Source organism: Chrysemys picta, chromosome 7 (genome assembly GCF_011386835.1).
Source record: "Chrysemys picta bellii isolate R12L10 chromosome 7, ASM1138683v2, whole genome shotgun sequence".
Classification (NCBI taxonomy): Eukaryota; Metazoa; Chordata; order Testudines; family Emydidae; genus Chrysemys; species Chrysemys picta.
In genome coordinates, this window is record NC_088797.1 from 44,574,125 (window position 1) to 44,862,482 (window position 288,358).

The 288,358-nt window shown below is 44.1% G+C and overlaps 5 protein-coding genes across 21 annotated transcripts in view; 2 read left to right on the forward strand and 3 right to left on the reverse strand.

Moving 5' to 3' along the window:
- Window positions 1–466: 466 nt before the first annotated feature.
- On the reverse strand, window positions 467–3,813 carry LOC101944965 (uncharacterized). Its single transcript, XM_042861739.2, is given in 4 exon segments — window positions 467–668; window positions 2,874–3,066; window positions 3,500–3,564; window positions 3,567–3,813. Coding segments are annotated over 4 exon segments (552 nt in total). The 5' UTR covers window positions 3,799–3,813; the 3' UTR covers window positions 467–606.
- Window positions 3,814–11,319: 7,506 nt separating this feature from the next.
- On the forward strand, window positions 11,320–77,330 carry NT5DC2 (5'-nucleotidase domain containing 2). Its single transcript, XM_005310134.5, has 14 exons — window positions 11,320–11,843; window positions 26,309–26,493; window positions 28,881–28,955; window positions 30,715–30,770; window positions 35,066–35,159; window positions 43,953–44,081; window positions 47,974–48,034; window positions 48,724–48,826; window positions 49,393–49,494; window positions 53,477–53,558; window positions 64,392–64,478; window positions 68,904–69,044; window positions 70,417–70,481; window positions 71,470–77,330. Exons 1-14 carry the CDS (start codon window positions 11,507–11,509, stop codon window positions 71,729–71,731), a joined length of 1,779 nt encoding a protein of 592 aa, XP_005310191.2. The 5' UTR covers window positions 11,320–11,506; the 3' UTR covers window positions 71,732–77,330.
- Window positions 76,754–190,256, reverse strand: STAB1 (stabilin 1). 3 transcript variants are annotated; one of them, XM_024099970.3, is made up of 69 exons: window positions 190,120–190,256; window positions 188,750–188,906; window positions 185,554–185,690; window positions 183,184–183,299; window positions 180,710–180,795; window positions 179,155–179,224; window positions 177,653–177,748; window positions 176,985–177,101; window positions 175,477–175,673; window positions 175,125–175,255; window positions 169,696–169,823; window positions 167,147–167,238; window positions 164,085–164,213; window positions 161,639–161,785; window positions 158,858–158,920; window positions 157,618–157,731; window positions 157,108–157,161; window positions 153,351–153,431; window positions 151,664–151,822; window positions 149,461–149,523; window positions 146,748–146,849; window positions 144,915–145,001; window positions 142,963–143,074; window positions 142,054–142,234; window positions 141,632–141,725; window positions 139,032–139,190; window positions 136,744–136,839; window positions 136,170–136,265; window positions 133,578–133,625; window positions 132,152–132,282; window positions 130,150–130,261; window positions 129,851–129,928; window positions 129,384–129,485; window positions 128,520–128,627; window positions 127,598–127,729; window positions 124,815–124,943; window positions 124,168–124,224; window positions 122,332–122,424; window positions 119,708–119,903; window positions 119,279–119,374; window positions 118,608–118,653; window positions 116,517–116,596; window positions 115,174–115,299; window positions 114,525–114,598; window positions 114,055–114,129; window positions 104,898–105,017; window positions 103,849–103,896; window positions 103,628–103,711; window positions 102,124–102,270; window positions 101,497–101,634; window positions 100,085–100,432; window positions 98,899–98,985; window positions 95,395–95,541; window positions 95,115–95,180; window positions 92,625–92,853; window positions 91,761–91,910; window positions 90,373–90,477; window positions 88,186–88,293; window positions 87,394–87,587; window positions 86,224–86,368; window positions 85,218–85,351; window positions 84,363–84,528; window positions 83,751–83,857; window positions 83,277–83,396; window positions 82,786–82,938; window positions 82,548–82,667; window positions 80,738–80,884; window positions 79,104–79,202; window positions 76,754–78,077 (listed from the first exon to the last, which is right to left on the reverse strand). In XM_024099970.3, exons 2-69 carry the CDS (start codon window positions 188,828–188,830, stop codon window positions 78,027–78,029), a joined length of 7,884 nt encoding a protein of 2,627 aa, XP_023955738.2. In that variant the 5' UTR covers window positions 188,831–188,906; window positions 190,120–190,256; the 3' UTR covers window positions 76,754–78,026. The 3 variants fall into 3 exon arrangements, with proteins under 3 accessions (XP_023955738.2, XP_008177413.2, XP_008177412.2); XM_008179191.4 differs by lacking the exon at window positions 190,120–190,256 and having other exon boundaries at window positions 100,085–100,261; window positions 100,373–100,432; window positions 188,750–189,065; XM_008179190.4 differs by lacking the exon at window positions 190,120–190,256 and having other exon boundaries at window positions 188,750–189,084.
- Window positions 190,257–212,896: 22,640 nt separating this feature from the next.
- NISCH (nischarin) lies at window positions 212,897–270,353 on the reverse strand. 14 transcript variants are annotated; one of them, XR_010589440.1, is made up of 21 exons: window positions 270,041–270,347; window positions 261,296–261,379; window positions 259,986–260,168; window positions 252,181–252,229; window positions 250,102–250,265; window positions 247,785–247,880; window positions 241,887–241,982; window positions 241,223–241,375; window positions 235,272–235,340; window positions 234,582–234,767; window positions 234,218–234,346; window positions 233,547–233,660; window positions 232,153–232,261; window positions 226,211–226,332; window positions 224,760–224,815; window positions 222,841–224,172; window positions 222,155–222,329; window positions 219,071–220,374; window positions 218,338–218,782; window positions 215,764–215,925; window positions 212,897–214,315 (listed from the first exon to the last, which is right to left on the reverse strand). XR_010589440.1 is itself a non-coding variant. In XM_005310129.4 (21 exons), the coding sequence occupies exons 1-21, from the start codon at window positions 270,125–270,127 to the stop codon at window positions 213,687–213,689; spliced, it is 4,278 nt and encodes a 1,425-aa protein (XP_005310186.2). In that variant the 5' UTR covers window positions 270,128–270,353; the 3' UTR covers window positions 212,897–213,686. The 14 variants fall into 14 exon arrangements, 9 of the variants coding, with proteins under 9 accessions (XP_005310186.2, XP_065409219.1, XP_042717679.2 ...); XR_010589442.1 differs by having other exon boundaries at window positions 218,338–218,466; window positions 220,221–220,374; window positions 232,145–232,261; XM_005310129.4 differs by having other exon boundaries at window positions 218,338–218,466; window positions 220,221–220,374; window positions 270,041–270,353.
- Window positions 270,354–280,503: 10,150 nt separating this feature from the next.
- Window positions 280,504–288,358, forward strand: part of TNNC1 (troponin C1, slow skeletal and cardiac type) — a 17,684-nt gene continuing 9,829 nt past the window's right edge. The window contains exons 1-2 of one of the 2 annotated variants that reach the window (XM_005310128.5): window positions 280,504–280,736; window positions 287,474–287,504. In XM_005310128.5, coding sequence (XP_005310185.1) covers window positions 280,713–280,736; window positions 287,474–287,504 — 55 coding nt within the window. In that variant the 5' untranslated portion in view covers window positions 280,504–280,712. The remainder of the gene's footprint in view (window positions 280,737–287,473; window positions 287,505–288,358) is intronic. The other variant, XM_042861747.2, reaches the window with a different exon arrangement.

Consider the following 288,358-nt stretch of genomic DNA (forward strand, 5'->3'; position numbering starts at 1 on the left):
GCAGTTAGTGCAACAATACTTATATTTAGTCAGGCCTATATGGATGGATGACTCTTCAAACACACTCCTAAGTGTAGCAAGCTTATTTTTCCATAAAATCTGTACTATTGTATGGGGGGGGATAGAGCAGTATATTGGAAAGAAAACAAATCAGACAAGAGCAGTTTCTATCAATACAAGCAACCCAACCAACTAACTATGGAAATTGCCTATGTGCCAAGATACAAGTATATTCAATGTAAAACTTAGCTACTTTTCTTCCGCTTAATCTGGTTACAGTGGGAGTTGTCTCAACATGCATAGAAAAGAAGCAGTAGTACTTTGTTTATTCAGTTAAGTTCACTTAACAGAGCTTTGCACAAAACATTCTTCACCCTTCGATTCAGAAAATATTACTGGAAAAGATTCTAAAGTGGGTGAAGGAAAAATACATTCTAAAAATATTTTGGAAAACCCTGTTTCATAGACCAGGCACTGAGTGCATTACAGTCCAACTTGCAGAGATGTAGTCTTGTGAATGCATTTAACAGGAGTGACAATTCTCTAAACTATTATTCACAGGATTCAAGAGTTCAGGGTATTTGACAAAATGGTTCAGTGCAAAATTCATCTTTCTTCCATCCTCTGCTCGTACTGTCTCTCCGACCGTTTCCTACGGTAAACATCATCTGCCGTGAAGACATTATTTGAGATTTTAGGAAGAGCCAATAAACAATCTTCCAAGAACAAAATCCTAAATTTGTGAAGTTTGATGCTTAGGAACTTTCAAAGCTAGTTTCCATTTATAGATGCTGACAAGAATTTAAAGAATGAGTTAATGAGTCTAATCTACCCTCTTTAAAAAATAAAATCACTTCCATCTTGCCCAGAATTGCTGTTTTATCCAAGACAGAATATACATTTTTTTTTAAATTTCTATTTCTGAAATATGATGTAGCCAAGGAACTGTGTACCTTCCCATGGAAACAATTTAAAAAAAGAAGACAGCACAACTGTTTGAGGGCAGGGTCAGATTAAGGTATAGGTCTGTGCCTAGATTCCTAGTTCCTGGAATATCACAAAGGCTTCAGAATCTCAGCTTAATTTAAAATAAACTCGCCACCCCCCCCCCCCCCCAACAAAAAAAACAAACCTACCCTGTTTCTAGACTTGATGCTTGCAAAGAAAGGATTGAAAATGTAACCTGAGTGTAACTAACACACTAATGTCTACCTACATGTGCTGACAGCCTGAAACAGCTCAGCTGTGAGCTACTCCACAGAATGAAGTGTTGACTCTGAAAATACACTGTTCTGGGGGGCCCTGGTGATACCACACCAGCAAAGGATTGTGAGAGAGGGGCTTTGATTGCCACTGCTCAATCACAGCTCCACTGGAGTGATGTTAACAACCCCCCTCCCCCCCCCCATCCAGGTTTATGAAGGCTGACGTCTCCCTCCTTTGGGTGGTAGTGGTGCCTGTCTCCCCCCAGCAGACATCTTGTTTGGGTGGCACTTGCCACTTGAGAGGAAGCTGCATGGTACACAAGGCATGGCACAAGCTAGAAACCACCTGTATCCCCTACCCCATCCCACAGAATGCCTAAGGCCCCATGTTGCCTTAAATATGGTCCTGTCTGAACTTCTAATTCATAATAAATACCAGTGACCAGATGAGTTCCTGTAGTGGAAAACAATGATTAATGATCAGTTTTACCATGTATGCCTGTTTTTCACAAAAACAACCAGTTTGGAAACAAGTAAAACTGCAGAATTAAGTGAGACAGCTCTGCCTTTAGTGCAGCATCATTTAGGTATATGGCATTCCTGATACATGGAGGAAAATAAACTAATCTGCTGAAATGCAAAGGATATTTTCTAACTAACATGCTTTGCTTCATAACCTTACCATACAGCAGTAGTGCCAGTGGAAGATTTACATGCAAAACAAACCAATCAACCCACTAAAAGCACCTAATGTGAGACATTGAACTGGGAAAAATATTAGTTTTCAGTTGTGGAAAATGATATATTTAGGTGTTTGCAAATGTAGAAAACATCAGGATATATAAAAGTATTCCTGCATGTGAAGTGTGATGGATTGTTGCATCATACCAAACAGCAACATTGAAATGTTACTTAGTTCCTCTTTCTGAAATGCCCCTATATACACAAGTTTAATATGAGGCTTCTTTATTAAAAGAAAAGACTCCCTAATTAATTGCTTCCATAGAGTTTACTTAGGTAAATAGCAGCTTGCTGAGAGGAAGCCACTTTAATGCAACTCATTAATCTTTCAGGTGTACAACAGCCAAATTAATGTTTTACCTTCATTGCACCTGGATTAAAAGTGTGACACTCAATATACTGATACTGACAAACTGTTTTGCTTGGATGGTTCTGATTCCACCGTTGACAGGGCATTAGGTAGAGTATCTTCAGCTGCTCTCAGGCTGAAACAGAACCTGCAATGGCAAGTCTTACAATACAAGCTACAGAGCAACTAATTTTCAGATTTTTAAAAATGTAATGGGTGTTTAAAGTTTAAGCATACTTTGTTAAGCAATTAGCATCCAGTTTGTTACTTAAAATCTTAAATCAGATTTTTAAACCAACTCTAATGAAAGCTGCTGATAAGTAAACAAAAATAGCACTGGTGTGCTCTAGCATGCCTAGGGGAATTTAGTTCATGGGAACTGTAGTTTACAGGTAAGGTAAGAAACTGTAGTTTACAGGTAAGAAAAATGAGGATGTCTGCATCCCGGAATAGTAGAATATTTTAGATAGTAGATCACCAGCAACAGCAGGCAATTTCAGGCCAACTTCCCTAGAGAAAAAAGTACTGGATCCAAGAGCGGAACATGTGCAACTTGACAATACTCTCCTGCCACTTACAAAAGGTCTCTTCGCCAAGCCGGACATTGATCATAAACCACTCCATGGCTCCCCCAAGGAGAAAGAAGAAAGGAAGGAATCTGTACATGCCAAAATGCTGCCTTCCAGGCACCAGCCGCAAGAAGTATCTTATTTTTCTCCTTATCAGCATTTCAGGGATGACAAGAGGGTCTCCCGTCCACCCCCAAACAAGCTGAAAGAAAGAAGAGTTGTGGAGTCAAATAAAGCGTTTACGAGCCCAAACAACCAACCACAGGATGTTTCTAGGGCGCCAAGGTGCACGTGGGAGAAGGGAAAAGGCTGGTCACACAGTAAACAAGAGCCGCAGGGTCTTTGCCACTACATCATTCCCTCCGCCCGCCCCTCGGGAGCAGCTGAGCACGGGTGAGAGGAGGCGGTCGGCTCTCGCCTCCTGCATCTTCACAGCCGCGTTAGCTCCACGCACCCCGACTCCTATCCACGCACAATAGCCTCCAGCTTGAGCGAACAGTGCAGCGGTCGGGGGGAGCTGCAGTGCGGACTCAGCCAGTATCAAGGGGAGGGGAGGACGTGTTAACCCCGAGCACACTAGTGGGGGCAGGGACGGGGGAGCTGGGGCCTCGCCGCCCCGCAGAGCACAAACCTACAGGCCGCTGTCCGAGTTCCTGCCGCGGGAGCCCCAGAGCCTCCCCCAGCCTGTGTGGTGGTCTCGAGGGCCCCAACGGTCACTCATATAACGGTCCCCAATCCGGATATGTCCCCCTCCCCCCTCGGGAAGTTTGAGTGCAGCCAATCGGGTGTGGTGTCTCGCGATCCGTATGAAGGACGACGACCTGTCTCCCGTCCCACTTCGGGCGCGGAAGGGCGAACGCGGGGAAGACAGCGCAGCTGCGGCGGGCAGAAGAAGCGTAGCGGGCACGTGATCCAGGCGGGTGCGTTGCCGCATGCCTGATTGGTCAGAGCGGCTGAAAATGGAAGGGCCTAAGGAGCGCGGTTGGCGGAGGGGTTGTAGCCAAGGGGCGGGGTCTGCCAGGTGACAGACAGCCCCAGCGGCTGTGTGCGGCTTCCTCTCCTGTCCTGTCAAGTCTCCTTCAGTCCCTGTGGGTCTGGGGCAGGGGCTGGCAACCTTCCAGAAGTGCTGTGCCGAGTCTTCATTTATTCACTCTCATTTAAGGTTTCGTGTGCCAGTCGTACATTTTAACGTTTTTAGAAGGTCTCTTTCTCTAAGTCTATATTGTATAACTGAACTATTGTTCTATGTAAAGTAAATAAGGTTTTTAAAATGTTTAAGAGGCTTCATTTAAAATTAAATTAAAATGCAGAGCCCCCTGGACTGGTGACCGGGACCCGGGCAGTGTGAGTGCCACTGAAAATCAGCTCGCGTGCCGCCTTCGGCACACGTGCCATAGGTTGCCTACGGTGGGGGAGGGCGGCCGGAGTCCCCGGGGGAGGGCGGTGAGCCCCGGCCGGGGCTCCGCTCTCCCTGGCAGCCAGAGCGCCGGAGGGAGGGCAGAGTGCCCAGCCGGGGCTTCGTTCTCCCCGGCGGCCAGAGCGCCAGGGGGAGGGCGGAATGCCCGGCCGTGGCCCCGCTCTCCCCGGCGGCCAGAGCCGGAGCACCGCACCGCGCCGCCCCCCTCCAGGTACCGCCCCAAGCACAAGCTTGGTGGGCTGGTGCCTGGAGCCGGCCCTGGCAAGTGGGGCTGGCTTGCACGTGGCATGCTCCTCGGAGAGCAGGCTGCAGGTTTTCCAGGGCAGAGGCTCTGCTCCCTGGGGAGAGAAGGGAGGGAGGCCGAGGCTGGCAGCTCTGTGGACTCTCTTGCGTGGAGGGGCGGCTAAGCCGATTTAACCTACCTCCCTGCGCCCCAGCTTTCTACCCTCCTGCCCCTGCTTTGGTGTGAGGGCCGCGCAGTCTCTGCCTAACAATCCTGCCTGTCCCACGCCCCCACGCCCCCCTGCCAGAGTGAGAGCCCAGCATTCAACTCCCCAGCCGGGCGCAGGACAGACTGGCGACACGCTCCCATTGTCCTGTTGCAATTGCACTGTGATTTGGCCCACTGCTGCATGCCAGGGACTAGAGAGGAGAGTGCCCATTTCACCTTGCTACTCTTTGAATCCTACCCCGTCCGCCACCCCCCTCCACACCCAAACCCGGTCTGCTCCCCTTGCACTCCCCAGCCAAACCCGAACCCCCACTGACCAAACCCAATCTGCTTCCCTTCCCCACCTAACCCGATACCCCACTGTCACAACCCGGTCTTCTTCCCTTCCGCTCCTCAGTCAAACCCAATCCCTCACTGACCCGAACCCAATCTCCTCCTGGCCAAACTCGAACCGTCACTGACTGAATCCGGTCAGCTTCCCTTTCCCACCTAACCCAATACCCCAGTATGATGGAGTATCTGCCATTCTAATTTTATAAATTTTATTAATAATAGTAATTCAATATTATAAAAGTAGAATAAAATGTAGTAGATTTGGATATGAAAGAATGAAGGAAGGAAGTATAGGTGACCAAAAAGGGTGTATTTCTGATTACAATCAACATTGCTTAATTTTAAGGAAAAGTCATCCTGATCTCTTAATCAATGTTTACGTCACCTAGGGAAAGACATACAGAATGAGCTTATTCAGCTTCTATCCAATGCCATCAAACAAAAAATCCTAGCATCTGCTCGTGCTGCAAAATACTTCTCGATCATTCTATATTGTACACCAGATGCAGGCCACGTTGAACAAATGACCATAATAATTCAGTTTTTGGATAGGCCTACTTCAGAGACAGAGAATGAGACTGAATCAGTATTCATAAAGGAACACTTTTTGGGATTTGTGTCGCTTACGGCGACAACTGGAGCTGGTATGACAGAAACTATTCTTCACCAGTTAGAAGAGATGTCACTGCCTATAGAAAACTTGCGTGGTCAAGGGTACGATAATGGGAGCAATATGAAAGGGAAAGAAAATGGTGTCCAGTGAAGAATTTTGGATATTCACCGCCCTCCTCCCGGGGCTCCGGCCGCCCTCCGCCCCCCACGGCGTCCTCCCCTGCCCTCTCATAGGCCGCAGACTTTGAGAAAACATTGGTAGATGCAGGTGAACTTGCGGAGGAGTTGGATGTACTGGCACTTTTTGAACCAGATCGAATCTGTATTAGAAAAAAGAGGAAGCAGTTCACATATGAAGCAGATGACGAACCTATTTACAATCCGAAAGAAAAATTCAAAGTGAACTTTTACTTTGCAGTCATCGACACAGCAATACACTCAGTTGAAGAAAGATTCACATTGATGCAGCAAATTAGTTCAGTATTTGGCTTCCTATATGATGTTTACAGTTTGCAAAATACAACACCAAAGCAAATTATGGAACATTGCTTGAATCTGGAGCAAGCTTTGCAACATGGTGAATCCAAAGATATTGATGCCTTTGACTTGTGCAATGAATTGCAAGCTATTGCACGACGAGTCCAAAAGAGTGCATCACCGCAAGATGTATTGAACTTCAGATGCACAAATAAACTGACAGATAGTATCCCCAACACAGTTATTGCTCTTCGCATCCTCTTGTCTCTCCCAGTTTCTGTGGCCAGTGGTGAGCAAAGCTTCTCGAAGCTCAAGTTGATAAAAACATATATGCGAAAATCAATGTTGCAACAAAGACCTGTTGGGCTATCTACCTTGTCAATAGAACATGACATTGCTTGCAGCATTGACTTGGAGGAACTTGTTTCTAAATTTGCTAAACTGAAAGCGCGGAAAAATAAATTCTAAATTATAACATGTTACTCTGTGACAGTGTATTGTGTATAATATATGTGATTTATTTTAAGATCCATGTTATGTTGTGCAAAGTGAAAACAATAACAATGTCAACACTGTCAGGTTATTCATTTATTTTCATTAAATATGTAGACTAAATAATTAAATTAATAATTTTTCAAGCCGAACGTGTATTAATTCTAATGAACAATGCCACATTATGCAGCATTCATTTTTGAAAGTTTTTAATAAGCGATGCTGGGAGGGGGTGGGGGGGCGCAAGGTGGAAGTTTCGCCTAGGGCGCAAAATATCCTTGCACTGGCCCTGCCTTGGGCTACCGTGTTGGTCTCTTGGCGATGGATCTCAGGCAAGGGGCCTGGGTGCTACGCCTTGGGCTGGGGTGTTAGTCCCTTGCCAAAGGCTCTCAGGCTTGGGGCCAGGGTGTGGGTCCTAAGAGAGGGTATTGCCCCCTTGCTAGCATTCTTTGTGGTCAGGGGCCCTAGGCCAGGGTTTTTCCCACTTGCTAATGCCTCTCACTCTCTGAGTAACTTTCTGTGTACTTATCTGTGTAACAGACCAGGAAAAAGAACCAGGAGTACTTGTGGCACTTTAGAGACTAACAAATTGATTTGGGCATGAAGCTAAAACTCACTTCATCAGATGCATGGAGTGGAAAATACAGTAGGAATATATATATACACACAGAGAACATGAAAAGATGGGGGTTGCTTTACCAACTCTAACGAGACAAATCAATTAAAGTGGGCTATTATCAGCAGGAGGAAAAATCACTTTTATAGTGGTAATCAGGATGGCCCATTTCAAACAGTTGACAAGAAGGTGTGAGTAACAGTAGAGGGGGAAATTAGCATGGGGAAATAGTTTTTTGTTTGTGTATGACCCATCCACTCCCAGTTTTTATTCAGGCCTAATTTGATGATTGTTGGTTACTATCGACCCCCTCCTGTGATTTCAAGGCTGTCGTGAGAGAAGAGTTGACTGCATGGCTTCACAGGGAGGTGTGACACCCAAGCTGAGGAATCTAGTCAAATGGTACCTTCAAATAAGCAAATTTACACATACTTTCCCCTAGACTGAGGAACCCCCAAATGTCAGCCTGGATAAGTGAAACTGAATTAACCCTAAGAGATAGTACTGTGCAGTGAAGCAGCTTGCCAATGGATCAGTGATGCACAATGACAAATGGGCACAGAATGTTAAACCTGAAATCCTATCCTGAGCAGGAGTATGTGTTTACCTCTGATATAGAGCTGATGGCTCTGCTCCTTTCTCCCATTTTGGGGATACCAATAAAATATTTTGTTTTGAAAGTAACTAGTTTACTTTCTGTAGTACACCTGCTCCAAGCTACTAACTCTACAGAAAAAACTCCAAGCACATCTGAACAAGACTCTAATATTGAAAGCTGGCTTTCCGCTGCTGTAAACCCCATCAAACAACAGAAAAGGTTAATGAGGTATCCATCTCATGTTTAAATGTCTTTTGTGGCTCTGCTTGGCCACTGGCACTGCATTTCAGAGAAAGTTCATCCTTCCATGTGCAGTGGAAGGTGCAATTGCATTTGGCTAGATTTCACAAGGAAACTGAGGCAAGAGGCCAGTTTTCATTTTCAGATGATCTAGTTAGTGCACTGAGGTTTTTGAGCTTTTAAGCAGCAACTTATCCTTGAGGTAGAAGAATGAGATACACAAAACCCAGCAACCTTCCCTCTATCCCAACATTAGGTTGTTTTAAAAGCAGTAACCCCATCATAGAAGCTAAAAAAAAAATTGGTTTTGGGACAGGCACATTTTTTTCTTCAAGGTGGCCTGTCTGTATTCTCACTTTTGGGATATACTCTGCTTCCTGAGCTCCATGCCCTGTATGTCAAGAGGGCTTTGAGTTTCAATCTACATGGATAGAAGTAAGACCATTAAGAAGTCAGAAGATTTTTTGTAGCTTTTGGAGATCTGTGTAAAGGGAATGCCATTTTCATTCAGTGCCCGTGTAAATTGAGTAGATTATGAATTGAGTCCTGTTATGCCTTAGCTAGGATGACAATAGCTAGGGTCATTGGTCTTATTCTGCCAGGGCTAAAGTGGCATCAGTGGTCTGCCTCTACAGTACTTCCCATTTTAGAAATCTTCAGAACTGATACATGGAGTTCTGTTTGCACACGGGCATCTAGATCTGGTACTTACTTAGCAGGGCACTTCTACAATCCCTGTTCTGCAAAATAGCATACATAATCCAGCCCCATGATAATAAATTAACATAACACTGTACTTGGACCAAATATGTGCAGTATATTATGGTCCAGTGTTAAAAGCTTGAGTGCACAACTGGACTATGTCAAGGGTGTAGTAAAAAGTGGGTGTTTGTCTAATATTTTTCAGTTTAGGCATTTTTTTTCAGTCCCAAAGGGTTTAAGAAAAGATTTACAAGAGACAGAAACAGCATGTTGACTTGCAGGATCTTTCTTTATCCGGTTGAACCCTGAGGTGTATAAGGGTATCCACCAGTTTCCACCATTTATTTTGGTCTTGTGCTGGTCTGGCAGGAAGGGACTGTCCTCAATTTTTTTTCTGTCCAGGGCTGAGTATATTATCTGTGCTTAAGTATATAATTATATGGGAAGAACTTAATTTTACTTAATTCCAAAAGGAGACATAACTGCTTGCAAGACAGGATTGATTTAAATACTTCTAACTGTATTATAGAGGGCAAGGATTAACTTATTTTATTTTAATTAAAATGCAGTTTAATGCTTTTAAGAAGTGTGGCTAATTGGCAGCCTACTAAATATACCATCATTCCATGTTTTTATCTCATCATGTAAACCAAAATAACCTGATCAAAATGCCCTGGGACAGTGTTCAATGTGTGTATGAGGTGTGTAATGATCAGTTGTTGCAAGACTTATAGGTAAGGCTAGGAGTACTTGTGGCACCTTAGAGAGTCTGTCATGGAGGTCACGGAAGTCATTCCGTGATTTTTCGGGACCTCCGTGACTTCTGCAGCCGGCAGGTGCGTCTGATCTCAGGGCCAACCAAGCAACAGTGGCGGTGGTCCCAGGCTGGCGGGGTTGTCCCCCACTAGCAGCAGCAGCAACAGTCCCTGGCCACACACACCCCATCTATGAGCACCAGCGGATGCCCCGGAGTCCCCCCTCCAGAGCAGCAGCTGCACCCCCGGAGCTCCCCAGAATACCAAAAATGTAGTCAGGGGTATATAGTACAAGTCATGGACAGGTCACTGGGCCCTGAATTTTTGTTTGACTGTGACCTGTCCATGATTTATACTAAAAATGCCCATGACTAAATTCTTAGCCTTACTCATAGGCCATGGAATTGAAGAAAAAAACCCTTCCCTTCAAAAATTGTTTTGGCTGCATCTATAATAGCACCCGTGGAGTTCTAGTGTACACAATGCTCCAACAGGTTTCAAAGTAACAGCCGTGTTACTCTGTATCCGCAAAAAGAACAGGAGTACTTGTGGCACCTTAGGATACGTCTTCACTTACCGGAGGGTCCGGCGGTAAGCAATCGATCCCGGATCGATCCCGGAAGTGCTCGCCGTCGACGCCGGTACTCCAGCTCGCCGAGAGGAGTACGCGGCATCGACGGGGGAGCCTTCCTGCCGCGTCTGGACCTGCGGTAAGTTCGGACTAAGGTACTTCGAATTCAGCTACGTTATTAACGTAGCTGAATTTGCGTACCTTAGTCCGAAGTGGGGGCTTAGTGGGGACCAGGCCTTAGAGACTAACAGATTTATTTCAGCATAAGCTTTCGTGGGGTACAGCACGAAGCTTATGCTGAAATAAATTTGTTAGTCTCTAAGGTGCCACAAGTACTAAGGCTCCAACAGCTTCCAGGGTGGTTTTTTTTTCTTCTCATTTTTATTTTTTTACACAGCTTTCAAATCTTCTGACTTGTAACAATGCATGAAGAGGATGGAATATTGTATGCATCCGAAGAAGTGGGCTGTAGCCCACGAAAGCTTATGCTCTAATAAATTTGTTAATCTCTAAGGTGCCACAAGTACTCCTGTTCTTTTTGCAGCTACAGACTAACAGGGCTGCTACTCTGAAACCTGTCTACAATAGAGCTCCCAGCAGTACAGCTGAACTGGTGGTAGCACTAATGGGCTTTTCTCTTAAGTTCCCTAATGTAGATAAGGCCATAGAAACTGAATATGGAGAAGATGGTATGCATCTACTCCATCTTCCCGTGTAAGGGCAGAATTATTCTCTTTACTGCTTTCTTCTGTGGTCAGTCCAGTTGGAAATAACTCAGGCTACTGGACGCTCCCATTTCTTCCTTTAAATAGTAACTCAGAAGAACGGAAGTCACATCCCCTTCCCCCCACGCTGCCACGCACACCAAAAAACCCCAAACACGCAGAACCCTGAGTATCGCTACCGCAGAGCTGCAATAAACAACATTTAAATACCCTCCAGCTATATGGGCGAAATGCTTCATGGGAGCTGTAGTACTTGGCGGGTCGGTTGCCTGACCAGGTCCCTAGTAAAACAGTGGGGAGAACTACAAGTTCCGTGCCGCCGCGCAGCCCCGGGGCCCACACGTGGCGGCTGTGTAGACGGGGCTTGCTGGTCTGTAGAGACCGCCCCTGCAGCCACCGGACGCTGGCTCCTCTGCAGAATCCAGGATTGGCTGCTTGGCCCGCCTCGCTCGGCTGCTCATTGGCTGGCAGCGCGGAGTTAGTTGCCGCGGTCCCCGAGCAGCAGGCGGCTGGCTGGGCGCTCGGTTTGCAGGGTAGCCGGAGCGGGCGGCGGTGCATGGGAGCGCGCGCGGAGCTTCAGACCCTTTCCAGAGGGCTGCGGTTCTTCGGACTCGCATTAAGTTCCGCGCCAGCCAGGGAGCCGCGGGGAGTTCATGGCCGCCGTCGGCTTCAAGGCTGCGGGCAGCGGCTTGTGGAAGGGTAACGGGGCTGGCTTGCAGCTGGCCGCCGCCGTCTTCTGCCAGAGCTGCAGCTCCGCCGCCAGCAGCGGCCCTGGCGAGGGCAGGCGGGCGGGCTGGGGCCAGCAAAGGGCTCAGCACCAGTCTGCGGGGCAATTCCCACCCCCGGCAGTCCCCGGCAGAGCCCGGAGAGCCGCGGAGCCCAGCCCGGCCGCAGCCGGCCCCCTGAGCAGCCAGCCTAGCCCTGCCGAGGGCGCCGACACTAAGTCCTACCTATGGGCCAGATACCACGAGATGAAAAAGCTGGTGTATGGTAAGAACCGGCTTCGGGCACTGGGCCTACCGCCTCCTGCAGTGCCTCGTACTGCTTCTCAGTTCCCGGGCACGCTGCTCCCCGGGGTCCGGGCTGTGCCCTGCCTCCGGCTCAGGGAGGACGGGGAACCGCTAGAGACTAAAGTGCTGCCAGCAAACGAGCCCCCCGTCAGACCCAGCCCGGCTCTGCCTCAGGCAGCCGGTTCCCCCGCTGGGAAAATGTCCTGCGGTCAGTCTCCAAGTGTGCACCCCCGGGGCTGTGCGCCAACAAACTCTTGCGCTCGCAGTCAGTCAGTAGGTGGGCAGCCTTCTGCCTGGTGGGGTGCATCACGGGCCTGCCCAGGGGGGTGGTCTGGATACGGTTTGTAATGCCCAAGCGTCCACTCTACACGAGCATCACCATAACGGGCACTAGTAGTCACCTTCCTTAATGGGTGGGACATGCATCTGCCCGAGCAAAACTCAAGACTTGTAAATCGCCACTTAGCGTTGCCAGGACACTGGCACTTTTTGACTACGTGGTTGAATTTTGTTAGCATGGGCAAGGTGATGGATACAGAACTTCTCACTGGAATACTTTTCATATCAAGTTATTAAGCATGGGCAAACTTGTCACCAGAAGTTGTTATACCTGTTTTGTGGTTAAATACAGGACTTCAGTCTCCAAGGCTGTCAAACCAGCACCTTTCAGCACCTCCTTGCTAAATTTTCTTAAACAGTTTGGTAGGCAGTTCCTTACCCAGCACAACGTAAAGGAGGATATTCTCCTGTGGGTTTATTAATCCCTGGAATGCCCTGGGTAAGCAACCTTGCCAGGCTAGCACAGTCTGACTTTTCTTTTTCTACTGTGAAATAGCTGTTTGTAAGGCTGTTATTGTTAGGAAGAGGAAGGAAGTGCTCCTGTTGTATAGTTACATTAATCTATGAAGACAGTGCTGTTGTTTATATTTGCTTGTTTTGTCATGAGTGTTTTTCAAACAAAAGAAAAATGAGATTATAAAATGTAAGGTTCTTTATGTTCCTTAGTGGGATGTGCAAAGGTAAGTACTGTGTGTCCACAAGAGACAATAGGAAGTATTAAGTATATGCTGTCAGAATGGGTGTTAGTTTTAAGCCCCAAGCTGCAAAGAAGTTCCAGCTTGTCAGAGTCCTAATGTTGCTCTAGCAGTGTTCTGGAGCTCATTTTCCTTTTGTTTTATGCTAGTATTAAAAGAGGAGAGAGAACCTCTCAATTTAAAATATGTGGTGATAGAAGCTAGTACAATCTCTTGATAAATGTTTATTTAGCAACTTCACGTGCAGACTTCTTGACATTATTACAACAGTCTGTGTTTGTGAATGTTATTATGGATATGTCGATCTGTGCGATATGATTAGTAGTACCAAATGCAGAGTGCAAAATAGGTTTAGTAGCTAATGTGCATGGAGAAGAATAGTCTTTTCTCAGACCTTCAGTAAGGTATTTGCCATACACTGTATAAAAAAAGTCTGATTAATAACGGCACGCACATGAAAACACACACACACCTATTCTTGAGTTCTGGCAGGAAAAGTGTAAATCCTGAATTCTTTGTGTCCCATAACTTGTTTATGACTAAAACTGACTTACACCAAACTTGGTGTCAAAGGTTTGCTCCTTGACTGACAGTTATTTCAAGTTTCAGTGTCAAATGAGCCTCTCTAGTTGAATTGCAAATATTGGAGAGACTGACTATGATTCATCAAAGATCTGACAACATTTTCCATTAATGTCATGTTTGGGTAATCTTACAAATTCTTCTGTATGTTACAAACACTCTTCTTCACTGATAAAACATGTCTCTTTCTGCATTTTCCCCTGTTATAAATGCTTATCAAGATGTAAATAGAAACTCTGCCTTTTGTAACCAGCTTTTGGTGACTGCTTGGTTTGTTAATGATACCACCTTTCACACCAGAAGAGATTTTAATGTTCTTTGCTGATTGAATGAGTTGGAACAGAATAATATATAAGGAAGCTTCTATTTACACACACTAAACAGCAATGATATGGGTTTGGTGCAGGGAAGCACCATGTATCAGAAGTTCATAGCCATTTCCTGGAGTACTGGAAATGCATTATACTATGGTGTGCTTGAACATGGCAGTAAAGTTAACAGCTACGCAAAAGCTGATGTGATTAGAATTATGCACTTTTACTTATTGTGTACTTTTTTCAATACAGCTTCCTTTATGTATGGTATTTCACCATTCAAAAACATTTTATATATTAACAGCTGTTCTAGTTTATGCATTTTATTAAAATATGGAGACCAGAGTATATAAATAATGTGATATGGCAGAGGCATGCTCTGGGAAGAATGAGCCATATAGGAACAAGGAGGTAACAAAAATCACATGCTTTTGGGGATAATCTTATTACAGCTGGGGTGAGAAGTCACTCTTCTCTCTTTCCTCCCCTCAATCCCATCCAGGGCCAACTGTTAACAATAATGCATATTGCCCATGTATGTTCTAGGAGGTTTTTTTCAGATAAAGCAAACAAACAAACAAAAAACAGTTATTTGCTGCTGCTGGCAGAAAATCAGGTTTAGTGGATGAATAATCTGAATCAATATGTCAGTTCCTTTGTTTTATGACCACTAAGAGTCCAAGGGAGTAGGATCTGGTGGTTTTGTTAGTGATACTGAGATTAATCATAGAATATCCGGGTTGGAAGGGACCTCAGGAGGTCATCCAATCCAACCCTCAGCTCAAAGCAGGACCAATCCCCAGACAGATTTTTGCCCCGATCCCTAAATGGCCCCCTTAAGGATTGAACTCACAACCCTGGGTTTAGCAGGCCAATGCTCAAACCACTGAGCTATCCCTCCCCCGCACCCTGAGATTATGGTACTGAATTCTGACAAAAGTGGAAAACAAGTGACAATTTGGCTATGGAGAATTAGACGTGTCCATTTCTAGGTATTGCTGAAGAGAGATGATGGTAAATTGAAGCTTTAACTTGGATTTTGGGAGAGACTAAAGCCAGTGGTTAATTTTGTAATGAAAGAGATGCCAGGGCTCAAGCAGGTTTGTTACTTTCATAACTGACACAGCGAGCCCAGAGGTGCTGGGGCTATGAACTGCAAAGCCCAGAGGTGCCGGGGCTCAGCCCTGGCACAAATTAAGCATGTACTAAAGCAGGGATTTAAGGAATGAAGGCATGCATGTGAATTTTGGTGGAGAATATTTTGAATTTAACCATATTTTGGAGGTCACTTGCAAACTTGCCTCCCACATTTGTAAAATAAATTAAGGTGAAGTCAGATACCAGAACAACAAGGAGTCTGGTGGCACCTTAAAGACTAACAGATAAGGTGCCACCAGACTCCTTGTTGTTTTTGTAGATACAGACTAACACGGCTACCCCCTGATATCAGATACCAGAGTTCCTGAGGTTGCAGGGGAAATGGTGGTATTTTTGGGAATGGTTTGGTGATTTTAAATGTTATGTTATCAGCTCTTGGCTATGGCTTAGCCGAGAGCTGATGAGTTTGGGGCATGCAGAAAGGCCTGATCTGGAAAGGTCCTCTTGGACTTCTGTTGTTGCTCACAGATCCAAACTGAGAGGGGTGCTTGGCCCCTTGAAAGATGAGGCCCAAAGCACGCCCCCCCCCTCCAAAAAAAAAAGTCCTAAGTTAAGAGATGGAAAACATGATATTGGGGGATCTAAGTGAGGTTGGAAAAAGGGTTGCGGAGAGGATTGGAGATAGCAGCTGTGAAGTTGTTGCTGCATGTGTTTGACCTATTGTGTAAGAAACTCAAGTGTGTAAACTGTGTGGGATAATCTATGTGCTTTGAGTAATACTGCAAAACACATTCAGTATCTCTCTTTTTTTTTTTTTTTAATTCTTCAATGAGATGGTGTAAAATAAGAAGGGAAGTATGGGCTTTTTTGATGTTGATCCCTGTACATCGTAGAGATGTCTGTCTTTGATCTAGCATATTTTCATTCTGAACATGTTGCAAGTCTCAAGCAGACTCAAAGGCTCAAAGAATAAGTGGCTCTGTCTTGTTGGTTCTCAGTATAGCATCACTTGTAGGCTACTCTAAAAACTAACATTCATAATATGTTGCAACTTAAGTAGTTTCTGTTTGGCCATTTAGCTACTAATTCTGCCCAAGAGTTACTATCACAATAGGTGCTCTACAAATCACTTGGGTTTGGGAGGTATCATGGCTTAGTGGATTGAGCAGAGACTGGGAGTCAGGAGATCTCTAGTTACAGTTCCCAGTTCTGTTATTGACCTCTGTCACCTTAAGCAAGTCACCCTCTACCTCAGTTTCCCCAAATGTAGAATGAGGGTAATACCTAAAGCTCTTTGTAAGGCTCTAGACATCTGTACTTGAAAAATATTTTTAGAATGAAATTGCTACTTTAAACACAGCAAAGTCAGCATTGTTTCAGCATAATCTTTTGTCATTTAATACCCTTTGTTAGACCTGCACTTTGAGTGCAGGGCCTGTTGGCCTTTGCCAAGTTGGAGCCTACTGCCTTAATACCACAGAGCCATCTGTGATGCTGGAAGGTGTCTACCATAAGAACAAGGTCCCTGTACTGGCTGCTTTAGTCACAACATTTCCCCCCCCCCCCCCCACTTCAGCAACTCCTCACTTAAAGTTGTCCTGGTTAACATTGTTTCGTTGCTGATCAGTTAGAGAACATGCTCGTTTAAAGTTGTGCAATGCTCCCTTCTAACATTGTTTGGCAGCCGCCTGCTTTGTCCATTGCTTGCAGAAAGAGCAGCCTATTGGAGCTAGCTGGTGGGGGTTTGGAACCAGAGTGGCTCAGTAGCTGCCTGGCAGGCTATCAAGTGACAGGTAGTTCAGCTGTCCCTCCCCCCACTGCCTTTGAGCTGCTCCTGCCCTCTGCCTTTGAGCTGCTCCTGGGAGCCTCCTGCTCACTGTGCGGAGTGGTGGGGGAAGAGGGGTGCTAATGTCAGGTATCCCCCCTGCTCGGTGGAGGAGCGGGGAGAAGGGGAAGACATGACAGGGCTCAGGACGGAGCTGCTGCTGTCCTAACTTGCTGATCTACTTAAAAGGCAGTGTACTTAGAGTGGGGTCAGTGTACTTAAAGGGGCAATGTGTGTTTCTCTCACATACGGTGTGTATCTTTCTCTCACACTCACTCACACACACTGTGTGTGTGTGTGTCTCTGTCTCTTTCTGCCATGCTGTGTCTCCTCCCTCCATTGGTGCTGCCTTTTAGAGTGTGAGGCTACATTAACAACAATGTGTTAACCTTTGAGGGCTCAGCTGAGTGCTAGTTCATCATTTAGCAATAAGGCATTCCCTTGGAGATATCCCACCCTCTGACTCCACCACGTCAGCCAAGCTTCACAATGTGATCATTGCTGTGTACAGTATCAAATTTTGTTTAAAACTTATTGTGTGTGTGTGTGTGTGTGTGTGTGTGTGTATATATAGTCTTTTTTGTCAGGCGAAAAAAAATTTCCCTGGAACCTAAACACCCCCCCCCCCATTTACATTAATTCTTATGGGGAAATTGGATTTGCTTAACATGGTTTCGCTTAAAGTAGCATTTTTCGGGAACATAACTACAATGTTAAGCTATGAGTTACTGGTATTTTAAATTTTTTCAGATGCTGCTGTAAAATCCTACAAAACACCACTTCGGAAAATAATAGAGGTACTTGGAACTAATAATGAAACTAGACACTTCTTGGGGGTTTTATTAATTCCACATTTGAGGCAGGTGTTTAAATATTAGGCAAAAACAGTAATTTGAATGCAGAGTGCTTTTTAATGGGGGACATGGAGGAGAATCATGGCAAATATAGTGCGTCTTATCACTATTCTTTTTTATTACGTGGTACTAAACATATGAGATTTAGAAGCTAATGCAGATGGCATTTTAAATTCCTTGGGGGGCATAGGGAGTGTCTTTTTAAAACATTTTGGTTTGGACACTGAAGTGTTGAGTCTCATTTGGATTACTGAGCACTCTCATCTACCACTGGTGAAAAATGGGAGCTGAAGATGCACAGCACATGACAGGAAATATTTGGCACCTACTATGATTGGACATTTTTCAAGTCAACGTAGGTCATATGGGATCCTGAAGTTTTCACTCATTTTTTCAATAAATTGCCCAACTGTTCACAACTGTGCTCTCATTTTAGGTGTTAAGCATAATTGATCTGTAACAGTTGTGGAACATTGCTTTGCAAGACCAACACAAGTTAGAACCTTGGGGGTGTTTTTAAATTAGCACCAGCAGCTGTTCAGTATTTCAGATGACTTGCCATATTTAGTGGGTGAAGGGTATTGCAGGCATTTTGGTGGTTGCGTAAGTGCAAAAAAGCATCTAACCAATACCCTTGCCTTCTGGCTGAAGTATGTATGCCAAGTTTCATCACTGAGTATATTCATGAGTTGATTTATAAGTCCTTGAGCAGTCATGTTTTAACATGGCAATGTGACTGCTTCCCTAACCACAGCAGAGTTAGTAGGCAGTTGTAATACATTAGTTATGCACATTTTGGAGTTTTTTTATTTCAAGAGTTTGCTTTTTTTGCCCATACAATGATACTGCATCTATTAAGTCATACACTCGCTGCCTGGGTAAAATCCTGACTAGACAGTGACTAACTATGATATTGCTGCTAACTGCAAAATGCTGCAGAATTTCAATACAAAAATCAGCCCTTTTTTTAGCAGGCTTCAAAGAGCCATTTTCCACTTGAGTTTCTCCTATTCTAGCCTCTCATCCGTTTTTCCAAGCATCACCTATTTATATGTGTTGGTCATAGCTGTTGGGCACCGAGCAACATAATGTTGACCTGCCCTGGAATGAAGTCTTTCTGGTGCTGACCTAGTGATTGAACTGCATGTTGTAGGACTAGTCTCTCTCCTACTGTATGGTAAGCCTTTCACCTAGTGCAGTGGTGTTCAAACTCTAGCCCTGGGGCCAATTGTAGCTGTTGAGGTTCAAAATTGTCACCCTCAAGAGTGACTGTATTAAGAACATTTGTATTTGATCATGAATTGAAAATGTGTTCCCTGAGCCAGGCTGTGCAATTTTTAAACTGAAGAGTTTGAATTAACCCCATTGCTCTGGGGAGGAGATGCAGGCGCTACCTCCCCAATTGCCCCCTGTCAAAGCTGATATGAACTGGGGATACTGTTAGGACTTGGAGTCTTTTCACTGCTACAGCTGTTTAGCAGTTCCAGGAGAACTTTGGCTGCTCCATTGCCTTCCCTGCCAGGGAGAGCAGGATATGGACTCAATTTACTCTGCCAGGACCTAGAGGAGCAGCTAGCAAAGGATGACTCCCCTCCCTACACAAGGCAACCCAGGAGAGAGGGTAGAAATTGAGAACTACCAACCAATTATGGCTTCCTGATTCTGTGTCTGTTGCCCAGCCCTAGAGCAGGTATAGCTTGTACTTGTTGGGGATTCCCTGTGCCAGCAGGCAACTTGAAGCTGTTTTCTCTCCCTTTGCCCTATCAGAGAGTGGCAAAGGAAGCTGTATAGGACAAAGAACCTGTCCCAGAGTATTGACTATAGTAACTTGACCTCTTTGAATAGATTCAGCCCATGTACTGAAAAGCCCCTGTTACTGCCTAGTGGGTGAAATATGCTCTGACATACATGTACACCTTCCATTACTTTCCATGAGCATAGCAGAATTTGAAAGAGCCATACCTCATGGCTTGTAATTGGTCAAACGTGATTCCTAATGGAACTCAGATCCATGTTCCTCATGTGCAATCAGCTATACACACTGAGGCCAGGTCTACACTAACCCCCTAATTCGAACTAAGGTATGCAACTTCAGCTACGTGAATAACGTAGCTGAAGTTCGAAGTACCTTAGTTCGAACTTACCTTGGTCCACACTCAGCAGGCAGGCTCCCCCGTCGACTCCGCGGTACTCCTCTCGCCGAGCTGGAGTACCGCAGTCGACGGCGAGCACTTCCGGGTTCGACTTATCGCGTCCAGACAAGACGCGATAAGTCGAACCCAGAAGTTCGATTGCTCGCCGCCGAACTACCAGGTAAGTGTAGACAAAGCCTAAGTGTCTTAAGCTGTTATAATATCTAGCAGAGTCATACACGAGACATGGAGTATATAAAACAAATATATCTATATAATGCAGGATGGATGACTCTCTCAAAAAGCTCAGTACTTCCCTCTACCCATTAGAGGCATGGTTCACTTCAGGGTTTTTCTGTACCTTGTTGGGACTCCACCTTAAAGAGCAGAAGGAAGGTGGGAATTAGGACTGGTGGTTATTTTGCCAAAACACAGTTCACTAATTCCTAATTTCAGCTGAATTCACCTGACTTGAAGAGCTTTCAAATGGCACCTAAACAGGAAGTCCACCAGAGTGAGCTGCCTGTTAACTAGTGATTAAAAATGGCCTGTTTAAAAGTGTCTGGGATGCTGTTTCAAGTGTAAAATGAAAGGTTTGATATTTTCCTAGAAGAAACAGGAAATCCTGCTCTGGGAGGGAGGGGGGGAAAAAACAACCCCCGTAGCTTATACCGAGATGGCTTGGTGTGGTGCTTGTGAGTATCTGAGCCACGTTCGTTATAACAGTGAACGTCTTGCCATCTGGGTACGTCATAGGCTATCACCCTATCATCTGGTGAGCAAGGCAACTATGTTGGCCATGACATGAAGCTGAGCCTGATTCCTTGTCGAAGACAAAATGATTTATAATGAAGCTGATATGTATGACAGGCCTGGCACTAATCTAATATGTGTCTGTGCAGTACACAGCCTTCCTTCAATGAGCATCTCAGGTTAGCATCTGGGGAGAGCCATGTACATTGTAGAGGAAAAGCTCTTTTTATCCAGAGCCAAAGTGAAGATGTTGCAACTGTTCATTGCTCTAACTAAAGATGGAGTTGAAGAGAGAGAGGAGTATTTCAGGAAAGGGGAAGAATCCTAGTATGATTACGTGAGTGGTTAAATTGCACTGAGATGTAATTTTGGGGAGAGATCCAAGAAGGGAGTGTGCGGAGCACAACGTGGTTGCAGCAAATAAGGTGAAAATGGAAAAGTTTTCCTGTTACAGCACTGGTTCCCTTAAGGTTTTAAATAAGGTGGGTGGACATGTATTATGTGAGTGCCAATGATATGGATGAACATCTAAGGTTTTGGAGTGGAATAAAGTTAGTGGCCCGGCATAGGGAAGGGAGAGCACCAGAGGGGCCACGTGGCAATGTAGGCTTGATGGGAGAGAAACATGAAATTGATTGGTTTCAAAGAAACACTTGATGCCTGGTAAATTGGCCAACTCCAGTTATACACACAAATAAAACTTGCTCCCTATGCCTAACGAACCTCAAAAAAGACCAACAGTTTTATTTTTAACTTGGCGACAGTTGTCGGATGGATAGCTAGGGAGTCCCCGTCCCCACACACACTCTGCCCCCTCCTCACAGGAGTCATGGCTCAAGCATTAGCATTGCATATTTTCCCCACACCATCCCATGTGTCTGGATATAATTAGCAAAACACTATGTAGTTGCAGAGCTAGAAGTCAGTCTACATATGGTGTTACAGTAAAGGGGATGTAGGGATGCATGATGCTTTGGGATTCAGACCAGACCAGCAAGGGGTTGTGTCACTGCTTGCCTTGTAGCTCTTGGTACCTTAAATGCTATTCTGCTGTGGCTCTCAGCTCTGATACCAACAGCCAGCAGACAAGCATGCAGGTTACACCCTGACTTCTACTGCCCCGGTATTATTTTTTTTTGCAAGTGACCCCAACAGCCACCCAATCCCAAATTTCCCCAAAACCATCTACCCTGTGACACACTGCTGAGGTTTCCAGAGCCAGTGCTGGTGCTAGGCATAAGCAGGCTAAGCAATTGCTTAGGGCCCCAAGCAGCTCAAGGGGGACCTCCATTCTCTTTTGTGTGTGTGTATGGGGGGGAAAGACACCCAAAAATATTCCTGTTTAGGTCTCCAGTGGGCTAGCACTGCCTCTGCCCATAATTGTGAATTACTGTGTTTCTCACTTGCTGAGGCTGAGAAGGGAATGTTGCTACTGCCAAGCTCTGTGACAGCTCCCTGACACACCAGCTTGTCTGCCCTTGCCAGCAAACTCTTCAGGACTCTGCCAGCCCAGATCTTGCCTCGCAGATAACCATTAGTGAACCCCAACTCCTGAGTTCCCCAGAGACTTCTCCCTGCCATGTCCCACCCTCGCCTGGAACACTCAGAAGTTGTTTGTTGCTCCTTTAAAGAGACAGTACACTGCAGCTCAGTAATTTAACTGGGGTTTGATAAACACTCTTGTTTCGATCGCAGCACTGAATTGGTTTCTAGTGAAAGTAAAGCAAGTTTATTGAACAAAGTCAGGTTTAACTGATATCAAAAGGAGTAAAGAGAGAAATGGTTACAAACTAACAGTAAAAATATGCTTCTAAGGATGTGTCTGCACTTAAAATGCTACAGTGTCACAGTTGCACCATAGTAGCACTTCCATGTAGACGTTACCTAAGCTGAAGGGAGACGTTCTCCTTCGGACTACATAATCTACCTCTCCAACAAGCAGTAACTAGATCGATGGAAGAACTCTTCCGTCAACCTAGCGCTGTCTATATGGGCACTTGGGTTGATTTAACAATGCCACTTGGGTGTGGATTTTTCACTGACCTAATTTTCTAGTGCCTAAAACTAAAATTTAACTTCAGCAAGGTGCAGTCTTTGCCTGAGAAGGCTTCTCACCTATATTCAGTTTCCAGAGACTTCAGCCCACTTGGTTGAAGGATCCAGTGTTCCTGTGATTTCAAGAGCTCTGGCCCCTTGATTCCCCCAAGTGATGGACAACTATGGGGTTCTCTCCCTTTGTTTTTATAGTTCAGTAACTTTTGAAATATGTTCTTTGAAATGTAAGCCCAGACCAAGCTAATTGACTTTGGCTCAAGAGGCAGGCAGATTTCCTGCTGTTCTTCTCTTCCTCTTGGCTTCCCATCTCCTTGCTGATTTGTATGTAAATGGGGCTTGATTGTTTTGATTCTGTAATGCTTAATTTACATTGGAGACAGGTAGACAGCTACCTTCCCTCCTGTCTGGGAGAGAACCTGTTTCTCACTGTATTTAGTCACAGACTTTAAATCTTATTTGTGAGTATCCATAATTCCTCATATTGTGTTGATGCATACATTTCACAATGATATTAATCACCACAGTGTCAGGTAGTCTTTTATGAAAGCCTGTTACTTGATACACTTTTATAATACAGTAATACTGTATACAGTCAGTTTGATTCAATTGCTTATCCTTTGAGATTCGGCCCCTGTGTCTTTATAGCTAAGAGACTGTCTCTCCCACTCCATAGTTCAGGGGTGGGCAAACTTTTTGGCCCAAGGGCCACATTGGGGTTGCAAAACTGCATGGAGGGCTGGGTAAGGAAGGCTGTGCCTCCGCAAACAGCCTGGCCTCTACCCCCTATCCGACCCCTCCCACTGACTGCCCCCCTCAGAATCCCCGACCCATCCAACCTCCCCTGCTCCTTGTCCCCTAACTGCCCCGGGACCCCACACCCTTACCCCTTGACAGGCTCCCCGGGACCCCACTGACCCCTATCCACACCCCTGCCCCCTGACAGGCCGCCCCCCCCGGACTCCCACACTTATCCAACCCCCCCGTCCCCTGACTGCCCCCCAGAACCTCCACCCCATCCAACCACCCCCTGTCCCCTAACTGCCCCCTGGTCCAGGCCCCCTTACCATGCTGCTCAGAGCAGAATGTCTGGCAGGCGTGCCGCCCGGCTAGAGCCAGACACGCTGTCATGCTGCTCGGCAGGAGCACGCAATCCTGCTGCCCAGAGTGCTACCCGCGTGGCTGCGGGGGAGGGGCCGGGAGCTCAAGGGCTGGCAGGACGGTCCCACAGGCCATGGTTTGCCACCTCTGCCCTAATTTGATGGTTTGACAAGCTGGTGTTTCAAGGAGTTGTCACAGAGCGTAGCAGTAGTGAAACTTTCACTTGCTGAGGCTGAGAAGGGTAACACAGCAACTCACAATGCTGGGAAACCCAGCAGAGTGTCACAGGGCAGAATGTTTTGCAGGAATTCGGGACTGGGAGGGTGTTGGGATCGTTCAGCGAACAGTACCTGGTTGGTGGAAATCAGGGTATGACCTGTGTGCTTGTCTGCTGGCTGTGGTGATGTCTGGGCTGAGAGCCATAGCAGAATAGCATTTAAGGCACCCAAAGTTGCAGGGCAGGTGGTGACCCAACATCTCACTAGTCTGGGCTGAATCCCAAAGTGTCACAGGATGTGTGGTGCAAGCTTGCATCGTGGTTTGTTTTACCCTAACTTCAACAGGAGATGAAGGTGCTCACCCCTCTGCAGGTTTGGATCCTGTTGTGGTGAGAGCTGGGTGGGTCCTTTAGCCTTTTTATTTATTTATTTATTTTCTCCTCCCCCCCCCCCGCCCCCCTTCCAAAAACGTATGTCCTCCAGCCATGAAAAAGTCTGCATATCACACGTTCATGCACTTCCATGAGTTGTTTTTAGGGTGACCAGATGTCCCGATTTTTATAGGGACAGTCCCTATTTTTGTGTCTTTTTCTTATAGGCACCTATTACCGCCCATCCCCATCCCAATTTTTCACATTTGCTGTCTGGTCACCCTAGTTGTTCTCAGGGTGGGAAAGAAAGAAAGGGCTTGTTGAGCCTTTCTCTAAACATAAATATTTGTCACCTCATAAACAATCCTCTGAAATGTTGTTTACATTGCTGTTATTTTTTTTTTTTTTTTTTTAAAGATAGTAAAGGACTTTATGTCCACAAATGCATACACACTCTTCAGCCTCTTCCAGAAACTCTGTCTCCAGCTTAGAAGCAGGAAGAGAGCTCTTGTTTTTGCTCTGTAGCCACCAAGCCATCCACTCAGCTTCAGAGGTTTGCTTTCCATTATAACAGTTCTGCTGCAGTTCTTGCAATATAGAAAAATTCAGACTAATCGGGGAGAGGGGTTCTGACCAGAGGTGAGGTACATTTTCATAATGTTGGTTTCCCCTTCCTATGTTAAAAATAGCTCAAGTGTTGCTTTGTCTAAATATTCTGCTACTGTGATCACTTGTCTGTTACTGAGTCAACAATAGGTGCACTTGTGGGTTTCACATAGGATAATACAGCAGTGAGCCTCACCTTTTCTGTAATGGTAACAGATTGTCTTAATTGGAACCAGCCAGTTCCACTATCTAATGTACAATAGAGTTTGATTTGCTCTAAATTGAGAATCAGAGTTGGTTTTGGAATAGCCAAACATTGTTGCGGTTTGGTGTGCGCACAACCGAATGGGAGGCAGATAGGAGTGCTCAGGAACGGAATCCGTAACAGACTCGTATCTAAGGGAAGAGAGCACCTAAATATAAAATATGGGGGTGGGGGTGAGTAATATGCTATGCTGTGTCCCCTTTCTCTTCTCCCCGCCCCCCTCTCCTCCATGTGCGCAAAGTTACAGAGCCTTATGTAAGGAAAGAAGTAGCACTTATTGCGGTTGGTCATCTTGTAGAGACAGTTTGTGGACAATGGCAAGCTTGAGATGGTGTCTGCCCTGCTTCAGTGTGGTGTCACGGTAGCCAGTTGGGGGAGAGGATACATAAGAGCTCAGAATGACTAGGCTGTTTAAAAACTTTTTTGTGTCATTATACAACTGAGCTAAACACTGCACTCATGATTGACTTAAAATGTACCTTGCTATAAAGTCACAGAAAATTTGTAAAGTCTGGGAGATCTGTTTTGGCAGTAGGTGCTCTGCTTCGCTCTGATAAACAATCTTTATCAGCATTGCACTCTAGGAGCTTAGTCTCTGTGTGTTTTTAAACTGCTTATCTTTCTCAGTGTGTATGGGGAGCAGAGAGTGAAGTAAGAGTAGAGAAAACAAAATAACCAACCACACACAATCTGAATAACTCTTTTGCAAAGTCTTTCTAGTTCCACGGCAAGTGTATGATGAACAGAATCTTCTAGATCTTTGGTTTAATAATTCTGGACTTCTTACAACTGATGTCTAGATTGTTTTGATGTCAAAATATGAACAAAAATATATTTTCTGAAGTTACATACCAAAGTTACCTATCACACAGCATGTCCAGCTGGTGCTACAGATGGGTAGCTGCTGTGATCCAGAAATTTGGCATTTTTAAATCCCCAAATCTGTTTTATTTAATGTTACGAAGGTCAGAAAATCAGTAACATTGTTTTACATCTTGTCACTAAATGTTAATACAGCAAGATTAAACAATTGCGGTGTTCACTAGGCCTGGCTGGAAACTTTATAATGCCTTTTCATGGGAAGAAATATTTTAGTAGTTTTTATATTAGACTTTGACAGTAGGATTACAAATCCCTTTCCTTGGAGCGGAAAAATGAACACTGTTTTACAAAGTATTTGCTTCCAGATTAAAAATAAATAAAATTTAATTTGACTTTTTTCCCCCCCCTCCCTCTCCAGATCTTCTTCCACCGGGAGTCTGCAATCTCCTTAACCCTGCAGCCATCTACGCAAATAATGAGATCAGCTTGAGAGATGTTGAGATCTATGGCTTTGATTATGATTATACATTAGCACAGTACTCTAATTTATTACATTCTATGATATTCAACACTGCCAGAGACATACTAATTGAACAGTACAAGGTAAACTTCTGATAATAGGATGGTTTCTTTCATTAATCTTGCTGCTTTCTTTTCCCCAAAATCTTTTAGTAGAGCATTCTCTGGAAAATTTGCTTATTACCTCTGTGTATGTATACATTATCTATGGTAGTGATAGCTATGTAATTATATATTTCATGAACCTGGCACTCTGTCTGATAATCCATTTCCCTTGGGACTTACTGTAACATTGCAAATGTCTGATCATCTTCAAAGAGTTGCCACTTCTTAAAAAAACAAAACACAAAAAACATTGCCACCATATTTTTTATATATATAAATATGGTAGCAATGTTATTTGTGTTCTTTGTTCTTTGTTTTATACATACATCCTCCTAACCCCAAATCAGAAGATGGACAACAACCAATCCTGGGCTAATGATGGTCCCTGTAGTCCTAGAAACAGATGACTTTATTTTTATAGTTAAGAATATCAGCCAGGTAATAGTTATATGGGACTTAATACGTTTTCTAGACTAAGTTCTTAAATAGGCACATCCAATGATACGATGATACAGTGTATGTTCTCTTGTCTTGTTTTATTTGACAAGTTAGCAGCGCCTTTTGTGTTTAAGAAAAGAAATACAAAGCTGGGTACTTCAATATATGCAAATTTCTATAGGTGTGTGGCTGAAACTGCAATATTTTCCCTAGTGTCCTAACCATGTCACACAATGGTTTTGCAATGGCATTTCCCCCGGTCATTTTAGGGCTTCAGGTCCATTCATTTTCTCTTTCTCTCCACCCCCTCTGTGCCTCACCCGTTCTTTCACAATGGAGCAAAACTAAGTGGTGGGACATAGGACAGCCTGTAACAATTCATTTAAAATTGGGATGGAGGATTCTTCCAGAAAATGGAAAAAAAAAATTATCAAAAGAACCAGTATATTTATGCCAGGATTTTCAAAAGAGCCTGAGGAGTTAGGCATCTTCACTCCGTGGTTCTCTTTTTAAAGAATTCCAGCCTATATCTTCTGCCATATTAGGATCTCTGAGATCGTAGTGATGGGTACGGGATAAGTATTTAGTATGATTCTTTAGGGAACCTGACTAATGCATACAGCATAGGACACTTACAACCTTCAGAATGAATAGTCTGCTCACCGCAGGTTAACAGACATGTGGCGTCTGACATGATGAATATGGCTTATAAATAAATCACTGACAATACAAAAAGGCAGTCTGTGTAGAATTTGTGGGTGTAGGATGACAGATGCCAGGAATTTTAAAATGGGGAATGTATGATATTGACTAATAATATCTATCATTACTAGGGCTTGGAAAACATAGCAGACACCTACTAGCCAGAGGTAGCTGTGAAAGACCAGGTGGGGAGAGAATCTGTATTTGCAAGGTCCAGGGGGAACACTCTGGTGAAGAGTCCCAGATGCTGGGAAGGGTGGAGGGTATTAGGATATCTATCTCATTGTCTAGCATGAGTTCTAGCTAGAAAGTATCTGAAACTTGAAACTCCACTCCCTCTAGTAGTACTCTACCCATTTGCCAGCTTCCTATCTGTGATTAAGTGAGAAAGCGTGGGCAGTAGAAAGCTCTGATTCATCAACCTCTTTCAAGCCCCCTACCCCATCCCCCCCTTTTTAATAATTTTTCATGTTTAGGTGGGGGGGGGGAGTGTCGTCCCCCAGGGAGTAGCTCCAGTGTCTACCTATGCTCGTTTTTTTGGGAGGGTGGGGTTGGGGGAAGGTTTAAGCTTTTTTTCCAAAACTGCAGGAGCATGAAACTGACAAGCTTCTTTCATTTCATTGCTGCTCAGAAAAGACTTCAGCGATGTTAATTTTGCTTGGTGGCTGCTTCACAGAGCACTGAGCAACAGCAAATACAATGCAATTGTCTATCTGCACACCTGGGAAGAGAGCCCTGAGGTGTTTCAAATTTTGAAGTTAATCATAATGAGCACAAAGATTTAGAAATAGCTTCTTTTTTTATTAAAATGAAATAAAACTCCAAAAGTTTAAATCATTCAGAAATTGGTGGCTTAATATAGCTTTTTCTCATGCACTTTGGGAAAAACCTCCCTTATATGATGAGTTTGGTAAGTGGATTTCAAGCCCGTCTCAAGATACAGTTACCCGTTTTAGGGCACTAGCTGTTTGGTGTAGGAGTCAGGGATCAATTGCCCAAGCAAACATTCCAGTTTGTAGAATCCCAAATCTTGGTAGTTGCATTATCGTTTTTTGGCATCTTTTGGTTCACTTAGGCCACTGTTGGATGGAGGGTACTGGGATTTGATGAGGTAGGGGGCTGATTGAGTATGCCAAATTTTTCATTCTCTTTTCAACTGGAAAACTTTTTAAAATACCTGGCACAGCTTCACTGAACTAACTGCTTTCTCATGAAATATTTTCCAGTATCCAGAAGGACTCAAGAAATATGATTACCTTCCAGGATTTGCTATCAGAGGGCTTCACTACGATGTGCAAAAGGTGAATTACACAAATTTAAATGTCATATTTGCTTTCCCTTGCACGGTATTAATCTGCCTGTCACATAACTCAGTCCCATCTCTTTCCTGTAATGACAACTGATGGAACAGCTTTCAGGAGACTATGCACTGGGGATTGTTGTATACGTCCCTGCATAGGTTCTCTTAGATTGTAAGCTCCTTGGGACAAATGGAACTAATCTAAAAGGCTGGCTACAGGACGTCTTTTCTCTCTCAGTATTTTAATACCTTTTAAATCATTGACAGCTATGTAGCTACAGCCTTTACTCACTGAAGAGGTTTTTTCCCTTTCACTACTTCCAGTATTGGAAATAGAGGGCCAGAACAATTCATTAAGCTTTGTAGCTTCTCAGACATTCCTTCTGGAGGCTTAGGAGCACACGAACAAAGTGCAAGCTTTTGTTTTAATCCTCCTTTTTCAGTAACTTTAGACAATCACGTACAAGTATAGTTCTGAAAAATATGGCATCACCTTGCTGCAGTTAAACAGCTTATATTCAGTAGGGAGACAGACAATTACTGGTACAAGCTAGTCTTATTTTGATAGTCTGGTTTTCTGAACCAATTAAGTGTATTCAATCAATTCAGTGTAACTAGAGAATGCACCCTTTTAAAGAGGAATGAAGGCATTTTAGATTTCCCAGACTGTATTCTTTTCTGCCCAAGCTAAGCTGTAATGCTGAAACTGACATTATGGCAACAGTCTGTCCTGAATGTAGGTTTCTGACTTTGCAGCAGGAGAGATTGTCCAATAACTTTGTGTTCTGCTTGCTACTATCCAAGCACAGATTTCTGAAATAAGAGCACACATCACTCAGACGCCAAGTAAACTCTTCCTTTCAGTGGGTGGGTAGTGTGGGCTGCCTCATTTCTCATTTCAAACCACCTGAAAATCAAGCCCTGTGCAAAAGGAGTGTACTGCCTATTTGCTTTGGTTCAGCATAACTGCTTATTCCTGTTCAGAAGGTGGGAATGGAGGCTTGGCAATAGTAGGGTGATATGCTAGATATGGGAGTGCCTTTTAGTTTAGGAACATTAGGGAACAATGTAGCCTGCACTCATAGTGGTGAAGGGACAAATTGTTCTGATATCACACTCTTATCTCCGATTCTCAGAGTGGTACTGGGTTAGTCTCAGAGGCCATACTTGGTTAAATTCCATTATGGGTATTGTATAATGCCTGGGGGAATGAAAAAGAAGGGATACCTTGTGATTAAAGAAGATCAATACAAAAAGAGGGAAGGTCTAATGTTCCCATTTGAGTACAAGAATGGGAACTTGAGCATGGAATAAAAAGAAAATAAGCAGAACTAATAACTCAAGTTTTTGTGCCAAATCTTAAGTAAGATGTGACTTGCTATAGATCTCCTTACACATAAGCCCCTCCCTTGCTATGTGTATACAAAGGATTGTTTTAATGTTAAAGAACTGCTATATTCCATTCCTCTTCCACCTGCAGCCCTCTGAAAGTTTGTAATAGGTCCTGAATTGGAATGCAATATTATGTAATGCTTCAGTTCATGGCAATTTGGCATTTTAGATGCTTCTAAAATGTTGCAGTGGAGAGAAGTGATTTAAGCACAACTTAAAAATACATTCAGATTAGGTTAGTTTTAACTAGAATTCATTTTTCTCCTTTTTTTATTTCTTTGGGACACCAGTAAACTTAATCTGTTTTTCCTGACTAAATTTATACCAAATGCTACCAATGAAGACTGTTCATCTTTCTCTCTTCACAGAGTCTTCTGATGAAGATTGATGCTTTCCATTATGTCCAGTTGGGAACTGCATATAGGTGTGTCAAATATGAATGCATTTACTAAATGCCCCAAGGGTTCACGCTGAAGATGGAGTGCAAAGTCTCACGTCTGTAAAGTTTTTGACCTTTTTTTTTTTTTTTTTTTTTTATGGGGAAAGCATTCTATAGCTTATCCTGTCTCCACTTGCTAAGTAATGATTCAAAGCTGTTGCCTGACATGCAGTTACAGGTGGTTGCAGTTTTTTTCAAGCATATGGAGCCAAGTGTGGGAGTGAAAATTTAATTATTATTTTTTTTATGGACAATGATGCATCTGATCACTTAACCCACTAAGTCTGCAGGTTGCAGTGCAGTCTACTTAGGGCAACTTTTCTGACTAAGTCCTTGGACTAGGGAAAGCCTCACTCTTGTAGAGCTGTCCATACATGAAAAAAGCCTGTCCTGACAGGAGTATGCTCACCAATGCTGGAAAGAAAGCTGTTTGGAGGTGAAAATAAGGATATGGAATTTAACTCCATTGAACTGAGGCATTTTTCTTGAGTGGAAAAAGTTGAGTAAAGTGCCCAGAAAAATAATAGGGAGTGCCTTTCTTAAACAAGTGGGCCAGAAGTCCTTGAATAGAGCATTGGTATGTAGCACACTGGTTACTTTGCCTGCTCTTGCGTTCACTACATGCTGCGTCCTTGCAGTTGGAGTGACACAGTTGATATAAAAGCTTTTCAAGTCCTAATCTTGTCTGGTTGTGTAAGCACCAACAAGTCCCACTGACTTCCCTGGGAGACTTGAACCTGCTCAGCACCTTGCAGGATTGGACTTGAAGACTCTCCTTTTAGAAGCAAGGAGACCGATGCAAAGCAATATAACAAACGAATGCTCCAAAGCAAAAACTCTGAAGCCCTTCAGAGAACACACAGCAAAATATTTTGCTACTTTTTTGGTGGCTGGAATAGTTAAATATTTTTTTCCAAATGAAGGCAACTAATGGCTAACGTCCCCACCATACTTCTAAACTCTACTTTGGGCCAGTGACTCCCAAAATGAAGCACATCAAATATTTGCCAATGTTAAGCAAACAATTCATTTACACTGAGGGAGCAAGGTGAAGCTTCAATATTGATTGTCCACTCTGTCTCTCTTCTCCCTCCTCCCTCAACTCCCCCAAATAGGAAACAGGTACCCAAAATAGTAAATAGTCTGCAGACTTTCCCCACTGCTGTCAGCACCTTCAATAACAGTTGTGCATTACTGTTAGCAATATACATCATTAGACTGGGAAGGACAGAATTAATGTCATGTGTGGAACTCTGGCCCTGGCCCTAGGAGTTACAGGGATCTAAACAAAGTAACAAATGTGTGTCAATATTGGCTTCCTCTGTCACAGGCTGTGGTGGCATTCCACCTTTAATTTTTTTTTTTTTTTTTTTTTGAGGCACTGTTGCTGCCCTGCTCCCTCTCCCCCAGTTTCTTTGGACTGGGACAGGGCCAGAAGATGCAGCCAAAGCACAATGTTCTACGTGGGAGAAGGTGGCTAGAGAATTCTGTCATGAGCTATTGGTCTGATGTTCGGGTGGGACATGTACATGCACAGTGAGATGGCATAACTTTTTAACCCTCCCATCCCCGAGATCAGTCTCCTACCTCATGAATTCCTCTTTGCATTTCAGCAGCCAGTGTTGCAGTTGGCAGGAGGTTTCAGTCAGCTCTTGCATTCCTTTCCCCATATCACAGCCCCTCTCTAAGATTGCAGAAGGGTGGATCAGTGGTACTATATCCCTTTTAAGAACATGTAGCTCATTACAGCAGTGCTGTACAGGGGACTTTGTTCTCTACTCAGTGTGTGCATACAAATCCACTAATATTGGAGCTGCCTTCTGCAGTGAAGGCTGGTCTAAAGTCATTGAATATGTTTATCTGATTCAGCTTTGCCAAGCAGGAATAGACAGTGAAGGGGAATTTTTTTTTATTAATTCAGGGAACTAAATCAGTGAGGGCCAACTTTTGAGGTCCTAATTTGGGTAAATTTCTACTGATTGCAATGAGTTTGTTTTAGATTTACAATAGAGACCTAAGAGTGTCCATTCAAAGTCTCAGGCTCCCTGGACAGTTCTCAAAAACAGTTTGTAGGAGTATGGACATGGAATTTGGCTCCTAATGATGTTATAGCAAAAGCAAGAAAAGCCTCTTTAAAACACCATCAATCATTCTGGTTGTTCTGTTACCCTCTCCCAAGTACCAATATCGTATATATTTGAAGCAGACCGGACAAAGCATGAGAGACTCTGCAGTAGGGAACCATCCTGCTCTGGCCCTAAGAAATGAGCTGTTCCTTTTTTTTTTTTTTTTTTTCCCTCAGGTTTCTGTATTAAAAGTAGTACTCATAAAATGGGGTGTGTTTTGTTTCCTGAGCTTTTTGACTATGGAAGCTGACTGTGTTTTACTTGTGGAACAGTGCCTTTTCGCAGTTAAGCTCTGATTACATTAAAACCCCAAGATTACCAGAGGCAGAGTTCCAAAATCAAAGAGAATTTCTTTCTTTCAACACTACCCTGTTTATGGTTCCCAGGCATTGCAACATCCTTCACTGAACCTGTATAAGAGGGTTATTTCAAATAATTTTTTTAAAGCTGTTTATAGAAACTGACTTTGTGTAAATATTTAAATTTTCTTTTAACAAATAGGGTAACTTTAAAAAAAAAAAACCTCTCTTCAAAGAGAACGTTCTGATCTGTTGAGTCAGAAGAAAGGGTCATCATTGGCTTGATGAGTAAATAGTTTGCAAAACAAGTAATTACAAAAAACTGTATAAATGTGTGCATCATCTCCACATCCGCAGACTAATTTTACGTAGCTTTTTAAATCCTGAAAGCATAGTTGAATGTTAGGGGCACATATTAGGTAGGGTTTACCCAGGTTGAATAGTCTTTTACAGAGACCACATCCTTGGTTATGAAAGCTAAACTAACCAGTAAAATATATTTTAGCCTCTGTGTTAAAAATACACCTCTATCCCGATATAAATTGACCTGATGTAACACGAATTCGGATATAACGCGGTAAAGCAGTGCTCCGGGGGGGGGGGGGGGGGGCGGCGCACTCCGGTGGATCAAAGCAAATGCGATATAACGTGGTTTCACCTATAATGCGGTAAGATTTTTTTTTTGGCTCCCGAGGACAGCATTATATCGAGTTAGAGGTGTATTTGCACAAGTTATACAAAGCCACATGAAACTTTTTCTTACACCATCACAGTTTCTTGCCATGTTAAGTTAGTAATACAGTAATTACCTGAAGGAGCTCTGGATGAGTTTTCATTATACAATGCTGACTAGCTCTAGATTGTACATTGATATTTGGTTGATACATGTGCTGTCTCTCTGAGAAAAAGTATGGAGAAGTCTTGCATCTCGCATTAGTCTGACCTTGCTGTGGCAAGATCAAAGCCAGCCACATCTGTTCAATGGTGCATGTCCTCCTTGAGATAAAAATATATGGAACCAGAATGTCTTTCCCATGTTGACTAAATCAAGGTATAGAGAACCTTCTCAATCAAGCTAGAGCCTGTTAACTATCTTGAGTAGGTAAGTCCCTGGCAGACTGTGAAGAACTACAAAAGAATCTCTCAAAACTGGGTGATTAGGCAACAAAATGGCAGATGAAATTCAATGTTGATAAATGCAAAGTAATGCACATTGGAAAACATCCCAACTATACATATAAAATGATGAGGTCTAAATTAGCTGTTAGCACTGAAGAAAGAGATCTTGGAGTCATTGTGGATAGTTCTCTGAAAACATCCACTCAATGTGCAGCGGCAGTCCTGTGGAACTCCTTGCCAGAGGATATTGTGAAGGCCAAGACTATAACAGGGCTCAAAAAAGAACTAGATAAGTTCATGGAGGATCGGTCCATTAATGGCTATTAGCCAGGATGGACAGGGATGATGTCCCTAGCCTCTCTTTGCCGGAAGCTGGGAATGGGCGAAAGGATGGATCCCTTGATTACCTGTTCTGTTCATTCCCTCTGGGGCACCTGGTATTGGCCACAGTCAGAAGACAGGATACTGGGCTAGATGGAGCTTTGGTCTGACCCAGTATGGCCGTTCTTATGTTATGTTCTTATGTACCTGTTTACAAATGTCCTATGGAAGATTATCTCTGCTCTTTCAGAATTGTGAATGAGTGAAATGCCATGTGGTGGTAAAAACAGACTTCATGCCAATATCCACTTCTTGTCCACTTTAGAGCTTCATAAAAGGAGGTTTCCTATCTTTCCTCTCTGGTTTCCTCTGCTAACATTTAGTGATGCAATTTTTTGTGTGATTTGTCTTGTAGAGGGCTAAAGCCAGTGCCTGATGAAGAGGTTATTGAATTGTATGGTGGTACCCAGCACATCCCACTGTACCAGATGAGTGACTTCTATGGCAAGGTATTGTAGGCAGCACTTCAGTGCATTCTTTAAAACTGATATGTTGGCTTTTACTATCAGCTGGGAACCTTGCTGTGTAAGGAATAAGTGAGAGTGACTATAGCTTCTTCCAGATTAGAAAAGGACAGCACTAGCCAGTTTAAACACATTCTGCTTTTGTGGGAATTTACCCCAGAGTTTATTCAAGGGGGTATAGAAGCTGAGATCTGCCTGTGGAAATGTGTTTTTTTAAATTGTTGGGGTATTGGTTCAGGACTCAATGGCTCTCGATGAAGTATGGTGTATTTCACATTCAGGTCACCCATTCAGTTCCAGCCCGCCTCATTAATGACAGTCATCAGGCCATTTAACAGCAGTTGATATCTGCAAAGAGCCAATGTGTGTGTGTTCTCTAGTGAACAGGCATCCCAGGCATAGCTTGATTTACATCAAATCCACCCAGGTACCAACTATGCTGGGATGCCTGTTCATGATTTAAATCACTAGTCAGGAGGACTCGATTTAATCATGGATTTTTACATAAAAGTGCATTCTTGTTGATTGTTATAACCTTAATACATATTCTTCACAACTCAGAGATAGATGTAGGTTTCATTTTTAGAAGGTGCACGCTATACATTTTTAAAGTGATTTATTTTGAAAACTTTTCAGAATAGTTTTACAGCTATATCAGAAAATGAATGATTGTTTGGTTATTTCATTTACCAAAGGTTATTGAAGCAGAGATTTATGAAGTCATTGGGAGGTGAACTATCTCCAATTCAACAGGCTAATCATTAATATTTGGAGGATTATCTTGCCCTGCTGTATTCGGAGGAGAACATCGCCAGACAGACATTTAAATTGTTTTATTTAACTAAAACAATGTTATGTATTCTGGATTTTTTTTCTCCAACAGCAAACATATAATATTTTAACAAAACAAGCATATGACTTTTTTTGAATTTAATTAAACATTCAAGTTTTTTAAAGTCAGGCTTGTTTTTGTTAAAATTGTTTTAAACTAAAATAGTTAAATGAAATAGTCAATTTTTTTTTTAAATATGTCAGCCAGGTCAACATGAGAAACAAAATATTGGCTTCTGCAGCTAACTCAATTGTCTTTGCCTTCATTTTCCTGTTTGTTCATAATTGGAAAAGAAAAACAAGCTTTCCTGCTTTTTCAGGCCCCAAACGATTTCTCAATTTGGAATGAATTAGTCCAAAGGAAGAAAATATTCTTTCTACACTGGCAGAAGAAGCTACTGTTAAGTGAGATTATCACTTCAGCAGTCTCTGAATCCAAGTGCTTAAGTGACTTCCACCAGTTCACTGGTGTGACTTTCTTTAAAACATCAGCAAACATCTATTTCTTGAATGGTTCACCCTTAGCTCTGAAGTTTATTATAGTTGGCATTATGGAGGGATGATGGCTATGACATGGACATCCAGCAAATTCCCTCTTCTTCAGCAGTTAAGCTTTGACCCCGGTACCGAGTATTGAGAATATTTGCAAGAAAATGAACTGGAGATAGTGCTTGTCCCATTTTTTTTTTTTTATGCTTGTAATTTAACTCTGTCATTGCATATTTCTCTTTTTAAGATCTCACTCAGTTCCTTCCAAATTTCAACAGCATCAGCATAAAACAGCTATTTCCCTGCACTTTGTTCAAAGCTACAGAAATAGGCTTCAGGGAACTCCGCATGTGTTCAACATTTCTCTTAAGCCCAATGTTGAGAACTTTGGCTGTGACAGTGCCATCTATTTTGTCATGATTTTGTTCACAAACTGTCATCCGATTAGGATAGTGCTCAAAACAGTCGGCTACTGAGTTCCATTGCACGTCTTGTGGGAGAGTGAGCTTGGTTCCTCCCACTTTTTTCAGAGCAGCTGTTGCAAAGTGGTTTACAGAGTATTTTGCAATTTCAACATTAGCCTTTATTTCTGGAACACTGAAGTCTTTAACTAGGAGGTGCATCAAATGAGCACTGCAACAGCTTGGGACTCCCTTCTAAATAATTTCTTCTCCTCTTGGATACATTTGCAGCATTGTCTGTGACTAAGCTGCGTACTAGACATTTGATTTTTTTTTTTCAAAGTTTGTTATAGCTTTTACTGCTACATCTCTACCCCGATATAACGCGACCCAATATAACATGAATTCAGATATAACGTGGTAAAGCAGCGCTCCAGGGGGGCGAGGCTACGCACTCCGGTGGATCAATGCAAGTTCAATATAACGCGGTTTCATCTATAACACAGTAAGATTTTGGGCTCCCGAGGACAGCATTTATATCGGGATAGAGGTGTACTTCTTGTAAGTATTCTGCTGTGTGTGCATTTCCTGATGTATCAATTGTTTCTGTAAGGAAGACATTCCTCCCTTCTGTTGTCACACAAGCACATACAACTGGATCATTGTGGAAATTGCTCCACCCATCAAGACTCAGGTTAACAATTTTACCCTCTAGACTTTTGCACACTGCTCAATTTCTCTTTCATACACTTTATCCAGCAATTTGCCTGGGACATCTGCTCTGTTGGGTGGACTGTATCCTGGTATTAATGACTGAACCATGTTAATGAAGTATGGGTTCTCAATAATATGGAAAGGAGAGTTTGTTGCATAAACAAACAGGGCAATTTTTTCATCAATTACCTCTTTTTGTAATTTGCTAGTTCTCATCACAAACTTACCTATGGTTGTTTCTGGATGATGGAGATTTTTTTTTTTTCTTTTCCTTTTTGCTACAAGTGATATACTGTGGCCACGTGACATACATGATGTGACTGAAACACTATCATTGGCACATAACTCTGAAACTATAGAAAATGGTGGTGATCTTGAAGGTAGAGCGTCTTCAGAATCCTGTATGTTGAGGGTGGATTCTCCTAAACAAAATAAGTCAATGCAGTTATTTAATGATTATTACCATACTGCTCATTTAGTATTACTCATTACATTCACTGACACTCAGTACTACTTTAAAGGTGAAATTGTAAAAAGAAGATCTGCCTATTGCAGATATTTATTTTTTGATCACAACTGCATCTAAAATGGTAGTACCATAGAATAACAACTATATATTTTTTTCTCAAACATGAGAATTGAAGGAAGACGGGCAGTCCTTAAGAAAGAAGTATGAAATAAAAAAGTTTACCCCCGAAGATCCTGCATGTTCAGACATGTTCCTTTCATCTTCAACACAGCTTCCTCCTGAGAAGGAATACTTCTCATGATGTTTCGTTCGGGCAACCAGACCTTGCATTTCTTTGTTGTGCTGTTTGCATTTTGCACACATGCCTGTCTTACCCACAGGTAGAGGAACTTAATTAAAATATTCCCAAACTGGGCCTCTTTTATGGCCTGCTGCCATTATAGGTTTTCCCTTCTAGTGAGGGAAAGTTATGGTAGATCTCAAATCAATGAAGGCTACCCTCAAAGACCTCAAGACTTCTGGAATATGCTGCTCAAACTGTTTAACATTTGTTTCTACTGCCTGTCCCTCCTGCCTCACATTTATCTCCAGACTTCTCCTTGTCCAGATCTATTCCGCCCCCAACAATCTTCTATTCATTGAACTTTTTGAAACTTTTCACTTTTAGAGAGAGGTTCTGTGTACATTGCAGAGGGACAATTGGGTTGAGGTCTGTTATTTCTCACCTATTTATTTATTTATTTTTTATTTTATTTAAAAAGATTTTTGCTGTTAACAAGCATGTTGTCTCTGGAGACACACATCCACAGTTTGAGAACTGCAAAACTAAGCATCTTTGATGTTATCTTCTAGACTGAGCACTGAGTTCCATTGAGTAGATAGAAAGATTAACCTAAATAATCTATACAGAAGACCCTGGAATCCCATAAGATTGGGTCCCTAATTCATGAACTATTGGAACTCATTTACAAAACTTTTCTTAAACATTACATGAATATATTGTCTCATATTACAGAATTAGAATTTATAATCCCTATTCCATGATGAGCTACATTATAGCTCAGATATCTTTAGGGTTTTTTCACTCAAAAAGCATTTTTAAATGTTAAATATAAAAAGCATGTTGGATTTAATACTTCCATTTGTCTTGAATACTATTTCCAGAGAATGAATGTGCATCGGTTAACCTTGAGCCTGCATTATTATTCAAGTGCATGTATGAGCAGCACAGACAGCCAGAGAAATCCATCTGCCTTCAGCACTGCATAGGGCTCCAGAAACTGCTTTTTAATTATTCTCTGTGGATCAGATTCGCTGTGTTTGGGTTTTTTGCACAGTCAGAGGTCTGGCAATATTAAGTTTCTTCCACTGGCACCTTTCAATTTTGTCTACGTTGGCTGAAAAGGAGCTGGGCTGGAGTCAAATGTTCTTTTTGGAAGAACTGTCTAGCTTCGTGCCATGGAAGCTTTGGGAAAAACTAAGTTCATAAATCCCACCCCCAATCTCATTTCAGACCCTGAGTTAGTTCTGGCATTGGTGAATCATCTGGTAGCTGAACTGCAGGCTTCCTCAAAACATTCTAGTAATATCCCTGTAAGTCAGTTGTGCTAAGTCAACAACCCAAGGTCACTTTGATTTCTCTATCATGGGAAAGGCTAATCTGAGCTGTTAGCCCTTTGGAAAAGCAAATACTTTGTGTCCGAGAATTATTCACAGCTCTTAAGTTGCGTGTATGTCTGTTTAGAATGTGAAATATGTGTACCCACAGTACTCATAAATGTAACTTTTTGTGAATAGCAAACTTCCAATTTTTTTTGACTTGCACCTGCTTTAAGTATGAAGTATAGCTACAGTAGTACTTGTGCTCTAATATAACTAGCTACCTTTCTTTGTGATCTCTTAGACACGTTAACATTTTCATTAATTTTTTTCCTTTTGTTCCCATTTTTGAGACCAGGGAGATTGTTTTACTTATTTTATTTTAATTCTTCCCCCTTTTCACAAGGAGAATCTTCCTTTGGTGATGAGCAATGAAGATCTGGCTTGTTCAGGAGCCAGTCAATGATACTCTGTGCATGTTAGAGAGACAAGGTGGGGGAGAATTTTTTTTTAAATTTTTATTTTATTTATTTTTACTGGACCAACTTCTGTTGGTGAAAGACAAGGTTTTGAGCTTACATGGAGCTCTTCTCCAGGTCTGTGCATGTGTGAGACACGTGCAAAGGCCCCTCAAATATCACCGAACGTACTCCAGTCCCTACTGGGAAATCGGGACTTAAATTTGCTCACATGTTGGGAAATCCATGGTAGATTTTATTATTGACTCTTGCTAGTAGGCAGATGACTGACACTTAAGCATGTTAAGAATTTATTACATGGATTAAAGGGCTAATGTGTATAATGCTTTTTATGGTTCCTTCTGGAAACTGCCCTGCCCTGGGCTAAGATGAGCACATCAGTTTTAGAGAGGGTCAGGTTTATTTTATGAAACTAGAAAAAATGGAATTCTCCCTCTTCAGCTTGTTTATGCAGTGTGGTTCAACCAAGTTTGTCAAATCTTAATCATAATTAGGAGAAAAGTCTATTTTCTTATTCCCTTCCAGACTTTTAATATTATCATTCCAAACACAACAGTACATGTTGCATAAGATTTGTGTCAGAAAGACCTGGAGATGCAACAAGTCTCTCATCTGCCATTAGGTATTATTTCTGGTTCAGCAAATTCTCTCTACAGTATCTTTCACAGCTGAATGCAAACTTTTAAACTTCCTGTGTCTGTAGTGTACTTCGAAGGAATTATTCAATTCTAAATGATTAAAGACCAATTGAATTAAATAAAATGCATAATGAGAGAATTGGAAGTCTATATTAGAATCAGAAATATAGAACGTCAGCACAAAGGTCCTACAAATACTTTCCGAGGAACTAAAGCTAATGTTTTCTATGCTTCTGCTGATTGCTTACTAATTAAAACAGATTCCCCCTAAACTCCTGAAGTTTATCACAGATGTTTGGCTTGCCTTCTTAGTTTCTAACCTGGACCTATAAGGTATTTGTTAAAATCACTGTGCACAAATTTAAATTCCTTTGACTCTCCTTGCTGTAAAGGAGGAGAAGAAATTCCCTCACCATCACTTCATAGCTACACTGGATCTCTTTTTAATGATCACTTTCTAAGCTATGGGGGCTTGCAGTAAGGAGAGCAAAATCACTTTCAAAATCCATTTGTATTCTTTCTTGAGCTGAATATTTGCAGTATCCTTTGAAGAGCTATGAGACAGTTCGTGTCAGTGGATAGTAAATCCATAAGGATTTACATGCTTTTTTAGTTCAGAGGTGTAATATTGTGCTCTGAACTTCCAACTTTTTTTTTAAAGCCTGGAAGGGAGAAGCATTAGAAGGGGGCTTGACTAAAGTATATGAATTACATTATGGAGGGCGTAGCAGAAACTGATCAGTCCCTCCTCCTTGTTATACAACTCCCATAGTATGAGGAGATGAGTATTCAGTTACTCTGTGGAATGCACTGTAAAATGAGGTCATGGAATAAATACTGTATTTTAAAATGGGTTAGGTAATTCTATAACCAAGCTAAAATATAAATAAACCACTTTGTGGTCTAATCTCATAGACTTTAACATCAGAAGAGACCATCATGATCTCCTTGCCATAAGTTCAGGACAGAATTCTTCAGACGCCTCTTGACATTCTGTTGCTGCATACATGCATTCTATGGGGTTTTGGTTTTCCCCTGAAGTATCCATTATTGACCTCTGCCAAAGGCATGGCATTAGTCTTGATGAACCAATGGTCAGATTAAATAGACAGATTCAGTATTCTTGTCATCTTAGTAGTGCCAGAATGCTCTTGTGCAATAAATATAATTAAATCTCTTCATACTGAAAGATGAAAAGTAATACAAGTTGTTAAATCAGTTAATAAAGAAGGTGCTGTCTCTTGGATTAGATGTAAAAATAGGTCCTTATTACTTCTGGTCATTAACAATTGCATGATGCTTTTGCAAGAGCAAAGGTCTCAACATGAGTCTCCTAACCAAATTCCAATCTAGGTAGCTATGTTTTATCAATTAAAATGTCACTTGTATTTTAACACTCTTGTAATAGATATCATCTAATACAATGGATGAACCAATGGACTCTTCCATCTGGGATGAAATGGAACAGTATCTTAACTTAATTCTGTGCAGGTTGCCTGGATGCAACACTTCTTTGTGGCTTGGTTTGAGGAACTGGCACATAGTTTCCCTCAGTAATGACTAGCCATGGAGGGGGAGGAGGAGGAGGAGGAGCTGTCATTGAGCTCTGTGGTAGTGCTTTTGTCACCATGGGATTGGGGACACTAAACATCTGGAAAATGTTTCTGGAAACGTTCTATCTCTTGTGCCTGATGAAAGATGCCTACTGCGTCTAGAGCGTTTGATGACATACATTTCTTAGTGAGTCAGCACTCACCCTCTCTCCTTCAGGCGTACAGGCCTTCTATGATCACTTCCTCATATCTGAATACTATGTGTGTATACTTTCCATGTTACTGCCTTTATATGCATTGACTTTGAGGCCATGGACATGCTGGAGCGTGCTGGGCCTATAGGTCTCTATTTGCTAGGGAATTTGTTTATGGGTCAAACTTCCAGGCTCTGGGGTATGCAATTAGTGCACAGATATCCTTAATAGCTAGAGTCTTGAGCAGTTCTAAGCACTTCCCAAACTGCTTTTCCGTCACCAGATGTCTTTAATTATTCTTACAGCCACTCTGGCACTAGACAAATGAAAAGCTAAATTACTTATTCATCTGCAGCTCTCAGGAGAGATTTGGGAATCTCTCTTCCAAATTTTGTACGTCAGAAAGAGATGCAGTGGTGGTTATTTTGTATCTGTGTTCTGGCAAAGTCCTGTTGTATTTAAGAAGAGAGAGCGCTACATGTATAAAGCTAGCAAATTGTATTAAACTAGAATTCCTGGTCCAAAAAACTGCTGTTTGACGATGCGATCTCTAGAGTAACATCTACTCACCGCAGGGCCAAATTAGGCCCATAGACATTTAATTTTTTATTACTAATTTTATAACTTTTACAATAAACTCAGCCTTTGTATAATTAATGGGCTTGAAATAACTGGGGAGCTATCACATTGTGTGGCATGAGTTTTCTGACCATTGTTATCTTTTGGGCACACATTGTTTAAATCATTTTGCTACTTGTTGATCAGTTAAATACCATCTGAATCCTCACCAGGAGAATAATTAAGCATAATATTTTGAAGTGTTGATGCCTTTGCATCTGAGAGTCTTGAAACACATCATAAACATTTAACTAAGCCTCCTGGCATTCTTGTGAGATGGATAAGGGGATTTACAGGGATACCTGTAGTCCCTTCGGGAGTGGAACACAACCATTTCTCAGTGCACTGCAATGTTGTACAGCAGTTCTGAACATGAAAGGAAGAATTCTGTATTAGGTTGGCTAATTCCCCATATCTTATAGAAAGTGCTGTGGTTATCTAATGACCACAGTGGTCAGGAAACCTGTTTTGTCAAGTGCTCCAAAGAACTCTTACATTATATAAGTACCTAATTTAAGGGCAGAGTGTCACCTTCTAAGTCGCTGATGCATCCAGCAGTACCTAGGCTTGCTTTGGAGGTCTCATCTGGAAACTGATGTTAGCCAACCTAATTAGCTTGTGAAGCTCGGTGGGAGGGCAGGGGTACAAGTTTTATATGCGCACACACACACACACACACACACACACACACACAGGCCTTTAATTGGCATGGGAAACCATTCTGAACTCTTTAACACCACATTCACAGCTTTCTTGCAATTTCTAATACAACTTTTTTTGCCCTTCTGATCAGGGTCCTTCAATTAAACAATTCATGGACATCTTCTCCCTTCCTGAAATGACCCTGCTCTCCTCTGTCATTGACTATTTCATAAATCATGGCATTGAGTTTGACCAGGTTCATCTTTACAAGGACATATCTGTGAGTATAAGGAACACTTGAAATGCTGATGTAACAGTGTGTATATGGCACAGTTAATATTATGTCTTTTTGTTGTTACTTGTGAACTCTGTACTATCAAACTCAAGATTTATTATTTCTAACATCTAGTTTTTTAATTGGGGAGCCTTGGTGCACATACAGTGCTTTTTAAAAAAAAAAAAAACATTTGAGATCTTTGTATACTATTAGATCACTATATTATTATTTTAACATTTATTTTGGTAGTGTTTAGAGGCCTGCTAGGTCAGGGCCCCAAAAATGACAAGAGTTGAATTATTTAATTCAACGTGCTTCAGGAAGTCCCAGCTTTTATTTGTAGACCATTGTCTGATCCTCCCTTATTTAAAAGGGGCAATTTAAAAAAAACAAAACAAAAAAACAGACCCTCACCTCTCCAAAAAACCACCCCAAAACCTTAGCATTGATCTAATTTTTCTGATGTTGCCCACCAATATGGGCAGGATATCTTTTCACTCACGTGAGGGGATTATTGACTAGCCTAATGGCTTGGTTGTATTCTGAATTTTCAGTTAATTTATAGGTAAAATTTTGGTGAGTCCCATGCGTCCTTTGACCTAGATAGAGCCCTAAAAGACTCCAGGTCTCCCCCATGTAGGACATATGGTTTCTCCTCCATGGGCAGGGGCTCTCAATTCCTACTTGATTAAGTGGGGTCTTATGAGAAGCAGTGTGCAAATTTTCACCTAAAGGTAAGGACTGCATCACTGCACTTTTTGTCTTCCCTGTGGGGAAAAAAGAATGTTCTAACTCCAGGTAAAATCCTAGTGAAAAAAGGTAGTTCAAGGTAAACCTGGTTTACCTCAACCTGCTAACGTGTGAAAACTCCAACTGCTTTGTCTTACTTAACTTATGTTCACTAAGATTTTTACCTTGTGTTAACTCCTCGTTTTCCTAGGGAAGATGCATCCTTTCAACCCATAGTATTCCGAAGTGTAAGAACAACTGGACAAGGGCTAACTGATGTTGTTCTATTTTACTCTGTGGCGTTAGTATCCTACTGGGGTGATTGGAGGATGGACAGGTTTATCCTGTCTTTATGAGGTTATGTGATAAGAGCATGGATAGTTTGAGTATCACCTTTTTATAATTAGTTGCAAAATACAAAAAGATCTGTGAGCTAAAAGATGTTGGTGTTTCGAAACACCGACTGAATGTTTACACTTCAGAAAATGGGAAGCTTTGTTCTAACTTGAATCTAACCTAGAGTTTTCTATTGAGCTGATGTTCAGATTTAAAATATAGGTATTTGTATGATCAAAACATGGAATATTTTTTTCTCTTTCTGCTGTTAAAGATTAAAAAAAAAAATCTGTATACAGTTGGTACTAACTTAGTGTCTGGTTATTTTAAACATTCTAAAGGACAATTCATTAAGTAGATTAATCTGAAGATATGCTTTTCACCATTACAGTCTATGAAATTTTCTCCTTGTGTAGCAGATGAAAGTATATAAAACAGCTTTGTAATTTTCAGCTTCTGGGAGCTGTCCTACCAATGTTGTAATATACAGGGCAGGGGAAAGACTACAGAGATGAATGTACATAGCATATTTTATTTTAGTACTTGAGTGGCTGGATATCAAGGTGGCAAAGGCCTTCCTGAATTGCATTAAACGTGTTTAGTCTGGTTTTGGAGCGAGTCCTGAGGAGTCAGTCGATGGTTTCATCAAAGCCATTGGATGGATCTACAACTTGGGACCAAATGACTGTACTATAGGTATAAATAAGCACATTTAAGACAATGCCATTTATTAATGGATGGCAACAATATTCACTACAGTATGATCCAGAAGAACGAGTGCACTGTCAGATTCTTAAGTTCTAATCCTGGCTGTTGCGTTGGTTTGCTCTTTGGCCTCAAGTTACTTCACCTTATCTTCTGCAGTTTCTCATGTGTATAAAGTGGATGCTTACAGCATATACCTCACTGGGTGCATTGTTTGGGTTGATATCTGCTCAGCATTCTGAACACGTAAAGCACAATAATTATTAATCATCCTGCTGTGGTGTGTTCTGATGGGTGTCCAACGAATGCAGAATGGGGGGCAGGGGGAATCTTGTCTGAGTTGAGGACTGAGGGTAAATATACTTCTTTAAAACCTTACCTGTTCATGTCACTACTCCCTGAGGCTAATTCTTGTGTTTTGGAAGGCAAAGAATCTGCCAGGCATGGTTCAGAATGTTATTCAGCAAAGTAGGACAGAAGTTCTTGTGAAGAAATAAATACAAAACTCCTCCCACTCTGTTGCTAACTCCTAGAACTGAGCATTCTCAGAATAATGATGCACATACTTTGGTAATAGCTTTGGAAACAAACTGGCAGCCCCTCCACCCTTGTAGGAAATCTTTTTCAGTGAACTAAAAGGTATTTTTAGGATCAGGCTCATGTTGGCAACACTTATCCTAACTCGTGCTGTTAGTGGGCAAGACACATTTATCATGGGCAATGTAAACATTCACGGTTCTCTTGGGGCTCTTCTCAAAGACCTGCTGTCGTCTTTAATATGAAGCTTGGCACTGTGTACTGGTCAAAAGGCCAAATATTAACTGGTTGCCCCAGGAATTAAAGCAAGGGAGCAATTTGTTCACGGGCTCAGGTTGGTCTGCAATCTTGGTATTGGGGGACAAAGCGCATAACTGTTTATTGGCCCTGCCATCCTTCAGAGAGCTTTTCTAACATCACGTGGCATCTCCCAGGGTTTTCAAGGTTCCAGCTGCAATACAACTCCGGGCTCTCTTTTTATTTGTGTGGAATAAGGAGTCTGCGACCAAGGAGCCTAGCAAACCTGGCATTCTTTTCTCCACTCTGAATATAGTTTTGGCACATAAGGACTTACTGTTGTCTGCTTGTGTCACCAATGTCAGGTCCTCAGAAGAGCTTTTTCTGCACAGGAGCTTGCACTTGTGGTGATAACCCCATCACTGTTTGGTACCTGTGCCTCTGAATCCAGTAGACTGATCTATTGGTGAATGACATGGGGCAACGGTTTTTAGGGTTTAACCAGATTTTTATCTCTCAACTCCAAATGTCAAAAGACTTGAGTCCAATTTATTAAATTATGTCCCAATGTGCAGTTCAAATCTTCAAACTGTTCCTCAGTCAGCAAGCAATTAAATGGCCTTCGAGTGGCTGCTGAATATCAGCTCTGCCGCCACCACCACAAAGGAACCCTGTAAGCATCTGCTGCTACATATAAATGTTTGTTTAAAATTATTGTAGACCCTGAATATAGGAATCTGCGGTGAAGGGGTACAACACGTGATATGATGGAACGTGTCTGATCTAAAAATGTCCAGTTTAAGCTCCTTAGGAAAAATTTAACTTCCAAACCCTTACAAATGAAAAGTGTGTCTGTAACTCACTCACTCACTCCCCACCCCAACCCCAGAAATTGGTTTTGGCTTTAAAAAACAGAAGTAAAACAAATTTAACAAACACAATCTGAAAATAGGATGGTTTAAAGAGTGACAATCTTGGAACGAATGTGTGCAGCTTGCAGGCCTTGTTAAATGGGGGAGATGTTGGGATTCTTGGTTGGACAGGTCCAAATAGTGCATGGGTGCGGTCTCTTTCATACATATAGGAAAGAGACGGACACCCATCCACTATTTGGGATTCCTCACCTTTATTATATATAATCAATATATTTTTTTTTAATGATCCTTGTTTATACAAGGAGAATTTTTTTGGTATATGGAGTGAAGAACACTATTGTTTCAACACCCCTTAAATCTTGACACAGACACCTGCACAGAACAGGTTAAAATTGAAGTTCTGCATCAGACTAGATGTTTCCTTCAGGAATTTCAGATTTAAAACTCAAAAAGCTGTCGTTTTTCCCCTTTTTTAGGATGCCATTAAAGACGTGCACGTAAAAGGAATGATGTACAAATGGATTGAGAAGGACATGGGTCAGTTAAGTTTAAATTCATTGTTCTTAATTTTCAGTGCTAATGCATATTTTATTGAATGTTTACATGTGTAAATGGATTATTTGGTTTTACAGTACATCACCAGACTAGAACTGATCGTGATAAGGTCATGTTCATAGCTTATGCTTAAGGCTATCCAAGGAGTTGAAAGAGGTATTTTGATATTGACCAAGGCTGTTTTACAAAGGGAAGAACAGTCCTTTCATTCCTCCAGCATTATTTTCTTTGCTTATAAGTTGGGGATATTAGCAGTTAAGTGGAAAATGTACCATATGGGAAGGCCATAGCTATTGTAGATGAGCTTTTTTTCTCTCTTCACTATATAGTCAGCCCTATGACACTGTAATTGTTCGTCTGGTCTTTTCACATTTACCTGCCTCCCAAAAGCACATTAACTCACTTGTGCATGGGGGGTCACAAACTCTTCTAGTATATAAAGCTAGCTTTTAATTTTGTTGTTGCTGTAATTCTCTATTCATCTTGCTTATTATTTCAATAATTATAACGCTGTGTACCCAAGAGTATGGGCCTCTGCATTCCAGGTGACCTTTTTAAAAACCCTCTGGCAAAATTGTAAACCATATGCCGGTGGGAAAAATTGATAGTAAAAGATGATAGACTTGTGTGGGGTTTTTTTGTTTGTTTGTTTTTTTTTGTTTTTTAAACAGAGAAATACATTCTTCATGGGGATGAAACTTATGCTGTCCTAAACCGACTGGTTAACCTCAACAAGAAACTCTTCCTTATTACAAACAGCCCCTTCAGCTTTGTGTGAGTATCGTCTGTTACGAAAATATGAATCAATGGTTATAACTGCATGCATTAGACTACGGTTTGGGGCCTATTTTCCTCAATGAGGCTTTGAAGGTAGTAAACTGGCTGTTTTTAATGGGACATTTCAGTGGAATTGTATTCGATTGGGGGAAGAGAGCAGTGGCTTGTGGTAAAAGATTATTAAACAGGCATACCATACAAGAGTTCTTTTGTCTTTGAGGGAGCTGTTATTCTGGCTTTCTTTTGGGGCTGTGACTGGCCAGTATTATTTTGCCATCATTTTTACTATTGATACCAACAGAGTAATATCTCCTGAGCCAGCAGACTTGCTCTGCTTCCTGAAGACACAGAGTTGCTGAGCTTTGAGGGTAGGGTAGAGGGAGAATTCCTTAGTCATGGTAGGAGTAAGTTAGTGATCAACAACTGATGTGCAACTCCTATGTGCAGTCAAATGGAGTCAGAAGTTTTTTGAAGTCTCTGTGCTTCAAGACTTACTACATTTAAAAAAAAATTGTTTTAAGCCCAATTGAAATTGGAATATTAACTTTTCCACCTGTTTGCAGAGATAAAGGAATGAAACATATGGTTGGCAAGAACTGGCGGGACCTCTTTGACATGGTCATTGTGCAAGCTGATAAACCCACCTTTTTCACTGATAGACGCAAGTATGTTCCATTGTAGTGTGTTGCACTGCTGCATTGTGGCTTGTAGAACTTTTCCGAAGCAAACATTTCCCTCTGCTTTCTCTCTCCACCCATCTCAAAAGTATTGTTGTTATCAAAACTGTCCACACTCTTGGGGGCGGGTGCGAGTATGTGAGTGCCTGTGTGTGTGTGTGTGTGTGTATTAGATCATAAATTCTAAGCCTGGTGCAGAATTGGGTCCCCTGCTTCCCGATATTCATTAGCTAAATGCATCTATTATGGCAAATATATTCCTCCGTTAATAAAAAGCAGTTCTATTGAAATCCTAAGCAGAATTTGTTCTTAAATTTAGGGCATTTAACAGAGTTAAATCAGAAGTTTTATGGTACAGGAGAAGAAATGGAAAGGAACAGAATAGCAGAATGCTTTGTATGAAAGCTGAATATGCCTGGACATTGTATAACTTGTGAATGTGCCAATTCTCCCCGCCCCCCCGGCTGCACTTAACAAGCCTTCCAACAAATGGCAAAGTAACTTAAGTTGGGTGGTTTCTTAATTACTTGGTACTTTCACCCTGTATGTGGTGGTGGTGGTGGTTTAATTTTTATTCCTTATTTCTCTTTTTAGTAACTCTTATACTTGGCGACTAAAGAAAACATTCCTAGGAACACATTTCTGACATATCCGTTTTTTATTTTTTATTGGTAATGATTTCCTTTAGACTTGCAAAATAAGAAGGGAGAAGTGGTCATGCTGGCTCTTGAAAACAGATATAGAGATCCTGTATCTTTTTACAGTGCTGCCTCAACTTATGAATGGCACAATTTTATTCTATTATCAAGAGCAGAGAATATTCTTTTTAATCCAGCCATTAGCCCAGTTAAGAGTGGAATTGTTCAGCGTTTTCCCCATTCATTAAGCATATTTGCTTGCTTTTTTTTGCAAACCAAAAACCTGATCAGTTTTTATTGGCTTGGATAACTATTTTTTTAATTACTGCATATTTTTGCAAGTCTTTATCTGTAATGCTGCTGCTGTTCATGATGAAAGTGCAGGATTCAGTTATTGTGCTCACTTAGTTAATAGTGCACATCTACTCTGAACAAAACACACCCTCTGAACACAATTAGTAGCCTTAGCAAAAAGGTCCTGGACATAACAGACCATGAAAATTAGGTTGCCCTCTTATCTGCTACCTAGAGATATTTCAAGGCATAGGTGAATTGGGAGGTTCGTTTTGAGAAGCTTGTGCTGATGCTGTCCATAATTTAACTGTTTTCTGCCTACCTAAAGAACTTCACTATCTAGTGCTCTAAAGCCAGCATCTTTCACCAGCATTACATTAACTTTAAAGCCCATTTCCTAGTAGTATAAATGTTCACATCAATCGACAACAGTGAACCAGTTTAACTGTTTGTGGCGACCTGTCGTGGCACTGTGACAGGCCACCTACGCTGCCTGGCTTCAGGCTAGCCACTGCCTCCTTTTCTTCTCGCTCAGCTTGGCTCTCCCAAACTTCCATCCTGGTTTGGTTGCTTCGGCGACTTGGCTTTCCAGCTAAGTCCTAAAGAAAAATCCACCCCTTCTGGGGTCTTCAAGTCCAGAACAGTCTTCCACCCCAGTCTCAAGCTGAGTAGAACCCTTCTTTTCTGAGGATCAGTCTTCTCTTCAGACTTCAAAACAACCTTCAGCCTGCCCTCTGAGCCCAACTTGTAGCCCTTCCTGGGCTCTGCAGTCTTCCAGCAACACTTGAGCTCCCTTCTTGTGCTCCTTTTGGGTCTGTACTGAACGCTGATTCTCCCTGGGTTTCCTACTTAGAGACTCCCTTCTTCCCTCTAGCTCTCCACAGGCGTCTGTCTTGTCTCCTTGCTGTCTCCTTCCTCCAGCCGCCTCGAGGCCTGCCTGTCATGTACTTTGCTCATTTTCTCCACCTGGGGAAGTGCACTAAGTATGTCTGGTGGGGGTGGACCCATGTCCCATGAGAGCCATTCATCCTGTGACATGACAATACAATGCCGCTTACTGACCCACCAAAGACCATTTACGCTACAGATCTCCGTGGAAACAGTAGCACATTGGAGAGAACTAACTTCTGCATTATAACATTCCTGTAACTTTAAGTGAATGCTTTTAACTAGTATTAAAAAAATCTTCTGAGACCTCTGCATACAAACACCACCAGTTCATTTGTTCCAGGGCAGCACTAGGGGGAACCACTACAATTTACATAAAATACTGCACAATTCACAGTTGTGTTGAAGAACCAACTGGTTAGCAGACAATGCTATGTATAAATAACACTATTGTTTGAATAATTATCAAAAGATCTAAATAACTGTATATTGGTGTTAAGCACACTTGTTCTCTCAGAACTCTTAACTTTAGTAGTGTTTTTTTACTAATGTTTCTCCATCTGTAATCAGCCTTGGTTTGGAAACTGTTAGGTATGGTGACAAGGTTCCAGGCCCATCTCCAGTATCTAGTATTTGATTCTGTGCAAAGAGTAAATAATAATCCTGTTGTTGCTATGCTGCTCCTTATTTTGTAGCGCTAAACCTTTACACCTTACTTCATACTCTGTTTTTGTACATCATTATAAACCATGTTAAATAATGAATGTTTGGATTTCTATCAAAGCTTTACTATGTGTGGGAAAGGGTAGTTTGTAATGTGGATGGTATAATTTTGTGTCTGTAATTTATGACAGCCTTGGTTAGATGTCCCCTTTATTTTTTTGTATAAATCCTAATAATAAGTAACCTACCAAAACAGGTTCAGAAAGTGAGAGTACTCTGAAAGGCTGAGGATTACAAGTATTCTTGGTACAGTATCTTGGAATATCCATACTAGATAGAACTAGTTTTCCTTATTTGCCTCTCTCACATCCATATGTTTCTAATAGTGTAGGAAAGTGGCATCAGAATATTTTTTTTTATTTTTCATTTATTTAATGTAAAGTCAGCCTTCCTTATTATTAGGAACCTAACAGCCACTCACAGGTGGGCATCTCACTTCCTTTCAGGCATGAGGAGGTGACTAATCTACATTATCATGAGGGAGATTTACAGCTTGTCTTGGTATCTACATACAGCGTGTAGATCTTGGGGGTTTTTGAATACCAACGCCTTCGTGCTATAAATTGTAAAATGAAGTGTAAATGGAGCCAGACATACATGATTTATGGAGAGAAAGAATTAAGATTAAATAGAATTTGGCTAAATGACTAAGTGGGGTTGTGGGAGACATAGCCCTACAAATATTGGAAGGGCAATATACCCCAAAATGAGATGGACTGTTATTATATGAATTGCTGCTCTGCTAAGGGTTAATAGGGTGAAAAAACATGGGTTGTATATCAGGAAGAGCTTGCTGATAATGAGCTGTATTACACTGTGGAACAGTTTCCCAAGGAAATGGCTAGAAACCCGTTGCTTTTTAATCACAACACTAGGACAGAAACTGTACAACAGAGACCACTCCTACATTGATGGGAGACAAGCAAGATGGCACACAGAGAATTCTCTTCCACTTCTAGGTTGTATAAATGCCAAGATGGCTTTAGGAGAGGAGGATACATCCCCATTGCACCAGCCCCCGGTTTCTGCTGCTACAAGAGCTGCTTTTCCCTATTCTGAGATTTCTTAATAGTGTAGTATGTAATGGGGTGTGTTGTGCCTCAAAACTAGAGAGTAGCCAGGATAGGAACATGTTTGGGCAAAAGGCTGCCTGACTGTCGCATTTGTTTTCCTGGTCCCTCAAAAGCAATACAGACCTTTCAGGTGTTTGTGGTAGTGTAGGGAGGGTTAATACAAAAACTTTAATAGGCTGAAACTAGATTTTATTCTCATGAGAAGAGGAAGCTAAAGGTCACTTTTTGCTTAAAATTCACTTTGTACAAGTTACATAACATTAATTTAGGAGCTTCATGACGTGATTTACAGCTGTGTATGCCAATTGGAAAAATGTGAGTTACTTAACTCTTGCTCCCCTGTTTCTTTTTTAGACCTTTTAGAAAATTGGATGACAAAGGCTCACTCCAATGGGACAAAATAAACAAACTAGAAAAGGGAAAGATCTACAAACAGGTAAATAAAATATAAAGTCTTGTATTTCCTTTGCTCATTACCTCTAAAACCATAGGGACTAATATAATTCCTATGTTCTCAGCCTGGTGAAAGCTTTTTTTTTTTTTAAGCACAAAAGCTGTACAGTCTTGGTGATATGAAAAATAGCTCATTTGAATATTTGTGAGGGCTGGTGTAATAGGGGTGTGAAACACAGGAGTACTCGTGAGGGAGTCCTGGTCCCAGTTACGTGACAAGGGCAAGTAGGCACATTGCATGGGTCAGAATCCACACACACCAGTGGCGACTGTTACAGATGGCATCTTCCATTCCTTTTTTTTTTTTTTTTTTTTTCCTGCTCTCTCTCCATGGAGATTCCCATGGTGTTCAAGACTCATCCTCTCCCCTTCCCTCACCTCCACTCTCAGACACTTTCAGTATCTCCAGTACATCTGTCAGATCTCAGCTGTTATGCTTTTCTTCAGCTCTTTAAAACGGGGATTCTTCTGTTCTAGAGATAATAGGTCTGAGACCCTTGCAACTGCAAGCACTCAATAGATCATTCCTAAGGCCTGTTCTAAACACAGTTGTACTTCTATAACTAAAGATGTGACTTTTTAATAACTATTTAGTTAAACCAATATAACATTATATGGAGACTTTCTTAAATCAGTTTAAACTTGGTTTATATCAGTTTAGCTTGTGCCTGTGCACTTAACAGATGCAAACTGAACTGATATAACTAGTTGTATAAGAGTCCACATACAGAAGGTACATTGATTTAATAAAACCAGTGCGCCTTCTGTGTATAGACTTGTCCCAAGAACATCAGAAATTCTTTCATCTTTCCCTATTTCTCATGTGAGTTTCTCCTTGAAAAGCAATAAGTGAAACAAATATCTAAGATAGCAAATAAATTAAAAAGCAGTCTTTTTGTTCTGTTTCATGCATGTACCAAAGTTGGATGCTGCTCTGTTCTTCAATAGGCCTTGTACTTAATGCATTCTTCAGAGAGAAATTCTCCTTTTCTTGGTTATACTGACAAAAACCTCATTTTAGTCAATGCTATTGTGTTAATGTAATAGGAGAATGTGACCCTTTGTGTATTTGAGTGACTGAGTTTCATTTGGCTTCCGGTTTTTAAATACTGCAGACTTATGCCACAGGCTCTGTAGTACAGGATGGGAGTGGTGGCAAAAAAAACAAAACCTTTAATGGCATGGCTCTCTTTTGATTTGACAGGATTTTTAATCTTTGGTGTTGGACCTCAGTGGCAGGTACTACTTGTATATATCTCAGTTCTGAGACTCTGTGATACTCGGTTATTGCACAGGCCAAAAGCTTTCCATCACTGCTCAACTTTTACGTTTTCCTCCCTATTGACTAGTAGGGAGTGAGTTTGGGCAAAGGTCAGTAACAGCCTTGTCTAATTGCTTTAGCAGTAGACTTGTGAATTAGATTCTGCTATTATTTCCAAGGTAACTGCAAGCAGAATTTGACTTCATTTGCTTTCCTTGCACAGGAAGAAAGGAGAACTGGAAAATATTTGTTTTTTATTCCAAGAGTTAATTTCAGTAGAGCATTTAATACTTAATAATGGGTTAAGGTGTTTCTGGTAATAAGCAGTGTATATGAATGGTCAGTAGCGTTCTCTGCTTAACCTTGTAACCTTCTTGTAACCCTTTAAAATAAAGATTTGTCTTTTGGTGTCTGGAATCTTCCAGTTAATTTAGCGGGAGTGTCTGATAGTCTCCATTATTCCCTTAGCTTTCTTAGGCAGCAAAATTGATTCATACCTTTCCCAATTACTGGATTCTCCCAGATGCCCTGATGGTGCTTATAAGGGCAATTGGGAGCTTGTGCAGTCCTGCTTGTGGGCGGGGGGGGGGGCAAGATTCAAACCCTTCATGCCAGAGACCTGGTACCCAAAGCCATTACGCTAATCTGAGGTCAAATGACAGCTTCTTTTTAAGGCTCCTGTCAGTGACTGATGTAGTCACTGAGAGACTGCACAAAGTATGTTAAATACAAGTATTTTGTTAGCAGTCTCTGAGTATCATAAAATGGCTTAAAAATATCTAGCCCTGTATTAGAGAGATTATTGTTAGCCTGGCTCAAAACTTAAGTTACGCAAAAATACTATCTGGCAGAAACAGTCCAATCTCCAATCCAGTTTGTTATCCAGGTTACGTGTCCAGAAAAGTATATAACTGAGCACGCTTTCCTTATGGACTCTTTGTGTAGCGCAGGGGCTGACACACCGGACCCAATTATCAAACTCTCCAATTACCTAGAAACAGACTCTGCTCAGCTACATTGGATGAAAAGGGCTTGTTCCATTGTAACTGAGAAGAGGAGCATTTATCCTCCTGCAGAATGGATTATATTTTACACATTGCATCTTTTGCTACTCGAGGAGAAGGTACTGCCTTTGAGGTAGGTATTAACTCAATCTTACATGTGGTTACAAATATAGAGATTTCTGACTTTCCCAAGGTCTCACACAGTCCCATAGGAGAGCCAGAAATAGAGTTCCTACCTCAGGCATGTTGTGAGAATGGCTTGTGAATCACTTTGAGATCATCTAATCCAAGTAGTATTCCTAAATCCTACATCTGCAAGAATCTTCCAAGTCGGGGGTTCTCATGCTCTGGTCCATGGACTATTATTGATAGTGTACTGAGGTGCTTACTCTCATTATTTCCAGCACTCATTCACAGTAATCAACCAAAAATTAAAGTATTTTCCTATTTTCTAGTAAGCTGTTACACTAGCCATGGTGGTGTCTGTTTGCAAGTGGTAAAAAGGATGATTTTTGCACGAATAAGAGGGAAGTGTCTACAAGACCACCTTCCTACTAAAAAGATATCCATCCTATAAAAACTGTCTTAAATATAGCAAAGCACATTGTCTTGCATCCTGATGATGCTGTATAGCTTTTGCAAAGCTTTAGTATTTATACCTAACAGCATGATTAAAATAATTTTGCCTTGTCTGTACGTTACTCATGCAATGCGATTGCAGATTTCTTCTTTACCCAGTTGAAAATCAGATGCCTGTGCTGACAAACTACTTGGCACCTTAAATACTGTGTTTTTTCAAAATGCTCTCCCTCTGGATAATGGGATAGTTCCCTTCCTAATGAGGATATTGTGAGGATTGACAGATTCAAAGCATTACACATGTGTCTGAGAACTTAAAGAAAAGTAGGTGGACAGGGAAAACTGGCATCCCTTTCTTTATTCAGAGCCAGACTCTGACATAATGGTCAAGTGCGGCGAGATTTGAGGTTTGCATGATTGTGTCTGTACTCCATTTCCCAGACAATGCTATATTCCCATCAGGTTAGTACCCCCTTCTGTGTAAATAAGTACACTCAGCCCTTCCTATGCCCTGATCCTGGGGAGTGCGGAGCACTCAACTCCTGCTCATGTATCTTCTCAGGATTGACTCCAAAGAGAGCAAACCCCTCAATTTTTCTCTGTTTAGCAGATTAGGAAAGTCACAGAAAGAGCTGAAAAGCACTTGACTCTGTCTAATCTGTCACTTACTTTTGAAACCAAACTTTAATTAGAATTGGCCTTTCTTTGCTTTCTGTGGAGGCCATGTTAGTGAGTGAGAAGTGACGTCGGCAATGTGAGAGCCTAGTGCGGGAATTATAAACCAGTTTCCAGCCTTCATTAATACAAGTTGGAAAGCCAAAGTAAGCGCTTTAACAATGAATAGTATAAATTATCAGGCTCAGAAAATGAGAGATGAAGAAAACTGTTGCCTGTTCAGTCCACCCCCAGGGGTAACTGCAGGATGGTTACTGACTTCTTCTGATTAGTAAGATAGCAATTTAAATACAATTTACACTTAAAATACAGCTTCCTGCAAGTTCCCAGGGTAAGCACTATTTCCTGCCTTCTGTTAGCTGGTGATTACAAGCTAACCACAGAAATAGCAGACTCCTAACAACATACAGTAGGTCATGAGCTGTCTGAGGAAATGTTCAAACTCCATGGAAAAGTACAAATGTCACTCTTGCAATGAATTTTAGCTCTGAGAAAATAAACTGAAATATCAAGTGCAAATTGCTGGACAGCTCTAGATTTTGAGTAATTGGCCATTTCCTGTGACTGGACAAATAGCCAGGGATTTAGTGGGGTTGCCAGTGTAGGCGTATGCACAATGCAATGGCTAACTGGCTGTGGTAGTGAGGAGACTAGTCAATGCAATCTTCTTGCTCTTGGAAGCTAGCCCAGTGGTAGTTTGCTTACCAAGATCCTTGTAGGCAAGTGGTACGACAGTTGGCTCATGTCATGGAATTGCTTCATCTTCCATTGCAATAACAGAGGCTCTTTCTAACCCCCTGCCTCCTGTTTTCTCATTTCTGCAAATCAAACCTTCCTTACTACGTAGTTGCTACAGGTATTTCCCAGCCTAAGTCTGCTTGTTTCTTTTTACTAACCTATGTCTTCAGTTATCAATCTTAAAGTTTTATACTGCCACCCGTCACCATATCGGAGTACCTTTCACATAAAGTAGATTGGCAACAGCTTAGTCCCTGGCAGGATTCATGCAGAGTTTGTCTTCTTCCTTTCTAGGTTATAGAAAGTTTTTGCTTCGAGAAGGATGTGGGGGTATTTTGGTGGAGGGAGGGTGGTTGATACTCTGTGTGTCCTTCTGATTATGGCAGAAAATCTCTTTCAAAGAGGAAGCTTTTGCAGCATTTCCTAAAGATGAGTACAGATTAATCTTGCCTGAGATGTTCCTTCTACAGCCAGATCTCCCCCCTTCCCCCCCTCAACTGAGAATGCTTTTTCCCCAGTGCTCTCACGTCTTGTCCTTGGCTTCATGATCTGTATTGTCCCAGAGGAGTAAAACTGTCTGGGCAATTCATAGATAGCAATATGGTCTCTAGTGTAGCTGGGACCCTTACTCCTGGGGGAATTCTGCGCAATGCAGAATTTGCAGAAATTAACATAGTGTGGGTGGAATTTCTTCCCTCACAGAAATGGGTTGCAGTGCTCCTGGCTGCCACTAGGGGAAGGGTTGTGGGCTGTGACTGGGCTCTGGGAGGGATGGGGTGCGGGTATCTGGGCTTGCGGAGCCTTGTGGCTGGGCTCTGGGGATTAGTGGGTTCGGGTGTATTGGCTGGGGGAGGGGAAGGATTGTGGGTGTCTGGCCCCCCCATCTGGACTCTGGGGGGAAGAAGGGGTAGAGAAACAAGAACTGTGTCATAGGGGTTTCTTTAAAACTCTACTCCTGGGGGGATTTTTGTGTCTGTATTGTCATGGACATACTTGCTGACAGATATTGAAATAAATTACCAAAATAATTGAAACTGGCATGATTATGTAGTGTTGGTTTTTTAACAAATAAAATTTGCAGAGTTTTAAAATATTATGCACAGAATATTTAATTTTTTGGCACAGAATTCCCCCAGGAGTAGGTGACCTTAGGTCTGCGGCTTTAAACTAGCATTGTCAGCCAGCTAGGAGCCACTGGTTGAGGATGCACTAGGTTGCAAAGCTGCCAAAAGCAAGATGTTCCAAGGGCTCTCACAAGCATAGCATGAGCAAGATTTAGGATTAGAAATGTACTATACCAAATTGCATTTCTAAATTCTTGACCTGCTTTAAAGTGCATGAGGCACTGTTTTAGGGTGACCAGATGCTAAGTGGAAAATATCGGGACTGCCGCAGCGGGGGGGCGCCTTTTTAATTTACACTCACCTGTCCGGGTCTTCGGCGGCAATTCAGCGAGGGTCCTTCAGTCGCTGTCTGCCTTCGGTGGCATTTCAGCAGCGGGTAATAAACCTTGCCGCCAAAGACAGAAGCACCTGCCGCCGAAATGCCACCAAAGACAGTCAGCGACTGAAGGACCTGCCGTCGAAGACCCGGACGGGTGAGTGTTTTTTAAACCAAAGAGGGGAAAAAAAAATATCAGGACAATAGGCGTCTCGACCGTACTTCGGTCAGGTCGCGGGACAAACTCCTCAAAATTGGGACAGTCCCGATTTTATCGGGATGTCTGGTTACCCTACACTGTTTTGCTGTTACAGTAGCAAAATTAAAGTCTGGACTGCTGGGCTGCCTTGTTAGTACTGGAAATGACTTTGGGCAAGTCATTCAACTTCTGTTCTCCATCTGGGAGATGGGTGTAACACTCTCATGGGGCTATTGTGAGCTTTTAATAGTCTGTAAAGCATTTTGAGACTCTTGGAGCAGTATACAACAGGATTATTACTCAAGTCCTCCAGTATTGCTAATGCTGTGGCATGGGGCTGGGTCAGGTTTTTGTAATGATGATCATGGGACAGGAGGGCAGTCCAGTATGTGTGCAATATGCACACAGGATGCCCAAATGGCTGATTAGTTTGGCCAGCAGCTCCCTGTGTTTTTGTTACTGCAATAGATTGTGCTGCTGGAAGAATCTAATACTGGGTCAAGGAGTAAAGCTTATTCCAGCTTCAGTTTAAACAGGCATGAGGGTCAACATTGCTGCAGTGGGTGCATTTGACTACTTATTTTCTAAAAAGTCCTGTTTGCTTTGTGACTTTCAAGGGAAACTGGAATCATACCTTCTTCCACTCCTCCTGAGCAAAGATGGGACATTAGGAAACGTTCAGAAACGGGATTTTTTTTTTCTCTTGAGTTGCAAAAGCGTTTTGGCTTTCAGACTTTCCGCCTATGAATATGGATGTTCTTTGTGTTGGTTTTGGATTTAAATCAGTTGTAAATTCAAAACCATCTAAGCATGTTCTAATACAAGGGATTGAAATGCTTACCTGAATGTTGCTGTTAATGCAGCCAATTCTGGATTAAACAATATTGTCTGGCACAGCAATGGGGGAGGGGAAGGAGGAGAGATTCTTTTCAATAGATCCTTGATAAACAAGCCTTTTATAACTTGGGATTTGAAGCAACATCTTGGGTTTCCCCAATATTATTCTCTGTTCTGGGGTCATTTTATTTTAATATTTTGATCTCTTCCTCCCTCCTACCGTGTCTTGGACTACTAATTCTGTCCCCCCCGCCCCCCGTTTCTCCATGCCTCCCCTTCCCCCCCCCCCCCCCCCCCCCCCCCCCCCCCGCTCTCTTGTGATTTCACTCTCCGGTGTTCTCAGAAATCATACCTCCTCTCATGCTCTTCAGTGCTGGTGTAGGGTCTGTTTTTTCCTGCTTCCAGGAGACTGGTGCCTATGTTTACCCTTATCTCCCCAGCGGCAAGTGCACCAAAAAGCCTTGAGTATCTCCTGACTCTTTCCTCCCCGGAAGCGTGAGGAAAGGCTGCTCCCCAATCCCATTCCATGGAAACCAGGGAAAGGGGTGGGTGAAGAACTACTTTCACCTACGTGGAAAGAGCAGGTTTTCTTGTTAGCTTTTCCCTTGAGGATCCAGGGGAAGGAGTTGCAAGGTCTGTGTGTTCTCTCCTCCTCTGCTTCCCCCCCCCCCCCCCACCAGTGACTTTGCTCAGGATTGTTCTCTCTTCTGACTGCTAGGTCAGTCTTCTGCAGCTACTCACAGGTCGTTACCTGAACCAGCAGGGAACAGCACACAGACCTCTGTTTCTACAGTACTGAGGCTTCTCCCTTTCTCATCCCACTGCCCCACACCAGATTGTGCTTAGAGCATTGCAGGGCAGGGTCTGAATGGTGCTGTTACCCACAAAACCGTAAAAGCCTTGAGAAAATACACAGAGGCAGCTGTTAAGTTCAAAGGCAAAACTGACATTCTAACCAGCCATTGTAGTGGTTTGGGTAACCCCTCTTCACTATGGCACCACCTTGCAGTTCCAAACCATTTTGTAGGGTCTCTAACTTTTCTACATTGCAGCCACCAGTTCCTCAAGTACTGTTCAGGCTTGAGGGAGGAGAGGCGAAAGAGTTGAAAATGATCTGGATGCTGCTCGTTAGTTGTTCTGTCTAAACCTTTTGCAGCTGTGTTTTAAAGTCTCTTATTTCAGTATTGGGCTAGAAGTGGAACCAGCTTCCTCTCTAGCATGTTGGAGACTGTCTTGTTGGGCATCAGCACCATGAATGAAAGGCCAGTTTGTAGTCAGGGCTGGTCGTAAGCAATCTCCGCATAAGAAGAGCGCTTAAGCTAGATTTTTTTCCCACTTGGAGTAGTGATGAGAAAATGGGCTTTCAGTACATGACCTGGCAAATGATCTTTACCTGCTTGTTAAAGACCTTATTTTTGCCACACACATAATTGAGTAGTAATGATAAAGACTTGAGGCATTTCCTGAGGAGGGCCTATTTCTGTACCATAGGCAATCAGTACCAAGTGGGCATTGAGCCACAGAACCCCTGCGCCCTGCGTTTTCTGGGGTTGCTGCAGGGCAAGAAGGGGTGGAGAATGGGGAAGAATCTATAGGCTTCTTTGCAGGCATTGTCATCACTAGTTAGGTTAAAAAGTTAATGGGGTTTATGGATGATAGATTTGTAGAATAAATAGTACAGTAACAGATGGATTTGAAAAGTTAGCTTCAATTGGTTAATATAAATATTTTCTTTTGTTTTTTAAATAGTCTTGGAACCAAATTGTATCCATATGTAACCATATGATTTTAACACAGTGGTGTTCTCACCCTCCGTCCTCTTTATATTTGTTGCACTCGCTTCTTGCCTTTTGTCTGACATTCAGAATGTCAGCTCTCTGGGGTGGGGGGGATTGCATTTTACCATGTGACTGTTAGAGCCAGATTTCCAATTAGGCACAGTAGGCATGTGCCTCGGGGTGCCTAAAAGTTAAGTGGGTTAAAAGTTTCATTTTTTACTGCAAAAACACAAAGGTCAGCTGTAGGCGGGGGAGGAGGGGAGGCGCGGCACTGAAGATGCTGTGCCTAAGGGCGCATAAGGTGTAAATCCAGCCCTGCTGACTGTACAGTGCTTATGACATTGGAGCCCTGACTGAGACCTCTGGATATTGTATGTTCAGGGCATTTTTTTTTTTTTAATTTAGGCCCAGATCCTCAAAGGTATTCTAGGCTCTTCAATTGATTTCAATGATTTTAAGTTAGGAGTCTAAACACCTTTGAAGATCTGAGCTTTTAAAACCTAAAGAGAGGATTCTAACAATTACCCTAACTGTCTAACATACCAGATTATGAAGGTTAAATAAACCACCTTTCTGACATTTTCATTAAAATTCTGTTATCTGGTAGCTTTTGTCTTCCTCACATCTGCAGCTGCTGCCCATGTTTTCCTAATAACAAACTGTCACATGTACCTCTCTAATCGGCAGCAATTGCCAGAAATGTATAATAGCGTACGTGCTTCCCTAATAGATGTCAGATGGGGTTTGTCTAAGCTGATGTGAAGCCTGGAGGACTTTGCTTTTCCTTCTGACACTTTTCTGGCTTCTTAAAAAGTAAATGAGTTTATCCAGGGCACATGACTGGAAAAGCTTTCCAAAGCAAGTCATATTCTAGTTTGAGACGTTCTTGACTGTAGATAAAAATGTGTGTGGTGGAAGCCAGACAATCTGATTAGAACAAGGGCAAATTGCATAAAAGGAAAAGGTTTCAGAGTGATAGCCGTGTTAATTTGTATCAGCAAAAACAGTGAGGAGTCCTTGTGGCACCTTAGACCTGGTATATGCTGCGGGGGATCGATCTAAGTTATGCAACTTCAGCTACGTGAATAATGAAGCTGAAGTCAGCGTACTTGTATCGACTTACCATGGTGTCTTCACCGCGGTGAGTCAACTCTGCCGCTCCCCTGACGACTCTGCCTGCGCCTCTCGCCAAGCTGCAGTACAGGAGTCGACGGGAGAGCGCTCGGGGTTGATTTATCCGCGATAAATCGACCCCCACTGGATTGATCGCTGCCCGCCAATCCGGATGGTAGCGTAGACATACCCTGAGGCTACATCTACACTACAGGGGGGAGTCGATTTAAGATACGCAAATTCAGCTACGTGAATAGCGTAGCTGAATTCGACGTATCGCAGCCGACTTACCCCGCTGTGAGGACGGCGGCAAAATCGACCTCCCGACCTTCCCGTCGACGGCACTTACTCCCACCTCCACTGGTGGAGTAAGAGCGTCGATTCGGGGATCGATCCCCGGGAGGTCGATTTCTACCCGCTGATTCAGGCGGGTAGTGTAGACCCAGCCTCAGAGACTAACAAATGTATTTGGGCATAAGCTTTTATGGGCTAAAACCTACTTCATGAGATGCATGGAGTTAAAAATACAGTAAGCAGTATATTTTTTCACTCCATGCATCTCATGAAGTGGATTTTAGCCCATAAAAGCTTATGCCCAAATACATTTGTTAGTCTCTAAGGTGCCACAAGGACTCCTCCATTATAAAAGGGAAAGTATGTTAAATCAAAATTTTAAGATGCATTTTTGAAAAACTCCTCAAAAATGAGAAGCTAATAGGAAAAATTGCTCTGCTTTAATAATAATAATAAAAACTCTTCAAGCCACCTTTTTAATTTTCATGTGACCATTCTAGTGCATGAGAACCAGGAAGTGAAACTTGATGATAAAAGTGAAATTAAGTATTTCTACTCCCCCAGTTGAATGAAGTGCAAAATATATAAATGGTGCAAATACATTGACTTTTGAATGATATGTGTTTTAATACTTGATGGTATTGCCAAAATAACTCTCACTGGTGCATTATATTCTCAAAAGCAGCTAGTTCTTTTTGGAGAGATTTTAAAATATCTATATATTAAATTCTCATGTGAAATAATTTAACTTTACATTGTCTTATTAGGAAGTCAAGTTACTTTGAATATTTTGCTTTTTTGAACTCCTAGACAAAACAGTGAAGTGTCATCACTTGCAAAGAAAAATGAGGTGTTTGGTTTATAGTCACATTCTTGTTTGTTCTCCCTCTCTTTGCAGGGAAATTTGTTTGATTTTCTAAGGCTAACAGGTTGGCGTGGGTCCAAAGTACTTTATTTCGGTGACCATCTGTACAGTGATCTTGCAGTAAGTAGAACCATGTCTGCTTCTGTTTAATACCAACACTGCTGATTTTTTTGGGGGGAGGAGGGGTCTGCTGGAATTTAAGGAGGACTTAATTCTTGTCATAATTTTGTATCCTGTTTTTACTGAGATACCTTTGCATTGCTCAAGGTAGAACCCTCTGCTGTGGCTTTTTTAATTTAGTTTTTCTGTTTAACTGTGTTTTGGATTTAGTGGAATTACAATACTCCTATGAGAAAACAAAACCCTGTTGAACTGAATGGTGTGGCTGTGTGTAGGGAGAAGGTAGCAAGAGACCGAGTTTGTAGGAATTGCTCAGGTCAGTAGTTCTCAACCTTTCCAGACTACTGCACCTCTTTCAGGACTTTGATTTTGTCTTGCGTACACCAAGTTTCACCTCACTTAAAAGCTACTTGATTACAAGATCAGACATAAAAACACAAAAGTGTCACAGCACTGTAGTACTGAAAAATTGCTGACTTTCTCATTTTTACCACATAATTATAAAATAAATCTATTGGAATATAAATATTGTACTTGCTTTTCAGGGTGCCCGAGCCCCACCGCCCAGGACTGAAGCATGTAACTTTTAGCTTTGCAGGGCCAACTGTGGCATGGGGCCCCAGGCAATTGCCCTACTTGCCACCCCCAAACGCTGGCCCTCACTTGCAACCCCCACCCTCCCCCCCAACCTGTCCTGTGATGGTTGAGAAACGCTGAATGAGGCAAATATCTAGATGAGTTGATGTATCCCCCTGGAAGACCTCTGCATATCCCATGGGGTATGCGTACCCCTGTTTGAGAACCACTGGCTCAAGTGACAAAGTAGTGACTTCTGCATGGAATCTTTCCATCAGCAAATATTGGAGGACAAAGTGAGTAGAATGAAGCTATGACGTTACCACAGTGTTGAAGGAAAGAAAGCAGTGAAGGGAGATGGATGGGAAGATACAGTGGTGGTCTCCCTTTTTATGTTAATTGCTGCTTATGATTAGGGCTTTGTTGTCACAGAGGTCGTGGAAGTCACGGATTCTATGACTTCCTGCAACCTCCATGGCTTCTGCAGCAGCCGGTGTGGCTGACCCCAGGGCTGCCCAAGCAGCAGTCCCAGAGGTGGGGGGAGCAGCCGCTCAGCGGTTCCCAGCAGTGGTCCTGGGGCTGCTGGAGCAGTGGCTGGCCCTCTGGGGCTCACTCCGCCCCCACAGCGGCAGCAGAAGCAGCCGCTGAGCTCCTGGGCCTCAGCCTCTCTTCCCCCTCTCTCCCCCCCCACCCCCCCCAACCGTGACCTGTCCATGACTTTTACTAAAAATACCTGATTGAATCATAGACTTACTTATGATTACCTTAAGCGTACTTTCTATGCCAATATCTGTCGTTGATGAAGATATTGAACGGAGCCGGCCCCAAAACAGACCCCTGCGGAACCCCACTTGTTATACCTTTCCAGCAGGATTGGGAACCCTGAATAACTACTCTGAGTAAGATTATCCAGCCAGTTATGCACCCACCTTATATAGTAGCCCTATCTAAATTGTATTTGCCTAGTTTATTGATAAGAATATCATGCGAGACTGTATCAAATGTCTTACTAAAGTCTAGGTATACCACATCCACTGCTTCTCCCCTTATCCACAAGACTCGTTATCCTATCAAAGAAAGCTATCAGATTGGTTTGACATGATTTGTTCTTTACAAATCCATGCTGGCTATTCCCTATCACAAGGGTAGGCAACCTATGGCACGTGTGCCGAAGGCGGCACGCGAGCTGATTTTCAGTGGCACTCACACTGCCCAGGTCCTGGCCACCGATCTGGGGGCCTCTGCATTTTAATTTAATTTTAAATGAAGCTTCTTAAACATTTTAAAAACCTTATTTACTTTACATACAACAATAGTTTAGTTATATATTAAAGACTTATAGAAAGAGACCTTCTAAAAATGTTAAAATGTATTACTGGCACGCGAAACCTTAAATCAGAGTGAATAAATGAAGACTCGGCACACCACTTCTGAAAGGTTGCCGACCCCTGCCCTATCACCTTACCACCTTCCAAGTGTTTGCAGATGATTTCCTTAATTACTTGCTCCATTATCTTCCCTGGCACAGTTCTGTAGTTTCCTGGGTTGTTTTTCTTTTTCTTTTTATAGAAACAACATGCTTTCATATTGTTTGGCTGATACTCATGTTATCATTGAATTATGATTTTAGGTATCTCTGGTTTGTCACTGATGTTTTTCATAGATTATAAAGCCAGAAGGGACCACGTGATCATCTAATCTGACCTTCTGTATAACATAGGCCATAGGATTCCCCTGAACTAATTTCTGTTGGGTCTTGATTGAAAAATTCTCAGTGATGGAGAATCCACTGTTTCTCAGACTGCACTACTCACTGGGGTTTTTATTATCTACTGTCTGGTTCATCTTCTCCAGTAACTAGGAAGGCATCATATCAAGTGGATAGTTTTGGCTATTGTGTCTGAGCTTCTGAGGCAATAAACTGCTAATACTGCAGTGCATGGATCACTGCATGGACAAAAAGCCCAAAGTGGTGCCTTTAGTGTGTGGTCAGTGAGTTTATATTCAGAAAAGCAATCTACTCAGCCGTTCTTGACTTTCTGCTGTGGCTCATTCTAACGTGGTTCCCTTTTAACCTGGCATTTTTTCAACCCAGTTGACTGTATTTTTTCTCATAAGTATTGTTTCTAAGGTGCAAGGGGTCGTATGTTTTTTTTGTTTTCCATGACCCACAGGCAAGAGCAGAGCATTCTGCTTTTATAACACAGCAATCTTAAATGAATCCATGGTGTCAACAATTCCATGTCTGCTTCAGAAGATACCAATCATTTGTCTAAACAAATCTTTAAAGTCTTACCTTTCTAAAAAAGATCTTGCCAATTGTTACCCTATTTCCAGTTTGCTGATGGCCCTCAAGGCTTATCTCAGTGATATATACATCTGTGTATAGATGAGACCCTTCCCCCACTGCCCTTTTTTTTTATTTTAATTTAAATAAACGCAGCTAAAAATTAGCTCAATCTTTAACCTGGCCATACAACTGAGACTGCAATGGGGGCGAGGACTTGTTTGGCTTTGTCTGCTGTCTTCTGACTTGGTGTCTGTTAGAACCCAAATGTTTTTCATCACTTAAATCCTATTGCTTGTCTCTTATTTTTTTTTAAATCGTATTTGAACCTGGGAAAATCTGGTTAGCATCTCAGGTTGAAGTTCCAAGCTCAGTGGCTTTATTTTCAACAATGTTCATCTGCTCCTGTTCCGGGACAGCTGTTGGACTCCTCAAAGGTCCCCTTTTGAGTGCTGTGCTTTTCAGTGTTGACTGGGAATGTTTCACCTTAGGCACCGCTGTGTTTTACATCACTGTACTATACCTTTAAAATCTCCCCTCCTCCACTGCTACACACAAGGAGTGGACATTTATTTATTTATTCACCTATTTGCCCCGCTATCAGGAACATCCCTCAGGATTCACTCAGAAAGCTTGGTGGTGATATGCTCTGAAAGGCACACTCCGTTGTTCCCTGCGTCTGTGTGTCCGGGAAAAAGAAGAACAGGAGTACTTGTGGCACCTTAGAGACTAACAAATTTATTAGAGCATAAGCTTTCGTGGACTACAGCCCACTTCTTCGGATGCATATAGAATGGAACATATATTGAGGAGATATATATACACACCTACAGAGAGCATAAACAGGTGGGAGTTGTCTTACCAACTCTGAGAGGCCAATTAATTAAGAGAAAAAAAACTTTTGAAGTGATAATCAAGCTAGCCCAGTACAGACAGTTTGATAATAAGTGTGAGAGTACTTACAAGGGGAGATAGAGTCAATGTTGGTAATGGCTCAGCCATTCCCAGTCCTTATTCAAACCGGAGTTGATTGTGTCTAGTTTGCATATCAATTCTAGCTCAGCAGTCTCTCTTTGGAGTCTGTTTTTGAAGTTTTTCTGTTGTAATATAGCCACCCGCAAGTCTGATATGTGTCAGGGGTACTTTATGGAATGCTCTATCCCTGGCATTAAAGAATGGTGTTGTAGCCCTGCAGTCTAATGCAGAACTTGATTGCTTGGTCTTCTATCTCACAGAACAAGGTATGTGTGTGGAGGAGGGACCCGAGTGTGTCATATAAGAGCCCTCATCTCTGAACCAATTTAGCTGCCCCGGTTTTGGAAGAGATTAGCAGAGACCTGTATTTCCCCTGCCCTACAGGAAGCTGAGGGCACCATTACAGTGATGCTCCAGACCCCATGAACCAGTATTTTCCATAGGATAAAAACACTGCTAACAGTCAAGCCAATGACACTAAATAGAGCATAGTTGCTATTCTGAAAACTCTAGTACTGTTCCTCAAAAGCCACTTTAACACCTGATGGTGTTGTAAGATAAGTGTAAAATTCTGGGTTGCTTTCTAGGACTTGATGCTGCGTCATGGCTGGAGGACTGGAGCCATTGTACCAGAACTGGAACCTGAAATCCGGATCATTAATACAGAGCAGTACATGCACTCGCTGACTTGGCAACAGGCACTCACAGGGCTGCTGGAGAGAATGCAGGTAGGTTGGAGCAGAGCCAGGCTAATGAGTCTAACTAGTCTTCACTTCTCAGAACTAGGATTTAGATTTTTGGCTTGGGTCAGATTGCATTTGATCTCCTTGTGCCCCTGTAGACTTGGACCATTCTGATAAAACTGCTGCACGGCTTAGTATTACTACTTGTCTATGCTCCAGTTAGGTCCCGGACTAGAATAGCAGTGGTGTTTACGAATAAGAATTTTTAAGCTAGTATGGCAGAGGTGGAGTTGCTGGTAGCATACCTTTTTAATGAGGAAATACAATTCCTTCTACATACTAGGTCTGGTTGTACATAGGGATGGGTGTCTACTACGCTGGCAGGTGAATAACATAATATATTCCACATCCTGCTGGTCTCATGGCAACCTGTAGTTCTAATTAACCATCTCTAACCCCTTCTCCAGTGTCCTTTCTGCAATTATAAAAGTGAGTGGGAGGGCTAACTATCAGAAGAATGTTACTCTGATTTGTGAAATAAAATGGACTGGAAGCAGCTTTCCTGTCTGTCACTAAGCTTTCAGTAACACTAATTTAATAAATGATGGCACTTTTCATAAGATGATGCTAGTCCTAAAATCAAATCCCTGCTAATGTAATTTTTAAATCAGTGTAGGTCATAGATTCTTCCGCAGAGCTCAAACATGGTTTTGCATGTTAGCTGTTAATTTGCTAAGCATGACTAAGAAAGCGGTGGATGAACACTTACCTTTTGTCTCTGAAGACGTGAATTTCAGTCTGACTTAGTCTCAATAGGGGACTAGGGAAAATGTGTTTGAGATGCACAAGGCAATGTAATGTCAAAGAAATTCATAGGTGTCAAAACTGATTGGAGGAAGATTGCCCTATGCATGTGCTATGGCAACATCAAGCCACGGCTGTTATTGCTTCCCTCTTTAGTCACCTAAACTCCTTCATAAATATAAGACACAAACCCCACACTGTATGACTTAACAGATGTTTTCATGAGGATCTTTTGTATCCTCCACAGACGTTAATATACTATAAGCAACCAACACACTCTCTCTCCTAGGCAGTGTTGGGGGATTAACCAGTGACTTGTGGTTTACTCTCTCTAAACCAAGCCGTGCATAGTCATGGTGCATCTCCCAGAGCACAAATACTGGAGAGTAAAAGCAGGGAATTTGGTGGATTTACAGCCTGTCTCACAATTTCTTTGTTTTTTTCTTAGTCACCTACACTTTTACTGTTGGCAATTGTAAGAAGTTGCTGAGCTCCAAAGGCCATAGACAGATACCTGGCACCTAAGTTGATAGTGGCACTATCACCTTAAGAAAAGATTTGAAAAAAGTCAGTGTTTAGAGTTAACTCTTTTTACTGGGCTTTTTTGTTCTAGATGTATCAAGATGCAGAATCAAAGCAGGTGCTGCTGGAATGGATGCAAGAGCGTCAGGAAATTAGGTGACTCAATGTATCTAAATCTGAGAGTGCTTTAGGATGAACATGCAAACTTCCCTTCCTCCCAGAATATTCCTGTGGAAACTTGTAAATATGCTCCTATGAATGTAGATATCTTGAAATCAAGGGTTGGATCTCCAGTGTCTAATTAGTTTCTGATGATTGTAGCTAGTGAAGCAGTGCAACTTCGAAAAGTGAAGCTGGGCTGAGTTCTGTCCTTTATTCAGAGATGTGTTGTAAGAGATTTCTCTGTGAAATCTAATAGAATTTTTAAGCTAGCTACACAGCTATTTTTTTTCACAGTGCAGAAAGTATTGTCATTACTCCTGCAGTCATTCCACTGATGCAACCACTTAAATGACAGATTATACTCCAGATTGTTTTCATTGCTATCTATATTTTTCCATCCAAAGAAGCTGATTGGCAAATCCTTACTCACATGAGTAAGTGTTGTAGGCTCTTAAATGCTTAGGCTTTCATCTTCCTTGTTCACGTCAAGAGCTTGGCTAAGGAGCCTACTCACTGTTTACTTAGATGAAACTAGGCAGCTTGAACAAACTTGTTTCAATTCAGCCCTGATGGGTCCTGGTAACAGTAAAGTTTAAGCAATATAGATGCATAAATTCCTCCTACAGGGCAGGACACATGTGGCAGGCATGTAATGACTTGGCAGTAGCTATCAAACCATTGTCTTCATTCTCCCGAAGAGGAAATCTTAGCCCTTGCTGCTTACGTTTACTAGGTCCATTTAGTACCATCGCTTCTGGGTAATCTTCAATCAAGGTTAGACTCCAGTAGTAATCTCTTGCTGTCTTTTCCATCACAGCATAGCCCATAAGGAAAGTACCTGCCCTGGTGATTTTGGTACCCTGAAATTTTAAAGCTTGTGCAAAATATGTTTCCAAGGACTGAATTGTCAAATTAGTTACAAAACCTCTGTTAACAATTTCTCTAAATGTTGGCCCGTGCAAACCAAATCCTCTCCTTTCAGGTCCCTTACAAAGAATTTATTCAATCCTCAGTTCGGGAGCATCTTCCGAACCTTCCACAACCCAACCTACTTCTCTCGGAGACTGATCCGGTTCTCTGATATCTACATGGCATCCATCAGCTGCCTGCTGAACTATGATGTGAACTTCACCTTTTTCCCCCGGCGCACCCCTCTGCAGCACGAGGCGCCCCTCTGGATGGATCAGCTCTGCACGGGTTGTATGAAGACCCCCTTCCTGGAGGAGATGGTGCACATCCGATGAAGGGAAAGTATGTGAGCTGAAGTTTACAGTGATGTAGTGCTAGAATTGTTTGTACAAAAGGTCAGGCTGTTTGGCCATGGATTGCCTATCGCTAAAGATGATTTTAACACGGGTGTGGGTGTGGGTTGTGTTTTGTCCCTGACCATCCCAGAACCTTGCCTTCCAGCACTTCCAAATATCTACCTTGCTAACAAATTGGTGCTTAAGTTAAATGGAAGGACGATCTGATTTGACTATTTTATCTAGCAAAGCATTCTCAGAGTTGGTTAGGTAGAAGTAAAACAATCACAGCAAGCTGCATGTCATGACCCCTTCAATTTTTTAAAACTCCATCTTCAGCCCCTACCCAAATTCTGGCCCAAATCTTCTTCTAAGATGGGTAGCTGAAATTAGGTAACTGCAGTTAGGCACCGTAGCTAGAAGTGGCCTGATTCTCAGAAGTGCTAAGCAAACCCACCTCTCTGCTCTCCCATACATTTAAAGGGTTCTTCAGCACCTCTGAAAGCTGGTTTTAGGCAACTTAACTTTTGAATGTTTTGGTCTCTGAATATAGAGGCTTTTTTCCTTCACTTGTTATAGAAACAGTCCAAAAGCTAAGATCTTGACACACACACACACACACACACACACTGCTTAGAAGGTGCATTTTTGCAGCCTTTGACATTAAAATAATGTATTTGCCATGTCTTTGACGATTGTTTTGAAAAGCATGGAAGCTAAATTATAATGGATTTTAAATCTTTGATATTTAAGTCAACACTTAAATTTTAACACTGAAAAGTATTGCCTTGAAAAATCAATTAAAACACTACCTTAAGTGATGTAGTTTCGTTTTTACAGTAAGAAGCTTAGAGCTCATATCTTCTCAATAAGATGAGCAATGCCTTTGTATTTGCACAAATTGGGCCTTATTCTGAAGTCATGGGCTGGTGTGAAGTTACCCCCCCCCCCCAAATGTAAAACTGAGATTAGAATAAGGCCTGTTTGTATTCTTGACTCAAGGCTGTTCCTACAGCTGTGGAAGAGATTATTCTGATTCAGTAGCAAGAAGGGGGAGGGGGGAAGTAACAAAGGATAAATTGTGGTCAGGCATGGAGAGGTAGGTGAATCTTGTTAAATCTGTTTTTCAACAAATGAGCCCAGTGTTGTTGACAATGGAGGGGGATTACTTTGTGCCAAATGTCTTTGGGTAGGAGACAGTGATTTCTAGCTATAGCTCTGCCTCGGCTTCTGTTTAGTACAAGTTTAGAATATCTGCGTAACTGAAGGGTTGGAGCCATAGGAGTTACAAAGGGCCAACCACAGCCAGAGCAGCATAACTCCTGTGCTGCTGCTTTATGACTGAGTACTTTGCACACACCATACCACTTAATCTCTTCTGCATACTGCCAGCAATCTTACTACTGCTCTTTCAAGTAGTTGAAAATATTATGACAAGGATGAAAGCACTGAGAGCTGCTCCTAGATGGGGATGCTATTAATAAATAATCCTCCCTCCACCTATCTCAGGTCAAAGCTGGCCCATAATTCAGCTGTGGCAGGTCTATACAACCTAAAACCATATGGAAATGTTACATTGAAACCTGTATTTTAAAACATTCCCCTGGAATGTTTACACCCCAACCATAACAGTGTGCTAACCCATGAAAACCTGTCTAAAGCTGAGAGAAATAAAGTTCTTTTCTGGTTTAATCTTAAAATAAATGGCAGTAGTAATACAACACCTGAAATGAAATTTAAACTCCGTTGTGATATCTAGCATGAAGGATGCAGTCAGTTTACAGCCTTGCAGTTGTCACAGGAGTTTCTAAACACAGAAAGCAGTAACAGCTGACTGAAGTTTATATAGCTATAAAACAAACTTATTAGCATAAATATCCCTACTCCCCATTAAATCTACAACACCCTCTTTTTCTGCCTGCCAATAGAAATTTTTGAGCAATGCTTAAAATCAGGGCATGCTGTTTTCTTTCCATGTAGAGACACTCCAGCTTAGGGACTGAGTGGGAGAAGCAATTAAGTAGCTAACTGCTTTTCTGAAGAAAAGGCATAGGGACTATTTTAAGCTTTTTCTGCAGCCCAGGCTCATCTCCCACAAGAGGCAGTTTAGAAGTGCAAGACTGTGGATGGAGGTCCCAGTCTGGACTCCCATTTGCCACCTCATCTTTTTCTTTTTCTTTTTTTTTCCTCTTAACTGCCTTTCTCCTTCCCTGCTCTGGGACTGAGCGGGGTTGGGTTTGCAACCACAGAAGCCTCTGCTGCATCACCTCCAGGCTCACACTTCTGCCTCTCTTCTGGAAGGGAAGAAGCACCCCTGAAAGCACCATGTGAAGTAAAAGGATGCTTTCCCAAGCTGACACTGAGGGAAACATGAGCAGGAGGACCTCATGCAGTCATCCCAGGGTGCAGGGACAAGCGGTTTGTAGGGCTCAGGTGCCCCACCCCTCCCATCTTGAAGTGGTTGCTGAATGCTGTAACCCCCCCTCCCCCTTCCCAATTGCTGACCCTAGCAGAGCAGGACTCAGAAAGCAGGTTTTTTTAGAGGGCTTCAGGTCCTGTAGAAGGTCACAGCAGCACACCTACATCCACAAGCAGTCAAAAAAAACAAACAAATAAACCTCACCAAGAGCAAGAAAAACTGTCCAGTGCTGAAGAAGAGGAGCTTTCGGACTCTTAATGTGAGCTGGGCCAAGGGAAAGCCCAACAATGATTTATTTTTGGTGAGAAGGTTTGAGTCTGTTCAAAAAGGTGGTGGATCCACAGTACAGATCTAACCTTGCTTTTGAGAGCAAGCCTCCCACTAAACATATCCCCTCAGGCTGAAATTTCCCCTATACTCCTCCTTGGTGGATGTGAGAGGAATGAGACAGGTTCAATAAACTACTCTGTCCCTCAAAGGCAGATACTCATTCTAAATCGGTCCTAGGCTCAGCCAACTTTGCCTCCTCTTCAGGGAAAAGGCTGGACACTATAGTGGCAAAAAATGGTGCAAAATCCAAACAGTCCCTTCCATCTCCACTAAGTGCTCTCAGGAGAGAATATAAACCCTCTTTCAGGCAGACCCTCCTTAAATACTCTAAGGGAACATCTTGGACTGTAGGTTCAGGCAGAAAGTCCAGCGGTGGTTGAGCAGCCTCCAGCACAACTTTTTGACAATGAACAGATTTGCTGCCACCCAGACTTGAACCTAGGAGCCAGAATTCCCCATTTGTCAGAGGATGGGTAGGTGTTAACCCGCAGACGCATGGGCCAGGGAGGAGGAGAGCCAGGGACTCCACCCCATCCATTCTTCATTCAGCTTCCAGCTTGAGGGACAATCTGGTCCAAAAGGAGCGCTTTCATCTTCTGAATATAGGTCTCTCAGAAGAGGAAACAGTTTCTCAGGGTTCTATCTTTCAAAAATACACAGGGTCTTGGAAAGAGGTCAATCAGAAATAACAAGAACTCAGCATTTCCAAGTCACCCATCACTAGATGGATTAGGCTATGCTTGCTGAGGCCTATAAGGCATTAGAGGTCCTGGGAAGAATCCAGCCAGACTCTGATGTGGCTGCCAATCGTATTGGCAGAACAAGTAAGTACCTCCACCTCAGAAATCTGCAGAGGAGACCCTTAATTATTGGGCAACACCTTTTATAGGCCATTACAATGTGGACTTGTCATCTGCAGAGGCCTTGTTTTCCAGTAAGGTAGTGGCCCCAAAATAAATGTGCTCAAAGGCAATGTTGGCTGATGGTAGTGGCAGGGACTGTTCCTCTTATTCCTCCCTACTTCTGTTCACTGCTCTCTACTTTCCAGACATAGCAGAATTGGAGGAGACACTGGGCTTTAGAATGGAAAATTTCTTAATATCCTTTCTGCTAGCAGCATCTCCCACAAGTTTACCCTGCAGGCTCTCTTCAAAGTTTTGTTACTTATAGCTTTGGAATGACTCATAGGGCTGCAACTATGAACCACTGAGTGGAGCTCAGACACAGCAGAATTGTGGGAAACTTTTCCATTCAGTGTTAGGGCTAAATTATGGTGCAAGATGCTAAAGATTACTTTATTCTCCCTCATTAGTATAGCAGCACAGCCAAGTGCACTATTTCCTTTAGTGTGAGCTAATTGAGTGCTGGCTATGGCTCCAGCTCCAGCAATCATCCAGGCAGCTCGCTTACCCTAAGTGTAAGGCTTTTCCCTCCCCTGAAAAAATGGATGGCTGGGACTGCTCAGTTTCAGAAGAACATACACTTTGAGCATGGTAGGTAGATTAAAAATAAGCTGAGAGTAGCATAGACACTGAGGAGGGCCCAAAGAAATCAGGGCAGAGTCCCCCCCCTCGTCCCCCCCCGAGCACGAGCCCTGGAGTGTCGGCTTCGGTGGGGAATGCTAAATAAGTTATCAAGAGCTGTGAACTGACTGACTCTGCAGCATAATGAAGGTTGGAGTGTTTATCACAATGGAGCCTTGTTTTCTATGTACTGTAGCAAAAGATCAAGCTCAGGTTGGAACACCTTTATAGTGAATCTGTAGCAAAGTATTGGTACAGGAGACTTGTGCAGCTAGGGGAAGTATAAGAGGAACAAAATATCAGTGGCTATAATTACAAGAAATGGCATCTTTCATCTTGTGTGGAAAGATATAGAAATATGTAATTTTACCAATCAAGAGTGTTATCTGGGCTGAGAACATTAGCGTGGGACAGTGTTAGGCTAGGTGAACTACATTTTAGAGTTGCACCTATACAGAGAATTCTTAGAGCCTTCCCCTTCAAAGCCACACATGCACCATGTGCCTAGTGGACAAACTGCCTGTGGCTTATTGCTCTGTGCCAAGTTTAAATCCCATAGCAGCTAGGGAAAATGAGTGAAATAATCCAATGCCATAAACCAGTGTTAATGCAGCAGCTGTAATGAAATGTGCTAGAATATCTGTGGCAGTGAGTAGCAACTGTAACCAGTTGGGAACGTAATACCTCAAGTACATAAACAGGGTACCTGTCCTGGTGACTGGATGTTTAAAAAAAAAAATCAAGAAGCCATTTAACCATTCCACCTTTAATGCTCGTTATTTTGGTGTTCAAACATAATGTAAATAACTTGTTAAACATTACATCACTAGAGAATGCAGTAGGAGTCTCATGATACAGCAATGTCTTGGGCTGTGACTGTTGTGCAGTGCAATTGTGATCTGTAACCCTCGAATTGTAATGTGTATGCTGCAAGAGAAGAATGTTTCTGCTACTGTAGGAGCACCTGCCATGTTATGTTGGAGATAGTGGTGGCAACTTTACCACTTGATAGACTGGGCATCATCTAGGTGCCTTTGCCAAAGCTGTGACTTTTGTAGACCCATAGTATAGCCACCCAAATTTGATGTAGTTGGTAAATAGGAAACCCAAGTGGATGTTTGTTACTCAAAATGTTACCACTATGGCTCTCTGAAAATTTAACATAGCAATTGCTGTTGTGTGGGTTTGAGAATAATTTGAAATGTAGCATGTTGAAGTTCTTGTCTAAATAACTTGCTGTAGCTCATTGTCTAGTTCACAGTGGTAGGTTATTTGATTCTAAACTTCTATATATGTATGGTAAATAAACAATATCATAGTATGACAATGATTTACCATCTGGTTTCACTTAGCCATTGCAATTCTAACAGCTGAGAATCTGACAAGGAGACTTGTAGTTCTTCCATAAACTGCACTTTTAGAACAAAACAGTGCAATGTGCACAGACTTCAGTCTAAGCCTGTTTGAGGAGTCATCACTTGATTAAAGCAAACATACCAGCTGAATAAAAAGGAGTTTGTCATGCTCATCAGTTCAAAGGCTTAGCATCATTAGGTTTTTGGACAAGACTGTTTTTTCCAGCTGTGTGCCATTCCATCCACATTCTATTTTATATATGTAACTTAGTCCTGGAGGATTATGACTGTGTAGTAGTGGCTATATTTTACACATGGTACTATTATTTTAAAGCAATGTTCTTCAGATGTCTGCAGTGAGTTTCCCCTCCTACAGCTATGGAAGAATATCAGTGCAGAGCTCCAACTGTCAGCTTGGAGTCATACATTTGCTGTTCCAGTGGAGATTTTCTTAACTGCATCAACAAGGACATTCGTTAATCAGAGTAACTGCAGGTATGTCTGTCTTAGGGTAGTTCAACTGAGGTATCTTAGCTGATGAGCTTGTTTGGTTTAATGTTAACCATTAGCTCACTCTTCATCTGCTTAACCCTTGCAGGACATGTGGGCAAGCTCCACTTAGCACTGGCATGCAGGTTTTTCCCCCTTTGTTTGGCTTGCTGTATGCTTTACTCAAGAATTCTGTGGGTGTCTGAAAAATCTTCCCCCCTCAAAGAATCCTGAAACAGACACAGAAATGGTTAGCATGGTTCTCAGCTGGCTTCTAATTTGACACAAACATCCTTTAAGATTCTAAAGTTAATGAGGAACAAGCTGCTGTCTACTGTAGCACAACCCTTGACTCTCTACATGTTTAGAAGCAGGAATGCAAGGCTGGGTTCCTAGGCAATTCCATTTCTGAAGTGGACTAAGGGAGTTCTCACTGCCCTGACACTACAGGGTATATTTTTACTGCAGTCGTCCCTAGACAAAATTGCTATAGAAGTAGCAACTGCTGTGCTGGGCTCATGCCCCATGTGTCAGCAGTAGGTTAGGGGTAAGAAGGGGACATCACCCTACCTCTATATTGATCTCCTCTAAATCTATTTACTTAGTCTTCACCAGGGAGAGAAGATTCTCATTAGCAGTGGAAGAGGATACTGAGCCCTTGGCAGAAACCACAGCTGGGTTTAGCAGGCATCTAATTTATTAAATTGAAAACTTATTTACTGATGCTTCTAATTCAATGAAAAGCATCAAGCACCCTGCACCTATAAACACTATTAAAAATGCTAATGAGAGTTCAATGCCTGGACTAAAGTAAGAAGAGATCCCCTTACCTTAGTTCAGGTCTACACTTAAAGGATAGGTTGACCCAGCTCTGTCACTTAGGGAGTTGGATTTTTCACACCCCCAAGCATCATAGTTAAGCCATCGAATGCCCAGCGTACACAGGAGTAGGTTGACAGAATAATTCTTTCATTGACCTAGCTAATGTCTCTTCAGAAGGTGGACTAACTATAGTGACTGGGGAACCCTTGGAGCCAGTGGCTATGCTGAAGCACTGTAGCTGTTTAGACATGTCCATAGATTCCTCTCCTGTCTGGCTCAAGCATCCCTGTGTTAAGTGCAGCTTAAGGGTTGTTTTTACATCCTTACAGAATCCCATTCACCCCTACTAGCAAGTATGAGTCCCCCTCGCCCCCATTTGGTTAAGTTTTAAACAAGTGTTTCATCAGAATAAAACAGGTGAGACCATTTCTTACCTCAAATGGTTCACACATCAAACTCTGGGCCCCAAAGATAGGATTTGGGAAAGACACTAAGGGCGGGTTCCTGGCTTGCTCTTCCTCTTCCAGGTCAGCCTGTATGCAAAGGTACAAGAGATTAGGTATCGGTCCTCCTCCTCCTCTAGAGGTGAGTTCATCATTGCTGCAGTCTTAAGCACTTCTATGGTTCCTTGCATTAACAAGGTTGTGAAAATGAAATTGAATTACAGAATCTAGTTAGTAAGGAGGTGTTCTTAAATATAAAATCTTTTCCAAGACATTTGCACAGAAAAGTAATTATTTTTATGATAGAAATCAGTTAAGGGTAATTTTATCCATATTACTCATTTACCTCCCACACTGGTTTCCATATTTCTAGCTTCCTTCTCCCCATACCCATTTATACCTGTTACCGTACCACATAACAATTCAGGTTTAAGGTGCTTAGCAACCTCACTCTAGTTTAAGCTGTAACTTACATGTATGCAGTCTGCAGACCCTGCACTACAAAATATCCATTTCTTCCCATAGTGGCTAAATCATAGGCCTGGTCTACATAGTTATGGCATGAGGGTCAGGCTATGCCAACCTAAGCCTCAGTGTAGACACAGCTAGGTCAAGGAAAGAATGTTTCTGTCAACTTAACTTACCATGATGGTGGCATTCCTATTGCACAGGAAATACCCCTGCTGTCACAGTAGTCTGTGTCTACACTATGGAGTGGCATTGTAGTGCCTACAGTGTAGACATGGCCCTAGTATTGCAAGTTATGGGGACAGCAATGACCCCTCATGAGAAGAGAATGTTGCAGTGACCCAAATTCTCCCTACAGACCTATGCACTTGGCCTAGATCTAATAACACACCTTCAAAAGCGGTCACAGTATAAACTGGAAGGTCAACTACATCAAACAATCCTTTATTGTAGCCTTAATCGTTATATTCCCCCAAGTTCCTTGTGCAATGACTATCTGACCTTAAAGAATTTCCTTGTAGTTTAAACCTCCTCCACCCTCACTTTTAGTAAAAATTATTAAACATAGGTGAGTCTCACCCAAGCCAACTCTTCAGGCTTGTGTACATGGTGCAGTAATGCACACCAACTGGCCTGTGTAGACCCTCCTGGCACACAATAGGGAACTTTTAGAGTGTGCCAGCAGTAGCCAGTTAGTTCACAACACATCCATGTGCATAAGAATTTGCTCCATGTAGACAAGCCCTTAAAGATGAGAATTCTTAGCACTTCTCCACCCAAGTTCTTCTTCCAGAACTACATCCTGAGCAGTAGCCTTACTACAAGGGTAACAGATGGAAATACGCCTCAGAAAACTTTCTGAATGTTTTTATGGGGAAGCTATTCATCCATTTCCAAAGGTCACATGTAAATGTGACTCCAACCGTGAGAATTTAGATGCAGGCTGCTGTTTAAATGCATCAGAAAGCAAAAAACCCCACAAGAGTTCATAGCTGCATACAGTCACCCAGTTTGGTTACTGTAACACCTTGAGCTCTTATGCATATGACCATTGCTGTACTGATAACAGAAATGGTTTGTGCTTTAGTGAGAGAAGCTGTAGCAAGGTTTTTTTTTTTTTTTTTTTAAATATACAGCAAATATACTTTTCTCCAAACCTGAAAGTAGTGGAACTGGAATCCTCGGTTTTTTATTTTTTGGTAGTAATAGGACACTCCAGCAACAGCTAATAGCAGCAGCACTACGACAACAGCTGATGTTACCCCAATGGTCACAGGATGAGATGATTTCATAGCATTAGTAACCTGGAAGAGACACACTAAGTTGTTTTAGTTCTTTGTTAAAATACATAATGAAGAACTGTCTTAAAGACAACTGGTGTGTTAAAAAGTGTTAACTAAACTTTTTCACACCTGTGAAATAGAGGGCTGGCTACCTGGAACATTTATGCAGTTTGTTTGCCCTGTGTGCTGCACTCATTCCTGATCTGATCTCATCTTACACACACACACAGCTCAGATTGGACGTGAAACTATGTAGTAGAATAAACCACTTCGTCCACTATCCTACTACTGCCCAGAAGTTTCAAAAGAAGCTATAATACATACACTGATGCATCTCATCATTACTATACTGGTTACCTTACATTCCATTTTGCTCTGTTGTGATGTAAAATGGTCTCCTCCCTTTGCAGATTTGGGACATGCCTTTACTCAGCAGTATTAAATTTTCAAGGCACATAGCAATAGGCCGAATGAGAGGAAACTAGCTCTCTCTGTTGTTGGCTGGTGGGCAAAGAGTGCATTTTTCAGACTGGTGCTATCTGTTGGATTACTTAACAGCATGGGCCTAAGTTTTTGTACTGGTGCCACTTGTTTGCTTCATGCTGTTCTCAATGTTTTATAATCCAGTCATAGCAATGGCTACCCAAATACATCTAAAAATGTACAAGTCCCACATTATGTCATGTCTTTGAACTGGCCATTAGTTGGTCCTCCTGCCCCTCAAAACAGCAGGCAGAAAGTGAGGAGGGCTGCTCTGCCAGGGAGTTGGAGGTACACCTACACCAGGTAGGCAGATAGGATGCCTGTTCCAGCAATGACCAAGGAGAAGAGGAGGGATCAGTAGGAGCAGAGGACAGACCTTTGCCGGGAAGTGTAACACTCAGGTATAGTTCTGTGCAGGGAGGAGGGAGTAGTTGGTAACTAACATACATGATCTGAGGTCAGAAGAACTCTCTGATGTGTATGTATATCCCATTATACATAGCAACTACTACAGGATAATTAAAGAGTAACTGGCTCAGTATGCAGAGCCATTCACACTAAATTCATCCCTGTGTTGTATATCAATACAGTAGGTCTAGCTTAATACCTAGCAGCCTCCACCCAAAGATCTCAAAGTACTTTAATTTAGGTTCAGCCCACTTGTGCTGTAGCAAAGTATTATCCCCATTTTACCAGTGAGGATACTGAGGCACAGCAAGTTTATGCTACTTGCACATGCCTCAGCTGTAGCCTTGTGTCCCAATGACCAAATAATTCTTGGCTTGCTTTACTTGGATTTCCTACAATGTTATGCGTACAGAATGCATTAGTATTGGCTATATGAGGACACACACTAACACAAAGGTCCATTCATAAAATTCCACGTTAGCATCTTCTAAGGCAAGCACCCTACCTTTAAGGGGGCACTTTGCCTTTACTGAGCTATCTCCCTGCTCTCCACATCACAACTACCCCCAAGAGTAGGAGCCCAAGCTTGTGTGTCCCCAGTCTGGTTCTTCACCGCAGCAGGCCAGAGTATGGCCAGGCTGGACTCTATTTAATGACACACACCGCGGTACAGTGGTTCCTTGGTGAGCACATTGAATGGGACTTGTTCTGCTCTGACGCAGAGTAACTGAACCCAACACGTATTCTTAAATCCACCATTTAAACTCTCAATGGAATTGAACAAGCAACTTGCCTGAGCCAGATGCACAGGCTGCTGAGGCATCCTAAGCGGCCCCTCGATGGCATGAATGATTCCATTGAAGGTCAGAATGTCCCACTCTACGATCAGGGTATTATTAACCACTTTGGAACCCTGTCACAAGAAGAAACAATATTAAAGGACTCAATGTGAATATGTTTTAGAAAAACGTTACCCATTACCTAGACGCAAGAGAAGCTGGCTGAGTACTGAACTGCCCCAACATACTTACAGGGGGCTGCGTGCTATTCAGCAGGGGAGCGTCTGCAATGAGAAGGTTGTAGCCAGAGCAGGAAGGTATAATGGTACCGTGGGTGAGATTGAAGCTCAAGAGGAGAACATCACTCAGGGAGACGTGGAGCTTCACTTCCTCCCATGTTAATGTCTGAGAAAACAAAGCATAGACGTGAGGGTGAGACAGAGTCAAAAGCAGGGGGAAAATAAGTCAGGCATTTTCTGCTCTTTCAACATTTTAGTTGTATGCTGTCCAATGAGTCAATGGAGAAAGTCTTCTTGGAGTGCAGTGTAGACAAAGTGCCTGACTAGTTTTTGCATTCCAAGCAAGAGAGCCAGAACAATCCCACTTCAGCCATAAAACCCACTCAGTCATTCTGGAGCATGTTTCCCTAATCCTCCAAGCAAGCAACAGCACCGTATTCAAACGGTTATAGATTGTGTGTGGCCAGTGATGAGAGAATCCCTTATTCTCTTCAGCTGTCTCACCATATTGACCCCAAAGCCAGAATTCAAGGGTACAAAGAGAGTTTTATATGCGGTGTCATTGGAGAGGAAATTGAGGAACTCAAGTCCATCTTGCGTGGCATTGGTGTAATCCAGTAATATCTGGGAGAGAGAGAGAGAGAGAGAGAAAGAGAATCTTAAGTGCCAGCCTGAAGCTGTGGGTTTGTCAGAACATTCTGGCCAGCAGAACCCAGGAGATGTCATATGAATTCTCCCCACCTTTGCTAGAATAGCAGAGATGTTAACTGGCAATGAGAGGAAACAGGTTGACTCTCTCACTATGCATGGCACTTCAGAGAGCACAAACTCTTGCCTTCCATTTCAATGATTTTCCTTTCCAAACCTTTGGGATCTGGGGATTCCCTATTAGTCACTACTTTGCTTTACTGACAGTTTGCAGAGGAGCATGCCCCTTCCCGCTTCCCTGGCTAGAGGGGATGTGGCACCAGCACTTACGGAATAGAAGATTGAAAAGTTGGAGTGTTCAGCCAGCACAGCCAGGAGATTTCCACTGCAGGAGTAGCCATCTCCAATGAACCCATCTCTGCAATTACACCTCACATCTGCAAAGGGGAGAAAGATGTGAGAGGAACAGGATTGGGTGTGAGCTCTTCAGACAAATACACTGAACTATTGCTTAGGATTTCTGTCCATGCAGAAGGCAGCTGTGGTCCCGTGGATTGAGCTCTGTACTAGGAGTCAAAAAAACTGGCTTCTCTTCACCTCTGTGTAAGCTCGGGCAGCTCACTTAACCTCCCAGTGCCTTAGATTCTCCATCTGTAACAGGGAGGCTCAAAACATTTACCTGCCTTTGTAAGGCATTTTGAGATGTCTGGTGCTTCATGTTGTTAAATAAGTGTTCAGGGCATAAACCAATGTAGTGGAAACTGGAAAGTGTAGAGTTTAGACAGAGACCGTGTATTGCAGATGTGTCGGGTACGTTTTCCCCCTTGACACTGTGGTGTGTGCATAATCAAAAAGAGCATAAATTCTTGCTATAACACACGCCTTTGAGATGCAAACTTGTGCAATCACATTCCCTGCTGCAGATTCCAACGGAGCCAATACCTTTAGCTCTGTAGCAGAAAGCATCCCACCTCTCAGTCAGGTTTTTTCGGGAGCCATAATCCACAATGCCAACGTGGTTGGAGCCACAGCTGGCGGTCGGGTACACCGTCGGGTATCCTGCGGTGCCATTATTGAGCCAACCAACTAAGCACAGATGGAAACCCATCTGCAATAGGAAAAGAAGTTGCCCAGTGAGAGACAGGATTGTATGAGCTATGAATCAGTTTCTATAATGGCACTGATTCACTTTAGTATTCTCTACTGAAAGCCCTATATCAAGGAGATACTCCTGCCCTGCTCTCCACTGCCCAGCCTGGAAGGACATCATTTTACTTACGCAAACAGAAACTTGATGCTTCATTGGCATGACGCATCATCTTTTATTGGGCAACAGAGAGACAACAGAAGTTGGTCCAATAAAAGTTATTACCTCCCCGACCTTGTCTCTCTAAAGTCCTGGGACTACACGGCTACAACAACACTGCATTCGGTTCATTTGCCTGGCATTTATCCACCCCATCAAAGCACATCATCATCAGCCCCACTGCGGCTCATACACAGCTTCAGCGCGTTCCCATCACAGGAAAAGAAGCGCAAGGCACCTGGCACTTTGAAGGGGAAACGGCCATGACAAAGGGCATGTGCCTGGTGGACCCGGCTGCTGTAATGGACACACTCAGAACCCCTGTATAAAAAGCACTTGCCCTGGGTTGCTTCCCACGTTGCTGCTAAAGCCAGGATTCCAGCCCTCCGGAGAGGTGCCAAAATGAGGTGGATCACTGAGCCCATCACCAAACTGGCGCTTTCAGGCCCACTGAGGGACAAGAGCAGGCTCAGCTGTGACTCTGCTTTTACCTGCTGAGCTGCCGAGAGCTGCTGGAGAGTGGCCAACGCAGCATCTTCGGCCATGCAGGCAGCCTCAGCCTCCCCGTAGGTGAAGGTGTACTTCCCTCTTGGTGACTGGAGGTGGAACACGCCAATGGTTTTGTCTGGAAAACAACGGTGCCAATGCATGTCACTTCACTGGGAGATCTCCAGAAACACAGGCTCAGGGCCTGACCGGCAGAGAGCCCTGTGATCTTGCATCCGAAAATAATCACAGGCACAATTTTAGGGCCATTCAATTATTCCTGCAAATCAGCAAGGCTGCAGCTGAAGATCCAACATAATATATATTTATTTAGTGCCTTTCACCTAGATCCTAAATACTTATCTACACAAGCGTGTGTGTGTTTCGCACTCTCACACCTAGAGAGCAAGGGCCAGATTCAGCAGCTGCTGGACACCACATTGCAATGCCAAGCAGCCAGTGTACACCACTCAGTCGGACGTTGCAGACCTAATCTACTTCTGACTGTTTAAAAGGATATATACACATAGCAGCAGGGTTATTTATCATTAAAATGCAGCCACTTCTGGGGGGGGGGGGGAGGGGAGGAGGAGGATGGAAGCCATTCTGCACCAGTGCTCCCTAACTCCATACTGGTTATTGACTCAACCTAAACTCAGAGGGACCAGCACCACCTACTGAACCAACACCACCACTTCCTGCTGCATGAGGGCTTTTCTTAGAGTCCCCTCCAAGCAGCCTGACCTTGTTTAACTTGTGAGATTTTACACATTAACAAGTGACAGAGGCAAGAGATTGGGAGTTTTATGGGACCCTTGAGCCCCCACTGGGTCTGACGTACAAATCTCAGGGGAGGAGCAGGCTTTATGTCTGATAGAGCCTGGGGCCGGAAAACAGAGGCTACCCATCTCCTCTATGCGGGGTGGTCTGAAATAAGCGGTGACGGAACAGCCTCTGCCTCCCCAACTCCTGTTCTCTGAAGAGGAAAGTGGTGGCAATAAGGACTCATACCATGAAAGTGCAGATCAGTGCAAATGGCCTCGGGGTGGCAGTGCCCGTTCTTTTCCAGGCAGCGGTTGGTGGGTGGCACAGCTTCCTCCAGGCACTGGATTCCATTGCCAACATAACCCGCTTTGCACTCACACTTCCGAGCATTCTGCAACACAAAGGAATCCACGGGGCACTAAGGAGGCCAGTCCCAGCGCTCGGACACCCCGTGATCTCCTGCTGAGGCCTGGCTGGTTCTAGCAATGGGGTTGCTGACCATATTGAAATTTCTGAGCTGGGTTTGACTGTAACAGGACAACCTCCTTTCTTGCAAACCCAGGCTGAGCTCCTCCCTGGGCCTGGGAAGTGACATGACCTGGCGGTGCCACCTGAGGCCATAATTGCAATGTCACAAGGTGACCCATGGAATATGCTCCAAATGTGGTGGCCTTACCCCGGAGAGGGGATGGGCTCAATCACTGCGGGGGACAAATCCTATGTCCAGTCAAACTTACAGAGAAAAATCATGCCTCTCCCTCCCACCCAGGACTGCAAAGCAGCTCCGGGGCTGCCACAGAACTGGTGTCACTCCCACAGCCCTTGCCCCCCAACCTCTTGTTAGGGGAGGGAGACAGCAAGCAGAATTGTGTAGCACTGCCCTGTACGGAGCAGAGCTCTATGGCACAGCTGTGACACACACCCCCTCCCGCCTTCACAGGCTCTTCCAGTCCTGCCTCCCGCTGCAGCAGAACAGCCACCAGCCCCTCTGCAAAAGAGCTGGTGCCACTGCAGAGGAAGCGGCAGCTTTTGCCCTGTCCCACAGGCGGTCTCTCTCACACCATTCTTTGTTGCCGTTAGTGTTCCCCCCACACTCTAGGGGACAGGGTTCACTTTGAGCAGAGAACAACCTGGGCTGTAGGGGAAGGAACGCTAACCCCTGAAAGCTAGCAGCAAGTCAGGCTTCCCCAACCTTCGGAGTATGGCACATGGTGACAAGAGAGCCCTGGGGAGTCAGGAGGGTTGAATGGCTGGGGAAGCACTGACTAGAAAGCTATTGCTCATGGCTCTTGCCTTGTAGACTAGTTGCTGCCATTGCACCTGTGCGGTGGTGCCAGTGTTCCTCATCCATCTCAATGCTGTTCCTACAACACGGGCAGGGCAGCCAAATGCCTTTCGCGTTCACGACATACTTACTGGCCCAGTGCTGAAGCACAAGGCGTGCTCGCTGCAGTCTCCATTCCTGCCATCTGCACACCTGTCTATGGGGCTGCAGACGTAGCCATCTCCCTGGTAATCCAGTAGGCAGGTACAGGAGAGCTGAACACCCACCTGAGTGCAGTTGGCATGCTCACTGCACCCTCCATTGTCATCCCGGCACTGGTCAATCACTAAGGCAAGAAAGACAGTTCAGCCTTTTAACTCAGCGGGCTTTACAAGGGCCTCATCCTCCAGCCCTTGTTCGCGGGACAGTCCCCAGTGTGACTTCGGGAGGGTCCTGCATGGATCGATCTTCTTTCACAAATACCTTTTTGGTCTTTCCATACCACAATTAAATATTAGCAAACTAATGGCAGTGGGTGCAATGAGAGAGTAGCTGTATACTGCAGCGTGCCTGGCAGGAATAGGAATTTGCACTATAATGGATACAGGGGCTGGTATTTATTAATGGCATTCCCTGTAGATTAAAATAGAAACAGATCGTGTATATTAAGGCTGAGATGGAATTAGGCATCCAAATCCCTTAGGCAGATTTGAAAATCTCAAGCCTAAATACTGATTGGTTGATAACGTTCTGCACTGTCCCATTTAAATACAAAGCACCTGCATCATTCCACAAAGGTCTAGATGATTAGAGGAGTACGTGTTTTTTCCCCATCTTTCCTTTGTCTGATACCACCTTCATTCTCCAAACTACCCACATCTCCACATTTGTCTGAACACTAGAGATTGCCCAGCTCAGGCCCAGGCCATATGCTCCAACTGTACCTGTGCAAGATCTTCCATCTCCTTCATAATGTAAGTTGCATTCACAGATATTATCAGCTCGGCAGGAGGCATTGGGGTGGCAAGCTGGGGAACACACCGGTGTTGCAGCTAGACACAGAACAAGCCATGCAAATCAGTAGGTTGCACTCTGCATGCAGACACATCTCCAAGTCCTGCTGCAGTATATGCTCCACCCTCCCACTCCAGGCTCGGTACAGCTCTGCTCCTGCATCTCCCGCCGCTCCCTACCTCAAGCTGGGGCCAGTCTCCATGCCTAGTTCCTCCCTCCTCCCACTGTGACTTTCATACTCTTTGGCCTGCTGATCCCTTGGCCTGGAGCAATGTCCCTCTTTCCAGTCCACCTCACTCTGCCTGCTCGACCCCATTTCCATCCCCTGGCTCCCCATCAGTGCCCTTCACACCCCAGGCTGCCTAACCCTCCCTCTTGCTCAATTTAAATAAAAATGAGAACTCTCCGGCTCATTCACAACCTAACTTCCTGTATCTTTGTTCCAACGCTAGTTGCCCATCCCCTCGGACGTCATTATGGGCCAGCCCAGGTCTCCAGTAGAGACCAGCATTCTGTTTTAAAAAGCCAACTTTTCCAAAGTATTTTTGAAACCATTTGCCTGCTCAGACCATCTTGAACATGATCTCAGGGCAGGCCTCAGGAGGCACATTTGGGTTCTTTAGATCAAGGCATTCCCAAGACACAAGAAAAAATATTCCTCTTCTCTGACGCAGATTGGAGCAGGATCAAGTCTGCCTTAGTCTCTGCTGAGTTAGGGCCCTATACAGTATAATAATTCAGGGCCTGATTTTGAGATGTGCAAAGCCCCCACAACTCCCATGGGCTTCATTGTGAATTGATGGTGCTCAGCACCCAGCAGGATCAGGCCTTGAATTCCCACCCAGCACTGAACAATCACACTTTGGTGATTACCTGCCCCATTTCAGAGCTCTTCATGGGAACATTAGAAGGAGCAAAGATGCTCCAAAGGGAAAGGTTGTTCCAATGGCACCTCAGTGCTGTTCTCACTATAGCAGTGTATGGCAGGGCTTGTTTGGCTAAGGTTGCCACATGTTCTGGTGCACCAGGTTCTGCTCCTTAATACCCCCAGATCTACACCATGAATTCCCTGCCCCTTTCTCCACATGGTGCCTCCCACTATGTCCAATTCTGCCTGCTGCTATCGTCGACTGCCAGCACGTCCATGGGCCTTTGCTAGGCGTGCTGGGCCAAATTTTCAAACTCAGACCGGGAGGGGTGTGGGGGGGGGGGTTCCAAACACAGAAACATATGAGCAATTGCAGCTGCCTTCTCACACGCCTGGAGTGCTGTCCAGAATCTCTGGGTACATCTGCGCTACAGCTGGACTTCCAGCTCGGGTAGACATTCACACACTAGCTTGGATTGAACTAGCACCTAAAAGTAGCAGTGTGGCCCTGTTGGCATAGGCGGTGGCTTGGGCTAGCAGCCCTAGTCTGTTCCCAAGAGGTCGAGCAGGATTGGGCGTGGGCAGTCAGCCCGAGCTCCCACTCACACCAGAGGCCACGCGGCTATCTTCAGGCACTAGCTCAAGTCGAGCTAGCGTAACCCATGCCTACGTAGTGTGGTGCTCTGTCTCCCTCTAGTGGCACCTAGACTCTCTACAGATTGAGGAGTCCTCTACAAGCTTGGCTAACAGCCACGTGGCTTTTGTTCATGTAGTTGAGACTCATTCATGAAGCTTCAGAGATCCCAGGTTCTATCCCGCCTGCTGACAACCGGGATCTATAGGCATTATACTAGCACAGGTACATCTACCCAAGCTGGGGATCCCACCTCCCAGGTACTGTGTCCAGACTCCACACTCGCCTCATTCAGATCTCTCCTACAAACTCACTTCCACAGCATCAGCTACAAAAAACAGTGCTTGTACTCCAACCCAGTCACAAAACCTCACCCCAGCTGAGCCACTAGAGCAGAGCTGCATTGCAGCAACGTGTCTGGATGCTATAAAAATAAGATAGCAACAGATGGGCTCATGCGTCCAGAACAAACCTAACAGGACAGAGAGAACTTTGATACGGATAAAATAAAAGACAACATGTGACTGATGCTACAGGTGCCCATTCACAGAACCATCTCCCTGTGAAAAGGAACGATACTTGGGGGTTTCACCTGTAGACTCAAGTGTATGTTACCTAGTTTGATTTCACAGCGCTCTCCTGTCCATTCCTCAGTGCAAAAACAGATTCCGTCTCCATGCAGTCCTTCATTACACATCCCATTCTCTGTGCACTTACACTCTGCAAAGCGACAGACAGGAAGACAAGAACACACCTGTAAGTTGATCCACCTTGAGAAGGAAATGTAGCACTGGAAGGGGGATTTTGGCATATGGCTACATGAGGGCTCTGTGTAGGCCTGGACTTTTAGAATTGTGCGTGCAGAATTTTGCACAGGTGATTACCACAAGGCTGTGCAATTGTAAAACTGCAGCCAGGAACTCCCTCTGCTTGTGCTGGTGTCCATGGCCTCTCCCCCAACACCCATCTGTGCTAGGTCCAGGGCATTGACTGGTGATGGACCAACCAAACGTTGCTTAACCTCTCCTGGAGGGCTCCCTTCCTCTCTCTGCTCTGTAGCCCTCTGGCAAATGCCCTTAGCTTCCCTTTTCCTCCCCTTGGCGGCTTGTGTCACTTACTCAAAATCCCCAGGTCAGTGAATCCCTTTGAAACTTTCTCCCCTGCTTGTGAGTCCCACACACTGAATGCCTAACCTAGGGAAGGTGTCTAGGTTTCATGCTTCTTAACCTGGTCTTGTCTTCCTCTTGGCCTGACACAGCACATCAGAACATGTCACGATGCAGCAGCGTGATATAGCACTGACCCCGAAAGAGACTGCAGGGGGCCCCAATGCCTCACAAACCCATCCAATTCAGGACACATGGCAGCTCTAATTAGGAGCCTGTCTGATTAGAGGCCCAGTCACACCTCAAAGCACATGCTTAACTCTCACTGACATGGATGGAGCTGCTTAACTGCACCAAGTGGGGAAGAGAGAGCGTCTTACACCTAAAGGCCTCAGCATCAGTGAATTATAATATTGAAGCAAGTGTACTGGGAAATACCCAACTCAGCCTGGCCTTGAACTGCCTCATGTACACATCACAGCCCAGCCTTTTACACCTCAGGAAAAATGGCAGCCAATGTTATTCAACTGGCTTGATGACAGAGTCCTGCGGAGAAGGATTAAGAAAGGGTGCAGCTTCCCCTCCACAGTAGCTATAATTTGATATGATGTTAAAATTGACAGCACACTATGAGCCCAGAGTTTCTGTGGGGTTTTCCTGACCCCTTCAATATTCCACTTGGAGCACAATGCATTACAGACCAAACAGTCATCATTGCTATCCAAACTGCTCCTCTAACCCCAGGTCTGTCAAATGATCTAACCCCAAGTCTATCATCCCCAGTCAGGTCAAAGGAACTAATCCCATCCTCGGCAGTCTGGTCAGAGTATTGCACGGACCAATGCGATGCGCACACACATCACTGTCATTTATGGTTATCTGTTTATGTGTCTGTACCTTGGCAGCCCGGCCCGTATCTGCCTGGCGCGCACAGTTCACAAGCCGTCCCAATGAAAGCCTCGGTGCAGTTGCATCGTCCTGACCCATTGATCCTATCATCACAAGTACCACGATTACTGCAGGGAGCCTCCAGCCCTCCTGGGCAGACTGAAAACACAGAGCCTCGATAAGTTACCCAAACCGGAGACCAGGCGAGAAAAGGTTCCTGCTTTTCCTGGAAGTGGGGAAAACTACTCATTAACCAAGTTTTTATTGGTAAAGAGAGTGAATTTGGTGGGTTTACTGGATAGAGCTAGCGTTCCCAGTCTACACCCCAGACTCACCATCACTGCTTTGGTGTCCCAGCATCCACTGGGCCTCACCTCACCCTACCCTTGGGCTGGATTCCTCAGGGGTTGCCTCAGGTGCTCCTACCAAAGTCCTGGTGAGGTGCATGGAAGGGATGTTCCCACAGACACTAATGCCCGGCGAAATGTCTATGGGAATAACCCCTCGCCATGACTTTCATACAAAAATGCTATCAGATCTCGTTTCACTACTGCATGTCTCCTGACACTCCTAACTTGCTTTATATAAAGAAAAGGAACCGACTGCAGCAGCACTATTGGTTGGGGTAACACAGGAAGACAGCACTGCATTGTCACCATAAGATTATCTTTGCAACATAAGGGCTAGAAAGAAAAAACTGCACACACAGAAATACACATGACAAAAATGTGACAGCCACCAGCCTTCATGGTGACCCTTCAAAGGAGCTTCTATGGGTAGGCACCACCATCTGGCTAAGAGAGGACACCTTATTGTGACAAGAGAAAAGAATTCCTTTGTGCCGGGGTGGGCACAGTGGTGCAGATTTCTCACCATGACAGTCTCTTCCATAGTGGTTTGCACAGCACTGTGGTACCCAGCTGGTGGAGAAACAGACCCTCTTGCACCCTTTTGTCAGGGACCTCCGAAGAGAATGCCAGCGATTGCCGTTATCAAACATTGACGGGTACCAATGAGATCTTGATAACAGATAGTTGCGGTGTGAAAAATAAGAGAATCTGGAAAATGGATTTTCGTAATAAAAGCAAGGCTGGGTTTTGCCCTGTGGGGAAAATGACAACAATGGGTCAAAACCCATCAACATCCTGAGTTTTGTCCCAACTAGCTACTTCCCCACCCTTTAACTAAAGGGAGAAACTTCTCCAAGAACATTAGTAAAATTGTTACAATACGACTAAAAACCAACTCACATACTGGAGAGAGTCGCTACCCATATTCCTTTTTCTGTATAATCATCTTACAAATGGTGGGAAGAGATGAAAGACAGAGAAGATGGGGGGCAGGTGGAGGTGGAAATCCGTGTTTGCAGACTATCGGGCAGGCGGTGATACATGACAATGCAGAAAATGAATTTGTCTTGGAACAATCAATGGTCAAGCTGTCAAGTGAAAACTTGTTGCCTCACCAGGATCAGAGTGCCCAGGCTGGCGTGAGCATAGGCACAAGTCTATATCCAGTAGCCTACTGCTGCGCCTTACCAGTAATGTCAGATTTAAGTAGCCCTTGTCATCCCAGAGATCTGCAGATGCATCACCAAAGAACAGCAAGCTCTGAGGTGGAAGCCAGCAGCTAGCCAGTGTGCAGCATGTGTAACTCCGTTGTTCAGTGCATGTTCTCTGTCTCCCTTTGGGCATCATGCACGGGGGGGGGGGGGGCTTGGCAGGTGCCAGCCAGGGGCGTCAGTACTTTAGTTCAAGCTGTATAGCCTCATGCTCTTAACTCAGGGGGTCCCACGTTCAATCCCCAGTGATGACCGAAATGACAGTCATTACATGCACTACATGATGGTTGGCTCTTGGCATATGGCCAAGCTTCCAGGGCAGATTCTTATAAAAAGTGTCCCAAGCAGCAAGGATCCTGGGTTTTAGGCTTAAATCACAGTACCCTGGTTCTGGTCCTTGGAAGGATGAATTGCTCTTTTATTTCCATGCCAACGTTTAAACGGCTAACCCAGCAATAAAAGAGCCTTTGCTGTTTGGACCCAGCACTCCTGGCTGACACCAAAGCAGCAGGAAGATTGCTGGACTCTACAAGAAAAGGCCAAAAAATCCAACGGTCATTTAGGTGCTTGAGGGAAAACGTACGGCTATGTTAGCAGATGGCCCCCACTCCCATAGCAACTCAGCACCTCCCGACATCACTGCAAGGTAGGGAATGATCCCCATTGCGCAGGTGGGGAACTGAGGCACAAGGATTAAGTGACTTGTTCAGGGTAACACAGGGAGTCTGTGGCAGAGAAGGAAATGGAAGCCAGGTCTCCTAAACCCCAGCCCAGTGCCCTGACTAGGAGCCCATTCTCCCTTCCACACTCCTGCTAATGGGCACTGCACAGGAAATGCCTCCCTCCCCCCCGCACTTTGCAACTTGCCCACCAAAGCTCTTAATTAAAAACCAGCGCCCTCTACAAACCACAGAGCTGTCTGGACAGTTATTGGAGATGAGTGTCCTGTCAATGGAAGCAAGAGATACAGCACAACCACAGGCACTGAGTGGGCAGGTGTCAGGCATAGGTAGCTGTTCCCAGATCTGCCAGTGCACCTCATTCCAGCCTGGACGCAAATCCCTGCCATTCTGGACCCAGGACACCACACGGCTCTGCCATCCTAATCCCACGGACCCTCAATCCTGACCTGCAGCAGAGCTAGTCCAGTTTTCTGCCACCCTTGACTGAGAACTACGTAAAACCACATGCTGATGGAACGTAACTAGGTACCAGAATGAAAGAGTGAAGTATTGATGGCTTTGTTTTGCCTTGTACACTTATACCCACATCAGATTGTGAACCCAGAAGTAAAAGACTGGTGTTGTCACTCACTTCTCCACCAAGGCACCATGTAGCCCTCTGCCCCAAACTTTGGGGGTCATTTTTGCAGCCACATTTGCTGATTCATGCACCTGAGTTACTGTGAGTGGGTAGCTGAAAAACTAAGAGGCAACCAATCCCGGAGGATGGCCTGTGCGCCATGCTCTGAATACAGGGTTGCATTATCACCATGTGCAGCGCGACCTAGAGTTCTGCAGCTGCTGGGGCTGAACTTGAATGGTTCAAAGCCTACAGTGTAAACAAGAAGTGAGGGACACTAGCCAAGAACAGATAGCATGGCTGTGCTTGATTCAGGTGTCAATCCTGTAAATGACTCTGCACTGGCAGACCTTTGGGGGCCATGCAGAGTCACATGGGGCTCATGGATCCCATCCCCGGTGGTTATTTATTTGAATGCTGTTAAAGTACTGTAATAAGCCATAGACAGTAATTTACAAGCAGTGACTGACTCAGTAAGTTTATAGAGCTGCACACTTTACCCGTTGAACTGATCCAGCGGGACAGGAAGGCTCGAAACCACACACACCACAGCTCTCAACTGAACCCTGAGCGGGGAAGAGAAAAAACACACATCTCACTTTCTCTGTCCATTACAGACCTGCTTGCAACACGAGGTGGTGAGCCCACCCTGCCCGACATCCAAGCCTGTTAATAATCCTGATTTGCTTTCACAGGCTGCAGCGCATTGTAGCACTACACAGACTGCACATCTGAATGGGTGTTGGGCGCTTTATTATTTATCAGAGCCTAAGCACTCACCCTAAGCTCAACGGAGAGGAAATCATCACAGCGGGACCCCAGGTTCGGGGGCTCCAACAGCTGATCAATGCCATAGGCAATGCCCCCATCAAACTCCATGTGCCTCTGGACAATCTTGGCATTGCCATTGTCCACCAAGAGCTCCCCCTGCAAGGAAGGAAGAGAACGATTGGCTCAGATCTAAAGCATCTGCCAGGTCTTATAAGCAGTGCAGAGAGGCTGAAATGCAGCTCCCAGCTCGCACAAAGCACAGGCACTCAGAGCTTTTTGTGGGGAACCAAGCCAGGTGCAATTCATTCCCTAATGTGGGCAGGCTGCCCCTCTGCAAGGTATTAAATCCCTGGAAGTGCTGATCCTCCATGTTGGTCTATTCGGGCCCTGCCTGTGGTGCACCAGAGATGGACACATTGCCGGGCCACTCTACCCATTCCCATGGTGCCTGTGCAAATCCACCCTGGGGCTTAAGTTTGGAGAGCCTTGCACAGATCTGTATGGAATTCATCCTCAATGATTAAATCCCACATTCCATGCACATGCTCTGTCCTGAGTATTTGGGATGGGGCGGGGGGTGGGAGAGAAGCGGGCATAACATTTTAATTGCTAAGTAAAAAAAAACAACCATCACTTTCTCAGACCTAGAGCACATGTAATGTATTAGGGTCCAATCGACCTCCCGAAGTAGGCAACCGAAAGAATCCCACTGGCCTGCAGGACTTTAAACAAGAATTTTTTTTCTTGCACTTACATTTGTTCCTCAGATGGGAGATTCTGTGCATCTACCGCAATTAAACACCCTGTGTGAGAGTACGATTGCACCCATTTTGAGTAATGGGAAGCAGACACAGAGTGTGGTTAAGAGATCTGATCATGGCTACACACAGCAAGTCGGCGGCAGAGCCAAGATTAAGAGGGAGTAAAAAAATGTATTTTATTTTCTACAAAAAAAATTAATTGAAAATATTCATAGATTTTTGGGAGGTTTCAGCTGTTGAAAAACAACCATCAATTTTTCTATAAAAACTTGAAAAAAATTGATGAAAATGGATATTTTCTTGCAAAATTTCCATTTTGACAAAAACACATTTTTGGTTGAGAAAAAATGTTGACAATTTTTTTTGACTGGAGCTAATTAAGAGCCAGAATCGTTGGCTCCCGGTTCCTCTTGTCTAATTATTACGCCCCTTGCCTTTGAGAAACAATGTGTGGATAAATGCTTCCCATAAGCCCAGAAGAGGCGAAACCCAGCAGTGAAACTTTTACAAGAGCTGGAAAAACTTACTCATCAGAAACCAAGATCCCAAAGATTCATAGAATTTAAGGCCAGAAAAGATCATTCTATCATCTATTCTGACCTCGTGTACACAGAGGCTAGATCGCCTGTCGCTGACTAAATCATGCCTTCCAGAAAGCATCCAGTATTGATCTGGGGACATCAGGGGATGGAGAATTCATCATTCCCCTTGTGAGTTTGTTGCAGTGATTAATTATCCTCACTATTACAAAACTGTGCCTTATATCTAATTTAAATAGGTCTGGCTTCAGTGTCCAGCCGCTGGTTCTTGTTATGCCTTTCTCTAACAAGATTAAAAGCTCTTTAGTGCTCATATTTTTCTCCCCATGGAGACAGTTATACACTGTAACCAAGTCAACTCTATGACTTCCTGTGCATAAACTAAACAGATTGAGTTCTTTAGGTCTCCCAGTGCAAGGCATTTTCTTCAGCCCTTGGATCATTTTTGTTGCTCTTCTCTGCACCTTCTCTAATTTTTCAACAGTCTTTACAAAATATGGACACCAGAACTGGATGCAGTAGGCCAGCATCAGTCTTGCCAATGCCAAATACAGAGGAAAAAAGTCATCTTCCTATTCCAGCTTGCTACTCTCCTGTTTATACATCCAAGTATGCCACAGCATCACACTGGGGGCTCATGTTGAGTTGTTTGTCCGCTATGAACCCCCAACCCTTGTCAGAGTCACTGCTTTCCAGGATCCAGTCTGCCATTCTATAGGTATGGCCTGCATTCCTTAGTCCTAGATTTATGATCTTACATTTGGCTGTATTAAAATGCATTTTATTTAAATGGGCCCAAGCTTACTAAGTGATCCAATTCACTCTGTATATGACTGTGTCATCAGCATTATTTACCACCTCACCAATCGTGTCATCTGCACAGGTTATCAGCAGTAATACTTCACTCATGAAAACATTCAGTAGCATTAGGCCTAGTTCTGATCCTTGTTGAACTCTACTAGAAAGACCCCAATTTGATGATTCCCCATTGAGCTGCCCCTGAGCCAGGTCCATTGGCTGCTGCAGAAGTCACAGAGGTCATGGAAAGTCACTGAATACATGACCTCTGTGACAAACTTGCAGTCTAATTAATGGGGTCATCCTGCTTGCCCTTTCGAATATTAGCAAAACATTAGCATCCTTCCAATCTTCTGTAATTTCTTTGGTATTCCAAGATTCATTAAAAATTATCATCAATGGGCCAGAGATCTCCACAGTCAACTCTTTTAGGATTCTAAGGTGCAAGTTATCCCAGCCTTCTGATTTAAAAATGTTTATCGCTAGTAGATGCTGTTTAACATCCTCCTTAGATCCTAACAGACTCAACAGTGCTTCACCCTCACATTATATGACTACTTTATTCTGCTTCTTTCCAAATACAAAAGAGAAATATTAATTGAACACTTTTTGCTTTTTCTGTGTCATTAACAATTTTACCCTCTTTATCGAGTAATCAGCCTATACTATAGTTAGGTTTTTTTTATTCCTAATATACTTAAACTCCTTTTTATTCTCCTTGGCTCTGCCAGCCATGGATTTTTCCTTAATATCTTTAGCTTCCCTTTTACAAATTTTCTATACTTCACAACTTCTAATTTATACTAATTGTTATCTAAGTCACCTTTTTTCCATTTGTTTTATATTTTTTTTTATTTCTAACTGCTGCCTTCATTTCCCCACTAACCCAAGCTGCACTTTTAACCAAAATTGTCTTCTTTCTTGATTGAGCAATTGTGGCTTTTTGGCCCTCTCTTCTTAAAGCACTCCCTATTTTCATTTACATTTTTCTGTCTACATTTAGCTCACCATTACCTGTTCTGTATAAAACAGCATTAACTCTCCAAGGTTTTTGAAACATCTGCTTAATAAAAAATATCCCTTTTGCTACCCCTAGTACATTGCAGTTGCTTGAGCACACACACATGCACTGTACACAGTCTCTACTCACCATTCAATTACAACCCACATGAATAACTGTGTGGGTCTTTGCTTCCCTCTAGTGGCTAAGCTAGGTAAAGAGGTTTATAAGTGTGTTACTGTCTACCAGTCAGAAGAACTGATCCTTTAGCTCAGAAAGTTGACACTCATGCTTTTAGATGAGGAGAACCCAAGTTCAATTCTTGCAGGTGACCCTTTCTGTAGGAGCAATCACAACTCAACTGCTTCTATATATCATTTCCACAAAAATATAAAACCAAGATTCTGTTACTTACGACATTGCTTTTGCTGCAGCTGAATGAGATGGTGGATCCATGCATGGTCCTTACAGAAGCAATGTGTGGCAGGTTACCAGCTACAACCTGAAGACAGATAGAAGTAACATGAGGGATGAGGGCAGGCAAACTAAAGATTTATATGTGTGTCAGAAAAGATTCCCCTTTGAAAACACAATTCCAGCCACTACCCTGAGCAGAGCATTATGAAAACACAGGTGCATATGGATAGAATAATAATACCTAGCTCTTATACCTAATTGTCAACAGTAGATCTCAAATTACTTTACAATGGGGAAACTGAGGCACAGAGGTGAAGTCATTTGCCCAAGGTCACCCAACAGGCCACCAACCCACTGGCAGAGCTGGGAATAGAATGCAGGTCCTCTGAGTCCCAGTCCAGTGCTCTAGCCACTAAGCAAACTGATTCCCTGCTGGATCTACTTAAATATTATTGGTTTGGATTTGGACCCTTCAGTGGTTAGTAAGTGGCTCACAAACCAGCCCTCATTTCCTTCAGCTGTATTTGTTATCCTGAAGTATTTGGTCAAATAGCTCAGAGGAATAATTTTCACACTACAGGCTGTTTGCAAACCTCACTTTGCCTATTTGTGTCATGACTGTTTATGACTTTGATGCCAAAGTCACACGGGATTTGTTTCTGCTACCTGGCTGGATGACACACATTTTTAAAAACAGGGGAACTTTTTTCGGGGGAGGGAGAAGGGGGGAGGGTATGAATCCATGCAGCTTTTAGGATTCACAGGCATTTTCCTGGCCAGTGAGGAACGAGGTCACTCATTGTGATGAACTGAATTCGGCACCTTCTAAATGAAAATGTGTGTGAATACCCTAGTCCGGGTCTCTCTTTCCTATAGAGGAGCCTGTGCTTCTTTTGAGATGTTCAGCCTGTGCAGGCTCAGCTGCACTTAACTGGCTTACACCTGCTGGGACCTCTCGGAGCTGCTTTTGAGCTGGGAATTAACCCTTGTTATCCCAGGCTATTGGCTTGTTTGGCAGGAACTCCTCCTAGGGACTCCTGAGTGGGTTTCAGAGTCCCCTCCCAGGGGTGCCAAAATACCTGTGCCTCCCATCACACTGACACGGCAATCAGTGATGCACTATCTAGACCATGATAAGTACTTGGCTGATTTAAAAAGAAATTCAGGTGGCTTGAGCCTTTTACCTTTGTGTCCCTAATCATGTGCATTTTGAGATAGGCTGCCAGCTTGTCCCTGTGGTCTTTACTGTACAACCATGTTTGCATCTTCTCAGGCAGGGCATTAAATACAGCATCAGTAGGCCACAGCATGGTGAAGGGTCTGTGAGCAGAGTTGTTAACCAGAGACAGCAGTTCTGCTTCCTGTCCAGAGACACAAGACAACATGGAAACAACAAATACATGCTGTGTGTGCATGAAGGAGCCACATAGCCCAGAACTAGACAGTATTCCTAGAGAATTCAAACCATTTACCCTCAGTAGTTTGCTGTAGATTTTGTAGCCATATGCTTCTGCCACCTCAGTGATGCTTTGCTAGAAAAATAATAAAAATTAAACAAAACCATTACAAAACGTGAGAACTTGTTTCACTTACTAGAGTTCCTAATAAATGAGCAAATTCAGGCAATTCTCAGAGCCAAGAGTTTGCATTTGCTGACTCTGAGCAGTGCTATGACAGGCTGATTGAACAAGGCGGCTGTTAATTTCTGCCCTGGAGCAGTGATTTAATATAGGTAAATAGCAGTGGGTCTGAGTAACTCATTCTACCCATTTGGGCAGACACTGGGACAGGTCAATATTAACTCCCATAATTCTAGATGAGAGAGTCTCCTAGTTCTTAAGAGAATGTCTGCATTTCAAAAGTAATTGCCCGGGCATTACCTTACACAGGGTGCCATGTCTGAACATAATATGGCCCAGAACGCCATTGTTACTAAAGTGATACATAAAGAGTGTTCCCCCAGCATGATAGCAAATACTAAATGCAGATCCCTGAGTTAGCTGATGGACAAAGCTAACTGAATCATCCCTGGTGTAACTCCATTAACTTCAGTGGCATTACACCAGGCATGACTTTGGCCCAATGTGTTAGAATTTGGTAACAAAGGGACTGCTCTGCCAACCAATGGATACATGACTTTTTGACTGCTCCTCTCTGACATACTGTATGGAGAGCTGGATGTTTAAAACCAGCAATGTAGGACATTAAAGCCCAGTGAAGACCGTCCCAAGTATGCAAGAGAGGCTTTAGTTAACCTGCTTTGAGTCAGACAGTGTGATCTTTACCTAGTGATGTAAAAGGCAATCTGGGCACACCTTTACCTGTCAGATTTGTCCTATCACCGGCCAGCATGGATAGATCCTAACTTCCTCACCCCCCACATGCACCATGAGCACAGCTGGCTCCACAATGTAACCTCTTTATGCTTAAACCACCCCATGTGCTACTGATAAATGGAATTCCTAGAGTACAGTAACCTTGTGCCTAAGAAATATGTAGCAGTGTTACTCATTCGCTACACTACCATTCATTCTGGGGTTGGGGAAAACTCTCAGGGTGATGATCACTCATTAAAATGGTATTGTTTCACACCTACCTGCGCTAAATGGGAAGAAACGTTCTGACTCTGCAAATCAGCTGGGATTAAAATCTTGTCAATGATATGGATCACCCCATTCTTGCCAACAATGTCACTGGTGATGATCGTTGCTTCCTCATTTAGATGCACACTATTCTGCGAAAGAAGGGACACAATACAGTGAATGCAGATTTCCAGTGAGATGTGACCTCCCCCTATAGACCACGCTATAGCTCATCTGCAGAATGCTTTGGGATCCTTCTAGATGAAAGGTGCTAGCTCACAGGTATTTTTAGTAAAAGTCATGGACAGGTCATGGGCAATAAACAAAAATTCACAGCCTGTGACCTGTCCATGACTTTTACTAAAAATACCTGTGATTAAATCTTGGGTGTGTGGGGGGGAGGGCGCTGGGCAGGAGAACCAGGGGCCACCACTGCCCAGAGCCATGGACTGCGGCTACTCTAGCTGCCCCTGGACCGCTGCTGGGGGCCACCGGAGCAGCGGCTGGTGTAGCTGTCCCAGGGCCTACCTGAGCAGCTGGCCCCAGGGTCAGCCACACTGGCCCCTGTAGAAGTCACAGAGGTCATGGAAAGTCACAGAATCCGTGACAGACACGGAGCCCTAATCATGACGGACAACTACCTCTTTCACCACAATCCTTATTTTGTGTCCTGACAAAGCTGTGATGGACTCGTGCGTCTCCAGTTCGCTGGCCAGCAGTTTCCGACAACTCACTATGTGATAGCGAAGCAAATCTTTGATGAGGCTTTTGTTCGTCCATTCACTGAACTGAAAGGAGGAAATTGGAAATATGACAGACTATCATGTCATGACATTTCTGGAAGTGATTAATTGAGCCAATGACTAAAATGACAAAGAATATTATGAGTTTTTTGCTCTACCAACCCTTAACCATCATTCCTTGCTGAAAGCCAAGTCCCGATCCAATACACGTAAAATGGATCACAGGTAGCTGAATTATGGGGTTATATTCCAAAGAGGCTCCAAGTGACTTCAGATGATGGGAGTGAGCAGAAAGTTCAAGTCACTGGCTCAAGGAGAAAAAGTAACTTTGGCCCCAAACTGTCAGCATCCAGGATTGGCCACATTCTGAACAGAGTGGGGGGGCCAAACCAAAACCCCAGGCTTACTTTGAGGAGATCCAGATCTGGGTTTTTCACAAGTCCCTTTCCCTGTAATGGACTAGAACCCCCAATGTCTGAACATCCCTGACCTTTGGGACCATTTGTTTCTGAACTTCGAGGCTTGTGGACAGGGCCCCATGTCCACCCCACTGCAGTGCAGCAGAATGCAAATTAAACAGAAACAAACCAAAACCAACCCAACAAAAAGAACCAATAAAGGGGTTTATTGAAAGAAATACGAAAACAAATACCATGGGATATTAAATTCCATTTGTTTTCCTGTGCCCCAAAATTTTTGCAGGTCTGGAGATATTTGTATTAACAATGCAGAACTGCACAGTACCAGTTGTCAGGGGTTGTGGTGAAGCTGAAGGTTTGGCACCTGCTGGACATTTTGATTGTCCTCGTTAGGTTTCAGAATTAACACTCTTGGACATGAAAGGGGATGCAGTTCACCACCCTCAGAGCTATCGCTCCATGCTGTCTGCAGATTCAAGTAGACATCAGTGTCTCTGTTTATACACAGCTCACATTTTTAAAGGTTTTCTTGGTAACCACAAAAGCTAGAAAATTAATTAATTTTTCAATGAAAACTTATATTCTGGAACACAAAAATGAAGTGAGGGGTGGATTCCTCTACCCCAGAATTGGGGTCATGTGTAGTTCTAAAGCTAGTGGTATTGTGATACCAGAACAGGAGAGAATCCAGCCTGGCTGGCAAGATGGTTAGTGCACCTCCTAGTGGAGGGTTTTGTTATAGCAGAGGCCACATTACAAGCATACTATTGGCTTGAATAGGAGCACTGACTGAGGAAGAACTCAATGAGCACCTCGGGATTTGAATACAGTTAAAAAGTTGGGGTGTTTTTGACCCCTTGAGTCAACTAAATAGAATCTAAGGAAACAGAAGTTTGTCTGAGAGGAAATCACAGCCTGACCACACCAAATAACTGACAAAGCTAGGGAGTCAGAGAAGGGGACCAAAAGGAGAGGCTGCTTACCGTTGTACTGTTTTGTATTAAATCCGCATGTGGAACAAAGATGGTGAAAGGCCCCTCTCCACTTAACTCCTTGATTTTGAAGGCCTAAAGCACAGAGTGAGCACCAGGAACAAAAACAAAGCAAAACAGAAACCAAACACAATTCTTATTAGCTGGAGCTTTTCAGGAAAACACCTGGCAATTTTTATATTTTTAGACAATAATTACTGTTTGCCACCAACCAGTAACTGCTTAAAGAACTCGGATGCTGCTTCGCTTCTCAGGAGCTCCTAAAATAAATCAGAACAGCTAATGTTAATGGTGAGTTTCTCTATAAATCTCTTGGGGTTTGATGCAAAGAAAACCCTTTGCATCAGCTCGCTAAACTGACCTTGCCACTGACCTCCAGGGTGCGCTCTCTCCCCCGTAGAGACTCAGGTCCTTTGACTACACTTGTTTTTCTAGTATTTCCCACCCTTGCTACAGCCAGGGTTTTGATAAGGGTTAGACAACACAGTGGTTAAAATGCTGGTAGACAACCTGCACTGGGACCCACTCTGCGTTAGCCTGTTTGTGCCAGCAGCATAGATATCTCCAACTACAGCGACCAAGTGACACACAAGACTTAAGTAGGGCACATTGTCCCGTCATAACAACTATAATTAATACTAGGCGTTAACACGGCACAGGTGTAAAGAGCTCTGCCCCCATAGATCTAATATAGGCACCACTGTTGAAACAGAGAGGTTCAGTGACTTGCCCAAAGTCACACAATGAGTCGGGGCAGAGTTGGGAACAGAACTCAGGCCTCTCTGACATCCAGTCTGGTGACATGCTCCTTGACTGTGTTGAGCCCCTACCCTTCGCACTAGTGATGCTCTCCCAGTTCCACCAGCCCGAAGAACCAGATGTCACTCCTGAAAAACACTCTTTATTTGTCCCCTGAACACATTGGTGCTGGAAGTCACCACCCATGGAACCCCCAAGTGCCACTTTCACAGGGACACTTTTCAGAGTGCAGCTGCATTTCATTGCGGTCTTCCTGGGCATGGTTCCTCTTGTTTCAGCTTTCTCCTGGTTAGTAGGGACGCCTGGCCAGGATTAAATGCATTTCTAACCTTTCTGGGTCTTTCATACATTTCCCAGTCCCTCAGCTGAATTTCCAAATGTTTCCAGATCACAAGAGTTCAGTATCCTGCTTATTTCCTGGTGTGCTGCTTCAGAAGAGGAAGTAGTTCACCCAGACTAGTGCCCGTTCAAACACAATCCTAACTGAATGCACTTTACCTACCTGATACACACTGCCTCTGCAAGTGAACCCATCTCCAACTTGGCCCCAACCACAGGAGCAGTTTCGAGTCCCAGGTCCAGTGTACTTGCAGACACCAAATCGACTACAGCCTCCATTATTCTGACAGGAAAAATAAGAGCATCCCAATTAGTCGCACAGCTAGTGGTCTGAAAGCTATCTACCAGTTAGCAGTGGAACGACCACTTCTTCATGCCTGCTCCTGACTCAAGGTAACCTCTGACATTGTGTTTTGCCCCCTAGTGCCATGCACTCCTGTTGAAAAAGACGGTTACTCACCTTTGTAACTGTTGTTCTTCGAGATGTGTTGCTCATATCGATTCCAATTAGGTGTGTGCACGCCGCGTGCACGATCGTCGGAGAAATTTTCTACCCTAGCAACACCCGGTGGGTCGGCTGTGGAGCCCCCTGGAGTGGCGCCTTCATGGCACTGGATATATACCCCAGCCGACCCAGCACCCCCTCAATTCCTTCTTGCCGGCTACTCCGACAGTGGGGAAAGGGGGCGTGTTTGGAATGGATATGAGCAACACATCTCGAAGAACAACAGTTACAAAGGTGAGTAACCGTCTTTTCTTCTTCGAGTGCTTGCTCATATCGATTCCAATTAGGTGACTCCCAAGCCTTACCTAGGTGGTGGGGTCGGAGTGAGACATTGCTGTGTGCAAAACCGCTGATCCGAATGCAGCATCGTCTCTGGATTGCTGTACCAGCGCATAGTGCGCGGCGAATGTGTGGACTGACGACCAAACTGCAGCTCTACAAATATCCTGGATCGGGACTTGAGCCAGGAAGGCAGTCGAGGAGGCCTGGGCCCTCGTGGAGTGAGTGGTGAGGCGCGGCGTCGGGACGCCGGCCAGGTCGTAGCAAGCACGAATACAGGACGTGATCCAAGAGGACAGGCACTGTGAGGAGACCAGTGAGCCTTTCATCCGGTCGGCCTCTGCAACGAAGAGTTGTGTCGTCTTCCTAAACGGCTTTGTACGGTCAATATAGAAAGCCAGGGCCCTGTGTACGTCCAAGGAATGCAAACGCTGGTCTTTGCGAGTAGCGTGTGGCTTAGGATGGAAGGCCGGGAGAAATATATCCTGGTTCACGTGAAAAGGTGAGACTACCTTGGGAAGAAAGGCAGGGTGGGGGCGAAGCTGCACCTTGTCCTTATGGAAAACAGTGTATGGGGGCTCGGACGTAAGCGCCCTGAGTTCAGAAACGCGCCTTGCTGAGGTGATGGCTACAAGGAAGGCTGTCTTCCAGGGTAGGTACAGGAGTGAACAGGTAGCCAATGGCTCGACCAGAGGCCCTGTGAGCTTGGAGAGAACCAGGTTGAGATCCCACGTCGGAACGGGCTGGCGTTGCTATGGGTACAGTCGGTCTAAGCCCTTGAGGAATCTAACGACCATTGGGTTAGAGAAGACCGAGGAAGCGAGTTCTCCTGGGTGGAACGCCGAAATAGCGGCCAGGTGAACCCTGATTGAAGATATCGCCAAGCCCTGCTGTTTTAGGGATAGGAGATATTCAAGTATAAGAGGAATAGGCGCCTGCAAGGGGGGCGTGGCTCGCTGCTCGCACCAACAGAAGAACCGTTTCCACTTGGCTAAGTAAGTGGTCCGTGTAGAGGGCTTTCTACTTCCCAGCAGAATCTGTTGGACGGAATGTGAGCATTGCCGCTCTGTCCGATTCAGCCATGGAGCATCCACGCTGTGAGGTGGAGCGATTGCAGGTCGGGGTAACATAGTCGGCCGTGGTCCTGAGAGATGAGATCTGGACACAAGGGAAGTGTGATCGGTGTTTGAACTGATAGCTCCAACAGTGTGGGGTACCAGTGCTGCCTTGGCCAAGCTGGAGCGACTAGAATGCCTGGTCTCTGCGTAGTTTGAGCAGTACCCTGTGGACCAGTGGAAGTGAAGGGAAAGCGTAGAACAGGTGGTCTTTCCAGGTTAGAAGGAACGCGTCCGACAGAGAGCCCAGAGCTCGCCCTTGTAGGGAGCAGAACGCGTGGCACTTCCTGTTGGCTCGAGATGCAAACAGGTCGACCTGGGGAAATCCCCCCTCTGGAAGACGGAATAGATGATGTCCGGGCGAACTGACCACTCGTGTGTCTGGAAGGACCTGCTGAGACGGTCCGCTAGCGTGTTCTGGACTCCAGGAAGGAATGATGCCATGACATGTATCGAGTGGGTGATGCAGAAGTCCCACAGGCGAATGGCCTCTTGGCATAGAAGCGACGAGCGGGCTTCTCCTTGCTTGTTGATGTAAAACATGGCCGTGGTGTTGTCGGTGAGGACTAACACGCAACGGCCCTGTAGGAGACTGAGAAATGCCTGGCACGCCAGGCGCACCGCCATCAGCTCTCGAACATTGATGTGCGGGGCTAGTTGGGGTGCGGTCCACATTCCCTGGGTATGGTGCTCCCCAAGGTGAGCACCCCAACCTAGAGATGAGGCGTCCGTAACCAGGTGCAGGGAGGGTTGAGGGGCGTGGAACGGCACTCCTGCGCAAACCGCCTTGCGGTCCAGCCACCAGGTGAGAGAGGCCAGGACCGAGGTCGGGATCGTGACCACCATGTTTAGGCTGTGTTGACGAGGGCGGTACGTTGACGATATCCAGGCCTGCAGTGGGCGAAGTCGAAGTCTGGCGTGTCTGGTTACATAAGTACAAGAGGCCATGTGACCCAATAGGGCAAGACATGTCCCTATTGTGGTAATCGGAAAGGCCCTGAGCCCTCGAATGATGCTTGCGACGGTATGAAAGCCATTGTCTGGTAGAATAGCTCAGGCACGTCTAGAGTCTAGGACTGCCCCAATAAATTCTATCCTCTGGGTTGGCTCTAGAGTGGACTTCTCTTTGTTGAGTAGAATGCCCAACTCGTGGAATGTTTGTACTATTATGTGGACGTGAGCTTGAACTTGCTCTCTGGTGCGGTCGCGTACCAGCCAGTCGTCTAAGTACGGGAACACCTGTATCCCTTGTCGACGAAGGTATGCTGCCACAACAGCCATACATTTTGTGAACACTCTCGGAGCCGCGGACAAGCCGAAGGGAAGGACTGCAAATTGGAAATGCACCTTGTTTACCACAAATCGAAGGAAGCGCCTGTGAGGGGGATAGATCGTTATATGAAAATATGCGTCCTTCATGTCGAGGGCGGCGAACCAGTCTCCAGGATCCAGGGATGGGATAATGGTCCCCAATGAGACCATGCGGAACTTCAAATTTACTATGAATTTGTTGAGTCCGCGTAAGTCTAAAATGGTTCGCAGACCCCCGTTTTGACTTGGGGATCAGGAAGTAGCGGGAATAAAACCCCCTGCCCCTTAACTCTGGCGGAACCTCCTCTATGGCCCCAATAGAGAGGAGCCCAAAAACCTCCTGTGTAAGGAGATGCTTGTGAGAAGGGTCCCTGAAGAGGGAAGGGGAGGGGGAGTGGAAGGGGGGGGGAACGAAGAAAACTGGGGAGCGTATCCCCTCTCCACCGTGTGAAGGACCCAACGGTCTGAGGTTATAAGGGACCAAGCACGGTGGAAACGGGAGAGGCGATCCCGAAAGGAGGGAGCTGGATCCTGGATAGTGGCTGGGGTGCCGTCCTCGACCGCACCGTCAAAAGTTTTGCCTAGGGCCTGAAGGTGGCCTAGGCGGCCCCTGGTTCTGACCGGGTTGAGGGCCGGTCGACCTTCGTCTACCACCTCGGCCCCGCCTTCTGGCGAAGTCCTGTCTCGGATGAGGCGGGGGAGGGTAGAACCTTTGAGGCTGGGGCCTAAAGGGTCTGCACTGGGGCCCTGGGACATGCATCCCCAGGGAGCGCATGATCGTTCTCGAGTCCTTGAGGCTCTGCAGCCGAGAGTCCGTCTTCTCCGAGAACAGCCCGTGGCCCTCAAAGGGTAAATCCTGCAGGGTCTGCTGCAGTTCCGGAGGCAAGCCCGAGACCTGGAGCCAGGAGACTCGCCGCATGGCGATACCTGAGGCCAGCGTCCTGGCGGCCGAGTCCGCTATGTCCAAGGAGGCTTGTAAGGAGGTCCTTGCCACCTTCTTACCCTCCTCCACTAAGGCCCCGAACTCTTCCCTTGAGTCCTGGGGAACCAACTCTTTAAATTTCCCCATAGAGTTCCATGAATTAAAGTTGTAGCGGCTCAAGAGCGCCTGCTGGTTTGCCGCTCTGAGTTGCAGCCCTCCCGCTGAATACACCTTACGCCCGAACAAATCAAAGCGCTTAGCGTCCTTCGATTTGGGCGCTGCGGCTTGCTGGCCGTGACGCTCTCTTGCGTTCACCGATGACACCACTAGTGAATACGGTGGGGGATAAGTACGTAGGTACTCATAGTCCTTGGAAGGGACGAAGTACTTCCTTTCCACCCCTCTGGCTGTGGGTGGAATAGAGGCAGGAGTTTGCCATATTGTAGTGGCATTAGCCTGAATCGTCCGAATCAGAGGTAATGCCACCCTGGATGGGGCATCAGCCGAGAGGATGCTCACCACCGGGTCCTGCACCTCTACTATCTCCTCCGCCTGGAGATCCATATTACGCGCCACCCTACGTAATAGTCCTGGTGGGCATGAAGATCTATCGGGGGTGGGCCTGAGGCTGTTGTGCCCGCCACCGCCTCATCTGGGGAACATGAGGAGGATGCCTCAGGTGGCAAGGGGTCTAATGGAGGGTCCTGCTCTAAGGGTCTCTGAAGCGGAGCATCGCCTGCCCCTGGGTCCAGGGCCTCAGGTGGTGTAGGCACGGAGCCTCCATGCCCCCTGCGGGAGGACGGGAGATGGTGGCCTCCGGGACCCTGGGCTCAGAGCGTGCCAAGCGAGAGGCTGATGGTGGAGCCCCCTGCACCTGGTGATACGCCCACGGGGTCCAGAACGACCAGTGCATAGGTCTCTGCGCAGGGTCCTCCGCCACCTCCTGCCAGTGGCCCAAGTCAGCCGCAGCAGCCTGACCCTGAGGAGAGTATGCCGATCTCGAGGCCCCGTCGGAGGAGCGAGACGCTGATCTTGAGGGCCAAGGCGATGCCGAACGCGTTGGAATCGGATCAGGATGATATGGTGCCGATCGGTGCCGGTACCCAGGTGATCGGTCCCTGTGCGGTGCCGGTGAGCGGTACCGGGATCGGTGCCAGTGGCCATGTCGGTGCCGAGATCTGGATCTGGACCTAGACGACGATGACCGCGAGTAGACATGGTACTGGGAGCGGCCGCTCGAACTGGAGCGTCGCTCGTACCGGTGCCAAGAACTACGTCTTGAGTCCGATCGGTACCGATGTTCATGACGGTGCCGAGACGTAGACTGGTGCCGTGAAGAAGATCCTGGGCGCGAGTACAACCGGTGCCGAGGTGATAGTCGGCGCTGGGACTGCGAGCGGCGTCGGGACCTGCTCCGAGACCTGGAGCGGTGCTGTGAGTCCACGTCCTGAGACGGCGGGCGTACCAGGGCAGGCTTGCCCCTGGATTGCACTGCGCGAGGAGCCGACAGTGCTGGTGGTTGGGACGGCGCCGGCTCCGTGAGAGCAATAAGGTCTCTCGCCGTCGCGAAGGTCTCTGGAGTGGACGGAAGACAAGGCTCCACTGCCGACCGAGGTGGTGATCCAGTCTGCACCGGACTCAATGGCCGCGGTGCCGGAGTCGACAATGCTGCATTCGGATCAGCGGTTTTGCACACAGCAATGTCTCACTCCGACCCCACCACCTAGGTAAGGCTTGGGAGTCACCTAATTGGAATCGATATGAGCAAGCACTCGAAGAAGAAAAGACGGTTACTCACCTTTGTAACTGTTGTTCTTCGAGATGTGTTGCTCATATCCATTCCAAACATGCCCCCTTTCCCCACTGTCGGAGTAGCCGGCAAGAAGGAACTGAGGGGGTGCTGGGTCGGCTGGGGTATATATCCAGTGCCATGAAGGCGCCACTCCAGGGGGCTCCACAGCCGACCCACCGGGTGTTGCTAGGGTAGAAAATTTCTCCGACGATCGTGCACGCGGCGCGCGCACACCTAATTGGAATCGATATGAGCAAGCAATATTTTATTAGTCTTTTTTCCTCAAGTTTTCTTCCACCAAGCTGGCAAACACTGCTCTGAGACAGATAACTACATCAGGCCCAACAGAGGAAAAGCCATTCAAATAAGACAGCTCCAAAGGATTTAGTGATGAAGAAAAATAATGGTTTACAGTGACTTTTCAGCTGAAGTAAAGTAATGAAATAGCATAGCAGGTATTTGTTTTAAGCTTTCTACATGGGGCGCTTAGTCGTTGTCATAAACATACAGTTAAGGGTAGCATAAAATCCCTCCTTACCTGTAAAGGGTTAAGAAGTTCAGATAACCTGGTTGGCACCTGACCAAAAGGACCAATAAGGGGAGAAGATACTTTCAAATCTGTGGGGGAAGGTTTTTGGTTTTGGGTTCCTTTGTTCCCGCGGAGTCAGCAAGGGACCAGGGCAGGAAAACTACATCTCCCTAAGCCATATCTGAACTAAGCATCTAATATTGCAGAAATAGTAAGTACACCTCTACCCCGATATAATGCGACCCGATATAACACGAATTCGGATATAACGCAGTAAAACAGTGCTCCGGGGCTGGGGAGGGGAGGGGAGAGGAGAGGCGGGTGGAGCTGCGCACCCCGGTGGATCAAAGCAAGTTTGATATAACACGGTTTCACCTATAACACGGTAAGACTTTTTGGCTCCCGAGGACAGCGTTATGTCGAGGTAGAGCTGTAATAGCAAAGAAATGCATTAGAGTATCTTTTGTTTTAGCTTGTGAATTTTCCCTGTGCTAAGAGGGAGGTTTATCCCTTTTTTTGTAACTTTAAAGTTTTGCCTAGAGGGGAAATCCTCTGTGGTTGGAATCTTTTTGTTACCCTGTAAAGTTATCTTCTATCCTGATTTTACAGAGGTGATTCTTTTACCTTTTCTTTAATTAAAATTCTTCTTTTAAGAACCTGATTGTTTTTCAGTGTCCTAAAGACCAGGGGGGTTGATCTGTGCTCACTTTGTAACCAATTGGTTAGGATATTATTCTCAAGCCTCCCCAGGAAAGGAGGTGTAGGGGCTCGGGGGGATATCTTGGGGGAGGTAGGGCTCCAAGTGGCCCTCCCTGAACGTTTGTTTAAATCACTTGGTGGTGGCAGCGATACTAAGGGCAAGGAAGGAATTTGTGTCTTGGGGAAGTTTTTAACCTAAGCAGGTAAAAATAAGCTTAGGGAGTCTTTCAGGCGGGTCCCCACATCTGTACCCTAGAGTGGGGTGGCAACCCTGAGAGTCGTCTAAGAACAAGACTTGGAAAGCCTAGACTGCATGAAACCGCAGTTCCGCTCGGTTCAGCCCTTCTGCTTTCTGAGGTAGATATATGGAGTACCAGAGAGACAAGGTTGGGGAGGTAATATGGAGTACCATACACTTAACTGTGGGTTGTGTGAGACTAGACTTCTTTCCCAGCCTGCTCTAAAAGCGCAGTCCATATGTTATGTGGAGCCTAAACTCTCCCCTCCCTTGGGTTTGGTTTTATTAAAAAATAAATTAAAAAGAAGTTCAAATGAAACTTTCTCCTGAGGTTTGGCAGCTCCTATGATTCCTCTCTCAGGACTGCTCAGCGCACACACTAGATCAGAGGTGGGCAAACTACGGCCTGCAGGCCACATCTGGCTCACGGGCCCCAGGAGGCTAGCCCTGGCCCCTCCCCTGCTAGTCCCCCTTCCCCGCAGCCTCAGCTCACTCTGCCGCAATGCTCTGGGCGGCGAGTTCTGACCCAGTGCTCTGTGCTGCACGGCAGTGGTGGTGTGGCTGGCTCCAGCCAGGCGGCGTGGCTGTACCACCGCCAGCTATCGGTGCTCCAGGCAGCGCGGTAAGGGGGCGGGGAGCGGGGTGGATAGAGGGCAGGGGAGTTTGGGAATGGGTGGGCAGGGGTCAGGGTGGTCAGAGGACAGGGAATAGGGGGGTTGAATGGGGGTAGGGATTCCGGGGGGCAGTCAGGAATGAGAGGAGGGGTTGGATGGGGCGGCGGGGGGGCAGTCAGGGGCAGTCGTTCTGGGGGCAGTCAGGGGACAGGGAGAAGGGGTGGTTGTATGGGGCAGGGGTCCCCGGGGGGCAGTCAGGAAGGAGGGGGGGTTGGATGGGCTAGCGGGGGGCAATCAAGGGCAGGGGTTCCCGGGACAGTCGGGACAGAGAGAAGGGGTGGTTGGATGGGGCAGGGATCCCAGGGGGGCTGTCAGGAATGAGAGGGTGGGTTGGATGGCGCGGCGGGGGGCAATCAAGGGCAGCGGTTCCCGGGACAGTCACGGGACAGGGAGAAGGAGTGGTTGGATGGGGCAGGGATCCCAGGGGGGCTGTCAGGAATGAGAGGAGGGGTTGGCTGGGACAGCGGGGGGCAGTCAGGGGCAGGGGTCCCGGGGGGGGCCACCAGGGGACAGGGGGGTTTGGATGGGGCAGGAGTCCCCAAGGGGGGGGCAGATAGGGGGTGGGGGCTGGGCCACGACCCCCTCCCCTAACCGGCGCTCCATACTATTTCCAAAACCCGATGCAGCCCTCAGGCCAAAAAGTTTGCCCGCCCCTGCACTAGATCATGTCTCCCCAGTGCCTTTCTGACTTTCTTTATATGTGGCTGGGTTAATGAGCCACCTGCACAGATAATTCAACAAAAGCTCATTTAACCGTCTTCCAGCAGAATCAACACCTGTGTGGAGTGTGTCAGATAAAAACTGCCAGCCTATTATAGAGGATTAGAGCAGAACTAGTTGAACATGAAAGAGGCAAGTTTCTCCACCAAGTTTCTCTCTCAAACTGACACACAGTCCCACCTCCAGGAGCAAGAAGGGAGCTTGCTCTCTCTGTTGAGGCTGCCAATAAGAGTGCCAGTTTCATGCAAGTTGTGATGCTGTTTGTTTTACTCTGGACCATGGAAACTTACATGTACTAGAAATTGGATCAACATTAGCAACCCATTCCACTGGCCAAGAAGCTTGTCTAGTAGAAAGGAAGCAATGAATCAGAGAAGTGCAGTAGGGCATTAGTGTGCATAACATGACAAGTTAGCTCATTCTGAACTGCTGCGTGCTGGATAACTTTTGAATAACTCTGCCTGTTAATGGTTTGCATGAAGGGAAGCTTAAGGGTTTAGTCCTTTGACAGTAGTAAGAGGAAAATGCAGACAAACCTCACTGCAAAGGTTGATGGGGATACATTGTTTCACACCATCTCCACTGTAGCCAGGAAGACAGTTACAAGCAACCTGTGGAAGGAAAAACAAAGCTATTTTGTGGAGCTAAAAACAATAATGAAAATGTACAGTAGTCAAGCAGAACAAAGGGGTGAGAAGAGAGAGAGCATATTTCACCTAATAGTTTAAGGGTGCACTCTGTTCATTCTTTAATAACCAGGTCCTGATTATTAAGAAATCACCTAAGAAAATTCCCCAGCCTTTGGCCAACAGACTTTATATAGGCCAATATGCAATTAACAGCTCTCAGACAGGGAGCCCCCTCTAGTTATCAGTTAGTTACAAGTAGATCCTTCTATATGAAAGGGAAGAAATGCAAAATTTTAGTAAAAAAGATTCACAAGGGAAAGATTACCAATAACCCCAACGGAAAATGACGAACTCGTCTGAGAAAAAGATTTGCTTACCAGATTTGGGCCTGTTTTAGTGCACTCTGCATAGCTGTGGCAATTCCCATTGCGCTCTAGACAGCCATCGATTTCTGCATCAAGAAAGTAGATCCATGTTAACACAGCAGAAACCCAAAGCGGGAGGTGACCAGTGAGTGAAAAACATGACAGAGGAATAGCAAACAGAGCTCCCTCCAGCTGGAGATACAGTCGCACAGCGGCAACTCATCACACCAGCAACCATGAGAGTTCAGTGATGGGGAAACCACAAAAAGTTCCATTCATCACATCCTCTTGGTCTTGAAAATGTGGTTTAGAGCATATGGTGGGGAACAAGGAACCCCTGAGTTCTAATCCAAGGTTTGACCTCGACTTGCCACGTGACTTGTCTGTGTGTCTCAGTCTCCCCTACTATAAAATAGAGCAATAATCCTTACAAGTCTGTAAAGTGGTATCTAGTTGTGCAGTGACATAAGTGCTGACTAGCAGCATTAACATCTTCCCCAGTTTTAACCAACACCAGACTTGCTTTTATAACTTTCTCAAATTGTGATGCTCCTAAAGATATGTGGGACCTTTGGCATTAGGGTCTGGCTCACCATATCAGCATGATTTCACCTCCCTGCAAAGTACTGCTGTCAAAACGTGGATCAGAGCACTCACTCACCCTGGCACAGGGTCCCATCTCCAGCATAGCCTTCCTTACAAGTGCAGGTATTCTCTCCAGCAGAGACGTTCGTACACGTTGCATATATGGAGCAACCGCCATTATCAATCGCACATGGATTTATTTCTGTGACCAAAAAACAACAAAGGAAAAGATTTAGTGGGATACATATGGAGTATGGCATATCCAAGCCCAATGGATGACATTGGAAAGATGGTGTTTTGCAAGTAATGAACTTCATGCAATTTTCCTCAGGCTCAGAGAAAAGATATTGCTTCTAAGAGCTAAAGCTTTATTTCTGGGCTTTAAAGTGTCTTTTATTTCCTTGTTGTAACAAAAAATATTAAACCATTTTCAATCAAAGATTGTTTTTGATGAAGCAAAAGCTCTTTTATAGACACAGATGACTAATAAAGATGCTACTGATGCTGAAGATGAGCTATCAAATTAATTGGTATAAGAATTTGATTAGCTAACAACTGATTGCGCTGAAGTACTTGCTGTGTGAATAGCTACAAACTATGCCAGAAAAAAGCAGCATGCCTGATTAAAATAAAGCTTTTTGGTCTGTACAACTAATCTGGTGAGATCAATACCAAAGGCGAGCTATTACATTCACTGGCACTGTAACTTGATTAGCTTGGAATTTATTGCTTAAAGTGCCTAGTCTTTGCATAATTACAAATTATGTCAGAAAAAGCAATGTGATTCTGTTAGAATATTGTACTTTAAATCGTTTTGTTCTTTATATCTAGCAGATTTCAACCCCATGGTGTCTTGAGTTGTGCGATTGTTTTTTTGGGGAGGGTGGCAGGGGTGGGGAAGGGGGCGGAGAAGGTTAATAAATGTGTTTGTCCTAGAGAGTCTTGTTTCAATAGTATTTATTGAGCAAGGCAGCATTTTCATGAAATGGTCAAATAATAGACTAAAATTCTAGACAATCTAAGAAGGTATATTCTATGGACCTGATCCATCACTGCCATCTGTTAAGTGTCTGGAACTATTCTGGAAATAATTCAGCCAATTCACATGCCATTCCCTTTATCCGCTTGAGCAATAGGAACAGTTCCCTTTCCGGTCTAGACACGTCAAAAGGGTTGCATTAAGGTCCTGGAAACCCTCTGTACAGAAGTCAATAGGAGGTTCTGCACTTTGGGGCAACAGGGGTTTTGTGATCCTGCCCTGGGTAACGTTTTAGCATGCATTCAACCTTGCAATACTTTCACAAACTAAAACCAGAATCTTACAGCTATGAAAGCAAGAAACCTTTGTGGTCGCTCATTTGTGTAGCCTGTGCTGGCACTCGAGCACACATGGAAACACTGCATGTATGTTGGAAATACCTGAGCAATATGTTCCATTCCCAGTGTATCCAACAGAGCAGGAGCAAATAGGCAGGGAATCCACAGAGCTATTAATGCAACTGAAACGACCAAGGAAGAGAGTGAACAATGACATTGTCGCCTTAATCTTACACCTGGTGATAGACTTCACTATTACACAATATAGCTACTATGGCAGCTAGATATTATGATAAGAGGCGAGTTGGATAGAATATGAGAAACAAAATTAAGCTTTTCTTTACAATGCCAAAAACTGATCCAAATACTTCATGCACAGGATAATAGCTGCAAGGGACAGTTATCAAGAAGAGAGCACTATGCTTAGTGCATGAAGCACACTGGGCTTGTGAACACCATTCTGTACGTCTGTAGACGCTGGAGCTGCATTAAAGAAGGTTGCCCTATTCCATTACAGTACTTCAGGTATAGAATGAAAATATAAGGGATTGAATAGCTCAGCTAACTGGCGATAGGCTATGGAGCCCTTTCTCTCTAAGTCACTGTTTTTAACCTGGCCCAGGTCAGCAGGGATGGAAGGTCCTTACTATTGGATGTCTTTCTGGTGCATATGTGAAGTGAGTTGGCTTTAGCCCTGTTCCTAGCAAGCCAGTGAGTCTCCATCTCAAAAACACTGCTTTAATAGGCACTGCTTATCCTTACTATCAGCAATATCAGCAGAGAGGCCAAGGACTGACCGAGCATGGAGACTAGGAGACCTTTTTACTCCTAGAGGTGGCCCCTCCAGGTCATTGTAGAGGGTCCTTAATGGGACAGTGGGTTGCCAGTGGGGTAAGTTGGCATTGCTGCTGTCTTACCTGGGCCTGTTCAGTCTAGAACCTGTCACCTGTACTTAAAGGTTCAATGAATACGTACAACACCCCCATTCCCCAATCCTAAAAGTCTCTTCTAGTTAATATGTTAAACCTACTGTGACAAAACTCTGACCTTGTCTCTGTGGGTCCCACGTTTCCTGGTGGATTTCACTAGCCTCAGAGGCTCACTGTGACCCTCCATGTAGCCCTTCTCTTTCTAGAGGCAAGGGTCAGAGTCTACTGAGCCATTTTCAACATAAGCCAATGAGGGAGGTGAGGAGAAGCTACCCTCCCTTGCACAGTCTCTGTTGTCTCCCAGTCTCAGTGATTAATTGGGGGGGGGGGGGCAAAAAGAGGGGAGCCCAGGGACCCGAACAGTATCAGCTATGGTAGCTGACTTTTTAGAAACAGGACACGTACAATTCCCTGGGCCACTTCCCCACAGCAGCCCCCACTTCCTCAAAATCCACTTCACCCTTACCTCAGGGTCTCCTTCCTTGTGCCTGATATGGTTTGTACTGCTCAGTCTCTCCAACAGCGCGACTTCCTCCTATAGCTCCTGACACATGCCCTCACCTGATTAATTGGGAGGCTTTAAACTAGTTTCAGCCAGCCCCTGATTGGCTTCAGGTGTCCCACTCAATCTAGCTGTCCTCCCTGCCTTCTGGAAAGATCTTAATTGGCCCCACGTGTCTTAATTGACCTGGAGCAGCTGTCATTTGCTTATCCTGGTAACAGGGATTTGTTTAGCCTGGGGCTAATATATCTGTCTCCCATTACTTTACTATAGCCATCTGGCCTTGCCCCATCACACTACTTAATGTTAGGACCAATTGCCATGTTTTAACATTGTGTGAGTCTTCCAGTAACCAGCCAGACCTTGCTCAGAGCTCAGCTGAGTGCCAGGATTTTTCAGTTCTTAATTTCAACCCACCTACTTGTCTCATTTCTAGAAGGGGGATGTAATTTGAAATTAATGTGCCTGCAAATGAAGCATGATTCAGCTTAGGAGCAGTCTGCCTTCTGTCTCCACACCACAGACTGTGCATGGGAAGGGTTCATGCACATACACACACACACTCCTCCAGAGAAAGAATAGCGGGTTTAAATGCAAGATGTGTTCAAAGGATGGAATAAATAATTATGTAGGTGCTTAATTATTATATAGTGTTCAGTTCCCCACACCAACCTTTCATGTTTTTACAAACACAAAGTCAAGTCCATGTAAAACAGCCACAAACACACTGCTTTATGTCCTTGGCACCAAGGTTGTACTTACTTGGCCATCAGGTGGCAAGTGTTGTTACACAAATCAATCCCAATTCCTGCAAGAGAAAACAAACATAGCTTCACTTTCCAGTCTACTAACAGCTCCACCATTTCAGCAGTCTAGGATAAAAAACTTAAAATGGACTCAGTGTTTGGTCGGATGTATTGACTGGACACCAAAAGTCAGGTTACTGTGGGGTGGGGAGAGGTGCTGAGGCTTTAATGCATACCAGCCCCCTGCTCCGCTTTGGCTGCCTCCTACCTGCAGGCAGGCTCCTTGTCAGGCTGCAGCAGCTCCCGTCCCAGCCCCAGAGCAGAGGGAGCCCAGCTGGGGGGTAGGGATGGAGGTGGAGACAATCCAGCAAGCAACAGAGGGAAGGGGGATAGGAGCAAGCGATGGGGGCGTGACTTTAGGGGAAGTGGTGGAGCAGGGGCGGGGCCTTGGGTGAAGAGGTGGAGCAGGGGTGGGGTGTCAGGTGTCCCATTTCCAGCAATTAGAAAGGGGCCAACCCTATCATCATATGGTGCCAAAAGGGGGAAGAAAATCAATCAAAAACTACCAATCAGGGTCACTGAAATATTTAGCTGTATCGCAAACTAACAAAATCAAGCCATGCTCAGCAGTCACCCTGCCTCTGTGAAAAGAATCTTACACTGCACATGCCTCCCTCAGTCACTTACTTCTTTCACAGGTGATGCCCTCCCAACCTTGGAAACATTTGCAGCTCCCATCTCCGTGCAAGCCATCATTACAGATTCCATTTCTGCAAGTACACACTGTGGAGAAACACCATGCCATTGTCAAACCAGCTAGCTCTAATGTGCAAAGAGAAGTCTGGTACTTCGTAAATCAATACATTGCTACATGCGAGAGATGAAGTTTTAGTTTCCTTAAGAAAAATATTAAGGGAATGTTAGTGCTTGTGTGAGCAGTGCCAGATTAAAAGATCTGGGAATGGAAGTTCTCTAGTACTATATCCACAACACAGATACAGTTCAGGCAGTGGCAATGCAAGTGTCCCACTAACTGCCCTACAAAACATGGAGGAGCTCATTCTTCCCTGTGAGTTCAATGGCAGTTCCAAGTTTCAAAAGCAACTGTGAATTCACCTGATTTACAACCCGCTCCGTATCTGCCCACTTCACACATCTCACAGGCTGTGCCGTGGAAGCCTTCATGACAGCGACACTCCCCGCTGCCAGTAATGCCGTCCTGGCACACTCCGTTCCCAGAACACGAGCTGCCTGGCTTTCCTGGGCACATCTCACACATATGTCCATAGTAACCTGGACAGCAGATAGAGACCTTTGAGAAAGGACACAATAGGCTGGAGTAAGGCATCTCAAAGGATAGAAAATGCTACATTATCAAAATCATCCCTCTTTGGCCCATGTATAGTATTTACATCGCTACTATATTCATTTGATCATTTGATAATTGCTGATTATGATGACATACTAGCAGCAAATATGCTGTTAGGCTTGTCTCATATGTCCATGTTAATTAACAGTAGCTGCTAAGTTTATTAAAGACTGTGGTGAGTTGAAAATAGCATATCTGTTAACCCTGCCTTGACACAAATAAATCAGTTTAGTTTTTATGCTCTGAAATTCCATTTCAAAACCTTTCACTTGGGTCTACAAAGAAGCACTACAGGCAAGAAAATCAAGAGAGACTCTCTAGTTACTATTTAGCAATGTGATATTAAAAGGAATTATATAAATAAAAATAAAATATACCCTCTATATAAGAATGTGAGTATATTACCTATAATACAAACGTACAGTAAGCACACAAAATAACTAGACGACATTTCATTCATTATAAAGAGGGGGGTAAGAATTGTGGAATTTAAAAACAAGATTACAGAAAAGATGGGTGCTACTAAACAGTTTGTACTAGTTTCAGAACTTGGTTATAATGGCGTAAATCTGAAGAAATTATTTCAATTAATGTAACTGAGATCAGAATTTGGCACTTTATGAGGCTGACAAATTAAAACAAGGGAGAACAAATTTAAGACCAGCAAATACACAGTGCTGCTGGAGGTTAGAAAAAATGTTTTTAGAGAGAATTAGTAATAAAAGAGTAGAATGGAAGACAATAATGGAAGAAGTAACCAGGAATTTATCCAAAAGCAAACCTATAATGTCACTCAGAAGAAAACAATCCGTGTCTGACATATATTGAAAGGTGCATAAACCCTATTGGAGTATGGACACTTTCCAGTTGAAAATATTGTTATGCTAGAAGGTGATAATGGCTGCCATCAATCAGGTCTTTGGATCTATAGACAATCACAGATCTGGTTAAAGGTGATTAGTGTGCTAAACTAAGAGGAAGGAGCAACTAAATACCCCTTTCTATAGTGATAGATGGAAACAATAAGAGGCTACTGCCCAAGGCCCTGGACATGATGGCTAACCCTGAGCAGGACCAACCCATGTATCTTGAGGGAGTTTCCCTGGAACTGGTTGCAAATGCAGGGTCTAGAGGATTGTTTGGGGAATTGTGTGTGTTAGGGCTAGTCTACATTGCCACGGCAGCGCTTTAACGTGGCTTGTGTAGTCGCGGCAGAGCGCTGGGAGAGAGCTCTATCCCCTGGCTGCCGTGGCCATGCCCCGCCTGGCTGTGCTAGGTCCCAGTAGCCTCCCGCCATGGGGAAGGGAGGTTGCAAACACCTTGCACTGCCCATAATCCCTCCATTCCCAGATGGTTCAGAGCCCTATACAAAAGTCTGCACTAGACGCTGGTGTGAATTTGGACACATGCACATACATCCAGCGAACAGACCAGATATCACTGACATTTTTCTATCTAAGATGTTTATCACTGAAATCTGCCCTCCCCCCCAAAAAAACAGAATATTTTTGAAAAATCATTTAAATTACTTTGACATTTTTTTGTTTACAAATTTTCAACAAATGAAAAAAAAAGCACCTATTGGTTGTTCCCAGGGATTTTGTTTTGTTTTGTTTTCATTTTTTGTATTGTCAGTTTCAATTGGTCAGCTTAGTCACACAATTTAGTTTGCAAAAATTTACGCATTAGAGAATAAATTGTTGTTATGGGCTGGGTGAAATCTTGTTATGGGTTGAGTTAAAACCCCATTGAGACTGGTAGGTGGGAATTCCTCCTTCAGTTAACATAACTGTAAACTGAAGTCCCACCTAAGACAAAAGGTATGTGTGAACCACACAGGAGTTTTTCCTGAGTATTGCTCTGGGAATGTGAGTAGGGGAGGGAAGAGAGACAAGAACAGACAGAGGGAGAGAGCCCAAGCATGGTGGCTGACCCTGAAAGAACCTGGGAAGAGGTTTTTGGGTCAGGGTGCAGGTGAAGAGAGTTCTTGTGGTGCTGTGAGCAAGAGAAGCTGTTTCCTGCTGTTTGATTCCATTTGCATTCAGACACACAGGCCTTTTATATAAACAAAACTGCATCAAAGAAAATATCAGACTCTTTCAAATTCTACTCCCAACTGGAACGGCCACAGGTCCCCAATCTTTGACTAGCCTCTCAGGTCCAAAGGGGTAATATTAATACATGAAAATTTGGAAAACTGTTACAAAAATACCCAATGGACCAAAAACTCTGCCAAATGTACCGAAATCTCTGCAAGTTTGTTTTTTTCAGGACCCGCCCACAGACCCCTATTTGTGTGAAAATGCCATAAGATTTGACTTTCACAATCATCTGAAAATTATTGTCAATGTACATTAAAATCTGAACTTACTAAGGAAACTTTAACACAGGTGAAATAACAACCAACTACTGAAAATTCAGACTTATGTAAACAGTGTGGCATCTTTCCTTCTCCTGGAGTTTCCTGCAGATAAAATTAAAAAAATATTATAACCCAGCAGCCCATCAAAGCAGGCATATATCAGAGCCAGCCCATTCACGGGTGAAACAGAAAAACAACACTATTTATCCTGTCTGTAAGAATAGCAATAAGAACTCAACAATGCCAGAGCTGAGAGCAAACCAGCATACCAGGCCCTAATGTGTAGTAACTCCAGATGACTAAAATCCTCAGTTTTATTCTCCATAAAACCAATACGTCTGCCTGTAAAAGAGAAAGCACCTGGCATGCTTTTTGGCAGATAAACCAAGTGCCAGACATCACCACTATGTAATGCAGTACTGCCACCAGCAGGAAGAACTTGATTGTTTTTCAAACATTTGTCAGCCTTTGAAAAACGAAGTGGCAAGTCAGAGAGGCAAGTGAACCCACCTGTGTGATCCTCACTAACAGTTTAGTCTGGAAAAACTGGTTTTCCCTAGCAACAGTGTTGGAAAAACAAAAGATCTGAGGCCAAATCCTACTCACTGATACTTGTGTGAGATGGCCATTGAAGTCAGTGGAAGGTTCCACTGCGTTAAATAGACCAGAATTTGGGCCCAGGTAATACCTTGTCATGTGCTGCTGTTCAGAGGGCCAGCACAAGGAATATTCACCACTTAAGCCCTCAAAATAAGACTGAAATGAGACTCAGTAGTGCCTAAGCACTGTGCTAGCCCCTCTGCACAACTATATATTCCATCCCCAAGTGCCATGAATACAGGGCTGATTACACCGAAACGCATTCATTTACTGTAACCCTCTCCCAGCACACACTGTGTATAGAAGCCCAGAACACAAGAATCCGTCCCCCTCCCCCAAGATGTCAGGCAAGGTCTCAATGTGTACCCCACAAGTGGAGGGGACAGTTTAAATGGTTGCACTGGGATTGCTTCAGACTAAGTCACTGTGAAGGGAAGACATTGCAGGGTGGATGTGTGGATATAAAAGTGGGGAAATTGTTCTGCTTGGAGCCAGTGAAGATAAATGTATTCTTTTCAGTGCATCAACCCCTCTCCTCCATCCCCAAACTCCGCCTCCCTTGCCCCCTTTCTCTCCCATATCCCTCCATCCAACCAATGTAGGCAATAATCTCACACTCTCCACCAGCCTCTACTTGGCCACTGGCCTTTCCCCCTTCACAGAGGTGCTCTGGGCTCTTCTCTGACTCCACTGCCACTGTGTATTCAGGGTTTAATCATTGCAGCATCCGATCTGAGCTATGGATGTGGCGCATCCCCCCCTCTGCTCAGATGCGGGGTTGGGAATTTCCCAGAGCTCCCTCTTCTACTGGCACAGGGCCTCTCGGCACCAGCCTAAATAAAGTAGCTGGCAGAGACCCAAGGATCAACAAATTCCCTAAAAGGCAGATGGGAACACAGTGATGGATTAAGACCATGCTCAATGGGTTCCCCACTCTAGACTGCATATTCTAAAGAGATCCTTCAATTCAAGCACAGCGGGGATATTGGCCCCATGAGAAGATTCAGGGTGTCATATTCTCCAACTGGAACAGCCCACATTTGCCCTCGATCCATCAGTTGTTACGCATGAACAATGAGGACAGGAAACACCTCTCTTTTTTCTTTAATAAATATAAGGGAAGAATGAGCAATTAGTGTGCTGGCCTCTTGCTTGCCATCACTTACCTCTGCAAATCTCACCGCTGAAAACAAAACTGCTTTCCCTGAACCACATGCAAGGGTGTGAAACGAATCAGAGACTTACCGCCAGGACCGATCCGGAAGGACACTTGAACCCCTTGTCACACTTAGCACATCTTGACTAGGGGACAAGAAACAGGAGAAGTCACACACAGTCCCTTTTAAAACGTCCTACTAAAATGTTAGTTTTAAAGTGTTCCGCAAATCATCATACAGAGAGAGGACAATGAATCGAGATGTTAAATTCACTGGCTCAAAACAATGAACTGAGCAAATAATGATTCAGGTAGCGAAATCCTGGCTATTATGGGTTTGTTTCATGCAATGTCTTATTTTTAACATGGAACTGTGAACACAAACACTGCTGCCAGAAATGTAACATGAAACAAAATCCTCCTCCTTAGCACGGCCACAGATATGCAATGTAATTTCTCAGCTATAGCAATGTATGAAGCTACGTCTATGGCAGTTTATTGAACTACACCTAAAAGTACAGGGCCCGATCCTAAGAGATGCTGAGCCCCCACAACTCCCCGGTGCCTCAGAGTTGCAGGTGGCTCAACAGTGTCAGAGTCAGGCTCATAGGGAGCATCTGCTCTGTACAGAGGTATAGTTGAGATTAGCTGGTTCAGGCCATCACGATGTGACCGAGTTAAGACTTTAAATCAGAGCTCTCGAATGCTGTGATTATCTTTATGTAAAGCTAATTACCTTCTGAATCACTGTGGTATTGGCAGTGCAACGATTTTTCTGAATCTGTAGAACCCCAGAAACCCCAATCAACATCCCATTCTTGGTTTCGAAAAATTTACCGTCTAAGCGGACGTTGTTTACAAATGTCTGCAAAGAGAAGAAGAGAGTCTGGTTAAAAATCAGAAAGCTAGGATTCCACTATGATAACAACAGAGCCACCATATAACTAACAAGGGCCTTTCATCCTACAGCATCCAGCTGCTTTCAAACTGTATATTTTGCTCATCTACCACTGGGATGGCTGCCTCAGCTATTCTACACGCACAAACTTCTCTAGTAAAAATTACAGTGGATTTTTTTTTTTAAGGTAGACAGAGTATAATTACCCAAGATGCAAATCAAACAGAACACTGGCGTCAACTGCACTAACTCTTTTAAAGAGTGACATGAGTGCTTCAGTGACAAGTGCTGAGGAACACTTTTTTTTTTTTTTTTTTTAAACATCTCATCCAAAAGATGATGCCCCAGCAATAGCACCCCAAAGTGTGTTCTGGGGACTTTCAGCATCACACCTAATGAATAATCACCACCACTTGCTGCAGTCCTTTGGTTGACCAGGAAGATCTCCTAGCTAAAAACTGAGCAGACCTGAAACATGCTTGGCTTAGTTTAGTTCTGACAAGCTCACTAACTGAAGTAGTTACAGGTACAGGTCACCTAATACCCTCCAGAATAATACAAATTAATCTACTTACATTAGAAAGCATTCTATCCTAATAGACTGCCTCTGCTCTAAAGCTTGAGAGCTGACTGATATGTTTCCAGTGCTTGCTGTTTTAGAAGGGAAGATTTCATGACTCATAGAAAGCATGGGGAAAAAAGGATAACACCACGGGAAAATGTTGTATGATTATTATTCAGAATATTAATACTTAGCTCGTCTATATTGTTTTTCATCCATAAATCTCCTTTATTTATTTATTTTTTTATTTTTTTTACATCTAGCTGGGAAATTAGTTTTCTTTGAATTTATTTATTTTTTAAAACTGCAAAAGAAAGTGCTGGACTGATGGCACTTAAGAGTAAATTTTTATGACTATGCACAGCATGGAGATGGCTACCATGGCCTCAATCAGGAGGAATGAGCTTTATAAGTGAAAGGACAATTCATTCTTCATGGCTCACTCTGAACCTGGCCTCCCTGCTGAGACGGGCAATAAGAGGGTGTGGATGGGGCACAATTGCTATGATGTTTTTTTTTAAATGATCAGAACACCTGTACTGTACTGAGAGCCAGTCCACTGGACGCAGAATAGACCCAGCAACTCACTTCACACAGGCTTCTCAACTGATTAGGTGGGAGCAATTTTTGGTCACTACCATTCTGAAATACATTTGAACCAGTGACCTAGAAATGGAAGCCTACGTATCGTAGTACAGCCCAAGTTTTAATTAAGAACAAAAGAACGGCCATACTGGGTCAGACCAATGGTCCATCTAGCCCAGTATCCTGTCTTACAACAGTGGCTAACACCAGGTGCTTCAGAGGAAATGAACAGAACAGGTAATCATCAAGTGATCCATCCCATCGCCCATTCCCAGCTTCTGGCAAACAGAAGCTAGGGACACTTCAGAGCACGGTTTTGCATTCCTGATCATCCTGGCTAATAGCCATTGTGTGAAGAAACAATTCCTTTTGTTTGTTTTAAACCTGCTGCTTATTAATTTCATTGGGTGACCCCTAGTTCTTGTGTTATGAAGAGTATATAAAACTTCCTTATTTACTTTCTCCACACCTGTAATGATTTTATAGACCTCTATCATATCTCCTCTCAGTCATCTCTTTTCCAAAGTGAAAAGTCCCAGTCTTATTAATCTCTCCTCATATGGAAGCTGTTCCATACCCCATATCATTTTTGTTGCCTTTTTTTGTACCTTTTCCAATTCCAATACATCTTTTTTAAGATGGGGTGACCACATCTGCATGCAATATTCAAGATGTGGACGTACCATGGATTTATATAGTGGCATTATGATATTTTGGGTCTTATTCTCTCTCTTTTCCTAATGAATCCCAACATTCTATTAGCTTTTTTGACTGCCACTGCACATTGAGTGGATATTTTCAGAGAACTATTCACAATGACTCCAAGATCTCTTTCTTGAGTGGTAACAGCTAATTTAGACCCCATCATTTTATATGTATAGTTGGGATTATGTTTTCCAATGTGTATTACTTTGCACTTATCAACATGGAATTTCATCTGCCATTTTGTTGCCCAGTCACCCAGTTTTGTGAGATCCCTTTATAACTCTTAGCAGTCTGCCTGGGACTTAACTATCTTGAGTAGTTTTGTATCATCTGCAGATTTTGCCACCTCACTGTTTACCCCTTTTTCCAGATAATTTATGAGTATGTTGAACAGTACTGGTCCCAGTACAGACCTCTGGGGGACCCCACTAGTTACCTCTCTCCATTCTGAAAACTGATAATTTATTCCTACCCGTTGTTTCCTATTTTTTAACCAGTTGCCGATCCATGAGAGGGCCTTCCCTCTTACCCCATGACAGCTTACTTTGCTAAAGAGCCTTTGATGAGGGACCCTGTCAAAGTCTTTCTAAAAATCTCAAGTACACTATATCCCCTGGATCGTCCTTGTCCACACGCTTCTTGGCCCTCTCAAAGAATTCTAGTAGATTGGTGAGGCATGATTTCCCTTTACAAAAAAGCATATTGACTCTTCCCCAACAAATTGTGCAACGGCATCCTACAACAGCAAGTAAAACTCTCCCATTCTTACCTGGTTGTTGTTTTTATAAAACATTAGCCAGTAGGAGAATCCTAACATTGTGCTTTTATGGACTCCATTTTTCAAGTCTGTAGAGGAGAGCTTCTCTCCAAGTACAACATGGTACTGCACAGTTTCATTATCCTGGAATTCAAGACCAGTAGGAAGCAAAACATTTAGCTTACTATTGTTTCATAAACAGGTATTAGGTAGCTAGAGGTAAGTACAGTGTAGAAAGAACTGTAAGTCCACAAGTGTTAGGTATGTCCATAATCTGAAAACCAGCTCTAGAACTAAGTCCAACAACCCTGTACGACTGGGTTTGTTCAAAAACCCAGAAAGGTATTAGGAAACCTTTCTAAGGGATTGGACAATTACCTGAGTCATAAGCACTGTCCATGAGTTTAGAAATTTTGTTGGATCTGCCTACCTACAAAGCTAATTTTAAATGTAAGGAGTCCAGATATTGAAAATGGCCAACTCTATGTAGCAGTAGCCATTTTAAATATGGTCTGGCAAATTCCTTATATGGTGCTCCACCTGACTCCATTGTCAAGCCCAGAGAACCCCTTCCTTTCACTCTCCCCTGCAGAGACACCTTCCTGCCATGCTTCCTAATGTCAGACATTTCCACCCACCACCACTCCACCTACTCCCATGCCTCCTCTTCTTTCTGCTGTGCTTCCATGTCATTACCCTTGCTGATCCCAGAGAGCCCTCTCTCCTGCTGCAGCTGCTGGAGTCCAGAATCAAGCTCAGCAGGTGACTGTTAGCAGTATGGAAACAGGACTTCTCCTGGCCAATCTATAAACTAAAACAATTTTAGGCAGAATTCCTCATTAGGGACTCAGATCTAAAGCCTGATGGTATAATATGGCCCCCATAATTGATAACTATCGCACATAGTCAGACTGTAAACAAACAGTGATCTTACCAGTTGGGTAATGTTGGAAGCGTGGCAATATTCCCCAATTGAATTGTTTCCTGGGACAAAAATGGTATATTTTTCAGAGGACTCAATTTTTCCAATCAACTGGTATTGCTAGAAGTTGCAAAACAGGGATATTAGTGAGTGAACTAGTTTTATTTAAAAGAGCACGAGAGGTAAACAAGAAACCCAAAACAAACAAAAAAAGATAAAATATTACTATCTGTTGGGAAGGTGGAGGCATCAGGCAAGAACTCCAATAGAAATGCTTTAAAACTGGATGAGATGCAAGGCAATTTCCAGTAGAGGCATGGAAAACAGCAGCAATCCACCCTGCTGAGGCCTTGCTTGGCTGATGCTGGCCCAGCTTCTTAGATAAATGGGCCTCTCTCATACTTACAGTGTGTATCTATAAGTCCCCTGCTTGAGCATCATCTCTAGTATGTGTGTTATCATTCTGAGGTGTGTACATGTGCGCGCACACACACACACACAAGGTCTTACAGATCCAATCTATCACTTTAATAAGTTGCTAAAATTGAAAGAAACCTCTACCATACCTCCCAAAGAAACTAACCACTCCAAAGAGGCTTTATAGCTAAAACAGCAGTTTTCATTGGGTGTGTCTTGTTCTATTTCTGTGAGGTCTGATCCCCTGTGGGAGTTATTCATTCCTTTGGGAGGCTGGCTAGCCAGCTTTATAAATCTGTCCTAGTCCCAAAACATAGCCTGGGAGCACCACAAAAATCACCATGATTTTCCTAGGCAGTCCATGCAGGCTTGGTTCTAATGTTAGGCTGGTTCAGCGGCTTCATACTATCAAAAAAGCTTCCTAACTTAATATTCAATAGAATCCAAACAATTGCTTACCAGTAACAACTCCTTGAACAGAGTAAATGCGGGGACCATATCGAGCTGTTGCTGCAGACCGGGGCGACTTGGTGGGATATCTCCTAAAGGTGGTAACAAAACCTGAGCGCAAGAAAGACAAAGATGAGCTGGATCACAGGTCAGAGACTGCTTGGGAAAAGCACACGGCAATCCTGCCCTACAATGAAAATAATTATGCATGGTTGCAGTTAGTGTGGTTCTGCTCCCAAAATGGACAGGTCTTGACTCTCTTCTTGAAGAGCCAAGTACTGGACTCTTCTACACAGTTTGAGGACAGTGCTTTAAATATTAAATGCTGCTGCACAAGCAGCATCTGGAATGAGCTCAGAATATCCAGATCTACTTGGATCCTATTTGAATACCCCCATAGCTCCACAAACAACAGAAAACAAATGTGTTACAGCAATATAACCTAGTATTTCCAGACATTGTTCTTACTGATTTACCTTATTTAGGATATAAATAGTGCCGTTAATAGCAGGAATATCAGCTACTACAATGATTGCATTCTGAATCGTTATAGCCTGAAAAATAACAAGAGGGAAACATGAGAACATTGTAGGTCACTGAGTGGGGTGAAACAAAATAATCTGTGTCCAAGGCCCCCTGCAACACCTTAGACTTATATGATACATCAGGAATTTAATGGCATTGTCCTCACCAATGGGTACCCCAGCACAGTATATCCCTAAATGTGTTGTTTAATTTGCTACCAATATACACACGTCAATTAAAAAGCCCTTACGCCGCTGCTGTTGGTTATCTCCCATCTGGTCCGTGGATTGAGAGTGGGTAACTCTTCACCCTTGTGCTCTTTGAGCTGCTCACTGGTGAAGGAACCTTGGAGAAAATGGGCCCTGTAGGTGACAGGCACATGTAAAGAAGAATTGAGAGCACGTTTCATAACATAGACCTCTGAAGTAGACTGTTTATCTTGGCTGCCGTCTGATCCCATAGCTTGCTCTTCACAATCCTGGGCCTGGCCTCCTCTCAATATCCATGTCATTATGTGCATTAATCCCCTGGTATGGTGATGACAACTGACAACATGCAGCCCTCTATCACTCAAGCTAATCTGAAAGTATAGCAGGTCTCACTCAGCTGCAAGAGGTTACGAGCCTCAGGTGTTTCCAGGATTCGATATTTCTGCAATGAGATGTAGGTGCTATCTAAAGTTCATCTCTGCAAGGAGTTTAATCCAGATATTGAACCAGAGCTCATGTTAACTCGTACTCTAGCTCCTCCCATCCTGGTGCCTAAGCTCTCCACAACACAAAGTCCTTTAATGAGACATTTCAACTAGGAATGGCTGAAATGGGTTGAATACAATAAAAGCTAATGCAAACATGTGCCCCAAACCCAAACCACTGGCACTGAGCTACACAGATACACCATGCAGCCATGCAACTGCTATACAGCCAGTGAGCTGTATTTGCAGCCATCGAGCGGCTACTCTACACCTGGCCTTCATAAGCTTGTGTGGTCCTTCCCTAGCACTGGTGTAGCTTGCCCATGCAAGGCCAGTTTACTCTAGCTTTGTAGGTCCCAGAAATTGGCTCATTGGGCAAAATGCTCCTTCCTTCTACCTCGTGCATAGGTGCAACCACAAACAAAAGTTGACTGGGACCAGATATGAGGATGCATGAGCCCTGCAGCCACACTGAGGGGAGCATGGATAGGATGATGAACACTGGATGGACACAGCCCAGTGGTTGCTGTGTGGTAAGGAGGGGGCAGAGGAGCCCAGGACATGGGGCAGATGTTGCTCTGTTTTTCACTTAAGCTAGGCAGCCTGGTACTCTGGCTGAGGACAGAGTCAGGACTCCTCTGCTCCAGTTTTGCTGAAGTTGGTGTGAAGGCGATGGGGAGATTGAGCCCTGCTCAGTGGAAAGCAGAGGACTTGGTGATCACTCCACACTTCCAGGCAATTGGCTGCAACAGTGAATCCCAGCAGCCAGTATTATAGGAGGGCATTAATGTACATTTCTCACCTGCACTTTTGAAAAGAAAGATGCCAGATTTCTCCCCTTCTCCATCATCGGGTTTGAGCTACCTTTGATCCCACCCAATTCTAGCTGCAGCAACTTCTGTGTACCATCATCTCCAGCACCAACTCAGCCAAGCTGCCTCTCCTCACAAGTTCAGTATTTTCTCCATCTCCCCTCTGCTTTAAAAACTCCTCCCATCTTCTGCCTGCTCCTCAATACCAGTCACAATTCTGACCTTAGCTCTTCCATCCTGCTTACCAGCCCGACCAGTTCCATATTTCCCAGCCAGCATTCACACACCCTCCCCTTTTTGATCCCACTAATCTTCCCTGGGCTCAACTCCAGATTTCTGTGGGTCACCACCTGCCTTCCCTCCCCAGAAGATGTGAGTAAGTAAGAGAGCTGCAGACTTCATGCTCCTCTCACATCTTCTGCATGGCCAGATGTTCTGTGCAGAAAGAGCAACATGCAGAGAGAATTCCCTGTTCCTTCTCCCACTGTGGGGCTGCTTCTGCCTCATGGCTGGGAGAAACATCCTGCCTTTAATATGCAATTAATAAACCTTCATTGTATCTTCTAACCTCTGTTATGTTTGAATTATCCAATAAACACTTCATCAACTGGATGTTTCACCTCTGCTATGTTTTTACACTGTGATGGTTTTCTTTCTACTGCCATGGAGCCGATACGGAGAGAACACCAGTCTCCAGCCCTCAGTTAGGGCTGTTTTGAATGAAAGAGCATGGTAACCAACGATACCTGACTAAAAATGGCAGCGTGTAGGGCTTCAGCCAGAAATCTTTTTCAGCCTGGCTCAGGTTTTTGATGGCAGCTTCTGCGGGCACCAAAACAGTGACATTGATTCCTGCCGGGATGCTGAAGAGAGACTTCTGTTGTCCAGAGCAAGGAGATGCACAAATAAAACAAGTCAGTGCTACACCTACAGCGCAGTACAAACCTTTATTGCTATGATCCCACTCCCACTGCATGTAAGATTACTGTGTGGGACTAAAGCTTAAATTCAGTTGTACCCAGAGCTGTGGTGGTGGTTGGGATGGTGGTTGGGAAATTAGTTCTGGTGGGAGTCAGCAAATGCCATGGAAAATTTTTCCACAGCAGTCCAACCTTAATTTGCTGGATTCTGAATGTAGGAAATCTGCAACTTCAAGGAACAAACCCCCAGAACAGGTGCTGCAGAAGGAGAAAGTTCTTGATATATTTTATATTGCCAGTGCCAAAGGTCTCTTTATTCAAAAAAGGTTCTAAGAACCTTGCAAATAGGACCACATTCACTTGAGCCAGTAAATCCCTTCATACACCCGAGGCCAGATTTGGACTAAGGACCAAATATGATCTGGCAAATGCAGGTGTAACTGATGGAATGGGTGTTGTGCCTGCTTGTAAATTTGGCCCCATGTATTGGAAAACATTTTCAGTGGCCAACTCCATTCCATGAAGTGCTTACCACCCTGCTCCAGTGGGAATAGGAAGATAGTAACAAGAAAGGGAAAGAAAGCTACCTGAATTTTTAACTTTATTCTTACTTTCGAAGGGTCGCTATTTGTATATTACTCCCACTGGTTTTTTATCTGTTTGTCTTTCACCCAAAGCAGTCAGCTACTTTACAACAGCCATGAGTTAGCAGCAATATATGGTATGAAGGTCAAGTATGTGATGGTCTCCGTTTCTTCCAGAGCGAGAAGCGTGGTCCCCAAAACACGCCATACGAGCCAATGGGTCCACAGTTACAGTCTCTAGAGCAGGTGTCTTAGTGCACACAGCCATGTGACTCACCACTCAAATGAATGAGAACTTAAGAGGGTACATGCCTGGCCCTCATTGACCTTTCACATGGTGCTATTAAAAACATAGCTAACTGCAATCAATCACACCATTTAGAACAATCTATAAAACTGTCAACTAATTTGAAACTCTAAAATGCACAGTAATTTAAAAAAAAAAACATCATTTCCAGAGCTAAAGGTGGGGATTTTTCGGTTAATGTACCATGCATTAGCAAAGTTCAGCTTGATTTGCCCTTTTTTTTTTTAATAACGCATGCAAAGGAAAATTGCCTCTTAACAGCAGATTTAAAAACAGCATCTTTGATCTTTGCTTTGTTTTTTTTTTTTACAATTTATATTTTACAAAAACACTTGTAATTGTTTCAGGCAGCATTTTTTACCTTAATCCACTCATAGAAGCCTGCAAAGTGGGAATTCCTGGCCAGCTCCTTCCAACAGAGAAAGCAACACAAAGATTAGTACAAGTACAGAGTTTGTAGGGAGGGATGAAGCAGGGGGAGGGAAGGGTGGTCCTGTGATCCTTGTTATTTCAAGTCTGCTTCAAACACAGCAAACTCGGCTGAGTCAAGTGCTTACCGCCTGCCTACACAGAACTTTCAGAAGCCATGTGCCACTCACAAAGGTGTGTTCCAAAGTCAGAGAGCTAGATCTAAACACTTGATTTTTTTTTAAACTTGCACTACTCTGCCAATTATATCTAATTTCAAGCTTAGGTAATTAATTCCTTTCCAACCTTTGCCTTTTCTAACTACTCATATGGGGCACAGAGTTCAGAACCAGAGCCGAATCAGAACTTCCCCAACGTTCAAGTCAGATCTCAGGTTCCTCTCTAATTAATGAAGGATGCATATGAGCTCTGCAACATCATACACCTAGGACACAAGTCAGAAATTGTTGTTGGTAGCTTACATTATAACTTGGGCCTACATACTAATGTCCTATCCAGGGAGAGAGGGAAATACATCAGATTGCCAGGCAGACTATGGTAAGAAGAGTCAGATTAGGTACTCTAGAGGGGGAAAGCATGGGTAGGGACCCTGTGAGACCATGAATTCTCAGTCCCCGCTTGCAGGAGAGAGGGAAAGTATGTTCTCTGTGTAGATTTGTCCCCTTTTTAGTTGCTGTCTGACTTTTCACTGTGTATGTAAGTGTATGGGGAACCCGGCCCAACATGGGTTCCTGGGAACCGTAACTATTTTGATGGAAAAGCAGAGGTTGGTGTGCTAGTTGGTATCCTACAGCAATACTCTTCAGTAAATCAAGAGAACTGTCACTACATCTTGAACATCAACAATACAGCGGGATCAAACTATTCCCCCCTTCCCTTTCCTCTAATTCATGGGACACAACACAAAGAGACGTGTCGATTTTTTTCAAGGTGATGCTGAAGTTTCAAACTGGACAGTTCAACATATCAGTTAGGATGAAAAATTGGCAGAGGATTGATAGCGTTACTGAGGCATACACTGACATAGGTTTTAATTATTTTGTTTTTGAATGAAGTACTTTATATATACTTCAAGAAGTAGCAACTGTTAGTAAAATTATGTATATTTAACCTCTGATATTCAAGTCCAGAATCAACATGTATCATTGGTACATACATAAATTGCCTAGGGAGGTTGTGGAATCTCCATCATTGGAGATTTTTAAGAGCAAGTTAGACAAACACCTGTCAGGAATGGTCTAGATAATACTTTGTCCTGCCAGGAGTGCGGGGGACTGGACTAGATGACCTCTTGTGACGTTAGGAGTATAATATAATATCTCATTGAAAGGTGACACAGGGCCAGAAAGAGTTAATTAACTCAGACTGACATGACCCATGGCCAAACTTTAAAGACTTGTTAGGAAGATATGTAAATGAATAGAGCTTTGAAATGCAAGCCTGCATTGTTAGAGATAGAAGGGTAGCTGTTTGCTCAGGTCTTGTAATGTAAGCAAACAAGTCTTGTCTATTACTATGGCTTTGATTCAACGATCAAAAAAGGAGTAGTGACATTTAGGAAGACACTTGAGTGAAATAGTATTATTGTGTATATGTCTCTTTGAAGATTGTGGTAACCTATATCTGAACTGTTTAATGAATAAATTACCCTATGCTAATTGCCATGATGTTTGGGAGATGGAAAGTTAAGCCTATTGTTTTCTCAGGCCAACAAGCTGAAACCCTTCTTTATCTCAGACCTGCTTTGGGTTTCAAGAAGGGGAAACCCTAAGCCATAAGAATTGAGATCTCCAGTCACTTTCTGGGGTCACCCTGAATATGGACATTGGACTATAACCTATGGACTATTTCTAGAAGAACTTTTGGCAACTACAAACTCACTCTCTCTGCTATGTATCTGGACCTCCAGATATTGAGCTCAAGTCTGTATGTATATTGATCTTTCAACCAACTCTCTCTCTTTTCTTTTTTTTAATAAATTTTAGTTTGGTTAATAAGAATTGGCTATAAGCGTGTATTTTGGGTAAGATCTAAGTTATCATTTGACCTGGGTCTGGGGCTTGGTCCTTTGGGATCAGGAGAACCTTTTTTCTTTTACTGGGGTATTGGTTTTCATACCCAGTCATCCCCATAAGGGGCGGTGCTGGTGGCGATACTGGGAAACTGGAGTGTCTAAGGAAATTGCTTGTGTGACTTATGGTTAGCCAGTGGGGTAAAACCAAAGTCCTCTCTGGTTGGCTGGTTTGGTGTGCCTTAATAATAAAGGACACCCAGCTTTGGGCTGTAACTGCCCTGCTCTAAACAATTTGTCCTGTATTGATACTCTCAGTTGTATCCTACCACAGGCAGCATCGTTACACCTCTTGAGGTCCCTTCCAGTCCTATGATTCAAAGCAGCAGCTGTTGTCACCTGCAGATTTTAGCATGAGCTGGTTCAGCTACTGCAAAAAAAAAAAAACAACAAAAAAAACCCCCAACCTTTTTTCTTTGAATTAAAAGAGAATAATGTTCATTTTCTCCCTACCTTTAATACATCTCCATAACACACAAGTCCATCTCCCATGTAACCCGGAGCGCAAGCACAGGACCGCTCCCCTCCTCCAAGAGGCTCGCACACAGCCTGTGAGAACAAGCAAACGAAGGATTACTGTGTAATAAAACAGTATTGCTCAGTGTTAGCCACTCAGGAACCCTGTGGCAAATGTGGGAACTGATCTCCAGTCTCCCAAATCGCAAGATAGGGCCTTAACTACAATGCCATCCTTCCTCTCATGGTCCCTTATGCTGAAATAGAGTATTTTTACTGTACACCTAAGAAACCACCACCACCACCCCCCACACACCTTCTAGCACAGCCTTGTGAAACACGGGAGTGTGAACAAACAAGATAAACTAATGACCACAAAGCCTTTATGCTTTGTCACAGGAAGATGTGATTATTGCACATCAAAGGAAGACATATTGGGCCAGATTATCAATGGGTGTATATCAACATAGCTCCATTGCAGTCAGTAGCGTTACACCAAAATACATCCACTGAGGATCTGGCCCAACATTCTTTCCCAAGAAGGATTTTGGAGAATTCTCCAGCTACTCACCAAATCATGGCAACCACCATTGTCCAGCTTGCAAGGATTAATGGGGTCACAGTTATAGCCATCACCAGCATAGCCACTCTTGCACATACACTTGCTCTGAAAGTAGAAGAGAGAGGGAGGAGCTTCACTACGGACCTATCCCGACTGCACAACTAATGCCGTCCCTCTTTCAATGAGTCTGGGTCAAGATCTACTTTTAAGTTAATTTTTAAAACGCTTTTCATCTCAGAGTTGTTAACAGTCCCTGGAAAGTCCAAAACGGAAATATTTCCTTACTAGGGGTTTCCCTCTGTTACGGTGCACATGCTGGTTTGTTATTGTAGGGTTGCTCATGAATATAAAGCAATCCGGCATGCACTAGTTTGTTATTGTAGGGTGTCTCAGTGTGACACACTGTACTTCAAAGTATCACCCTGTAACCCCCATATTCATCATTGGTATATGGTGGTGGCATTTCATACAAAGCATGCCTTGCAAGGTATCATATGAAAGGTCACGATCTGCTGAAATTCACTGTTCTGTCAAAATGTGTGTATCATCATTTTACACAAAGTTATGAAATTTTGCTGTATGGTTGTTATTGACATATGTTGCGAGTTTGGGAGATGCCCACTGCTAGCTCTCCAGTGACAAAGGTGGTGACCCACACCCAAACATACGTTAAGCGACCATTAAGAGCCATTGACCAGCAGGGGAATTGCAAACAGGAGATTTACAATTCTGTGAGAGACAGTTGCACAAGCACCACACAATAGGGGATTGCTCAACTCTGACTCAGCAAGGCCTACTGGGACATGTCTGGACCAGAATCTTTCTTGGGACGTGAATTGAGAGTAGAAAATAAGGGACCATGGCATCATTAGACCATCTCTCTCCTCCCCCACCTACACTGAAGGCAACAAGAACACTGGGAAAACAAAGATTTTGAACTGAGGAGACTGGTCCCAGGCTGACAAGGAAATTCAGCCTGTGTATTAAGAACTGTAACTTATCTGCAACATCCAGTGCAGTGAGAAAAGCTGTTAGATTCAACTCTTGCTTAGTCTGATAAAATTTATAATTTAGACTGTGATTTTACTTTTATTTCTTAGGTAACCACTTTTGTCCTGTATGTCTACCACTAATAATCACTTAAAAACTATCTTTCTGTATTATTTTAATGTTTTAGTTTTACCAGTGAGTTTGTCTAAAGTGCTTGGGGAAACTGCTCAGAATACAAAGACTGGTACATATCCCCCATCCTTTAACGAAATGGTGAACTAATTAATGAGCTTGCATTGTTCAAGATAAGATCTTGAGCAGTGTAAATGATGGTATATTTCTGGGGTGCAAGGCTGGGGGCTTGGGAGATTTGCTGTGTTTCCTTATGTATAGTTCATGAGTGGCTTAGAGAGCATTCATGCAATTTAGCTGGGTGTGTCTCTGTATGCTGGTGGCTGAGTGATCACAGCATCTAGAGGGGTTTGCTGTTTGTCACTAGCATAGCATCGTGAGAGACAGCCCAGGCTGGAAAGTTAAGGGGGCACCGCGGTCCCACTGTTCGAGATTGGACCCCGGGGATCCTGTCAGACTCAGGAATGCTGATTTACTAACTCTTGTTTTAATTAAAAAGAAATTAAAAGACTACCATGGATTTTTTCAAACAGATGAGAGAAAAATACAGGCCAAACTATGGGCCTTCCTACCTTGAAGATGGCTAGAGAGACAGGAAATTGCCCAAATGGATGGCCGCTTTAACTGCTGTGGCTATTTGATGTATTTATTTTATATTTTAACACTCCCCAAACCTACCTCCACATATCAGTTGTCTGAAACCAGAAATTATAGAACACAGGCACCCAGAACTCCCTGTGGCAGAAAAGACCAACAGCCCATGAAGCTGTGCTTCTGGCAGTGGCCTACACCTGATGCTTCAGGAGAATGAGCTACCCCCATGATGCCCTTGACTAGTTGTGCAATGCTGTGTATGGGGAAGGATTGCTAGAGAGGTGTCTGTGGGGAGCACGTTAAATAAAAAAATAGTTATTAAACGTAGTCCTTGCTATTCAAAGAATTCTCAGGTTTTTATTGGTTACTAGTATTTCACTGAATCATACTGTATAAGGACTAAATTTTGCTGATTTAATGGAAGCCAATTTCTTTCAGACACACCAGTTGAGTAGGCCTTGCTGCTGACGTTCCTGGAGCAACAAGAATTGCTGCTCCTAGGAATTTCAGACTGCTACAGTGTGGTGTACATAGCAAGTGTCCATAAATCTCAGCGATGGACCAGTTAGTGCTGAACATACCTGTCCAGGTCCAACAAAGCTGCAGTCTGCATTCATGTGGCAGCCCCCTCTTGTCTCCAGCACACAGTTATCTATAGCAACACAAGCTTTTCCATCCCCAGTCCAGCCCTTGTTACACTGACAGGTAGCAGTACCAGGGCCTGTACTGGTACATATGGCCTGTGGGGGACAGGAGAAAGGCAAATTACACTTAAATGAAAAAAAAATAAATAAATAAAACCATTGAGGATGGAATCCTTCCCAGGAAGTAATATAATGAACTGGCTAATACACATGTTTAACAGAATCCCCCAATTGGGTAGAATTAGAGCTGCTCAGTTGTGTGTCATAAGCCCTACACTGCTAACAGAGATTCACCTTGAGCTCAAGCAGTAGGAGACGGGTTTTGGAGGAGGATGAGAATTTTATCCCTGCTGTTGCTGCAAAGCGCTGAGTACAGTCTGTATGGTGCTCTCTCCCTGTCTAGTGGTGGCTGAGCCACAGACAGAGGTTGAGGAGTCTGCTAAAGCCCTGGCTCAAGCAGTAGCGGTCACATATTTAAGATCCAGAGGACCCAAGTTCAAACCCACTGCCAATGACCCAGCCCCAGGGCAGCATTACACCTACAGCTGCAAAATCCCAGGAGGCTGCAGATGTGTAACAGCATCATCATAATATCCGGCTGTTATATAGCGCTATTCCTCAGCAAATTACAAAAAAAATAATAAACAGTCCCTGTAATAGGTGAATGGGTCTTGGAATACCTCTCCCATCTGCTCTGGTACCACCCAATTACCCATGGACAATAGCAGCTGACTAGCTCCCAAAACAGGGTACAATAAATTTGGTTTCCAAAATAATACTGATTAAAAACCAACTGGAAGAGAGGCAGAAAGACTTTGTACAGTTTCGGAAAAAAACTCTTTATCCATTGCAATTCCTTCCGCAACTCTCCACAGTTTCACTCCTACACTTCAAAGACTAACAGATTTATTTGGGCATAAGCTTTCGTGAGTAAAAACCTCACTTCTTCGGATGCATAGAGTGAAAGTTACAGGTGCCACCAGACTCCTTGTTGTTTTTGTAGATACAGACTAACACGGCTACCCCCTGATACTTGACACTATGCAAGGCACTAAATTTAGCCGTATGGAGTGGAAATCCATCAACCTCAACAAAAAACTTGCACAGATACAGACAGACATCATCTTCCTCTCCAAATGCAAACAGATGGACATCATACCAAATGGACTGAAGGTAAAAAATCCATTATGCATCTGTAACTTTCACTCTATGCATCCGAAGAAGTGAGGTTTTTACTCATGAAAGCTTATGCCCAAATAAATCTGTTAGTCTTTAAGGTGCCACCAGACTCCTTGTTGTTTTTGTAGATACAGACTAACACGGCTACCCCAATACTCCTACACTTCACCACCCTAACGTGTAACCAGGGACAAATCTCAGAAAGTGTGGGTAAGGTGACCAGATGTCCCGATTTTATAGGGACAGTCCTGATATTTGGGGCTTTTTCCTATATAGACTCCTATTATCCCCCACCCCCTGTCCCGATTTTTCACACTTGCTGTCTGGTCACTCTAAGTGTGGGTTTCTATCTAGATATTTAGATAGTCCCCATCACGGCAGTATCTGAACACCTTCGAATGAACAATTAAACAGATTCTTGCTCAAACCATCCAGATCTTTAGTTTCACAAAATTGGGTTGCGAATCTTATGAGAACAGGTGCTCTTGTTAGATTTCATGCACTTCTCATTGCCAGCTAAGCTGCAAATGATGCAGGAGGAACTCCCTCATGATGTTATGGCTTTTCCACTTCTGGCTTCTTTTAGATCTGTGGAATGCAGACTTTTCAACCTCTCCAAAAGACTCAGATTTAGGGGGTGGGCTGGTCTGTTTTTATTGTCTCCATACACTGGTCTTGCATAAAACCCGGGATGGATTCTCTGGGACCTGTTTCTAATTGTTCCAAAGTCGAGGGGGGAGGAGGACAGAAACACTTCCATGGAGAAATCCTATAGATTTGTACTAATAGGGATGAAACCAAAAGGGTTCTATAGACAATTACTCTAAAATTACATAGGATTTCATAGAGAATGAGACCCTTTCTATAGTGTTCTGAGCCATCCTATAGAATTCTATAAGAGGGACATTAGTCACTACTGAATTAAATTTTCCATAAGGGAGAGGAAGATCTCTCCAGGACGTTCCAGCTTGACATAGGCAAAAGAGCTCATAGGTAACAAATCAAAGATCTGAGACAGCTGGCCCTTCTTAAAGAGACCCATCCTTCATTTGCCCCACTCCCATCTGCTTTCCCTTTATATGACCTAGATGCATTCCCCACACTGAAGTTTAAAAAACATGAGTATGCTTTGCTCTACTGTAGCACTGTCCATCCACAGGCATCAATGTGCTTTACAAACATTAATTCATTATGCCTCACATCACCACCATCTTACAGAAGGGGAAACTGAGGCATAAGCAGGTCAAATAATGTGTCTTAGGCCACACAAGTCAGTGGCAGATCTGGGAACAGATCCCCTGAATCCTGGAGCCCCGCTCTTGCCAGTAGCTAATGTTTCTTCCGTGTTATCCACTCACATTTTCTGAACAGCCTCCTCGTTCCGGCTTCCTACAAAGATCAATGGGCAGGCAGGAAAACCCATCCCCTTCATAGCCATCAGTACAGATGCACCTTAAAAACCAAGCACAAAAAGACGTGAATTCCCAAGCACAGAACGGCAGCGAGGCAGAGGGTGTCTGCTAGCACTGCCCCATTAAAATTCAGCAACGAGTATGGAGAGGATTGCACATCTTTAACACGGTGAGGACATTCTTTGATGCTGTGATTTCCTGTGGCGTAGATGTCTACATGGTATATGCAACCACATACTCACCAATGCACAGAGCTGGCTACATCTATTTATATTACTGGAGCCCCACTGTGCAAGCTGCTGTACAAACACGCACAGCGACACAGCCCTTGCCCCAGTGTACCCGCCCCCTACTATGTACATAATAACCTTGCTGTGTTGTTGAGACTGCAGACTGCGTTCCGATGACAATACTGAGATGCAGTCGGGCCACAGTTCTGAGAAGTCCTGTCACAGAATTCCCCTGTATAGCCATCCTTACATGAACGGGACTGGCACTTTCCTCTGCTGCCCGGCCTGTTATCACAAATTCCATGGATGCAACCGCAATCTGTCAAACGCATGGAGAAGAATCAGTTGCCTGGTCAGTTGGCAAACTCCTGCAGAGAGAGCACCTTTTAAATTTTCAAATTTCTCTTGCAATCTCTTCTCAAACCAAATGACTGTCAGATTAGTTCTCAATTCTTAGAAGTCACCTGGAAGATATTTCTGCTTTTCCTGAAAATATGCCTAATTGAGCCCATCCTCATCTGGCATAAGTCAATGTAGCTCCATTGATTTCAATGCAGTCACACTAATTTACATCAACCAAGGATGTGGCAAGATGTTCTTATCATTATGAGTGGGGGAGCTAACGGAAATGGACATTCAAAGCCATCAGAGTTACACTCTATCTGGGGCTGGTAAGCAAGGATGACAGCATTTTATCTTCAGTCATTGGACTCCAGGCCCTCAGAGCACTTAGAGATGGGAAAGATTTATTGGGTCATTCCCCCCTGACTGAGATGGATCCAAACACCTTCAAACACTGCTGGGGGGATTCCAAAATCTGGATCTGAATTTTTCAGTTGAGCCCATCTCCATCTGCCAGACATTGATTTGTGCTTTGTCTACTCCAGCATGAAATGACCCAAATGAAGGGCCTACCTTGTGAAACTCGTCCATAGAGCTCCCTGTTAGGAAAGGGTCCATGCCTACATTCCCCCGCCCACTTTGCTCAGTTTACTGCCTTGCATTTCCTGTTACCCATCAGGGTTACTTTCTTGGGGAATTACAGACCTTCATCACAGTTCTCCCCGTGCTTGTTTGGGTTTGAGCAGATGTGGCAGGCTATTCCTTTGAAACCCTCAAAGCAGAGACAGTTGCCATTCCCTTGCAGCCCATCACTACACTGGAAGGAAAGCAAAAAGAAAACTGACATGAACAAGGTGGAGGGAAAATATACCTGACAGAGACATTCATGTCTAGTAAGGGAAACCTTGCAGGTTCCAGAAAAGCGTGGAGGATTGTAAACCATTTTAGGAGCAAGAAAAAACCACACAGGCTAACATGGTCCTGGTGACCAGAAGCAAAGAAGCTGAACATTAAAATGGTAGTTAAATTGAGATAGCAGCTGAAAGTTCAGATGTTTATTCAGACCTCTTGGGTCTGCAAAACTGGGCTGGAAATGTCATGTGAACACACACATGATTTTTTTGGAGCTTCTGCTTTTGGTCCCAGCTGCAGCAGGAAGCACATGCAAAGTGGAAGAGAAAAACAGACCAATTTTTTTCAAATAGCAGAAAAGATTCAGCTCAAGTTTTGGATGAAGTTTCAAGTCTGCTTCTACTTTACGTAAACCGGGTGACCTGTGTCCATTGGGAATAAGATGAGTGTGTAGTGATGACGTGGGTTATTTCCCGCACATTCAGAATAAAAACAAAAAACGTTGGTAGTGTAATAGAAAAGACGGCATAGTAGTCAGTTCCAACAGAGCTAGTGCCAAACCAAATGCCTTGTAATATTTTGATTTGAGCCCCAGAGTTACACACTGACAAATACCATTTGGAATTGCAGCAGATGAGCACACATTGTTCTTCCCATGGGGTTTGGCTCTGAGGGTTATTTTGTTTAGAAGGATCAGCCCTGAATATATATTAATCCATAGCCTTGATCGAGTCTTCTTCCACAAGAGAGAAAAGTTATCCCTGCCTATTGTATGTCACGCTGTGATATCTGTTATGCACCCAGATTTACACTGTTATTGTGAAAAAAGACGCTCAATGAATGAAACAGTATAGTGAGATTTGAAAGCACAACAGCCTGGAAATGTTACGTTTAGTTCCAACAGCAGCCATAACTTGCCTTGCAAATACAACATGTAGTACTTCACTTCTGCGCAGGGCATTAACAACTTGTATACAGTCATATATGCATGTAATGTGAGTTAATTATGGTACGAGTGGTAGCTATTGGACTAGGATGACCAGATGAGAGGAAGAAAATATTGGAACACATGGGCGGGAGGGGAAGGGGAGTCCGCAAAATATCGGGACAGATTGTGTCCCAAACATTGGTCGGGAGGTGGGACAAACGCCTCAATATCGGGACGGTCCGGATTTTATTGGGACGTCTGGTCACCCTATATTGGATACATTTTGCTCTGAGTTACAATGGTATAAATCCTAGAAGAGGCATTAATCTCAGTACAAGACATTGTGGTGTGCGTAGCTATGATTTTGTTATCTATCTCCAGGAGACAGAAAGAAATGCCTCGCTCTCCATCTGTAAGATTGTCTGTCTTTAATTTTCTCACAAGCTTGCTCCCTGGCCAGACAGGCAGACCTCTCACATTTAAAGGTGTAGTATACAGAAATCAATAGCTATGTACAGCACAGACACTGTTCTTACTTTCTCTAGACTGTAAATATGCCTCGTCAGGAGAGAAAGAGGCAGAGAAAGGAAGAAGCAAAGACAAGATGTATCCACCCTTTAAGATGGAGAGCAAGAGTAATAGAATTAAGATTATGTCCTTCCCATCCTTTGTCTATACCCAAGCTTTGTGCGTTCTGTTTCTTTGGCCTTTGCAAAGTTGAGCACAAGACACTGATAATTTCCATGTTTGGTGCAAAGAATGTGAATTCCTGGTAAACACTGCCAATTAGATGCACATGACCAAACTCCCCAGCTTCCCACTAGGAGTTTGAAAAGGCTAGTATAGTCCAACCATGGGTCCAACATAGTGCACTTACATTCCCTCTGCCGTAGCATGGATTGGAGAATCCACCAGGGCATGGCGTGCAATCAGGACCAAAGAATCCTTTGCAGCACCCAGGTTTCTGAAAAAGACATAACATTGGTACACCGTGTGGAGAAGCTTAGTGTATTAAACACCATACAACATGTATTTGGTCTGAACTCAGATCTTTTTCTCTTGTTCCTCTCAGTGCTCAGACTACAAGTCTGCCATTCTCCATTTGCAAGTATTAAATTCAGCTCGTCCAGTGGCGGTGGATTAATCAAAAGGACTATTTGACCTGGATTCTGAACTATGCCTCCAATATCCCCCACACCTCGATTTCCCCCACCCCCAGCAATACCCTCTTACCACACTCAACCAGGTTTTTTCCCCTAGCAAAACCTACTTCCCTCTCCTCCTGCCCATGAGCTGGATTTTGAGGCCCTGTGTTTTTGATTGTTCTGGGCCTTGTCTGCCCTTTGTCCATCCCTGCCAAAAACTGATTCAATTAGGAAGGTAAATGCTCCTGCTGGGTTGCTCCAGAGAGCTGATGTGGTTTGCTAACAGAAGCACAACAAATGGAAGGCAAACAATTCACAAGGTCGCATGTCAGTGTGTACACTTGGCTCCCTGATGACTGATCACTTGCAAGCAGCATGACATCTCTAGCCAGGACGAGGCTGTTTCCCAAAAAGAAGAACAGGAGGACTTGTGGCACCTTAGAGACTAACAAACAAAAAGCGGATACAGACTAACACGGCTGCTACTCTGAAAGCTGTTTCCCAAAACACCTGATAGGGTTTCAACAACAGGATACGATCACTCTGCAAACTTAATGTGCACTCTCTAATTGCACTCTGTTTCCTTTGAGACATGCGTGGGGCTCTGTGATAGAAGAGGAGCTGTCATAAACACCATGCTCTCTGTTATGGTGTTTCCTCCACCTCAGCCTGTCACATTCAAGGTGGCTCGTGTAGATTTAGCCACGCAGCTTCAATCAGCACTTAACTGGGGAGTCATGTAGATCAATCCTCACGTGTTTTGCTAAATATTTACCCCTAGGCGGGAACTTCCCCAGTTAGTGCAGTCCACCCCCAGTCCAGTAACAGGACGCAGGATATAGATACACTTTGAGCAGGGGAGGGGGTGATTCTCAGCTCAAGGAGACATACTCGCACTAGGTCTGATTGAGTTGGCATGCTAAAAATAGCATACCCACAGCAGCATGAGCAGTAGAAGCTAGCTGCCCTGAGTATGTATCTATGGCTTCAGCTGGGTGTGCATTGGGGGCAGCTAGCCCTTCCCACTGCTGGTGCTGCTGCGGCTACACACAATTTTTAGCATGTTAACTGGATCACTGCTAGTGCGGGTTTGTCTCCTTGAGCTGGGAATCATACCCCTGGCATGAAGTGTGTCTATCCTGCAGTTGGGAGATGTGAGGGAAGCTTGTTTAGACATATCTGAGCTAGCTTTGACATGGACGAGCCAGTGACAAAAGCAATGAAGCCACGGTAGCATGGGAGGTAGCCACCGACCTGAGTACATTCCCAGGAGTCTGGGTGGGTGGAGCTAGCTGTGCCACCACCCATGCTTCACGGCTATTGTTACTTAAGTTAGATTAGCTCAAAGCTAGCTCCGGTACATCTACACATGCTGCAATCACAACTACCAACTGCAGGGTAAACATACCCTTAGTGTGGGAGCACTTCCTCCCCCCTGCCACTTGTACTCCAATTGGCAACCACCCGGTTCAAGGCAAAATACTCTCCTCTAGCTAAGCCAGGAGAAGCCAAGTTAAGCTCCCTTGAATTAGAATGTGCCCTTGCATACTGTACATCACACTTACCAAAATGGTTTGATTGCAGTACCTGGCACAGCCCTTCTTCAGGACATTCAAGCCTAATGGATCATGGATGTAGACACATTCACTTGGATAGATCTCCTGAGCCTTCAGAAATGAAACAAGTCATCAGCACAACAGCTATTTTCATGCTTTTTCCCCTGCCCCTTGCTGCAAAGGGTAACTGTCTATCATTGAGCTGAGGAAGTTCATGAGAGTGTCAAGGTGAACTAGATATCATTATGGAGACCCTATTGTACTGGAAGGCATACAACTGCTTCCTCTGCCTCACAAGAGTCCATAAATCAGACCCTAATGATGGCCATCTGTTCTGATCATACAGCTCGTGCTAAGTCAGAACAATGCAGTTACTTAAAAATTGGGTCACAAACAAGTCTCTATATTGTTTGGTTAATAAGCCAACAATGCACATGATGGGAGCAAGTTAACTTGCTATCACTCCCATAAAGAGAAAGAGATGAGAGGTGGAAATAATCACTGGGGTAACTCTAGTGACTTCAGAGGAGTTGTTCTGGGGATGAATTTAGCCCACGATGCCTCTAACTTCACCAGTTACCATTAGAGTGCAAACTCAGGGCCAAAGTTTTCAGAAGTGACTAGTGAGTTTGGGTGGCTCCATTTTTAGATGTCCAAGTTGAGATACCTAAAAGGGGCTTTTCTGAAAATCAGACCCCTTTAAGGTCTCAGAATGTGGGCACCTAAATATTGAGCCACTGAAAATCACTCACTAGTTTTGCAAATCTTAGCCAAGCACTTTGTATCTTGGGAGCAAAACCTGCCCACAGCAGCATGACTGTTTCTGATGGTCTTTGTCCATAGCTGGGAAACAAGATGCTGCTGTCTCACAGCAGGAGTAAGACTATAGCTGCTGGAGACTGTGAGTAACATTTTCTTCAATTTTATTTTTAAAAAAGTTTTAACAGTTCAAAATCGAAACAGAAATGTTTAGTTTCAGGTTGAAAAAAATGTTTTGTTCGACACAAAACAAATATGTTTTTCAACTTTTCAGTATGGCCAGCACCCTGAAAAATCAGGACAAGAGCTGTGCAAATAATTAAGTCTCCAAGTTATTTTTTAAATGAAATAAGGTCTTTAGAATATCTCGCCCTATATTTTTCTTGTTTTCTTAGAGTGCCTAGTCTGAGATTGGCCTTACACCCTTAACTCATGCAAAATTAACTCTAGTGGGAGTTGGACTGAGTAAGGACTGCAGGATTTGTCCCTCTACTAGGAGCAAAACAGTTCACATAGCTGCAACTAGGTAGAAGTCAGAATAAATTTGTGACTCAACACATTGGAATCAACAGCAGATCTGATGGGACCGAACTCCACCTTCAACAACAAAACAAGAGCTGACCTCACCTGGCAGGAACACCCATCAGCGACACCCAAGCAGCAACCACTTCCAACCTGCTTTAGACAACCTCTAGCCACTCTGCCGGTCAGAGCCACGTGCGGACTCATCTCAGCCTGGCAGACTCAACATGTAGCAGTCAGGCTGCCTGAACCAAAAGTGAGCTATGTCCCACCCACCAAGAATTGGGCTAGACAAGTGACCCACCGCATAACAGGTTTGCTGCATCTTTCCAGTGACCAAGATACAACATGCGCATGTTTCCACTAGAGCAGTGGGTTTCAAACTTTTTTTCTGGTGACCCAATTGAAGAAAATTGTTGATGCCCATGATCCAACGGAACTGGGGATGAGGGGTTTGAGGTGTGGGAGGAGGCTCAGGGCTAGGGCAGAGGGTTGGGGTGTGGGGGTGAGGATTGTGGGGTGTGGCCAGGAATGAGGGGTTCAGGGTGTGGGAAGGAGCTCTGGGCTAGGGGTTGGGGTGTGGGAGGGGGTCACGGCTTGGGCCTGGGTGCAGGCTCTGGGGTGGGGCCGGGGATGAGGAGTTTGGGGTGCAGGAGGAGGCGCTGGGTTTGGGGGAGGCTCAGGGCTGGGGCAGGGAGTTGAGGTGCCGGAGGGGTCACGGCTCTAGGCTGGGAGCGTGGGCTCTGGGGTGGAGCCGGGGATGTGGGGCTCCAGGTTTGGGGGGAGGCTCAGGGCTGGGGCAGGGGATTGGGGCGTGGGCTTACCTCCGGCGGCTCCCGGTCAGCAGCGCAGCTGGGGTGCAGAGGTAGGCTTCCTGCCTGTCGTGGCACCACGGACTGCGCTGTGCCCTGGAAGCGGCCAGCAAGTCCGGCTCCTAGGTGGAGGCCCACAGGCATCGCCCCCCCAGTTCCCATTGGCCGTGCGGAGCCGGTGCTCGGGGAAGGGGCAGCCTGCAGAGCCCCGTGGCCCCCCTGCCTATGAGCTGGACCTGATGCTGGCCGCTTCCAGGACGCAGCATGGTGTCAGAACACGTAGGGACTACTATTTTTTACTGGCTGGCCGCCACGGACCCTGGGTGTCACTCCAGTGATCAGGTTCTGCACACTTCAGAACCAGAGGCAGCATAAACCAGTGGATTAAGCCCTGGTCTAGGACCAAGGATTACACTCCTGGGTTACACTCCTGGCTTTGTCACTGACTTGCTTTGTGACATTGAGCAAGTCACTTCCCCTCACTGTGCCTCAGTTTCCCTTCCCGCCTGTTGTCTGTCTTGTCTATTTAGATTGTAAGCTCTTTGAGAGATCAGCACTCTTATTATGTATCTGTACAGTGTCTAGCACAATAGTGTTGTTATAATACAAACAAACAACAAGGTATTTACCATTTTTGTGCTGTGAGGTGGGCAAACGCTGGTGTTCAGGGCCCCACAATCAACACAAGAGCCCTGTTATAAAACCAAGAGAAGAAAAGTCCTTCCCATGAGAGTACTTACATTTATACACACTCAAACATAACCCCATTTTATGCTCATACATGAACAATACAGAAATATTGCTTATGACCCTTTTTTTTTTGCCATAATAAGAAATATGACCAAAGAAGTTTTAAGTAGTAAAGGTTCAGGAACAAGGTGAGTTTTTCATTTAAAGAAAAAATGTTTCCCAGATAATTTCTGTGGGTATTGCTCACATCTCAAAGTGCTGGTTTTTACACAGGTACATCTCTGAGAGATGACAAACCTCTCGGCGCTTTGGCTAGTAGATATTGTTTGTAGCTGTGTTGGAAGCTGTGATTTAGAGTTAATGCTTTAGGTCTCATGACACTCAGAAGTACTGTGGACTCTTATGTCACTTCTGGGCTATTACTGGGGCCTCAATCCAGCACTGAGATGCACACAAGTGGACCTCAGACCTGTGACGGGTCCATTGGCTTCAGTGGAGCTCTGTGAAGCATACACATGAACCAGCTCTGGCCCAAATGTGGGACACCGTGTGTGAAAAAATACCCAGAATAAGGGGCACAAAAAACCCTATTCATGAAGGAAATTTAATATGTTGTGAAGCTCCTTCCTTCAATGTAAATGACTCTTTCTGTAGCCTCAGTGCAGTGAGTCTTCATTTCGGATGTAAATAATTTTCAACAATAGAAGTGACAGGGCACCAAATTTGTGTGGAACGTAGGGAATTTGGGACTAAATGAGGGATGCTGGAGAGGTTTGTTGTGTGGGAGGAGGGAGATGCATGTCTTTCAATGTAGGATCAGCACTTGCTGCGTCTCTATGTGTTCCTGCAGTGACTTCAACGGGACAGCAGCCAGCCTCTTTGAAAAAGTGCCAGCAATAGGCATTGCAAAGCCAAAGGGCAGTGCAAAAGATTTAGTTTGCATAAATAAATAAATATCATTTGGTTTTTGTAGCAACTACTCAAACAGCTGTGACTGAGCAGAAGCTCTTGCTGCTTCCCAGTCCGAATTAATAGGAGACAGAAGTTCAGAGTCAGGTGATCAAGCATTATCAAACTGGTTGGTAGCTCTGGTATAAACAGGAAGGATTGCATCTCAAACAATTCCCAAATAGCAGCCCTCTGAAGAGCTAAACTCCTTTCTGAATCATGGATATCTTGGGTAGGAGGAAAAAAGTGCTGCTCTAAGTCTTTTGTCAAAAACAAAACAACCCCCCCCCCCAAAAAAAAAAAAACAACCCAAAACAACCAAGAGAAAACAGCTGACTTCCCAGCAAGATAGTGTGGAAGCGTTAGCAGAAGAAATGCTCACAGCACATACACTGGCTAGCTATGGAGGCAGTCTAGTGTCAGGGATCATAATGAGGGTGAATTTAATTCACAGTGTGAGAATACACAGACATACCTTCTGTGCTTAAATTCTATCTTAGGTTTTTCTATAGCACCCTGTAGTGGGGCAGCTGCCCCACTCCTGGAGAACAGGGGTTAAAAGCAGCCAAGCTAGGCTGATTGAGGAAGCAGCCACAGCTGTGACCAGCTCAATCAGGGCCCAGCTGGCCTTATAAGAGGGCTGGGGGCCAGGCGCTGGAGGAGTCTCACTCTAGCCCTGGAATAGGAAGGGCTAGCTGCCTGAGAGCAAGGTACCTGAGGTAGAGCAATAGGAGCTTGGGAACTCCAGCCTGGTAAACCCCGAGGCTGAGGCCTTGTTGAAGGCCTACAAAGGGACTGGGGCTACAGAGGTGCAAGCCTGGGGATAGGCAGAGGCAGCAGGGCCAATCCCCTTGCCAACGATGAGTGGCCATTACAGACTGAAGTTTGCCCCAGTGAGAGGGGGCTAGATGATGACTGGCAGTAGTCACTGAGGCAAGGTGGCTTTAGAGGGTTGGGGGTTCCCCTGGGAGGGGAGACCCTGAGCGTGGGGGTACTGCTGGGCAGAACCCTGAGGTAAAGGGCACCGGGGTTGGGGAGGGACACGGAGCCAGCGGCAGGTGAGACACCGGCCTGCAGAAGGCGCTCCATATGCTGGAGAGCTAATTGCCAAGACGACCAGCTGGAGGCGCCATGGGAGTGAGTCTTCACCTTGCTACACACCCATTGGGGGAAGAATGGAAAAACTTGACTTACTGCTATGATTTTGTGCTGTTCTTCATTGCACCTCTGAGGCAGAATGGGAATTATTGAAGGAGGAATGAAGATGCCATCCAAGGTATGAATGATTCCATTTGATGCCACAATGTCCCTCTTGTTTAAGGGAATCCCAGAATCATCCAACAGAATTCTCCCCTGTTCCAAAAAATACCCCAAAACAAAATCAATACCCTAAGTCATTCCCACTCAAACAATATAAGGAGACATGCTGGTAAATTACAATAGGCAGTCTCTTCAATATCAGCCACACAATATCCATCTTTCCTAATGGAAGTCATGCATGGGACAGGAGGGGAGAATGCATAATAGCTTTAAATAAATCTAGTTTATTAAGCAGAAGACATAGCAGAGTTGGCCTGAGTCAAAGTCCTGTTCCAGTGTGACGGTGCACCCCATAAGGCTTCATGGAAATATGCTTATGAATGTATATATATGACATAACTGGAATATGTTTTATGCCACATATGTCATGTAACATATCTCTGTAAAGGTTATGATCTACTGAATCTATTCATCCTATTTGTATGCATGTGTCATGTTGTATTCGAAGTTATGAATATTGGCTGTGTATTTGCTTGATTTCTAAGCAGCCTTAGTAAAGCATTTGGCCAGCTTCTTGAGAAAGGAATGTGCAAATTAAGTGCCCAATCAAGAAACACTTAAAGGACAATGAATCTTGGAAAGCTCCAATCCACATAAGAAGTCTACCTGAGGACGTTCAGGGTAGCATGTAAACAATGGCTGCTTCCTGTAACCTGGGTCATCCAGGGACATGTGACTTTCCCATGTGACTCAAACTCCATCTTGGAGCTGGACTTTGCATAGGAGAGAGGAGGGGGTCTCCACCCACAAGAGAGAGTCTACTTAAACCCCTGGGACACCCCTCCATTTTGTCTTCAGCTGGCTCAAGAGAGCCTCTCCACCCCCAAGGATACCTGAAAGAAACTGGAACAAAGGACAGTAACTACAGTGGGTGAGAGTGATTGCTGGACCCAGACTAGAAGGAGACTAGTCTGTAAAAGGAAGCTTACTGGAACACCACTGAGGGTGGGATTTTGTCTGTATTCAGTTTTCTTACTGTATTAGACTCAGACTTGCGTGTTTTATTTTATTTTACTTGGTAATTCACTTCGTTCTGTCTGTTAGTACTTGGAAGCACTTAAATCCTACTTTCTGTATTTAATAAATTAACTTTTTACTTATTAACCCGGAATATGTATTAATACCTGGGGGGGGGGCAAACAAGCTGTGCATATCTCTGTATCAGTGTTATAGAGGGCAAACAATTTATGAGTTTACCCTGTATAAGCTTTATACAAGGTAAAACAGATTTATTTTGGGTTTGGACCCCATTGGGAGTTGGGCATCTGAGTGTTAAAGACAGGAACACTTCTTAAATTGCTTTCAGTTAAGTCTGCAGCTTTGGGGCACGTGGTTCAGACCCTGGGTCTGTGTTGGAGCAGACTGGTGTGTCTAGCTCAACAAGACAGGGTGCTGGAGTCCCAAGCTGGCAGGGAAAGCAGGGGCAGAAGTAGTCTTGGCACATCAGTTGGCAGCCCCAAAGAGCTTTCTGTGATCCAACCTGTCACATCCAGAATCCCAAAGTTTTGAGTGTTTATATTTCGGGTTTGGTTTCAGCCCATATCTAGCATGTGGCACTTACATCTTCAGTGATATTGATGGTAAGTATCTGGTTTGCCATGGTTATAATCCGTGGCATCGTTGTCAGCTTCTCTACAGTCACCTGAAAAATATATACACAAAAAGGAGACAATGCTATGAAAAACAAACTGGAGGAGGAAAGAGAGTTGTATGTATTTCAGAATCACTACACATTCTCTCCCTAAACCAGCTTTGAAGAGTTGACTAATATTTAAACTTTCCTCTGCAAAATACACACATAACTAAGGCTATGATTTAGTCATAGGTATTTTTAGTAAAAGTCATCGACAGGTCACGGGCAAAAAACAAAAATTCACAGCCCGTGACCTGTCCATGACTTATACTATAAATGCTCCTGACTAAACCTTGTGTGTGTGGGGGGGGTTTCCCTCAGGGGGCTGCTGCTGGAGGAGTGCGGGAGGTACCTTTGGGGGCCTGCTCTTCCAGGGGGGGGGGAAATGGCCCGGAGCCAGACTCAATCTTTCTGGACTAGTGTACCCTTTCAGGAGTGTGATTTTTCTTGAGTACCTCCAGGTTTCACCTCACTTAAAAACGACTTGCTTACAAAAATTAGACAAAAAAAATACAAAAAAAGTCACAGCACACTTACTGAAAAATTGCTGACCTTCTCATTTTACCCTATAATTATAAATCAATTAGAATATAAATATTGTACTTACATTTCAGTGTATAGTATACAGAGCAGTATAAACCAGTCATTGTCTGTATGACATTTTAGTTTGTACTGACTTTGCTAGTGCTTTTTATCTAGCCTGTTGTAAAACTAGGCAAATATCTAGATGAGCTGATGTACCCTCGGAAGACCTCTGCATACCTCCAGGGGTACACGTACCCCTGGTTGAGAACCACTGGTCTAGTATATTTTTGCAAAACATAACAATAATAGGCTTCCCTGAACAGAGAGACTAGGCTGTTGTAGCACAAATCATGTTGGAAAATGGTTGTCGTTTGCACAGCTCTGTTCTTAACCTGGACAGGTTTATAAAAAGTAAAGAATAAAAGGAGGTAGCTAACAACCTCATGTTAACAGCTCACCTATGATATAAATCAACACTTTTTATGTCTGCAGGATCAGACAACTAAAAGTAAACTCACATCAAGGAATTAGGTACTGATCAAGAGCCAGTGAAGTCAATGGAAATATTCCCATTGACTTATATATGCTTTGGACCAGGCCTTATCTGAGCTGATGAAATATGGGTGTTAGTTGTGCTAGATAAGAAATAAAGAAAAAACACAAACAAAAGGGGGTATGTTCTCACCAGGTGAAATTCACCCCTAGTGCAGAGCACTAGCACAAGGTCTGTGCACCATGTAAGCTCTATATTGTAACTAAATACAGCCTTTCCACTAAATCTGGCCCTTTTTGCTAACCTGAAAGATAACACTATAACTAATACACATTTATTTAAGCAATTATACTGTTACTTAGAATCTTAATTTTTACATTTTTTTATGATGTCAGATCAGGGGCGGGGAAACTTTTTGGCCTGAGGTCTGCATCGGGTTTTGGAAATTTGTATGGAGGGCCGGTTAGGGGACGCTGTGCCTCCTCAAACAGCCAGGCATGGCCTGGCCTCCGTGCCCCCCTCCCCCCTGCTTCTCGCCCCCAATGCTCCCCGGCACCTCTGCCCCATCCACTCCCCACCCTGCTCCCCAACCATCCTGGAACCCCTGCCCCTGACTGTCCCCCGCCACCCCATCCAACCCCTCCTGAACTCCCCTGCCCCCTTTCTGCGCTGCCCAGAGCACTGGTGACTGGCGGCCGCCTGGCTGGAGACAGCCACGCACCGCGCAGCACAGAGCACCGGGTCAGGCCCCGGCTCTGCAGCTGTACTGCCCCAGGAACTCGCAGCCCTGACGCCCAGAGCATTGCGCCGGCGGCGGGGTGAGCTGAGGCTGCGCAGGAGGGGGAACAACAGGGGAGGGTCAGGGGGGCTAGCCTCCCGGGCCAGGAGCTCAGGGGCCGGGTAGGAGGGTCCCGCGGGCCAGATGTGGCCTGCAGGCCATAGTTTGCCCACCTCTGTCCTAGATGGTTAACTTTTTGCTTGTGTTTTTTTTCATGCTGCGTTTGAACGGGAAATTGGAATTCATTTAAAAATGCATAAAACCAGCATTTTAAAATTGTTTATTATTAGTTAAACAAAACTCTCTTAAATGTGCTGGATACATAAGAAAAATAAGTTTGACAATGTTTTGCTCTTAAAACTAAGTTAGCTAGTGAATTGAACTGATTGTTTCTGGACATTGTGTCCTGCATGTTTTTAGAACCAGTAGATCTCATCTTCTCACACCTTGTTTTACTCATAGATTGGAAGAGGAAAAGAAGCTTTTTTGACTTCCAATCTGTTTCCTCAACTGACATTTAGAAAAATGTAAACACCAGCATTTGCTCCATTGTAAAGACTGAAAATGAAAAAAATGCTTAATACCTGACACTGTCACATACTTAAAGCCTGAGCCAACGTCAAAAATTAAAGATGGTTACCCACTAATTCTAAATATAATTTTAAAAACAGCTCCCTTTAACTCATTACAATTTGAGGAGGGCTTATTAATGTAGCATTTTTTATTTATTATAATAATTTAATAGATTATAGTAAATTTAGGCCTTAATATATAGGTAGCAATAATTTCAAATTTAATTTTAAAACAGGCTGATTTTTTTCAAAAAGAATATATTTATTTTTTTTTATTTATATAAAATCAGATATTTTGAGCCTGGATGATTCAAGCACTGGTTGCCAATGTCTATGATTCAGAATGGTCAAAAAGTTACCACAGACTAGCAGCCATTCAGTGGCCTATGTGCAGTGAGTTTGGTGGATCTCAGTCCAGTTTCTAGTGGGCAGGTGTCCATAGCACAAAAGACATTAACAAAACTGGTATTAACTGGTTCCTTTGTTGGCAATCTCAGCAAATATGCCTAATCTAGAAACTGAACACAAGTACTCCTGTTCTTTTAAGTGGGCCTGGAGGCTGACCTCACGCCAGGTCGAGATTGAGGCATGTTGGAGTGGACATGCCACTATCTGTGCTCTACCAGTTATGTGGGTAGAGGGCTCCAGAACTGGCAATCTGACACCTTTCACAAGTCCCAAATTATATGTAAAAACATCTAGAACAGAAGGGAAAAAGCCTGGATCTTTTTGGAAATATTAGACTACACAAGGGAATGCATTACACGACAGTCATCCCTAGTATGAATCCACTAATTTCAATGCATTTAACACCAGGGGTGAATTTGACCCAAAGGGACAAACATATTGCTCTTAACATTGCCTTGTTTATAAATCTTAATGGCAAACTTTGGAAACGCCTAATTAACCTTTTGAAAATGAAGGAAAAAACTAACCATTTGTGTCTCATAGCTTTTTTGTGGAGTAATATTTTCATTTTAATGATAGTGTTAAAGAAAACAACCCCCTCCCTCTCCCCCCCCAACCCCCCCGCCTGCTCAAGAAACTAAGGGCTTTATCATTAGGGCCCTGATCTAGCCAAGCAGTTAGACACGATTAACTTTAAGCATGTGAGTAGACCCATTGAAGTCAGTGGGATGACTCTCATGCTTAAATGCTTTGCTGCCTCAGGGTCTCTGTCACATCTCTCTCTTCCTCTGTGGGAAGCCTAAGCACTGAAGAGGTAAGCTAGAGGGACACTGAAGAACTGAACACAAGTCAGTGTTTAATTATATGCTGGCCAAAGGACTCCAATACACTAGAAACAAGATGCCTTACCCCTGCTCCAGTGTAGATATGATGTTTCACAAGCTCCTGAAGCTTATTTATCCCCTGGGGAGGGAAATGGAGATAATAATGACAATAAGTAGATGCTCTCTCTTGGCATTCGGCACAAAGAAGAGGGAACTGAAATAAAGCATTCTGGTAACCAGTGAATTTGAATTGTATGTGGATTTTTACAGTATCTTTACTTGAAAGGTAATTTTTAAAAAAAATCTGCATTTAACAATATAACCAAACTTGTGGTATGTTTGCCATTGCGGGTCACAAAAACAGAGCTTCCTTCTGGAATATTACAGGAACTGGGACATACTTTGCTCAAATATGGAAAGAGCAACTTCCAGCTGAGATAAGATCATCACACACATTTGAGTCTTTGCATAAAATTCTGAGTTTACCAATACCTTTTTGGTCTAACTAACTGATCATACCCCCTTTGACACAAGCCTGTCTCATGAAACCTAATGTCACAAAATGAATTCATCCAAAACACTGATGAAATCTCACCTCTGTAAAAAGATAAATAAGCCTCCCATCTCTTAACTTATCCACTCCATTGTTGCTTGGCACAAACACAGTGAAGGGTCCTGGTCCATCCAGTATCGAAGGCAGGCCACAGTTCTGCAAATATTAAACAGCAGTGGAATGAAACTTCTTAGTCTAAAACAAAGATGAGTTAGTGAAAGAAGGGCTGTAAGAAAGGGAGAAGATTCACAGAGGCCCTGTAGTCCACTAGGGACTTTGCTACTGCTAATAAACGTATACTGAAAATGCTCAGTTTCTGCTGTTATGAGCAGCAGCATAAAGTCCTAATATAGACAGACAGGAATCTGTCCTAGCAAAACAGCTGAGCCAAAGAAGCTATTGGCAGAAAACAGTCATAACAACAGTTTAAACAGAGCTCCTGTAAGCAACTGGCATTTCACTAATGCTTTCTCATTGCAGCTTTTCACAAACAAGAATACATACACACAGACTAACCGCTCTATCTGAATACAACTAGGGGGAGAAAAACAGAATAAAAGCTCTATTCCAAGATGTGTTTAATGCATTTTGCAAATGAACAGTAACTGATGGAATGGACCCCTAAAAACAGGAATGCTGCAAAACATTTCAGAGTGTAACACTATAGGGGGGTTGGACAGCTCAGGGGACTAACAACAGGATATGGAACATTTCCCTTATAGGCCACCAGGTGAAACCTGGCTCATGGACAGGGGCCTCAGGGGATTATCATCTTCAAACTATTTGTGTTTAAGTGTCTGTATAAAATGAAACAGTGGTTTCAATCCAGTTCCTAGTGGGCAGGTGTCCACAACACAATCAAGGCTTTCATTAGCAGTCACAGCAGAGAGGACTGAATGAACCATGGAGAATCTACTCTCTTCTCTCTCCTAGATGCGGCCCCCTTTGGTTCAGGTGTGAAGTGCGTTGGTGGGGAAGCTTGAACTGTAGCTGACTGTGCTGTACCTGTTCTATGGATAAACAGAAGACTTTTGTCCCCAGGATGTCAATCCAGCACTTTTCACCTGCACTACGTTTTCTTATAAAGTAAGCAAAATAAAAGTGGTGACATTGCAAAAATGTCAACTACAGAAAGTCAAGCTACTGAAGCTATTTTTTTAATGCAGTTTTTCAGTGCTAACAGCTATCCTGTTTCCTGAGAGAATGCTACAGCTGTAACACAGCAAACATTCACAGTCCCCCATACGGTACTTTCCTGAGGGGCAGACTGAAACACCCTCACCTCCAGGATAGTTTCAAATCGACTGAAGATCTCCATTGAAGCAAGGATCTCCCCAATGGTTTTCTGCAAGCAGAGATAAAAGGAAAGGGGAAAGAATGGATGGGATTCAAGTGAGGTCAGGGCAAGAACTAGAGCATCCTTTGTTTCAAAACTTGCAAGTTGTGCGCTAGGGAAGTCATAGAATACTGTAGCTCCCATTGTATTTTTTAAAAAAATCTGCCATAACTGGTTGACCCAACAGCAACCTAGACTGATGTAGTTTAGATCTGAGATTCTCTCCTGCACACAACAGACCCAGTCTTCAGAGGCACCATGCACATTTGTAGATCTCACTGCTTTCAATGCATGACTCTGCCTTTTGCAGACTGACCTTAGTGGGAGCTAACATGTGCTCATCAGCTCTGCAGAGATAGAACCATATGCTTTTCCCAGCTTATCCAAAATCAGCTCTGTTCTTGTATGTAGGCAGTGAATGGCAGTGCACAAGAATCCTGCTCGCCTGTATTTTGAAAACAAGATCCCTTTATACTACCTGCATATGAGAACAGAGCAGATAGACCCAGAGCAGGGGGGGAAATTACATGCATGCACACACCTGAAAACAAAGAAAAACCAGTGCCCTTTGTTTTGGTAGGGTTGTCTGTGCAGACATTTTTGTTGTGTCGATAACAGTTATAGTGCTTTTTTAAAACACTAAAAGGCCAATGTGCAAGGAAAAAGATAACCAAGATTTGGTTCTGTGTTTGTACAGCACTTAGCACCATAGCGTCCTGGGGCATGACCGTGGCTCCTATGCTCTACGGTAATACAACTAATAAATAATAATTGATGGCATTCCAGAAAGTCAAAGTCTACACTGAAAGTGTCCCTTTCATGGGATTACTGCCCTGTGAAAGTTCCTGGAATTAGCACACTAGTCAGCAGAAAGTGCTGCACAACCAACAACCAGGGCTGATACAAACATGTTTCTAGAGATAACACTGCAGAAAATAACTTGTCATCATTATTCTTCATGGCACAGTGTCACAATGGGAAGGAAGTGTCCAAAGGTGCATGGAAAAAGATCATCTGCTGAGAAAGCTCTCTGTGTCCTGCAGTCTCAGACAAAGCAGTGTCTTTCCACGCTCTGCAGCATACAGAATGTCACCACTATCGAACACTGCTGCTTGGGTGCAGGCTGGCCAGATCTACCAACTGCAGTAAGGCAGTGCTTATCATAGTAGGACCATGACACTAGCTACCAGTATTATCATGGTCCTCCTGTGCCTTCTGCTCCTGACAAGGCAATAACTGACACTGCGCTCTCTCAAGGCTTCTTGTTTTCCACTCATGAGATGTGGGGATGAAAAAAAACCTCTCCTTTCGAAGCATTGTTCTTGCTTCATCTCAGCTTTAATGGATACCCCCAATCCTTGGTCTCTCCGGGTTCCATCAAGCATGCTACAGCAAGGGCTACTGTGGTTGATGCCACAGTTTTATCTGAGGAGCTGGTAGGTGTACGTGCCGAGGGAAGGGTGCTGGGCCAGCCCTGCTATCAGGTTAATTGCATGCTAAGCAGCAGTGACAGCTGTTAGCACACAGCTACCATGCATTTATCCGTGTGCCGCTAGGAACATGCTTATTCCATGAGGCAGCTGAGCACCTGTGTATGTAAGACTCAGTTCAGCTCTCACTGATTTCAGTGGGAGATGGATCAGGTTACAAGGCTCTCTCTTTTAGTACTGTACCCTTTAAACCCTGCTACAGTACACAAGAAAATGAAAAGAAGTAACTTAAGTGGCAATGCAGGGATATTCTTAAATGTCAATGAAGGAGACAACGGACCCTGTATAAAGCCACAGAGCTCTTCACCACTGATGTGACGCAATGAGAGGAGCAGAAAGCAAGATATTTGTACACAGAACTGCTTTCTAGTCTAGCCACTTTGTAAAATAGGATACACACATTTCCATGGGCATGATTCTACACTGCCCTGCACCCTACGTGAATCATTTACATCTGTGCAAACTGAGTATAGGTTGCTACCCAAACACTACCAAAGCAGAGTGGCAGCATTTTACATCTACTTGGCAAGGGTGTAAATGGGTACACAAGGTGCAGGGCAGTGAAGAATTCGGTCCTTGTCTATGAACACAATATAAACACACACAGGCACACGTGCAGTGGCAGCAACAAAAATACCATTTCCAGCTAGGGGAGAAAACGTCTGTGGCATTACTAAGAATTGAATCCAAAACTCTAGAATCTCAGTCCAAAACCTTAACCAAAAGACAGCCCTTCCTTACAAGAGTGGCTTCAAAATGCAAAAATCTAAATTTGTATTATTTCCTTTTTTGGGGGCATGCTTTCAATGCAAACACCGCCATTTATATAATTCAGTCTAATGGGAAAGTGAAATGTGATGGGGACAGAATTGCCCCTCATGAAAAAAATCTTGGTTTTAATATTTGTTGAAAAACTTTCACTCATTTTGCATAACTCAGCTTCTATCTCATCCATTATTAGGACTTATACTGCTGAGGTTAAAATTCTCTAGTTATACAAAAGCCAGCACAACCCTCACTCCTGACTCTGCAGCCAGCTCTTGGAGTGATTGTTGTTACTTAACGGTGCTCTGAAACCGAGTGAACTGGATTAGTCAGAAAGAGAAAACAAAACATATAACATTATACACGAAACAAATGCCCCATTGATTTAAGACAATTAACCTTAGGACTATATTTCTATAAACTGTGTATCATATCCTTCAAAGGACAGAAGAAAAAGGAATGTTCAATGTACCTGTGGATTTCCAAGGTTGAGAAAGGTGGTTGTTTTCCTTAGAGTGTTAACAATATGTATAATTCCATTGGATGCTGGTATGTTCGACTGAATGATGGTATACAATTCCCCTGGCAGGTCTTGATACCTAAAGCTCTTGGTGTAGGACTGGGATAATAATACAGGATTATTTCATTATGAAAAATATATCAAAGGGATCTCTGAGTATATATCTGTAAAACTTCATTTGATTCAATTCCTGCTTCTGTAACTATATGGCCATGAGCTTATCTGGGGTTACCAGGGAAAAGATAAATAAAGATCATACTAGGGACCGCTCCAAGCTGTGATACTTGGACACAATCTTTGAGTTGTGGGGTGTTTGGATCTGGAGGTCTGGTTAAGCCCCATTACCAAGATGGGATCAAGCCATGAAGTTCAGAATTAGACTTGACCCAGTTTAGAACTAGAGTTCTGGTCAGGACCCAGCTCTACATCATACAAGGATGAGTTCAGCAGAAACATGCTGTAGCCTGGATTGACCACACATCAGGAGGGGCTGTACCTGCTTGCATGTTCCTGGGCATGGGAGCAGCAGGATCTAGGGGCATCTTTGGAACATGAGACCTGGCTATCACCTTCATTTGCCCCAGATGCCAGAGAAAGGTCACTGCAATATGGCCAAAGCAATCAGTCTCATCTTACTACAAAATATTACTACTGGTGTATATTCTTTCTACAAACAATGCCTACAGCTACTGCTCTGAGCATAAAGTGCCACTTAACACTCCAGGGTCATTCAGAAATGTCATGTCCAACACCAAGCAGGCGCAGCCACATTCTCCTGTGTTTTTCATTGTACTATACATTTCTTGAATAGCTCCTCTCTGCTCTGAACTCCAGTTCACACCACTAAATGCTTTGGACACAACTAAGGAAGAGGAAGGGAAGACTTTCCAAATCAAAGACTCCTGAGTAAGCAAATAATTATCCTTAAAAAGCACAGCTCAGATTCCACAGCCGCCAACACCGCTTTGTCCTTCTGAGTACCCTGCATATATCAAAGCCCAGACCCAAGGTCAAGGCTGGGAAATTGGGGGAGGAAACATACTAATATCCCTTGGTCAGCTGTGCAAGTCCACATGGCAAAAGTGCAGGATGAAGAGAAGACAATGGATGGTGGGAAACAAACCAAACGTGGCCCCACCCTGCCCTCCTCCCCCCAAAAAATCCCAGATACTAGAGAAGAATCATTAAAATCTATTTTGTTCAATGAAAGGGGTGACTGGAAGGGAAAATGTTCAGAATTTGTCAGCTACTAGCCCACAGGACAAGCATTTAGAAGGCAGACTTACTACTTTCACCAGCAGGGACATATGTATTGTGTACAGTGTTGATAACAGGGGAAAGCATCTCTTATCAGATACGCAGATTATTTTTTAAAAAAACATTGACTATTTTAAAAATTAGATTCTGGCCCTTCCACCTGCCTCTTTATATCACCCTAGCAGTGCACAGGGGCAATAAAAGAGAGCTGCCCCTGAGGGAATGCACACTTGGTGTATGTTCTGCTTGCAGACTCCTGCAAAGGGGCATGCTGGGAGCCAGGCCTAGGATGGTGAGAGACCAGAGAAATTCTGGGCTGCACAAAAGCCCATAGGCAGCAGGTCAGGCTACTGTGAGTACTGTCAACCTCTGGGGTTGCTTTAACTGATGCTGAAAGACACCTTTCCCTCCGTGCCTAGCTAGGCCTTCTGTACTGTGCCTCTCAGGAAGCACACCACAGAGTCTGGTGCGAGGGGTGTTGTTAGGATCTGCTATAATCCAAAACCAGGCAGGCTGTAATTTCCCTATAACTGTACACAAAACTGGTGAGACCTCATCTCTTAGACAACACACTGTTCTAGGCATCTCAATTCAAGGACAATATAGATAGAGAAGCTTCAGAGAAAAGCAGCAAAAATTATCACAAAGCTGTTGGGGTAGATTTACAAGGAAAGATTAAGAGAATGTAATATGAAGATGTTAAAAACAAATAAGGGGAAGTACCTTTTCCAGGTATAAGTTTCTGAAGGGGAAGAGCTAAGGAGGCCAGAAAAATTGTTTGGGTCTATCTAGGAGTAATGGGATGAAGCAAAGGATAATTTATGCTGAATAGAGGGGAAGTAGGGGAAGGTCCATTGCTTGGGTTATTTAAAACTGGGTGCATAGCATATAGAACAAACTGCAGGTAGGGAACAATCAATATTGTATTGACAAGGAGATGTAATAGAAGACATAATAGGTCATCTACTCTGTGATTTGATTATTATATTATGGAACAAACTAAGTCCTAAACTGCTCGAAACTTGGCAGAATAAGGAAGAAAGGATTCTAGCATGAAAGTGTGTCAGGGATATAGCTTTAGGCCTTTGTCCAAGTACCATGTGAAAACAGCAATCTGGTACCTAGTACGATGTTGTGATACCTTTATCTGATCATTAAACGTCAGCTGATGCCCAGACAACGTCCACAGTGTCTTGGTCTTGACCATATCTTCCACCAAATGCTGACCAGGAATTATATGCATTTTGCATAAACGCTGGGCAATTGTGACCTTTATGGAAATAAATCAGAACACAGGGAGAATTTATATGCCTTCCAAAAAAATAAAATAAAAGCTTTTACATAGTTTCAGCTGTTTTTCCAGTCTAATACATATAGAAAAATTCTTATATATAAGTTCTGGCTCAGAAAGCGAAGACATTTCCTAATTTATATGCAAATCAGAGCTCATCTACACAGAGTGTTATTCCAGAATAGCTATACCTGACTAACTCCATGGGCAGATGCTTTTATTCTAGATCAGTGCCTTATCCTGCATTAGCTTAATCTACTTGCATCCACACCTGAAGTTAATTGGGAATAGTTAATCCACTTTAAAATTCACACCCTAATTTACCCAAATTAACTTTCATATGAAGACAAGCCCTGAGAAGCCTTTTATAGCAGCAGTGGAGTATTTTCACAGGTTTATATATGTTAAGGTCAGAAGGTACCATTAAGATGATCTAGTCAGACTTTCTGCATACCATAGGCCATAGACCAGGGGTCTCAAACATGCAGCCCGCAAGGTTATTTTCCGCAGCCCGCAAGCTCCTCGCGGCCCCTTACCCCCCGCCCTGCCCTAGCGTTTACCTAGAGCGGCTCCGGCCCGGCGTGCACCGGGGGCAGGGCAGGCTCCCTGCCTGCCCGCCCTGCCCCCTCGCTGCTCTGGGAAGTGGCCAGAACCTGGGGGAGGAGGGGCACAGGGGTGTGTGTGTTGCTGTTGCTTCAGGCACCGCCCCCAGCAGCTCCCATTGGCCGCGGTTCCCCGTTCCCGGCCAATGGGAGCTGCTGAGGGCGGTGCCTGAAGCAACAGCAACACACACACCCCTGTGCCCCTCCTCCCCCAGGTTCCGGCCACTTCCCAGAGCAGCGAGGGGGCAGGGCGGGCAGGCAGGCAGGGAGTCTGCCCTGCCCCCGGTGTGCGCCGGGCCAGAGCCCATCCTCCGAACCCCTCCTGCAGCTGAACCCCCGCCTCACCCTGCACCCTGACCCCCTGCCACACCCCTCCTGCACCCCAAACCCCTTCCCTGAGCCCCCACTGCACCCCTCCTGCACCCTGATCCCCTGCCACACCCCACACCCCAACCCACTGCCCTGAGCCCCCTGTCGCACCCCTCCTGCACCCCGATCCCCTGCCGCACCCCACACCCCAACCCACTGCCCTGAGCCCCCTGCCGCACCCCACACCCCAACCCACTGTCCTGAGCCCCTGCCACACCCCTCCTGCACCCCTGGGGGCAGGGAGGGGGTGGAGTTGGGGTGGGGAATTCGGGGAAGGTGTTGGAATGGGGGCAGGGAAGGGGTGGGAAGAGGCAGGGCAGGGGCGGGGCCTCATGGGAGAGGGGGGGACTGGGGGCGGGGCCGAGCGTGGCGGGGGGGAGGTGTCAGTAATGCGGCCCTTGGGCCAATGTACTAGTCCTCATGTGGCCCTTGTGGTCATTTCAGTTTGAGACCCCTGCCATAGACCCTTACCCAATGATTCCTGCAACAAGCTAATAGCTTCTGGTTGAAGCTATTTGTGTGTGCATGAGCAAGAATGAGAGTCTGATCCAAAAGCAAGTGATTTTAAGGGGCTGATCTAGAGAGAAACCTATTGGATTTGGACAAATTATAAGACTGCCCCTCCATCCAAATTCCACATCCAATGTTTCACAAGGCCTAAGTCCTGATGTAAATTCTCTTTGCTTACATTAGGGCATACGTTACGAATTAATTTGGGGGCACAGCTACTCATTGGGTTCAAAGGAAACTTCTGCTCAACAATGCATGGTACAATGTGGCCCACACAGTTTTATCAAGGACTTGCTAAGTACATTATATATATTTTTAAGTTTCCCTGATTGCACAGTTATTTTGTTATGCTGTATGTGTAGGAATTACATTTCTGACAAAGTCCGACAAGCCAGTTTGGAGTATTTTTTAAAGGTATTTCATCCTTGTTTCTGAGTATTCTAAGGTAACAAGTTCTGAGATGTAACTCAAGCAGAAAGCTGGCTTAGTCTGTTTTAAATGCCTGCTGAATAACCTGCACGTGTACCTCCTGTCTAATCATCTTTGGCAGAGTTTTTCATTCTACAGGGGAAATGGTATACAAGTGTTTCCATCTGTTTTATGGTTGGTTTGGTTGCATTTGTGACAAATGTTAAAATGAATACAATTTAATAAAACATTTAAAATGGTAGCATGAGAGGGATTTGCATGGTCTACTACAGCACAGGACTGGGAATAAGGGACTGCTGGTCTCATCTTGGCTCTGATACCCATCACTTTGAGCATCATACTAAGAGATGGCCCCAAGACGCAAAACCTGGATGTAGGTAACAAATAAGCCAGAGTCTGGAGCAGTTTTGGATGCAGAGTTTTGGTTCAACCTCTTGTCTTTACAAGAGACATTTGCAACACTCAGATCTGGGTTGGGATTCTGAATCCCAGGTTCTGCTCAAGCCCATCTCTAGTTAATACTTAACATCACGGGGGCTAAGGAGTCATTCATATTTTTAGAAATGGTTTACAGTGGGATTTTAAAAAGCACTCAGTCACTGATGTCAATAGGAGAAAAATTAGGCCACTGCTGAGTGCTTTTGAATATCCCAACCTTAAAAAGTAAAAGGCATACAAAGCGCTGAGAATTAACACTGTGTCACAAGCAGAGATTAGCGCAATCAAGAGCTAACATTCAAAATCATGTTCAGCGGTAAAAAAATGTCTTTATTAATAAAGAAAGGAGAAAAGAAAGAGGGAGGTTGAGATTTTCAACCAATGCAGGGGATTTAGCATCTCCCATTAAAATTAATCTCAGCCAGAGTCTGAATTGTATCTCAGTGGAATTGTTTCTAAACATAATGCATTCCAAAGTTTCTCTCTGACATGTCAGCTACTCTTTAAAGGCTACAGAACTCAACGCATGAAGAAGTGAGGTTACTAAAAGGGGGTGACACTTACGTTGAAGTCAGTTCTTTCACTATACGGTTGAAGGCTTGGCACAAAGACAGTGAAAGGCCCATATTTTGTCAGTGCCAAAGAACACCCTGAAGCTGTTAAAAAACAAAACCCCAAAACAGTTACTAAGCATACAGAACAACATAAATTACCAGTTTTATTATTCCTCTTGTTGGGGAAGGGGGGGTTAACATATCCCTGTGTCTTCAGCCTAAAGTGAGTGACCAGAGTGAATTTATGGGGAACTGGATGGATCAGGGGATTGATAGTGGGATATCACAATGCTAGCTTGGCAGTGAATGCTATTAGTTAAGGGTTAAATCTTTAAAAAGAACAGGAGTACTTGTGGCACCTTAGAGACTAACAAATTTATTAGAGCATAAGCTTTCGTGGGCCAGTCTCTAAGGTGCCACAAGTACTCCTGTTCTTTTTGCGGATACAGACTAACACGGCTGCTACTCTGAAACCGGTTAAAACTTTGTTACCTTCAATGGGTTTTAGATCAAGGCCTAACCTTGCATTACAGTTTCAACACTAAGTCTGAGTTTTCACATGCTTATAACTTTCTGATGTGTAGGGTTGAACTCTCTTGGTCTCTGCACAAAGATGAGGCACTTCTGGGTATAGTTAGACTTCATCGCATTAATTCTGTAAGGGCCTGATCCAAACCCCAGTGGTGTTGATGAGAGTTTTTCGCTGACTTCAGTGGGCTTTGGATCAGCAGCCAAGCGCCCAACTGCACAAACTATTTAGGAAAGTTTGTATAAAAATGAGCTTTTGCCGGGTTGGGGCCTTCACATTGCATTAACACATTCCACCCCCCAGCCCCACATTATGCTTATAAGAAGCATCCGGGATTTTTTTCAGGGGAAAAGACAATACACCACATTTACTGGAAATACAACGATTAGCATATGCATTTACTTACACACACACACACACTATTCCGCCAGTCGATGTTATAGTTATCAATTTACAGTTCGGATTAATTTAGTGGCCAGGTAGGTTGATTATACTTAGGTAGGAAGTGGATTTTGTTGGTTGCGATGCAATGCTTTGGGGAAGTCTTGGCAGGACAAACCCAAAGTTTTATGGCAAGGCACCCTGTTTATATAGTGTTTTTTTTATTGGGACCAATGAGTTTTGCACCGTCATGCTGTAATTAATTGTTGTTTGACGAGTGCTTGTTTTTTATTTTTTATTTTTTTGTTTTTTATTAAATTTTTTAGGGAGTTATTCCATGCTGGTTTTGATTACAGCTATTTTTTTTAGTATTGATAGGTGCTTGTTTTATTTTTTAGAGTCGTTAATTTGCCCTCCTTTGACATTTTAATAGGGGCGTGTTGCAATCTTTTGGCGCCCTTACATTTGTCCTTGGGTTGTTGGTTGTTTTTTTTAAGAACATTTGGTCTGGTGATGGCCTTTACACACTTTTTTTTTTTTAAACACACATACATTTGTCAGGTTTCAGAGTAGCAGCTGTGTTAGGCTGTATCCGCAAAAAGAACAGGAGTACTTGTGGCACCTTAGAGACTAACAAATTTATTAGAGCATAAGCTTTCGTGGACTACAGCCCACTTCTTCAGATGCATATAGAGTGGAATAAATATTGAGGAGATATATATACACACATTCACACACAAAACAGAACTGATTTACACAGAGCATTTGAACAGGAACATCAAATTGCAATGGAAGAGAAAACAATGATTGCATTCTTTTACTTATTTCAAAATACTAAACCTACAACAAAGTGGTGACCTGAAAAGGTCTGTTACTGCTGTGAAATCAGCTCAGACACAGATTCTGGCTGTTGCACCTTTACCAATGGCCCATTAGGCCATTCCTTTTTGCTTTCAGAAAGGGTGTCTGGCAGGATATGATCAAATCATACACCAACACATTTAATACATGCTACATTATTATTCTTTATTTTTTATTTTAAATTATACAAAATACAAACAAAATCCTACTACTACACCCCCCATGAGTGCAGAGCTCTGCCTTAGTTAAGAAGTGGAATCCTTTCATCTCTACAGCACCAGCTCAAATCAAGCCTGCTGTCTGAGGGTTGTTTGGTGGCCTACATGAAATCAAGGAGGTGGATCTCCATCAAGTCTTAGTGAACAAGTATCCACAGCACAAAACCTCTATCATTATTTGTACCATTTTTGGACGTCTTAACAAAGAGCCCAAGGAATGAATGAGTAATGAAGTACGAACAACCATCTATGTCGTTCCTGCTGGTTGAGGTGCGTTGATGGACTGATGTGGTGAAGCTTATGCCACCCAGATCTACGCTTCACCTGCTTTGTGGATAGAGGACCTCAGTCACTAGGACGGTCAATCAGCACTAATACCTCTCACACAGGAATCATCTCTGTGGTTTGTTAACATGCAGGAAGAGTTCAGATGTAGTAGCTTCCTCGACACTGCCTTATCTTTTCATATAATATTAGACAGCTCAGTTTTCTTTCAAGTCTTAACCATTCACTGGAAGCCCCCAGCCCCATCTTAGCTCCATTCCCCAAAATAATTCAGAAGAGCATTACCAAACATTTTGTTTGCACTGTTTAATTTCTTGTACCATCTTCCTCGAGTATTAATCTGAGAGATCTCACTCATGAGATTTTTGTAGCAACTTCTCCCATCTCCAATCTCCCCATCTTTGCAGACACAGCTAAAGAGTAAGATATGAGTGAGAAATAAAAATCATTACAAAAACAGTTCATGGTATGCTTGATAAAGTCTGGATGTGATTCATTTATATAGACTAGATACTTTGACTACACACTAATCTGTTAAAACCTAAATAAATAGCAGGGTGGAACAACATAGAAGGTGGAGAGACTGATGAGACCCATTAGATCAAATCCACCACCCTCCATACGAAATAGAATTAGCAATCCAAAAACACAGTGTTGCAATATTTTGTATCTGAAGATGCTACCTGGGAACTGCACATTAAATAAGATACCCATTATACTGAGAATTTGAAATACTCAAAAAGTATTTGACACCCATTAACCTACTACTTCCAAATGCCAGACAGAAAGGATGGGCTCTGCAGGATGTGCAGAAGGTTAATAAATCTAAGCTCTGGGGAAGCAGGGAGTGAATTCCAAAGCTGAACATCCTTCATGGACAGCACCCTGCCTGCAGCTCCTTGTTTAAACCCAGGGGAGTGCTGCCACTGATCACAACTAGGGCAGTAATACATAGTGGAGAGGTGGTTTCTTACCCTGCGCAGAACCCAAACTTAAACTCCACCCAGAAGCTTATAGGCAGCCAGTGCAAGTTATAGAGCACTGATGGAAGGTGTTTTTTGTGAGGCCTTGACTATATTAGGGCATTTGATTTTCCAACAGCAGAGCAGTTGCACTGGCGGTAGCAATAGTGTATTAGTGTACACAGGACTCAGGCCTTTTAACCACTGTGTCATTGTATGTAGCAGGGTTAGGGTTACCATATATCCGGATTTTCCTGGACATGTCCAGCTTTTTAGTCCTCAAATCCCCATCCGGGAGGAATTTCCAAAAAGCCAAATATGTCCGGGAAAATAGGGAGGCATGGTAAGGGGACTGCCTCCTCCCTGGGGTTCAACTTTCCCAGCTCCCGCCGCTCTCCCCAGTGCAGCAGCAGCCGGAGCCCGGGAGGAGGCGGCTGCGAGCTGGGATGCCGCCGGCTGGCGCCGCTCGGCCGGGGCTGGGGCCAGGCCGGAGCCGCTCGGCCGCAACTGGGCTGGGGGTGCTCAGCCAGAACCGGGGCCCGAGCCAAGCCGGAGCCGCTGGGACAGGGGCTGGGGGTGCTCAGCTGGAGCGGCTCGGGCCAGGGGTGCTCGGCCGGGGCCGGTGGGGCCAGGGGTGCTCGGCCGCTGGCCGGAACAGGGGCCCGAGCCAAGCTGGGCCGGAGCGACCAGGGCTGGGGGTGCTCAGCCGGAGCTGCTCGGCCGGGGCCGGTGGGGCCAGGGGTGCTCGGCCGGGGCCGGTGGGGGCAGGGGTACTCGGCCGCTGGCCGGAACAGGGGCCCGAGCCAAGCTGGGCCGGAGCGACCAGGGCTGGGGGTGCTCGGCCAGCGCCGCTTGGCCAGCACCGCTCGGCCAGGGCCGGGGCAAGGCCGGAGCTGCTCGGCTGGGGCCGGTGGGGCCAGGGGTGCTCGGCCGCTGGCCGGAACCGGGGCCCGAGCCAAGCTGGGCCGGAGCAACCGGGGCTGGGCGTGCTTGGCCGCCGGCCGGCACCGCTCGGCCAGCGCCACTCAGCCAGGGCCGGGGGTACTCGGCCGCTGTCCAGTGGCCGGAACCCGGGCCTGAGCCAAGCCGGAGCGGCTGGGGGTGCTCGGCCAGCGCCCCAGGGCCTGAGCCAGGCCGGAGCCAGAGCCTCTTGGCCAGCTGCCAGAAGGAGCTGCTCAGTCGGGGGGCCAGACTGGGCCGCGTCTCCTCGGGCCCCCCCGAGCCCCAGCCCCAGCTTACCTGCTGCCTGCCTTTTTGAGGCTTCCCGCGAACATTTGATTTGTGGGAAGCAGGGGAGGGGAGGAGTGTTCAGGTGAGGGGACGGGGTTGGGCCAGGGGCGGGGAAAGGGGCCCTTTGGAGTGTCCTCTTTTTCAGGGGCTCCAATATGGTAACCCTAAGCAGGGTGGTCACCCCACTCCTGCCCGGAGGGGTTAAAAAAAGCCCTGGAGAGGGCTGTGGCAAGGCTGATTGGGGAAGCAGCCTCAGCTGGGGCCACGCCCCAATCAGGCCGCAGCTGGCCGTATATAAGGGCTGCTAGGCCAGAGCTAAGAGTCTCTCTCTAGCTATTGAGAGAGACAAGCCTGGCTGCTGGGGAGCTGAACAGGGTACCTAGAGTGGAGCAGGGCTGGTGAAAGGCCAGAGGAGCTGGGGAGCTCCGGCCTGGAAACCCCCCAGGCTGCAGGCCTTGCTAAAGGCTGAAAAGGTAGTAGGGTTGCAGAGGGGCAACCCAAGGGTAGGCAAAGGCAGCAGGTCCAAACCCTCCTTGCCGATGAGTGGCAATTATACTGCAGTCCGCCCCAGGGAGCGGGGGCTAGATGGTGACTGGCAGTAGCCCAAGACTGAGGCGAGGTGGGGATAGGGGGTTGAGGGTTCCCCGGGGTGGGGAGACCCAGCGAGATTGCAGGGTACTGCCGGGGGCAGAACCCTGAGAGAAGGGGCAACCAGGGTCCGGGAGGGACACGGGGGCCAGCGGCAAGGTGAGACACCGGTCTGCAGAGAGCGCTCTGGGGGCTGTCAAGCTAATTCCCTGGACAACCAGCAGGAGGCGCCGCAGCGGTGAGGCGCCGCCCCGCTACAGTCATGAACAGCAAGTTGATGCACTGAAACACCCAGGTTAATGAGCAAGTGGCCTCATTCTGCACCAGTTTCAGTTTTCAGATAGTCTCCAGGTGTTGTTCACATAGAGCATATGACAATAATCTCACCTCGAGGTGACAGATGCAGCAGTGGGCCACAGCTGCAATGTCAGTAGCCATGAGATGAAGTCACACTCATCTCACCAGGTACACGTGGGATAAAACACTCTTGGCCACACCTGTCACCAGCTAATCTGAACGGCCACAGTCGGTCAGGACCTTGGTTTTACATCTCTTCCAAAAGCAGCAGCCGAGCTGCCCCTTGCACCATGCCTGGGGTTCAGAACCAACTCAGAAGAAAGAGCACCATCTAAGGAACCACCCACAGCACTTCCTAATGGCCCTGAGATTCCCTTTGGAGTTTTCCAGTCCTACCCAAGGCCTAGCTATCGAGCTTTTAGTATCTGAGCACTTGAGACCATGCTTTACACCCAAGGTATTAGTGCCAATCTAGGGAATGTTATTTTTCTAATACTATGTCCCAGAGCCCTCAACTTCTACTCGCCTCAGTGGATTTCCAGCTCCACTGGTCCATTCAGACTGCCCAGTGTTTTCCAAGAGCCAGCTCTAGGCATATTGAGGCCCCAGGCAGGCTAATGAGTTTTGCAACAAAGCTTATCTGCATGTGAAAATCTCTGCCCCAGTTCACACAGCTTTGCAGCAATGAGACAGCAGCTACTTGGAATCACAGTCTGAAAACTGCACTTTTTCCTGTCTGGGTTCAATCCAAGTATCAGCTCAGCTATTGTTATTTCAGAATTGCAGACTGCCACACACAAGGCCAGGGGAGGAGGTTTACATGGCTCCAGCCTCGCAAAGGGCCAAATAATGGCTGCTCCAGAGCAGAGGCACTAGAAGAAGAAGAGTGAGCGGGGAGCCCTTCCCCCACCTTGCACATCCCCAGAAGTGAAGCCATAATTTGTCTGATTCGGGCTGGGGAGCACAAGAGGGGGAGACCTTTTAGTGCAGCCAGCAGCGTTAATGGTGCCTGAGGGACAGCAGCAGAGATGGGGCCATGGCTTCCCTCTGCTATCCCCGCAAAAGGCCATGGCTATTCCTTTTGTACAGAGTAGCAAGAGACACCCCTCACCATGCTCCCTCCAGGCCCAAAAGGCATTACGCCAGGGATGTTCCCAGACACGGTGGCTCAGGCAGTGCTCCCCTTTCCTAGGGTAGCTCAGCCTCACATGAAGCATGATTGAGCCCAAAGTGTTTGCCCAGATAAGCACTTTTTTCTTCTCCAGGAATCGTTTTAAGGCTAGTTTTAGTATGTCTCTCCGCTGTGCTGAGCAGTCATACCCAGCACTAAACTGGCCTAAAATCCTCATTCATTCTCCTACTCATGGGCCTACCCTGGAAGAGTGTTGAAGATTCTTTCATCAAACACACATCACAGGGCCCTGTCCAGGAGTAACATGCTGGCAAAGGGTGTGCTGTGTCCCTCTTCACGTGTCTGTGCCACTAGATAGCTTACTACTGCTACCAGCTAACAGGGGCAGCGAGTTATATACACTCGTGGTGTCTGAGCTCCACCAATATTCAGGGCCCAGCCCCACCTGCCACCCCCACACACCTCCCACGAGTGTCCCCCGGCCCCCACTTGCTGCTCCCGCTCACTTCCCCCGGCCCAGGGGCCTGCAGCTCATGCTGACTCTGCTCTGCGCAGGGTCCTAGTGCCCCCTATCCACTAATGGCAGGGCAGGCTGCCCTTACTCTGCCCTTCCACCCTAGCCATGAGTCTCTCCAACATCCCAAACCCCTCAACCCCAGCCCCAACCAGAGCCCTCATCCCCCCACACTCTAATCTTCTGCCCCAGCCCTGAGCCCCCTCCTGCATCATGAATCCCTCATCCCCAGCCCTCATCCCCCCGCACCCTAATCCTCTGCCCTAGCCCTGAGCCCCCTCCCACACCCCAAACCCGTCATCCTCAGCCCCACAGCCCTCACCCCTGCACCTCCTCCCACCCCCAACTCCCTCCCAGAGCCTGCATCCCTCACCCCCTCCTATACCCCCACCCCCAGCCCAGAGCCTGCACCCAAACTCCGTCCCAGAGCCTTCACTCCTCACCCCCTCCTGCACACCCACCCCCTGCCCCAGCCTGGAGCCTGCACCCAAACTCCCTCCCAGAGCCTTCACCCTTCACCCCCTCCTGCACCCCTACCCCCTGCCCCAGCTTGGAGCCTGCACCCAGCACCCAAACTCCATCCCAGAGCCTACACCCCAGACCTCCTCCCCCCACCTAAACTCCCTCCCAGAGCCTTAGGCAGGTGGGGGGTGGAGTTTGGGGGAGCGGGTTCTGGGCACCACCAAAATTTCTACAAACCTGCCACCCATGCCAGCTAATGAGGTTACTCCTTTAGCTCAAGTGGCTGATGAAACACTGAATGTCCCACGTTCAACCCCAGTTATGGCCCAGCTGAGGGGCTGTCACAGCTACTTATGTAAGATTTTTATTTGTTTCAATGGACTCTTTTGTTCTTTTCAAAACCCTGACCACAGCCAGTATTCTCCACCTATGTCTCTGGTTTTCCAATATTATTCAGCTCATCCAAATAAAAGCCTCGTTTTAGTTACAAAAGCATGCATCTTTAATGGCACTTTTTGGAACAACCTACCTGGCAGTCCCATCTGGACTGATTTTACATTTTGAACTCACGTCACAGAAGTACCGCTGACAGACACTGACAAACGAGCAGCCTGCTGAAGGGTTCAGGCCACTCATTCCAGGCTTACACACACAAGATGACTAAGGAAAGCAAAATCAGATGATTAAAATCTTGCAATCACAGATCGACTTGTATTCAAGAGCATCCCACAAAGAGTTTAGACGATCTATCCTTGCAAAAACAAAGTTAGGATAACAGCTTTGACCAGTGCAATTTAATCCAGCAAGACTCACTGGAAGAATTAGTTACCTGGTTTTCTACTGCTACATACAAACTCATTAGATGCAGTTCTTCACCTTACCTTTCCTGGGCTTTTATAGATACAGACGGTGGAATTTTCAGGGCAGCCTCCATTATTGATAATGCATGGATTGATGGGTTGGCATATCTTCCCATCTCCATGATAACCATCTTTGCAAGTGCATTCATATTTTCCTGGTCTTAGAGCCTTACAGACAGCTAACGGGGAGCATGGTGATGAAGTACAAGGATCTTGAGCTATACGTAAACACAAAGAGATGAGAGGGGAACATAACCAAGTTTCTCATTAAAAACCAGCACTTGAAGTACTACATGCAGAAACCCTCTGATTCAAACATAATGGGGGATGTGGAATTTATTCAGTTTAAACTGGGAAACTTTTCGACTCATATAACCCAATGTCAGACAATGGAGATTTTTTGGCTGAGGGATTTGGATAAGCGAGCTGAGCAGTTCTCATTTCATATTAATAGCGTAAAAGTTAATAAGAGAAGGGCCAGAGATGAGAAGTTTGGGTCTCTATCTGAACTTCTACAAACTCTGAGGGTATTTGAAACCAGAGTTTTGGTCCATTAAGGTCACCAAATGTGTAGGGTGTTTGGATCCATCCACCTCTAGATAGTAATTTATGTTTAAATAGTAGTGTCTTTTAGTCCTAGGAAAAGCAATTCATGAACATAAAACACATTTTAAATGAGAGAGAGAGAGAGAGAGAGAGATCACTATCAATTCATGAAATGCAGCCACCTCTGGGGTGGAAAACAGCAGCCGTTAAAGTTGCACAGTTTTACATGTCATCTAAAACTGGCACTCCCAGAAGCGCACTAACCCAGCTCCATTTTGGCACATTAGCCTAGCACAGACACAGAGAAAAAAGTGCTGTTATGGCCCAGGTTACCAGGAGTTCCTAAACATTAGGTCATTGAGAACTTCTCCATATGAACACTTAGTTTGTGGCAAGCTGGGGTATAAAGCCTGCACTAACTGTCCATGGGGACCTGCTGCGGCACACAAAAAGTTTCCTACTGCACTTGTTCTATTCCCATTTCAAAGTGGGGCAGTACACATCTGACTAGTGTGGGGTAGATTGACACCCCAGCTTGCCACAAACTATATGTCCATGTAGACAAGCCCAGAGACTCCACAGTGAGGTACATGATTACATGCTTTATTTAGCCTGGCTACCCCGTATGATTATTCACACAGAACTGATTAACTCTCCAGAATCCTGTCCCAACACGACACATTCCCTCCAGCTCACCTACCTACACAAGGAGCAGCCTCGAGGTCTTTAGTTTGGTTTTCCAAAGCTCCCTTACACAGAAATCTGTTGACTTCAGAACAGCACGTGACACTCAGTTGTGCCCAAGTCAAGGGCTCAGGCTTGGGACCCACGCATGTGGGAAAACATGGCAGCACAACCCCATTCTGCTAGAGGTGCAGCAGTGTTTGGTGCATCATTGGCAGCCCTACGCCACATGGATCCAGTCACAGGAGATTGTCCTGAATATAGGATTAGGAGGATTTGGTCACAGGGAGGTGTCTCACCTTGGCATATGCTCCCACTCTTTCTATAGCCTGGCATGCAGTCACATATTGCCTTCCCATTCACCAACACACACTGGCCATTGTTCCCGCAGTCTCGACCTCTGCAATGGGGAAGTTCTGAAATCATAAAACAAAGGGATGGTTCCCTCAGGTGCAGCGGATGCCTCTGGATAATACAGCTTATCATCTGAGGAGGCCAAGAAATAATTTAAATGATTCCTATTATTATTATTTGGGTTTCAGTAGTATGCAGAGGCCCCAGACCAAGATTGGGGCCCTGTTGTGCTAGGCACAGTGAACAGCACATGTGAATAGTAAGGGAACTGCCCACGCCAAGGAGTTTACACTCTAGACAGATAAGGCAGACAAAGGGTAGAAGAAAGGAAGCATTAGCCCCATTGCACAGATTGGGAACTGAGGCCCAGAGAAGGCTGTGCGACTTGCCCATGATCAAAGCCGGAGTCTGTCACAGACCCGGGATTGATTCTTGCTCTCCTGAGTCCTCACCCAGTTCCTTAACCACAAGCCCATCCTTCCTCTGCATTTTCAGACTATTTCTCCTCCTTACCAGCCTTCCCTAGGTCTAAACAGCTTCTCCTCTGGGGGCACATATATTGAGCCCACTTCATGATTTCTAAATTCTTTGTGAGGGAAATGCCAACATTTACCTTGATCACACTTCGGGCCAGTGTAACCTCCATGGCAGGTACAGCTTCCATCACCAGAGATCCCATGGTTGCACACTCCATGCTGACAGTCACACACTGCAAGAGAAACCCACACAAGCACGTACTGGAAGCTGCCGGGAACAGCATGGGCGCTTGGGATATATCCGCTAAACACACTGAAAGCTTATAAATCCAATCCAGGCTTTTAAGTCTACAGTAGGGTGACCAGATAGCAACTGTGAAAAATCAGCATGGGGGGATAATAGGATATAGGACAAAGCCCCCAATATCAGGCCATCTGGACACCTTAGTCTATAGGCAACTGTACTTTAGCCTCTCACTCTTAGAGGCCAGGGCCATAATGAGGTTTTGCAAGCCAGTCTCAAAAGGTGGAGGGTGCAGGGACTAAGAGCACTGAATCCCTGTCTGAGAAGTGCAGGGGCAGGCAGAACACAGCCATGGGTGGAGCATGCCGCTCAAATGCAGCATCCACACCACCTTTTCAGAGTCCTCCGTCCCCTCCTCCTCTAGTGATTGCTGCCATCCACCTGCTAGCATGGAAGGAGAGAGGCCAGGGGACAGTTAGTGTCACTAAAGATGCTACCACTCCTTGAATGCAAGCATGAGGATCTTGGCTATCCCCTATGCCAATACAAGGGTGCGGGAAGAGGGGGCAGGCATAATCTGGCTCTATGAAATGCAACGTGGGAGAAGTGGTGCAGGGATCTCTGCCAACATCAAATTTATTAGCTTCATGGGAAGGGCAACATGGGGGAAGCTAAGACATGCTTGGGGGTGGGAGGGAAGCAGCAAGCAGCCAGCGGGCGGGAACGGGGGTAGCAGTAGAAGATGTGTGGTTTTGTTTTTTGTTGTTTTTTTTTTAAACTGAAAACTGCAGAGAGTTTTGGGTTATAGATGCAAAGGACAGTGGGAAAGAGGGGATAGGAAAAAAAAGGGACTGATCTGAGATCCCAGGTGAAAGAGACTGAGAACACCCATACTAAAAGGGTGTGATGGCTGTGATGATTTTTCTGTTTATTGAATATAGGAATAACAAGCTTACAAGTGTGTGGCAAACTGCTCACCCTATTCCCAATGATTAAGGCCACCAACTGTGGGCTTAACTTTCCAATGTGGGCACCCTAACAGGATGCCCAAATCCACATTCTGGGAGCTCAGGAGTAGGTGAGGAACACTAGCGCTGAACAAGTCTCAGTGCTGATTCCAGTGCCCAGAAGTGGGATTTAGACATTCTAATGCTGGACCCACATTACACACTTGATCCCACAGTTTCAGCATCCTCCCCGTCAGGCAAATGCAAAACAGCCTCGTCCCGGAGGAGGAGAATGATGAAAAAAGGCTGCAGTTATAATTTTCAGACAGCAGCACCCGCCTCTCCACTGATCAGCCCTCCTATACCATCCTCGTCCACTGCATTCATTTAGTGGTACGTGGGGATGTCTCTTTGCAGTTGATTTAGATTGTTCATTGCTGTAGTTTACCTGATTGACAGTCAGGGCCAAACAGATTCTCATCCAGACAATCTTGGCAGGCAGAGCCGCCATACCTCCCCTAAAAGGGCAAAAAAATTTGGTCAGTCATATTTTCTTATGATGTCACTTAGTTCAAACTGCAAAGTGATAAATAACTCTTGTTACGTCTCTCCTCTTCCCCTTTTTATTTTCTGTTCATGCTCAGGTGATACAACATAGAAACTTGCTCTTACAAGTGCCTTACCAATAGCCCTTGCAGTAGAAAGGAGAGTTGATGTAATTTTACCAATGAGCAAACAGCAGAACAATCATGGCAGTCATTGAAGAAACAATGTTCTTATCATGACTAGAAACAAAAGTACCAGTTCTCTCATGCTCTCTCTCAGAGGGCTTGATCTGAAGTTCATTCATGTCAATGGGACATTTTCTGTTTACTTCATAAGGCTGACTATCAGGCCCTAAATTATTACTATATCCAATTTCCTTTCAGACTAGCTGTGCTGAACCACATACGTTAAACCTAGTTTTAATTTTTATCTGGCATCTTTTTCTGCTGATCTGGAGAACATGTTGCAAATTGTGGCCTTTTTTGGTCTTGCTCATGGGTCTCGTCAGCCAGTCAATGGGGTTGTGATTCTACAATCCTCACAGTGTCTGGGTGAATTCTTTTATGACTGGGTTAGACCCTTCCTATGCTCTCAGGCACCAGCTGGGTACATGAGGCGTGTATGGGTACTGCGAGGCAGCTGCAGGTCTCAGCTGTGAGACCTGAAGCAAGGAAGGACCTGACAAGCCAGGGAGCTGTGTGCTTAATTTTGCCTCATTGCCTCCTCTAAGGTGAATTACCACATGCACATTTAAGATCATGTAGGAGGGGTGTCTTTCAGCTTGTTCCCACAAGACTTGAATGAGGGGCAGTACTGACCTGAATCCATAGGAGCGCCCGTAACAGCAGAACAGAGGCCCCTTTTACCATCGACCTTCTGGAGGGTGTTTGTCAAAGGAATAGGTACCCAGACCCCCACATTGCAGGGTGGACTGGGCCCTGGGGGTGGTTTGATGTGGACAGCCCAGATAGAACTGGTAAAGATTCTGCCCATCTAGGTGGAGTATAAGGCCCAGATCCTCCAAGCTATTTAGGCATTTCGGTGGGAGTTAGGCAGCTAAACACTGTTGAGGATCTGGACCCTAAACCCCTTTGGTGTGCACATTATTGTCAAAGAGAAAAAGTAAATATGAAGGAAGTCCTGCCCATTAAGGTCCAAACACACCAGACCTTCTTTCAGCCCAAGGGAAACTATAGGACACAGCTTATTTCACTCAAGGAATGGGGAAAAGCCCCCCACACTTGTCAGCTCCATCTCTTCCTAGAGATTTTTCCAAACTCTCACAGCCCTTGCTTCCTCATAGCACGTGCCTTGTAACAGCACATTAGTCCTCCACAGCTGGCCCAGCCCTGCTCCCCTACAAATCCGTACACTCACAGAAAGCAACTATACACTTTTGGCCAGCCAGAGGATTAATGCCTACCCTGCTGCCCTCTCACAGTACATCCCGTACTGACCTCACAGGTGCAGGTTCCATTCCGTGTTATACCATCCAAACAGGTCCCATGGCCACTGCAGGGCTTTTCAGGTCCACCAGGGCATTCTGGCAAACAGGAGGCAGGCCACAGATTAGCAAAATCAACATTTCTCTGTTCCCATATGCATGTTTACTACAACCATTACTGTTATTGCAAACAAATGGACTCAGAAGGAATGAAATGTCTGCCTGTGGGTGGCTTCAGTTGTGTTAACAAAGGGGGGTTCCTATAGGGTTACCATATTTAACAAATAAAAAAAGAGGACCCTCCACAGGGCCCTGGCCCTGCCCATTTCCCACCCCCAGCCCCGCCCCAACTCCGCCCCTTCCCCGCCCCAACCCCGCCCCCTCCTCCCTCCCACTCCCAGCCACGTGAAAAGGACTGCCCGAGCGCTACCGGCTTCATGGTTTGCCGGGCAGCCCCCAGACCCTGTGCCCCCGGCCGGCACTTCCCCAGCGCAGCTGGAGCCCGGGAGGGGAAGGGCCCAGCCGGGGGTGCAGGGTCTGGAGGCTGCACGGCAAACCGTGAAGCCGGTAGCGCTCGGGCTTCGGGCAGCCCCCATGCGTCCGGACCCTGCGTCCCCGGCTGGGCACTTCCCCTCCCGGGCTCCGGCGGCGCAGGGTCCGGAGGCATGGGGGCTGCCCGAAGCCCGTAGCGCTCGGCTCTTAAACAGAGCCGAAGAGTCAGGGGAGGAGCAGAGCCGCCGCGGCCGGAGGCTCTGCTCCTCCCCTAACTCTTCGGCTCTGTTTAAGAGCCGAGCTGCCCGAGCGCTACCGGCTTCGGGCAGCCCCCGTGCCTCCGGACCCTGCGCCGCCGGAGCCCGGGAGGGGAAGTGCCCGGCTGGCGGCTGGGGTCCGGAGGCAAGGGGGCTGCCTGAAGCCCATAGCGCTCGAGCAGCTCGGCTCTTAAACAGAGCCAAAGAGTCAGGGGAGGAGCAGAGCAGCCGCGGGAGGGGAAGTGCCCGGCCGGCATTTTCCCAGACACGTTCGGCTTTTTGGCAATTCCCCCCGGACGGGGGTTTGATTACCAAAAAGCCGGACATGTCTGGGAAAAACAGGATGTATGGTAACCCTAGGTTCCTATCTCCATTGGATCACAAATGGTTTTATTTTTCTGTTGTCATATATGACAAACATTATCCATTCTGTTAGGGACAAAGAGCTATAAAAGATTCTAAGGAGCTGTAATTTACTTAGGCCAAGGGAAGCTGAGGACATTCAGATCTTTGCAGGATCAGGCCTTTTATTGTTAGCTCCATTAGAAACAGGGAAAACCTGAACAGATTTTCAGCCAAATATTCAGGAAAGGCCAGTCATGTTGGAAGCTCAATTTGAGACAGCCCCAGGCCTACTTTTCAGAGGTGTGGAGTGCCTGCAGCTCCCACTGACTCCAACTGGAGTTGGGGTGGGCAGCACCTCTGAAAACTAGGTGCCTGGTGTCTCCAAATGCGTCCTCCAAAATGGGAGGGGGCTGCTTTTGAAAATGTTATGCTTGGCCTTTTGGGTCAGCTGTGCTCTGACAGAGTCTAGAAGCTTATTCAAGCCACCCAAGGCTGAAAACAGGCTAGAAATCTCATCTCTGGAAATGGGGAGTCTTCTATTTTCAACTGGGCTGGCAAGAGTGTGGGATTTGCCTCATGTAACTTAGGCTGTGTTTATATATACAATGCAGCAGTAGCGCAGCTGTACCAATACTGCAGTGTGTCTGGTGAAGATGCTCTAGGACGATGGGAGATAGCATAAAAAAACCCATGCATGCGAATGGAAGGAGCTTCTCCCACCGACATAGGGCTATGCACATGAGCGTTTATGTCGGTGTAACTTTTGTCGCTCACAGGGCTGGTTTATTCAGATGTGACATAAGTTATGCCGATACAGGCTGTATTGTAGACATAGCCTTAGTAATTTAGCTTCTTGGCTTCACTACAACCAGCAAATATTAAAACAGGAAATGAGCCAAACATTTTCGGATTCAAATAGCTTGGTCTGAAATATAACTGAGGATTCAGATTGGTTATATTCACTCCTGGCTGGAGACTTCATGTGGTTATGGTGGCTGTAGAGGTGACGAGCTGCAGAGTATATAGGGGTACTGAAGTTCGCAGAAGGAAATCTCTCTCTTTTTCCTTGGAAACTTTCTTAAAGAAAAATTCTCTTTTAAAACTTTTTTTTTAAAATAAGAATACCTTCTGCAAAAGGGAGTTTTGCCATGAGTCAAAACACAACAGGGCTCAAATCATGTGCAGGGGAGAAGTTCCCTTCCCAAGACCTTCAAACTTCCCTATATGGATATGGGAAATCTTGGGATCCAGTCTAAGTGTCTTGGAAACATGAAAGAGAATCCTGAAAACAAATCACTCCCCATGGAGTTGACCTGCAGGACTGTTAATTCTAGGGCAGCACTTTGAAGTGCCTTGACCTGTCAATGGCTGTAAGGACCCGTGAAGAACCTACCATAGCACTCAGTACCCCAGAATCCCGGGCAGCATTTTTTCTCCTCAACTTCCTTCTTACACATGTGACTGCACCCTGGTAGGGAAAGGGTGTCTTCTTCAAGATTTACAGTGTATCTTAAACAGAAAAATCCAAGATCAGTGATTGTAACAAACAGTTTGGGACCCAACCTATTCTGTATAGGTTGGACTGGATAACAGACTGATCAGGACAATGCTGGGAGATTTCTGAGCTGCTTTTTGATTCATACTGAGTAAACTGTTTGAAAACCACTTCATACGAATGAAGAGTGCAATACACTGTCCTGGGGCATGGAACCACAAGCACAACCCAGGCTTAGGAGGTTATATTATGCAGGGCTCCGATTAATTCATTAGCTTCCAATCAAATACTGGATCAGATTTTGAGTCCTAGTCTTCATCTTCAAAGCTCTGAAAGAGCTGTGCTGTCTCCAAGACTGACCCTCCATGCCTCCCTCATATTTGTGATCCATGGGAATAGTGAAATATTCACTGGCAAGGTCAAGGTTTGTGGGAGATGGAGACAGATCACCAGCCCCACTAAGGTCACGGTGTGCTGCAGAAGGGGCTCAAAGTGACCTTAAAGTGGCCTTAAAGAGGAAACTGAGGATTCCGCCTCTGGAGTGGCGGGGAAGCATGTCAGAAACCTAAGCTGATATACAGCAGGCATGGCTGGTTTTACACCAGCTCCCTTGCCTCACTTCTGCCAGAGGGGTCATGTGGGCAGGTGGGGGCAGGGGAAGATGCTCCAGAGTCAGAGCCAGAGAGCAATGCACTCTGCTGATCTCCAGCATGGTAGTGCAGAGTGGTGAGTTTAAAGTCACTAATGCATTTTTAATCCTTTGTCTAATTCACAAAGGAAGGAATGGCCATGTGATTAACGCACTTGATGGCGATTCGGGAATTTCGGGGTCAGTTTCCAATTCTGCCACAGACTTCCTGTGCAACCTCAGACAAACCACTGTGTTTCCTCGCTTGTAAAATCAGTCTGATATCCTTCCTCTCACTTGTCCCTCTGGCTGCCATATCTAGAGCATAAGCTCTTCACAGCAGGGACTGTCTCTTACTGTTTGTGTACACCGCTCCTAGCACAGTGGGGCACTGATCTCACTTGGGGCCCCTAGGTACTTCAGGAATCTTAATCATCATCATCATTTATAAAGGAAGCGTTAAAAAATATTAGTGCCCAGTTGTATTATTATTACTCCCTTAAATTTATCTTTGGCAAGAACTTAACCTTCCTTCATTGACTCAACTCAAGCGCCTTGTTCCACACTTTTACTGCTTTCATTGTGCCAGTCTGATCACCAAATACATCTGCAATAACTGCAAAATGGCTGGGGCTATTTTTAAAATGTTTCAAGCTAGTAGTAAGGCACAGAAAACAGTGGACAATAGAGCTCCATGTTAACTGCTAAAGTTCACTATTGACTAGATTTGCAGATAATAATCTATAGTGTTCTGTTTTTGTACAACCTTTTGGTAAATTCATTTTCCCTTCACCCTTTTCCGATTACAGTTCAGCTACAGAAATGTGTTCACCTTAACAGAATGAGCATAGAAAATACAGGAACAAGCAGTACATCAAAAGGGAAATAAGAGGGTTAAAAAATTCAAAAGTGACATTGAATTTAGTTTGGTTGCTAGAACAGCAGAAGGGAAGTAATGGCTCCTGGGTCTATAACTGGTTCTGTCCTTGCCTCAATATGTGACCTTGGACAAATAACACAGACTAACATTTTTAATCTTGGGTGCCTAGAGTTAAGTACCTCACATCCCAATCCCGCAACTTGTTCTGGGTATACAGGTCCCTGTGACCACACAGAAGTCAATGGGGATTCACAAGGGTCCATTCACAAGAAACAAGCTGCAGGATTGGGGCCATAGACTGTATTTAGGCCCCTAAATAAAAGTGTCTTGATTTTTAGAGGTACTAGTACCTGCAACTCCTGTCTGAACTCAGGTGGAGCTGTGAATTCTCATTACCTCTGAAAATCAGGCTACTTTTATTAAAGGTGCCTAAATATGGGTTTTAGTGCTTAACTCTGGGTGCTCAAATCTGAAAATTTTGGCCACAGTTTCCTCCACAGGGTTATGAAGTGTAAGGAATTAATGTCTGTTCAGTTCTCTGAGATCTTCAGATGACTGCACTAAAGAAATATCACTATTAAATACTTATTATCTATACATCTCTCTTCCTTTATTCTTATACAAGGCAACTGCTCCCTGGCCCACAAAAAACATGCCTTGAAATGCTGACTTATATGTGAGTATATACAATAAATACAAAAGAGTTATAGAATGGCTTGTAAACCTGATATGGCAGGCTGAACAGGGAGATGGGCCTTACCTGCAGCCTCTCTCTCCTAGCGCCTGGGTCATCTTTATCCACCCTTTTGGACACACCACTTTGGTGGCCACAGCACAGGAGGTGCAAGGTGTAGCCAAGGTGAACATCGTCTTGATATTGCAATGCATGGATTTTAACTTTAAAAAAAAAATAGCAAAGCATTAAATTGTTACCTTTAGTCACTGATCTCATCTTCCCCCATTACCTCCCCATCCTGAGGACCCTGGTTTACACTGTGAATTTCATCAAGGGGGGCCAGCAGGCAGTGTAGCTACTTTAGTGCAAACCACAAATGCAGACAGGCTAAACCATGACTTTACACTGGTAGCAGCTTACTCCTGCTTGGATCTGGGTTAAGGTGCACCAGGGCAAATACAGCTATTCTGGTGGCTGACTCCAAGACCTGACTCTAACCTTATTTTCTTTTACTAGAGTAACAAATGTTAGTGGGTAACATTCCTTATTGTGCAACAAAGATGAGGTCAGATGCTGACTTTGCTTCTCTTTGTAAATAATTGATCTCTTTTTTCCAGCACATAGAGGCTCCCACCACAATCAGAGCTCCATTGTGCTAGGTGTGCACAAACACAATGCGCTGCTGCAAAGAGCTTACAAACTAAATAGACAAGACAAAGGGTGGAAGGGGAAAAAGGTGTGAAGTAATTTGCCCAAGGCCATGCTGCAGGACAATGGGAGAGCCAGGAACTGAACCCAGTTTTTCAGAGTCCCAGTCCAGTGCTCTGCCCACTAGAACACAATGCACTCCTGTTTTGCTCAACCTGATTCAGGCCTGAGAAAAGTCTCCACAAAGTACTGTCACCAACAGGACTGATTCATCCATGGCCTTTGTGGCATGTTCGAATTATTGACAACCCACCCAAAAAGAAATGACACTATAATCCATCCTACCCACCCTGCTGAGACTCTGCCCCGCTGTACAAGTGATGGCCTAGGCCGGTTTGGAGAATAGATCTGAGACATGCATGGGTAGAGTGGATGGGTAAAGTGGAATTCATGGCCTGCATCTGCAGGGTAGGAGCTCTGACTCTTATCAGGGGGTGACTATGGAAGGTCCCAGTCTGCACAGAAAGGGCAGAGTGATGCATAGTGGAATGGTGAACAGGGGAACAGTGTTCTTTATAGACTGTATATGGAGAACAAGGTATGATAAAGCAGCAGCAGTGGCTCGAGCCTGGGACTGTATGACAGAAGACCTGCATTCCAGTTCTGACACAGTTTCACTGGGTGGCCTTGAGCAAGTCACTTATGCTCTCTAGTCCTCAGTTTCCCCATCTACTTCCCCTCCTTCACAAGTGAGGTGGCAATGCTTCATTCATTAATGTTTCTAGGGCACCTTGAAAAGCGTGGTTGGAAGGCATGACAGAAATACAATATACATTAGATTCCTTGTTCACTGCACTTTCCAGACAGAGTCCCTCCAATTTTGCATTGCACCTACCTTTGATCTGTTTAATAAAAGAGCCACCTGAAGCTCGGGCATTTGAATGCCCTTTCAGTGCTCTGCCTCCGCCTAAATCATGCCTTTTTAGATGGATGGCCATCCCTAGCTCCCTTTGCTAATAGTCTTAAAGTCTCTCCTTCCATTGCCAATCCCGCTCTACTGTTTGGTAGAGGGCAGTCCTTCCACAACTCAGCCACTAGAGAACAAGATTCCTACACGTCTTATGCAACTTCTAACTTTATAGGCTAGTTTATTCCTCTGTCAACAGGAGACAAGAAACGCAGTGGCAGCAGACACTTTGTAATATGAATTAACATGCCTTCCATCCTACTGAAATGGCTAATCACCACAGAGCTGAGAAAACCGGTCTAAATAAAGCCACATGCACATTCCTCACAATGCTGCTAAACATGAAAACTGAACTGGATGTATGAACCAAAACAAAAATCTAAAGGAAAACATTTCGTATTACTCATACAGATACTGCCAAGAAACAGGTTTCAAACCATTTTTTTCCTGTTGCATCAAGGTGCTCAGATACAACGGTGAACAGTGTAGGGTATTCACCTAGATAGATCTAATTACACACCCACATAGCACTCACATACAAGTCTACAATAACTAATCACTAAGTCCACTATCTAGCACTTACACGCAGCTCTACAACAAACCAGTCTGCAGGCAATGAAGGGATTTTATTTATTTGGTAAGGAGAGAGATTTCAATTGCAAGTTTTTAAGGGTTTATTGTAAAATCTTACCATTTTTTAAAACCTGTGAGCTATGACAGACAATCCTTTGACAGTGAAGAAGCCATTGTTTGTTCATTCACTGAGACAGCTGCACTGTCTGATATGAATAACCACTGCTGTACAGGTTTCAGAGTAACAGCCATGTTAGTCTGTATCCGCAAAAAGAAGAACAGGAGTACTTGTGGCACCTTAGAGACTAACAAATTTATTAGAGCATAAGCTTTCGTGGACTACAGCCTGTAGTCCACGAAAGCTTATGCTCTAATAAATTTGTTAGTCTCTAAGGTGCCACAAGTACTCCTGTTCTTCTTCTCACTGCTGTACAGATCAGCATGCAGTAGTTTACTGCTACCTCCTCATGCTCTCCTGGGCAGGTTTGGGATTGGATTCTGGACTGGGTTTTGCTTCTGTTGGGTTTTAAACAGGGTATCTTCTCAGTCTCTCTGAGAAGCATGAAGGCTCATCACTTAAATCTCACTTTGGGCACAATGTCAACCTTAACCGTTTTCAAGCCAACTTTTCTACAGCTGCAGTTTAGAAATACTTTTAGAAAACACTGAGGAAATTCTACAAGGCACGTTAGAGCTCAGTCCTACCAGGGAAAAAGTCCCCCTGACACCAGTGAAGTAAGTGGGAGTCGAGGATGCTCAGCCTCTTAGAGGATTGGGCCCACAGTCCTCATGCTGCTATTGTTTCCTCTTTGCATTTAGTGCTGATAATGCGTAAATCAAAGTTTACTTAAGATCCAAGCAAAACTCCATATCCTTAATTTTACATATACAATACAGACTATAGATATTACATACACACAGAGGAAAGGTAGCAGATTGTCTTAAAGCTTAATTAGGGAGGTGATTCAACATATAACTAAATTCACACTGAATTTTTTTTGGGGGGTGTATCCTTCAGTAACACAGCCGCCATCTAAAAATGAGTAATTTCCTACGACCATTTAACTGTGAAATAAAGACTTGCGAACTTACCTTCTGACTCTGCCCTTCAACTGTGGAAATGAACCAGGCTGCTAAGAAGGAAAACAGTAACCCAGGAGGATGCATTTTCATGCTTTTACAGATCGGACCCTTTTCTTGAAGGGGGGTTGATGTAGAGGATGCAATTTCAGTAAGATAAGACCGCCTACTAAGAGTCAGATCCAAGAAAAACCAGAGGTTAAACATAAACAGGGAGAAAACACTTTCGCACTCTGGATCTCCTATTCTAAAGTATACAGAAGTGATTCTGCTACTTTTAACGTCAAACGTGAGTCAACAACAGCTTTTTTTCTCTCTCTCCTTTTTTTAAACACACACACACACACACACACACACACACACACACACACACACACACACACAAACCCCTGTGATTAGGTGGTTTACTGAAAACAGGAACATCTACGGATTTCCTCCCACATATCAGTTCAAAACAGATGGAAGGAAATCCTTAGTTCTGAACTGATTGGAATGAAATATGTTAACTATATCCTTAACTGGAAGCAAACCCAAGAGACAAACATATATCACGGATAATCTGGATGGCAAATCAATTTCATTTCATTGCTGATAATACAACCAAGTCAACTAAAAAACACCATCCATCCATTGCCTGTTGCAGCAGATATTTATTTGTTCTATAAGGCAAATCTTTGCAGATGGTCTATACAGTACTTAATAAAGCGAACAAATATTGCCTATAAAGCAAAATTGGCCCCTTCGTTGGGGTTTGATGTTTATTTAAAATGCATGAGTTGCCCAACAAGAAGAGTGTTACATTTAGCATACAAGCTTCTCTGTGGGTGACAGCAAAATATAAAAATTATTTTCTAAACACGTTACTGGTAGCTAAAGTAATTCAGGGAGGATGTTTTTCAACACTCGGAGTAATCAAACGCTTAAATTTAAGAGACATGCTTGTCCTTGCATTGAATTTGCAACTGAATATCTCTTGCTGGTGACAGTAGAGAAAATTAAGATTTACAACATGTTTGATGGGCGCTTTATCTACAAATGTTGCCAACAGCATTCACTTTATTTAGTGGTGTCAGGAATTGTCCAAACAGCACTTAGCTGTAAATACTATTAGACCATGATGACAGTGACTAAGTATATTAATAGGTTTATTTAGCCATTTCAGATGTGTGTATAAGCAAATTAGTCATTTTTAGAATTTATTTGTGTGTATATATAGATGAATTGAGTGTATTAAATCTTAATACTTATATAGCACTTTGCATATATATATATATATACACACACACACACACAGAGCATGTATTAATATACAGTACTTGGCATACACATTCCCACCAACAGAGTACATAAAAACATAACAGGAAAATAGGTACTATACTTACTAATGCCGTTAATTGTAGTCTACCTCTTCTCCCATCTAACAGAGAGATACAGGCTGACAAACAGCGGTGCTATATATCTCACAGCAACAGGAAGCAAACAAGGCCTGTATAAAAAGTCCCAGCCCCGCAACTCATGTCCAGCTTGATCAGACGATTCAGCCCATTTGCCCCTATGAATCATTCTGATGCAACTGCAATCCCGGGGAAATTGCCATGCAGGCAGCATATCACTATGGAACACACCTGGATAGACCCAGCCTCTGGTCCATACCAGAGTGAAGTACAGATCAGCGGAGTGGCGTCAGGTTCCAGCACAGTCACCACAGGGCCTGGCGTTCAAAAGGGTTGTGTTGGGATAGAGTGACGGGAGGAGGAGGACAAAAGACAAACTGATATTCAGGAGAGGGGAAAGGGAAGGTCATGCATCTGTCCTTCCCTTTTCCAAGCATCAAGTACTCCCAGCCCAGCTCCACTTCAGCCATCATCTCTCCAGCACCATACCCACCCCAATCCAGCCACCTTCCCAATGGCAATTTTCCCTTGGCTTCCATAGTGAAAAGCACCAGCAACCTAAAGAACTTCCCAGCTGGGAAAGCTTCCCTCACCTCTCTTTCCTCATGAAAACCAACGCTCCCATCATAAGCATTGTCCCAGGCCCCAATCTATTGACTCTCCTGCATCCCCCAATTGAAAGACATCCTGATTTGCCTACCCTCCCCTTTGTGAAAACCCTGCCCTTGATAATAGAGAGACAAGTGCCTCACTTTGCTGTGGAAACAGCCCAGCTACCCATAGCAACAATATCCTAAACTCACCACAGATGGCTCCTTTGGTCAGGCTGTAGATCAGAGCAATAGAATAGGTAGGGTAGTTGCAATATATAACATATGTTATCTGTTAAAATACATGAGCTCTGTTTACCACCACACTACTGCAATATGCCAGTCAAGAAATTAAAGGTCTAAATCTATGTATCCCAAGTCATGTTACTAGCCTTTAGTCATGTGCATAGACTTCTCCTCATCATTAGTAATTCTCCATGAGAGTAAGGTTGCAGGAAGAAGTCCAATGCTCTCTATTTATAATCCCGATTACATATAGCTGAATTTATTCACACAGCATATAAAAAAAATCACGAAAAAGTTTGACCGCACAAGTGATCATTCAAAAATCCAGCACAAATTATTAAAGCTGGTCAGAGTTATAAAGCATGAGGAAGTCACTCATTATAAACAAATCAAGGCAGTGTGGAATGAAAATGTACATATTCAAATTGCTGTTACACACTGCACAATAGTTGGACAGCAACGTTCTTCTGTCTGCCTCTGATTTGAGATTTAGGCTTACTCAGCAAATGGCTACATTACACATTGCCAAAAGCAGGAATTTAGTACAATGCAATTGTTGGAACTGTGGTATGGTTAAGGCTAACCTGCTACCAGTGTTGTGGGAATGTGCTCATGTTCATAAGTTTTGGGAGTTGGAGGGTAAGAGCAGTGTAAGAATAGATTCGGTAATCTTGCTGGATCCTACACTTTAAGAGGGGACTTTGACAATTTATAACATTGGTACTTCCTATATAAATTCTCAGAGAAGTCCTTAAGAGCTGTCTTGGCAGCAAGAGATACACCTCTACCCCGATATAACGCGACCCGATATAACACGAATTTGGATATAACGCGGTAAAGCAGCGCTCCAGGGGGGCAGGGCTGCGCACTCCGGCGGATCAAAGCAAGTTTGATATAACATGGTTTCACCTATAACACGGTAAGATTTTTTGGCTCCCAAGGACAGCATTATATCGGGGTAGAGGTGTACTCCCAAACTGTGGCCCATGGACCACTCGTGGTGAGCAGAGTACTTGAGCTGGCTGGTCACATGGGGACCAGATTTTTAAGTGCTCATCATCCACAGCTGGGGGATAGATTTTCAAGAGAGCCAACCTCTTACTGAGGGACCTAAAGAAGGGCCAGATTTCCAAACAACGTCAGCACACAGTAGTTCCTAATGTGACAATGATGGCCAGATTTTCAGAAGTGCTCAGCACCCAAAGTGTCACAGACACAAAAGGTGAAACAAGGACCAATCTTAGGGTTTTATATTGCTGTCTATCACCGTAGTATCTGACCTACTGTAGGGAAATTCCCTTCTGAGTTATATAGGGAAATTCCCTTCTGATATATATATATATATATATAATTGTGCCAATGGTTATGCCTTCTTATCAGAGCATACTTCAGTTAAGACAAACAAGTTAGAGGAGGTTTCAGAGCATTTCAGGGGCATTGCTGGCACCACCCTATACCGGAAACCTACTGATCACTATACTTACCTACATGCCTCCAATTTTCATGCAGACCACACCACTGGATCCATTGTCTACAGCCAAGCTCTATGATACAATTTGCATTTGCTCCAACCCCTCAGACAGAGACAAACACCTACAAGATCTCTATCAAGCGTTCTTACAACTACAATACCCACCTGCTGAAGTGAAGAAACAGATTGACAGAGCCAGAAGAGTACCCAGAAGTCACCTACTACAGGACAGGCCCAACAAAGAAAGTAACAGAATGCCACTAGCCATCATCTTCAGCCCCCAACTAAAACCTCTCCAGGGCATCATCAAGGATCTACAACCTATCCTGAAGGACGATCCATCACTCTCACAGATCTTGGGAGACAGGCCAGTCCTTGCTTACTGACAGCCCCCAAATCTGAAGCAAATACTCACCAGCAACCACACACCAAAAACACTAACCCAGGAACCTATCCTTGCAACAAAGCCCGTTGCCAACTCTGTCCACATATCTATTAAGGGGATACCATCATAGGACCTAATCACATCAGCCACACTATCAGAGGCTCATTCACCTGCACATCTACCAATGTGATACATGCCATCATGTGCCAGCAATGCCCCCTCTGCCATGTACATTGGCCAAACCAGACAGTCTCTACATAAAAGAATAAATGGACACATCAGACGTCAAGAATTAGAACATTCAAAAACCAGTTGGAGAACACTTCAATCTCCCTGGCTACTCGATTACAGACCTAAAAGTCGCAATATTACAACAAAAAAACTTCAAAAACAGACTACAATGAGAAACTGCTGAATTGGAATTAATTTACAAATTGGACACCATTAAATTAGGCTTGAATAAAGACTGGGAGTGGATTCACATTACACAAAGTAAAACTATTTCCCCATGCTTATTCCCCCCCCCCACCCCACAGTTCCTCACATCTTCTTATCAATTGCTGGAAATGGGCCATTTTCATTACCACTACAAACACTTCTTTTTCTCTCCTGCTGATAATAGCTCACCTTAACTGATCACTCTCCTTATAGTATCAAACGAGTAGCCGTGTTAGTCTGGATCTGTAAAAGCAGCAAAGAGTCCCGTGGCACCTTATAGACTAACAGACGTATAGGAGCATGAGCTTTCATGGGTGAATACCCACCTCTCCTTATAGTGCGTATGGTAACACCCATTGTTTCATACTGTCTGTGTGTGTGTGTGTGTGTGTGTGTGCTCGTGTGTGTGTACACACACACATACCTATTGTATTTTCCACTGCATGCATCCAATGAAGTGGGCTGTAGCCCACGAAAGCTTATGCTCAAATAAATTTGTTAGTCTCTAAGGTGCCACAAGTACTCCTGTTCTTTTTAAGTTAGAGGAGGATACACAGTCTAAAATGAACACTGAGCAGTTCCATTTTACAGTGACAGGGCATAAAATAAGGGATTAAAAGGTTTTCTTTAAACCAGACAATGTGGAACAGGCAGTTTACTCCAGTTATTATTCCAGCAACCGGTGTGAAAACTTGCAGCCCTAATGAAGAGAAAACTTTAGCTACTTGTTACTGCAGGAGTTGGAAAAGACGGTTACTCACCGTTGTAACTGTTGTTCTTCGAGATGTGTTGCTCATATCCATTCCATTAGGTGTGTGCGCGCCGCGTGCACGATCGTCGGAAGATTTTCTACCCTAGCAACACCGGCGGGTCGGCTGTGGAGCCCCCTAGAGTGGCGCCTTCATGGCGCTGAATATATACCCCAGCCGACCCGGCGCCCCCTCAGTTCCTTCTTGCCGGCTACTCCGACAGTGGGGACGGGGGGCGGGTTTGGAATGGATATGAGCAACACATCTCGAAGAACAACAGTTACAACGGTGAGTAACCGTCTTTTCTTCTTCGAGTGCTTGCTCATATCCATTCCATTAGGTGACTCCCAAGCCCAACTTAGGTGGAGGGGTCGGAGTGAGACATTGCTGTGTGCAAAACCGCTGACCCGAAGGCAGCATCGTCCCTGGACTGCTGCACTAGTGCATAGTGAGCTGTAAACGTGTGGACTGATGACCAAACTGCCGCTCTACAAATGTCCTGTATCGGAACATGTGCCAGGAAAGCAGTCGAGGAGGCTTGGGCCCTCGTGGAGTGAGCGGTGAGGTGCGGTGCTGAGACACCTGCCAGGTCATAGCAAGTCCGGATGCAAGACGTAATCCAGGAGGATAGGCGTTGTGAGGAGACCGGTGAGCCTTTCATTCGGTCGGCCACTGCGACGAAGAGTTGCGTCGTCTTTCTAAAGTGCTTTGTGCGGTCAATATAGAAGGCCAGGGCCCTTCGCACGTCCAGGGAATGGAGACGTTGGTCCTGGCGAGTGGCATGTGGTTTGGGATAAAAGACCGGGAGAAAGATGTCCTGGTTGATATGAAATGGAGAAACCACCTTAGGGAGAAAGGCAGGATGTGGACGAAGCTGCACTTTATCCTTATGGAAAACTGTATAAGGGGGCTCGGATGTAAGCACCCTGAGTTCAGAAACGCGCCTTGCTGAGGTGATGGCTACGAGGAAGGCTGTCTTCCAGGATAGGTACAAAAGAGAACAGGTGGCCAGTGGCTCGAATGGAGGACCTGTGAGCTTGGAGAGAACCAGGTTGAGGTCCCACGTCTGAACGGGCTGACGTTGTTGTGGGTACGTCCGGTCTAAGCCCTTGAGGAATCTAACGACCATCGGGTTAGAGAATACCGAGGACGCGAGTTCCCCTGGGTGAAAGGCCGATATGGCGGCCAGGTGAACTCTAATTGAAGATATCGCCAACCCCTGCTGTTTTAGGGAGAGGAGATACTCCAAAATGAGAGGAATGGGTGCCCGCAACGGGGACGTGGCTCGTTGTTCGCACCAACAGGAGAACCGCTTCCACTTGGCCAGGTACGTGGTGCGTGTTGATGGCTTCCTACTGCTCAGCAGAATCTGTTGGACAGAGTGCGAGCATTGCTGCTCTGCCTGGGTGAGCCATGGAGCAGCCACGCCGTGAGGTGGAGTGATTGCAGGTCGGGGTGACGCAGCCGGCCGTGGTCCTGCGTGATGAGATCCGGATACAACGGAAGCGGGATCGGTGTCCGAACCGAGAGTTCCAACAGCGTGGTGTACCAATGTTGTCTCGGCCACGCTGGAGCGATCAGAATAACCTGTGCCTGGTCTCTGCGCAATTTGAGCAGTACCTTGTGGACCAGAGGAAACGGAGGGAAGGCATAAAACAGGTGGTCTTTCCAGGGAAGGAGAAACGCATCCGAGAGGGAGCCCGGAGCTCGACCTTGCAGGGAGCAGAACACGTGGCACTTCCTGTTGTCTCGAGAAGCAAACAGGTCTATCTGGGGAAACCCCCACTTCTGGAAGACGGAATGTATGATGTCCGGACGGATAGACCACTCGTGCGTTTGAAAGGACCTGCTGAGTCGGTCCGCTAAAGTGTTCTGGACTCCAGGGAGGAACGATGCCGTGAGATGTATTGAGTGGGCGATGCAGAAGTCCCACAGGCGAATGGCCTCTTGGCATAGAATTGACGAACGTGCTCCTCCTTGCTTGTTGATGTAAAACATGGCCGTGGTGTTGTCGATGAGAACTAACACACAGCGGCCACGTAGGAGATTGAGAAATGCCTGGCACGCCAGGCGCACCGCCATCAGTTCCCGAACATTGATGTGCAGGGCTAGCTGGGGTGCAGTCCATAGGCCCTGGGTATGGTGCTCGTTGAGATGGGCGCCCCAACCCAGAGATGAAGCGTCTGTGACCAGGTGCAGAGAGGGTTGTGGGGCGTGAAACGGCATCCCCTCGCAAACCACATTGTGATCTAGCCACCAGGTGAGGGAGGTCAGGACCGAGTTCGGGACCGTGACCACCATGTTCAGGCTGTCCCGATGTGGGCGGTATATCGATGACACCCAGGTCTGGAGTGGGCGAAGCCGAAGTCTGGCATGCCTGGTTACGTACGTGCAGGAAGCCATGTGACCCAGCAGGGTAAGGCACGACCTCACCGTGGTAGTTGGGAAGGCCTTGAGTCCTTGAATGAGGCTCGTGATGGTGCAAAAGCGGTTGTCTGGCAGGATGGCTTGTGCACGTCTGGAGTCTAGAACTGCGCCGATGAATTCTATTCTCTGGGTAGGTTCTAGAGTGGATTTGTCCTTGTTGAGTAGGATGCCCAACTCGTTGAATGTGTGCACTATTATGTGGACGTGAGCTCGAACTTGCTCTTTGGTGCGACCGCGTACTAGCCAGTCGTCTAGGTACGGGAACACCTGTATCCCTTGCCGACGAAGGTACGCTGCCACGACAGCCATACATTTCGTGAACACCCTTGGGGCCGAGGATAGGCCGAAGGGAAGGACTGCAAATTGGTAGTGCACCTTGCTTACCACGAATCGCAGGAAGCGTCTGTGAGGCGGGTAAATTGCGATGTGAAAGTATGCGTCTTTCATGTCGAGGGCGGCGAACCAGTCTCCAGGATCGAGGGAAGGGATAATGGCCCCCAGAGAGACCATGCGGAACTTCAACTTTACTACGAATTTGTTGAGTCCGCGCAAGTCCAAGATGGGTCGCAGACCTCCTTTGGACTTGGGAATGAGGAAGTAACGGGAATAGAATCCCCTGCCCCTTAACTCCACTGGAACCTCCTCTATGGCCCCCATAGCAAGGAGCGTGGAAACTTCCTGTATAAGAAGTTGCTCGTGAGAAGGGTCCCTGAAGAGGGACGGGGAAGGGGGGGAGGAGGGGGGGATTGAAGAAAACTGGATAGCATATCCCCTGTCCACCGTGCGAAGGACCCAACGGTCCGAGGTTATAAGGGACCAGGCACGGTGGAAATGGGAAAGGCGATCCCGAAAGGAGGGGGCTGGATCCTGGGGGATGACTGGGGCGCCGTCCTCGACCGCACCTTCAAAAGTTCTGCCTGGGGCCTGAAGGTGGTCTAGGTGGCCCCTGGTTCTGGCCGGGTTGAGGGCCGGTCCACCTTCTTCTACCACCTCGCCCTCGCCTCCGGGCCGAGTCCTGTCTCTGACGAGGCGGGGGGGGGGGGGTAGAAGCGCTGAGGCTGCGGCCTAAATGGCCTGCGCTGAGGGCCCACAACATGCATCCCCAGGGAGCGCATGATTGTTCTCGAGTCCTTGAGGCTCTGCAGGCGAGAGTCCGTCTTATCTGAGAACAATCCATGACCCTCAAAGGGCAGATCTTGTAGGGTTTGCTGCAGCTCCGGAGGCAAACCCGAAACCTGAAGCCAGGAGATCCTGCGCATAGCGATACCCGAAGCCAGGGTCCTCGCAGCTGAGTCTGCAATGTCCAAGGAGGCCTGCAAGGAGGTCCGAGCCACCTTCTTGCCCTCCTCTACCATGGCTCCAAACTCTTCCCTGGACTCTTGGGGAATCAACTCCTTAAACTTCCCCATAGAGTTCCAGGAGTTGAAATTGTAGCGGCTCAGTAGCGCCTGTTGGTTCGCCGCTCTAAGTTGTAGCCCTCCGGCTGAGTAAACCTTACGGCCAAACAGATCGAGCCGCTTAGCCTCTTTTGATTTAGGCGCTGCAGCCTGCTGGCCGTGGCGCTCTCGTGCATTCACTGATTCCACCACCAGTGAACACGGTTGGGGGTGGGTATACAAGTACCCATAGTCCTTAGACGGGACAAAGTATTTCCTTTCCACCCCTCTCGCTGTGGGTGGAATAGAGACAGGAGTTTGCCATATCGTATCCGCATTCGTTTGGATCGTGCGGATCAGGGGTAACGCCACCCTCGATGGGGCATCCGCTCCAAGGATATTCACGATCGGGTCGTGCACCTCCACTATCTCCTCCGCCTGCAGGTCCATATTACGGGCCATCCTACGCAGGAGATCCTGGTGAGCCCGAAGATCTATCGGAGGGGGACCCGTACATGAAGTGCCCGCCACTGCCTCATCCGGAGAGGAGGAGGAGGATGCCTCCGGTGGTACTGGATCCAAGGGGGGGTCCTGATCCCCCTGCTCTTGGGCCGGAGCATCACCTGCACTTGGGTCCATGGTGTCGGGTGGCGTGGACACGGAAGCCTCCATGCCTCCTGGCGGAGGCCGAGAGATGGTGGATTCTGGGGCCCTTCTGACCGAGTGACCCGAGCGAGAGGTCGATGGTATTGGAGCCCCTTGCTCCTGGTGGTACGCCCACGGGGTCCAAAACGACCAGCGAGATGGTCCATGAGAGTGGTCCTCTGCCATCTCCTGCCAATGGCCCAAGTTTCGTTCCTCGGCTTGCCCTTGAGGGGGGTATGCCGATCTCGACAGGTCCTCCGAGGAGCGAGACACCGATCTTGACGGCCATGGCGGTGCCGAGAGAGATGAAATGATCCCCGTGGGCTGCGGTGCCGCACGGTGCCGGTCCGGAGATGATCTATCTCTGCGCGGTGCCGGCGATCGGTGCCGGGACCGCGACCGGTGCCGATGACCTCGTCGGTGCCGGGAGTCGGATCTGGACCTCGACGAGGACCTGGAGTATGCCCGGTGCCGGGAGCGGCCCCTCGACGTCGAGCGTCGACCGTAGCGGTGCCGAGAACTACGTCTCGACGTTGATCGGTGCCGACGATCATATCGGTGCCGAGACGTAGAGCGGTGCCGCGAAGAAGATCTTGGCCGCGAGTACGACCGGTGCCGAGACGATATTCGGTGCCGGGACTGCGAGCGGCGTGGGGACCTGCTTCGGGACCTGGATCGGTGCCGAGGTTCCAGCCCTTGTGATGGAGGGCGCATCAAGGCAGGTTTCCCCCTCGACTGGACCGGGCGAGTCAACGGTGCAGTCGGTGCCGGTGGTTGAGGCAGTGCCGGCTCCGTGAGAGCTATTAAGTCTCTCGCCGCCGCGAAGGTCTCTGGAGTCGACGGGAGACACTGTATCACCGCCGGCCTCGGTGGAGATGCTATTTGCACCGGACTCAACGGCCTCGGCGCCGGAGTCGACGGTGCTGGAGGCACCTGTTTTCGTTGCTCCACCGGCGGACGCGGCTCTACCCCCGGCACTGGGGGAGCCGGCGTCTTCGGCACGGATGTCCCCGTCTTGTGGGCTTTTTTATGCCCCGGGGATAATGACCGGCGCCGAGGCACTTGCTGTGCTTGCGGTGCCGACGAGGTCCGGTGCCGAGGAGGCTTGTCTGACGCCACTCGCGTGGTCGTCATAGCCGGTGCCGCCGGGGCACTGCGCACCGAGGTGCTAGGCGCCGGGGCCTGGCCCGTAGAAGGAGTGTCCGGGCTAAGTGCCGCCTCCATCAGGAGTTGCCTGAGCCGAAAGTCCCGCTCCTTCTTGGTCCTTGGTCGGAAGGCCTTACAGATCTTGCACTTATCTGTTTGGTGGGACTCTCCCAGGCACTTCAGACAGGAGTCGTGCGGGTCGCTCGTGGGCATAGGCTTAGCGCAGGAGGCGCACTGCTTGAAGCCGGGAGCGTTGGGCATGAGCCTGGGCCCGCGGCCGGGGGAGAAAGGGGGAGACGACCCCCTTAATCCCCTGGACTACTTAGAACAACTTTAAAACTACTTAACTAATTTACTACAAACACTATAACTATAACTATAACTATAACTGTGATACAACAAAATAAGCTAGGGAGAGTGGAGGACAGCTATGCCGCGCTCCACAGTTCCAACGACCGTCAGGGGCGGTAAGAAGGAACTGAGGGGGCGCCGGGTCGGCTGGGGTATATATTCAGCGCCATGAAGGCGCCACTCTAGGGGGCTCCACAGCCGACCCGCCGGTGTTGCTAGGGTAGAAAATCTTCCGACGATCGTGCACGCGGCGCGCACACACCTAATGGAATGGATATGAGCAAGCACTCGAAGAAGAACAATATAAACAGCTACAGTAACTTGCGGGACTGACCAAAACCCAGAAATGTTAACAGGTTCAGATACCTTTTGCCCTGGGTTTCTGGATGACCAGTAGTAATTACCATCAGGGTATGTCTACACTACGAGAGTAGTTCGATTTTACTTAAATCAAATATGTGGAATTGATATTACAAAGTCGAACGTGTGTATCCACACTAAGAACAGTAATTCGACTTTGTGAGTCCACACTAACGGGGCAAGCGTCGACATTGGAAGCAGTGCACTGTGGGCAGCTATCCCACAGTTCCCACAGAACCCGCTGCCCATTGGAATTCTGGGTTGAGCCCCCAATGCCTGCTGGGGAAAAAAATGTGTCGAGGGTGGTTTTGGGTAACTGTCGTCATCCAACCGTCACTCCCGCCCTCCCTCCCTGAAAGCGTCGGCGGGCAATCAGTTCGCGCACTTTTCTGGTGAGTGACAGCGCGGACGCCACAGCACTGCGAGCATGGAGCCCGCCGTGACCATCGCTGCAGTTATGGCCGTTGTCAACACCTCGCACCTTATCATCCACCTTTTCCAGAGGCAGATGCTGAGAAATCGGGCGAGGAGGCAATGGCAGCGCGGCGAGGACATGAAGTCTGAGAGTGGCACAGACCTGTTACAAAGCACGGGACCCCGCGCCGTGGACATCATGGTGGCAATGGGTCATGTTGATGCTGTGGAACGGCGATTCTGGGCCCGGGAAACAAGCACGGACTGGTGGGACCGCATAGTGCTGCAGGTCTGGGATGAATCACAGTGGCTGCGAAACTTTCGCATGCGGAAGGGAACTTTCCTGGAACTTTGTGAGTTGCTGTCCCCTGCCCTGAAGCGCAAGGACACACAGATGCGAGCAGCCCTGACTGTCCAGAAGCGAGTGGCCATAGCTCTCTGGAAGCTTGCAACGCCAGACAGCTACCGGTCAGTCGCGAATCACTTTGGTGTGGGCAAATCTACCGTGGGGGCTGTTGTGATGCAAGTAGCCAACACAATCGTTGAGATACTGCTGTCAAAGGTAGTGACCCTGGGAAACGTGGAGGTCATCATAGATGGCTTCGCCGCGATGGGATTCCCAAACTGCGGTGGGGCTATAGATGGAACTCACATCCCTATCCTGGGACCGGACCACCAGGCCAGCCAGTACATTAACCGAAAGGGCTACTTTTCAATGGTGCTGCAAGCACTGGTGGACCATAGGGGACGTTTTACAAACATCAACGTCGGATGGCCGGGCAAGGTTCATGACGCTCGTGTTTTCAGGAACTCTGGTCTGTTTAGACGGCTGCTGGAAGGTATTTTCTTCCCGGACCACAAAATAACTGTTGGGGATGTGGAGATGCCTATAGTGATCCTCGGGGACCCAGCCTACCCGCTAATGCCCTGGCTCATGAAGCCCTATACAGGAGCCCTGGACAGTGAAAAAGAACTCTTCAACTACCGTCTGAGCAAGTGCAGAATGGTGGTGGAGTGTGCTTTTGGACGTCTCAAGGGGAGATGGAGAAGCTTACTGACGCGCTCTGATCTCAGCAAAACCAATATCCGGGGTGGGAGGTTGAGGCAAATCGCCTGGCTGCTGATTACGCCCAGTCAGACAGCCGTGCGATTAGAAGAGCCCAGTGGGACGCGCTGTGCATCCGGGAGGCTTTGAAAGCTAGGTTCCTAAGTGAGCAGGGTAACCTGTGACTATTAAGTTTGTTTACAGAGAAGCTGAACCTGCCCCCGTTTCTTTACCTAGTGAATGTTCACTATCCTCTCCAGTTTCATATCCCGTCCCCCCCCCCTCCAACACACGTTTAAAAATAAAATCACTGGAAATTTGTTAATGAACACCGTTTTCTTTATTACTGTTTTCGCGGTAAAGTGTTGAAACTGGGACGCAGACTGTGGTGGGGAGCGGGTGTAGTGTAGTGATGCAAAGGACGCTTCTAAACTCGAGGAATGACAGGCCCCTGCTTCTAGAGTGGTCCGCGCTGGTGGACTGGTTGTTTCAACGGAGCCTGCCACCCCTCCTGTTCGGGACTCTGTGTGTGGGGGCTATGTGACTTTGTGGCAAGGGGAGGATGGTTACAGATCCCCTGCTGCGTGGCTCTGTGATCCAGGATAAGGACCGCTGCATAAGATCTCTAACCGCCCCACCCCACACAGAAAATGAAAACCACCTCCCAGACTCACCAGGGTGCCTAGTGACTGCAATGTGTGTGTGACCTGCTGCTGAACCTGCCCCCATGTCTGTACCCTGGTAAAGGTGACTGTCCTGTCCAATTACCAACCCCCTTTCCCCCCTTCAAACAGACTCTCCTCTAAAAAAACATGATGGAAACAGTAATTAACAGAAATGTATTTTTTATTAGCAACTACACAGTTAGGGGATGAAACTGGGACGGGGGCTTGGGTGAGGCGGGAAGGAAAGGATTTATCAAATTTTGGGGAATGACAGCCTTCTGCTACTTGAGCAGTCTGCAGGGGTGGAGTGACAGTTTTCACGGACTCTGCCGCCCCTCCTTCTTGGTACTTTGGGTGAGGGGGGGATGGGACTTTGTGGCTGGGGAGGGTGGTTAAAGATAGACTGCAGCGGGGCTCTGTCCTCCTGCCTCCGGTCCTGCAGAACATCCACAAGGCACCGGAGCATGTCCGTTTGCTCCCTCATTAGTCCAAGCAGCGTTTGAGTCGCCTGCTGGTCTTCCTGCCGCCACCTCTCCTCCCGTTGGCTGTGTGCTCACTGGTATGGCGACATGTTCTCCCTCCACTGGGTCTGCTGGGTTGCCTCGGCTTGGGAGCAGCCCATAAATTCTGAGAACATGTCCTTTTCTTTCTACGCCTAATCTGCGACAGCCTCTGGGAGTGTGATGCCAGGGTAGGTCCGGAGACAGTCACAGCTGTGGGATAGGAAAAAGGGAGTGAATTCCTCAGAAAGATAAATTTTTTTGTGAACAAAGAACATAGTCTTTCTCTGTGAACAAGACCATGCACAGCACCTATCACATGCGCACTCAGGACAAGGTCGAATTTTCGGCCTTCACATTCAGTGCCTGGGGTCTTGCAGTGCAGATCAGACAAGCGGGGCAGGACAGCGGAATTTGGGTAGCAGGCTGACATGGTAAGCCGTAGATTTGTGGCTGCTTAAAACTTTAATAATAGCACTGCCCTCCTTTCACGTTCAAAGCAATGCTCCTAGAGTTGGCCAGTTCCTACTGCCAGCAATCCGGCAAGCATGAACTCTGCCCCTGTCCCACCCCCTCGCGGCTGTCCTCGGGAAAGATCCCTGTATGCTGCCCCTCTCCCGCCTCCACCGCATGGCTGTAAACCGCCGTTTACAGTCCTGTAAAGGAACAGGCAAGCAGTCCCAATACTAACATTCCCCTAATTCAAAGCAGGTCACCATGAGCGACATCACTCTGATGAGGATTTCAGATACCGACAGAGAACGCATGCTTCGTGAAAGCCTGCAAAGACCAGGGCCATATGCCGCCATGCTCTGCAAGGCAATGATCCTGGAGTACTTGCTGCTAGCCTGGCGCGGAAACGTTTCCTACTACGGAGGACACAACAAGGCCGCTCTCCCAAGGAACCTCATGCAAAGGCTTTCCAATTACCTCCAGGAGAGCTTCATGGAGATGTCCCATGAGGATTTCAGCTCTATCCCCGAACATATAGACCGAATTTTACTGTAGCTGCACTGGCAAGGACTAAACAGTTGAGCGCCTACGGCAAACCAATCATGATAAACCGGACATTGTTAGATTGTTTTGCAGTAGTTGCACTGCCAAGGACTAAAACGTTAAGCACCTAGGGCAAAGTAATCATGAAAAACCAAATGTTAATATTAATGTTCTGTTCAAAATAAATGTTTACATGTTTAAAACACTTACCGACTGATCCTTCCCCTGATTCTGGGTCCGGGTTAACGCCTGGGGACTGTTGGTAGGGGATCTCTGTGAGGGTGATGAAGAGATCCTGGCTGTCTGGGAAATCAGCGTTGTAAGCGCTGTCGACTGCCTCGTCCTCCTCATCTCCTTCCTCATCTTCCCCGTCCACTAACATCTCCAAGGAAGCGGCCGTTGACAATATCCCATCCTCAGAGTCCACGGTCAATGGTGGGGTAGTGGTGGCGGCCGCACCTAGGATGGAATGCAGTGCCTTGTAGAAACGGCATGTCTGGCTGGGGCTGGGATCTGGAGTGTCTGTTTGCCTCTTTGGTCTTCTGGTACCCTTGTCTCAGCTCCTTGATTTTCAAGCGGCACTGCATTGCATCCCGGCTGTATCCTCTCTCTGTCATGGCTTTTGAGATCTTCTCGTAGATCTTTGCATTCCGTCTTTTCGATTGCAGCTCTGAAAGCAGGGACTCATCACCCCACACAGCGATCAGATCCAAGACTTCCCGATCAGTCCATGCTGGGGCCCTCTTTCTATTCTGGGATTGCATGGCCATCTCTGCTGGAGAGCTCTGCATCATTGCCAGTGCTGCTGAGCTCGCCACGATGTCCAAACAGGAAATGAGATTCAAACTGCCCAGACAGGAAAAGGAATTCAAATTTTCCCGGGGCTTTTCCTGTGTGGCTGGTCAGAGCATCCGAGCTCGGACTGCTGTCCAGAGCATCAACAGAGTGGTGCACTGTGGGATAGCTCCCGGAGCTATTAGCGTTGATTTCCATCCACACCTACCCTAATTCGACATGGCCATGTCGAATTTAGCGCTACTCCCCTCGTTGGGGAGGAGTACAGAAATAGAATTTAAGAGACCTCTATGTCTAACTAAATAGCTTTGTTGTGTGGACGGGTGCAGAGTTAATTTGATTTAACGCTGCTAAATTCGACATAACCTCCTAGTGTAGACCAGGCCTCAGATAGTCTCTGCCCCAGTTCATAGTGGATAGAAGCCAACATCATTCCAAGTGCTCTCTTACCTGTCACTCTTATGGGCAGTCTGACCAAAGAGGCCAACAACTGAATAAAAACAGAATATTGGCAGGGCAAATTTGCATTACTGCTGCACGTATTGCTCTTGTGATATGGGTAACAAAGTCTCTGCCTGTAGTAATTTCTATGTGGCACCTTCCACAGGGCTGAACTGACCACACCTGCAAAAAGCATTTCAATCGAACCAACCAACCAGCACTAGTGACGGGAGACATCCTTTGCCCCATCCAGCCTGAGAGATTGCAGATGGACTCTGGCGGTGTGAAGACAACAATAATTTCTACTGTCAGCTAACTCTTAACAATAGCTGACTCAATCACTGCTACTTCCATTGCTGGATCTATTAAAAAATCCACCAAAGGTATAGAAGACATCTAAATGTCTTTGCAAGCAAATGCCTCAGGAAAATGCACAGTATTAAATAAAACAAATGTATTACAAATTCTGAGATTCATCAGAGAGTTCAGCAACTTATCAAAAAAAGATGATGGAAATGTCTGGGATGTGTGCTAAGAAAGAAGCCAGACCATCTGCCATGACAGACCTGCCTTTGTGCAAGTGAAGGAACATATAAAAGGGGCCAACTGAGAGAACCCCTCCATCAAACAGTGCTTAGAAAGAAAAAATGTATGGGACTTGACATCAAAGACATAGAAAGGGTAGCCCATGAGGGACAATGGTGGCAGAGCCTTGTTTGTGCCCTAAGACACATTTGATAGCACTAGGAGGATTCAGATTAAAAAAAACATACTCAGGAAGTGTGCACTGTCCTCATTCAAACATTTCCAAATCCTCTCCCACACATGCTAGTTTCAGAATTTGTTTTGGGAAGCATTGCTCTCCTGGAGGTTGAATAAATAGAAGTGCTTGTCCAGGGCCTGATTCCCCAAGAGTGGCATGTCTAGTGATTAAGTCACCAGATGGGGACTTGGGAGAGCTGGGTTCAAGTTCTGTATCTGCCACAGACTTCCTGTACAGGTCACTTAATCTACTTGGTGACTCAGCTCACACAATGGGGTAACACTTCCCTACCTTCCAAGGGTATTGCGAGGATAACATGGGAGTTAAGCACCTAAATTCCTTTGAGGATCTTGGCCTTAATAAGTCAGGTGCTTAAAAACAAGAGTGATGAGAGCCACAAATATATCAATAGATAGATGAGGGTTCTCAACTCTCATTGACTTCAGTGGGAGATGAGAATGCTCAATACCCCTCAGGTTGTGAGCAACTACATTCAGGAGGCCTTTGATATTTATCCTACAGGTTCTCTCTCAGCCACCCATCTAATTTGTCTTATCCATAACTGCGTGAATCAAACAAGCCGAGTGCTATAACTGCTGGGAAAGCAACTGCTGTTGACATTTGTTTTGTAAATACAGTAAATGTAGAGTTCATGGGTTTTAGTCAAGTAATTAAATGTACCCCAATTGGAAAGTAAATTTCTCTAACAAAGGCAAGATATGTAGCAATGTCTACTAACCCTCCACACACCCTCATCCATCTGTATTTGGAAACGGTCACCAGCCTTCTTTCTGTAGTGTTTGCAGTCACAGCTAGCTTGGGCAATTTCCTGCTATTGAAATCTTTTGTTTACACAGTCTTGATTGAAATGAGAGACACAAACAATTTACCATCCACTCTATCATACCATGTGGCTTTTGGGGGAGTTGCAAATTCTTTTAAATCCGTGGAAAGAAATAAACACCCTTGTTATGCTCTTTGGAAGAACAAATTCTATTTGCTCAGAATTATATAAATGCCTAGATGACTGTGGAACTGAAAAAGTACAGTTAAGGGGTACAACCAGCCAAGTCACAAGTACTATATAGGAGAACAGGGCCTACTCTACCACAGAAGCAGAACAAAGTTCCTAGAGGCAGCAAAATTCCCTTGTGTTGGTTGCCAGAGCAGAGTGATTCTGCAAGGGACGCATTTTCTTCTTTAAAAAGAACAGGAGTACTTGTGGCACCTTAGAGACTAACAAATTGATTAGAGCATAAGCTTTCGTGGACTACAGCCCACTTCTTCGGATGCATATAGAGTGAAACATATATTGAGGAGATATATATACACATACAGAGAGCATGAACAGGTGGGAGTTGTCTTACCAACTCTGAGAGGCCAATTAAGTAAGAGAAAAAAACTTTTGAAGTGATAATCAAGCTAGCCCAGTACAGACAGTTTGATAAGAAGTGTGAGAATACTTACAACGGGAGATAGATTCAATGTTTGTAATGGCTCAGCACTTCTTATCAAACTGTCTGTACTGGAAAAAGAACAAGAGTACTTGTGGCACCTTAGAGACTAACAAATTTATTTATTAGTCTCTAAGGTGCCACAAGTACTCCTGTTCTTTTTGAGGATACAGACTAACACGGCTGCTACCCTGAAACCTGTCTGTACTGGGCTAGCTTGATTATCACTTCAAAAGTTTTTTTCTCTTACTTAATTGGCCTCTCAGAGTTGGTAAGACAACTCCCACCTGTTCATGCTCTCTGTATGTGTGTATATATATCTCCTCAATATATGTTTCACTCTATATGCATCCGAAGAAGTGGGCTGTAGTCCACGAAAGCTTATGCTCTAATAAATTTGTTAGTCTCTAAGGTGCCACAAGTACTCCTGTTCTTTTTGCGGTTACAGACTAACACGGCTGCTACTCTGAAACCCGTCATTTTCTTTGGCAGGTTGGAAGGGGCAAGCATTTAACAGTCTGCTTAGGACAGCAAAGAACAGAAGTCACAGAGTGACTTGGAGAGATGGTTTATCTCACAGACACACACACACACACACCCCAACTGCCATATTCCAAGCAGCTGACTAATGCCTGTGTTGACCTCCCTCTTGGGAGCAAAAAGTTGCTGAGTGACTCAGGAGGATATTATCTAGGTTCACATCCTGTTAATTCAAGTAGTTCAGGAGCAGCATGGCGTTTGCAATAGAAATATTGGCAAGTGACTGCTGTCTATTCTAGGCTACTTCTCCCCATGGCCTACATCCCGGTCTTTTACACATACACACACACACACACACACTCTCTCTCTCTCTCTCTCTCCTCTAATGAGTGCCAGCCACATGTTCCCTTCTAACAGCTTCACTTTGCTGCCTTTCTAACCTACTAGGTAATGTCATGAGGCTGGAATTTTCAAAGGAGTCCAAGAAAGTTAGACAACTCCCATTGAAATTCAGTGGGACTCCTTTAGGCTGCTTTGAAAACCCCAGCTCAAGCAACCACCAGCTCAAGCCAGCATGAGATAGTAGTTTACTCTATTCCCTTACTGTAGTGCAGCTCCCCATGACTGTGCTATACGATAATGACTTGGCATGGAGACACCTGATAATATAATCTGGCTAAAGTGGCAGCAAGTGGTTTGCCATGGATTCAGCTGAAACAAAGCTAAGAGACTATGGTTCAGCTTCTTGGCTCATGCTAGAAGTGCAGTTGAGAATAGCACTGCTGAATTGAAACACTAACTTCCAGGAGAACATCTCTACGTTGCAATCTCAGATTGAGCAGGTCAATGCGAAAAGGGTAGAGGAATATCACATTTAACATTCAAGTTTCCAAAAGCTCTTGTCTCACAAGAACCCACAGAGCATTTAAGCAGCTATGGGCTCTCTCTCTCTCCTTGGGGGAGTCTGCAAATCTCCTTTGATCCCTGCCCCACATTTTTAAGTTTTCCCCCCTTTTTGCTTGTCCATTACAGTAACCCTCTCCTGAGTAGACAGCTTTACATCACTGTCCCACCATGCATCTACTTGAGGCCTGAATTGCTGGCAGGCAATACACAGTGCTCCATCAGTCTCAGCCTGCTTTGAAGCATCCTAGCTAGTATTAGGGATATGGGAGTAGAAACCGCAACCCTGAAGAGTTTAAACTTTCAAGGGGGCACGGTAAATAGCTCAACGTACATGCAAATACCAGCCTGGTAGTTACATTAAATCTGCTGCTATTAGAAGTGATCAAGCAGACCATGGATAGCATATGTCCAAGAGACATTTTTAAAACATTATTGTAGGAACTGAAGAATTACCTTACGGGATCAGACCAGAAGTCCATGTAGCTTGGCATCCTGACTCTGACAGTGGCCAGTGGAAGAACCTCACAGGAGGCAGATGTAGGAGATATTCTGCCTCTGACATAGATCTCATCTTGATCTCTAATAGAAACTGCTTTAAGCTCTGAAGCACGAGGTTTTATATCCCTTCCTAATTTTTTATCATTATGACAGCTCTGGATACTCTTATTACTCATATAAATGTTCGTCCCTTTATGAATCTTGCTAAATTTGCAGTCTCAATAACTTCCTATGATGAGCTCCACATTCTAACAATATGTTGTGTGAAAGTATTTATCAGTTTAATTTGCCAACTTTTAATTTAATTGACTGTTCCCTTGTTGTATTATGAGACAGAACCGACGCTACTAACACGCCCTCTCTAGACCCAGTGGTTTTCAAACTGTGGGTCGTGACCCAGTACTAGGTCGTGGAATGTAAGGCACTGGTCACGGCAGCTCTGGTTAGCACCGCCAACCAGGCAGTTACAAGTCCTGTTGGCGGTGCTGCCCGGCTAGTTCCTACCTGTTCTGACACTGCGCTGCGCCCCGAAGTGGCCAGCAGCAGGTCCGGCTCCTGGGCGGGGGGGCCATGGGGCTCTGCACACTGGCCAATGGGAGCTGGGGGGGGGGGCAGTGCCTGCAGGTGAGAGCCACGCAGAGTTGGTGCTGCTGGCCGCTTCCGGGGTGCAGCACATCCACGGTGCCAGGACAGGCAGGAAGCCTGCCTTAGCACCCCCGCTGCGCCACTGACCAGGAGCCACCCGAGGTAACCCCACACCCCAATCCCCTGCCCCAGCCCTGAGCCTCCCAAACCCAGAGCCCCTTCCTGCACCCCAAACCCATCATCCCCAGCCCCACCCAAGCCCACATCCCCAGCCTAGAGCCCTGACCCCTGCTGCACCCCAACCCTCTGCCCCAGCCCTGAGCCCCCCCCAAGCCAAAGCCCCCACTCCTGCACCCCAAACCCATCTCTGGACCCACCCCAGAGCCTGCACCCTCAGCCCAAAGCCCTGACCCCCTCCCACACCCTAACCCCCTGCCCTAGCCCAGAGCCCCCTCCCACACCCTGAACCCCTCATTTTCAGCCGCACCCCACACAAACCCTCACCCCTGCACCCCAACTCTCTGCCCCAATCCTGAGACTCTCCCACATCCCAAACCCTCATCCCCAGCTCCGTTGGGTCATGGGCATCAACAATTTTCTTCAACTGAGTCGCCAGAAAAAACATTTGGAAACCACTGCTCAAGATCATTCGTTATTCTAGTATATCCCATCTTAATTTATATTCTTTCTAAGGTAAACAACTGAAGATGAATTAACTGAATCTTTGGTATTAATCAGATAGAAATTTAAACAAAAAGGGCAAAGGGCTGGAGTTTTATTTTAATTCTCCCAACAGTTTGTTATACAGAAATCTGCATCTAAGTCGACAAGAACAGGAAAATAAGTAAGAGAGGGTCTGATTATTATATAAAACACACACATATCCAGGCAGCATGGTCAGCTACAATGGTGCAGACATGCTATGAAAGTGGATATGGCACACATGGGAAATTATGGGGACATAACCAGCGCTGTAAAATTTCATCCTGAAACAGGGGAGAAAGTTCAGATCAGGACAATGTGGATTATTTTCCTTCAGTCACATGTTTTCAAAAGAAGATTCATTTAGATGCATCCTTTCACAATTATAATAAATAGGGGAAGTTAAAAATGTAGGGCCAGATCCTCACTTGGTGTAAACTAATATGGCTTGGTTGAGTTCACAGAGTACAGCAATTTACACCAGCTGTGGATCCAGCCTGTATAATTTAGGTAAGATGGTCTTGGGAAGCCATTTTTCTTCATAACTGGGTAATTTTCTTTTACTTATACATTTAAATAAATTAATGGAGATATCCCATCTCCTAGAACTGGAAGGGACCCTGAAAGGTCATTGAGTCCAGCCCCCTGCCTTCACTAGCAGGACCAAGTACTGATATTGCCCAAGATCCCTAAGTGGCCCCCTCAAGGATTGAACTCACAACCTTGGGTTTAGCAGGCCAACGCTCAAACCACTGAGCTATCCCTTCCCCCCCCCCCATAACTTGTACCACCAATCTGAAGACTGTCTCAGAAGCATAGCAAGTGGTACATACTACAGTAGTATTAGGGTAGAAAAAAATCACCAAAGGAACCTACAAAACTCCACACTAAAATTTAGCCCCAAGGGATAAAGAATGTTTGTTTTGCATTCCCACCAATGCTTACAATGCAGTTATATTTTGCAGGGCATCTTTTATACCAACTATATGCAAGATGCTTTCAGAGATATATAAATAAGAACAGAGGTATAGATATTAAAGATGTATAGGTGAGAGATAAGAGGCTTTGAATGAGAATAGAAATGGAGTTGATTAGGTGCAGAGATCAAAGGTGTCCTGCACATTATGTGCAGCTGAAGACTCATCTGAACACTGAGGATGATGTGTGATAGGATGCACAGGAAGTTGGTGCTGAGTGAAGGGAGTGGAATAGAAACAAACGCTCTGATCCTGTAGTTGAATCTACATGGACAGATCCTGGCACCCACACAAAGCCCCAGTGATCTTAAGGGGGCTCTTCATGGGCATGGGAGGCCATGTAAAGCAGATCCAACTGCAGGATTAAGGCCAAAGTGAGAGGGGAGCTAGAGAAAATGCAATAAAGTGAGATTTTAAACAAACCCAAGAAGAGCGATCGTGAACTGAAACCTGAAGTGAACAAAGAGCTGGTTGAGAAGCTGCTTTATACACACTACACATGGCATGTCCTTCATCTGGCTGAGTAAGTGATTGAAAATACTTTATTAGAAAAATATCATGCAATTCACAGATCATTCACTCAGCTCCCTAAATTGGGTTAATAATGAAAAATATTTACATAATTTGAAAAATACTGCAATATTTGTCCAATAAATTATTTAACTAGCTCTGCCACAAGGTGGAGGAAAGTCAATCTGAAGCAGGTACAAAGATCCTGAGAAGGAGTCCTACTCTTTTTTACTGGTTCCATGATTGGCCAATTTAACCAAGCTACGGAGTGTGGATTTTAAAGCTTTTGTAGCCCTTGGTCTCTATGTATGAACAGACCATATTTGATTGTTTCAACATTCAAGCAATTAAGGTATTGACTTCTTCTAGACAGATAGGTTCCATGACAGGAAGGCAAGCAGTTCTGGTTTTGAACTGATTTGGCATATGTGATTCCCAAGACAGATCTCATGAATAGCAAGATGGAGTTTTCTCCTTAGAATGTTGAGCCACATGTACACAACATCAACATATAGCAACATGTGCGTATATAATACAAAATATTCCAAAACAAAATTCTTCCCCTGCCTTTAGATAGATGCTAGTAAAGTTAAGGCCCTGCAGGAAGGCGCTCAGATACTACAGTGATGAGCGGGGTATAAGAATGTATACAAAACAACCTTCTATAAATCAGAAGCACTTACTTACAATCATCACCAGAACAAGTATTTATACTTTTAGCGTTGGGATCAGAGACTCAGTTGATCTAAACAGGCATAAGCTCTATAGCAGTCACTGCAGCTACGCTGCTTTACACAATCTTGCAAATGCTTGAAAGAATCAGTGTGAATAAAGATATATAGAAAACAAGTCAGGTAAACAAACTGTCAAATTTCACTTTATTTGTATTGAGAAAGTAGGCAACAAACAACACTTGGTACTCAGAGGTGCAAATTCACCATTATTTGCTGGCAAAATGTTAGTATATCAATGCTGGGCACTCATTTCTATGACGGTAGCAAACTGATTTAATAATTTATAAATCTATAACGAAAGAGTGCCATGGAACTATAATTTCAGATGAAAATATAACATTTAGTTGTGGTTTCTCCAGGTGACTTTTGCCACTAGCTTCATGATTAGCAGCAAACAATTAAATTTGACCTCAAAAAGACAAAATGTAAAAGTGTTTGTCGTCATTAAATAATAAGTGTTAGCAGCATACCCAATAAAATACATCTTGTACAAATACCATTGCACTTTTAACATGTCACAAGCATTTTTCTTACCATTATTTACACAGTATAGTTTGTATAGAACAGCTAGACTGATATATATTGAAAAATAGTGGAAATGTTAATAGCCCTAGACAATGTCTAGTGTTGACTCCTTTTGTTCCATACAGTTTCCCAGGATGCTTCATGAAAATCGTGTACGTATACCATTGCATAAAAATAGAATTTACAAAAAGCTTAATTCCCAGTTAACACTTCAGAAGCTTATACTGTATTACTATATTAAATTGTTCACTGCACAAGGGAACCATAATGACAATAGAGTCGAGCATCAGCCTCTGATTAAGTTTTCAGATAATACCAAAAGTCCTGCTTATTCAAATACTGTGCTTTATTTCACATTCCAATCACTTAGCTGTGCGACAATTACCCAGTGAGTTCCAAAGGCAGCTCCCGACCACACAAGATCTCCCACTGTCTTGCAAGCAGTGATATTAGTTTCTCACGGCTTTCTGCACTTGGGATAAAGATGTACCACTGGATCTCTCCATTCCCACTGCCCTTATGTTTAGCATTTAACTTTGGGGCACTGAAAGTATCTCCAAAATGATCCAGTGTTAGGTTCTGCATGAGATCTTGGTTCTGAACGTCATCAAACACAAACGTGAGGGCCTGTGGATATGTCTGGTAGCCCATAAGCACTCTGTCTAAATCACGGATTCGTCTTCCATCTGTGAGTTGATACTTGTCTTTCTTTGGTGGTTCCTTTGCAAATTCAGGTAGCGGGTAACTGATATAATCCTCATTGAAAAGGAACAAATCAGAACTGGTTAAAATGAGTGTTTTAGGCTGAAGTGAACTATTGGCTTGAGCAGTTTCTTCTGTATGATTCACTTGAAATGCCAACACATACAGAAGGATATTTAGAGACTGGAGGTTAGCCAAACTGTACATCTTTTCTGCCACTAGAAAAGCAAGGTCCCCAATTTCCTCTTCATTGGGATATATAAACTTTACTCTACTAGAGTGAATCAGTTCATAATTCTCCATTTTTCCTGCAAACACAAATATACATGAATTTTACTTTACACTCAGTATTACACAATGCTTCCCTGATGCATGTGGCTAAACATCAGATCCTTTGACACAGTTTGTTGCAGCTGGAACAACTCAAGTTTAGCCATTATTTATGCACAGTTTTTATTTGTATAAAATATGTGAATAATTTATTTGGATTGCATGTCCTTACTGGATTTCTCATCTCCCTCTTTCATCAACAACCATTTTCAGCTCCAATTAAAGAATCTTTATTAGTGGTGATGACGTAAGAGGCAGAAAAAAATAGCTGGATTCTCAGATCACAGATAGTATTTGTCTTGCTAGTAGTTGGCGAGACAAATCAACTTTTGAGTTCTAAACGGATTGAATCCAGTACGGAATCATTGAGAACACAAATATGAAATGCCTTATCATCGCTATAGCAGATGAAAAGACATCTTTAAATGGTCCCTCTGAAAAGAACTTTCTCACAAGTTGTGTGTTACGTCTAATGTCGCATCATGATGTGCACACTGCTCCCTAAGGAGCAAGCTCCTGCAGTAGGAGGAGGATTCACTGCTTCTGGTCTACCATAAATGGCTGTAAATAAAATGTTTTAGGCCAGACTTAAGCAATGATTTCCTTAAAAGCTTTCTTAAAATAATCACAAGCACCAACAAAAAATTTAGCTTTATTCAGAGAACCCTCTGCTAAGTTTAGAAATCTAGCCAAAAGCAGAGTTATCACTGCGCATTTTAATGGCTGAAGGTACGAATTTAACACATTTTAAAAATCCCTTAAATCTTATCTAATCTGTCATTGTTACTGGTCCATGAATGCACAACCTTTAGAGACCAAAAAAGTCCCTCTTCTGCATAAGTTAAGAGACTGTTCCTTAAAGAGCTATAAGTTACAAGTCTAACCTATAAATATGAGCTACAGCTGTACATGGCCCAAAAGATTATGTAAGGGATGTAATTTACTGGATTCCATAAAAGGAGAATTATATTATCATATTGTCTCCCCCTGTGCAAATGTATTAGAAATTAAACATTTCTGTTCAGACAGGAAAGTCTAGGATAAACTCACACAGGACTTCAAGTGGAAGTGGAACTGAGTTAATAGGAAGCAAACAATCAATACATAAAATCTTTCACTTTTGGATTTTTAAAAAATACACATTACACAGTATTTGATATATACTAGAAGAGGGCTTCATCCTCCCTGATTGAACTAACCTCGTTATCTCTAGACTGATTCTTGCCTGCATATTTATACCTGCCTCTGGAAATTTCCACCACATGTGTCTGACGAAGTGGATATTCACCCACGAAAGCTTATGCTCCAATACTTCTGTTAGTCTATAAGGTGCCACAGGACTGTCGCTTTTTACAGATCCAGATTAACACAGCTACCCCTCTAGTATATGATATACTAACTTAAGAGTGTAGAATGGACCATTTACCTGTATTTTTATTCCCAAATTCAGAGTAGAAATCCTTATCTACTGGTTCTGGTGAAGGTGTGCGTGCCAGCAATGACAGCACTGCCATGAGGTGCTGTATAAAGGCATGAGTACTGTAACTGTCTCTGGTTAGGCAGGTTACTATATGATCTGCAGAATGTCCTGGAGAAGACAGAATATAAGCCAGTTACATATCTATTTGTAGCTTTACTACAACTTCAGCAGATGTTCATTCACCACCATAGAATATTTCCTGTAGTGACGGATTTGAGATGTCTTTATTTGGTTAACTAGTTAGAACTGATCCTCTGATCAAAAGATAAGGGATCCTCCCAGACCTATTGAAAGATTAGAGCATGCACTTTCATAAGGTACTTTATTTTGGAACACTGGATGTGAACATTTCTGAATGTAGACATTTAACTCCATGACTGTTCATTACTTTGAAAATTTACCTTCAAAAGAAAACTTAAATTTCTGAAAATATTTTAACTACTGATGTTAAAAGTGAACTAAGTTAAAAGAAAAACTCCCTGCTTTTCCAGTTTAATTTGTGCACTTACACTTTGATTAAGGTCACCTACAGCATCACCTTTTTATGGTCAGTTTCCTCATTAGGATCTTTGCCACAGCAGAGAGGACATAAGAATGGACATACTGGGTCAGACCAATGGTCCATCTAGCCCAGTATCCTGTCTACAGATAGCAGCCAATGCCAGGTGCTTCAGAGGAAATGAACAAACAGGGCAATTACTGAGTGATCAATGCCATCATTTAGTCCAGCATCTGGTAGTTAGAGGCAAGTTGTAATACTTGAACTTGTATATTAAACTCATTAGATTTCAAGGTGACAGAATCCCTTTAAAAAAAGTATAAGGACTAGGTTTCAGTCTTAAAGTCTCCCATAAATTTTGCAGTACAAATTATACCTTCAATCGCAATCTTCACATGACAGGGAAAGCTAAGAAAAGAGTTGACAGCTGTATCCCTAACTTTGGATTTCTTTCTTTTGTTGGGTCTCAGGTCCACAACATGAAATTTATTTTTTATATTTTAATTAAATATCTGACCTTACTGATGAAAAGTGCTATATAAGACAGATATTATTATTCTCTGATGGGGTTTGTTTTTAAGAGAGCTAAGCTAGTTATTATATTATGTTCCCAAAAAGAGCAGGGGTAAAATTTTCAAAAGCTCCTAGGCTACTAAGTCACTTGAATCCCTTTGACTTTCATTGAGATTTAGCCACCTAAGTACCTATGTCACTTTTCAAAATGGGACAGGTGCTTTTGCAAATGTTACCTTAGACCAGCTAGAAGTTTAGTGTCTACTTTTGCTGGAAGTCTCTGTTGGCATCACATCACAGACATGAAAATAGGACATACCATGCAATTTTAAAAATTGGTTAGAAGGATGGAATAGAGGCTTCAAGGCATAAACATTTACAATAATTTCTGGAAGCCAAAAGGAAAATTATAATGGGAAATGACATTTAATGAGTGACTAGGATAAATTCACATTAAAAATGGAAGGTGCTACAAATTCTTAAGAATGAAAGACTAGGGAAGAATAGTTTATATTTCCCTTATTTACTAGCTCTATGTATCTGGGAAGCATGTTCAAGCAAACTGGCAGAATGGTCTCTTGGCAAGAGACACTAACTCTGATAACTGAGTAAGAGTCAGGGGATGTTTGCATCTATTTCAAAATATGCTGGGAAATCTCAATTTGTGTGCAACTAGATTAAAGAACCGGATGAGCTCTACTCAGCAAACCTGCCAAATAAACCATTAAAACATAACTTACTTATATTCAGTGTTTAGAGTTCATTACTATCTCCATTTCTGCCCATTCAAGTCTTGAGGCAATAGCCAAATATCATCATTAAACCATCATAAAATCATTTTTTGCTTTTTGCTTGAATGAAGCTACAGCCACAGATTCAATAAGCACCATCATTTTGTAGTAGTTCATGGTTATCTGCCTACACATCTTAAGTGCAGAGTCACTAGTGGTGAAACACTTCCACTAATGCATCACAACAAGACTACAAGTTTCCAAGTTTCAACCCACTATGCACACAAATCAAGAAAAACATACTCAACATGCAGAGCACACCATTTTCATTCACTGATCACTTAATCCTTTGAGTGCACTATGCTGTACACATGTATACTTTAAATTCAAATCTTTATCAAAGTGCAAAAAGATATGAAACATTCAATTGGAAAATGTTCACTCCTGCTTTCCTTGAATGTTTTACACATGGCTGAAGTGAATATTTTCCCCACATTTTATTTCACTTTAGGTGAGGAAAGTGTAAAATTTCACACCCCAAAATTAGTATTTGGGCAACATAAGCCACTGGAAGTGGACAGTCTTTTCAGCCACACTTATTTATATAGTGGCACCAGTGTGACATCATAAATGTTAACATATTGGAAATGTGTTAATTATAAAAAACAGCAGGATAACATGGTGCTCCGTATCAAGAGTGAAGTGAAGACAGGGATGAAATCAAGATGACAGTAGTATCTGTAACTAGAAAAAAATACATCATAAAATGTTACTCACCAGTAATTCGAAAATATTGATCAAAAAGTCCAACATTCACTGATTGCAGATCGTTAAGTTTTAGCACAAAGCAGCAAGAGAGGTGGAAAGAGCTATTTTCACAATCTGAGTTTTCTTGGTTCCAAAAGTCTAATGAATGAAGAATATAGTATGATAAAGAGCAAGTCACAAAAAGGAAGCATGATAAGTTTAGACTACAAACATGATAATTACATTCAGAGCTTAGAGTGAGCTTTATTAAAAAATTAATTATAAATTTCTCCACTTTTGTGCTTGAAACAAACCCTTGAAAAGCATTTTTCTTTAATGACTACTCATTTAATATTGGAAGCTTTCTTTATGCAGATACATTCCAGAAACTCAGAAAGAAGAGATGATACTGCATTCAGTGAAAAATTTCCCCCATCACCATCTATGAGGATGATAGAACTTGCCTTCAAACTTTCTTAGGCCTTGGCTACACTTACCCGCTAGTTCGACGGCTGGAAATCGAACTTCTGGGTTCGACTTATCGCGTCTAGTCTGGACGCGATAAGTCGAACCCGGAAGTGCTCGCCGTCGACTGCGGTACTCCAGCTCGGCGAGACGAGTACCGCGGAGTCGACGGGGGAGCCTGCCTGCCGAGTGTGGACCAAGGTAAGTTCGAACTAAGGTACTTCGACTTCAGCTACGTTATTCACGTAGCTGAAGTTGCGTACCTTAGTTCGAATTAGGGGGGTAGTGTAGACCAAGCCTTAGAGTTCAAAGTATATCACAAAGGCACAGGACCACTAAACACATGGACACAGGCTGCACTCAAAGGCAGAGACTAGTCCTAAGATACCACACTTTATGAATGGTAGCTAATAGCTTTTTTGGGGCAAACTACAGCTCTGAACCTCATCTCTGGTAATAAACCTGAAATAAGAATCTGGCCTAAAATGCACATGCCAGGTGAACAGAGGAATGTTAAGAGGAAAGAGGTTTATGAAGTCGTCTTATTCTTGCCCAAACCAGAAGAAACTCATCCACCACACGTGCCACTGATCTACAATGAGCCACAGTAACATCATGCTGGGAAATCTCTACTTGTGCGCAACTAGATTAAGGAGCTGGATGATCTCTACTCAGCAACCATGCCAGATAAGCCATTAAAACATAACCTACTTATATTCAGTGTTTAGAGTTCGTTACTTTCTCCATTTCTGCAAATTCTTTGGCGGAACATGTACTTTCCCTTCTGAAGATGAGCACATTCAAGGAATGAATTATACATATCAAAATAAAATTAGACAACCTCAGTCTAAAAATATGAAGCCTCACTCCTGAGAAGACCATCATGTGGTAAACAGCTAGTGCGGACTGGGAGACCCATTATCAAAAGCAACTGAGGTGTTTTCCTCCTCGAACGGGCAAATATCGCTGAGAGCATGTCACATTCTCAGGGCCACACTGTGCCCATGAACCACATGCAACTCCCACTGACAAGTAGGCAATAAGTTACTCACATGACAGAGGGGCATAATACAACCCTTAGGCTTGTCGCACATTACTGCTGGCAATGGAATGGCATTTCAATTGCGCAGAAGATGGTGGGGATTGCTAAGTAACATCAGAAAGACGCATGCACAGACGTCATGGAGAAGGGGCTATTTGAGGTGCAGTGCTGGATGAAGACCCAAAACCCTTATTGCAAGGTAAAGCCCCAGGCACGCATGCATGATGCAAAGGGCGAGCGTGGAAAAACCCATGATGGGATGTTTAGAGTCCCTTGGCTGCAAAAATAAGAGTGCTAATCAAAATCACCTTGAATATAAAGGAAGAAGAGTGTGACGATAGAGGCTCACTTACCAATTAACCCTGCGACTTTATTAGAGATTCAAAATTAACCCTTTTTGTCTTACCCAACTGATGCTCATTAGTATGAGTTACAGAATCATCCAACAGAAAGTAAATAGCTTTTGTTGAGAGCATCACACAAGCCGTCACTTCCGTGTCAGGAGTTTTATAAAATAAAACAGAAGACCACATAAAATGTCTCAGCTCTTCATTTTCCACCTGCAAGACAAATTATGTTGCTTAATTTTGCACATCTTCACCTCTGACTTGCTAGAAGCAGCTTTTGGGAACTGCTTTTCCTGGTAAACCAATGCAAAACTAACATATGAACACAAAAGTGTGATAATGTTTTCCCCAAAGTTGCTGAGTGCAGCTGTATTGGAAGAATTGTCCGTGAAACTGTTCTAGTGTGCATGAGATTGAGAATGGGTGAGAGGAAGTTTTTGTTGTGGTCTAGCCTACCACACTGTTCGACTCCAAGTTTCACAGAGTTGATGAGGAACTATTAAAAAAATCTAAACCCAGCAAACCTGGCAGAGTTATGCCCACAAAATCTAGTTAAGGAGCTTCTGTAAGTAAACGTAAAGTTCACAATGCCTGTCATATCTCAAAGAGCAACACAAACCTTCAAATACTGCTGAGGAGATAAGTTTCAAGCAGCTTTATGAAAAAAGGAGGAAGCATGACTAGCAATTACCTCAGACAGACGTTATACTGGAAAGTAGAATTAGAATGCATTTTACTATATTAACTTACTGGCATAGTTTCTTAGATGTTATGCCCAGAACACTTGATATCTGTTGAAACTATGCTAATGATTTTTCCAAATTCAGTAAAACCAAACTGAGTTCACAAATCCTTTATCCAACATTTGCCACAATGTTGCTGTTTCAATTTCCTAAATCAGGGTTTCTGGGCCCCCCTTTGAAAATATTTCAGGTTGTGATGTTTCCCCTGCCCCAAAGTGATAGCAAATTATTGTACATACTCATAGGAGCACACTTATGATATTGCCACCCTTACTTCTGTGCTGCTGCTGTATCTCCCTTCCCCCTTCAGCTCCCTCTTCTCCCAGCAATATTTTTGTGATCTTGCAACCTCCCTACAATAGCCTTGTGACCCCCTTTTGGGTCGGGACCCACAGTCTGAGAAACACTGTTCTAAACCATTATTTTAACAGCTCCTAATTTGATCTCATTCCATAAAAAGTCTGCAGGTTCTAAACTAAAACCACTGTCGAAGACTTACGAACTGCAGAATTGAGTATCATGTAGACTGAGTAAGTTCTACTGAAAGTCTGGTTAACTGCACTTTAAATAATTAGTCAGGAAAAAAATTCTTTGGTGTTCACTGCAAGTTTGAATAGCTTTTCAGCTGACATTTTCATTCTGATCATAGGGAATTTTCTTTCAAACTACAGCAAAATGACTTAAGAGTTGTATTTTCAAGCTGGACATCCAACCTATTAACATCCCAACTAATATTCACTTGGGTATCAGATATTGGATTTATTAACTCAGAGAGAGCCAGTCTTTTTGGAATTGCAATAGCTATGCCTATGTAATTCTGTATTTATACACAAGCATCACCTAAGAAGCCCCAAGAGACTCTTCCAGTGAAATCTGAATGGCACGCAACTAAATTCCCTCAAAGCCCATCCTACCAATTGTTTGTAACTTTAACTCTTACTGAAAAAAAGAGCTGCATCCTTGCAGAAACACTGTTTCCAAGACAAATGACATTAATTTAGGTACTGATCCTGCACTGAGCAACTTGCGGCCAGACCCGGAGCTTTGTAGGGTCCCAACAACTTCTGTGAGACTCAGAATAGGGGCTCACTCAATTGGAAGCAGTTACAGGGTTGGAGTCTTGATTAGTAACATCCATATTTAGGAGTATCTATTACATTCTGGGTTTAAGTTTGAACAAGAAAGGTTTTTAAATACATTTCTAGTTTTATGGTAGGCTGCATAAAGTGTCCCTAATTTGCGTGCAATACCTCAGCAACGCTGTTATGGAAAAACTCCACAATCGCATTTCCTTTTAGCCCAGCCACATACTGAAGAGATGAAGAGATTGGAAGATAAGCTGGAATTTGGTTATCTTCCGTAATTTTCTGCATCAGAAATTCAGATGGATATAAAGATGACAGCGTCAAACAAGGCTTGCAAAAGCTAGGAGGCAGAAGAGACCAAGAAACATCACATCAGAATGCACACTCAAAAACTGTAACTAACAAGTAGAGATGCAGAGTTTTTTCTCCACATAAGCAACATTCATACTTTAAAGTCCACTCAGTAGTTCATAACAGAGATTTGTGGGCTTAGTAGCAGCATACTAATCTTGTCTCAATGGAGTTCCTGTTCACTACGTAAATTATTTTACTTTAACACCTCTGTCGTTTGCTTTCCTTCTACTAGGTTTCGGGCAAAATGCAAAGCTTCCTTTCACAATAGCATACAATAGGTTGTAAACATAAAGCTGAGCAGCAGGTATAAATGGTCAACTGATATTGTATAACCCTGTATCCAGAGTGAAAGGAAAGTCGCTACAAGTACTAGGGACCTGATTCTCATACACCCAGGTCCTGCTGCACTGTTAAAGGTAAGTTTCCAGTAACATTGTGCTGGTTAGGCAACGTTAATTTCAATGCTGCACCTTATGTATTTTAAGGGAGTCAATTACCCTGCTGTCTGGCCGCGTCTGTTTTTTGAATCCAAGAGGTGATTTTTTACTGATTCCAAACTGTTGGAAGCTTTCAAAATAACAATAGTTTTAACGTCCTGCAGAAGTGTCCTCAAAAGACTGTAGATTCTTAGAAAATGGAATTTTTCATGAGGTAGAACAAATACTGCTGTAACAAATTTGTGTCCAATGAGTAACTCTAGCACATGTCCATCTGAAAATGACCCTTTCTGCTGGATGGGATGATTGGTCGGATGCAACACAACAGAAGCCAGTGGAATCCTGCTCAGCTTGAATACATTTCTTGCATCTTCTGAGTCTCTACATTTAGCTGGCATTACATTAAAATCAACCTTTACTATGTGCAAATGCTGGGGTGTCAGAAATATCCAACAAGGATGGAATGCATAGTGACTCTGTTCAGCAGATTTATACAATGTGGAATAAAGTGCAGAACACAAGGCATGGTCAGACCATGCTCTGTTATCATCCACTGATTCTGGTAGACGCAAGGCTTTCTGAACATCAGTTTTATTACTGTAAACAAGGTAAGTTGGGAAGCAACCTTTTATCTCCATGCCATCAGGTGAAATGTGATAAAATCCCATCAGTTGGTAGACAAATTCTTGCAAGCTTGCTTTGCCACAGTACAACGTGGAACTTGAAAACAGGGATGTGCCGCTTTGAGAGCAGCATGTTTGTAAACAGGAATAGAAGTCCTGAAGATTTTGGGAGTCCGAAACGACAAACAGGCAGTTGTCATTATTTCTCACCTTGAGGGTTAAACATATTTCTGGCATGAGAAAGCCAAACTCTGTAAGATCTGTATATGGAAAGCACAGTGCTAGTTTCAAGGCAGCTGGGATATGTTGGCAGTTGCCTTTTGAATCTTGACGAGGAATCTCAAACACAGCTACTACACTATCAGTCAAAACCAAACAAGAGGCAAACTGCCTGGCTCCTCCTCCTTTATGAACCTGAATACAAAAACTCCAGAGAACTTTGACTATGTCTATGCCCTCTGCTCTTGTGCTGTCTGGAGCTGGTGGGGCAATATCTGAAGTAGCACTGAACTCGAAAGTCCGGTCTCCAAGTCCCATTTCAAAATAGCCATCTTCATTATCCGTGACACTGGAATCATTCACAGGGCTCCCTTTGTTTTCTATTTCAGTAGAGGAAGGGGGTGATCTCTGCAAAGCCTGTGCTATCAAGGTGGAGAGGTGCTGGATAAAATCCTGGTTGGTGGCAGTGTATGACATACAGGTAAAAGGCAAGATGATGGTGTTACAAGGGTCAGGCAATGCACCATGTTCTTCATCTGAATGGTCCAAACTTCAGAAACAGAAAAAACAACGGTAAGTGTAAGGTTGAGTTTAAGAGGAGTCATATCTATCCAAGACCTTTTCTACTGTGTATCAAGACATTGATTTTCAAACCTATACAATCACTTCAAGAGAAAGTGTATCACAGTGTAGTTTGTACAGAATCTGTGTTCTTCAGCCACCAATTTTAAACACAAGACTGGTGTAACTTAACCCTTAGAGCACTGACAAGTACACAGAGGAACTCAAGTGTTCACTTATCTTCTCCTCCTCATCCCTAATAAATTTAATCATCACACATGTAATGATAGTTTAATCAGTATTAAAGCAGGATGGCACCTTGTCATTTGACCACTCCACTATACAGCCACTGAGGCAGTTGTGGACTTTCAAATACATCCCACAGTTCAAAAGAGAACTTTGATGAAATTTCATGAAGAAATTTTCAAGCTGAGAAAAATAGGGCCAGAGTTCCAGAAACGGGAACATGTTCTGCTTTAAAGGCCAGGACTGTGTCCAGAGACACACACAGTGTCCAGAGACATTAGCCAACTATTATAAGCAGATTTATATTAGAAGTTAGTCATTTTATCTCACCAAATGTGATGACCTCTTCCATATTCTTTTGATAAGTCCAACAGAGAAGTAGGCACCTAAGGAGAAGAAAGGAAGGTCAGGGAGCTGCCATGTTGCATTTAACAAACAGAAGTGTCATACGAACTTCAGTAAACATGGGTTTAGTCATAGAATAATATTAATCAACATAGGATTCTTAAACGGTTTACAGTCTGTCAGATCAACAAGTGGTTGAATCCAAAGGTCTGGCTGGTATGCCTCTTGCACTACTTGGTAATTAATTTTCACTTAAAGGACCTCAGAGGACCTTAAAATATTTTGCCAACATTACTTCAGCAGCCTGAACACCTCATGAGGTAGGCAGAAATAGGTTCTATTCCTGGTTCAATTTCCTCACCTGTAAAATGGTTATTTACCTACCTCACTGGGTTGTTTTGAGACTGCGTATGAAAAGCAGTTTGAGATCTTTGGATGAAGGATGCTATGCCGTGCAAAACTTTACTGCAGATGGGTAAAGGGAGGCAGAGAGAGATAAAGTGACTTGTTGAAGATTACTCTAAGCCAGTGGCAAATCAAAGGTGCCAGCTGACTCAGCCCCCTACTCAGGAATGCTCCCAACATTGCTTAACAAATGCAAGTAGCGGTACAGGAGCCATCAAGATCCTGGAGACTGGATGGGGAAAACTGAAGCCACCCTGATTTTCCCTATCAGCACAAAAGAGAAACTTTTCCCACCCAGCAGCAAGAGGATAGTTATCCCCCCCACCATCCATCCTACCTTCAAGCAACCAGACAGAAGCGGCAGAGAGAGAAAGAGAGAGAGAAAGCCCCACCCTCCAATCTTAGCAGCTAGGTGGATGTTAGAGATGGTGATGTAATACTGACATTATGTCAATATGTCATGGCACTGAACTGCAACATCACAATGCAAGTATGTGAAGCAAGCTCAGGACACTACACTCCTGTTCTCTGCAACTCCACACACTACTTGAGTGGTTCTAAAATATTAGAAGGTGGACCAAGCTCTCTAGCACTACAGAAGAGTTACATTCAGTTCAGGTGGGAGAAAACTCCTGAAAGTCAGTATTAAGTGTCCACGGGACTGAAAGTTGTCAGTTATGTAAATTAGGTCTTTAGTTCTTAGTCCATTAGAGCGGGACAGGTAGTGGCTTTGCCTTTAGCCCTCAGATATCTTGCTTAAAAGTTGAAAACTGATTTTATACCCAATTTATTATAAAAGTTCAGAGTAAAATATTTAGTTTCAGTATTTTACAAACTGAAACCTCTTAATCGATAAGTAATTTGGGACTAACTCTTCTTTGCCCCATTACAACAGATCACATAGTATAGAAATAATCAGATTAACAGGAAAATTCTGCTGTGGATTATTTTAACAAGAGTTTTTGCTCCAGGAAAAACAAATTAAAAACAATTTTTAAACAGAAGAGACATGGGAAGAGAATTGCAGTTACCTGATTTCTGTATCTAGAGTCTAGTATTTCAGAGCATCTCTGGGTAACTGTATGGTCTGTAGGAGTCGAACTACTGGATGGCGATAAACTGCTAGCTAGGGCTGTTTTTCTACAAACTATTTCTAGAACAAATACAAATAGCTCTTAAAGAATGTTAAAACAAAACCAAAACACATTATTTAACTGCAACTGTATGACAAGTATTCTTAAAATATCTAAGCAAAACTTGACAAGCGGTCATTAATACAGTAGAAGATAGTTTCATACAATAGATGTATCAATCAAAGGAAATCCGTTTATATGGTGAATTTAAGTCTTACTATGACGGCATCAGTAGCTGCATTGAGATCTGCACTTAGCCCTGGTCTACACTACGAGTTTAGGTCGAATTTAGCAGCGTCAGATTGATTTAACCCTGCACCCGTCCACACGACGAAGCCATTTTTGTCGACTTAAAGGGCTCTTAAAATTGAGTTCTGTACTCCTCCCCGACGAGGGGATTAGCGCTGAAATCGACATCGCTGGGTCGAATTTGGGGTAGTGTGGATGCAATTCGACAGTATTGGCCTCTGGGAGCTATCCCAGAGTGCTCCATTGCGATCGCTCTGGACAGCACTCTCAACTCAGATGCACTGGCCAGGTAGACAGGAAAAGCCCCAGGAACTTTTGAATTTCATTTTCTGTTTGGCCAGCATGGCGAGATGATCAGCACAGGTGACCATGGAGTCCCAGAATTGCAAAAGAGCTCCAGCATGGACCGAACAGGAGGTACTGGATCGGATCGCTGTACGGGGAGAAGAATCTGTGCAGCAGGCAAGCGGAGAATCCCTTCTCCCAAGCAGCCAGGAACTGTTCATCACCCTGGAGCCAATACCCTCCCAAAGTGGGCTCCCGGACCAGGAAGCCGGAGAAGGCACCTCTAGTGAGTGTACCTTTGTAAATATAATACAGGGTTTAAAAGCGTGTTTAATGTTTAATTTGCCCTGAAGATTTGGGATGCATTCGCGGCCAGTACAGCTACTGGAAAAGTTTGTTAACGTGTCTGGGGATGGAGCGGAAATCCTCCAGGAACATCTCCATGAAGGTCTCTTGGAGGTACTCTAAAAGCCTTTGCCAAAGCGGTGGGTGGAGGCCCATTCATGCTGAGCTGTTCGTGTTTGGCTGAGAGGGATCTTCCCTGATACTAGCCACGCGGTGGGGGTGAAAGGGGTGGGGGTGAGGCACATGTGCTATGTAATGTGAATCGCTTGATTCAGTGTGAAATAGTCTTCCCCTTTGTTCTCCAAAATGTATCTTTTTAAATACTACTCTCCCTTTTTTTCCTCCCGCAGCTGCAAATGTTTCTACGCTCCTCCTATCATCTCCATCCCAGAGGCTAATAAGCCTAATGTGGGAGCAAACCGACATGCTCAGGCGTCTGGTAGAGCTGCAGGAAAGGCAGCAGGAGCACAGACCACCGCTGCACCGCTTGCCCAAGTTCCATATCCTCACCCAGATGCCCAAGAATGTGGGGAGGGGGGCCTATGGGCACCCAGCCACTCCACCCCAGAGGATTGCCCAAACAACAGAAGGCTGGCATTCAATAAGTTTTGAACTGTAGTGTGGCACTGTCCTTCCCGCCTCCCCTTATCCACCACCCCACCCGGTGCTTCCCTCCTCACCCACCGCTCTTGGGCTACCTTGCGAGTTTTCCCCCTATTTGTGTGATGAATTAATAAAGAATGCATGATTTTGAAACAATAATGACTTTATTGCCTCTGAAAGCGGTGATTGAAGGGGGGAGATCGGTTAGCTTACAGGAAAGTAGAGTCAACCAAGGGGGCAGGTTTTCATCAAGGAGAAACAAACAGAACTGTCACACTGTAATCGGCCACCAGGCGATTTGCCTCAAACTCCCACCCCGCTATAAACGTCTCCCCCTTACTCTCTCAGATATTGCGGAGCACACAGCAAGCAGCAATAACAACGGGAATATTGGTTTCGCTGTGGTCTAACCTAGTCAGTAAACTGCGCCAGCAAGCTTTTAAATGTCCAAATGCACACTCTTACACCATTCTGCACTTGCTCAGCCTATAGTTGAACTGCTCCTTATTACTGTCCAGGGTGCCTCTGTACGGCTTCATGAGCCATGGCATTAAGGGGTAGGCTGGGTCCCCAAGGATAACTATAGGCATTTCAACATCCCCAACAGTAATTCAACTGTGAGGGCTGTTCTCATCTTGGTATTCTTGCGCTTCAGGGCAGGGGAAAGCAAGTCACAAAGTTCCATGAAAGTGCCCTTATGCACACGAAAGTTTCGCAGCCACTGGGAATCATCCCAGACCTGCAACACTATGAGGTCCAACCAGTCTGTGCTTGTTTCCCGGGCCCAGAATCGGCGTTGCATGGCATGAACCTGCCCCATTACCGCCATGATGTCCAAATTGCCAGGACCCGTGCTTTGATAGAAGTCTGTGTCCATGTCCTCATTACTATTGTGATCGTGCTGTCATCACCTCCTCGCCTGCTTTTGCGGGCTCTGCACATACTGCAGGATAATGCGCAAGGTGTTTACAACGCTCACAACAGCAGCGGTGAGCTGAGCAGGCTCCATGCTTGCCGTGGTATGGCATCTGCAGGAGAGCAGAGTTGCAGCGGAAGCGGTGGATGATGACTGTTAGCACCGCACACATTTCCTGATGAGGAACACACGTTACTGGGAGCCCATGACAGACAACATGGAGAAGTTCGCTATCAAGGAAAGAGCAGGAGAGCAGAGTTGCAGCGGAAGCGGTGGATGATGATGGGATGCCACGAGAATAGATATTTATAAAGAACGATGAGAGGACCTGCGAGGTGGATTCATGGCACCAGGAGAGCAGAGTTGCAGCGGAAGCGGTGGTTGGATGACGGTTAGCAGTCCTACTGCACTGTCTGCTGAAAGCAGTATGGCGTCTGCACAGAAAAAAGGCGTGAAATGATTGTCTGCCGTTGCTTTTACGGCGGGAGGGGCACCTAATGACATGTACCCAAAACTACCTGCGACAATGTTTTTGCCCCATCAGGCATTGGGCGCTCAACCCAGAATTCCAATGGGCGGCGGAGACTGTGGGAACTGTGGGATAGCTACCCACAGTGCAACGCTCTGAAAGTCTATGCTAGTCTCGGTACTATAGAAGCACTCTGCCGACTTAATGCGCTTAGTGGGGACACACACAATCGACTGTATAAACTCGCTTCCTAAAAAATCTACTTCTATAAATTCACCTAATTTTGTAGTGTAGACATAGACTTAGAGCAGGACTTTCAAACAAATGATTGAATTTAGCCTCCACATTTGGTACAATAAACTCAGTAGTAATCTGAATAATGTATTTTAAATGTTTATTGGCTGGTAGAGCAATACTGAAAAATGCAGTGCTTCCTTTGCGATTTTCTCTCACAACTTTATATTCTACTAGTTTATAGCTACAAAATCCCACCAAATCCAAACCCTTCACATACACACATACTCAGATAGCTCAAATATGGCTGGTATCCAAAATACTAATCCTAAACCGTTATTTTACCTGATTCAGAATAGCTGATTTGAGTTACAGAAGGATTAGCTGTCCAAGTGTGTATTGCCTGAGTGTGTATAAGCAACGGTTGTATGGGAAGCTCTATGTAATATTAATAGTGTTTATTCACATGATATAGTGGATCCATTTTTCAATGCTACCAATGATAAGGATTGTTTTATATAAGCACTTCATATAAATACTTTTAATTAATGATTAGAAACGAGTGGACCATTTATTGATATTGTAATTCTTGATGTGAAGTATAGGACTTGCACAAAAGTTATGGATGCAACTTTCTAGATCGGCTTTAAAAGATCATAAAGTCAAATCAAATATTCTTTCCCAACTCAGATGAAAAAAGTTATTTCTTCAGGGGAAACACTGCTTTACTATGTAGGGAACAAAAGTAGCTAAGAGGCAGCTAAAGCATTATTTCTGGTATATTGTTTCCTGTCTAGCTACTTACATCTCTCCCGTAAGCAATTTACTGTAACATTTAATGTGATTAATATATCATGGAAACAGATGTCTTGAAAGAGCAAAGAATACAGCTCATAAAAGCAATGTGTCAGGGACTGCAGTTCAGTTCTTGGTAGTAACAAGCTTAACAGTGAAACTGATAATTAGATTGCATAATTCAAAATTTCTAACTAGAATTCTTAAAATCAAGTGAGATTTTAAAAATCCCCTTTCAGGATGCCCAAATACTTACAATTATTAAGTCTTATAAACTGACCTCAATAGTAGCCAGCTGTGTTGTTGGACTTCTTTTCCAACTCTTTTTTTTTTTTTTTTTTTTTTAATTTTAGCCTTTCCCATCTTGTTACTAAAACAACTTACTAAAGATTTAAGGTAAATAAATTTCAATCCTTTCACTACCTTTCTTGCAGCAAATTTCTACAAGATGACTGAGCATTCAGTCAATAAAGTCCACAATTTAACATACTCCTAATGATTTACAATAACAGGAAAAAGAATAAACCTAAATATTTTCCAGCAATTTTTTAATTCCAATTTTTGCAGCTATTTCCCACCTTCCTTTTACTTCTTCATGGATGCCCATCTAAAGCTACATGTTGATATATTATAACAAAAACTCCACTCTCAAGAAATGACCTAGAATATGGAATACTTTAGTACTTGGAAATGCAATTACAGAATCAAAATACCGAACACAAATTAAGTAGCAGCTGTCCAGAGTTTAGAAAAATTGACTGCATTTAATCTGTAGATTACAAAAGAAAACTAAAATAGATTGAAAGGTTAGGTGAAGTACATAAAAGGTAACCGAGTCTGCTTTGATATGTCTATTCCTATATTGGTCACATACAAATAATCATGCGAGTGCTATCATAACAATCTTTGCCTTCTCATAGAAGATGATGTTGGGGAAACCTCATGAGATTTTGCAGAAATGTTGGTAACATCTTGTTCTTTCCCAGAATGGGAGCATGAACTTTGGACACTTCCACCTCCCTCACCCGGAATAAAATGTTTACAGGAAAAGGGTCAACTGCTTCCCATCCCAACCCATACAATTGACGTATTCCCCTGTTTGCAATACCATCTTAAGGAATTAGAAATAGTCTTAACCCCTACCATTTGTTTCCATTTAATCATTTTCTGTGTTTCTAACTCAACTGAAGCCAAAAAAGCTCAGTGATGTTCTCTTAACTTCAGTCATGCATCAGCATTCCTGTAAATCAGCAGGAATGAGCATAGCTCTATAAATAGTGTTAATGGCTGCTGCAAAAGCCCTTTTGTGTATGTCACATTTATGCAGTGGGTTTGTTTTTATGAACATCTGTCAAAAGGATTTTGGCTCAATGGGTATACTGAGATCACAGGGTTAGAATCAGTGTGATAACACTCAAGTTAATATTGTTACTACTGATGTTTTTCTCTGCTCCCCTTTTTTTTCTACCTTCTATCAGGTTTCCTGACTTAACTGTGTCTCTTGTCAAAAAGCAATATGGGAACTACCACCACATCAATTCCCTCTTAATATCCCAACACCAAACAGGGAAGAAAAGTCATTTTAAAGCACTGCTGTACATAAAGGTTTGCCATTAGGGCACTAGAGCTTTATCTACATTAGGAAAAGCTGGATGTGTAGTCCTCCACCAGTGGCTTCAGCAGGATTAGATATAGTGGTAAAAAGGTTTGCACCAGGTTTATGCTACAGCTACCACAGTTACCACCACCAGAGGAAAACTACAGGTCAGAATTTTGCCAATATAAATATAGCTTAGATGTCTGGGACAATACCCATTTGCCTTTACGCTTCAACTGATGCTGACAAAGCCCCATATTCAGTATATAAACTTCATGTATATCAATGCAGCCTAGAAAAACAGGACCAAGAGGCCCAACCCAGCAGCACGATACATACATGATTACCTTGGCTGGAGCTGACAGGACGAGGCAGAGAAGAGGAGGAAGGATGAACAGTAAGAGAAGAACAGTTTGATTTGGAGTTGGCAGCAGTGAGCCTGGAATCCTCACTGATCTAATAAAGAAAGTACGTAGTGGTTAAAGAAACAAGAATCTAGCACCACTGACAAACATACAGAGCAAATATTAGATCCAAGAACTCAAACAAATCCACATAATCACGTGGCTTATTTTCTGTGAAAGCTCAGCTGTCATTAACAATTTTCAGTTCACATCCATTCAAGTCTATATTTTATTTTCTGTTACAGTGAAATCCTGTTATAAGTATCCATTTTGGAAAATGCCATTTTGATTATACTGATAATATTAACTAGTGGTTATATCTAGACTGATGGAACAGTGCATTTCACAAGTCAGATGAGTGACTAAAAGGACAGAGCAACTTCTGCTAGTTCTTCTAATGCCAACTCTGGACAGTCTGGTTATAACTGGCCTCACAGCCACAGTCAAAAGTGCAAACCTGAAACATACTTTAACTGCAGGTGAGAGGTACTCAGGATATGTCTACGCTACAAGAGATGGGTGTGCTTCATCTGTTCATGTACACATTTGCACTAGCTCTTACGGAGTACAAATGGCAGTAGCATAGGTAGCAGAAGCACAGCTGAGATGTGCCAAGAACAAAAGAGCCAGAAACTGGTGGGTATGCACTCTGCTGCGACCAATGCTACCACAGCTACACTTCTATTTATACTTGCACTAGCTCAATGAGAACAAGTGTGAATACGTGTACCCGAGCAAGGGAATCGCACTCCTAGCTCATAGTGCAGGCACTGTCTCAGAGGTGGGTTGGTCTCGCCTGATTTTGTTTCTCCAAGAAAAAAAAAAAAAAATCAAAGAAATCCCCACCAGTGCCAACAGGGAGGGACTTTTAGAAAATTATTTTAATACTTTACTGCATAACCAGTGGAAATTGTTTTTAGTGATCATCTTTGAATGGACTTTGCAACTTGTAACATGGACCAGCATAGCTGTGCTTCTCATCAAGTTAGCCACTCTGTATATTGTGAAATCATTCTATCTATCCCTCCTTCTCCCCATCTGCCAGACCACCACAGAAAGGAAGACATAGAAGACATTACTGAAGTTAAAGGAACAGAACAAGAAAAATGTGCAAAATTGCTGCATTTAAAGTGCATCAGACATTAAACAAGCAAGCAAAGCATGTTTTGCAGAAGTTGTTACAATACAGATGCTTCATTAGTAAGCCAAATAGATGCAAGAGTAATTTGAGATATTATTTAACATCTACAAGTCTTTTTTTTTTTCAAGCACCACATTGTCCATGTTTTACTTTACAAGGTTTCTAGCCCCTGATCCTCCCCCTCTTAAAAACTCACCTTCTTATCAGAGTTATTCAGTTTGTATTTAACCTCCTTTGCTTTTTGAATAGCTTTCAACACTTCTACAGTGTCAAGTTCCTTTTCTGTGGTACTGATATTATCCAAACAGACCTGAAGAAAATCCATAAAGACAAATTGCTTGGTTAAGCCTCAGTAGCAATACTGAAAGAATGATGCACTAATTGAAGCAAGACACCGCCACTATTTTGAGATGACCACTGACTGTTTATACTAATACAAACATTTAAAGTAATCTGGTACCATAATGGCAAACTAAGTACGTCTGTAGGATTACTTTTCATGGAAAACCAGACCTCCCCACCCTTACTCCCAAAGGACTGAGACAAGTTTTAATGCAAGTTCAAAAATGCCAGAAAAGCTATTTTCACACCTTTGTAGCAAAAACTGTGTTCAAATATAAATGTGCTGCTTCTCTACCCACACGAGGCTTTAAGTTTTCTTCCCATAACTGACATTGTCAAGAGTAAGTTGATTTCATTCTCTAAAACAGAAAACCTCTACAACACATAGTAAACATTTAAGGGAATTTTTGCAAATTTAACAGCTGTGCAAAAAAAGCTGAACTAGCCACTTGTCTTCTCTACAGATTTTAGAAAATAAAAAGATTTTTAGGTACTGAATTCAAATAAAAATTCCATGTGGCTTACCTCTGAGGCTCTGTCCCCAAATTGGGCTAGCACTTTGGTCCTGTAATCAGGAATGATGCTCAAAGGATTGTTGGATAAGACCACCTTTTCTAAACATGGAAGGCTTCCTATATTTCTTATTTCGTCAATCTGAAAGTATTTGCATATAAATATAGGTGTCACTCAAATTTGCATTCTTTGAAAGTGAACACATGTGTAAGTGTGTAGACTAAAGTATATAGTGTATACAACAGGAAAACTATAATAATGCCGCAAGCACAAAAATCTATTATATCTGTATTTTAACTTTGAAACCAATTGCCCATAATCTGAAGGACAATTTGTTAAAATTAATTTTATTGTTGCAATGAAGCTAATCAGTTACCTGATCTATTTTGTTGCTGCTAAGATCCAGGTTGACTAGCGAGTACAGTTTGTTAAGGCCACATAGCCTTTCCAGAAGGTTTCCTGCTAAATTCAGAGTTTTGATGTTCCCAAGTTTTGTATGAACACCTTCCAACGATGCAAGTTTGTTGTAGGATAGGTCCAGATGAATGAGGTTGTAAAGATGCTGCAACACCAGAACACAACAGCAACATCACATACCAATTCAGTCAAATTAAACATCATCTATTGGAGACATTGTGCTAAGGCTCACCCCAGCTGTGTGCAAGATTAGATTGCACACTAGTCAGCATTGCTAAAAAAATTGTGTATGGTATCATTCATCCACGTGGGCCCATGTAGGGAGGGAGAGATCCCCCTGGCTCAGTTCTACAGACCCACATTGCCAGCTGGCTGCTATGCAAAGTGATAAGAACTGCAGGGGAGCTGGTGAAACAAGAAAAAAAAATACAGGAGAGGGAAAATGGAGGACTGAAAGTAGTATATGGTGGAGCATGGACATGGAGGGAGTCAGCTCAAATTGTTTTTAATGATGTCAGAATGTAATCTTTACATTTAATACACTATTCATGAGAAAGGCAGCCAATACCAGAGTCCAAACGAAGCAGCTCTGTGCTCTCACATCCCAAGACTTTGGAGACAAAAGTGAATCCTCAATAATGTCACTGACCTGTAAATTCTCTACTAGCGACACATCATTGTGACTCAATTCTAGGAATTCAATCTTCGGAATTAGTTTCTGGAAAAAAAAGTGGTTTATGTGGTAAAATGCCCTTTTGCGTCTGTCAATCGCCCCACATTTGTGAGACTGTCAGCTGATTAATGATTAAAAAAGGCATATTTCTATGTCCTGAGTCTCTAAAGTAAAAAGAACAAAGACAAAAAACAATCACTCACTCACACAATATGGTAGTTCAGCAACCTAAGTGGCACCATGCACTTCTTGAAAAAAACATTAGCTCTACTTTGAGAAGTGAGGTCAAGTTCTACTTTGAAATTCTGGCTTCATACTCAGACTAGTGGGCTGTCTCCCAATTAAGCCATTCATTACAGCCCAAGTTCATTTGAGATGTTTCACCTTAGTAGGGATGGGTATTTCGGTTATGCAGCAATCCGGATAAAGCTAAAAATTGCAAGAGTCAGCTCGAGAGAGGGCTTTGGAGTCTTCAACCATGGGAAGAAGGATTGCTAGGAAGAGATGAGATCTACCTAACAAAGAGAGGGAAGAGCATCTTCACAGGCACGCTTGCTAACCTAGTGAGGAGGGCTTTAAACTAGGTTCGCCGGGGGGATGGTGACCTAAACCCAGAGGTAAGTGGGGGAGTGGGATACCGGGAGGAAATACAAGGAGGACGGTACAAGACGGAAGCATCCTGATTCATACTAGTTATCTTAGGTGCATGTACACAAATGTAAGAAGCCTTGGAAACAAGCAGGAAGAATTGGAAGTCCTGGCACAATCAAGGAACTATGACGTGATTGGAATCACAGTAACTTGGTGGAGCAGTTCACATGACTGGAGCACTGTCATAGATGGGTATAAACTGTTCAGGAAGGACAGGTACAGGAGGAAAGGTGGAGGAGTTGCCTTGTATGTAAGAGAGCAGTATGATTGCTCAGAGCTCCAGTTTGAAGCTGGAGAAAAGCCTGTTGAGAGTCTTTGGGTTAAGTTTAGAGGCGAGAGCAACAATGATGTCGTGGTGGGCGTGTGCTATAGATCAGCGGATCAGAAGGATGAGGTAGACGAGGCTTTCTTTGGACAACTAACTGAAGTTTCCAGATCACAGGCCCTGGTACTAATGGGGAACTTCAATCACCCTGACATCTGCTGGGAGAGCAATACAGCAATGCACAGACAATCCAGGTTTTTGGAGAGTGTTGGGGACAACTTCCTGGTACAAGTGCTGGAGCAACCAACTAGGGGCCGTGCTCCTCTTGACCTGCTGCTTACAAACAGGGAAGAACTGGTAGGGGAAGTAGAAGTGGGTGGCAACCTAGGCAGCAGTGACCATGAGTTGGTTGAGTTCAGGAACCTCACAAAAGGAAGAAAGGAGAGTAGCAAAATACGGACCCTGGACTTCAGAAAAACAGACTTCCCTCCCTTAGGGAACTGATGGGCAGGAGCCCTTTGAAAGCTAATATGAGGGAGCAAGGAGTCCAGGACAGCTGGCTGTATTTTAAAGAAGCCTTATTGAGGGCACAGGAACAAACCATCCTGAAGCGCAGAAAGAATAGTAAATATGGCAGGCAACCAGTTTGGCTTAACAGTGAAATCTTCAGTGAGCTTAAACTCAAAAAGGAAGCTTAAGAGAAGTGGAAATTTGGACAGATGACTAGGGAGGAGTATAAAATATTGCTAGAACATGCAAGGGTATAATCAGGAAGGACAAGGCACAATTGGAGTTGCAGCTAGCAAGGGATGTGAAGGGTAACAAGAAGGGTTTCTATAGGTATGTTAGTAACAAGAAAGTCAGGGAAAGTGTGGGACCCTTACTGAACTGGGGAGACAACATAGTGACAGATGATGTGGAAAAAGCTGAAGTACTCAATGCTTTTTTTGCCTCGGTCTTCACAGACAAGGTCAGCTCCTAGACCAGGGGTCGGCAACCTTTCAGAAGTGATGTGCCGAGTCTTCATTTATTCACTCTAATTTAAGGTTTCGCATGCCAGTAATACATTTTAACGTTTTCAGAAGGTCTCTTTCTAAGTCTACAATATATAACTAAACTATTGTTGTATGTAAAGTAAACAAGGTTTTTAAAATGTTTAAGAAATTTCATTTAAAATTAAATTAAAATGCAAAGCCCCCCGGACCAGTCGCCAGGACCCGAGCAGTGTGAGTGCCACTGAAAATCAGCTCGCATGCCGCCTTTGGCACATGTGCCATAGGTTGCCTACCCCTGTCCTACACTGCTGGGCAACACAGTATGGGAAGGAGTTGAGCAGCCCTCAGTAGTGAAAGAACAGGTTAAGGACTATTTAGAAAAGCCAGACGTGCACAAGTCCATGGGTCCAGATCTAATGCATCCAAGTGTGCTGAGGGAGTTGGCTGATGTGATTGCAGAGCCATTGGCCATCATCTTTGAAAATTCATGGCGATAGGGGGAGGTCCCGGATGATTGGGAAAAGGCAGATATAGTGCCCGTATTTTAAAAAGGGAAGAAAGCGAACCTGGGGAACTACAGACTGGTCAGCCTCACTTCAGTCCCTGGCAAAATCATGGAGCAGGTCCTCAAGGAACCATTTTGAAACACTTGGAGGAGAGGAAGGTGATCAGGAATAATCAACATGGATTCACCAAGGGCAAGTCATGCATGACCAACCTGATTGCCTTCTATGATGAGATAACTGGCTCTGTGGATATGGGGAAAGGGGTGGATGTGATATATCTTGACCTTAGCAAAGCTTTTGATATGGTCTCCCACAGTATTCTTGCCAGCAAGTTAAAGTATGGATTGGATGAATGGACTATAAGATGGATAGAAAGCTGGCTGGATTGTTGAGCTCAACGGGTAGTGATCAATGGCTTGATGTCTAGTTGGCAGCCAGTATCAAGTGGGGCCGGTTTTGTTCAACATCATCTTTATCAATGATCTGGACGATGGGATTAATTGCAAGTTCGCAGATGACACTAAGCTGAGGGGAGAGGTAGATACGCTGGAGGGTAGGGATAGGGTCCAGAGTGACCAAGACAAATTGGAGGATTGGGCCAAAAGAAATCCGATGAGGTTCAACAAGGACAAGTGCAGAGTCCTGCACTTCGGAAGGAAGAATCCCATGCACTGCTACATGCTGGGGACCGACTGGCTAAGCAGCAGTTCTGCAGAAAAGGACCTGGGGATTACAGTGGACAAGATGCTGGATATGAGTCAGCAGTGTGCCAAGGCCAACGGCATATTGGGCTGTATTAGTAGGAGCATTGCCAGCAGATCAAGGGAAGTGATTATTTCCCTCTATTCAGCACTGGTGAGGCCACATCTGGAGTACTGCGTACAGTTTTGGTCCCCCCCCACTACAGAAAGGATGTGGACAAATTGGAGAGAGTCCAGCGGAGGGCAATGAAAATGATTAGGGGGCTGGGGCACATGACTTACGAGGAGAGGCTGAGGGAACTGGGGTTATTTAGTCTGCAGAATAGAAGAGTGAGGGGGGATTTGATAGCAGCCTTCAACTACCTGAAGGGGGGTTCCAAAGAGGACGGAGCTAGGCTTTTCTCAGTGGTGGCAGATGTCAGAACAAGAAGCAATGATCTCAAGTTGCAGTGGGGGAGGTCTCAGTTGGATATTAGGAAACACTATTTCACTAGGAGAGTGGTAAAGCACTGGAATGGGTTACCTAGGGAGGTGGTGGACTCTCTATCCTTAGAGGTTTTTAAGGCCCCGCCTGACAAAGCCTTGGCTGGGATGATTTAGTTGGGGTTGATCCTGCTTTGAGCAGGGGATTGGACTAGATGACCTCCTGAGGTCTCTTCCAGCTCTAATATTATATGAATCTATGATTATATCTACAATTCATGCACCAACTTAATACCTCAAGGAAACATTTATAGGGCCACAATAAACTCTAGATCCCATATAGACCCTTGCCTTCAAACTCATTTATATTGCAGAATTAAAGTCTGTATTATGGATTCTCATTCAGAGACTTGGTGTTATACTGCCTGCATTATATACTTGTTTTGGTTTTGATCTCCCTAAAGATCAGTCTTTGCAAACACTGAAGGGAGGAAGAAATGCCTTGTGGTTAAGGCCCTGGATTTGGATCCAGGAGATCCAGATTCTTTTCTGCCTATGTCACAGACTTCATGACCTTGGACAAGTCACTTAATCTGTGTTCCAGTTATCCATCTGAGTTATGAGGATAACTACTACCCTATCTCACACATGGGTTGCGAGGAAAAATGTGTTAGTGTTTGTGAGGCACACAGACGACAGAGGTGACAGCTATAAAAAACCCATAGTTTACTTAATTATCTTTAATTTGGGAACTGCAGAAGCAGCATGGAAAGGAAAACAAAGGAAGCAATGTCTTGACTGAATACTTAGGATGTGGTTTTCATGTTTGGAAGACTTTTCATAGTGAGTCATTGTCAACTGTGCTACTCTAACTGGTGGGGTTCAAGGTTGCCTTTAAACACCAATAAGGTCTGTAACATACAGTAAGTGCTATCCCAGAACGGGATTTTGTTTTATATGACTGGGTTAAGAATAAAACTAGTTTGAAGCATAAAAGTTTCAGAAGATCTACAGCATTCCTGTAATTCAACTAATCATATACACAAAATGCTGCATACAGATACTGCATTTACCCCTGCCCTTGCTTTGCCTGAGGGCAGAAACTACTGAAATTAAACAAACCTGCTTAAGTTGCTCCCAAAAATATTGCTTTTTCTGTGATTTAGATTGTCAATGTACAATTTAAGTTAAAAGCAAAATATGAGTGCAAATGGAAATCCTCTAGACAAATGGAAGTTTCTGATGTAAATTAGGGTTACCATATTTCAGCAAGAAAAAAAGAGGAGAGGAGCCCCGCCCTAGCCCCGCCCCTGCCCCTCCCACTTCCCGCCCCCCCAGAATCCCCAACCCTCCCCCTGTTCCTTGTCCCCTGACTGCCCCCTCCTGGGACCCCTGCCCCTAACTGCCCCCCAGGACTCCACTCCCTATCTAAGCCTCCCTGCCTCTTGTCCCCTGACTGCCCCAACCCTTATCCACACCCCCACCCCCAGACAGACCCCTGGGACTCCCACGCCCCATCCAACCACTCCCCACCCCCTGACAGCCCCCCCCCAGAACTCCCAACCCATCTAAACCCCTCTGCTCCCTGTCCCGACTGCTCCGATCCATCTCCCCACCCCTGCCACCTGACAGCCCCCCCCAGAACTCCCAAACACTCCCCCCCTGCTCCTTGTCCCCTGACTGCCCCCTCCTGGGACCCCTGCTCCTAACTGCCCTCCAGAACCCCACCCCCTACCTAAGACTCCCTGTTCCTTGTCCCCTAACTGCCCCCTCCTAAGACCCCCCCCAACTGCCCCCCAGGACCCTACCCCCTACCTGTACCCTGACTGCCCAAAACTTTCTCCACTCCCCCCAAAAAGCCCCCCCCCCGTTTCTTGACTGCCACCTCCAGAACCTTCCTGCCCCCTGACCTCCTTACCCTGCTGCTCAGAACAGAGTGTTGGGCTCTGTGCAGCCGAGCCGGACACGTGGCTGAGCTCCCCAGCACAACAAAACCCGGTCCCTGGCCCTGCACAACAAAACCCGGTCTGGCCCTGCACAGTGCTGCCGGACTGGGCTGCAAGGGAGCTGCCGGCTCAGAATGCAGGGCGGATCCGGCTCCTCTACAGCTGCTCCTGAGTCCAGCCCGGGACTTCCCTGCAGCCCTCCCAGCCGCTCGCTCTGCCGGGGGAGGGGGAAATCCCGGACATTGTGAGTGCTTTACAAATTCCCCCCGGACGCTATTTTTAGCGCAAAAAGGAGGACATGTCCGGGTAAATCCGGACGAATGGTAACCCTATGTAAATGTAAAGCCCTGCTGGCTATCTAGATTGTTCCACAGCATGCTTGCTGTGCATTTTTTCCAAACAAGAAAATGTCTTGAAGACTAAGCTCCATGAGGTCTTACCACTGAATCATCAATCTGAAATATGCGATTGTGACTCATATCTAAAGTTGTTAAAGTCTTCCAAGTTGGGATAACCGCTGTCACAGGAAAACTTGAAAGGGCACCCTCTGGCTCCCATTGGTCAAATTCAGAGGCCTCAGGCACTAGAATTTCCTGTTTAAGACAGACATTAAAGAACATTATTAAAGCACTACAACTATGCCTTCAGGGAAAACTAATAGTTCTCAAAACAAGTCTTGCAACAGTTCAGTAAGGATAAAATAACACAATCAGATTAAATGTAATAGAATTTCAAATTTGGATTGACAGGGTTGAAACTGCAAGAACTATGCTTATTTTGGGCATATGAATGGGGAGTTCTGACAGCAGTACCCAATCCAAGCAGAGAATCTGCATGAACACTAGGATTATTGAGAAATAACTACAGTTGCCATGAATACCAACTGTAAATTCAGCTGTTAAAGAGTTGGTACACAGATAATAAACACTTCCTTCCAATTTATAAAAATGACATTACCTCTCAAGATAATATAGGACCCTCTAGTCATATGTTTTAATAGTAACACTTGACACAGCAAGACATGACTTCAGATAAACACTCCTGCAACTGCAATACTTTTGGACATGCTTTAAACAATTGCCAGCCTTGGGAAATTGCACTTACTTTCATTGAGGTTGCTGAAAACCGAATACTCATCGTGGTTAAAGTGTGCTTTGATGATGTCAGCCCTTTAATAAGATTTGCACCACAGTGATTTATCTGTTTAAAGGGAAAATACAGCCTTACAAAATAAGTTACAAGTACATGAGTATTGGAACAAACATAATAAAGTAAGGAAGATGCTGGTGATAGCTGATATACCAGGTGTTCAATTGGATCAACAGAGAGCATTTACAGTGTTCCTCTAAAATCTCTTTTCCATAAGAATATAAATAAGCAACAGGATCAAGCAAGAGCTGATCCAGTCTATTGCACTGGAAGTTGGTCAAGACAAAGCAAAGCAGACAATGAAATCAGTGGGGCAACCCGAAAGAAGCAAAATTCAAAAAGCTCTTTCAATAAAGTTGCCCAGCACAAGTAAAAATTCTCATCATGATGAAGCCACCCAGGCAGCTTAACTGGACAGAATACTTCACTCTTACCAAATGGAAAGGACTCTTGCAAGTAAGTTTAACTATAATTACAGCAGCAGATATTTGATCATACTAACAATCCGTGTGCATTCTTTACATTTAAAAGAAAAGTGTCATAAGAAGTGGGAGTCTAGGCTGAATGCAAAATTTCCCAGTGACTTTATTACGTATGACAAATTTAAAGGATATTGAGGGTTTTACTTGGGAGGTCATTAGGTTCCAGCCGGCTGCTCTTTAGGAGTGGCTGAAGGACATTGCCACCTGAAGTGCTTAGCAGAGTCAGTCCAGTTAGTTCCTGGTAGACAAAAGCCTACATCGCACGACTATCACCACAAATGGCACTCTTGTAGGCAGTATCAAAGAGACAAGCTTGAATGGGTATAGAAACTGAGTTCCTCTCATCCTTAGAAGTGGAGTCCTTCCAGGACAGAGCTGATACTCTGATGGGGAAGTTTGCATTATTATTGTAAAGAGGATGTCAATCCAGAGCTAGTCAATCCAGTACTTTGCACGAACATTCAAGTTATAAAACCCCTCATGTTAAATTATTTTTCCTTTTCCATGTTCTTTTTTTAGAAAGTGATCTGCCCCATCCAAAAAACATTTTAGTTAGTGACGCCTTCTAGATCCCCTCAAAGAGTTATTGATATATTTCCTTCCCACATGATAATTTTAATTAAAAAATCTTTATTAAATAAATGCCACAAACAGAGGCCACTAACAAGGGAGTTTTGGAGGAAGTAGCTGCAGACTCTGCTTGAAAGTAGCGGGACCCTGTGAGTGGAGCATTTGGTCCATCCGTGGGTTGTTTGGCTGGCTGACTGTTCTCTATGTATGGGCTGCTTAGTAGAGCCATGGGGCCCTGAGTAAGCAGGATGCCTTGCTAAAGGCTGAAAGGCTCTTGGTTTTGGAACTTTGATCAGTGCCTTGCCAAAGATGGTAAGGCTCCAACCAATAGCGGCAACTAACAGGGGTGGTTTCAGAGCAAGTGAGAGAAGTTTTCTTTCCAGGTTCAGCAGTATGTGAGATATTAAGATGGCCAGTGATGAAACAGTGGTGGTGACCTGCAATGGATGTACTCTCTTTCCTGCTTGAAGACAGAAGGGATTTCCTGTGCATGAAGTGCAAGTTGGTGACTGTGCTGGAGGAAAGGATTCTAGGATTGGAGGGACAAGTTGAGATGCTACTGAGAATCAGCGAAGCTGAGGAGACAGCCAGGTTTGGGAAACACCAAGGAAAAATGGCACTGGCCTCAGACTCAGACTTTAAGGCCAGAAGGGATCATCATGATCATCTAGCTGACTTCCCAGGAATCAGAGAGAGAGAGAAGGTCATAGGAGGTCTGGTGGCTCATAACCACCAGAGGCAAGAGGTCAAAGCAGCATTCTACATAGCTGGAGACAGATAAGGATGGGCAAGCTGTGGCCACTAGAGAGAAGACGATGGGAAGAATTCCACATGGCTAGACGTTTCAAATTGATACCAGGTTCTTAACATGAAAACTACAGAAGATACCTCTCAAGATCCTGGAGGTCCAAGGGAACGGAAAGATGTATGGGATACACATGTGGATGGCAGTTGGGCCCAAACTGTAAGAAAATCAAGTTTGCCCACGAAAAGTTCTCCAACTGTCCAAGGAACACAGACAATCCTTGTTGTAGATTCAATATTCAGAAGAATTAAAGAACATTCTGCAAGGCATAGGTGGACAACAGGAGAGTACGCTGCCTTCCCAGAGCCAAGACAAGAGATGTCACTCTAAGACTGGATAGGCTTCTGAAGTCAGTGGGCTAGGATCCATTGGTTATGTTTCATATCAGCACTAGTGATACTGTTGTGGGATAACTCACAGCTAGAAGATGACTTCAGGGAACTCTGAAACATGCTGAAGAATGTCCAAGCAATCTTCTCTGAGCTCCTTCTTGTCCCACAAGCAAGGGAAGACAGAAGGCAGAGGATTCTGGACGTGAATCACTGGCTAGGTAAGTGGTGTAGGGTAAAGGACTTTGGTTTTGTAGAACATTGGTCTACCTTCTATGAGGTGAGAGGGGCTATATAGTTTGGATGGTTTATCACCTCAGTAGAAGGGGAACCAATCTCCTTGGAGACAGGCTGGCTAGAACAGCAAAAGAAGAGGGTAAAAAGAGGGAAGATATGAGCAATGAGCTCAAAATCAAGATGATGAGAACAAAATTAATCAAGGAACCAAAGGACATGAAGAGAAGAAATTCTTGCATTACCTATACACCAATGCTAGGAGCCTAGGTAAAAAATAAGAGGAACAGGAATTGCTCATATGAGCATAAATTCAACCTAGTTGGTAGTATTGAAACCTGGCAAGATAATTGCAATGTTAAAATCAATGGTTATAACCTATTTAGAAAGAATCGAGAAGGCAAAAGGGAAGGGGGAGTGACATTACCTGCTTCTGAGTCACTGATAACTTGGAAAAAAATTATATTGAAAGCTTAGGGAACAAGATGATCATCTCCTTATGCATCTATCTACACAGTGTAGAAAGAAAAGGTGCATGATCATGGGGGATTTCAATTTCAGTGACATATGCTAGAGGACTAAAACATCCTTGAAATTTTGTAAACATTGCAGATAATTTCCTAACTCAAAAAGCATTGCAGTAAACACTGGGGAATTCTTTATTAGACCCTGTCTAATAAAGGAACTGATCACAGACCTAAAAATTAATGCTAGCTTAGGTACAAGTGATCAAGACTTGATTGCATTTATAATGTGCAAGAAGAATAAAGTCCAGACCAGTCATATACATACTTGGTGCTTTAATAGGGCCAGTTTCACGAACCTGAAAACAATTATGACCCAAACAGCTAGTAGGAAGAATTTAATCAGAAAAATGTGTATGATAATTGGGAATCATTTAATAACACCTTACTAGACGTCCAAAAAGCCATAATTGAGGAAGAAGACTGTACTGGTTAAAAAACCAATCTGATTTAGAGTGGAAGCGAAGGCAATCGTAAAAAATAAAAAGATAATATATAACAGTGGTTCTCAAACTGAGGGTTGTGAGGTTATTACACGGAGGGTTGCGAGCCGTCAACCTCCACTTCCCGCAGCTCCCATTGGTTGGGAACGGCGAACCGTGGCCACAGGGAGCTGAGGGGCTCCATGCCTGCAGATGCTCCAGGTAAACAAAACGACAATGTATTAGATATTCAATTCAATGATTCCATAGAGTTTAAAATCATCAAATTTTGGTGTAGACCCGTTTATAAGCCGACCCCCGCTCTTTGATGCGTCACTTTTTTATCAAAAATATACAGCTTATGAATGAGTCTATATGGTAACTTGATTTTTTGTAATGAGATTATAAGTTTGGTTGATAAAGGTAATAGTGTTGATGTAATATACTCAGACTTCCATAAGGCATTTGACTTGATACTACATGACATTTTGATTAAGAAATAAGAATGACAGAAAATGAGCACTGTTGTCTAAAGTATTGTAGCCATGTTGGTCCCAGGATACAAAGAGACACAAGTTGGGTGATATAACATCTTTTATTGGACCAATTTCTGTTGGTGAAAGTAACGAGTTTTCAAGCTTACACAGAGCTCTTCTCTTACTCCCCACCTTGTCTCTATAAAATGAACATGGCACACAGTAAATGGATTACCAGCTGGCTAACTGGTAGGTATCAAAATGTAACTGTAAATGGAGACTCATCGAGGGATGTGTTTCCAGTAGGGTCCTGCAAGGATCGGTTCTTGGCCCTATGCTGTTTAATGTTTTTATTAATGACCTGGAAGAAAAAGTAATCACTAATGAAGTGATGGAGCAGCAAATAATGAAGAGGACCGGTCACTGATTACCAGGTGCTCCAAACTCCTCTGAAACTGGGTACCAGCAAACAATGTGTGTTTTAATACAGCTAAATGTAAATGGATACATTTGGAAACAAAGAACATAGGCCATACTTACATGATAGGGGATTCTACCCGGGAAACAATGACTCTGAAAAAGATTTGGGGGGTGTTGTGGATAATCAGCTGAACAAGACCTCCTAGTGTAATGGTGTGGTCAAAAGAGCTAATGTGACCCTGGGATGCATAAACAGGGGAATATCGAATAGGAGTAGAGAGATTATTTTACCTCTGTATTTGGGACTCATGTGACTGCTGTTGGAATAATGTGTCCAGTTCTGGCACCCACAATTCAGGAAGTATGTTGTTAAATTGGAGAGGGTTCAGAAAAGAGCCACAAGAATGATTCAAGGATTACAAAACCTGCCTTACAGTGACAAACTCAAGGAGCTCAATCTATTAAGTTTAACAAAGAGAAGGTTAAGGGGTGACTTTATTACAGTTTATAAGTACCTATATGGGAAACAAACATTTGATAATGGGCTCTTTAATGCTGAAGCTAGACAAAGTCAGAGTGCAAATAAGGCATAAATTTTTAATGGTGAGATTAATCAACCACTGGAACAATTTACACAGAGTTGTGGTGGATTCTCCATCACTGAATTTTTAAATCAAGATTGGCTGTTGTTCTAAAAGATAGGTTCTAGGAATTATTTTGGGCGAGTTCTATGGGCTGTGTCATACAGGAAGTCAAACTATATGATCAGTGATCCCTTCTGGCCTTGGAATCTATGAATCTAGATTGATTGATTGGAGTTCTTCTAGCTGATTCAATGCCTCCTTTGATGCATTTGCCATTAGAACACCAGAGTCCTCTCATTTTTAACACTTACTGTACTCCCAAAATGGAAGTGCACTATTGCTTTACATTTCATAACAAGGTACAGACATTGGCAGGTCTCCATAATATGTAAATATTCAGTATGGTAAGCAAGCTATGACGTAATACATTAAATGAATGACTGTAGTTCTATCAGAAACTTGCTAAGTTCCACTAATGAATGTCAGACCAATTGTAAATAAATACATTTTGCCAATTAACAAGTAAGCTAACAAACAAAATACTGCACCACAAAGTGCACTGTGGGAAAACATTTTATTTCATGATATATTTGTAAATATTTGGTATTTTAACAAGTAAAGATGTTTTAGTAACGAGACCTCGCTAAAACTTTTTGTTATTAGATCTTTTCTAAGAAGCAGAGAGATCACCACTACTTTGGTTTTGATTTTTATATCTAAAACAAAGTTCTACTGTAATTATATTAGGAATCTTGCTCTTTTGGGGCAATGTACATAATCAGTTGTTCTAAATATCTAGTCTGGCATCCATTTTTTCCAGACTAGAGGAAGCAGTATTTGTCTCACTTATTACAATAAATATAAAACATTTAAATTACTTCTAGTGCCAAGCCAAAGTAAAAGATAGCTCACCAATACTAAGTGATACACGGCAATATTGGTATTGCTAGACTCTGCTTTTGAATAGCCATTAGAAAGTTACTGAGCAAACACTATCTCAACCATACCTCTATCTGATGAAGAGATTTAAATATTGACAAATCAAAAGGTAAGAGATGCTCCTGAATGTTGCTGGTTCCAAAAGGTCCCTCTGTGCCAGTTACCTAGTGATCAAGATTAAAGACAGAATTAATACACAAAACCAATCAACACACATATGGTGCAGTGTCTGTTGTAAATTACAAGGATTGAACCATATAAATACAATTACTGAGAACCTTCTAAAATGACAGCCAAAGAAGTTGAAGGATTCCACTATTAATTCCACTTGAACACAATTTAGCATTTAAAAAAAAGAAGGAAAAAAAATTAAAGGCAAAGCCAAACATACAGAAAGCAAGGAGCTGAACTTAAAAGGCAGGTCTACACTTAAAACACTGCAGCTGCAGCGCTTCGTGAAGATGCTACTATGCCGACAGGAGAGATTCTCTCGTCAGCATAGTTATTCCCTCTGTGAGAGGCGGTAGCTATGGTGAAGGGAGAAGCCCTCCCGTCAACATAGCGTTGTCTACACTGGGTATAGGTTGGGAGAACTTCGTCACTCATGGGTTTAAATAAGTTTATAGTGCAGACCTGGCCTAAGGCTGCCACCTTGTATACATTGTAGCACATGGAGTTGTGGCAAAGACTTCATAGTTAAGATGGACTGGACTCCCCCACTGCTCCCTGACACTAACTATTCTAATCCCAGATAAAAAAATTGATTCAGATTTAATTAAGGGTGCAAGAACATAACGTGAGTGCTTTAACTTTTAAGTATTCTTGAAAGGTCATCTTTACAGCTGGACTTCAGAAGCTGTAAGTTCAGTTGGATAGATTTAAATCAGAAATCAGATAAGACAGGGAAGTTGTTCTCTTTTTGCTATGAAGAGTAAAAAAAAATCTGATGAGCTCAATTTTTGTACATCAGAACTGAGGAATTGGAAAACCTTTCCAATTCACTTCAAATTTGGCAGAAGAAAAATCTGCCATGTCTCCAGACTGAACCTACTAACTGAGGTTGCCATATGAGCTTTTATTATTAAGATTACAAGGGGCTAAAATTGATTTTTAATGGAAACTCAGTTGCAACTCTCAACTAAGGAACAGTTACTATTTACAATTACAGATATAAAACCATGAAGTGAGAATGTTATGGGGGCAGAGTTTTTATAAATTCTACATTAGACGGACAGTATCACGGAGTTACGTGCATTCCCAAAGGCCAACCAAGGCTCAGAAAGATTACATGGTTGTATGCCTATGTACAAAGTGCCTACAGTGGGGCTCTGGGGAGGCCATGTCATGCAGGAAAATATCAGCTGCTATGTGTTGTTGCTACTAGGCACAATAAAGTGAAGATTCTGGGTCACCTAATCAGCATTAATATTGGCATTTCCATGCTTTCAAAGGATTAAGGGACACTGACAGCACACCATTAATTTCTAGTGCAGAGGTGGGCAAACTATGGCCCGTGGGACCCTCCTGCCCGGCCCCTGAGATCCTGGCCTGGAAGGCTAGCCCCCAGCCCCTCCCCTGCTTTTCCCCCTCCCCCGCAGCCTCAGCTCACTGTGCCACCAGTGCAATGCTCTGGCTGGCGGGACTGCGAGCTCTTGCTGGGCAGAGCAGCTGCAGAGCCGTGGCCTGACCCGGTGCTCTGTGCTGTGCAGTGGCGTGGCGTGGCTGGCTCCAGCTGGGTGGTGTGGCTGCCTGTCCTGGTGCTCTGGGCGGCGCGGCTGTAGCACGCCAGCCACCTGTGCTCCAGGCAGCGCGGTAAGGGAGCAGGGAGGGTTGGATAGAGGGCAGGGGAGCTCAGGGTGGTGGTCAGTGGGCGGGGGTTTGGATAGGGGTCGGGACGGTCAGAGGGCGTGGAACAGGGGGGTTGAATGGGGTCAGGGGTCCTGGGGGGGTAGTCCGGAATGAGAGGAGGGGTTGGATGAGGCAGCGGGGGGCAGTCAGGGGCAGGGGTTCCGGGGGCGGAAAGGGAGAAGGGGTGGTTGGATGGAGCAGGGGTTCCGGGGGGGCAGTCAGGAATGAGAGGAGGGGCTGGATGGGGCAGCAGGGGGCAGTCAGGGGTGGGGGGTTCGGGGGTGGTCAGAGGACAGGGAGGGGTGGATGGGGCAGGAGTCCCAGGGGGACCGTCGGGGGTGAGAAGCAGGGGGGGTCGGATAGCGGGCAGGGGCCGGGCCACGCCTGGCTGTTTGGGGAGGCACAGCCTCCCCATACCATCCCTCCATACAATTTCGGAAACCCAATGTGGCCCGCAGGCCAAAAAGTTTGCCCATCCCTGTTCTAGCGTATACTGAAGGAAACAATGTCTACATTATTTACATCAATACATTCTACCTTTAAATATTTGAGTCTACATGTGAAATCCAGAATATGACCTAGATCAGTTTTGGCATCTCCATTAGCGCACGTAGGTTTCCCCTGGCGCAATTGTTGAGTGATAGCATATAACTGCAATGGTCTGAGGCTGAAGACCTCTCCAGCCATTAGTAATTGTTCTCCTGAAAAACAAGAGTACAGTGATATTAAACATGGAGTCATAATATTTTAAGATTTCATCCAAAGGGATGAACAGCTGATGCCCACCACTGCTGTGGGGAAGGGGCAAGAGAGGAGAATTACGGTGGTGGTGGGCACCTCATACTGGAGATTTAACTAGTTGCCCTTTACACCCTAGCTCTGACTGAAGTACTGAAGCAACATCCACGTTTTGCCATTTAAAACAAATATTCGAAGAACAGAAAACTATGGACTTCTTGCATCAGAAAATCTAAATGTTTAAAATAGGTTCTTCAGCCACAATAGGCCAAAACCTCCTAATGGAGTTAAAGCCATACTCCCATTACCTTTAATAGACCAGGATCAGACATACTGAAGCCCATTTATCTAATGTAAAAGATCACTCTTTCTCCAAGCTATCCTTAGATAAATTCCCGAACAATTAACACTAACCATTCCATTTGCAGAACAGTTCCTTTTAATAAAACATATTTACCGACTTCACAGCATTTGCTGTATACAATGGGGAATTATAGAAAACATTTATAATGGCTATACTGGTAGGTCTAAGACTACCACTGTACTCACAATGTCAAAATGAACTCCCACTATCTGAAATACAACGTGCATCCCCACTTATCCTGATTTTCCATCAACATTTCTTCTCACTCTAGTACTCTTATTTTGGACTGGTTTTCAAATAGTAAGAAATAGCATCAGATTGTCAGCCCTCATGGACACCTGAAAATTCTATCCTGACTATAGCCAATAAACTACAAATACACTGCTCTGGAACTGTTAGCATTTCTCCTCTCACTCAGAGGCAGCAATTAGACATTAAGGACAGGACAGGCATCAGTTTTCATAATAAACTTTATACATTATGGATGGGGTTTCCAAAAGCACTCAGTCAATGATTCTCACCCCCACCCTGCCTCAATGGGAGCAGAGGAAGGCCAGCTGCAGAGGTCTTTGGAAATCTCATCCTAAGTGCTAAAGTTACAAACTAATGCCAGGTTCTGCTTTGCTACTGGCACATCAGTGTAAACCTAGAGCAATTCCATTGATGCTAATGAGGTTGCATGTACTGCAAGTCAGGATAGAATTTTGTCCTGTAACTATTATTTTAAAGAGCTACACAATTTTCTGAATACTCCCTTTGAAACGGTTTTACAATTTCATAAGTTCCCTACTGCTGCAATCCTGACCAGCTCTATCAGCAGCAAGAGCATAAGATAACTCACTACACTAATGGAAAAGGCATTCGGTCTCCAAGTCTCAGGAAAGAATGCCTTTTAACAAGCTGACTAGGATGCATTCACGATACTATAATTATGAGGTTAACTAAACTATTAAATTAGAAGTACAAAATAGCCACAAATTTATGTACAGTGAACACATTAAATTTTAATTCAGCTTATGCTAAAATTTTATTAATTAATGTGGAAAAAACATGTGTAAGTTGCAAGAGGAAGTGTTGGAATAATATGCCATGTCAAGAGGTTTTATGGAAGTTTCCTGGCGAGGGCACCCTGGGCTCATCATATAAGAGTTCTGAGTTTGGGAGAAGTTTCAGTAAGTCCATTCCAAGAGCCGGGGAGAGCAGACTCATGGCAGTGTCTATTTACTGCATTTCTACGTTGCTGTTGAGAGCATCTTTACAAGCCAGCATTGTTCAAACTAAAATACATCTGTCCATATGGAGTACACAGAGTTGATAGCAAGAGACAGAGGGGAGGAGAGCAAAAAAGATCCAAAGAAAACATGATCCACAACATTCAAAAGGGAAATCTATATCTGGCTGCCTGGAGACACGTCACTCCATGTATATTCAGATACAATATAATTTTAAGAAAATTTGCATACCAAATACACACTATTGTTCTCTGTTAAATTCTAGGCAATTCGGTACAGTACCTCTGTGAAAGAGCTCTTCAGCCAACGCAGCTGTGATCCCATTGATTTCCTGCAAAGAACAAAGCACTGTAACTGACTAATTTAAATGTTTTCCATTCTTCAAATGTTAATACTTCTGACATTTATCAAAAATCTCCCTTTCCTACCATATTAGAAGATCTTCTGAAATATCTTAAAAAATGAAGTATTGAGACCATAATTATATCTTATGGATGTTTTTATAATGCTAAAGTCACTAAGGAAATAACCTGCAATAATTCTGAAAATTAAAATAGTCTTAAATTAGATAAAGAAAGACAGCATTAGACTATAGTTAAATAGGTACATTCTTAACTAGATGTCTTTACTTTTTTAAATGTAACAGATTCTAGAATAAATATTACCAAAAATATTAGCTTACTTTCAAGTAGTGCTAATTCCTTATACAAGTTCTAATAACCACTCATTGCTGAGAAATGTCAAGACGACTATTTTGAAAAGAGGTCTTGGAATAAGCTATTCATTTATTAAACATTCAAGAGTTCCTCTCCTATATCAGACTGAGACTGCTTGCCACTAACATGGAAAAGATGCTTTCTTTGGCTTGCATAGGTGTGAAGAAGGGGATAGCTATAGAAAAGGCAATTAAATTCATTCCTCTAGACTTTTCTTCAACATATTTGCTTCTTGACAGCATAAATGCTGTGCCACCCCCTCCTGCTCTGGCATCACCATTAATGCAGCCCCAGGAGTCAACAGGTAGGTGTGTAGACAACTTTGGAAGGGAGAATGAGGGCAAAAAAATTTCAATAGAGGGATGTCAACATTTCTGCCTCCCCAAGTCCATAAAGGAGGGGAATGAAAGGCACCAAGATGGGGAATGAAATATTTCCCACCCACGATGAGCAACGATCCTATGGAAATTCAGAGGCTGTTTTGGACACAAAGGAACAGTAATAAGATAATTCTTGTATTGATTCTGTTAAACACAAAGAAAGCCCTGCAAAAACAGTATCAGAAGTAAACCTTCATGCAATAGTTAATCTTAACCTTGAAATATTCATATAATTTATAACACAGGAAGCAACAGAAGTCAAATGATTCTTAATTCAGTACTCATCCAGAAGTTTACTTTGTCCACAGATAGCTTTAATGCTTCATAACAAGGGGATAAAGACACAAAGAGTCCATCAGCTACACACTACTTTGCTCATTTATTGAAGCAAGTATTTTAGAAAATATGCTCCTAAAATATAAACTGAACTGAAACTGCACTATGTATCAGCCTAAAATGTTCAAACCAAATAAACTTAGGATGAAAAGCTACAAAAACTGCATTCTAAAAAATAATTCAGTGGCACAGAATTGTTCTTGCTCCTGTTTTAAATGAACAAATTAGAACAGTAATTCTTAGCACATATGCACTTGACGACAAAGCTGTATAAACACCAGTTAATCCTCACCACCTCACTGGTAATGTAAAGAAGTAAGTTTTTCCATCTGTAAGATATGAAAAAGTTAAATGACTTTGCCCAAGGCCACATAGCAATCAGCTTGGGGCTAAAGAGACCTCCTTCCTATGGCAGACCTGGGAGGTGGGGAAACAGAAATCTGTCTCTAGCACTGCTCTAATCATATTTCTATTTGTCTAGTTCACCACAGTCTTCTGTTCACAGGATCGGTTTTCAGCTGCACTTCCAGGAGCACCCATCCTCTTTTCTTTGCTACAAGATTTTCTAAGTTTAGCAGAGGAGACAATTCAGGTGTCAAAAGTAAAGTGTAGGACTGTGCAACAAGTTTCTCTATGGATACAAATCCTATGCTTGAGTGATAAGAGTATAGCAGTAGGAATATATTACCAACTGCCTCACAAGAATGGTGATGGTGACTGTAAAGTGCTCAGGGACATTAGAGGGGCTACAAAAACAGAAAACCCAATAATGGGTGATTTCAACTACCCCCATATTGACAGGGTACATGACACCTTAGGAAGAGATGCAGAGATAAAATTTTGAGACACCATTAATGACAGCTCCTTGGAACAGCTAGTCCTGGAACCTGCAAGGGTACAGGCAATTCTTAATTTATTCTTAAGAAGTACACAGGTTCTGGTCCAAGAGGTGAAAACAGCTGAACCACTCCCTAACAGTGACCATAATGTCATTAAATTGAACATCCTTGTAGGGAGGAAAATACCAAAGATACCCACCACAGTAGCATTTAGCTTCACAAAGAGGAACTACACAAAAATGAGGAAGCTAGTTAAATGGAAATTAAAAGAAACAGTCACAAAAGTGAAATGCCTGGAAGCTGTATGGAAACTTTTTAAAAACATTGTAATAGAGGCTTAAACTAAATATATACCCCAATTATAAAACGCCACCATGGCTAAAAAGAGTAAAAGAGGCAGGCAGAGACCAAAAGACATCCTTTAAAACTTGGAAGTCAAATCCTACTGAGGAAAATAGAAAGGAGCATAAACTCTGACAAGTCAAGTGTAAAAGTATAATTAGGTAGGCCAAAAAAAGAATTAGAAGAGAAACTAGCAAAAGATGCAAAAACTAACAGCAAAAAACCCCCATTTTTTTAAGTACATCAGAAGCAGGAAGCCAGTGCGGCCACAGGACAATCAAGGTGCTAAAGGAGCACTCCAGAAAGACCAGGTCCTTGCAGAGAAGCTAAATGAATCCTTTGAATCCATCTTCACTGGAGAGGATGTGAGGGAGATTCCCACATCCTTTTAATTGATAAATTAAACAGCAATAAGCCACCAGGACCAGATGGGATTCACCCAAGAGTTCTGAAGGAACACCAAATTTAAAACAACGAGGAGTCCACGGTGGCACCTTAAAAACGAACAGATTTATTTGGGCATAAGCTTTTGGGGGTAAAAAACTACTTCTTCAGATGCATGGAGTGAAAATTACAGATACAAGCATAAATATGTGCCAGTATATTTATGCTTGTATCTGTAATTTTCACTCCATGCATCTAAAGAAGTGTTTTTTTTACTCACGAAAGCTTATGCCCAAATAAATCTGTTAGTCTTTAAGGTGCCACCGGACTCCTCCTTGTTTTTGTGGATACAGACTAACACGGCTATCCCTCTGATACTAAACACCAAATTGCAGAACTACTAATTGTGGTATGGCAATTATAGGCCAGTAAGCCTAACTTCAGTACCAGGCAAATTGGTTGAAACTACAGTGAAAAACAGAATTATCAGATACATAGATGAACACAATATGTTGGGGAAGAGTCAACACAGCTGTTGTAAAGGGAAATCATGCCTCACCAATCTATTAGAATTCTTTGAGGGTATCAACAAGCATGTGCACATGGATCCAGTGGATATAGTATACACAGACTTGCAGAAAGCCTTTGACAACATTCCTCACCAAAGGCTCTTAACCAAGTAAGCAGGCATGGGATAAGAGGGAAGGTCCTCTAATAGATCAGTAACTGGTTAAAAGATAAGAAACAAAGGGTAGGAATAAATGATCAGTTTTCACAATGGAGAGTGGTAAATAGAGGGGTCCACCAACGATCTGTACAGGGACCAGTGCAGCAGGATTAAAACAAACATAAGGAAGCACTTTTTCATACAATGCTTTGTCAACCTTTGGAACTCATTGCCAGGGAATGTTGTGAAGGCCAGAAATATAACTGGGTTCAAACAAAAATTAGATAAATTCAAGAAGGATAGGTCCATCAATGCCTATGAGCCACGCTGCTCACGGACACAAATCCATGCTCTGAGTGTCTCCAAACCTTTAACTGCCAGAAGCTGGGACTGGAAGACGGGGGATGGATCACTCAATAATTGCCCTGTTCTCTGTTCATTCCCTCTGCAGCATCTGGCACCAACCACTGTCAGAAGACAGGATGCTAGGCTAGACTGACCATTGGTCTGACTCAGCATGGCCAGTCTTATGTTATAGAACAGGGGTGGGCAAAGTTTTTGGCCCAAGGACCACACCTGGGTATGGAAATTGTATGACGAGCCATGAATGCTCATGAAATTGGGAGATGGGGTGCGAGAGGGCTCCAGCTGGGGGTGCGGGCTCTGGGGTAGGGCTGGGATGAAGAGTTGGGCGTACAGAAGGGTACTCCAGGCTGGGACCGAGGAGTTCGGAGGGGGATCAGGGCTGGAGCAGGGGGTTGGGGCATGGGAGATCAGGGGGGCAGGCTCCAGGTAGCGCTTACCTCAAGCAGCTCCCAGAAACAGCGGCATGTACCCTCTCTGGCTCCTATGCAGCGGTGAGGCCAGGCAGCGCTGCACACTGCCCTGTCCGCAGGCGCCTCCCCTGCAGCTCCCATGGCTGCGGTTCCCAGCCAATGGGAGCTGTGGGGGCAGTGCCTGCGGTGAGGGCAGTGTGCAGAGCCCCCTGGCTGCCCCTACGCATAGGAGCCGGAGGGGAGACATGCCGCTGCTTCCGGGAGCTATGCAGACCCCACTTCCCGGCAGGAGCTCGAGGGCCAGATGTGGTCCCCGGGCCATAGCTTGCCCACCCCATTATAAATCATAGGACTGGAAGGGACCTCGAGAGATCATCTAGTCCAGTCTCCTGCACCCGTGGCAGGTCTAAGTATTATCTAGACCATTCCTGACAGGTGTTTGTCTAACCTGCTCTTAAAAATCTCCAATGATGGAGATTACACAAACTCCCTAGGCAATTTATTCCAGTGCTTAACCACCCTGACAGTTAGGAAGTTTTTCCTAATGTCCAACCTAAACCTCCTTTGCTGCAATTAAAGCCCATTGCTTCTTGTCCTATCCTTAGAGGTTAACAACAACAATTCTTCTCGCTCCTCCTTGTAACAACCTTTTATGTACTTGAAAACTGTTATGTCCCCCTCAGTCGTCTTTTCCAGAAAAAATTGGGTTTGTTTTGTCTATCTTCCCTCAAAGGTCATGTTTCTAGACCTTTAATCATTTTTCTTGCTCTTCTCTGGACTTTCTCCAATTTGTCTACATCTTTCCTGAAATGTGGCGCCCAGAACTGGACACAATACTCCAGTTGAGGCCTAATCAGCGCGGAGTAGAGTGGAAGAATTACTTCTCGTGTCTTGCGTACAACACTCCTGCTAATACATCCCAGAATGATGTTCGCTTTTTTTGCAACAGTGTTACACTATTGACTCATATTTAGCTTGTGGTCAACTATGATGCCCAGATCCTTTCCCACAGTACTCCTTCTTAGGCAGTCATTATGTTCTTAAAGGCCTGCTGGAGGGTATATTTATTTAGCAAAATTGCTAAGTTAATATTTAGGGTTTTTTGATGTGTAACTAATGTAAATATTTTAAAGTATTCTAGAACAGCCAAACAAAAAGATTTTATGAGTTTATACATCAACCCAGATTTGCCTACTGGGAAAAGAGGTATAATTTAAGCAGCACTGCACTTTGCTGCTAACACACAAGTACTATCCAAAGACAGAATGAGGGTCGATGTCTAGATAGCTAACCCCAGTTCTAATATTTTTAAAATAAAGATGAGTGGATAAATACATAGCAGTAAGTAAGTTTCAATGAGCTGGGTTTGGATATATTCCCAGACACAAAGGGGAAAGTAGTCTAGCACAAGAGCAGAGGACTGGGGATTGAGACTCCAAGTCCTCTTTTCATCTCTAGCACTGACTTGCCAGATGGTCATCGGCAAGTCTCAACCTCTGTCCCTGAGTTTGAACAACTGTAAAATGCTATTACAGTGCCTCTCATTAGGTATACTTAGGCTTGGAAGGATTAGATTATTATTGGTAAATGTCAATAAATGCTGATTTCAGCATACAAGTAGAAACCGAGGAAAAACTACTACCCTGGATAATAATCTAAATGTACAGACAGGAAAAGCAAGAAAAGTGCTGCTTGAGAACTTATTAGAGTTTGATTGAAGGATATTTACTTTGTATATTTTGATATGTGATATTTACAATTTGTGTATTAACTGCTATAAAGCTTTAAAACTTTTTGAATCTCATCTACTGTCATTAAATTGTCTGACCCCTCATACATATTCCCCCCATAATTTCTCACAACTGTGAAAATGTAAATAGAAAAAATCCTTAAAAATAAACATTCTTATGTCAAAGTTATAAAAAAAATAAAAAGCAAATTCTCGCAAGCCTAGGTATAGTAAGGGTTTGTAAAGCACTCTGAACCCTGAGGTACTCTGAATTAAATTATTAGCTTTCATGCTAAATTAAAAATCAATTTAAATAGAGTATTACACATGCTGTTACAGTTTAGATGCTCAATGTCAGACACAAGGTTGACTTTCAGAGGTGTGGGGCAAGCACAATTTCAGCAGCAGTTACAGGTATACAGCACCTCTGAAATTCATACCTCCTACTATCTCAAATTGGGCAGCCACAGTTAAGAAACAAAAACAGTGTGTGTTTGAAAACAATACTTTTTTTAAAGAATATAAGTTAAATTGCCTACACAATAATGCTTTGTACATCCACTATATAAGTACGTCCATTTGAAATCAAACATCTTCCAAAACATTAATGGATCGAAATATTAACCCCCATTATACAGATACGGGAAATAAACCTCTATTTACTCCAGTCAACCATTGTAAACTCATTTATGATCACATTATGTGTTTTGAAATGGTTTTGCTTTGGTCACTAAAGCTTAATCAACGTACTTAACTGATCATTTGTGACTCAATTCCAAAACCTCTGCACTGAACTATAATTAATGCCAGGTTTTTGTCATGGATAGTTTTAGTAAAAAAGTCATGGACAGGACACAGGCAATAAACAAAAATTCACGAAAGCCCGTGACCTGTCCCTGACTTTCACTAAAAATATCCCTGACAAAAGGGATAGGTGGATTCAGCATCCACTGCTGCTGCTGGGCTCCCTGGTCCTCCACCACCATGGTGGGCAGCTGTGGGGGGTCTCTCACCAGGCTGAGAGCTGTGGGGGCGGGGCTGGCTAGGAGCTCCAGCCCTGGTGCAGAAAGTGTCTCAGAGGTCAGTGGAAGTCACAGATTCCGTGACCTCTGTGACATAATTGTAGCCTTAACGATAATAATCCACCCCATCACATATCCATCCATTTAAAGCAATTACTACTTTTCCTTCCTGCTCAAACCCAATGCATGTTCCTCTTCGTAATGTCTGCTTAGCCTTACAACACAACAGCATGCTACAAAAAGGAGAAACCCAATCACAAGAGATGAATGAACCATTTTCAACCTGTGAACCACAATAAGAAGTTATTGCTTCTTACTTAGAATATTATAGCAGAGAATGCTTGATCTGCTGTGTAGAGATATTTCTCTAGAGGCCACTCCATCAGTATGATTTCCTGGAGAGAGACCATTTTTCTTCATTTGGCCTACTGGAAGCGGTCTTAATATGAACCATAGTGCTAACCACTAACCATTAAGCAGGGTTGGGTTCAATTACATAATGTTCCTTTTGAGACCTAACAATATTGATTTCAGACTAACAATTAATGCAACTGCAGATTCATTCAGAGCACCAGAGTATCACTCCAACATATTTTTCATGTCAAAGGCCCTGTCCACATTATTTGCTAGCACAGTTTCAATGACAGTAGGGACAGCGTCAAAGATTTCATTGGAAAAGCTCATTCTATGGCCTAACTTTTTATGTTGCCCAAATCCTGAAAAGGGAGTGATTTTAAAGCTGTTTTGTTTAATTAAGTAAAAAAAACCCCCAAACTACTTCAAAATTAAGGTGTAAACTTTCACTGGACTCCTGCTCTGCTCATTGACTCAAATTGGCAAGATACCACAGTGAGAGGGCACTTTATAAATCCCTAGATAGCTAGGATGCAACTTACGTATAAATTAAAGTGTAAGAAGTGTGACAACAATTTGGGTGCAGCAATGGGGAATTTGACCAGAAGCGTTTGCAGGTAAACTTCTAATTCCTTCTCTCTTTTCTCCACCAGACTTTTGGAATTTTTCCCAATAATCTTCTTTGGAGGCAGCAGGTTTTTATCTATCTTCTTTTCTGAAACAAGCTGTAGAAACAGAAATATGATAAGTTATTACCCAAGTAGTTTTTGATCTTGCAAGAAGGATGTAATATTGTACAACTTAATATCTTAAGAGAATGTTTTCTTTTTTCCTGTAACATTTCTCTGAAACTGCAGTTACTTGGCTACTTATCTCAATTTCTATACATTTCAGACAGTTTTTTTGGAGGGAGGTAAGAATATTAGAACAAGAAAACAACAACAGTAAGTTTAACAATAATAAGTATATTTTATTTTGGCAGTGTCTGCAAACGTTTGAACCCTAATCTTCCCCAGCCTCCCCAAAAACATCAAGTACAACCACCAGCATTGTTCCACAAGATCAGGGGTAGTCACTGGCAGACCACGGGACAAATCCAGATTTCCAGATGCTTTAGAATGGACCGCAAAATCTTTTTATTTACTTATTATTTCGGTGTGAAAAATGTTTCTCTAGAGTCTGGACCTTGAATTCCATATTTTGATATTGCTGCTTTAAATCAGTACAGGTTGATAGGTATTAGAAATTACTATCCAATGGTTGCTCATTTGTAACCCATATGAAGCAAGTCTTTGGTCTGAAACCAGCTTCCGGTGAACAGATCACATATGGCACTCTCAGCAAAGAGTGTAAGGATTAGGGTCTGCATGGTTGGTTCTAGGGTTTGGTGACAAGCAGATGCTAACTTCCAGGGGGCGCCATAATGCTTTTATTTGTTTTTGCTTTGCACTAATTAAACAGGTTTGTTTGGATTTTTTCCCCCTCTGCTGACTGGATAGCTGTGGTTGGGTTTAGGGGTGGGTTTTTTTGGCTTGATCTGGGAGGCAATGAAAACATTCTTCATCCTAGCAAGCCAAATGGCCAGGGCCCCTCCTAATAGTTGAACTACCTTCTTATTGGCCGATATGTCTATCCAAGGGAGTATAGAAGAGGCAGACTGTATTGCTTGTGCAGTGAGGACTTCATTTTGCAATTCAGTTAATCTGCTCTTTCATTAACACTACATCCCAAAGGCCAAATATCCCTTATTTTATATTTTTTTTATAAGGATGTCAGTAAGTTTGTGCCATGGAGCAAGATTTGACAAGTTATTTATTTTGCAAGAGCTCAAGACCAGTCTTCTGATCTTTACCTTTTCATGCAAGTCATGGAAGTCACTGTAACGATGTTTGACTGTCCACTGATGACTCCCAACACTGACTTGAATAATGTATACCTAAAGAAAGCAAACAACAAAGTTAGGTACTTGAGGAGCATTTAAACTCAGCTACCATTTATCTGTATGATTTAAAGGTGAACCACAAATATTTCAAAATCCCACCATTTTCTGCACCATGCTCTGAACATTTCCTCTAGTCAGGATAAATGGTTCTTCAGAAGCACCTCGCACAACTCTAAAAGCTAACATCTCTCCTCCAGGTCTACCAAAATCATGCCCAGTGTGACAACCTAGCATAGACCATGTACAGACTTCACAGCTACCATGAAACTCCAGCAGAGTTCTGAGAAGCCTAGGCAAGTCCATTTAATGATTTTTCAGTTTTTTAAATAACTGTATTCCCTTTGAGGGTACAGAAACTGAGAAGCCAGAAACAATAAACAGAATTACTCAAGGCCCAATGAGCTTGCTCCAGGCTATGACAGAGCTTCATGGCAGGTGTGACTGTGCATGATGGGCCATTATATTTAAGTTGGAACCAACTGACATCGGGGGGATCCAAAAAGTATTTTATTATGGATGTGCTGAATAGGTGAACCTTAAGATTTTCATTTGCAGATGACCTTTTACAGCCACGTTGTTTGGTTCTAAAGGAAACTTACAATCCACCTTCTGACGGATTGGAAGGAAGCCATCGTGATGAAACCTGGAAGGTGTTGGAGGAAGATAAAAGGGGCAGCAGAGGTGAACCCTGAACCAACAGAGCCAATCTCCATGTGTATAACAATGGGAAAACACAAAAGTTAAGGCACCACATCTGTTCAACTTTCTTCTGGGAGGTGCATGAAGCGAATAATCAGCTGATCAATGAGCCTTGAAATCACTTGATACTGTATAATCAGGAATGTGGAAGAGACCGCAGGTCACATGGTCCCATTTCACAGCTGCTGGAACTTAATGGAACGGTTCTATCACTAATCACATTTGAAAAAAAAAATTACTCATGATCAGTTTTCAAATCTTCTTAATAAATGAAGAATGCCTTTGTTTAATGTAATCAGCCCAGAAGACTAGCATACAGGATATTAAAATAGGCTACAATTTACACTTTAAAAGTGGTCAAAGACACTTAATTGTTCATGAAACATCAGAATTTATAGTATGTTAGTATGCTGCAAAAAAAATGAGTTCTACAAAAAAAATGAGTTCTACAACAGAATGCAATCAAGAAGTCTACCTAGTGCACAGCAGCTGCTACAGAAAACTTGCTTGGGTGTTTGAAGTACAGTAATGAAAAGACAGAAGTTAGGTTATACAAAGAATTACAAACTCATCTGAGAGTCCTGTGGCACCTTATAGACTAACAGATGTATTGGAGCATAAACCTATGCTCCAATACATCTGTTAGTCTATAAGGTGCCACAGGACTCTTTTCAGAGATATGCATCCGAAGAAGTGGGCTGTAGTCCACGAAAGCTTATGCTCTAATAAATTTGTTAGTCTCTAAGGTGCCACAAGTACTCCTGTTCTTTTTACAGGACTCTTTGTTGCTTTTTACAGATCCAGACTAACACGGCTACCCCTCTGATACTTGAAACTCATCTGAGTATTGTGCCCAATTATAAAGTCTCAAAGGGCATGGTGGAACTTGCACTCCATGAGAAACTGTAAAGCCTACAGGTCTACACTGAAAACACTGCATAGGCGCAGCTGCACCACTGGAGTGCTTAAGTAAAGATGCTTCTACGGTGACGCAGTGTAGTTAATCCACCTCCATGAGAGGTGGTAGCTATGTCGACAGGAGAAGCTCTTCCGCCAACATAGCGCTGTCTACACTGGGGGTTAGGTCAGTATAACTGTTCCTTAGGGGTGTGGATTTTTCACACTCCTGAGAGACATAGTTATACCGATATAAGTCCATAGTGCAGTGTTCTTCGCTGCAAGGCCCGCGAGCCAGTGGCGGATCCATTCAACCCTAAGTGCAGCTCCCTGTCAATCGCGCTCTCTGGCGGTGCAGTGGAGCTGCAGCTAAGGCAAGTCCCTGCCTACTCCGGCCCCATGCCGCTCCCGGAAACGGCCAGCATGCCCCCGCAGCCCCGGGGGATAACAGGGGAAGCAGAGGTCTCCACGCGCTGCTCCTGCCTGCAAGCACTGCCCCCGCAGCTCCCCTTGGCCAGGAACAGGGAACTGTGGCCAATGGGAGTTTGGGGACCATGCCTGCAGAAAGGGGCATCATGCTGAGCCATGTGTCCCCCTAGGGGCTGCGTTGGCCCCTTCCGGGAGTGGCTTGGGGCCGGGGCCATCTGAAGTAACTGCTGCTCCCTTCAATGGGCAGGTTCTGAATAGCTCTTCCACCACCCAACCTGCAGCCTCCAATACCCCCTCCTGCAGCCCAAGCCCCCTCCCAGAGCCCACATCCCATACCCCCCCTTCAACCAACAAAGAACTCTGAGTGTTCAATCATCTGTGTCAGGTTAAGGTGGCTCTCACATTGAAGTTTTTTGTCAAAGCGGACCCCACTTCAAAAACAGTGAAGAGCACTACTGTAGTGTATACCTGGCCTAGGATCATTCAACAAAAACAAACATTCAACAAAAACAAACTCAATATTAATTATTAAGCTTATGATTAAAACTATCAGTCCCTTCCCTTTAACCTGCTCCCATATGAAAGCAAGTGGAAGACTTAATGAAAGGGGAGGGTATTAAATTTAGAATAAGAGGAAATACTTTATGCAGCAAAATCAGCTTTATGAATTAACGATTATGGGAGGTTATACATTGTGGCTACATGTAAAACACAGATTGGATAATGTATGATCAAAAATACCTCAAAGTAGGCAAGCTATGGTAAAGGTACAGTTAATCAAACCTCAAAATTCTCAGTATAAACTGATAACCTGCAGCAAGGAGGAAGGAATTTATTCCTCTCACCTAACGTAATTAAGTACTGCACAATTAGCATAGCTGCATTATGGAAGGCTAATACCTCCTGCTGAAGCAATAAATCTTGGCCACTTTGTTAAAAGCAAATGGATAAGGATATGATCAGCAATGGATCTGACCAAATGAACATTTTTAGGGGTATTGATAGGAGTCACAAAACGCTATTTTAAAATTACTGCAATAGGATTCCTGTGTATAGACTTCATTCACCATGTATTAGTACATGTATACACACCCCTAAAAGCATTAGCAACCAGAGTATTGGTGAATCACTTCACAATAATCCACACTGTCATATCTTACTCAGTAAATATGAAGAGAGCCTTGGATTTCCTGCAAAGCAGTGTTTCAAAAACTGATACAGAATTAACTACCAATTGTTAAAGCAAAAATCTGATTAAAAAAAAGTTTGTCAGACTAATGTTTAAAAATATTCCTAACTAATTTTGTTTGATCCCACTAATACAACAGGGCTGACTATGCTTACTATATGAAGAGTTTTCATGGGCCGTGTGTCTATCGAGCCATCTGTTGGAATGATATAAACAAAGTGAAAAAGATGACAAAATTGCATCATCCTGTATGGTCTTGCAGACAAAAATTAACTTACTGCAAGAGATCTCTGCATGCATTTTAGCCATACACCGGTTTTTCATTAAATCTCAGAACTGCTTACAACCTGACAGTTCACTGGCTTGCTCCTCTGAGCAAAACTCCCGCTTTGCAGGCAGTCTCATTTTACCAGATCACTCTGTTTAGTGAGGGGTTCTGTACCCTTCAGCATATTAGTATATACTAATTGTCTTGGACAGGTTAGATCCTCTCTTGTAAAGTCTTCAGTGTATTTATAGATCAGTCATTTTTTCATGCTAATACTCTTATAGTACTGAGCACATGCATCTCTTCATTCTTGACATGAAGCTGTTCATTCAGTCTAGTCACTCCAAGTTTTTAATTTGTTTGAAATGTTTATATCGGAGAAAGACCTATATTTAGCATGCATAATAAATAGCTGATAAGAATTTTGATTTTTTTTTAAGGTTGATGTTATAGTTAGGAGTTTATATCCTAGATAGAATTCCTATCAAGCACATAAAGAAAATGTTATATTAATTTAGTATTTCAAAAACAGCAGTATGATTTTTAACCCCATTTGCTAAAGTGAACATCAGTGCTACAGCCTGATTCCAGTTCACTTGCTCTATGTGCAAGGAAGATGCTAGTCTCACATTAGAGACTTGAATGATTTGTACTTCCATAGTAACTTCTACCTGAGGATCTCAAAGCATAGTAGATGTTAATGAATTATGCCTAATACAATGGTGAAAAAGGCAAGTACTTTCATTTTACAGATGGAGAAACTGGGATTTGCCCAAAGTCTGGGGCAGAGGTGTGCAGATCACCAACAACTTCCAAATTCCAGACCCATGACATAACCACAAAATCATATTTCCTCCCTAATAAAGCTACAAGTAGGTAAAAACTCTATATTAATACACAAAGCTGCAATAATTTCCTTTAAAAAAATCAAGCTAAGTATTTAGATTAAAAAATGTTTGCAATTGCCAGGAAATGCAGGAGCACAATTCAGGGGCAATGAACCAGGTGCGTGGGGGAAACAAATGCAGTGCTAGCGGTATGAGAGTCATGTCTTTAACCAGACAACCTTCAGTGAATATCTAATAGCACTAACATAAGTAGGAAGGACAAAGCTGTGGTATGTCTAAAGCTTAAATTGAAAGCAGAACAATACAAAAGTAGTAAAAACAAGAGAAAGCCCTGACTCTTCACATTTTCACTGATAAATGTTTTCAAAGACCAAGGGAGACTAAATAGCAAGTTTAGTTTCTTTCAGGTTAGCTTTTACCAAGGGGTTCTCAAACTGGGGGTCAGAACCTCTCAGGGGGTCACGAGCTGTCAGCCTCCACCCCAAACCCTACTTTGCCTCCAGCATTTATAATGGTGTTAAATATATTAAAAAGTGTTTTTAATTTATAAGAGGGGTCGCACTCAAAGGCTTGCTATGTGAAAGGGGTCACCAGTATAAAAGTTTGAGAACCACTGGTTTCATACATAATCCTTCTTTCCATTCCTCAATACACAGTGAGTATTCCATTCCTCAATTTCAGTGAGTATTGCTAACATGTGTTTAAGCCACCTAGAACTGTTGTCTTACCCCTGATGATATTCTACAGGACAAAGCTGTTATGAAGATAAGCGCATTAAAATGGCTCTTGAAATTTTTCCAGTCTGTGACGTTCTTGAATTCAGTACCCTCATGGGGTGGAAGAAAATAAGAAGAAACCATGCTAAAGCATGCTGATTCTTTTAAAACCAACAACATAAAATAAAAGTTAATGCAGAAAATTCAAAGTGGAGGTGTACTTTTACCTTATTTCCCCCTTAATTTAATTCAGCGTTTTTAATAAAGGTGCGCCTTATTAAAACCCAGGACCAGGCCATTTGTTTTGTTTTTTAAAAAAGGAGAGAACTTAAAAATCACAATATAAATGTTGCTACCAATACCTTGGATTACTAAAAGTGGACGTTGCAAAAGTTCAGTTTGCTGCTAATTATTTTTTTTTTTTTACATTTTTCTCAGATTGGAAAAAACAAGTAAGTCGTTTCACTTTTGTGCAGCCTCTTTCACTTTCAGAGTCTCAGTGTTGCAATGTTTGAGTTCCAAACACTGAAGACAAATGTTTATTTTTAAAAAAATCTGTAGACTTTTAAAAACTGTATAAACACATTACTATTGCCTTTAGGTTTTATAAAAGCTGGAAGAGGAGAAAAAATTAACAGTCATGTAAGTACACTTTGATTTTCTGCTAACACTACAGTAGTAAAATAGGATACAAAGATGTGATCCAGGGATGAAGAACAAGTAAATTTAGTACAAACGCTTTCCATCTAGGCTCTGTTGCTCTGTCAAGATAGGAGGTGGGCTATAAAGTAGAGAGAGATGTGGATTCAGGGTTATGAGACCTCCTGTTTCAATGTTTAGATAATGCTTAACATCTCTAGCAGCCTTGTATAGTCTGTTATATAATGTCCATCTGCAGCTTCTGCTATATAATATGAATCTCTATTTTGCAGTGTTAATCCTGTCAGATTCTGCACATTACAGCCAAAACAGTATCAGGGAGGAAGAATCTACAAAAATATTAAACAAGTCTCTTACCTTACCCACAGAACATGGCACCAACATACTAAGATTTCCAGAACCTCCATTATCATTAAACAAAAATAAACTTAGAAGTTGCTCAACAATATCATTACCACTTCAGTTCATAAACAAAGCAAAAAGGTTCTAAATTATCACTATGCTCTGGTCAGGATCTCCCAGTGCACTGTCTGATCTTAGTCTTTTAAACTAAGTTCCTTGGGACAGGAACTGTCTCTCCAGCTATACAGTACACTTAGCACGTCAGCAACAATATAAATATACAAAAAATGCATATGACTAGGGTAAGAGGACCAGTCAGAACACTGATAAAAAATTCTTGATAGGTTTTCTAACAAACTAAATGCTGAATGCTCCTCTTAACCAAAAAAAAGAAGAACAGGAGTACTTGTGGCACCTTAGAGACTAACAAATTTATTAGAGCATAAGCTTTCGTGGACTACAGCCCACTTCTTCGGATTATGCTCTAATAAATTTGTTAGTCTCTAAGGTGCCACAAGTACTCCTGTTCTTCTTTTTGCGGATACAGACTAACACGGCTGCTACTCTGAAACCTCTTAACCAAGTTAATTGAAATCTTCACCAGATACCTATGTTTTGATTTACTATCCCCAATATAGGAGTATCCTGTACTACTGGACCTCCAGGGGGCGACGACAAGAATGGCTGGCATTAGACTCACTAGGGCCCAGGGCAGAAAGCTGAAGTCCATCCATGCAGGACTGCAGCCCGGGCCTCAAGCCCCACCACCCAGGACTGATGCCAAAACCTGATCAACTTAGCTTCACAGTGCCCCCTATGGTGTGGGGCCCCAAGCAATTACCCTTACTACCTCCTAACACCAGCCCTGGCTTTTATATGCAGAAAAACCATTGTTGTGGCCCAGCTGGACCATGGAGCTTTTATAGCATGTTGGGCGGGGCCTCAGAAAGAAAAAGGTTGAGAACCCCTGCTGTACAGGCAACACAGTGATTGCTCTTAAACAGCAAACAAATTTGCTTGTCACATCTGACTCATTGCAAAGTGTGGAAAACATAAGGAGAATAGTCACATTACACATGTTTAAAGGGACAACACTAACCTGAAATCTAGTCAATCTAAACAGTTACAGAATTTCGTGCACTACATCTGTCTGAGTCCTCCTGCCAATACCTGGTTCTACACACTTTCCTATTTAAAAACTGTGTGAAGGTTCACAGACATAGGTGCTGGAACTAGGGATTCTGGGGATGCTGCCACACCCACTGGCTTGAAACAGTTTCCATCACATACAGGGTTTATAGTTTGGTTCAATGACTCTCAGCACCCGCACTATACAAATTGTTCCAGACCCCCTATTCACAGAAGTAACATGGAAAAAGACAGGATTTTTTTCAAAATTTTCAGCTACAGTAAGCAGAGATGTTACTTGTAACAATAGCAGGTAAAAAAAAAATCAGAAAGGGCCATTTTTAAGTTGACTGTGTCCCTTTAAATTTTCTAAGCATTTTCTGAGCACTTAATTCTGTGTGCAGAAATCATACTGATGGATTCAGTGAGAAGAGATTGTTCTAATCACAATAAACTAAACTAGGAGGAGAACAAATTTTTAGTTATATAAACAGTAATTTAATGGACATGTGCAATTACTTTTTTTATTTTAAACAACTTCCTGAAAAAGAGACTATTTTATATAGTGTAATTCCTATATACAGTTTTAAAAAAGAATTTGTGTGCTATGTATGGCATTTTAAACTCCTTCCCCAAGTTGTTAAGTAAACTCAGAAATGTTTGCTGAGAATTTTAACCCCAATCACCCTCCCTGAATCATCTGATTTTCCCCAGGAAAACTCTCAAAACTTTTCAACTAAAAGATAGGCTTAAAATGTTATCATTATGTCAACCATTAAAATATTGTATTTAGTCTAAGTTTAAAAGCTATCTTCCCTTACTGACAAATTCTTACAGCAAATAGATACTAAGAACATGACAGCCACTCATACAAATCCTGCTAAATAAAAGGTATTGCTTTGCTCCAAAGGGCTAAATTTTCAAATGAGCTCCTGGGCCAGATTTTCAAGGGCTCAGCACCAGCAATTGGGGCCAGATTTTGGAGAAAGGCTCATTCTCCAGTGTACTGAGCACTTTGGAAAATCTGGCCCCAATAGGGGGGACTGGGCACTTTTGAAAATTCTGCTCTTCTGTTCCCCAGGGCAGCAGAGGAAGGAGTGAAATGAGGAGGATACCCAAACCGGCCGCTTCGCTATCCCAAGCCAGCACTCAGACAACTCCCTTCCATACTCCGCGAGGAGACTATGAGCTAGTACTAGCGCACTGGGGGTTGTCCTGCTCCCCTCTCACCAGCCCCATCTCGCCCATTGGACCTGTGGGCAACCTACTCCCTTCCCTGCTTCCCACGATCCCATTGCACCCCATGTACGGGATAGCACCCTCGGCTGGTCCGACTCCCCGCCTCCAGCCCCATCCCCCAATAGGTCCCCGGCCCTCCAGCGTTATCCCCACACCGGTCCCCGGGGACGGCCCCCGGCCCGCCAGCGTTACCCCCAAACCGGTCCCCGGGGTCGGCCCCCGGCCCCATTGGCCCCTCACCGTGTAGCTCTCCACCAGCTCGGAGCCGAGTATCCGGGCCTCCTTGGGCGGCTCCTCACCCTCCTCCCCGGTCCCCACCGCTTCCATCCCTTGTCCCGCGGGGCGGCTGGCTGTCCGGGCTCCGGCTGCGCGGCGCTCACTCGGCCGCTCTCCTCCGCCTGGCCCCGGCGGCAGCGCCGCCTCCCACAGCACCAACCGCCGCCGCCGCCATGTTTGTTTGCATCCCGCTCTGTCTCTTCCCCCTCCCCGGCCGCCCCATAGGCAGCGGCCCGCCCCAACCACAGCAACTTTATTGGGAGCCTCCACCGCAGACAGGCACACGGGAGGGGCGTGGCTTAGATCCAGGCTGAGTCTGAGGCAGCACTGGTAGCCGGAACGTAGCACGGGAGGGGCGGGGTCTGATGCTCAGGAGGCGGGACCTTTAGTTTAGGGGTGGTGCTACGACTCAAAGGGCGGGCCTGCAGTTTATGGGCGGGCTATGGAACAGGCCAGGAGGGTTATTCATGCACTATACGAGGGGTCTCAAACTCAAATGACCAGGAGGGCCACATGAGGACTAGTACATTGGCCGAGGGCTGCATCACTGATACCTCCCGCCGTCCCCCTTGGCTCCGCCCCCACGCCACCCCTTCCATGAGGCTCTGCCTCCATTCCAACCCCTTCCCTGAAATCCCCACCCCAACTCTGCCCCCTTCCTGCCCCGAGGGAGGACAGGAGGGGTGTGGGGTGTGGTGGGGGCTCAGGGCAGGGAGTTAGGGTGTGGGGTACACCAGGGGGTTGGGCTGCAGGAGGGGTGCGGGGTACAGCAGGGGGTTGGGCTGCAGGAGGGGCGTGGGGGGCGGGCTCCGGCCCGACACCCACCTGCCTGCCTGTCCCAGCACCGCTCCGGGAAGTGGCTGGAACCTGGGGGAGGAGGGGCACAGGGGTCTGTGTGTTGCTGTTGCTTCAAGCACCACCCCCAGCAGCTCCCATTGGCCGGGAACGGGGAACTGTGGCCAACGGGAGCTGCTGGGGGTGCTGCCTGAAGCAAGAGCAACACACAGAGCCCTGTGCCCCCCCTTCCCCCACGTTCCGGCCGCTTCCCGGAGCGGCAGGGGGCAGGGCAGGCAGGAAGCCTGCCCTTCCCCCAGTGTGCGTCGGGCTGGAGCTGCTCTAGGTAAATGCTGGGGCGGGGGGGCGCAAGGCGCTCGCGGGCCGCAGAAAACAACCCCGGGGGCCCATGTGGCCCCCGGGCCATGTGTTTGAGACCCCTGCACTACACTCTACTTAGTAAATCATTTCCCCAGGAGCCTGTACAAGCTTCCTCCAGTGCATACCCTCCCTGGTACATAGGACTGGAAATAAAAAGAAATATGGTAGAGAATAGTGATATTTACTGTTGTAATAGCCGATTGAAGTCTTACTCATCTAATGGTAGCTGCCCTGCCTTTCAGGCTGATGACAGCATAAGAATGTAGTAATGGCAGTTTTCACAAGCATCTCAACAGAACAGCTCTGTGAGGAAACCTTGCCCCAGAGTTGCCCCTGCCTGACATGGACAGGTGCTTTAATCAGAAGATTGCCAGAATTCGAAGGTTCCAGGGAAGCTGGAAATGGCAATTTAGGCTGAACAGAAAGAGTGGAACAGTTCTGACCTCAGTGACAATAATGTTAATCCATGGGGCCAGATCTTCAGTTAGTGTAAATTGGCATAACTCCTTTGACTTCACTGAAGCCACTTTTAATTCCATTTACACCAATAAGGATCTGGCCCATTGACTGCACTGTAGTCAAAATTACACCAGTGTCACCGAGACAGAATATATCCCAGGTGCAGACATTAGAGAAGAAAGCAGAGAATCTAAGGATGCCCAACAAAGAAAGCAAAGGGGAAAATTCTCCCCTCAGTTATATCCATGCAATTAAGGATTGAATTAGGCTCAACTTGATTGAAGTACTGTAAAGAAGTTAGAAAATACAGAAAATAGGAGAGAGAGATGATAGAAGAATTAATTAAAAATAAGGATTAGAATTGGGTGTTAATTTAATTCAATTAAGATAAAGACCTTTGGAGAACTAAGAAGCAAATTCTGATCTGAGACATGCCCTGTGAAATGGGTGGGGTTGCATGGGGTGTAATTGAAACTAGAATTTGGCCCATATGTAAATAGAATCTTCTAAATCAGTGTAGAGGACAGTCTAATTTCTGCCATTATTTACACTACACTTTATAAGTGAGGGTAGAATTTGTCCCAATATTATTTTATGATTAATAGTATCTAGCTCTTATACAGCACTTTTCAGAAGTAGAATTCAAAGTGCTTTACCAAGGAGGTATCATTATTCCCCTTTACATTATGTAACACTTTTCATCCGTAGATCTCAAAGCAGTTAGTTTACAATGGAGATAAGTATCATTAGTCCCATTTTATAGATGGGAAAACTGAATCACAGAATAAGTGTTGAGAGTCTCAGTGTCTTGAAAAAAGAACAGGAGTACTTGTGGCACCTTAGAGACTAACAAATTTATTTGAGCATAAGCTTTCATGGGCTACAGTCCACTTCATCGGATGCATAGACTGGAACATACAGCAAGACGATATTTATACATACAGAGAACATGAAAAGATGGAAGTAGCCATACCAACTGTCTTGAGAACAGAAAGGAGCACAATAGATAAGCAGGACAAGTCTTCTACCGAGGGCAAATGCTAGCTTGATAAATGCATACTTTTTTAATTCTTCCCTGAGCGTGGGAGCGCTGCCCTTCTTTCCCACAGCTTGTGACTTCAAAGGGATCATGCCTGTGAGAAGACAAAGACCTATGCTGAATACATTCCAGGAAGAAGGTCTTCTGCCATCACCACAGTGTTGGAAGGAGCTGCTGCTAAGCACTGTGTCATAATGAGTTAGGTATTTTTAGAGAACAATTTTAATTAAGATCCCTCTGAATGTTCCATCTTCTTAAGTAAATAACAATTTGCTGTACTGGCATGTTTGTCATCTTGTCTGATCCTGTTCTCCTGTTCCTAATTAATTCTCAACTGTGCGTGGGTGGTAGGATTAGCATATGCAGTCAGCGTCCCATCAGCCACTTCTCCTATCACTGTCTAAAGAAGCATTACACAAGAATGTCATGCTTGGAAAAGAGATGACTAAGGGGGGGACATGGTAAATGTCTATAAAATCATGACTGGTGTTGAGAAAGTGAATCAGGAAGTACTATTTACCTTTTTACATAATACAAGAACCAGGTGTCACCTGATGAAATTAATAGGCAGCAGATTTAAAACAAATGTAAGGAAGTACTTCTTCAGACAATGCACAGTCCACCTGTGGAACTCATTGCCAGGGATGTTGTGAAGGTCAGAAGTATAATTGGGTCAAACAAGAATTAGATAAGTTCATAGAGGATAGGCCCATCAATGGTTATTAGCCAAGTTGGTCAGGGATGCAACCCCATGGTCTGCGTATCCCTAAACCTCTGACTGCCAGAAGCTGAGCCTGGACAACAGGGGATGGATCACCTGATGATTGCCCCTGTTCTGTTCATTCCCTCTGAAGCATGCGGCACTGGCCACTTTGGGAAGACCAGATACTAGGCTAGATGGTCCATTGCTCTCATAGACTCATAGACTTTAAGGTCAGAAGGGACCATTATTATCATCTAGTCTGACCTCCTGCACAACACAGGCCACAGAATCTCACCCACCCACTCCTGTATCAAACCTGTGTCTGAGCCATTGAAGTCCTCAAATCATGGTTTAAAGACTTCAAGGTGCAGAGAATCTTCCAGCAAGTGACCCATGCCCCACGCTGCAGAGGAAGGCGAAAAAACCCCTGGGCCTCTGCCAATCTGCCCTGGAGGAAAATTCCTTCCTGACCCCAAATATGGCAATCAGCTAAACCCTGAGCATGTGGGCAAGACTCACCAGCCAGACACCCAGGAAAGAATTCTCTGTAGTAACTCAGATCCCACCCCATCTAACATCCCATCACAGGCCATTGGGCATATTTCCCGCTAATAATCAAACACCAATTAATTGCCAAAATTAGGCTATCCCATTATACCATCTGATCCTCTGTGGCCATTCTTACGCAGTTCAGTTACTTTACTAGGCATACATAGGGTCAGAGTCTGTGTTGATTTAACCTGGGGTTGCACAGGATGTAAATCAGTGCTGAATTTAGTCTATTGAGGATAAAATCATATGACACTACTACTTCAGTACCAAGAGTGAAATTTCCCTCTCCGTTACACCATTTAATTTCCATTGAAATTAACAGGGTGGAACCGATGTAACAGAGGAAAATTTGACCCTGAGTGTTTAACCTGCTTGAATAAATTCAAGAGCTCACAAAGGTCTGATCTTCTTAAGTGCTAGATACCCTTATCGGCAGTTGATTTGCAGGGAGAGGAGCACACTCAATATCTTACAGAAGGTGCTCAGCCCCTTGCCATATCAAGCCCTCCCTTGTGACTAGTGGGGAAAAAAAATCTTTCTTACAAGCTCAGAGATTTACACTCCTTCCCCTTTCTGATTTCCGTTTGTGTAACCAAAGACAGTCACTCTTAGAGCCACTGCCACAGTGTGTGAAGTGGACTATAGCTGCATCAAAAAATGTGTTGAAATCAGTACACAACACTCCCACTCCCCTCTCTTTAGATGTTTTTTATTAACAGACAAATGAGGTTATAGAAATGACAGTTATTGTACCACAGAGAGCCTGCTGCCCACAAGGTACTGCCTCCCATGATCTCCAGATTAAGTGAATTTCTGCTGTATTGATAATCAGGCAGATTGATGTTCTGTTTATCCCCAGAACAGCTACATTATGGACAAGCAGGAATGCAGCATCCTCCATGCTGCTCCCTGGGGGTCACATCTAAAAGTTGTGAGGGGGGTTCAGACGCAGATGGCATTTGGGGCCCTCCCACAACTGCCAGAGCATGCATTTTGAAACAATCCCCAGTAACCAGCACTGCATTTTGATTGCCCGCAAAAGGAGGGTGATGATCAAAATGGAGAGCAAACAGCCATGGAAGTCAGCAGGAGTTTTGCTTCCATGAGGACAGCAGGATCAGACTATATACTGAAAGTTTTTCTTTACTTGTATTACTAACAATGCTTCAGATTATTAAAAATGAAAGGATTCACATTTCCCCATCACTCCTGTTTGTTCAGGTTTGTGGTTCATTCTGTCCGGACAGGGAACTAGTCTGGTTAATTTTACTTCGTGTATGTAGTCAGTTTCATCCTTTCCTCCACAATCCTCACAAAAAGTGAACTACAGCATTCTACAGTAATTGTGCAAAGCACTGCAATTTACAACACCACCATGATTAGAGACAGTACTATGCCAGTGTTGTCTTTTTAAATAAGGGAAAGCTTTTGAGACTGATTTTCCAAAACAGCAGGTTAGTTTTTAAAGGGACACTGACAAATAATTTCATTTTTAAAAAGTGTTTCAAGGAGTTTCAGCTACTACGTCTGCCTCTGTCCCCTGCAGCTTCCGTGGTTCACAGATTTTTTTATTTCCATCATTGTAGCACCGCAACACTTATTTACAATGAACAAATATTGGTGTATGTGTAACCCCTCCCCAATAGATGGGACTCCTTGAAATGCAGACCCCTGCCAACAGCAGCACTTCGGTCCTAGCAACTCACAGAAATCAGAAGGCTGGGTTGAGGAGGAGAAAGAATCACCTTTTCTTGGCAGCAAGCAAGAGGCAGGGGCAGTGAGGGGAGAAAGATTCTCCCTCCAGCTGTCAAGAGGAGGGAGGAGAAAAGAGAAGTTCTCTACTTGAAGCAGCCAAAAGGCAGCTTCCCCATCACAGCAATCAGGAGGCAGAGAGGGAAGAGAGCTTGATATGTATCAGACATCCATTTGCTAAGGACTATACGAAAAAGGGAGGCACAGGGCAGGACCTAGGAATAGATAGGAATCGCAGAGATACTTTCTGGTCAGCCGGAGCTGGGGAGTTTTGTGACAGGCTTCTAACCAGGTCATGCTCCTGGTCCTTGCGCAAGGATAGGGAAGTAACTTTCCCTTCTGGCTAATAGGTTTTGGCCTCTGGGTATAAGGATTTCAGTACATTTTACAAGCCCTTTCCATAAGCCAGTCTAGGCCCTTATACTTTAAGAGGAGCATGCTATTTTTTTCTCTGTATAATTCCACATAAACAAAAAGTGACTGCAGTTTTCATTCAGTGGAGACAAATACTAGTAATGGGCGAGCAGGGATTTTATTCACAGGGAACAGGCACTGTGCTGTTTACAGAAAGGGTTGGTGAGCAGAGAAAGACACCTTCCCTTCTGCCTTCTCAAAACACCATCGACTGAGATGTGTTACAGCTTTTCAACCTCCGCTCACCCTAACTAAATCACTGTTTCTCTTCTTGGAGGGCCTGATCAAAAGCCAAAGCCTTCCAAAGGCTTTGGACCAGGCACTAAAAATACTATGAAGCATCCCAGAGGCTTTACATGGGGGAATGACTCATAGCAATCACCTCCCAGAGCGGCAGAAATTGAGCATGAACTGGGTGTCACGCTCAGAATAACACCCACTACGGGTTTGCTTCACAATGGACCTTCAAGGCTGTTGTGGGTGGGGTCATAAAGAGACTTACACATTAACTCCCTGAAATGAGTATGGCATTTTTCGGCACAGAATCCTATATTATCTGCCTGGGAAACAAAAATGGATAAAATAACATATCAGATGTGAATAGAACTTTTCTGACAAAGAATTGTTATTATATAGTATGCTATACTATTCATAACACCCAGATCGAACTACTACTCTGTATTGATTATAAAGCCCCTAATGACATTAGTTCAATCAAACTGTTAGCTAGAGAGAAGTGCAGTCGAGAGGTTAGAACAGGGGGACTGGAAGTCACGATTCCTGGGTTTTGTTCCCAGTGCCAATGGACAAATTGAGCTCTTTGTGCTTCAGTTTCCCTTAACATAGTGTATTCTTGAAAAGTGGCCATGACTCACAGTCACAAAGCACTTTGCTGTGTGCTGACTTTTGTGTGTCCAAAGTACTGAACCCCTACTAAGAGCAAATTCCAAAGGCTAATATGCTCTAAAAAGAAATGAAATAACCTTTTTCTTTTAATTCCTGTGTTGGGCTGATGCTGAGGAGAGGCCGGTTGTTGTGGTGAACAGGTATAACAAGGCTAGCAGGAGCCCACAGAACAGATAAGTCACACACAGTTTCTCCTCTGCCACTCTGGCAATGTGCATCCACCCTAAGCTGGAAGGACTACTTCTTAAGGGAGTGTTCCTGTGGCCATTTGGTCCTTGGCCTCCCTGCAACCACTAGCAAGGCTGCCAATTAATGCTAATGGATTAGAGATGATCAAAATATTTGCACAAAATATCCTCTTCTTCCTCCCCCACCCCCATGGAAAAGTGACCTTTTTGCAAATTATTGTTAGCATTAACCAAAGGTTCCTTTTTGGTTACATTTTAGTGCCCATCTATAAAAAGGGAAATAAAAACAACCCAGGTAACTACAGACCAGTTAGTTTAACTTCTGTGCCAGGGAAGATAATGGAGCAAGTAATTAAGGAAATCATCTGCAAACACTTGGAAGGTGGTAAGGTGATAGGGAACAGCCAGCATGGATTTGTGAAGAACAAATCATGTCAAACCAATCTGATAGCTTTCTTTGATAGAATAACGAGCCTTGTGGATAAGGGTGAAGCGGTGGATGTGGTATACCTAGACTTTAGTAAGGCATTTGATACGGTCTCGCATGATATTCTTATCGATAAACTAGGCAAATACAAATTAGATGGGGCTACTATAAGGTGGGTGCATAACTGGCTGGATAACCGTACTCAGAGAGTTGTTATTAATGGTTCCCAATCCTGCTGGAAAGGCGTAACGAGTGGGGTTCCGCAGGGGTCTGTTTTGGGACCGGCTCTGTTCAATATCTTCATCAACGACTTAGATATTGGCATAGAAAGTACGCTTATTAAGTTTGCGGATGATACCAAACTGGGAGGGATTGCAACTACTTTGGAGGACAGGGTCATAATTCAAAATGATCTGGACAAATTGGAGAAATGGTCTGAGTTAAACAGGATGAAGTTTAACAAAGACAAATGCAAAGTGCTCCACTTAGGAAGGAAAAATCAATTTCACACATACAGAATGGGAAAAGACTGTCTAGGAAGGAGTACGGCAGAAAGAGATCTAGGGGTTATAGTGGACCACAAGCTAAATATGAGTCAACAGTGTGATGCTGTTGCAAAAAAAGCAAACATGATTCTGGGATGCATTAACAGGTGTGTTGTGAGCAAGACACGAGAAGTCATTCTTCCGCTCTACTCTGCTCTGGTTAGGCCTCAGCTGGAGTATTGTGTCCAGTTCTGGGCGCCGCATTTTAAAAAAGATGTGGAGAAATTGGAAAGGGTCCAAAGAAGAGCAACAAGAATGATTAAAGGTCTTGAGAACATGACCTATGAAGGAAGGCTGAAAGAACTGGGTTTGTTTAGTTTGGAGAAGAGAAGACTGAGAGGGGACATGATAGCAGTTTACAGGTATCTAAAAGGGTGTCATGAGGAGGAGGGAGAGAACTTGTTCACCTTAGCCTCTAAGGATAGAACCAGAAACAATGGGTTTAAACTGCAGCAAGGGAGGTCTAGGTTGGACATTAGGAAAAAGTTCCTAACTGTCAGGGTGGTTAAACACTGGAATAAATTGCCTAGGGAGGTTGTGGAATCTCCGTCTCTGGAGATATTTAAGAGTAGGTTAGATAAATGTCTATCAGGGATTGTCTAGACAGTATTTGGTCCTGCCATGCGGGCAGGGGACTGGACTCGATGACCTCTTGAGGTCCCTTCCAGTCCTGTAATCTATGATTCTATGATTCTATGATTTTTGGTGGTATTTTTGGTAATTTTTTTGGTATGAAAACTTATCAGTTACTGGAAGCCATCTTTTCTTTCTGAAAACCACGTGGTCAGTAAATGAAAAATAGTCAATTTCAGTAAATAATATCGCATCATTTTTTTGGAGAAAAACAGAAAACAGGTTCATTTCCATGCCTGCAAAACAGAAAAAAATAAAACTTTGAAAACTGTTTGCAAAATCATTTTCCTAGTTTTTGACCAGCGCCAATGTGAATACATGTCCAAAGGAAACTGGACAGAGGCCACCAAACTCATTTCACATAGACCCCCTTTAGCCTCATTTTCAGAGGTGCAGAGCCCCCAAAATTTGCAATTAAGTGGGTGTTCAGCACTTCTGGAAATTAGGCCATTAATGATCATTACTGACCTGAGCTTTACATCATGTTACCAGTCCTCAGAGCCATCCACTCCTTCACAGAACATCTCTTTTCTCAATGAGGCAGAGATAGTGGTTGCTTTTGTATTGGCTAATTTGTAAAACAGTCCACGAAACACACTGGTGTCACATTTGGCTGACTTCTTTTGCTACTTTTTCTTGCTGTCTGCATTTGGACACAAGAGGGAGCCCTGGATTACTGAAGGAAAACTACCTCGCCAGGGATTCCATATTTGTAGATTAAGATCTTTAACAATGTGCCAAACACTTTTCATGTATTTATTTATGCATATAGTACAATTAATGATAATAAGTTTATTCCTGCTGAGCCAGATTCTGCTCTCAGCTGCACTAGAGTAAATCCAGAGTAAATTCTCAACTTCAATGGATTTGCACCAGTATAACTGAGGGCAGGATTTGGGCCCACATTTGTGAGTGAATAGGGAGTCGTGAAGTCACTCGTGAGCATCACCAAGGTAATTGAGAATTTAAAATACAATAAAACAATAGTGGCACTTAATAGCCTTTTCTTTAACATCTCTCAAGGTGTTTTACAAAGGTGGCTAGGTATTAAATATCTCAATTCTGCAGACAGAGAAACCGAGCCACTACGAGGTTAGGTGACTTGCTTAAGGTCACTCAGTGAGTCAGTGGCAGAGTTGTAGATGAACCCCAATGGCCCATTGTATTATGTCCCTGATAGCTGTGCAGTGAGATAGAAATAGTACAAACTGAAGTGACAGCCTTTTCTGCTTACTCACTTTCTGAAGAGGAGAAATGTATATAAATTGCTCATTGGAAACTATTCCACTTGTTTGTCCTCTATAAAAAAATAAAGCAGAGATAGGCCCAAGCCACAGAGCTTGGGTTCTGATCCAAACTATTCCAGGTATTGGGAGTGTTTGGATCAAGGGTTTGGGTCCAACCTGTTATAAAGAAAGGGGCTAGCTTCCAAACAGATGCCCAATATTTAGTTCCGGACACCCTTCTGTTTTCACTGACTTTAAAGGGAAGTTTGCCAGGGAATTCCAGAGGATCAGACCCATAGCCTGACACAAATATTTGCCAGTATTCACTTAATGTATTAAGCTTACTGACTTCAATGAGAGCTGGCTCGGGCCCTTGGAATGCCAGCTGTTGGCCTCGCACAGTGCCCCTTCCCTCCCCTCTTCACAGGGGTGAGGAATTCTCACTTGGAGTGGGTATCATTGATAGATATATATTAGATTGCTGATGTGGTGAGCAGCAGCCCCTGAGTGACACATTTAGGACTGACACCTTGCTATATTAGCAAGGATAGAAGGAGGGGACAGCTGACAGAGACTTGAAGTTTGTCTCTGTACTGTTTGTCCTCTCTGTCCAGCTCCTGACCAGCAGTAACTAACCATGGATGATATTTACAAGGCAGCAGTGAGTAATATGTTTAAACTTACCTTGATCTGGGGGTGCCTTTGTTGTATTAGAAAGATGTTTCAAAGAGTTTTTGCTGATCTCCTAAAGCCACAATAAGGCACAGCAATGATTGTCTTTACACTACGAGTACTTAATGTAACAACGAAATGCATTTAGGAATGTTAGTTGTAGTGAGGTACCTTCTAGTTCAGAACATAGAATTTTTCATGCAATGGCAATTCTAACTATGTAATGTTCTTTTTGTAAGAAGATTCTTCTCAAAATAAGCTGCTAAATTATTTGTAATAAGTCTTTCTCTGGTTCTGTGTTGTGAAATAAAGAGATGGCATGTAAGTGTAATTTTAAATATATTTTGAAAAATCTACTGAAGTATCAGGTATGGTTACTGCTTTATCCAGGACTTGACAGATCAACTGTTTCAATGGGGAACTGAAGAGAATTTGAATAAGCTGAAACTGAAGCATTGGTTTTTTTGTGTATTAAAATTCTGCCATTTCCAAGCTTCTTCCCTAGCTGAATGTTTTTCTGCAAAATATATTTTGAAAACCCCTTTTGATAAACGCTTAGGAAATAAGTGATCTGATTTGCAATTTCTCTTTCCTTGTTCTTGATATCTACACTGCAAAAAAATATAATGTAAAACATACTGGTTGTGCTTTCTAAAGAAGACAAGAGAAAGCAGTTTTGCCTTCAACCATTGCATATCAACCTTACTGTATAAACCCAAACTATTTTGTCTTCCCCCAGTAAAGATGCAGCATTATTTTGTACCTTAAATAGCTGATGATATGGAGGCAGAACAACATGAAAGCGGTATCTTTCTGGAATCTGTATTGCACGAATCCCTTTACCTTGAATTCCGTGTTACCAGGTTCTGTAAATGACTCTTGTGATTGGTTACAGGGTTATATATGGTATTGCAGATAGTTAACAATTGATTAGGTTGGTATTCACATTTCTATCAAGAGCATAAAGATAAATCAAATGTGGATATTTCTTTCAAAATTCCAAGATGTCCTAAAGGAACAGGGATCATGGTTGACACATAGCAACAAAACAAGTTGTTCTTCATATTAGACTAATCTATGACCTGCACTGAGCTGGGACTCCATTCTACAGACTCCAGTCCTCTTGGGTTCAGTGAGCCAAAAGTCCAGGTCTTCAAAAAGAATGAAATAAAAAAGTGACCTATAGAAGTAAACAAAATTCACGTCTCTGCAATTGGCTCTTTATTAGACTCATGCTCAATGTTTAGAGGCATCACACACATTGTTATGAAGAAATGTTGAAACATTTTGAAAGCCAGCAATGCTAACAATTAGCCAAATGGATCTGTCAGTCAGGCGGATGGAATGCATTCTCTAGCACAAAGGAAGAATTAGAGTCAAGAGACGGATAGAGGAAGGTTTCCCAGGCACAACTTTCAGCCTCTTTCATACCTCTCAACCTGCTAAACCCCATACAGGTCAAAGACCCAGAAAACCAAATTAATCCCTAATCTAACTCCATGGATTTCAATGGAGTTTGAGTTTAGCTCAAAAAAGGGCCACAAATACAAAAAATTCCATCCCCCATAACCAACAAACTTCTTACTCCAAGCCTAGCGTTCTATAGCCAAGCAAGAGAGAGGACCAGAAGACTCCATGAAGTCCAGTAGAGACTTTGCTGTGCCAATTTTTTTACCTTGGGGCACATTCAGATACTATGTTGATGAGAACCAGTAAAAAACTGTAAAGTAGATAGATGAAGTGGGATTCCTGTCTTGAGCAGGTTAATATAGCTGCATTTGTATTGTAATTAATTTACAAAGGCAAAGTAATATTGGGTTGGGGCACACACGTGGTTCTAAAATGCAGTACAACTGAGTGTAAAGGATATTTCCTTGGACCATTCCATAAAAAAAGATCCTAAATATATGTACTCTAAGAAAATATTAAACTGGAAGAAATCTAGAGAGTAACTAAAGCAAGGCAAAGTTGATTGGCTCACTGCTTATGTATCATGACAGCATCCTCAGCATTTACACACTGAGGCAGTAATGAAAGAAGTCAACCCCCAAAACAAGAAGATACAGAGACTAAAAGAAAAAGACCATGAATAGATCATGTGGTCTTGGGGAGATCATAAACCACTTGAATTTCACCTCATGGTTTATTATTTTATTGATCTTCCTAGCATTATTGTTACCCATCATTTAATTTATGTACAGTACATTCCTATATCTAAAAATTTATGCACACAAAGAAAGGCACTAGTTAAAGAGGGTTAGCTTGATTCAAAGGAATTGACCATTTGTGGTATGTTGCAAGTTGATGGCACATTTTAATAAAGCATTGAATTAGTTTCCTAAATGCACCAACAGAGTCCAGTGGATTTTCATTTTCACTCATGTCTAGATAAGGTTATACAAATGCAGAGCTATTTTGGTAACGCTTTCAAACTCCACTGAACCGTACTAAGAACAGTGCCAAGGACAAGTGTCCAGATAAAAGGGCCCAAGGATAAATACCAATGCCATTCAGTTCCTGGGAACAATCAGAAGGTTTATCTTTATCTCCAGCACCTCAATCATTGGGGCTTATAAATAGCTAACATGCCGAAAGAGTTGAGTTACATGGAAGGCACGAAAGTGGCAATAGGCATGTATTTACTGGGAACAGCTCATACCTTCGGAGTCCCCAACTATCCTATTTTACTGCCAAAACAATGGAAGAGCAGCCTGCAGCTGCTTGCCTTCCATCATGGATGGCTGGACAAAAGGGTTCAGATTTCGTGATGCAATGCTGAAGAAGAATCCTGCTGCTATTGTTATCTGCATCTGATATGGACGGATCAGCTTCCCTGGTGTGTCCTCTGCATGTGTGGTTTGTTAAAAGTCAACATTTCTCAGCAAGAAATGCTGGTCATTTTGGCCTCTGCCCTCACAACAGGCTTGGCAGTTTTCTAGCAGAAATTCACAAGGCTATTATCAACAAAGGCCCAAGGCTGAAATAGCAGACAGGCTCTGCAACTTCAGATTAAGGGGCATTGATAAAGCTCTGTCAGGGCTCAGGACTGGAATTAAGATCGTGATACAGCTCAGGAACAGAGTGTATTGGCAACACTGGGGATATAGGACTAAGAACCTAGGGAAGCTGCTGGTAAAGACTGTGGTTCATTGCCTTTATGTTATGGGCTGGTAAAGTGGTTGCAGATTTGGGTCCCATTTACATAGACTGATTTCAGAAAGAGGGTAGGGAAATGTTGTTTGAGCAGGACCAAAGGCAGAACCCTGTAAGCATCAAAATAGAGCTGCCTAGTGACAGAGGAGTGTGGGTGGCGACAAGAAGTAGCAGTTGGATAGCTGCTGGAGGAAAGGAACCAGGAAGGTGCTGAAAGCGCCACCAAATTCTGCAGGCCAGTTGAATAGGATGTTATGGTCTGTGGTATTAAATGAAACATTAAGATCAGGAAGGAATGAACTGAGAGGGGGAAGTAGGTTCAGATAAGAGGAGAGGTGCTAACATTGTCCAGACCAGTAGGTCTCAACCTTTCCAGACTATTGCACCCCTTTCAAGACTTTGATTTGTCTTGCGTGCTCCAAATTTCACTCACTTAAAAACTACTTGCTTACAAAATCAAACATAAAAATACCAAAGTGTCACAACACAGTGGTATTGAAAAATTGCTGACTTTCTCATTTTTACCATATAATTATAAAATAATTGATTGGCATATAAATAGAGTATTTACATTTCAGTGCAATATCTGAACCTATTTTTCACTTATGAGCCTTGTCAGAAGCTGAAGCCCTGCCACCAGGGGCTGAAGCACGTAACTTAGCTTCATGGGGCCCTGGGCAATTGCCCTGCTAGCCACTGTCTAATGAAAGCCCTGCACTTGCGATCCCCCAAACCCATCCCATGACCTCTCTGGAGGCTGCAACCCCCAAGCTGAGAGACACTAATCTACATGACTTGAATACCCCCTGGAGACCTCTGAGAACCTCCAGGGGTACACATACCCCTGGTTGAGAACCACTGGTCCAGACCACTAGCATATGACTCAACTACACAATCCTATTTGCTGTTCATGATTAGTTAAGTTCATGGAGGATAGGTCCATCAATGGCTACTAGCCAGCATGGACAGGGATGGTGTCCCTAGCATCTGTTTGCCAAAAGCTGGGAATGGGCGACAGAGAATGGATCACTCAATGATTACCTGTTCTGTTCATTCCCTCTGGGGCACCTGGCATTGGCCACTGTCAGAAGACCGGATACTGGGCTAGATGGCCCTTTGGTCTGACGTTCTTATGTTCTGTTCCTGTAGATGTATCTTATTAATTCAAATTTACACTAAGCCCCCACTATTTGTTTGCTCTTGATAACCAGGGAAGGAGATGGAAATTATCTTACAGTCCAGTATTAGTTCAGTACTTGACTAGAGGAACTCATTTACATATGATGCATAGCAGGCATGCAGGGAACAGCCACTACCCCTATATAAGGCAGAGTAGGGTGCTCCTGCAACCTGCAAAGGCCATGGGTATGTAGAGTTTGGGGACTGGACCAAGGGCATGACAGGCCAGCTCCACTAGTTCTGGGATTACCCATGGACTTCAATAGACTGTGGAAGGGCTGTGGAGTTGCCCTCCGCTCTGTCCATAGATCCAGGTGTCCATTCCCACCAGAGCACAAAGCCTACTTAATCAAGGACTTGGCAGGGTAAATTTTACACTAAGATTTTTCACATTAAACTGTAGTAATGCAGTTTCATTTTGTTACCCTTATTTAATTCTTCTTCAGACTCTGTATTACCTCCACTTTTCAGCACACTTTTAGAGCACCAATTACTTAAGACTAGAACAGAAAATGGAAGAACAGAAGTCTCTCTGTTCTTCTGATAATCAAAGCAATGCAATAAAACCAGGAAACCTAACACAGTCCCATTATACTTGAAGGGACCAATCTTGTTCCCATTGAAATCATCTGGGACCGGGCCCTAAAATTCTCATCTTGTAGCTCTCCAAGGGAGCTGAACAGCAGGAGACATGTCAAAAAAAAACAGCCCCTTGATACTTCATCCAAAATCAGAATTTATAAAAGGTGAATCTTAATGAAGGTTGTCCCATAATTAGTGGGATAGATAGTTCAGTAGATTCATACATTCTAACAGGGAAAAGCAGGACTGGCTGTAGGCACCAGCTTTTTTTTTTGCTTCAGTAGTTGCGCTCTCGGAGGTTTTTTTTTTTTGCTTGGGGCAAAAAAAACCCTAGAGCCTGCCCTGGCGAAAGGGGTCTATTATGATCATGTAGTCAGACCTCCTGCATAGCACAGGCCATAGGACCTCACCCAGCAATTTCTACATGAAATCCAACAATCTGATGCCACACTAGAACATCTTTTAGACAGACATCCAGTCTTGATGTAAAGACTCTCAGTGAATTAACCACACAGTTGCATTGTTGCTCTGAAGACTAGGAGATCGTTGATCGATGTTTGGTCACTGGGTTGATGGCATTAGTTGTTATTTCTCACTTAACAGAGTGGACCACATGAAGGCTGCCATTTTCAACTCCTGAAGAAGGTAGACACCAAGACGAAGACCTGGTCAACCTGGTCCAGAAACTGGCATGCACAATCTGGGGGGTGGGAGGGGAGCATCAGCATCTTTCTCTACTCCTTAACTGAGTACTGTGCACTGGTATGGACCAGAAGTAGCCACATTTAATTTGTTGATGTTCAACTGAACACTGCAATGCGGTGCATCACTGGAACCCTCAAGTTGATCCCAACATCATGGCTACCCGTGCTCTCACATATCGCTCGCCCATCCATTTGCCGCGATGCTGCAACCCTCCAGGAAGACTAGCGAATCGAGGAAAAGTAAAGTCTTCCCGTCCACCAGGACCTCAAAGACATCCCTCAGCACTGCTTGAAGTCACACAAGCCCTTTTGGATCCATGTGCTTACCCCCCGACAATGTGACTTCAATCCTGATGAAGCTTGGAAAGCTGAATGGAGTTCACAAGACGTCACAAACAAACAACTTGTGAAAGACCAAATGCAGAAGATCCCGGGCTTCAGTCTTCTGCAAAGCTTATGGGCAACCTTAAGTGGCACCTGCACAAACCATTGCAGCTGCAGGTACCTGATGCACAAATGGAAAATTAAAAACTCTCCAGTGTGTGACTGTGGTCACCCAGAACAGACCATGGAACATATAATGACTCAGTGTCCAATTCCCAAATACGAAGGAGGCATCACAGTGACGCTCTGCGCTACTACTGATACAATTATCTGGCTTAAGCTAACTGTAAAATTATAATTGTTGCTCTACATCTACATCAGCCATACGAAGAACCACCACACAGTAGCTCTCAAGTGTGACAAATGCTCCTCTCACTCAGTCCCCCAACTTTGCTGCCCTGACTATCTAAAAGCCAATCATGCCACAGGCCTGAGACTCAGACTCTGGTTAAAAATAATGTTAACTCCTGAAGAGTGTAAAATATTTAAAAAAGAGGAACAGACTAAAGCAATATACCAAAAAAAAAAAAAAAAAAAAGGGCCTGTGTCACAACTATCTAGGTAAAAGACCCTCTTACTCCACAAGAAGGGCTGTTGTGAAGATTAGTTGAGGGTTGTGAAACATTTTGAACAAATAGTGTGCAATATAAGTGGTATTATCAATTAATGATAATGATTAAGTTTAATAAAAATGAATTTCTCTCTCTTTTTATTTTCATCACAGGTTGAGCAGTTGACAGAAGAACAGAAAAACGGTACGTGTGTCTTTACTCTGACACCATTGTAAACAAAAGATACTCTCTGTAATGGATAGTCAATCCGCCATCAACCCATGATGTTAGCCTATGGCTTGAACAGGCCAGCTCAGGGTCAACAATTGCTGCCATAAGAGAAAAACCACACCTCCAGCTGCCAAAGTACAATGCAAAGCAAATGACTTCTCATCCCCAAGTTTAGGAAAAAGGCTAAGAGGCTGGCAGTGGAATTGCTACAATAATGTTTCATGGTATTTCTGGTCTTAATGCTCTTTGGGGCAAGCACAGGATCTTTTTGTGTGTCCGACCAACATCTAGCCCAGTTGTTTTCAAACTTTTTAGGCTGCGTACCCCTTTCCAAATAATGTAGTCTACCACATACCCCCATCTGACATAGGGTCATAATATACCTATGATTAGTTTGCCAGGTCTTGCTAAATAAACTGCATTGTCGGCTATTACAGGCTTTTCCTTGTGTACCCCTGATGAGAGCTCGCCTACCCTAGTTTGAAAACCAATGGAGTTCTGTGCTGAACAGGGGCCTCTGGGTAGTTATATGCCAAAAGTCTTGAATAATAATAAGGAAAGGGAGTACCAGAAATCCTGTTACAAAGCCTATTCTCGTGAGAATTCCAGCCCAATTTTGTAGAACTAAGATGTTTGGAAAGTTCGGTGGTGGGGAAGTTGGAATCGGGGCTGTTCTAGCTGTAGATAAACTAGGCAGCTGCCTTGAGGGGCAGATTTCTGGGGGCAGCACAGAGATTTCTGGGAGAAGTGATTTTTATTTAAATGCTCATGCTTGTCTACACTGTGCCGCAGGTGGTTTACAGGGGTGTGAAGGGCAGAGCTCGCTA

What these genes read in the sequence shown, in the direction of transcription:
- NT5DC2 (XM_005310134.5), top strand. Translation starts at nt 11,507, where the DNA reads ATGGCCGCCGTCGGCTTCAAGGCTGCGGGCAGCGGCTTGTGGAAGGGT. An exon ending in ATGGATTGAGAAGGACATGG is followed by an intron (nt 48,035 to 48,723) that starts GTCAGTTAAGTT and finishes TTTTTTAAACAG; the next exon opens with AGAAATACATTCTTCATGGG. An exon ending in AACAGCCCCTTCAGCTTTGT is followed by an intron (nt 48,827 to 49,392) that starts GTGAGTATCGTC and finishes ACCTGTTTGCAG; the next exon opens with AGATAAAGGAATGAAACATA.
- STAB1 (XM_008179190.4), bottom strand. Translation starts at nt 188,944, where the DNA reads ATGTTTAACCTCTGGTTTTTCTTGGATCTGACTCTTAGTAGGCGGTCT. An exon ending in AGCTCTCGGCAGCTCAGCAG is followed by an intron (nt 84,529 to 85,217) that starts GTAAAAGCAGAG and finishes TTCCTATTGCAG; the next exon opens with ATGGGTTTCCATCTGTGCTT. An exon ending in TGAATAGCACGCAGCCCCCT is followed by an intron (nt 82,668 to 82,785) that starts GTAAGTATGTTG and finishes TTCTTGTGACAG; the next exon opens with GGTTCCAAAGTGGTTAATAA.
- NISCH (XM_005310129.4), bottom strand. Translation starts at nt 270,127, where the DNA reads ATGGAAGCGGTGGGGACCGGGGAGGAGGGTGAGGAGCCGCCCAAGGAG. An exon ending in AATCTCTTCATCAGATAGAG is followed by an intron (nt 241,983 to 247,784) that starts GTATGGTTGAGA and finishes CCCTTTAAACAG; the next exon opens with ATAAATCACTGTGGTGCAAA. An exon ending in CGCTAGTAGAGAATTTACAG is followed by an intron (nt 234,768 to 235,271) that starts GTCAGTGACATT and finishes CTGGTGTTGCAG; the next exon opens with CATCTTTACAACCTCATTCA.